The sequence below is a fragment of the Salmo salar genome, chromosome 06 (assembly GCF_965601325.2).
Source record: "Salmo salar chromosome 06, fSalSal1, whole genome shotgun sequence".
Taxonomy (NCBI): Eukaryota; Metazoa; Chordata; class Actinopteri; order Salmoniformes; family Salmonidae; genus Salmo; species Salmo salar.
In genome coordinates this window covers 85440400-85728757 of record NC_138296.1, presented here as the reverse complement: position 1 = coordinate 85728757, position 288358 = coordinate 85440400, and the positions used below count along the sequence as shown (strand labels likewise).

At 44.1% G+C, this 288358-nt stretch overlaps 9 protein-coding genes and 1 long non-coding RNA gene across 17 annotated transcripts; 7 read left to right on the top strand and 3 right to left on the bottom strand.

Moving 5' to 3' along the window:
* Window positions 1-89783: 89783 nt before the first annotated feature.
* Window positions 89784-105217, bottom strand: LOC106608196 (cleavage and polyadenylation specificity factor subunit 2). The gene is made up of 15 exons (XM_014205994.3): window positions 105067-105217; window positions 104558-104723; window positions 104113-104272; window positions 103327-103432; window positions 102956-103085; window positions 99441-99556; window positions 99034-99221; window positions 98291-98581; window positions 97983-98083; window positions 97481-97684; window positions 96326-96481; window positions 95823-96045; window positions 94811-95149; window positions 91928-92062; window positions 89784-91216 (listed from the first exon to the last, which is right to left on the bottom strand). Exons 2-15 carry the CDS (start codon window positions 104704-104706, stop codon window positions 91124-91126), a joined length of 2391 nt encoding a protein of 796 aa, XP_014061469.1. The 5' UTR covers window positions 104707-104723; window positions 105067-105217; the 3' UTR covers window positions 89784-91123.
* Window positions 105218-105464: 247 nt separating this feature from the next.
* On the top strand, window positions 105465-107181 carry LOC106608198 (NADH dehydrogenase [ubiquinone] 1 beta subcomplex subunit 1). The gene is made up of 3 exons (XR_001329409.2): window positions 105465-105597; window positions 106639-106784; window positions 107018-107181. It is a non-coding gene; the product is annotated as an NADH dehydrogenase [ubiquinone] 1 beta subcomplex subunit 1 (long non-coding RNA).
* A 106-nt stretch (window positions 107182-107287) lies between these two features.
* LOC106608197 (ribosomal oxygenase 1) lies at window positions 107288-152222 on the bottom strand. Of its 2 annotated transcripts, none has more exons than XM_045721079.2 (15): window positions 152017-152222; window positions 114123-114260; window positions 113870-114009; window positions 113672-113771; window positions 113477-113590; window positions 113103-113209; window positions 111366-111473; window positions 111178-111212; window positions 110877-111055; window positions 110555-110659; window positions 109069-109210; window positions 108176-108296; window positions 107980-108079; window positions 107791-107877; window positions 107288-107654 (listed from the first exon to the last, which is right to left on the bottom strand). In XM_045721079.2, exons 2-15 carry the CDS (start codon window positions 114189-114191, stop codon window positions 107586-107588), a joined length of 1476 nt encoding a protein of 491 aa, XP_045577035.1. In that variant the 5' UTR covers window positions 114192-114260; window positions 152017-152222; the 3' UTR covers window positions 107288-107585. The 2 variants fall into 2 exon arrangements, with proteins under 2 accessions (XP_045577035.1, XP_014061470.1); XM_014205995.2 differs by lacking the exon at window positions 152017-152222 and adding an exon at window positions 114524-114800.
* Window positions 119378-177121, top strand: LOC106608199 (exostosin-like 3). Of its 4 annotated transcripts, XM_014205997.3 has the most exons (8): window positions 119378-119581; window positions 139994-140210; window positions 141405-141456; window positions 156878-159476; window positions 160449-160576; window positions 170509-170653; window positions 170811-170939; window positions 172319-177121. In XM_014205997.3, the coding sequence occupies exons 4-8, from the start codon at window positions 157335-157337 to the stop codon at window positions 172526-172528; spliced, it is 2754 nt and encodes a 917-aa protein (XP_014061472.2). In that variant the 5' UTR covers window positions 119378-119581; window positions 139994-140210; window positions 141405-141456; window positions 156878-157334; the 3' UTR covers window positions 172529-177121. The 4 variants fall into 4 exon arrangements, with proteins under 4 accessions (XP_014061472.2, XP_014061474.2, XP_014061473.2 ...); XM_014205999.3 differs by lacking the exon at window positions 139994-140210; XM_014205998.3 differs by lacking the exon at window positions 141405-141456.
* A 1673-nt stretch (window positions 177122-178794) lies between these two features.
* LOC106608201 (synaptotagmin-14) lies at window positions 178795-211630 on the bottom strand. Of its 4 annotated transcripts, none has more exons than XM_045721078.2 (12): window positions 210971-211630; window positions 207380-207430; window positions 194795-194941; window positions 193409-194489; window positions 192499-192651; window positions 192103-192356; window positions 191425-191595; window positions 190456-190722; window positions 190009-190186; window positions 182752-182808; window positions 182408-182523; window positions 178795-181674 (listed from the first exon to the last, which is right to left on the bottom strand). In XM_045721078.2, exons 4-12 carry the CDS (start codon window positions 194349-194351, stop codon window positions 181474-181476), a joined length of 2340 nt encoding a protein of 779 aa, XP_045577034.1. In that variant the 5' UTR covers window positions 194352-194489; window positions 194795-194941; window positions 207380-207430; window positions 210971-211630; the 3' UTR covers window positions 178795-181473. The 4 variants fall into 4 exon arrangements, with proteins under 4 accessions (XP_045577034.1, XP_014061480.1, XP_014061481.1 ...); XM_014206005.3 differs by having other exon boundaries at window positions 193409-194444; XM_014206006.3 differs by lacking the exon at window positions 182752-182808.
* Window positions 211631-211663: 33 nt separating this feature from the next.
* On the top strand, window positions 211664-218501 carry 5nt1a (Cytosolic 5-nucleotidase 1A). The gene is made up of 6 exons (NM_001165341.1): window positions 211664-211861; window positions 211991-212158; window positions 214957-215086; window positions 215382-215504; window positions 216409-216596; window positions 216940-218501. Exons 1-6 carry the CDS (start codon window positions 211751-211753, stop codon window positions 217315-217317), a joined length of 1098 nt encoding a protein of 365 aa, NP_001158813.1. The 5' UTR covers window positions 211664-211750; the 3' UTR covers window positions 217318-218501.
* Window positions 218502-234725: 16224 nt separating this feature from the next.
* LOC106608203 (cytosolic 5'-nucleotidase 1A-like) lies at window positions 234726-239248 on the top strand. The gene is made up of 5 exons (XM_014206012.3): window positions 234726-234822; window positions 235878-236006; window positions 236985-237107; window positions 237470-237657; window positions 237977-239248. Exons 1-5 carry the CDS (start codon window positions 234726-234728, stop codon window positions 238352-238354), a joined length of 915 nt encoding a protein of 304 aa, XP_014061487.2. The 3' UTR covers window positions 238355-239248.
* A 13321-nt stretch (window positions 239249-252569) lies between these two features.
* Window positions 252570-272278, top strand: LOC123743521 (cytosolic 5'-nucleotidase 1A-like). The gene is made up of 5 exons (XM_082976179.1): window positions 252570-252609; window positions 253813-253935; window positions 256977-257164; window positions 258972-259304; window positions 272147-272278. Exons 1-5 carry the CDS (start codon window positions 252570-252572, stop codon window positions 272276-272278), a joined length of 816 nt encoding a protein of 271 aa, XP_082832305.1.
* Window positions 272279-273473: 1195 nt separating this feature from the next.
* LOC145879762 (cytosolic 5'-nucleotidase 1A) lies at window positions 273474-276669 on the top strand. Its single transcript, XM_082976127.1, has 2 exons — window positions 273474-273602; window positions 276184-276669. The coding sequence occupies exons 1-2, from the start codon at window positions 273479-273481 to the stop codon at window positions 276315-276317; spliced, it is 258 nt and encodes an 85-aa protein (XP_082832253.1). The 5' UTR covers window positions 273474-273478; the 3' UTR covers window positions 276318-276669.
* Window positions 276670-281084: 4415 nt separating this feature from the next.
* LOC106608205 (cytosolic 5'-nucleotidase 1A-like) lies at window positions 281085-282937 on the top strand. The gene is made up of 2 exons (XM_082976126.1): window positions 281085-281212; window positions 281871-282937. The coding sequence occupies exons 1-2, from the start codon at window positions 281177-281179 to the stop codon at window positions 282246-282248; spliced, it is 414 nt and encodes a 137-aa protein (XP_082832252.1). The 5' UTR covers window positions 281085-281176; the 3' UTR covers window positions 282249-282937.
* The last annotated feature ends 5421 nt before the right edge of the window (window positions 282938-288358 follow it).

Below are 288358 nucleotides of genomic sequence, written 5' to 3'. Positions count from 1 at the left end.
CTATGACTGACTGACTGATGTCATCTCCACTATTACTGACTGACTGACTGATGTCATCTCCACTATTACTGACTGACTGACTGATGTCATCTCCACTATGACTGACTGACTGACTGATGTCATCTCCACTATTACTGACTGACTGACTGATGTCATCTCCACTATGACTGACTGATGTCATCTCCACTATGACTGACTGACTGATGTCATCTCCACTATGACTGACTGACTGATGTCATCTCCACTATGACTGACTGACTGATGTCATCTCCACTATTACTGACTGACTGACTGATGTCATCTCCGCTATGACTGACTGACTGATGTCATCTCCACTATGACTGACTGACTGACTGATGTCATCTCCGCTATGACTGACTGACTGACTGATGTCATCTCCACTATTACTGACTGACTGATGTCATCTCCACTATGACTGACTGACTGACTGATGTCATCTCCGCTATGACTGACTGACTGATGTCATCTCCGCTATGACTGACTGACTGATGTCATCTCCACTATGACTGACTGACTGATGTCATCTCCACTATGACTGACTGATGTCATCTCCACTATGACTGACTGACTGACTGATGTCATCTCCGCTATGACTGACTGATGTCATCTCCACTATTACTGACTGACTGATGTCATCTCCACTATGATTGACTGACTGATGTCATCTCCACTATGACTGACTGATGTCATCTCCACTATGACTGACTGACTGACTGTCTGATGTCATCTCCGCTATGACTGACTGATGTCATCTCCACTATTACTGACTGACTGATGTCATCTCCACTATGACTGACTGACTGATGTCATCTCCACTATGACTGACTGACTGATGTCATCTCCACTATGACTGACTGACTGACTGATGTCATCTCCACTATGACTGACTGACTGACTGATGTCATCTCCACTATGACTGACTGACTGATGTCATCTCCACTATTACTGACTGACTGACTGATGTCATCTCCACTATGACTGACTGATGTCATCTCCACTATGACTGACTGACTGATGTCATCTCCACTATGACTGACTGACTGATGTCATCTCCACTATGACTGACTGACTGATGTCATCTCCACTATGACTGACTGACTGATGTCATCTCCGCTATGACTGACTGACTGATGTCATCTCCACTATGACTGACTGACTGATGTCATCTCCACTATTACTGACTGACTGACTGATGTCATCTCCACTATTACTGACTGACTGACTGATGTCATCTCCACTATTACTGACTGACTGACTGATGTCATCTCCACTATGACTGACTGATGTCATCTCCACTATGACTGACTGACTGATGTCATCTCCACTATGACTGACTGACTGATGTCATCTCCACTATGACTGACTGACTGATGTCATCTCCACTATGACTGACTGACTGACTGATGTCATCTCCACTATTACTGACTGACTGACTGATGTCATCTCCACTATGACTGACTGATGTCATCTCCACTATGATTGACTGACTGATGTCATCTCCACTATGACTGACTGACTGATGTCATCTCCACTATTACTGACTGACTGACTGATGTCATCTCCGCTATGACTGACTGACTGATGTCATCTCCACTATGACTGACTGACTGATGTCATCTCCACTATGACTGACTGATGTCATCTCCACTATGACTGACTGACTGACTGATGTCATCTCCGCTATGACTGACTGATGTCATCTCCACTATTACTGACTGACTGATGTCATCTCCACTATGATTGACTGACTGATGTCATCTCCACTATGACTGACTGATGTCATCTCCACTATGACTGACTGACTGACTGACTGATGTCATCTCCGCTATGACTGACTGATGTCATCTCCACTATTACTGACTGACTGATGTCATCTCCACTATGACTGACTGACTGATGTCATCTCCACTATGACTGACTGACTGACTGATGTCATCTCCATTATGACTGACTGACTGACTGATGTCATCTCCACTATGACTGACTGACTGATGTCATCTCCACTATTACTGACTGACTGACTGATGTCATCTCCACTATGACTGACTGATGTCATCTCCACTATGACTGACTGACTGACTGACTGATGTCATCTCCACTATGACTGACTGACTGATGTCATCTCCACTATGACTGACTGACTGATGTCATCTCCACTATGACTGACTGACTGATGTCATCTCCACTAAGACTGACTGACTGACTTACTGATGTCATCTCCACTATGACTGACTGACTGACTTACATATGTCATCTCCACTATGACTGACTGACTGACTGACTGATGTCATCTCCACTATGACTGACTGACTGATGTCATCTCCGCTATGACTGACTGACTGACTGACTGATGTCATCTCCACTATGACTGACTGATGTCATCTCCACTATGACTGACTGACTGATGTCATCTCCACTATGACTGACTGACTGATGTCATCTCCACTATTACTGACTGACTGACTGATGTCATCTCCGCTATGACTGACTGACTGATGTCATCTCCACTATGACTGACTGACTGATGTCATCTCCACTATGACTGACTGATGTCATCTCCACTATGACTGACTGACTGACTGATGTCATCTCCGCTATGACTGACTGATGTCATCTCCACTATTACTGACTGACTGATGTCATCTCCACTATGATTGACTGACTGATGTCATCTCCACTATGACTGACTGATGTCATCTCCACTATGACTGACTGACTGACTGACTGATGTCATCTCCGCTATGACTGACTGATGTCATCTCCACTATTACTGACTGACTGATGTCATCTCCACTATGACTGACTGACTGATGTCATCTCCACTATGACTGACTGACTGACTGATGTCATCTCCATTATGACTGACTGACTGACTGATGTCATCTCCACTTTGACTGACTGACTGATGTCATCTCCACTATTACTGACTGACTGACTGATGTCATCTCCACTATGACTGACTGATGTCATCTCCACTATGACTGACTGACTGACTGACTGATGTCATCTCCACTATGACTGACTGACTGATGTCATCTCCACTATGACTGACTGACTGATGTCATCTCCACTATGACTGACTGACTGATGTCATCTCCACTAAGACTGACTGACTGACTTACTGATGTCATCTCCACTATGACTGACTGACTGACTTACATATGTCATCTCCACTATGACTGACTGACTGACTGACTGATGTCATCTCCACTATGACTGACTGACTGATGTCATCTCCGCTATGACTGACTGACTGACTGACTGATGTCATCTCCACTATGACTGACTGATGTCATCTCCACTATGACTGACTGACTGACTGATGTCATCTCCACTATTACTGACTGACTGATGTCATCTCCACTATGACTGACTGACTGACTGATGTCATCTCCACTATGACTGACTGACTGATGTCATCTCCACTATGACTGACTGACTGACTGATGTCATCTCCACTATGACTGACTGACTGATGTCATCTCCGCTATGACTGACTGACTGACTGATGTCATCTCCGCTATGACTGACTGACTGATGTCATCTCCACTATGACTGACTGATGTCATCTCCACTATGACTGACTGATGTCATCTCCACTATGACTGACTGATGTCATCTCCACTATGACTGACTGACTGATGTCATCTCCACTATGACTGACTGACTGATGTCATCTCCACTATGACTGACTGATGTCATCTCCACTATGACTGACTGACTGACTGATGTCATCTCCACTATGACTGACTGACTGATGTCATCTCCACTATGACTGACTGACTGACTGATGTCATCTCCGCTATGACTGACTGATGTCATCTCCACTATTACTGACTGACTGATGTCATCTCCACTATGACTGACTGACTGATGTCATCTCCACTATGACTGACTGACTGATGTCATCTCCACTATGACTGACTGACTGATGTCATCTCCACTATGACTGACTGATGTCATCTCCACTATGACTGACTGACTGACTGATGTCATCTCCACTATGACTGACTGACTGATGTCATCTCCGCTATGACTGACTGACTGACTGATGTCATCTCCGCTATGACTGACTGACTGACTGATGTCATCTCCGCTATGACTGACTGACTGATGTCATCTCCACTATGACTGACTGATGTCATCTCCACTATGACTGACTGACTGATGTCATCTCCACTATGACTGACTGACTGATGTCATCTCCACTATGACTGACTGATGTCATCTCCACTATGACTGACTGACTGACTGATGTCATCTCCGCTATGACTGACTGATGTCATCTCCACTATGACTGACTGACTGATGTCATCTCCACTATGACTGACTGACTGACTGATGTCATCTCCACTATGACTGACTGACTGACTGATGTCATCTCCACTATGACTGACTGACTGATGTCATCTCCGCTATGACTGACTGACTGATGTCATCTCCGCTATGACTGACTGACTGATGTCATCTCCGCTATGACTGACTGACTGATGTCATCTCCGCTATGACTGACTGACTGATGTCATCTCCGCTATGACTGACTGACTGATGTCATCTCCGCTATGACTGACTGACTGATGTCATCTCCATTATGACTGACTGATGTCATCTCCACTATTACTGACTGATGTCATCTCCACTATGACTGACTGACTGATGTCATCTCCACTATGACTGACTGATGTCATCTCCACTATGACTGACTGACTGATGTCATCTCCACTATGACTGACTGACTGATGTCATCTCCACTATGACTGACTGACTGATGTCATCTCCATTATGACTGACTGATGTCATCTCCACTATTACTGACTGATGTCATCTCCACTATTACTGACTGATGTCATCTCCACTATGACTGACTGACTGATGTCATCTCCACTATGACTGACTGATGTCATCTCCACTATGACTGACTGATGTCATCTCCACTATGACTGACTGACTGACTGATGTCATCTCCGCTATGACTGACTGATGTCATCTCCACTATTACTGACTGACTGATGTCATCTCCACTATGACTGACTGACTGACTGATGTCATCTCCACTATGACTGACTGACTGATGTCATCTCCACTATGACTGACTGACTGACTGATGTCATCTCCACTATGACTGACTGACTGACTGATGTCATCTCCACTATGACTGACTGACTGATGTCATCTCCGCTATGACTGACTGACTGATGTCATCTCCGCTATGACTGACTGACTGATGTCATCTCCGCTATGACTGACTGACTGATGTCATCTCCGCTATGACTGACTGACTGATGTCATCTCCACTATGACTGACTGACTGATGTCATCTCCACTATGACTGACTGACTGATGTCATCTCCGCTATGACTGACTGACTGATGTCATCTCCGCTATGACTGACTGACTGATGTCATCTCCACTATTACTGACTGATGTCATCTCCACTATTACTGACTGACTGACTGATGTCATCTCCACTATTACTGACTGACTGACTGATGTCATCTCCACTATTACTGACTGACTGACTGATGTCATCTCCACTATGACTGACTGATGTCATCTCCACTATGACTGACTGACTGATGTCATCTCCACTATGACTGACTGACTGATGTCATCTCCACTATTACTGACTGACTGACTGATGTCATCTCCACTATGACTGACTGACTGACTGATGTCATCTCCACTATTACTGACTGACTGATGTCATCTCCACTATGACTGACTGACTGATGTCATCTCCACTATGACTGACTGACTGATGTCATCTCCACTATGACTGACTGACTGACTGATGTCATCTCCACTATGACTGACTGACTGACTGATGTCATCTCCACTATGACTGACTGACTGATGTCATCTCCACTATTACTGACTGACTGACTGATGTCATCTCCACTATGACTGACTGATGTCATCTCCACTATGACTGACTGACTGACTGATGTCATCTCCACTATTACTGACTGACTGATGTCATCTCCACTATGACTGACTGACTGACTGATGTCATCTCCACTATGACTGACTGACTGATGTCATCTCCACTATGACTGACTGACTGACTGATGTCATCTCCGCTATGACTGACTGACTGACTGATGTCATCTCCGCTATGACTGACTGACTGACTGATGTCATCTCCGCTATGACTGACTGACTGATGTCATCTCCACTATGACTGACTGATGTCATCTCCACTATGACTGACTGATGTCATCTCCACTATGACTGACTGACTGATGTCATCTCCACTATGACTGACTGACTGATGTCATCTCCACTATGACTGACTGACTGACTGATGTCATCTCCGCTATGACTGACTGATGTCATCTCCACTATTACTGACTGACTGATGTCATCTCCACTATGACTGACTGACTGATGTCATCTCCACTATGACTGACTGATGTCATCTCCACTATGACTGACTGATGTCATCTCCACTATGACTGACTGACTGACTGATGTCATCTCCACTATGACTGACTGACTGATGTCATCTCCGCTATGACTGACTGATGTCATCTCCGCTATGACTGACTGACTGACTGATGTCATCTCCGCTATGACTGACTGACTGATGTCATCTCCACTATGACTGACTGATGTCATCTCCACTATGACTGACTGACTGATGTCATCTCCACTATGACTGACTGACTGACTGATGTCATCTCCACTATGACTGACTGATGTCATCTCCACTATGACTGACTGATGTCATCTCCACTATGACTGACTGACTGACTGATGTCATCTCCGCTATGACTGACTGATGTCATCTCCACTATGACTGACTGACTGACTGATGTCATCTCCACTATGACTGACTGACTGATGTCATCTCCGCTATGACTGACTGACTGATGTCATCTCCGCTATGACTGACTGACTGATGTCATCTCAGCTATGACTGACTGACTGATGTCATCTCCGCTATGACTGACTGACTGATGTCATCTCCGCTATGACTGACTGACTGATGTCATCTCCACTATGACTGACTGACTGATGTCATCTCCATTATGACTGACTGATGTCATCTCCACTATTACTGACTGATGTCATCTCCACTATGACTGACTGACTGATGTCATCTCCACTATGACTGACTGACTGATGTCATCTCCACTATGACTGACTGACTGATGTCATCTCCACTATGACTGACTGACTGATGTCATCTCCACTATGACTGACTGACTGATGTCATCTCCATTATGACTGACTGATGTCATCTCCACTATTACTGACTGATGTCATCTCCACTATTACTGACTGATGTCATCTCCACTATGACTGACTGACTGATGTCATCTCCACTATGACTGACTGATGTCATCTCCACTATGACTGACTGATGTCATCTCCACTATGACTGACTGATGTCATCTCCGCTATGACTGACTGATGTCATCTCCACTATTACTGACTGACTGATGTCATCTCCACTATGACTGACTGACTGACTGATGTAATCTCCATTATGACTGACTGACTGATGTCATCTCCACTATGACTGACTGACTGATGTCATCTCCATTATGACTGACTGATGTCATCTCCACTATTACTGACTGATGTCATCTCCACTATGACTGACTGACTGATGTCATCTCCACTATGACTGACTGATGTCATCTCCACTATGACTGACTGATGTCATCTCCACTATGACTGACTGACTGACTGATGTCATCTCCGCTATGACTGACTGATGTCATCTCCACTATTACTGACTGACTGATGTCATCTCCACTATGACTGACTGACTGACTGATGTAATCTCCATTATGACTGACTGACTGACTGATGTCATCTCCACTATGACTGACTGACTGATGTCATCTCCGCTATGACTGACTGACTGATGTCATCTCCGCTATGACTGACTGACTGATGTCATCTCCGCTATGACTGACTGACTGATGTCATCTCCGCTATGACTGACTGACTGATGTCATCTCCGCTATGACTGACTGACTGATGTCATCTCCGCTATGACTGACTGACTGATGTCATCTCCGCTATGACTGACTGACTGACTGATGTCATCTCCACTATTACTGACTGACTGACTGATGTCATCTCCACTATTACTGACTGACTGACTGATGTCATCTCCACTATTACTGACTGACTGACTGATGTCATCTCCACTATGACTGACTGATGTCATCTCCACTATGACTGACTGACTGACTGATGTCGTCTCCACTATGACTGACTGACTGATGTCATCTCCGCTATGACTGACTGACTGACTGATGTCATCTCCGCTATGACTGACTGACTGACTGATGTCATCTCCACTATGACTGACTGACTGACTGATGTCATCTCCACTATGACTGACTGACTGACTGATGTCATCTCCACTATGACTGACTGACTGATGTCATCTCCGCTATGACTGACTGACTGATGTCATCTCCGCTATGACTGACTGACTGATGTCATCTCCGCTATGACTGACTGACTGATGTCATCTCCGCTATGACTGACTGACTGATGTCATCTCCGCTATGACTGACTGACTGATGTCATCTCCACTATGACTGACTGACTGATGTCATCTCCATTATGACTGACTGATGTCATCTCCACTATTACTGACTGATGTCATCTCCACTATGACTGACTGACTGATGTCATCTCCACTATGACTGACTGACTGATGTCATCTCCACTATGACTGACTGACTGATGTCATCTCCACTATGACTGACTGACTGATGTCATCTCCATTATGACTGACTGATGTCATCTCCACTATTACTGACTGATGTCATCTCCACTATTACTGACTGATGTCATCTCCACTATGACTGACTGACTGATGTCATCTCCACTATGACTGACTGATGTCATCTCCACTATGACTGACTGATGTCATCTCCACTATGACTGACTGACTGACTGATGTCATCTCCGCTATGACTGACTGATGTCATCTCCACTATTACTGACTGACTGATGTCATCTCCACTATGACTGACTGACTGACTGATGTAATCTCCATTATGACTGACTGACTGATGTCATCTCCACTATGACTGACTGACTGATGTCATCTCCATTATGACTGACTGATGTCATCTCCACTATTACTGACTGATGTCATCTCCACTATTACTGACAGATGTCATCTCCACTATGACTGACTGACTGATGTCATCTCCACTATGACTGACTGATGTCATCTCCACTATGACTGACTGATGTCATCTCCACTATGACTGACTGACTGACTGATGTCATCTCCGCTATGACTGACTGATGTCATCTCCACTATTACTGACTGACTGATGTCATCTCCACTATGACTGACTGACTGACTGATGTAATCTCCATTATGACTGACTGACTGACTGATGTCATCTCCACTATGACTGACTGACTGATGTCATCTCCGCTATGACTGACTGACTGATGTCATCTCCGCTATGACTGACTGACTGATGTCATCTCCGCTATGACTGACTGACTGATGTCATCTCCGCTATGACTGACTGACTGATGTCATCTCCGCTATGACTGACTGACTGATGTCATCTCCGCTATGACTGACTGACTGATGTCATCTCCGCTATGACTGACTGACTGATGTCATCTCCGCTATTACTGACTGACTGACTGATGTCATCTCCACTATTACTGACTGACTGACTGATGTCATCTCCACTATTACTGACTGACTGACTGATGTCATCTCCACTATTACTGACTGACTGACTGATGTCATCTCCACTATGACTGACTGATGTCATCTCCACTATGACTGACTGACTGATGTCATCTCCACTATGACTGACTGACTGATGTCATCTCCACTATGACTGACTGACTGATGTCATCTCCACTATTACTGACTGACTGACTGATGTCATCTCCGCTATGACTGACTGACTGATGTCATCTCCACTATGACTGACTGACTGACTGATGTCATCTCCGTTATGACTGACTGACTGACTGATGTCATCTCCACTATTACTGACTGACTGATGTCATCTCCGCTATGACTGACTGACTGACTGATGTCATCTCCGCTATGACTGACTGACTGATGTCATCTCCACTATGACTGACTGATGTCATCTCCACTATGACTGACTGATGTCATCTCCACTATGACTGACTGACTGACTGATGTCATCTCCGCTATGACTGACTGATGTCATCTCCACTATTACTGACTGACTGATGTCATCTCCACTATGATTGACTGACTGATGTCATCTCCACTATGACTGACTGACTGACTGACTGATGTCATCTCCGCTATGACTGACTGATGTCATCTCCACTATTACTGACTGACTGATGTCATCTCCACTATGACTGACTGACTGATGTCATCTCCACTATGACTGACTGACTGATGTCATCTCCACTATGACTGACTGACTGACTGATGTCATCTCCATTATGACTGACTGACTTACTGATGTCATCTCCACTATGACTGACTGACTGATGTCATCTCCACTATTACTGACTGACTGACTGATGTCATCTCCACTATGACGGACTGATGTCATCTCCACTATGACTGACTGACTGATGTCATCTCCACTATGACTGACTGACTGATGTCATCTCCACTATGACTGACTGACTGATGTCATCTCCACTATGACTGACTGACTGATGTCATCTCCACTATGACTGACTGACTGATGTCATCTCCACTATGACTGACTGACTGATGTCATCTCCACTATGACTGACTGACTGATGTCATCTCCGCTATGACTGACTGACTGATGTCATCTCCACTATGACTGACTGATGTCATCTCCACTATGACTGACTGACTGACTGATGTCATCTCCACTATGACTGACTGACTGATGTCATCTCCACTATGACTGACTGACTGATGTCATCTCCACTATGACTGACTGACTGATGTCATCTCCACTAAGACTGACTGACTGACTTACTGATGTCATCTCCACTATGACTGACTGACTGACTTACTGATGTCATCTCCACTATGACTGACTGACTGACTGACTGATGTCATCTCCACTATGACTGACTGACTGATGTCATCTCCGCTATGACTGACTGACTGACTGACTGATGTCATCTCCACTATGACTGACTGATGTCATCTCCACTATGACTGACTGACTGACTGATGTCATCTCCACTATTACTGACTGACTGATGTCATCTCCACTATGACTGACTGACTGATGTCATCTCCACTATGACTGACTGACTGACTGATGTCATCTCCACTATGACTGACTGACTGATGTCATCTCCGCTATGACTGACTGACTGACTGATGTCATCTCCGCTATGACTGACTGACTGATGTCATCTCCACTATGACTGACTGATGTCATCTCCACTATGACTGACTGACTGATGTCATCTCCACTATGACTGACTGACTGATGTCATCTCCACTATGACTGACTGATGTCATCTCCACTATGACTGACTGACTGACTGATGTCATCTCCACTATGACTGACTGACTGATGTCATCTCCACTATGACTGACTGACTGATGTCATCTCCACTATGACTGACTGACTGACTGATGTCATCTCCGCTATGACTGACTGATGTCATCTCCACTATTACTGACTGACTGATGTCATCTCCACTATTACTGACTGACTGATGTCATCTCCACTATGACTGACTGACTGATGTCATCTCCACTATGACTGACTGACTGATGTCATCTCCACTATGACTGACTGATGTCATCTCCACTATGACTGACTGACTGACTGATGTCGTCTCCACTATGACTGACTGACTGATGTCATCTCCGCTATGACTGACTGACTGACTGATGTCATCTCCGCTATGACTGACTGACTGACTGATGTCATCTCCGCTATGACTGACTGACTGATGTCATCTCCACTATGACTGACTGATGTCATCTCCACTATGACTGACTGACTGATGTCATCTCCACTATGACTGACTGACTGATGTCATCTCCACTATGACTGACTGATGTCATCTCCACTATGACTGACTGACTGACTGATGTCATCTCCGCTATGACTGACTGATGTCATCTCCACTATGACTGACTGACTGATGTCATCTCCACTATGACTGACTGACTGACTGATGTCATCTCCATTATGACTGACTGACTGACTGATGTCATCTCCACTATGACTGACTGACTGATGTCATCTCCGCTATGACTGACTGACTGATGTCATCTCCGCTATGACTGACTGACTGATGTCATCTCCGCTATGACTGACTGACTGATGTCATCTCCGCTATGACTGACTGACTGATGTCATCTCCGCTATGACTGACTGACTGATGTCATCTCCGCTATGACTGACTGACTGATGTCATCTCCACTATGACTGACTGACTGATGTCATCTCCACTATGACTGACTGATGTCATCTCCACTATGACTGACTGACTGACTGATGTCATCTCCACTATTACTGACTGACTGATGTCATCTCCACTATGACTGACTGACTGACTGATGTCATCTCCACTATGACTGACTGACTGATGTCATCTCCACTATGACTGACTGACTGACTGATGTCATCTCCGCTATGACTGACTGACTGACTGATGTCATCTCTGCTATGACTGACTGATGTCATCTCCACTATTACTGACTGACTGATGTCATCTCCACTATGATTGACTGACTGACTGATGTCATCTCCACTATTACTGACTGACTGATGTCATCTCCACTATGACTGACTGACTGACTGATGTCATCTCCACTATGACTGACTGACTGATGTCATCTCCACTATGACTGACTGACTGACTGATGTCATCTCCACTATGACTGACTGACTGATGTCATCTCCGCTATGACTGACTGACTGACTGATGTCATCTCTGCTATGACTGACTGATGTCATCTCCACTATTACTGACTGACTGATGTCATCTCCACTATGATTGACTGACTGATGTCATCTCCACTATGACTGACTGACTGATGTCATCTCCACTATGACTGACTGATGTCATCTCCACTATGACTGACTGACTGACTGATGTCATCTCCGCTATGACTGACTGATGTCATCTCCACTATTACTGACTGACTGATGTCATCTCCACTATGATTGACTGACTGATGTCATCTCCACTATGACTGACTGACTGTCATCTCCACTATGACTGACTGACTGACTGACTGATGTCATCTCCGCTATGACTGACTGATGTCATCTCCACTATTACTGACTGACTGATGTCATCTCCACTATGACTGACTGACTGATGTCATCTCCACTATGACTGACTGACTGATGTCATCTCCACTATGACTGACTGACTGACTGATGTCATCTCCATTATGACTGACTGACTGACTGATGTCATCTCCACTATGACTGACTGACTGATGTCATCTCCACTATTACTGACTGACTGACTGATGTCATCTCCACTATGACGGACTGATGTCATCTCCACTATGACTGACTGACTGATGTCATCTCCACTATGACTGACTGACTGATGTCATCTCCACTATGACTGACTGACTGACTGATGTCATCTCCGTTATGACTGACTGACTGACTGATGTCATCTCCACTATTACTGACTGACTGATGTCATCTCCGCTATGACTGACTGACTGACTGATGTCATCTCCGCTATGACTGACTGACTGATGTCATCTCCACTATGACTGACTGATGTCATCTCCACTATGACTGACTGATGTCATCTCCACTATGACTGACTGACTGACTGATGTCATCTCCGCTATGACTGACTGATGTCATCTCCACTATTACTGACTGACTGATGTCATCTCCACTATGATTGACTGACTGATGTCATCTCCACTATGACTGACTGACTGTCATCTCCACTATGACTGACTGACTGACTGACTGATGTCATCTCCGCTATGACTGACTGATGTCATCTCCACTATTACTGACTGACTGATGTCATCTCCACTATGACTGACTGACTGATGTCATCTCCACTATGACTGACTGACTGATGTCATCTCCACTATGACTGACTGACTGACTGATGTCATCTCCATTATGACTGACTGACTTACTGATGTCATCTCCACTATGACTGACTGACTGATGTCATCTCCACTATTACTGACTGACTGACTGATGTCATCTCCACTATGACGGACTGATGTCATCTCCACTATGACTGACTGACTGATGTCATCTCCACTATGACTGACTGACTGATGTCATCTCCACTATGACTGACTGACTGATGTCATCTCCACTATGACTGACTGACTGATGTCATCTCCACTATGACTGACTGACTGATGTCATCTCCGCTATGACTGACTGACTGATGTCATCTCCACTATGACTGACTGATGTCATCTCCACTATGACTGACTGACTGACTGATGTCATCTCCACTATGACTGACTGACTGATGTCATCTCCACTATGACTGACTGACTGATGTCATCTCCACTATGACTGACTGACTGATGTCATCTCCACTAAGACTGACTGACTGACTTACTGATGTCATCTCCACTATGACTGACTGACTGACTTACTGATGTCATCTCCACTATGACTGACTGACTGACTGACTGATGTCATCTCCACTATGACTGACTGACTGATGTCATCTCCGCTATGACTGACTGACTGACTGACTGATGTCATCTCCACTATGACTGACTGATGTCATCTCCACTATGACTGACTGACTGACTGATGTCATCTCCACTATTACTGACTGACTGATGTCATCTCCACTATGACTGACTGACTGATGTCATCTCCACTATGACTGACTGACTGACTGATGTCATCTCCACTATGACTGACTGACTGATGTCATCTCCGCTATGACTGACTGACTGACTGATGTCATCTCCGCTATGACTGACTGACTGATGTCATCTCCACTATGACTGACTGATGTCATCTCCACTATGACTGACTGATGTCATCTCCACTATGACTGACTGACTGATGTCATCTCCACTATGACTGACTGACTGATGTCATCTCCACTATGACTGACTGATGTCATCTCCACTATGACTGACTGACTGACTGATGTCATCTCCACTATGACTGACTGACTGATGTCATCTCCACTATGACTGACTGACTGATGTCATCTCCACTATGACTGACTGACTGACTGATGTCATCTCCGCTATGACTGACTGATGTCATCTCCACTATTACTGACTGACTGATGTCATCTCCACTATTACTGACTGACTGATGTCATCTCCACTATGACTGACTGACTGATGTCATCTCCACTATGACTGACTGACTGATGTCATCTCCACTATGACTGACTGATGTCATCTCCACTATGACTGACTGACTGACTGATGTCGTCTCCACTATGACTGACTGACTGATGTCATCTCCGCTATGACTGACTGACTGACTGATGTCATCTCCGCTATGACTGACTGACTGACTGATGTCATCTCCGCTATGACTGACTGACTGATGTCATCTCCACTATGACTGACTGATGTCATCTCCACTATGACTGACTGACTGATGTCATCTCCACTATGACTGACTGACTGATGTCATCTCCACTATGACTGACTGATGTCATCTCCACTATGACTGACTGACTGACTGATGTCATCTCCGCTATGACTGACTGATGTCATCTCCACTATGACTGACTGACTGATGTCATCTCCACTATGACTGACTGACTGACTGATGTCATCTCCATTATGACTGACTGACTGACTGATGTCATCTCCACTATGACTGACTGACTGATGTCATCTCCGCTATGACTGACTGACTGATGTCATCTCCGCTATGACTGACTGACTGATGTCATCTCCGCTATGACTGACTGACTGATGTCATCTCCGCTATGACTGACTGACTGATGTCATCTCCGCTATGACTGACTGACTGATGTCATCTCCACTATGACTGACTGACTGATGTCATCTCCACTATGACTGACTGATGTCATCTCCACTATGACTGACTGACTGACTGATGTCATCTCCACTATTACTGACTGACTGATGTCATCTCCACTATGACTGACTGACTGACTGATGTCATCTCCACTATGACTGACTGACTGATGTCATCTCCACTATGACTGACTGACTGACTGATGTCATCTCCGCTATGACTGACTGACTGACTGATGTCATCTCTGCTATGACTGACTGATGTCATCTCCACTATTACTGACTGACTGATGTCATCTCCACTATGATTGACTGACTGACTGATGTCATCTCCACTATTACTGACTGACTGATGTCATCTCCACTATGACTGACTGACTGACTGATGTCATCTCCACTATGACTGACTGACTGATGTCATCTCCACTATGACTGACTGACTGACTGATGTCATCTCCACTATGACTGACTGACTGATGTCATCTCCGCTATGACTGACTGACTGACTGATGTCATCTCTGCTATGACTGACTGATGTCATCTCCACTATTACTGACTGACTGATGTCATCTCCACTATGATTGACTGACTGATGTCATCTCCACTATGACTGACTGACTGATGTCATCTCCACTATGACTGACTGATGTCATCTCCACTATGACTGACTGACTGACTGATGTCATCTCCGCTATGACTGACTGATGTCATCTCCACTATTACTGACTGACTGATGTCATCTCCACTATGATTGACTGACTGATGTCATCTCCACTATGACTGACTGACTGTCATCTCCACTATGACTGACTGACTGACTGACTGATGTCATCTCCGCTATGACTGACTGATGTCATCTCCACTATTACTGACTGACTGATGTCATCTCCACTATGACTGACTGACTGATGTCATCTCCACTATGACTGACTGACTGATGTCATCTCCACTATGACTGACTGACTGACTGATGTCATCTCCATTATGACTGACTGACTGACTGATGTCATCTCCACTATGACTGACTGACTGATGTCATCTCCACTATTACTGACTGACTGACTGATGTCATCTCCACTATGACGGACTGATGTCATCTCCACTATGACTGACTGACTGATGTCATCTCCACTATGACTGACTGACTGATGTCATCTCCACTATGACTGACTGACTGATGTCATCTCCACTATGACTGACTGACTGATGTCATCTCCACTATGACTGACTGACTGATGTCATCTCCACTATGACTGACTGACTGATGTCATCTCCGCTATGACTGACTGACTGATGTCATCTCCACTATGACTGACTGATGTCATCTCCACTATGACTGACTGACTGACTGACTGATGTCATCTCCACTATGACTGACTGACTGATGTCATCTCCATTATGACTGACTGACTGATGTCATCTCCACTATGACTGACTGACTGATGTCATCTCCAATAAGACTGACTGACTGACTTACTGATGTCATCTCCACTATGACTGACTGACTGACTTACTGATGTCATCTCCACTATGACTGACTGACTGATGTCATCTCCACTATGACTGACTGACTGATGTCATCTCCACTATGACTGACTGACTGATGTCATCTCCACTATGACTGACTGACTGATGTCATCTCCGCTATGACTGACTGACTGATGTCATCTCCACTATGACTGACTGATGTCATCTCCACTATGACTGACTGACTGATGTCATCTCCGCTATGACTGACTGACTGACTGACTGATGTCATCTCCACTATGACTGACTGATGTCATCTCCACTATGACTGACTGACTGACTGATGTCATCTCCACTATTACTGACTGACTGATGTCATCTCCACTATGACTGACTGACTGACTGATGTCATCTCCACTATGACTGACTGACTGATGTCATCTCCACTATGACTGACTGACTGACTGATGTCATCTCCACTATGACTGACTGACTGATGTCATCTCCGCTATGACTGACTGACTGACTGATGTCATCTCCGCTATGACTGACTGACTGATGTCATCTCCACTATGACTGACTGATGTCATCTCCACTATGACTGACTGATGTCATCTCCACTATGACTGACTGATGTCATCTCCACTATGACTGACTGACTGATGTCATCTCCACTGTGACTGACTGACTGATGTCATCTCCACTATGACTGACTGATGTCATCTCCACTATGACTGACTGACTGACTGATGTCATCTCCACTATGACTGACTGACTGATGTCATCTCCACTATGACTGACTGACTGATGTCTTCTCCACTATGACTGACTGACGTCATCTCCGCTATGACTGACTGATGTCATCTCCACTATTACTGACTGACTGATGTCATCTCCACTATGACTGACTGACTGATGTCATCTCCACTATGACTGACTGATGTCATCTCCACTATGACTGACTGACTGACTGATGTCGTCTCCACTATGACTGACTGACTGATGTCATCAAATCAAATCAAATTTATTTTTATATAGCCCTTCGTACATCAGCTGATATTCTCAAAGTGCTGTACAGAAACCCAGCCTAAAACCCCAAACAGCAAGCAAAGCATGTGAAAGAAGCACGGTGGCTAGGAAAAACTCCCTAGGAAAAACTCCCTAGAAAGGCCAAAAACCTAGGAAGAAACCTAGAGAGGAACCAGGCTATGAGGGGTGGCCAGTCCTCTTCTGGCTGTGCAGGGTGGATATTAAAACAGAACATGGTCAAAATGTTAAAATGTTAAAATGTTCATAAATGACCAGCATGGTCAAATAATAATAATCATAGTAGTTGTCGAGGGTGCAACAAGCACGTCCGGTGAACAGGTCAGGGTTCCATAGCCGCAGGCAGAACAGTTGAAACTGGAGCAGCAGCACGGCCAGGTGGACTGGGGACAGCAAGGAGTCATCATACCAGGTAGTCCTGAGGCATGGTCCTAGGGCTCAGGTCCTCCGAGAGAAAGACAGAAAGAGAGAAAGAGAGAATTAGAGAGAGCATATTTAAATACACACAGGACACCGGATAAGACAAGAGAAATACTCCAGATGTAACAGACTGACACTAGCCCCCCGACACATAAACTACTGCAGCATAAATACTGGAGGCTGAGACAGGAGGGATCAGAAGACACTGTGGCCCCATCCGATGATACCCCCGGACAGGGCCAAACAGGCAGGATATAACCCCACCCACTTTGCCAAAGCACAGCCCCCACACCACTAGAGGGATGTCTCCAACCACCAACTTACCGTCCTAAGACAAGGCCGAGTATAGCCCACAACGATCTCCGCCATGGCACAACCCAAGGGGGGGGGGGCGCCAACCCAGACAGGAAGACCACGTCAGTGACTCAACCCACTCAAGTGACGCACCCCTCCCATGGACGGCATGGAAGAACACCAGTAGGCCAGTGACTCAGCCTCTGTAAAAGGGTTAGAGGCAGAGAATCCCAGTGGAAAGAGGGGAACCGGCAAGGCAGAGACAGCAAGGGCGGTTCGTTGCTCCAGCCTTTCCGTTCACCTTCACACTCCTGGGCCAGACTATACTTAATCATAGGACCTACTGAAGAGATAAGTCTTCAGTAAAGACTTAAAGGTTGAGACTGAGTCTGCGTCTCTCACATTGGTAGGCAGACCATTCCATAAAAATGGAGCTCTATAGGAGAAAGCCCTACCTCCAGCCGTTTGCTTAGAAATTCTAGGGACAATTAGGAGGCCTGCGTCTTGTGACCGTAGCGTACGTGTAGGTATGTACGGCAGGACCAAATCGGAAAGATAGGTAGGAGCAAGCCCATGTAATGCTTTGTAGGTTAGCAGTAAAACCTTGAAATCAGCCCTTGCCTTAACAGGAAGCCAGTGTAGGGAGGCTAACACTGGAGTAATATGATCAAATTTTTTGGTTCTAGTCAGGATTCTAGCAGCCGTATTTAGCACTAACTGAAGTTTATTTAGTGCTTTATCCGGGTAGCCGGAAAGTAGAGCATTGCAGTAGTCCAGCCTAGAAGTAACAAAAGCATGGATTAATTTTTCTGCGTCATTTTTGGACAGAAAATTTCTGATTTTTGCAATGTTACGTAGATGGGAAAAAGCTGTCCTTGAAACAGTCTTGATATGTTCTTCAAAAGAGAGATCAGGGTCCAGAGTAACGCCGAGGTCCTTCACAGTTTTATTTGAGACGACTGTACAACCATCCAGATTAATTGTCAGATTCAACAGAAGATCTCTTTGTTTCTTGGGACCTAGAACAAGCATCTCTGTTTTGTCCGAGTTTAAAAGTAGAAAGTTTGCAGCCATCCACTTCTTTATGTCTGAAACACAGGCTTCTAGCGAGGGCAATTTTGGGGCTTCACCATGTTTCATTGAAATGTACAGCTGTGTGTCGTCTGCATAGCAGTGAAATTTAACATTATGTTTTCGAATGACATCCCCAAGAGGTAAAATATATAGTGAAAACAATAGTGGTCCTAAAACGGAACCTTGAGGAACACCGAAATTTACAATTGATTTGTCAGAGGACAAACCATTCACAGAGACAAACTGATATCTTTCCGACAGATAAGATCTAAACCAGGCCAGAACTTGTCCATGTAGACCAATTTGGGTTTCCAATCTCTCCAAAAGAATGTGGTGATCGATGGTATCAAAAGCGGCACTAAGATCTAGGAGCACGAGGACAGATGCAGAGCCTCGGTCTGACGTCATTAAAAGGTCATTTACCACCTTCACAAGTGCAGTCTCAGTGCTATGATGGGGTCTAAAACCAGACTGACTGACTGACTGATGTCATCTCCGCTATGACTGACTGATGTCATCTCCACTATGACTGACTGACTGATGTCATCTCCACTATGACTGACTGACTGACTGATGTCATCTCCATTATGACTGACTGACTGACTGATGTCATCTCCACTATGACTGACTTACTGATGTCATCTCCGCTATGACTGACTGACTGATGTCATCTCCGCTATGACTGACTGACTGATGTCATCTCCGCTATGACTGACTGACTGATGTCATCTCCGCTATGACTGACTGACTGATGTCATCTCCGCTATGACTGACTGACTGATGTCATCTCCACTATGACTGACTGACTGATGTCATCTCCATTATGACTGACTGATGTCATCTCCACTATGACTGACTGATGTCATCTCCACTATGACTGACTGACTGACTGACTGATGTCATCTCCACTATTACTGACTGACTGATGTCATCTCCACTATGACTGACTGACTGACTGATGTCATCTCCACTATGACTGACTGACTGATGTCATCTCCGCTATGACTGACTGACTGACTGATGTCATCTCCGCTATGACTGACTGACTGATGTCATCTCCACTATGACTGACTGATGTCATCTCCACTATGACTGACTGATGTCATCTCCACTATGACTGACTGACTGATGTCATCTCCACTATGACTGACTGACTGATGTCATCTCCACTATGACTGACTGATGTCATCTCCACTATGACTGACTGACTGATGTCATCTCCACTATGACTGACTGACGGATGTCATCTCCATTATGACTGACTGATGTCATCTCCACTATTACTGACTGATGTCATCTCCACTATTACTGACTGATGTCATCTCCACTATGACTGACTGACTGATGTCATCTCCACTATGACTGACTGATGTCATCTCCACTATGACTGACTGATGTCATCTCCACTATGACTGACTGACTGACTGATGTCATCTCCGCTATGACTGACTGATGTCATCTCCACTATTACTGACTGACTGATGTCATCTCCACTATGACTGACTGACTGACTGATGTAATCTCCATTATGACTGACTGACTGACTGATGTCATCTCCACTATGACTGACTGACTGATGTCATCTCCGCTATGACTGACTGATGTCATCTCCGCTATGACTGACTGACTGATGTCATCTCCGCTATGACTGACTGACTGATGTCATCTCCACTATGACTGACTGACTGATGTCATCTCCACTATGACTGACTGACTGATGTCATCTCCATTATGACTGACTGATGTCATCTCCACTATGACTGACTGACTGATGTCATCTCCACTATGACTGACTGACTGATGTCATCTCCACTATGACTGACTGACTGATGTCATCTCCACTATGACTGACTGACTGATGTCATCTCCACTATGACTGACTGACTGATGTCATCTCCACTATGACTGACTGACTGATGTCATCTCCACTATTACTGACTGACTGACTGATGTCATCTCCACTATTACTGACTGACTGACTGATGTCATCTCCACTATGACTGACTGACTGATGTCATCTCCACTATGACTGACTGACTGATGTCATCTCCAATAAGACTGACTGACTGACTTACTGATGTCATCTCCACTATGACTGACTGACTGACTTACTGATGTCATCTCCACTATGACTGACTGACTGACTGACTGATGTCATCTCCACTATGACTGACTGACTGATGTCATCTCCGCTATGACTGACTGACTGACTGACTGATGTCATCTCCACTATGACTGACTGATGTCATCTCCACTATGACTGACTGACTGACTGATGTCATCTCCACTATTACTGACTGACTGATGTCATCTCCACTATGACTGACTGACTGACTGATGTCATCTCCACTATGACTGACTGACTGATGTCATCTCCACTATGACTGACTGACTGACTGATGTCATCTCCATTATGACTGACTGACTGACTGATGTCATCTCCACTATGACTGACTGACTGATGTCATCTCCATTATGACTGACTGACTGACTGATGTCATCTCCACTATGACTGACTGACTGATGTCATCTCCACTATTACTGACTGACTGACTGATGTCATCTCCACTATGACTGACTGACTGATGTCATCTCCACTATGACTGACTGACTGATGTCATCTCCACTATGACTGACTGACTGATGTCATCTCCACTATGACTGACTGACTGATGTCATCTCCACTATGACTGACTGACTGATGTCATCTCCACTATGACTGACTGACTGATGTCATCTCCGCTATGACTGACTGACTGATGTCATCTCCGCTATGACTGACTGACTGATGTCATCTCCACTATTACTGACTGACTGACTGATGTCATCTCCACTATTACTGACTGACTGACTGATGTCATCTCCACTATTACTGACTGACTGACTGATGTCATCTCCACTATTACTGACTGACTGACTGATGTCATCTCCACTATGACTGACTGATGTCATCTCCACTATGACTGACTGACTGATGTCATCTCCACTATGACTGACTGACTGATGTCATCTCCACTATGACTGACTGACTGATGTCATCTCCACTATTACTGACTGACTGACTGATGTCATCTCCGCTATGACTGACTGACTGATGTCATCTCCACTATGACTGACTGACTGACTGATGTCATCTCCGTTATGACTGACTGACTGACTGATGTCATCTCCACTATTACTGACTGACTGATGTCATCTCCGCTATGACTGACTGACTGACTGATGTCATCTCCGCTATGACTGACTGACTGATGTCATCTCCGCTATGACTGACTGACTGATGTCATCTCCGCTATGACTGACTGACTGATGTCATCTCCACTATGACTGACTGATGTCATCTCCACTATGACTGACTGACTGACTGATGTCATCTCCGCTATGACTGACTGATGTCATCTCCACTATTACTGACTGACTGATGTCATCTCCACTATGATTGACTGACTGATGTCATCTCCACTATGACTGACTGATGTCATCTCCACTATGACTGACTGACTGACTGACTGATGTCATCTCCGCTATGACTGACTGATGTCATCTCCACTATTACTGACTGACTGATGTCATCTCCACTATGACTGACTGACTGATGTCATCTCCACTATGACTGACTGACTGATGTCATCTCCACTATGACTGACTGACTGACTGATGTCATCTCCATTATGACTGACTGACTGACTGATGTCATCTCCACTATGACTGACTGACTGATGTCATCTCCACTATTACTGACTGACTGACTGATGTCATCTCCACTATGACGGACTGATGTCATCTCCACTATGACTGACTGACTGATGTCATCTCCACTATGACTGACTGACTGATGTCATCTCCACTATGACTGACTGACTGATGTCATCTCCACTATGACTGACTGACTGACTGATGTCATCTCCACTATGACTGACTGACTGATGTCATCTCCACTATGACTGACTGACTGATGTCATCTCCGCTATGACTGACTGACTGATGTCATCTCCGCTATGACTGACTGACTGATGTCATCTCCACTATTACTGACTGACTGACTGATGTCATCTCCACTGTTACTGACTGACTGACTGATGTCATCTCCACTATGACTGACTGATGTCATCTCCACTATGACTGACTGACTGATGTCATCTCCACTATGACTGACTGACTGACTGATGTCATCTCCGCTATGACTGACTGATGTCATCTCCACTATTACTGACTGACTGATGTCATCTCCACTATGATTGACTGACTGATGTCATCTCCACTATGACTGACTGATGTCATCTCCACTATGACTGACTGACTGACTGACTGATGTCATCTCCGCTATGACTGACTGATGTCATCTCCGCTATGACTGACTGATGTCATCTCCACTATTACTGACTGACTGATGTCATCTCCACTATGACTGACTGACTGATGTCATCTCCACTATGACTGACTGACTGACTGATGTCATCTCCATTATGACTGACTGACTGACTGATGTCATCTCCAATATGACTGACTGACTGATGTCATCTCCACTATTACTGACTGACTGACTGATGTCATCTCCACTATTACTGACTGACTGACTGATGTCATCTCCACTATTACTGACTGACTGACTGATGTCATCTCCACTATGACTGACTGATGTCATCTCCACTATGAATGACTGACTGATGTCATCTCCACTATGACTGACTGACTGACTGATGTCACCTCCGCTATGACTGACTGATGTCATCTCCACTATTACTGACTGACTGATGTCATCTCCACTATGATTGACTGACTGATGTCATCTCCACTATGACTGACTGATGTCATCTCCACTATGACTGACTGACTGACTGACTGATGTCATCTCCGCTATGACTGACTGACTGATGTCATCTCCACTATGACTGACTGATGTCATCTCCATTATGACTGACTGACTGACTGATGTCATCTCCACTATGACTGACTGACTGATGTCATCTCCACTATTACTGACTGACTGACTGATGTCATCTCCACTATGACGGACTGATGTCATCTCCAATATGACTGACTGACTGATGTCATCTCCACTATGACTGACTGACTGATGTCATCTCCACTATGACTGACTGACTGATGTCATCTCCACTATGACTGACTGACTGATGTCATCTCCACTATGACTGACTGACTGATGTCATCTCCACTATGACTGACTGACTGATGTCATCTCCACTATGACTGACTGACTGATGTCATCTCCGCTATGACTGACTGACTGATGTCATCTCCGCTATGACTGACTGACTGATGTCATCTCCGCTATGACTGACTGACTGATGTCATCTCCACTATTACTGACTGACTGACTGATGTCATCTCCACTATTACTGACTGACTGACTGATGTCATCTCCACTATGACTGACTGATGTCATCTCCACTATGACTGACTGACTGATGTCATCTCCACTATGACTGACTGACTGATGTCATCTCCACTATGACTGACTGACTGATGTCATCTCCACTATTACTGACTGACTGACTGATGTCATCTCCGCTATGACTGACTGACTGATGTCATCTCCACTATGACTGACTGACTGACTGATGTCATCTCCGTTATGACTGACTGACTGACTGATGTCATCTCCACTATTACTGACTGACTGATGTCATCTCCGCTATGACTGACTGACTGACTGATGTCATCTCCGCTATGACTGACTGACTGATGTCATCTCCGCTATGACTGACTGACTGATGTCATCTCCACTATGACTGACTGACTGATGTCATCTCCACTATGACTGACTGATGTCATCTCCACTATGACTGACTGACTGACTGATGTCATCTCCGCTATGACTGACTGATGTCATCTCCACTATTACTGACTGACTGATGTCATCTCCACTATGATTGACTGACTGATGTCATCTCCACTATGACTGACTGATGTCATCTCCACTATGACTGACTGACTGACTGACTGACTGATGTCATCTCCGCTATGACTGACTGATGTCATCTCCACTATTACTGACTGACTGATGTCATCTCCACTATGACTGACTGACTGATGTCATCTCCACTATGACTGACTGACTGATGTCATCTCCACTATGACTGACTGACTGACTGATGTCATCTCCATTATGACTGACTGACTGACTGATGTCATCTCCACTATGACTGACTGACTGATGTCATCTCCACTATTACTGACTGACTGACTGATGTCATCTCCACTATGACGGACTGATGTCATCTCCACTATGACTGACTGACTGATGTCATCTCCACTATGACTGACTGACTGATGTCATCTCCACTATGACTGACTGACTGATGTCATCTCCACTATGACTGACTGACTGATGTCATCTCCACTATGACTGACTGACTGATGTCATCTCCACTATGACTGACTGACTGATGTCATCTCCGCTATGACTGACTGACTGATGTCATCTCCACTATGACTGACTGACTGATGTCATCTCCACTATTACTGACTGACTGACTGATGTCATCTCCACTATTACTGACTGACTGACTGATGTCATCTCCACTATTACTGACTGACTGACTGATGTCATCTCCACTATTACTGACTGACTGACTGATGTCATCTCCACTATGACTGACTGATGTCATCTCCACTATGACTGACTGACTGATGTCATCTCCACTATGACTGACTGACTGATGTCATCTCCACTATGACTGACTGACTGATGTCATCTCCACTATTACTGACTGACTGACTGATGTCATCTCCGCTATGACTGACTGACTGATGTCATCTCCACTATGACTGACTGACTGACTGATGTCATCTCCACTATGACTGACTGACTGATGTCATCTCCACTATTACTGACTGACTGACTGATGTCATCTCCGCTATGACTGACTGACTGATGTCATCTCCACTATGACTGACTGACTGATGTCATCTCCACTATGACTGACTGATGTCATCTCCACTATGACTGACTGACTGACTGATGTCATCTCCGCTATGACTGACTGATGTCATCTCCACTATTACTGACTGACTGATGTCATCTCCACTATGATTGACTGACTGATGTCATCTCCACTATGACTGACTGACTGACTGACTGATGTCATCTCCGCTATGACTGACTGATGTCATCTCCACTATTACTGACTGACTGATGTCATCTCCACTATGACTGACTGACTGATGTCATCTCCACTATGACTGACTGACTGACTGATGTCATCTCCATTATGACTGACTGACTGACTGATGTCATCTCCACTATGACTGACTGACTGATGTCATCTCCACTATTACTGACTGACTGACTGATGTCATCTCCACTATGACTGACTGATGTCATCTCCACTATGACTGACTGACTGACTGACTGATGTCATCTCCACTATGACTGACTGACTGATGTCATCTCCACTATGACTGACTGACTGATGTCATCTCCACTATGACTGACTGACTGATGTCATCTCCACTAAGACTGACTGACTGACTTACTGATGTCATCTCCACTATGACTGACTGACTGCCTTACTGATGTCATCTCCACTATGACTGACTGACTGACTGACTGATGTCATCTCCACTATGACTGACTGACTGATGTCATCTCCGCTATGACTGACTGACTGACTGACTGATGTCATCTCCACTATGACTGACTGACTGACTGATGTCATCTCCACTATTACTGACTGACTGATGTCATCTCCACTATGACTGACTGACTGACTGATGTCATCTCCACTATGACTGACTGACTGATGTCATCTCCACTATGACTGACTGACTGACTGATGTCATCTCCACTATGACTGACTGACTGATGTCATCTCCGCTATGACTGACTGACTGACTGATGTCATCTCCGCTATGACTGACTGACTGATGTCATCTCCACTATGACTGACGTCATCTCCACTATGACTGACTGATGTCATCTCCACTATGACTGACTGATGTCATCTCCACTATGACTGACTGACTGATGTCATCTCCACTATGACTGACTGACTGATGTCATCTCCACTATGACTGACTGACTGATGTCATCTCCACTATGACTGACTGACTGACTGATGTCATCTCCACTATGACTGACTGACTGATGTCATCTCCACTATGACTGACTGACTGATGTCATCTCCACTATGACTGACTGACTGACTGATGTCATCTCCACTATTACTGACTGACTGATGTCATCTCCACTATTACTGACTGACTGATGTCATCTCCACTATGACTGACTGACTGATGTCATCTCCACTATGACTGACTGACTGATGTCATCTCCACTATGACTGACTGATGTCATCTCCACTATGACTGACTGACTGACTGATGTCGTCTCCACTATGACTGACTGACTGATGTCATCTCCGCTATGACTGACTGACTGACTGATGTCATCTCCGCTATGACTGACTGACTGACTGATGTCATCTCCGCTATGACTGACTGACTGATGTCATCTCCACTATGACTGACTGATGTCATCTCCACTATGACTGACTGACTGATGTCATCTCCACTATGACTGACTGACTGATGTCATCTCCACTATGACTGACTGATGTCATCTCCACTATGACTGACTGACTGACTGATGTCATCTCCGCTATGACTGACTGATGTCATCTCCACTATGACTGACTGACTGATGTCATCTCCACTATGACTGACTGACTGACTGATGTCATCTCCATTATGACTGACTGACTGACTGATGTCATCTCCACTATGACTGACTGACTGATGTCATCTCCGCTATGACTGACTGACTGATGTCATCTCCACTATGACGGACTGATGTCATCTCCACTATGACTGACTGACTGATGTCATGTCCACTATGACTGACTGACTGATGTCATCTCCACTATGACTGACTGACTGATGTCATCTCCACTATGACTGACTGACTGATGTCATCTCCACTATGACTGACTGACTGATGTCATCTCCACTATGACTGACTGACTGATGTCATCTCCACTATTACTGACTGACTGATGTCATCTCCACTATTACTGACTGACTGACTGATGTCATCTCCACTATTACTGACTGACTGACTGATGTCATCTCCACTATTACTGACTGACTGACTGATGTCATCTCCACTATTACTGACTGACTGACTGATGTCATCTCCACTATGACTGACTGACTGATGTCATCTCCACTATGACTGACTGACTGACTGATGTCATCTCCGCTATGACTGACTGATGTCATCTCCACTATTACTGACTGACTGATGTCATCTCCACTATGACTGACTGACTGATGTCATCTCCACTATGACTGACTGACTGATGTCATCTCCACTATGACTGACTGATGTCATCTCCACTATGACTGACTGACTGACTGACTGATGTCATCTCCGCTATGACTGACTGATGTCATCTCCACTATTACTGACTGACTGATGTCATCTCCACTATGACTGACTGACTGATGTCATCTCCACTATGACTGACTGACTGACTGATGTCATCTCCACTATGACTGACTGACTGACTGATGTCATCTCCACTATGACTGACTGACTGATGTCATCTCCACTATTACTGACTGACTGACTGATGTCATCTCCACTATTACTGACTGACTGACTGATGTCATCTCCACTATTACTGACTGACTGACTGATGTCATCTCCACTATTACTGACTGACTGACTGATGTCATCTCCACTATGACTGACTGATGTCATCTCCACTATGACTGACTGACTGATGTCATCTCCACTATGACTGACTGACTGACTGATGTCATCTCCGCTATGACTGACTGATGTCATCTCCACTATTACTGACTGACTGATGTCATCTCCACTATGATTGACTGACTGATGTCATCTCCACTATGACTGACTGATGTCATCTCCACTATGACTGACTGACTGACTGACTGATGTCATCTCCGCTATGACTGACTGATGTCATCTCCACTATTACTGACTGACTGATGTCATCTCCACTATGACTGACTGACTGATGTCATCTCCACTATGACTGACTGACTGACTGATGTCATCTCCATTATGACTGACTGACTGACTGATGTCATCTCCACTATTACTGACTGACTGACTGATGTCATCTCCACTATGACGGACTGATGTCATCTCCACTATGACTGACTGACTGATGTCATCTCCACTATGACTGACTGACTGATGTCATCTCCACTATGACTGACTGACTGATGTCATCTCCACTATGACTGACTGACTGATGTCATCTCCACTATGACTGACTGACTGATGTCATCTCCGCTATGACTGACTGACTGATGTCATCTCCGCTATGACTGACTGACTGATGTCATCTCCACTATTACTGACTGACTGACTGATGTCATCTCCACTATTACTGACTGACTGACTGATGTCATCTCCACTATGACTGACTGACTGACTGATGTCATCTCCACTATTACTGACTGACTGACTGATGTCATCTCCACTATGACTGACTGATGTCATCTCCACTATGACTGACTGACTGACTGATGTCATCTCCGCTATGACTGACTGATGTCATCTCCACTATGACTGACTGACTGATGTCATCTCCACTATGACTGACTGACTGACTGATGTCATCTCCATTATGACTGACTGACTGACTGATGTCATCTCCACTATGACTGACTGACTGATGTCATCTCCGCTATGACTGACTGACTGATGTCATCTCCACTATGACGGACTGATGTCATCTCCACTATGACTGACTGACTGATGTCATCTCCACTATGACTGACTGACTGATGTCATCTCCACTATGACTGACTGACTGATGTCATCTCCACTATGACTGACTGACTGATGTCATCTCCACTATGACTGACTGACTGATGTCATCTCCACTATGACTGACTGACTGATGTCATCTCCGCTATGACTGACTGACTGATGTCATCTCCACTATTACTGACTGACTGACTGATGTCATCTCCACTATTACTGACTGACTGACTGATGTCATCTCCACTATTACTGACTGACTGACTGATGTCATCTCCACTATGACTGACTGATGTCATCTCCACTATGACTGACTGACTGATGTCATCTCCACTATGACTGACTGACTGACTGATGTCATCTCCGCTATGACTGACTGATGTCATCTCCACTATTACTGACTGACTGATGTCATCTCCACTATGATTGACTGACTGATGTCATCTCCACTATGACTGACTGATGTCATCTCCACTATGACTGACTGACTGACTGACTGATGTCATCTCCGCTATGACTGACTGATGTCATCTCCACTATTACTGACTGACTGATGTCATCTCCACTATGACTGACTGACTGATGTCATCTCCACTATGACTGACTGACTGACTGATGTCATCTCCATTATGACTGACTGACTGACTGATGTCATCTCCACTATGACTGACTGACTGATGTCATCTCCACTATTACTGACTGACTGACTGATGTCATCTCCACTATTACTGACTGACTGACTGATGTCATCTCCACTATTACTGACTGACTGACTGATGTCATCTCCACTATTACTGACTGACTGACTGATGTCATCTCCACTATGACTGACTGATGTCATCTCCACTATGACTGACTGACTGATGTCATCTCCACTATGACTGACTGACTGACTGATGTCATCTCCGCTATGACTGACTGATGTCATCTCCACTATTACTGACTGACTGATGTCATCTCCACTATGATTGACTGACTGATGTCATCTCCACTATGACTGACTGATGTCATCTCCACTATGACTGACTGACTGACTGACTGATGTCATCTCCGCTATGACTGACTGATGTCATCTCCACTATTACTGACTGACTGATGTCATCTCCACTATGACTGACTGACTGATGTCATCTCCACTATGACTGACTGACTGACTGATGTCATCTCCACTATGACTGACTGACTGACTGATGTCATCTCCACTATTACTGACTGACTGACTGATGTCATCTCCACTATGACTGACTGATGTCATCTCCACTATGACTGACTGACTGATGTCATCTCCACTATGACTGACTGACTGATGTCATCTCCACTATGACTGACTGACTGATGTCATCTCCACTATGACTGACTGACTGATGTCATCTCCGCTATGACTGACTGACTGATGTCATCTCCGCTATGACTGACTGACTGATGTCATCTCCACTATTACTGACTGACTGACTGATGTCATCTCCACTATTACTGACTGACTGACTGATGTCATCTCCACTATGACTGACTGACTGACTGATGTCATCTCCACTATTACTGACTGACTGACTGATGTCATCTCCACTATGACTGACTGATGTCATCTCCACTATGACTGACTGACTGATGTCATCTCCACTATGACTGACTGACTGATGTCATCTCCACTATGACTGACTGACTGATGTCATCTCCACTATTACTGACTGACTGACTGATGTCATCTCCGCTATGACTGACTGACTGATGTCATCTCCACTATGACTGACTGACTGACTGATGTCATCTCCGTTATGACTGACTGACTGACTGATGTCATCTCCACTATTACTGACTGACTGATGTCATCTCCGCTATGACTGACTGACTGACTGATGTCATCTCCGCTATGACTGACTGACTGATGTCATCTCCGCTATGACTGACTGACTGATGTCATCTCCACTATGACTGACTGACTGATGTCATCTCCACTATGACTGACTGATGTCATCTCCACTATGACTGACTGACTGACTGATGTCATCTCCGCTATGACTGACTGATGTCATCTCCACTATTACTGACTGACTGATGTCATCTCCACTATGATTGACTGACTGATGTCATCTCCACTATGACTGACTGATGTCATCTCCACTATGACTGACTGACTGACTGCTGATGTCATCTCCGCTATGACTGACTGATGTCATCTCCACTATTACTGACTGACTGATGTCATCTCCACTATGACTGACTGACTGATGTCATCTCCACTATGACTGACTGACTGATGTCATCTCCACTATGACTGACTGACTGACTGATGTCATCTCCATTATGACTGACTGACTGACTGATGTCATCTCCACTATGACTGACTGACTGATGTCATCTCCACTATTACTGACTGACTGACTGATGTCATCTCCACTATGACTGACTGATGTCATCTCCACTATGACTGACTGACTGATGTCATCTCCACTATGACTGACTGACTGATGTCATCTCCACTATGACTGACTGACTGATGTCATCTCCACTATGACTGACTGACTGATGTCATCTCCGCTATGACTGACTGACTGATGTCATCTCCACTATGACTGACTGACTGATGTCATCTCCACTATTACTGACTGACTGACTGATGTCATCTCCACTATTACTGACTGACTGACTGATGTCATCTCCACTATTACTGACTGACTGACTGATGTCATCTCCACTATGACTGACTGATGTCATCTCCACTATGACTGACTGACTGATGTCATCTCCACTATGACTGACTGACTGATGTCATCTCCACTATGACTGACTGACTGATGTCATCTCCACTATGACTGACTGACTGACTGATGTCATCTCCACTATTACTGACTGACTGACTGATGTCATCTCCACTATGACTGACTGATGTCATCTCCACTATGACTGACTGACTGATGTCATCTCCACTATGACTGACTGACTGATGTCATCTCCACTATTACTGACTGACTGACTGATGTCATCTCCGCTATGACTGACTGACTGATGTCATCTCCACTATGACTGACTGACTGATGTCATCTCCACTATGACTGACTGATGTCATCTCCACTATGACTGACTGACTGACTGATGTCATCTCCGCTATGACTGACTGATGTCATCTCCACTATTACTGACTGACTGATGTCATCTCCACTATGACTGACTGACTGATGTCATCTCCACTATGACTGACTGATGTCATCTCCACTATGACTGACTGACTGACTGACTGATGTCATCTCCGCTATGACTGACTGATGTCATCTCCACTATTACTGACTGACTGATGTCATCTCCACTATGACTGACTGACTGATGTCATCTCCACTATGACTGACTGACTGACTGATGTCATCTCCATTATGACTGACTGACTGACTGATGTCATCTCCACTTTGACTGACTGACTGATGTCATCTCCACTATTACTGACTGACTGACTGATGTCATCTCCACTATGACTGACTGATGTCATCTCCACTATGACTGACTGACTGACTGACTGATGTCATCTCCACTATGACTGACTGACTGATGTCATCTCCACTATGACTGACTGACTGATGTCATCTCCACTATGACTGACTGACTGATGTCATCTCCACTAAGACTGACTGACTGACTTACTGATGTCATCTCCACTATGACTGACTGACTGACTACTATGTCATCTCCACTATGACTGACTGACTGACTGACTGATGTCATCTCCACTATGACTGACTGACTGATGTCATCTCCGCTATGACTGACTGACTGACTGACTGATGTCATCTCCACTATGACTGACTGACTGACTGATGTCATCTCCACTATGACTGACTGACTGATGTCATCTCCACTATGACTGACTGACTGACTGATGTCATCTCCACTATGACTGACTGACTGATGTCATCTCCACTATGACTGACTGACTGACTGATGTCATCTCCACTATGACTGACTGACTGATGTCATCTCCACTATGACTGACTGACTGACTGATGTCATCTCCACTATGACTGACTGACTGATGTCATCTCCACTATGACTGACTGATGTCATCTCCACTATGACTGACTGATGTCATCTCCACTATGACTGACTGATGTCATCTCCACTATGACTGACTGACTGATGTCATCTCCACTATGACTGACTGACTGATGTCATCTCCACTATGACTGACTGATGTCATCTCCACTATGACTGACTGACTGACTGATGTCATCTCCACTATGACTGACTGACTGACTGATGTCATCTCCACTATGACTGACTGACTGACTGATGTCATCTCCGCTATGACTGACTGATGTCATCTCCACTATTACTGACTGACTGATGTCATCTCCACTATGACTGACTGACTGATGTCATCTCCACTATGACTGACTGACTGATGTCATCTCCACTATGACTGACTGACTGATGTCATCTCCACTATGACTGACTGATGTCATCTCCACTATGACTGACTGACTGACTGATGTCGTCTCCACTATGACTGACTGACTGATGTCATCTCCGCTATGACTGACTGACTGACTGATGTCATCTCCGCTATGACTGACTGACTGACTGATGTCATCTCCGCTATGACTGACTGACTGATGTCATCTCCACTATGACTGACTGATGTCATCTCCACTATGACTGACTGACTGATGTCATCTCCACTATGACTGACTGACTGATGTCATCTCCACTATGACTGACTGATGTCATCTCCACTATGACTGACTGACTGACTGATGTCATCTCCGCTATGACTGACTGATGTCATCTCCACTATGACTGACTGACTGATGTCATCTCCACTATGACTGACTGACTGACTGATGTCATCTCCACTATGACTGACTGACTGACTGATGTCATCTCCACTATGACTGACTGACTGATGTCATCTCCGCTATGACTGACTGACTGATGTCATCTCCGCTATGACTGACTGACTGATGTCATCTCCGCTATGACTGACTGACTGATGTCATCTCCGCTATGACTGACTGACTGATGTCATCTCCGCTATGACTGACTGACTGATGTCATCTCCGCTATGACTGACTGACTGATGTCATCTCCATTATGACTGACTGATGTCATCTCCACTATTACTGACTGATGTCATCTCCACTATGACTGACTGACTGATGTCATCTCCACTATGACTGACTGATGTCATCTCCACTATGACTGACTGACTGATGTCATCTCCACTATGACTGACTGACTGATGTCATCTCCACTATGACTGACTGACTGATGTCATCTCCATTATGACTGACTGATGTCATCTCCACTATTACTGACTGATGTCATCTCCACTATTACTGACTGATGTCATCTCCACTATGACTGACTGACTGATGTCATCTCCACTATGACTGACTGATGTCATCTCCACTATGACTGACTGATGTCATCTCCACTATGACTGACTGACTGACTGATGTCATCTCCGCTATGACTGACTGATGTCATCTCCACTATTACTGACTGACTGACGTCATCTCCACTATGACTGACTGACTGACTGATGTAATCTCCATTATGACTGACTGACTGATGTCATCTCCACTATGACTGACTGACTGACTGATGTAATCTCCATTATGACTGACTGACTGACTGATGTCATCTCCACTATGACTGACTGACTGATGTCATCTCCGCTATGACTGACTGACTGATGTCATCTCCGCTATGACTGACTGACTGATGTCATCTCCGCTATGACTGACTGACTGATGTCATCTCCACTATGACTGACTGACTGATGTCATCTCCACTATGACTGACTGACTGATGTCATCTCCACTATGACTGACTGACTGATGTCATCTCCGCTATGACTGACTGACTGATGTCATCTCCGCTATGACTGACTGACTGATGTCATCTCCACTATTACTGACTGATGTCATCTCCACTATTACTGACTGACTGACTGATGTCATCTCCACTATTACTGACTGACTGACTGATGTCATCTCCACTATTACTGACTGACTGACTGATGTCATCTCCACTATGACTGACTGATGTCATCTCCACTATGACTGACTGACTGATGTCATCTCCACTATGACTGACTGACTGATGTCATCTCCACTATTACTGACTGACTGACTGATGTCATCTCCACTATGACTGACTGACTGACTGATGTCATCTCCACTATTACTGACTGACTGATGTCATCTCCACTATGACTGACTGACTGATGTCATCTCCACTATGACTGACTGACTGATGTCATCTCCACTATGACTGACTGACTGATGTCATCTCCACTATTACTGACTGACTGACTGATGTCATCTCCACTATGACGGACTGATGTCATCTCCACTATGACTGACTGACTGACTGATGTCATCTCCACTATTACTGACTGACTGATGTCATCTCCACTATGACTGACTGACTGACTGATGTCATCTCCACTATGACTGACTGACTGATGTCATCTCCACTATGACTGACTGACTGACTGATGTCATCTCCGCTATGACTGACTGACTGACTGATGTCATCTCCGCTATGACTGACTGACTGACTGATGTCATCTCCGCTATGACTGACTGACTGATGTCATCTCCACTATGACTGACTGATGTCATCTCCACTATGACTGACTGATGTCATCTCCACTATGACTGACTGACTGATGTCATCTCCACTATGACTGACTGACTGATGTCATCTCCACTATGACTGACTGACTGACTGATGTCATCTCCGCTATGACTGACTGATGTCATCTCCACTATTACTGACTGACTGATGTCATCTCCACTATTACTGACTGACTGATGTCATCTCCACTATGACTGACTGACTGATGTCATCTCCACTATGACTGACTGACTGATGTCATCTCCACTATGACTGACTGATGTCATCTCCACTATGACTGACTGACTGACTGATGTCGTCTCCACTATGACTGACTGACTGATGTCATCTCCGCTATGACTGACTGACTGACTGATGTCATCTCCGCTATGACTGACTGACTGACTGATGTCATCTCCGCTATGACTGACTGACTGATGTCATCTCCACTATGACTGACTGATGTCATCTCCACTATGACTGACTGACTGATGTCATCTCCACTATGACTGACTGACTGACTGATGTCATCTCCACTATGACTGACTGATGTCATCTCCACTATGACTGACTGATGTCATCTCCACTATGACTGACTGACTGACTGATGTCATCTCCGCTATGACTGACTGATGTCATCTCCACTATGACTGACTGACTGACTGATGTCATCTCCACTATGACTGACTGACTGATGTCATCTCCGCTATGACTGACTGACTGATGTCATCTCCGCTATGACTGACTGACTGATGTCATCTCCGCTATGACTGACTGACTGATGTCATCTCCGCTATGACTGACTGACTGATGTCATCTCCACTATGACTGACTGACTGATGTCATCTCCATTATGACTGACTGATGTCATCTCCACTATTACTGACTGATGTCATCTCCACTATGACTGACTGACTGATGTCATCTCCACTATGACTGACTGACTGATGTCATCTCCACTATGACTGACTGACTGATGTCATCTCCACTATGACTGACTGACTGATGTCATCTCCATTATGACTGACTGATGTCATCTCCACTATTACTGACTGATGTCATCTCCACTATTACTGACTGATGTCATCTCCACTATGACTGACTGACTGATGTCATCTCCACTATGACTGACTGATGTCATCTCCACTATGACTGACTGATGTCATCTCCACTATGACTGACTGACTGACTGATGTCATCTCCGCTATGACTGACTGATGTCATCTCCACTATTACTGACTGACTGATGTCATCTCCACTATGACTGACTGACTGACTGATGTAATCTCCATTATGACTGACTGACTGATGTCATCTCCACTATGACTGACTGACTGATGTCATCTCCATTATGACTGACTGATGTCATCTCCACTATTACTGACTGATGTCATCTCCACTATTACTGACTGATGTCATCTCCACTATGACTGACTGACTGATGTCATCTCCACTATGACTGACTGATGTCATCTCCACTATGACTGACTGATGTCATCTCCACTATGACTGACTGACTGACTGATGTCATCTCCGCTATGACTGACTGATGTCATCTCCACTATTACTGACTGACTGATGTCATCTCCACTATGACTGACTGACTGACTGATGTAATCTCCATTATGACTGACTGACTGACTGATGTCATCTCCACTATGACTGACTGACTGATGTCATCTCCGCTATGACTGACTGACTGATGTCATCTCCGCTATGACTGACTGACTGATGTCATCTCCGCTATGACTGACTGACTGATGTCATCTCCGCTATGACTGACTGACTGATGTCATCTCCGCTATGACTGACTGACTGATGTCATCTCCGCTATGACTGACTGACTGATGTCATCTCCGCTATGACTGACTGACTGACTGATGTCATCTCCACTATTACTGACTGACTGACTGATGTCATCTCCACTATTACTGACTGACTGACTGATGTCATCTCCACTATTACTGACTGACTGACTGATGTCATCTCCACTATGACTGACTGATGTCATCTCCACTATGACTGACTGACTGACTGATGTCGTCTCCACTATGACTGACTGACTGATGTCATCTCCGCTATGACTGACTGACTGACTGATGTCATCTCCGCTATGACTGACTGACTGACTGATGTCATCTCCACTATGACTGACTGACTGACTGATGTCATCTCCACTATGACTGACTGACTGACTGATGTCATCTCCACTATGACTGACTGACTGATGTCATCTCCGCTATGACTGACTGACTGATGTCATCTCCGCTATGACTGACTGACTGATGTCATCTCCGCTATGACTGACTGACTGATGTCATCTCCGCTATGACTGACTGACTGATGTCATCTCCGCTATGACTGACTGACTGATGTCATCTCCACTATGACTGACTGACTGATGTCATCTCCATTATGACTGACTGATGTCATCTCCACTATTACTGACTGATGTCATCTCCACTATGACTGACTGACTGATGTCATCTCCACTATGACTGACTGACTGATGTCATCTCCACTATGACTGACTGACTGATGTCATCTCCACTATGACTGACTGACTGATGTCATCTCCATTATGACTGACTGATGTCATCTCCACTATTACTGACTGATGTCATCTCCACTATTACTGACTGATGTCATCTCCACTATGACTGACTGACTGATGTCATCTCCACTATGACTGACTGATGTCATCTCCACTATGACTGACTGATGTCATCTCCACTATGACTGACTGACTGACTGATGTCATCTCCGCTATGACTGACTGATGTCATCTCCACTATTACTGACTGACTGATGTCATCTCCACTATGACTGACTGACTGACTGATGTAATCTCCATTATGACTGACTGACTGATGTCATCTCCACTATGACTGACTGACTGATGTCATCTCCATTATGACTGACTGATGTCATCTCCACTATTACTGACTGATGTCATCTCCACTATTACTGACTGATGTCATCTCCACTATGACTGACTGACTGATGTCATCTCCACTATGACTGACTGATGTCATCTCCACTATGACTGACTGATGTCATCTCCACTATGACTGACTGACTGACTGATGTCATCTCCGCTATGACTGACTGATGTCATCTCCACTATTACTGACTGACTGATGTCATCTCCACTATGACTGACTGACTGACTGATGTAATCTCCATTATGACTGACTGACTGACTGATGTCATCTCCACTATGACTGACTGACTGATGTCATCTCCGCTATGACTGACTGACTGATGTCATCTCCGCTATGACTGACTGACTGATGTCATCTCCGCTATGACTGACTGACTGATGTCATCTCCGCTATGACTGACTGACTGATGTCATCTCCGCTATGACTGACTGACTGATGTCATCTCCGCTATGACTGACTGACTGATGTCATCTCCGCTATGACTGACTGACTGATGTCATCTCCACTATTACTGACTGACTGACTGATGTCATCTCCACTATTACTGACTGACTGACTGATGTCATCTCCACTATTACTGACTGACTGACTGATGTCATCTCCACTATTACTGACTGACTGACTGATGTCATCTCCACTATGACTGACTGATGTCATCTCCACTATGACTGACTGACTGATGTCATCTCCACTATGACTGACTGACTGATGTCATCTCCACTATGACTGACTGACTGATGTCATCTCCACTATTACTGACTGACTGACTGATGTCATCTCCGCTATGACTGACTGACTGATGTCATCTCCACTATGACTGACTGACTGACTGATGTCATCTCCGTTATGACTGACTGACTGACTGATGTCATCTCCACTATTACTGACTGACTGATGTCATCTCCGCTATGACTGACTGACTGACTGATGTCATCTCCGCTATGACTGACTGACTGATGTCATCTCCACTATGACTGACTGATGTCATCTCCACTATGACTGACTGATGTCATCTCCACTATGACTGACTGACTGACTGATGTCATCTCCGCTATGACTGACTGATGTCATCTCCACTATTACTGACTGACTGATGTCATCTCCACTATGATTGACTGACTGATGTCATCTCCACTATGACTGACTGACTGTCATCTCCACTATGACTGACTGACTGACTGACTGATGTCATCTCCGCTATGACTGACTGATGTCATCTCCACTATTACTGACTGACTGATGTCATCTCCACTATGACTGACTGACTGATGTCATCTCCACTATGACTGACTGACTGATGTCATCTCCACTATGACTGACTGACTGACTGATGTCATCTCCATTATGACTGACTGACTTACTGATGTCATCTCCACTATGACTGACTGACTGATGTCATCTCCACTATTACTGACTGACTGACTGATGTCATCTCCACTATGACGGACTGATGTCATCTCCACTATGACTGACTGACTGATGTCATCTCCACTATGACTGACTGACTGATGTCATCTCCACTATGACTGACTGACTGATGTCATCTCCACTATGACTGACTGACTGATGTCATCTCCACTATGACTGACTGACTGATGTCATCTCCGCTATGACTGACTGACTGATGTCATCTCCACTATGACTGACTGATGTCATCTCCACTATGACTGACTGACTGACTGATGTCATCTCCACTATGACTGACTGACTGATGTCATCTCCACTATGACTGACTGACTGATGTCATCTCCACTATGACTGACTGACTGATGTCATCTCCACTAAGACTGACTGACTGACTTACTGATGTCATCTCCACTATGACTGACTGACTGACTTACTGATGTCATCTCCACTATGACTGACTGACTGACTGACTGATGTCATCTCCACTATGACTGACTGACTGATGTCATCTCCGCTATGACTGACTGACTGACTGACTGATGTCATCTCCACTATGACTGACTGATGTCATCTCCACTATGACTGACTGACTGACTGATGTCATCTCCACTATTACTGACTGACTGATGTCATCTCCACTATGACTGACTGACTGATGTCATCTCCACTATGACTGACTGACTGACTGATGTCATCTCCACTATGACTGACTGACTGATGTCATCTCCGCTATGACTGACTGACTGACTGATGTCATCTCCGCTATGACTGACTGACTGATGTCATCTCCACTATGACTGACTGATGTCATCTCCACTATGACTGACTGATGTCATCTCCACTATGACTGACTGACTGATGTCATCTCCACTATGACTGACTGACTGATGTCATCTCCACTATGACTGACTGATGTCATCTCCACTATGACTGACTGACTGACTGATGTCATCTCCACTATGACTGACTGACTGATGTCATCTCCACTATGACTGACTGACTGATGTCATCTCCACTATGACTGACTGACTGACTGATGTCATCTCCGCTATGACTGACTGATGTCATCTCCACTATTACTGACTGACTGATGTCATCTCCACTATTACTGACTGACTGATGTCATCTCCACTATGACTGACTGACTGATGTCATCTCCACTATGACTGACTGACTGATGTCATCTCCACTATGACTGACTGATGTCATCTCCACTATGACTGACTGACTGACTGATGTCGTCTCCACTATGACTGACTGACTGATGTCATCTCCACTATGACTGACTGACTGACTGATGTCATCTCCGCTATGACTGACTGACTGACTGATGTCATCTCCGCTATGACTGACTGACTGATGTCATCTCCACTATGACTGACTGATGTCATCTCCACTATGACTGACTGACTGATGTCATCTCCACTATGACTGACTGACTGATGTCATCTCCACTATGACTGACTGATGTCATCTCCACTATGACTGACTGACTGACTGATGTCATCTCCGCTATGACTGACTGATGTCATCTCCACTATGACTGACTGACTGATGTCATCTCCACTATGACTGACTGACTGACTGATGTCATCTCCATTATGACTGACTGACTGACTGATGTCATCTCCACTATGACTGACTGACTGATGTCATCTCCGCTATGACTGACTGACTGATGTCATCTCCGCTATGACTGACTGACTGATGTCATCTCCGCTATGACTGACTGACTGATGTCATCTCCGCTATGACTGACTGACTGATGTCATCTCCGCTATGACTGACTGACTGATGTCATCTCCGCTATGACTGACTGACTGATGTCATCTCCACTATGACTGACTGACTGATGTCATCTCCACTATGACTGACTGATGTCATCTCCACTATGACTGACTGACTGACTGATGTCATCTCCACTATTACTGACTGACTGATGTCATCTCCACTATGACTGACTGACTGACTGATGTCATCTCCACTATGACTGACTGACTGATGTCATCTCCACTATGACTGACTGACTGACTGATGTCATCTCCGCTATGACTGACTGACTGACTGATGTCATCTCTGCTATGACTGACTGATGTCATCTCCACTATTACTGACTGACTGATGTCATCTCCACTATGATTGACTGACTGACTGATGTCATCTCCACTATTACTGACTGACTGATGTCATCTCCACTATGACTGACTGACTGACTGATGTCATCTCCACTATGACTGACTGACTGATGTCATCTCCACTATGACTGACTGACTGACTGATGTCATCTCCACTATGACTGACTGACTGATGTCATCTCCGCTATGACTGACTGACTGACTGATGTCATCTCTGCTATGACTGACTGATGTCATCTCCACTATTACTGACTGACTGATGTCATCTCCACTATGATTGACTGACTGATGTCATCTCCACTATGACTGACTGACTGATGTCATCTCCACTATGACTGACTGATGTCATCTCCACTATGACTGACTGACTGACTGATGTCATCTCCGCTATGACTGACTGATGTCATCTCCACTATTACTGACTGACTGATGTCATCTCCACTATGATTGACTGACTGATGTCATCTCCACTATGACTGACTGACTGTCATCTCCACTATGACTGACTGACTGACTGACTGATGTCATCTCCGCTATGACTGACTGATGTCATCTCCACTATTACTGACTGACTGATGTCATCTCCACTATGACTGACTGACTGATGTCATCTCCACTATGACTGACTGACTGATGTCATCTCCACTATGACTGACTGACTGACTGATGTCATCTCCATTATGACTGACTGACTGACTGATGTCATCTCCACTATGACTGACTGACTGATGTCATCTCCACTATTACTGACTGACTGACTGATGTCATCTCCACTATGACGGACTGATGTCATCTCCACTATGACTGACTGACTGATGTCATCTCCACTATGACTGACTGACTGATGTCATCTCCACTATGACTGACTGACTGACTGATGTCATCTCCGTTATGACTGACTGACTGACTGATGTCATCTCCACTATTACTGACTGACTGATGTCATCTCCGCTATGACTGACTGACTGACTGATGTCATCTCCGCTATGACTGACTGACTGATGTCATCTCCACTATGACTGACTGATGTCATCTCCACTATGACTGACTGATGTCATCTCCACTATGACTGACTGACTGACTGATGTCATCTCCGCTATGACTGACTGATGTCATCTCCACTATTACTGACTGACTGATGTCATCTCCACTATGATTGACTGACTGATGTCATCTCCACTATGACTGACTGACTGACTGACTGATGTCATCTCCGCTATGACTGACTGATGTCATCTCCACTATTACTGACTGACTGATGTCATCTCCACTATGACTGACTGACTGATGTCATCTCCACTATGACTGACTGACTGATGTCATCTCCACTATGACTGACTGACTGACTGATGTCATCTCCATTATGACTGACTGACTTACTGATGTCATCTCCACTATGACTGACTGACTGATGTCATCTCCACTATTACTGACTGACTGACTGATGTCATCTCCACTATGACGGACTGATGTCATCTCCACTATGACTGACTGACTGATGTCATCTCCACTATGACTGACTGACTGATGTCATCTCCACTATGACTGACTGACTGATGTCATCTCCACTATGACTGACTGACTGATGTCATCTCCACTATGACTGACTGACTGATGTCATCTCCGCTATGACTGACTGACTGATGTCATCTCCACTATGACTGACTGATGTCATCTCCACTATGACTGACTGACTGACTGATGTCATCTCCACTATGACTGACTGACTGATGTCATCTCCACTATGACTGACTGACTGATGTCATCTCCACTATGACTGACTGACTGATGTCATCTCCACTAAGACTGACTGACTGACTTACTGATGTCATCTCCACTATGACTGACTGACTGACTTACTGATGTCATCTCCACTATGACTGACTGACTGACTGACTGATGTCATCTCCACTATGACTGACTGACTGATGTCATCTCCGCTATGACTGACTGACTGACTGACTGATGTCATCTCCACTATGACTGACTGATGTCATCTCCACTATGACTGACTGACTGACTGATGTCATCTCCACTATTACTGACTGACTGATGTCATCTCCACTATGACTGACTGACTGATGTCATCTCCACTATGACTGACTGACTGACTGATGTCATCTCCACTATGACTGACTGACTGATGTCATCTCCGCTATGACTGACTGACTGACTGATGTCATCTCCGCTATGACTGACTGACTGATGTCATCTCCACTATGACTGACTGATGTCATCTCCACTATGACTGACTGATGTCATCTCCACTATGACTGACTGACTGATGTCATCTCCACTATGACTGACTGACTGATGTCATCTCCACTATGACTGACTGATGTCATCTCCACTATGACTGACTGACTGACTGATGTCATCTCCACTATGACTGACTGACTGATGTCATCTCCACTATGACTGACTGACTGATGTCATCTCCACTATGACTGACTGACTGACTGATGTCATCTCCGCTATGACTGACTGATGTCATCTCCACTATTACTGACTGACTGATGTCATCTCCACTATTACTGACTGACTGATGTCATCTCCACTATGACTGACTGACTGATGTCATCTCCACTATGACTGACTGACTGATGTCATCTCCACTATGACTGACTGATGTCATCTCCACTATGACTGACTGACTGACTGATGTCGTCTCCACTATGACTGACTGACTGATGTCATCTCCGCTATGACTGACTGACTGACTGATGTCATCTCCGCTATGACTGACTGACTGACTGATGTCATCTCCGCTATGACTGACTGACTGATGTCATCTCCACTATGACTGACTGATGTCATCTCCACTATGACTGACTGACTGATGTCATCTCCACTATGACTGACTGATGTCATCTCCACTATGACTGACTGACTGACTGATGTCATCTCCGCTATGACTGACTGATGTCATCTCCACTATGACTGACTGACTGATGTCATCTCCACTATGACTGACTGACTGACTGATGTCATCTCCATTATGACTGACTGACTGACTGATGTCATCTCCACTATGACTGACTGACTGATGTCATCTCCGCTATGACTGACTGACTGATGTCATCTCCGCTATGACTGACTGACTGATGTCATCTCCGCTATGACTGACTGACTGATGTCATCTCCGCTATGACTGACTGACTGATGTCATCTCCGCTATGACTGACTGACTGATGTCATCTCCGCTATGACTGACTGACTGATGTCATCTCCACTATGACTGACTGACTGATGTCATCTCCACTATGACTGACTGATGTCATCTCCACTATGACTGACTGACTGACTGATGTCATCTCCACTATTACTGACTGACTGATGTCATCTCCACTATGACTGACTGACTGACTGATGTCATCTCCACTATGACTGACTGACTGATGTCATCTCCACTATGACTGACTGACTGACTGATGTCATCTCCGCTATGACTGACTGACTGACTGATGTCATCTCTGCTATGACTGACTGATGTCATCTCCACTATTACTGACTGACTGATGTCATCTCCACTATGATTGACTGACTGACTGATGTCATCTCCACTATTACTGACTGACTGATGTCATCTCCACTATGACTGACTGACTGACTGATGTCATCTCCACTATGACTGACTGACTGATGTCATCTCCACTATGACTGACTGACTGACTGATGTCATCTCCACTATGACTGACTGACTGATGTCATCTCCGCTATGACTGACTGACTGACTGATGTCATCTCTGCTATGACTGACTGATGTCATCTCCACTATTACTGACTGACTGATGTCATCTCCACTATGATTGACTGACTGATGTCATCTCCACTATGACTGACTGACTGATGTCATCTCCACTATGACTGACTGATGTCATCTCCACTATGACTGACTGACTGACTGATGTCATCTCCGCTATGACTGACTGATGTCATCTCCACTATTACTGACTGACTGATGTCATCTCCACTATGATTGACTGACTGATGTCATCTCCACTATGACTGACTGACTGTCATCTCCACTATGACTGACTGACTGACTGACTGATGTCATCTCCGCTATGACTGACTGATGTCATCTCCACTATTACTGACTGACTGATGTCATCTCCACTATGACTGACTGACTGATGTCATCTCCACTATGACTGACTGACTGATGTCATCTCCACTATGACTGACTGACTGACTGATGTCATCTCCATTATGACTGACTGACTGACTGATGTCATCTCCACTATGACTGACTGACTGATGTCATCTCCACTATTACTGACTGACTGACTGATGTCATCTCCACTATGACGGACTGATGTCATCTCCACTATGACTGACTGACTGATGTCATCTCCACTATGACTGACTGACTGATGTCATCTCCACTATGACTGACTGACTGATGTCATCTCCACTATGACTGACTGACTGATGTCATCTCCACTATGACTGACTGACTGATGTCATCTCCGCTATGACTGACTGACTGATGTCATCTCCACTATGACTGACTGATGTCATCTCCACTATGACTGACTGACTGACTGACTGATGTCATCTCCACTATGACTGACTGACTGATGTCATCTCCATTATGACTGACTGACTGATGTCATCTCCACTATGACTGACTGACTGATGTCATCTCCAATAAGACTGACTGACTGACTTACTGATGTCATCTCCACTATGACTGACTGACTGACTTACTGATGTCATCTCCACTATGACTGACTGACTGACTGACTGATGTCATCTCCACTATGACTGACTGACTGATGTCATCTCCGCTATGACTGACTGACTGACTGACTGATGTCATCTCCACTATGACTGACTGATGTCATCTCCACTATGACTGACTGACTGACTGATGTCATCTCCACTATTACTGACTGACTGATGTCATCTCCACTATGACTGACTGACTGACTGATGTCATCTCCACTATGACTGACTGACTGATGTCATCTCCACTATGACTGACTGACTGACTGATGTCATCTCCACTATGACTGACTGACTGATGTCATCTCCGCTATGACTGACTGACTGACTGATGTCATCTCCGCTATGACTGACTGACTGATGTCATCTCCACTATGACTGACTGATGTCATCTCCACTATGACTGACTGATGTCATCTCCACTATGACTGACTGACTGATGTCATCTCCACTGTGACTGACTGACTGATGTCATCTCCACTATGACTGACTGATGTCATCTCCACTATGACTGACTGACTGACTGATGTCATCTCCACTATGACTGACTGACTGATGTCATCTCCACTATGACTGACTGACTGATGTCTTCTCCACTATGACTGACTGACTGACTGATGTCATCTCCGCTATGACTGACTGATGTCATCTCCACTATTACTGACTGACTGATGTCATCTCCACTATTACTGACTGACTGATGTCATCTCCACTATGACTGACTGACTGATGTCATCTCCACTATGACTGACTGATGTCATCTCCACTATGACTGACTGACTGACTGATGTCGTCTCCACTATGACTGACTGACTGATGTCATCTCTGCTATGACTGACTGACTGACTGATGTCATCTCCGCTATGACTGACTGACTGACTGATGTCATCTCCGCTATGACTGACTGACTGATGTCATCTCCACTATGACTGACTGATGTCATCTCCACTATGACTGACTGACTGATGTCATCTCCACTATGACTGACTGACTGATGTCATCTCCACTATGACTGACTGATGTCATCTCCACTATGACTGACTGACTGACTGATGTCATCTCCGCTATGACTGACTGATGTCATCTCCACTATGACTGACTGACTGATGTCATCTCCACTATGACTGACTGACTGACTGATGTCATCTCCATTATGACTGACTGACTGACTGATGTCATCTCCACTATGACTGACTGACTGATGTCATCTCCGCTATGACTGACTGACTGATGTCATCTCCGCTATGACTGACTGACTGATTTCATCTCCGCTATGACTGACTGACTGATGTCATCTCCGCTATGACTGACTGACTGATGTCATCTCCGCTATGACTGACTGACTGATGTCATCTCCGCTATGACTGACTGACTGATGTCATCTCCACTATGACTGACTGACTGATGTCATCTCCATTATGACTGACTGATGTCATCTCCACTATGACTGACTGATGTCATCTCCACTATGACTGACTGACTGACTGACTGATGTCATCTCCACTATTACTGACTGACTGATGTCATCTCCACTATGACTGACTGACTGACTGATGTCATCTCCACTATGACTGACTGACTGATGTCATCTCCGCTATGACTGACTGACTGACTGATGTCATCTCCGCTATGACTGACTGACTGATGTCATCTCCACTATGACTGACTGATGTCATCTCCACTATGACTGACTGATGTCATCTCCACTATGACTGACTGACTGATGTCATCTCCACTATGACTGACTGACTGATGTCATCTCCACTATGACTGACTGACTGACTGATGTCATCTCCGCTATGACTGACTGATGTCATCTCCACTATTACTGACTGACTGATGTCATCTCCACTATTACTGACTGACTGATGTCATCTCCACTATGACTGACTGACTGATGTCATCTCCACTATGACTGACTGACTGATGTCATCTCCACTATGACTGACTGATGTCATCTCCACTATGACTGACTGACTGACTGATGTCGTCTCCACTATGACTGACTGACTGATGTCATCTCCGCTATGACTGACTGACTGACTGATGTCATCTCCGCTATGACTGACTGACTGACTGATGTCATCTCCGCTATGACGGACTGACTGATGTCATCACCACTATGACTGACTGATGTCATCTCCACTATGACTGACTGACTGATGTCATCTCCACTATGACTGACTGACTGATGTCATCTCCACTATGACTGACTGATGTCATCTCCACTATGACTGACTGACTGACTGATGTCATCTCCGCTATGACTGACTGATGTCATCTCCACTATGACTGACTGACTGATGTCATCTCCACTATGACTGACTGACTGACTGATGTCATCTCCATTATGACTGACTGACTGACTGATGTCATCTCCACTATGACTGACTGACTGATGTCATCTCCGCTATGACTGACTGACTGATGTCATCTCCGCTATGACTGACTGACTGATGTCATCTCCGCTATGACTGACTGACTGATGTCATCTCCGCTATGACTGACTGACTGATGTCATCTCCGCTATGACTGACTGACTGATGTCATCTCCACTATGACTGACTGACTGATGTCATCTCCATTATGACTGACTGATGTCATCTCCACTATTACTGACTGATGTCATCTCCACTATGACTGACTGACTGATGTCATCTCCACTATGACTGACTGATGTCATCTCCACTATGACTGACTGATGTCATCTCCACTATGACTGACTGACTGATGTCATCTCCACTATGACTGACTGACTGATGTCATCTCCATTATGACTGACTGATGTCATCTCCACTATTACTGACTGATGTCATCTCCACTATTACTGACTGATGTCATCTCCACTATGACTGACTGACTGATGTCATCTCCACTATGACTGACTGATGTCATCTCCACTATGACTGACTGATGTCATCTCCACTATGACTGACTGACTGACTGATGTCATCTCCGCTATGACTGACTGATGTCATCTCCACTATTACTGACTGACTGATGTCATCTCCACTATGACTGACTGACTGACTGATGTAATCTCCATTATGACTGACTGACTGACTGATGTCATCTCCACTATGACTGACTGACTGATGTCATCTCCGCTATGACTGACTGACTGATGTCATCTCCGCTATGACTGACTGACTGATGTCATCTCCGCTATGACTGACTGACTGATGTCATCTCCACTATGACTGACTGACTGATGTCATCTCCACTATGACTGACTGACTGATGTCATCTCCATTATGACTGACTGATGTCATCTCCACTATGACTGACTGACTGATGTCATCTCCACTATGACTGACTGACTGATGTCATCTCCACTATGACTGACTGACTGATGTCATCTCCACTATGACTGACTGACTGATGTCATCTCCACTATGACTGACTGACTGATGTCATCTCCACTATGACTGACTGACTGATGTCATCTCCACTATTACTGACTGACTGACTGATGTCATCTCCACTATTACTGACTGACTGACTGATGTCATCTCCACTATGACTGACTGACTGATGTCATCTCCACTATGACTGACTGACTGATGTCATCTCCAATAAGACTGACTGACTGACTTACTGATGTCATCTCCACTATGACTGACTGACTGACTTACTGATGTCATCTCCACTATGACTGACTGACTGACTGACTGATGTCATCTCCACTATGACTGACTGACTGATGTCATCTCCGCTATGACTGACTGACTGACTGACTGATGTCATCTCCACTATGACTGACTGATGTCATCTCCACTATGACTGACTGACTGACTGATGTCATCTCCACTATTACTGACTGACTGATGTCATCTCCACTATGACTGACTGACTGACTGATGTCATCTCCACTATGACTGACTGACTGATGTCATCTCCACTATGACTGACTGACTGATGTCATCTCCGCTATGACTGACTGACTGACTGATGTCATCTCCGCTATGACTGACTGACTGATGTCATCTCCACTATGACTGACTGATGTCATCTCCACTATGACTGACTGATGTCATCTCCACTATGACTGACTGACTGATGTCATCTCCACTGTGACTGACTGACTGATGTCATCTCCACTATGACTGACTGATGTCATCTCCACTATGACTGACTGACTGACTGATGTCATCTCCACTATGACTGACTGACTGATGTCATCTCCACTATGACTGACTGACTGATGTCTTCTCCACTATGACTGACTGACTGACTGATGTCATCTCCGCTATGACTGACTGATGTCATCTCCACTATTACTGACTGACTGATGTCATCTCCACTATTACTGACTGACTGATGTCATATCCACTATGACTGACTGACTGATGTCATCTCCACTATGACTGACTGATGTCATCTCCACTATGACTGACTGACTGACTGATGTCGTCTCCACTATGACTGACTGACTGATGTCATCTCCGCTATGACTGACTGACTGACTGATGTCATCTCCGCTATGACTGACTGACTGACTGATGTCATCTCCGCTATGACTGACTGACTGATGTCATCTATGACTGACTGACTATGACTGACTGACTGATGTCATCTCCACTATGACTGACTGATGTCATCTCCACTATGACTGACTGATGTCATCTCCACTATGACTGACTGACTGATGTCATCTCCACTGTGACTGACTGACTGATGTCATCTCCACTATGACTGACTGATGTCATCTCCACTATGACTGACTGACTGACTGATGTCATCTCCACTATGACTGACTGACTGATGTCATCTCCACTATGACTGACTGACTGATGTCTTCTCCACTATGACTGACTGACTGACTGATGTCATCTCCGCTATGACTGACTGATGTCATCTCCACTATTACTGACTGACTGATGTCATCTCCACTATTACTGACTGACTGATGTCATATCCACTATGACTGACTGACTGATGTCATCTCCACTATGACTGACTGATGTCATCTCCACTATGACTGACTGACTGACTGATGTCGTCTCCACTATGACTGACTGACTGATGTCATCTCCGCTATGACTGACTGACTGACTGATGTCATCTCCGCTATGACTGACTGACTGACTGATGTCATCTCCGCTATGACTGACTGACTGATGTCATCTCCACTATGACTGACTGATGTCATCTCCACTATGACTGACTGACTGATGTCATCTCCACTATGACTGACTGACTGATGTCATCTCCACTATGACTGACTGATGTCATCTCCACTATGACTGACTGACTGACTGATGTCATCTCCGCTATGACTGACTGATGTCATCTCCACTATGACTGACTGACTGATGTCATCTCCACTATGACTGACTGACTGACTGATGTCATCTCCATTATGACTGACTGACTGACTGATGTCATCTCCACTATGACTGACTGACTGATGTCATCTCCGCTATGACTGACTGACTGATGTCATCTCCGCTATGACTGACTGACTGATGTCATCTCCGTTATGACTGACTGACTGATGTCATCTCCACTATGACTGACTGACTGATGTCATCTCCACTATGACTGACTGACTGACTGACTGATGTCATCTCCACTATTACTGACTGACTGATGTCATCTCCACTATGACTGACTGACTGACTGATGTCATCTCCACTATGACTGACTGACTGATGTCATCTCCACTATGACTGACTGACTGACTGATGTCATCTCCACTATGACTGACTGACTGATGTCATCTCCGCTATGACTGACTGACTGACTGATGTCATCTCCGCTATGACTGACTGACTGATGTCATCTCCACTATGACTGACTGATGTCATCTCCACTATGACTGACTGATGTCATCTCCACTATGACTGACTGACTGATGTCATCTCCACTATGACTGACTGACTGATGTCATCTCCACTATGACTGACTGACTGACTGATGTCATCTCCGCTATGACTGACTGATGTCATCTCCACTATTACTGACTGACTGATGTCATCTCCACTATTACTGACTGACTGATGTCATCTCCACTATGACTGACTGACTGATGTCATCTCCACTATGACTGACTGACTGATGTCATCTACACTATGACTGACTGATGTCATCTCCACTATGACTGACTGACTGACTGATGTCGTCTCCACTATGACTGACTGACTGATGTCATCTCCGCTATGACTGACTGACTGACTGATGTCATCTCCGCTATGACTGACTGACTGACTGATGTCATCTCCGCTATGACGGACTGACTGATGTCATCACCACTATGACTGACTGATGTCATCTCCACTATGACTGACTGACTGATGTCATCTCCACTATGACTGACTGACTGATGTCATCTCCACTATGACTGACTGATGTCATCTCCACTATGACTGACTGACTGACTGATGTCATCTCCGCTATGACTGACTGATGTCATCTCCACTATGACTGACTGACTGATGTCATCTCCACTATGACTGACTGACTGACTGATGTCATCTCCATTATGACTGACTGACTGACTGATGTCATCTCCACTATGACTGACTGACTGATGTCATCTCCGCTATGACTGACTGACTGATGTCATCTCCGCTATGACTGACTGACTGATGTCATCTCCGCTATGACTGACTGACTGATGTCATCTCCGCTATGACTGACTGACTGATGTCATCTCCGCTATGACTGACTGACTGATGTCATCTCCACTATGACTGACTGACTGATGTCATCTCCATTATGACTGACTGATGTCATCTCCACTATTACTGACTGATGTCATCTCCACTATGACTGACTGACTGATGTCATCTCCACTATGACTGACTGATGTCATCTCCACTATGACTGACTGACTGATGTCATCTCCACTATGACTGACTGACTGATGTCATCTCCATTATGACTGACTGATGTCATCTCCACTATTACTGACTGATGTCATCTCCACTATTACTGACTGATGTCATCTCCACTATGACTGACTGACTGATGTCATCTCCACTATGACTGACTGATGTCATCTCCACTATGACTGACTGATGTCATCTCCACTATGACTGACTGACTGACTGATGTCATCTCCGCTATGACTGACTGATGTCATCTCCACTATTACTGACTGACTGATGTCATCTCCATTATGACTGACTGATGTCATCTCCACTATTACTGACTGATGTCATCTCCACTATGACTGACTGACTGATGTCATCTCCACTATGACTGACTGATGTCATCTCCACTATGACTGACTGACTGATGTCATCTCCACTATGACTGACTGACTGATGTCATCTCCATTATGACTGACTGATGTCATCTCCACTATTACTGACTGATGTCATCTCCACTATTACTGACTGATGTCATCTCCACTATGACTGACTGACTGATGTCATCTCCACTATGACTGACTGATGTCATCTCCACTATGACTGACTGATGTCATCTCCACTATGACTGACTGACTGACTGATGTAATCTCCACTATGACTGACTGACTGACTGATGTCATCTCCACTATGACTGACTGACTGATGTCATCTCCGCTATGACTGACTGACTGATGTCATCTCCGCTATGACTGACTGACTGATGTCATCTCCGCTATGACTGACTGACTGATGTCATCTCCACTATGACTGACTGACTGATGTCATCTCCACTATGACTGACTGACTGATGTCATCTCCATTATGACTGACTGATGTCATCTCCACTATGACTGACTGACTGATGTCATCTCCACTATGACTGACTGACTGATGTCATCTCCACTATGACTGACTGACTGATGTCATCTCCACTATGACTGACTGACTGATGTCATCTCCACTATGACTGACTGACTGATGTCATCTCCACTATGACTGACTGACTGACTACTGATGTCATCTCCACTATGACTGACTGACTGACTTACTGATGTCATCTCCACTATGACTGACTGACTGACTGACTGACTGATGTCATCTCCACTATGACTGACTGACTGATGTCATCTCCGCTATGACTGACTGACTGACTGATGTCATCTCCACTATGACTGACTGATGTCATCTCCACTATGACTGACTGACTGACTGATGTCATCTCCACTATTACTGACTGACTGATGTCATCTCCACTATGACTGACTGACTGACTGATGTCATCTCCACTATGACTGACTGATGTCATCTCCACTATGACTGACTGACTGACTGATGTCATCTCCACTATGACTGACTGATGTCATCTCCACTATGACTGACTGATGTCATCTCCACTATGACTGACTGACTGACTGATGTCATCTACACTATGACTGACTGACTGATGTCATCTCCGCTATGACTGACTGACTGACTAATGTCATCTCCACTATGACTGACTGACTGACTGATGTCATCTCCACTATGACTGACTGACTGATGTCATCTCCGCTATGACTGACTGACTGACTGATGTCATCTCTGCTATGACTGACTGACTGATGTCATCTCCACTATGACTGACTGACTGATGTCATCTCCACTATGACTGACTGACTGATGTCATCTCCACTATGACTGACTGATGTCATCTCCACTATGACTGACTGACTGACTGATGTCATCTCCGCTATGACTGACTGATGTCATCTCCACTATGACTGACTGACTGATGTCATCTCCACTATGACTGACTGACTGATGTCATCTCCACTATGACTGACTGACTGATGTCATCTCCACTATGACTGACTGACTGACTGATGTCATCTCCGCTATGACTGACTGATGTCATCTCCACTATTACTGACTGACTGATGTCATCTCCACTATGACTGACTGACTGATGTCATCTCCACTATGACTGACTGACTGATGTCATCTCCACTATGACTGACTGACTGACTGATGTCATCTCCACTATGACTGACTGACTGACTGATGTCATCTCCACTATGACTGACTGACTGATGTCATCTCCACTATTACTGACTGACTGATGTCATCTCCACTATGACTGACTGACTGATGTCATCTCCACTATGACTGACTGACTGATGTCATCTCCACTATGACTGACTGACTGATGTCATCTCCACTATGACTGACTGACTGATGTCATCTCCACTATGACTGACTGACTGATGTCATCTCCACTATGACTGACTGACTGATGTCATCTCCGCTATGACTGACTGACTGATGTCATCTCCACTATGACTGACTGATGTCATCTCCACTATGACTGACTGACTGATGTCATCTCCACTATGACTGACTGACTGATGTCATCTCCACTATGACTGACTGACTGATGTCATCTCCACTATGACTGACTGACTGATGTCATCTCCACTATGACTGACTGACTGATGTCATCTCCGCTATGACTGACTGACTGATGTCATCTCCGCTATGACTGACTGACTGATGTCATCTCCACTATGACTGACTGACTGATGTCATCTCCACTATGACTGACTGACTGATGTCATCTCCACTAAGACTGACTGACTGACTTACTGATGTCATCTCCACTATGACTGACTGACTGACTTACTGATGTCATCTCCACTATGACTGACTGACTGACTGACTGATGTCATCTCCACTATGACTGACTGACTGATGTCATCTCCGCTATGACTGAATGACTGACTGACTGATGTCATCTCCACTATGACTGACTGATGTCATCTCCACTATGACTGACTGACTGACTGATGTCATCTCCACTATTACTGACTGACTGATGTCATCTCCACTATGACTGACTGACTGACTGATGTCATCTCCACTATGACTGACTGACTGATGTCATCTCCACTATGACTGACTGACTGACTGATGTCATCTCCACTATGACTGACTGACTGATGTCATCTCCGCTATGACTGACTGACTGACTGATGTCATCTCCGCTATGACTGACTGATGTCATCTCCACTATGACTGACTGATGTCATCTCCACTATGACTGACTGACTGATGTCATCTCCACTATGACTGACTGACTGATGTCATCTCCACTATGACTGACTGATGTCATCTCCACTATGACTGACTGACTGACTGATGTCATCTCCACTATGACTGACTGACTGACTGATGTCATCTCCACTATGACTGACTGACTGATGTCATCTCCACTATGACTGACTGACTGACTGATGTCATCTCCGCTATGACTGACTGATGTCATCTCCACTATTACTGACTGACTGATGTCATCTCCACTATTACTGACTGACTGATGTCATCTCCACTATGACTGACTGACTGATGTCATCTCCACTATGACTGACTGACTGATGTCATCTCCACTATGACTGACTGACTGACTGATGTCATCTCCACTATGACTGACTGACTGATGTCATCTCCGCTATGACTGACTGACTGACTGATGTCATCTCCGCTATGACTGACTGACTGACTGATGTCATCTCCACTATGACTGACTGATGTCATCTCCATTATGACTGACTGACTGACTGATGTCATCTCCACTATGACTGACTGACTGATGTCATCTCCGCTATGACTGACTGACTGACTGATGTCATCTCCGCTATGACTGACTGACTGATGTCATCTCCACTATGACTGACTGATGTCATCTCCACTATGACTGACTGATGTCATCTCCACTATGACTGACTGACTGATGTCATCTCCACTATGACTGACTGACTGATGTCATCTCCACTATGACTGACTGACTGACTGATGTCATCTCCGCTATGACTGACTGATGTCATCTCCACTATTACTGACTGACTGATGTCATCTCCACTATTACTGACTGACTGATGTCATCTCCACTATGACTGACTGACTGATGTCATCTCCACTATGACTGACTGACTGACTTACTGATGTCATCTCCACTATGACTGACTGACTGACTGACTGACTGATGTCATCTCCACTATGACTGACTGACTGATGTCATCTCCGCTATGACTGACTGACTGACTGATGTCATCTCCACTATGACTGACTGATGTCATCTCCACTATGACTGACTGACTGACTGATGTCATCTCCACTATTACTGACTGACTGATGTCATCTCCACTATGACTGACTGACTGACTGATGTCATCTCCACTATGACTGACTGATGTCATCTCCACTATGACTGACTGACTGACTGATGTCATCTCCACTATGACTGACTGATGTCATCTCCACTATGACTGACTGATGTCATCTCCACTATGACTGACTGACTGACTGATGTCATCTACACTATGACTGACTGACTGATGTCATCTCCGCTATGACTGACTGACTGACTAATGTCATCTCCACTATGACTGACTGACTGACTGATGTCATCTCCACTATGACTGACTGACTGATGTCATCTCCGCTATGACTGACTGACTGACTGATGTCATCTCTGCTATGACTGACTGACTGATGTCATCTCCACTATGACTGACTGACTGATGTCATCTCCACTATGACTGACTGACTGATGTCATCTCCACTATGACTGACTGATGTCATCTCCACTATGACTGACTGACTGACTGATGTCATCTCCGCTATGACTGACTGATGTCATCTCCACTATGACTGACTGACTGATGTCATCTCCACTATGACTGACTGACTGATGTCATCTCCACTATGACTGACTGACTGATGTCATCTCCACTATGACTGACTGACTGACTGATGTCATCTCCGCTATGACTGACTGATGTCATCTCCACTATTACTGACTGACTGATGTCATCTCCACTATGACTGACTGACTGATGTCATCTCCACTATGACTGACTGACTGATGTCATCTCCACTATGACTGACTGACTGACTGATGTCATCTCCACTATGACTGACTGACTGACTGATGTCATCTCCACTATGACTGACTGACTGATGTCATCTCCACTATTACTGACTGACTGACTGATGTCATCTCCACTATGACTGACTGACTGATGTCATCTCCACTATGACTGACTGACTGATGTCATCTCCACTATGACTGACTGACTGATGTCATCTCCACTATGACTGACTGACTGATGTCATCTCCACTATGACTGACTGACTGATGTCATCTCCACTATGACTGACTGACTGACTGATGTCATCTCCGCTATGACTGACTGATGTCATCTCCACTATTACTGACTGACTGATGTCATCTCCACTATGACTGACTGACTGATGTCATCTCCACTATGACTGACTGACTGATGTCATCTCCACTATGACTGACTGACTGACTTACTGATGTCATCTCCACTATGACTGACTGACTGACTGACTGACTGATGTCATCTCCACTATGACTGACTGACTGATGTCATCTCCGCTATGACTGACTGACTGACTGATGTCATCTCCACTATGACTGACTGATGTCATCTCCACTATGACTGACTGACTGACTGATGTCATCTCCACTATTACTGACTGACTGATGTCATCTCCACTATGACTGACTGACTGACTGATGTCATCTCCACTATGACTGACTGATGTCATCTCCACTATGACTGACTGACTGACTGATGTCATCTCCACTATGACTGACTGATGTCATCTCCACTATGACTGACTGATGTCATCTCCACTATGACTGACTGACTGACTGATGTCATCTACACTATGACTGACTGACTGATGTCATCTCCGCTATGACTGACTGACTGACTAATGTCATCTCCACTATGACTGACTGACTGACTGATGTCATCTCCACTATGACTGACTGACTGATGTCATCTCCGCTATGACTGACTGACTGACTGATGTCATCTCTGCTATGACTGACTGACTGATGTCATCTCCACTATGACTGACTGACTGATGTCATCTCCACTATGACTGACTGACTGATGTCATCTCCACTATGACTGACTGATGTCATCTCCACTATGACTGACTGACTGACTGATGTCATCTCCGCTATGACTGACTGATGTCATCTCCACTATGACTGACTGACTGATGTCATCTCCACTATGACTGACTGACTGATGTCATCTCCACTATGACTGACTGACTGATGTCATCTCCACTATGACTGACTGACTGACTGATGTCATCTCCGCTATGACTGACTGATGTCATCTCCACTATTACTGACTGACTGATGTCATCTCCACTATGACTGACTGACTGATGTCATCTCCACTATGACTGACTGACTGATGTCATCTCCACTATGACTGACTGACTGACTGATGTCATCTCCATTATGACTGACTGACTGACTGATGTCATCTCCACTATGACTGACTGACTGATGTCATCTCCACTATTACTGACTGACTGACTGATGTCATCTCCACTATGACTGACTGACTGATGTCATCTCCACTATGACTGACTGACTGATGTCATCTCCACTATGACTGACTGACTGATGTCATCTCCACTATGACTGACTGACTGATGTCATCTCCACTATGACTGACTGACTGATGTCATCTCCACTATGACTGACTGACTGATGTCATCTCCGCTATGACTGACTGACTGATGTCATCTCCACTATGACTGACTGACTGATGTCATCTCCACTATGACTGACTGACTGATGTCATCTCCACTATGACTGACTGACTGATGTCATCTCCACTATGACTGACTGACTGATGTCATCTCCGCTATGACTGACTGACTGATGTCATCTCCACTATGACTGACTGATGTCATCTCCACTATGACTGACTGACTGATGTCATCTCCACTATGACTGACTGACTGATGTCATCTCCACTATGACTGACTGACTGACTTACTGATGTCATCTCCACTATGACTGACTGACTGACTTACTGATGTCATCTCCACTATGACTGACTGACTGACTGACTGACTGATGTCATCTCCACTATGACTGACTGACTGATGTCATCTCCGCTATGACTGACTGACTGACTGATGTCATCTCCACTATGACTGACTGATGTCATCTCCACTATGACTGACTGACTGACTGATGTCATCTCCACTATTACTGACTGACTGATGTCATCTCCACTATGACTGACTGACTGACTGATGTCATCTCCACTATGACTGACTGATGTCATCTCCACTATGACTGACTGACTGACTGATGTCATCTCCACTATGACTGACTGATGTCATCTCCACTATGACTGACTGATGTCATCTCCACTATGACTGACTGACTGACTGATGTCATCTACACTATGACTGACTGACTGATGTCATCTCCGCTATGACTGACTGACTGACTAATGTCATCTCCACTATGACTGACTGACTGACTGATGTCATCTCCACTATGACTGACTGACTGATGTCATCTCCGCTATGACTGACTGACTGACTGATGTCATCTCTGCTATGACTGACTGACTGATGTCATCTCCACTATGACTGACTGACTGATGTCATCTCCACTATGACTGACTGACTGATGTCATCTCCACTATGACTGACTGATGTCATCTCCACTATGACTGACTGACTGACTGATGTCATCTCCGCTATGACTGACTGATGTCATCTCCACTATGACTGACTGACTGATGTCATCTCCACTATGACTGACTGACTGATGTCATCTCCACTATGACTGACTGACTGATGTCATCTCCACTATGACTGACTGACTGACTGATGTCATCTCCGCTATGACTGACTGATGTCATCTCCACTATTACTGACTGACTGATGTCATCTCCACTATGACTGACTGACTGATGTCATCTCCACTATGACTGACTGACTGATGTCATCTCCACTATGACTGACTGACTGACTGATGTCATCTCCATTATGACTGACTGACTGACTGATGTCATCTCCACTATGACTGACTGACTGATGTCATCTCCACTATTACTGACTGACTGACTGATGTCATCTCCACTATGACTGACTGACTGATGTCATCTCCACTATGACTGACTGACTGATGTCATCTCCACTATGACTGACTGACTGATGTCATCTCCACTATGACTGACTGACTGATGTCATCTCCACTATGACTGACTGACTGATGTCATCTCCACTATGACTGACTGACTGATGTCATCTCCGCTATGACTGACTGACTGATGTCATCTCCACTATGACTGACTGATGTCATCTCCACTATGACTGACTGACTGATGTCATCTCCACTATGACTGACTGACTGATGTCATCTCCACTATGACTGACTGACTGATGTCATCTCCACTATGACTGACTGACTGATGTCATCTCCGCTATGACTGACTGACTGATGTCATCTCCGCTATGACTGACTGACTGATGTCATCTCCACTATGACTGACTGACTGATGTCATCTCCACTATTACTGACTGACTGATGTCATCTCCACTAAGACTGACTGACTGACTTACTGATGTCATCTCCACTATGACTGACTGACTGACTTACTGATGTCATCTCCACTATGACTGACTGACTGACTGACTGATGTCATCTCCACTATGACTGACTGACTGATGTCATCTCCGCTATGACTGAATGACTGACTGATGTCATCTCCACTATGACTGACTGATGTCATCTCCACTATGACTGACTGACTGACTGATGTCATCTCCACTATTACTGACTGACTGATGTCATCTCCACTATGACTGACTGACTGACTGATGTCATCTCCACTATGACTGACTGACTGATGTCATCTCCACTATGACTGACTGACTGACTGATGTCATCTCCACTATGACTGACTGACTGATGTCATCTCCGCTATGACTGACTGACTGACTGATGTCATCTCCGCTATGACTGACTGACTGATGTCATCTCCACTATGACTGACTGATGTCATCTCCACTATGACTGACTGACTGATGTCATCTCCACTATGACTGACTGACTGATGTCATCTCCACTATGACTGACTGATGTCATCTCCACTATGACTGACTGACTGACTGATGTCATCTCCACTATGACTGACTGACTGACTGATGTCATCTCCACTATGACTGACTGACTGATGTCATCTCCACTATGACTGACTGACTGACTGATGTCATCTCCGCTATGACTGACTGATGTCATCTCCACTATTACTGACTGACTGATGTCATCTCCACTATTACTGACTGACTGATGTCATCTCCACTATGACTGACTGACTGATGTCATCTCCACTATGACTGACTGACTGATGTCATCTCCACTATGACTGACTGACTGACTGATGTCGTCTCCACTATGACTGACTGACTGATGTCATCTCCGCTATGACTGACTGACTGACTGATGTCATCTCCGCTATGACTGACTGACTGACTGATGTCATCTCCACTATGACTGACTGATGTCATCTCCATTATGACTGACTGACTGACTGATGTCATCTCCACTATGACTGACTGACTGATGTCATCTCCGCTATGACTGACTGACTGACTGATGTCATCTCCGCTATGACTGACTGACTGATGTCATCTCCACTATGACTGACTGATGTCATCTCCACTATGACTGACTGATGTCATCTCCACTATGACTGACTGACTGATGTCATCTCCACTATGACTGACTGACTGATGTCATCTCCACTATGACTGACTGACTGACTGATGTCATCTCCGCTATGACTGACTGATGTCATCTCCACTATTACTGACTGACTGATGTCATCTCCACTATGACTGACTGACTGATGTCATCTCCACTATGACTGACTGACTGATGTCATCTCCACTATGACTGACTGACTGACTTACTGATGTCATCTCCACTATGACTGACTGACTGACTGACTGACTGATGTCATCTCCACTATGACTGACTGACTGATGTCATCTCCGCTATGACTGACTGACTGACTGATGTCATCTCCACTATGACTGACTGATGTCATCTCCACTATTACTGACTGACTGATGTCATCTCCACTATGACTGACTGACTGACTGATGTCATCTCCACTATGACTGACTGATGTCATCTCCACTATGACTGACTGACTGACTGATGTCATCTCCACTATGACTGACTGATGTCATCCCCACTATGACTGACTGATGTCATCTCCACTATGACTGACTGACTGACTGATGTCATCTACACTATGACTGACTGACTGATGTCATCTCCGCTATGACTGACTGACTGACTAATGTCATCTCCACTATGACTGACTGACTGACTGATGTCATCTCCACTATGACTGACTGACTGATGTCATCTCCGCTATGACTGACTGACTGACTGATGTCATCTCTGCTATGACTGACTGACTGATGTCATCTCCACTATGACTGACTGACTGATGTCATCTCCACTATGACTGACTGACTGATGTCATCTCCACTATGACTGACTGATGTCATCTCCACTATGACTGACTGACTGACTGATGTCATCTCCGCTATGACTGACTGATGTCATCTCCACTATGACTGACTGACTGATGTCATCTCCACTATGACTGACTGACTGATGTCATCTCCACTATGACTGACTGACTGATGTCATCTCCACTATGACTGACTGACTGACTGATGTCATCTCCGCTATGACTGACTGATGTCATCTCCACTATTACTGACTGACTGATGTCATCTCCACTATGACTGACTGACTGATGTCATCTCCACTATGACTGACTGACTGATGTCATCTCCACTATGACTGACTGACTGACTGATGTCATCTCCATTATGACTGACTGACTGACTGATGTCATCTCCACTATGACTGACTGACTGATGTCATCTCCACTATTACTGACTGACTGACTGATGTCATCTCCACTATGACTGACTGACTGATGTCATCTCCACTATGACTGACTGACTGATGTCATCTCCACTATGACTGACTGACTGATGTCATCTCCACTATGACTGACTGACTGATGTCATCTCCACTATGACTGACTGACTGATGTCATCTCCACTATGACTGACTGACTGATGTCATCTCCGCTATGACTGACTGACTGATGTCATCTCCACTATGACTGACTGACTGATGTCATCTCCACTATGACTGACTGACTGATGTCATCTCCACTATGACTGACTGACTGATGTCATCTCCACTATGACTGACTGACTGATGTCATCTCCGCTATGACTGACTGACTGATGTCATCTCCACTATGACTGACTGATGTCATCTCCACTATGACTGACTGACTGATGTCATCTCCACTATGACTGACTGACTGATGTCATCTCCACTATGACTGACTGACTGATGTCATCTCCGCTATGACTGACTGACTGATGTCATCTCCGCTATGACTGACTGACTGATGTCATCTCCACTATGACTGACTGACTGATGTCATCTCCACTATGACTGACTGACTGATGTCATCTCCACTAAGACTGACTGACTGACTTACTGATGTCATCTCCACTATGACTGACTGACTGACTTACTGATGTCATCTCCACTATGACTGACTGACTGATGTCATCTCCACTATGACTGACTGACTGATGTCATCTCCGCTATGACTGATGACTGACTGACTGATGTCATCTCCACTATGACTGACTGATGTCATCTCCACTATGACTGACTGACTGACTGATGTCATCTCCACTATTACTGACTGACTGATGTCATCTCCACTATGACTGACTGACTGACTGATGTCATCTCCACTATGACTGACTGACTGATGTCATCTCCACTATGACTGACTGACTGACTGATGTCATCTCCACTATGACTGACTGACTGATGTCATCTCCGCTATGACTGACTGACTGACTGATGTCATCTCCGCTATGACTGACTGACTGATGTCATCTCCACTATGACTGACTGATGTCATCTCCACTATGACTGACTGATGTCATCTCCACTATGACTGACTGACTGATGTCATCTCCACTATGACTGACTGACTGATGTCATCTCCACTATGACTGACTGATGTCATCTCCACTATGACTGACTGACTGACTGATGTCATCTCCACTATGACTGACTGACTGACTGATGTCATCTCCACTATGACTGACTGACTGATGTCATCTCCACTATGACTGACTGACTGACTGATGTCATCTCCGCTATGACTGACTGATGTCATCTCCACTATTACTGACTGACTGATGTCATCTCCACTATGACTGACTGACTGATGTCATCTCCACTATGACTGACTGACTGACTGATGTCATCTCCACTATGACTGACTGACTGATGTCATCTCCGCTATGACTGACTGACTGACTGATGTCATCTCCGCTATGACTGACTGACTGACTGATGTCATCTCCACTATGACTGACTGATGTCATCTCCACTATGACTGACTGACTGACTGATGTCATCTCCACTATGACTGACTGACTGATGTCATCTCCGCTATGACTGACTGACTGACTGATGTCATCTCCGCTATGACTGACTGACTGATGTCATCTCCACTATGACTGACTGATGTCATCTCCACTATGACTGACTGACTGATGTCATCTCCACTATGACTGACTGACTGATGTCATCTCCACTATGACTGACTGACTGACTGATGTCATCTCCGCTATGACTGACTGATGTCATCTCCACTATTACTGACTGACTGATGTCATCTCCACTATGACTGACTGACTGATGTCATCTCCACTATGACTGACTGACTGACTTACTGATGTCATCTCCACTATGACTGACTGACTGACTGACTGACTGATGTCATCTCCACTATGACTGACTGACTGATGTCATCTCCGCTATGACTGACTGACTGACTGATGTCATCTCCACTATGACTGACTGATGTCATCTCCACTATGACTGACTGACTGACTGATGTCATCTCCACTATTACTGACTGACTGATGTCATCTCCACTATGACTGACTGACTGACTGATGTCATCTCCACTATGACTGACTGATGTCATCTCCACTATGACTGACTGACTGACTGATGTCATCTCCACTATGACTGACTGATGTCATCTCCACTATGACTGACTGATGTCATCTCCACTATGACTGACTGACTGACTGATGTCATCTCCACTATGACTGACTGACTGATGTCATCTCCGCTATGACTGACTGACTGACTGATGTCATCTCCACTATGACTGACTGACTGACTGATGTCATCTCCACTATGACTGACTGACTGATGTCATCTCCGCTATGACTGACTGACTGACTGATGTCATCTCTGCTATGACTGACTGACTGATGTCATCTCCACTATGACTGACTGACTGATGTCATCTCCACTATGACTGACTGACTGATGTCATCTCCACTATGACTGACTGATGTCATCTCCACTATGACTGACTGACTGACTGATGTCATCTCCGCTATGACTGACTGATGTCATCTCCACTATGACTGACTGACTGATGTCATCTCCACTATGACTGACTGACTGATGTCATCTCCACTATGACTGACTGACTGATGTCATCTCCACTATGACTGACTGACTGACTGATGTCATCTCCGCTATGACTGACTGATGTCATCTCCACTATTACTGACTGACTGATGTCATCTCCACTATGACTGACTGACTGATGTCATCTCCACTATGACTGACTGACTGATGTCATCTCCACTATGACTGACTGACTGACTGATGTCATCTCCACTATGACTGACTGACTGACTGATGTCATCTCCACTATGACTGACTGACTGATGTCATCTCCACTATTACTGACTGACTGACTGATGTCATCTCCACTATGACTGACTGACTGATGTCATCTCCACTATGACTGACTGACTGATGTCATCTCCACTATGACTGACTGACTGATGTCATCTCCACTATGACTGACTGACTGATGTCATCTCCACTATGACTGACTGACTGATGTCATCTCCACTATGACTGACTGACTGATGTCATCTCCGCTATGACTGACTGACTGATGTCATCTCCACTATGACTGACTGATGTCATCTCCACTATGACTGACTGACTGATGTCATCTCCACTATGACTGACTGACTGATGTCATCTCCACTATGACTGACTGACTGATGTCATCTCCACTATGACTGACTGACTGATGTCATCTCCGCTATGACTGACTGACTGATGTCATCTCCGCTATGACTGACTGACTGATGTCATCTCCACTATGACTGACTGACTGATGTCATCTCCACTATGACTGACTGACTGATGTCATCTCCACTAAGACTGACTGACTGACTTACTGATGTCATCTCCACTATGACTGACTGACTGACTGACTGATGTCATCTCCACTATGACTGACTGACTGACTGACTGATGTCATCTCCACTATGACTGACTGACTGATGTCATCTCCACTATGACTGACTGATGTCATCTCCACTATGACTGACTGATGTCATCTCCACTATGACTGACTGACTGATGTCATCTCCACTATGACTGACTGACTGATGTCATCTCCACTATGACTGACTGATGTCATCTCCACTATGACTGACTGATGTCATCTCCACTATGACTGACTGACTGATGTCATCTCCACTATGACTGACTGACTGATGTCATCTCCACTATGACTGACTGATGTCATCTCCACTATGACTGACTGACTGACTGATGTCATCTCCACTATGACTGACTGACTGATGTCATCTCCACTATGACTGACTGACTGACTGATGTCATCTCCGCTATGACTGACTGATGTCATCTCCACTATTACTGACTGACTGATGTCATCTCCACTATTACTGACTGACTGATGTCATCTCCACTATGACTGACTGACTGATGTCATCTCCACTATGACTGACTGACTGATGTCATCTCCACTATGACTGACTGACTGACTGATGTCATCTCCACTATGACTGACTGACTGATGTCATCTCCGCTATGACTGACTGACTGACTGATGTCATCTCCGCTATGACTGACTGACTGACTGATGTCATCTCCACTATGACTGACTGATGTCATCTCCACTATGACTGACTGACTGACTGATGTCATCTCCACTATGACTGACTGACTGATGTCATCTCCGCTATGACTGACTGACTGACTGATGTCATCTCCGCTATGACTGACTGACTGATGTCATCTCCACTATGACTGACTGATGTCATCTCCACTATGACTGACTGATGTCATCTCCACTATGACTGACTGACTGATGTCATCTCCACTATGACTGACTGACTGATGTCATCTCCACTATGACTGACTGACTGACTGATGTCATCTCCGCTATGACTGACTGATGTCATCTCCACTATTACTGACTGACTGATGTCATCTCCACTATTACTGACTGACTGATGTCATCTCCACTATGACTGACTGACTGATGTCATCTCCACTATGACTGACTGACTGATGTCATCTCCACTATGACTGACTGATGTCATCTCCACTATGACTGACTGACTGACTGATGTCATCTCCACTATGACTGACTGACTGATGTCATCTCCGCTATGACTGACTGACTGACTGATGTCATCTCCGCTATGACTGACTGACTGACTGATGTCATCTCCGCTATGACTGACTGACTGATGTCATCTCCACTATGACTGACTGATGTCATCTCCACTATGACTGACTGACTGATGTCATCTCCACTATGACTGACTGACTGATGTCATCTCTACTATGACTGACTGATGTCATCTCCACTATGACTGACTGACTGACTGATGTCATCTCCGCTATGACTGACTGATGTCATCTCCACTATGACTGACTGACTGATGTCATCTCCACTATGACTGACTGACTGACTGATGTCATCTCCACTATGACTGACTGACTGACTGATGTCATCTCCACTATGACTGACTGACTGATGTCATCTCCGCTATGACTGACTGACTGATGTCATCTCCGCTATGACTGACTGACTGATGTCATCTCCGCTATGACTGACTGACTGATGTCATCTCCGCTATGACTGACTGACTGATGTCATCTCCACTATGACTGACTGACTGATGTCATCTCCATTATGACTGACTGATGTCATCTCCACTATTACTGACTGATGTCATCTCCACTATGACTGACTGACTGATGTCATCTCCACTATGACTGACTGATGTCATCTCCACTATGACTGACTGACTGATGTCATCTCCACTATGACTGACTGACTGATGTCATCTCCATTATGACTGACTGATGTCATCTCCACTATTACTGACTGATGTCATCTCCACTATTACTGACTGATGTCATCTCCACTATGACTGACTGACTGATGTCATCTCCACTATGACTGACTGATGTCATCTCCACTATGACTGACTGATGTCATCTCCACTATGACTGACTGACTGACTGATGTCATCTCCGCTATGACTGACTGATGTCATCTCCACTATGACTGACTGACTGACTGATGTCATCTCCACTATGACTGACTGACTGACTGATGTCATCTCCACTATGACTGACTGACTGATGTCATCTCCGCTATGACTGACTGACTGATGTCATCTCCGCTATGACTGACTGACTGATGTCATCTCCGCTATGACTGACTGACTGATGTCATCTCCACTATGACTGACTGACTGATGTCATCTCCACTTGACTGACTGACTGATGTCATCTCCAGCTGACTGAGCTCCCCGACTGACTGACTGTGCATCTCCACTATGACTGACTGACTGATGTCATCTCCACTATGACTGACTGACTGATGTCATCTCCACTATGACTGACTGACTGATGTCATCTCCACTATGACTGACTGACTGATGTCATCTCCACTATTACTGACTGACTGACTGATGTCATCTCCACTATGACTGACTGACTGATGTCATCTCCACTATGACTGACTGACTGATGTCATCTCCACTATGACTGACTGACTGATGTCATCTCCACTATTACTGACTGACTGATGTCATCTCCGCTATGACTGACTGACTGATGTCATCTCCACTATGACTGACTGACTGATGTCATCTCCACTATTACTGACTGACTGACTGATGTCATCTCCACTATGACTGACTGACTGATGTCATCTCCACTATGACTGACTGACTGATGTCATCTCCACTATTACTGACTGACTGACTGATGTCATCTCCACTATGACTGACTGACTGATGTCATCTCCACTATGACTGACTGACTGATGTCATCTCCATTATGACTGACTGATGTCATCTCCACTATTACTGACTGACTGACTGATGTCATCTCCACTATTACTGACTGACTGATGTCATCTCCACTATTACTGACTGACTGACTGATGTCATCTCCACTATGACTGACTGATGTCATCTCCACTATGACTGACTGACTGATGTCATCTCCACTATGACTGACTGACTGATATCATCTCCACTATGACTGACTGACTGATGTCATCTCCACTATGACTGACTGACTGATGTCATCTCCACTATGACTGACTGACTGATGTCATCTCCGTTATGACTGACTGACTGACTGATGTCATCTCCACTATTACTGACTGACTGACTGATGTCATCTCCACTATTACTGACTGACTGACTGATGTCATCTCCACTATGACTGACTGATGTCATCTCCACTATGACTGACTGACTGACTGATGTCATCTCCACTATGACTGACTGACTGATGTCATCTCCACTATTACTGACTGACTGACTGATGTCATCTCCACTATTACTGACTGACTGACTGATGTCATCTCCACTATGACTGACTGACTGATGTCATCTCCACTATGACTGACTGACTGATGTCATCTCCACTATGACTGACTGACTGATGTCATCTCCACTATGACTGACTGACTGATGTCATCTCCACTATGACTGACTGACTGATGTCATCTCCACTATGACTGACTGACTGACTTACTGATGTCATCTCCACTATGACTGACTGACTGACTTACTGATGTCATCTCCACTATGACTGACTGACTGACTGACTGACTGATGTAATCTCCACTATGACTGACTGACTGATGTCATCTCCGCTATGACTGACTGACTGACTGATGTCATCTCCACTATGACTGACTGATGTCATCTCCACTATGACTGACTGACTGACTGATGTCATCTCCACTATTACTGACTGACTGATGTCATCTCCACTATGACTGACTGACTGACTGATGTCATCTCCACTATGACTGACTGATGTCATCTCCACTATGACTGACTGACTGACTGATGTCATCTCCACTATGACTGACTGATGTCATCTCCACTATGACTGACTGATGTCATCTCCACTATGACTGACTGACTGACTGATGTCATCTACACTATGACTGACTGACTGATGTCATCTCCGCGATGACTGACTGACTGACTAATGTCATCTCCACTATGACTGACTGACTGACTGATGTCATCTCCACTATGACTGACTGACTGATGTCATCTCCGCTATGACTGACTGACTGACTGATGTCATCTCTGCTATGACTGACTGACTGATGTCATCTCCACTATGACTGACTGATGTCATCTCCACTATGACTGACTGACTGATGTCATCTCCACTATGACTGACTGACTGATGTCATCTCCACTATGACTGACTGATGTCATCTCCACTATGACTGACTGACTGACTGATGTCATCTCCGCTATGACTGACTGATGTCATCTCCACTATGACTGACTGACTGATGTCATCTCCACTATGACTGACTGACTGATGTCATCTCCACTATGACTGATTGACTGACTGATGTCATCTCCGCTATGACTGACTGATGTCATCTCCACTATTACTGACTGACTGATGTCATCTCCACTATGACTGACTGACTGATGTCATCTCCACTATGACTGACTGACTGATGTCATCTCCACTATGACTGACTGACTGACTGATGTCATCTCCACTATGACTGACTGACTGACTGATGTCATCTCCACTATGACTGACTGACTGATGTCATCTCCACTATTACTGACTGACTGACTGATGTCATCTCCACTATGACTGACTGACTGATGTCATCTCCACTATGACTGACTGACTGATGTCATCTCCACTATGACTGACTGACTGATGTCATCTCCACTATTACTGACTGACTGATGTCATCTCCGCTATGACTGACTGACTGATGTCATCTCCACTATGACTGACTGACTGATGTCATCTCCACTATTACTGACTGACTGACTGATGTCATCTCCACTATGACTGACTGACTGATGTCATCTCCACTATGACTGACTGACTGATGTCATCTCCACTATTACTGACTGACTGACTGATGTCATCTCCACTATGACTGACTGATGTCATCTCCACTATGACTGACTGACTGATGTCATCTCCACTATGACTGACTGACTGATGTCATCTCCATTATGACTGACTGATGTCATCTCCACTATTACTGACTGACTGACTGATGTCATCTCCACTATTACTGACTGACTGATGTCATCTCCACTATTACTGACTGACTGACTGATGTCATCTCCACTATGACTGACTGATGTCATCTCCACTATGACTGACTGACTGATGTCATCTCCACTATGACTGACTGATGTCATCTCCACTATGACTGACTGACTGATGTCATCTCCACTATGACTGACTGACTGATGTCATCTCCACTATGACTGACTGACTGATGTCATCTCCACTATGACTGACTGACTGATGTCATCTCCACTATGACTGACTGACTGATGTCATCTCCACTATGACTGACTGACTGATGTCATCTCCACTATGACTGACTGACTGATGTCATCTCCGTTATGACTGACTGACTGACTGATGTCATCTCCACTATTACTGACTGACTGACTGATGTCATCTCCACTATTACTGACTGACTGACTGATGTCATCTCCACTATGACTGACTGATGTCATCTCCACTATGACTGACTGACTGACTGATGTCATCTCCACTATGACTGACTGACTGATGTCATCTCCACTATTACTGACTGACTGATGTCATCTCCACTATGACTGACTGACTGATGTCATCTCCATTATGACTGACTGATGTCATCTCCACTATGACTGACTGACTGATGTCATCTCCACTATGACTGACTGACTGATGTCATCTCCACTATGACTGACTGACTGATGTCATCTCCACTATGACTGACTGACTGATGTCATCTCCACTATTACTGACTGACTGACTGATGTCATCTCCACTATGACTGACTGACTGATGTCATCTCCACTATGACTGACTGACTGATGTCATCTCCACTATGACTGACTGACTGATGTCATCTCCACTATTACTGACTGACTGATGTCATCTCCGCTATGACTGACTGACTGATGTCATCTCCACTATGACTGACTGACTGATGTCATCTCCACTATTACTGACTGACTGACTGATGTCATCTCCACTATGACTGACTGACTGATGTCATCTCCACTATGACTGACTGACTGATGTCATCTCCACTATTACTGACTGACTGACTGATGTCATCTCCACTATGACTGACTGATGTCATCTCCACTATGACTGACTGACTGATGTCATCTCCACTATGACTGACTGACTGATGTCATCTCCATTATGACTGACTGATGTCATCTCCACTATTACTGACTGACTGACTGATGTCATCTCCACTATTACTGACTGACTGATGTCATCTCCACTATTACTGACTGACTGACTGATGTCATCTCCACTATGACTGACTGATGTCATCTCCACTATGACTGACTGACTGATGTCATCTCCACTATGACTGACTGACTGATATCATCTCCACTATGACTGACTGACTGTCATCTCCACTATGACTGACTGACTGACTGATGTCATCTCCGTTATGACTGACTGACTGACTGATGTCATCTCCACTATTACTGACTGACTGACTGATGTCATCTCCACTATTACTGACTGACTGACTGATGTCATCTCCACTATGACTGACTGATGTCATCTCCACTATGACTGACTGACTGACTGACTGATGTCATCTCCACTATGACTGACTGACTGATGTCATCTCCACTATTACTGACTGACTGACTGATGTCATCTCCACTATTACTGACTGACTGACTGATGTCATCTCCACTATGACTGACTGACTGACTGACTGATGTCATCTCCACTATGACTGACTGACTGATGTCATCTCCACTATGACTGACTGACTGATGTCATCTCCACTATGACTGACTGACTGATGTCATCTCCACTATGACTGACTGACTGATGTCATCTCCACTATGACTGACTGACTGACTTACTGATGTCATCTCCACTATGACTGACTGACTGACTTACTGATGTCATCTCCACTATGACTGACTGACTGACTGACTGACTGATGTAATCTCCACTATGACTGACTGACTGATGTCATCTCCGCTATGACTGACTGACTGACTGATGTCATCTCCACTATGACTGACTGATGTCATCTCCACTATGACTGACTGACTGACTGATGTCATCTCCACTATTACTGACTGACTGATGTCATCTCCACTATGACTGACTGACTGACTGATGTCATCTCCACTATGACTGACTGATGTCATCTCCACTATGACTGACTGACTGACTGATGTCATCTCCACTATGACTGACTGATGTCATCTCCACTATGACTGACTGATGTCATCTCCACTATGACTGACTGACTGACTGATGTCATCTACACTATGACTGACTGACTGATGTCATCTCCGCGATGACTGACTGACTGACTAATGTCATCTCCACTATGACTGACTGACTGACTGATGTCATCTCCACTATGACTGACTGACTGATGTCATCTCCGCTATGACTGACTGACTGACTGATGTCATCTCTGCTATGACTGACTGACTGATGTCATCTCCACTATGACTGACTGATGTCATCTCCACTATGACTGACTGACTGATGTCATCTCCACTATGACTGACTGACTGATGTCATCTCCACTATGACTGACTGATGTCATCTCCACTATGACTGACTGACTGACTGATGTCATCTCCGCTATGACTGACTGATGTCATCTCCACTATGACTGACTGACTGATGTCATCTCCACTATGACTGACTGACTGATGTCATCTCCACTATGACTGACTGACTGATGTCATCTCCACTATGACTGACTGACTGACTGATGTCATCTCCGCTATGACTGACTGATGTCATCTCCACTATTACTGACTGACTGATGTCATCTCCACTATGACTGACTGACTGATGTCATCTCCACTATGACTGACTGACTGATGTCATCTCCACTATGACTGACTGACTGACTGATGTCATCTCCATTATGACTGACTGACTGACTGATGTCATCTCCACTATGACTGACTGACTGACTGATGTCATCTCCACTATTACTGACTGACTGACTGATGTCATCTCCACTATGACTGACTGACTGATGTCATCTCCACTATGACTGACTGACTGATGTCATCTCCACTATGACTGACTGACTGATGTCATCTCCACTATTACTGACTGACTGATGTCATCTCCGCTATGACTGACTGACTGATGTCATCTCCACTATGACTGACTGACTGATGTCATCTCCACTATTACTGACTGACTGACTGATGTCATCTCCACTATGACTGACTGACTGATGTCATCTCCACTATGACTGACTGACTGATGTCATCTCCACTATTACTGACTGACTGACTGATGTCATCTCCACTATGACTGACTGATGTCATCTCCACTATGACTGACTGACTGATGTCATCTCCACTATGACTGACTGACTGATGTCATCTCCATTATGACTGACTGATGTCATCTCCACTATTACTGACTGACTGACTGATGTCATCTCCACTATTACTGACTGACTGATGTCATCTCCACTATTACTGACTGACTGACTGATGTCATCTCCACTATGACTGACTGATGTCATCTCCACTATGACTGACTGACTGATGTCATCTCCACTATGACTGACTGATGTCATCTCCACTATGACTGACTGACTGATGTCATCTCCACTATGACTGACTGACTGATGTCATCTCCACTATGACTGACTGACTGATGTCATCTCCACTATGACTGACTGACTGATATCATCTCCACTATGACTGACTGACTGATGTCATCTCCACTATGACTGACTGACTGATGTCATCTCCACTATGACTGACTGACTGATGTCATCTCCGTTATGACTGACTGACTGACTGATGTCATCTCCACTATTACTGACTGACTGACTGATGTCATCTCCACTATTACTGACTGACTGACTGATGTCATCTCCACTATGACTGACTGATGTCATCTCCACTATGACTGACTGACTGACTGATGTCATCTCCACTATGACTGACTGACTGATGTCATCTCCACTATTACTGACTGACTGACTGATGTCATCTCCACTATTACTGACTGACTGACTGATGTCATCTCCACTATGACTGACTGACTGACTGACTGATGTCATCTCCACTATGACTGACTGACTGATGTCATCTCCACTATGACTGACTGACTGATGTCATCTCCACTATGACTGACTGACTGATGTCATCTCCACTATGACTGACTGACTGATGTCATCTCCACTATGACTGACTGACTGATGTCATCTCCACTATGACTGACTGACTGATGTCATCTCCACTATGACTGACTGACTGACTTACTGATGTCATCTCCACTATGACTGACTGACTGACTGACTGACTGATGTAATCTCCACTATGACTGACTGACTGATGTCATCTCCGCTATGACTGACTGACTGACTGATGTCATCTCCACTATGACTGACTGATGTCATCTCCACTATGACTGACTGACTGACTGATGTCATCTCCACTATTACTGACTGACTGATGTCATCTCCACTATGACTGACTGACTGACTGATGTCATCTCCACTATGACTGACTGATGTCATCTCCACTATGACTGACTGACTGACTGATGTCATCTCCACTATGACTGACTGATGTCATCTCCACTATGACTGACTGATGTCATCTCCACTATGACTGACTGACTGACTGATGTCATCTACACTATGACTGACTGACTGATGTCATCTCCGCGATGACTGACTGACTGACTAATGTCATCTCCACTATGACTGACTGACTGACTGATGTCATCTCCACTATGACTGACTGACTGATGTCATCTCCGCTATGACTGACTGACTGACTGATGTCATCTCTGCTATGACTGACTGACTGATGTCATCTCCACTATGACTGACTGATGTCATCTCCACTATGACTGACTGACTGATGTCATCTCCACTATGACTGACTGACTGATGTCATCTCCACTATGACTGACTGATGTCATCTCCACTATGACTGACTGACTGACTGATGTCATCTCCGCTATGACTGACTGATGTCATCTCCACTATGACTGACTGACTGGTGTCATCTCCACTATGACTGACTGACTGATGTCATCTCCACTATGACTGACTGACTGATGTCATCTCCACTATGACTGACTGACTGACTGATGTCATCTCCGCTATGACTGACTGATGTCATCTCCACTATTACTGACTGACTGATGTCATCTCCACTATGACTGACTGACTGATGTCATCTCCACTATGACTGACTGACTGATGTCATCTCCACTATGACTGACTGACTGACTGATGTCATCTCCATTATGACTGACTGACTGACTGATGTCATCTCCACTATGACTGACTGACTGATGTCATCTCCACTATTACTGACTGACTGACTGATGTCATCTCCACTATGACGGACTGATGTCATCTCCACTATGACTGACTGACTGATGTCATCTCCACTATGACTGACTGACTGATGTCATCTCCACTATGACTGACTGACTGATGTCATCTCCACTATGACTGACTGACTGATGTCATCTCCACTATGACTGACTGACTGATGTCATCTCCACTATGACTGACTGACTGATGTCATCTCCACTATGACTGACTGACTGATGTCATCTCCGCTATGACTGACTGACTGATGTCATCTCCACTATGACTGACTGATGTCATCTCCACTATGACTGACTGACTGATGTCATCTCCACTATGACTGACTGACTGATGTCATCTCCACTATGACTGACTGACTGATGTCATCTCCACTATGACTGACTGACTGATGTCATCTCCACTAAGACTGACTGACTGACTTACTGATGTCATCTCCACTATGACTGACTGACTGACTTACTGATGTCATCTCCACTATGACTGACTGACTGACTGACTGATGTCATCTCCACTATGACTGACTGACTGATGTCATCTCCGCTATGACTGAATGACTGACTGACTGATGTCATCTCCACTATGACTGACTGATGTCATCTCCACTATGACTGACTGACTGACTGATGTCATCTCCACTATTCCTGACTGACTGATGTCATCTCCACTATGACTGACTGACTGACTGATGTCATCTCCACTATGACTGACTGACTGATGTCATCTCCACTATGACTGACTGACTGACTGATGTCATCTCCACTATGACTGACTGACTGATGTCATCTCCGCTATGACTGACTGACTGACTGATGTCATCTCCGCTATGACTGACTGACTGATGTCATCTCCACTATGACTGACTGATGTCATCTCCACTATGACTGACTGATGTCATCTCCACTATGACTGACTGACTGATGTCATCTCCACTATGACTGACTGACTGATGTCATCTCCACTATGACTGACTGACTGATGTCATCTCCACTATGACTGACTGACTGACTGATATCATCTCCACTATGACTGACTGACTGATGTCATCTCCACTATGACTGACTGACTGATGTCATCTCCACTATGACTGACTGACTGACTGATGTCATCTCCGCTATGACTGACTGATGTCATCTCCACTATTACTGACTGACTGATGTCATCTCCACTATTACTGACTGACTGATGTCATCTCCACTATGACTGACTGACTGATGTCATCTCCACTATGACTGACTGACTGATGTCATCTCCACTATGACTGACTGATGTCATCTCCACTATGACTGACTGACTGACTGATGTCGTCTCCACTATGACTGACTGACTGATGTCATCTCCGCTATGACTGACTGACTGACTGATGTCATCTCCGCTATGACTGACTGACTGACTGATGTCATCTCCGCTATGACTGACTGACTGATGTCATCTCCACTATGACTGACTGATGTCATCTCCACTATGACTGACTGACTGATGTCATCTCCACTATGACTGACTGATGTCATCTCCACTATGACTGACTGACTGACTGATGTCATCTCCGCTATGACTGACTGATGTCATCTCCACTATTACTGACTGACTGATGTCATCTCCACTATGACTGACTGACTGATGTCATCTCCACTATGACTGACTGACTGATGTCATCTCCATTATGACTGACTGACTGACTGATGTCATCTCCACTATGACTGACTGACTGATGTCATCTCCGCTATGACTGACTGACTGATGTCATCTCCGCTATGACTGACTGACTGATGTCATCTCCACTATGACTGACTGACTGACTGACTGACTGATGTCATCTCCACTATGACTGACTGACTGATGTCATCTCCACTATGACTGACTGACTGATGTCATCTCCACTATGACTGACTGACTGACTGACTTACTGATGTCATCTCCACTATGACTGACTGACTGATGTCATCTCCATTATGACTGACTGACTGATGTCATCTCCGCTATGACTGACTGACTGATGTCATCTCCACTATGACTGACTGACTGATGTCATCTCCACTATGACTGACTGATGTCATCTCCACTATTATTGACTGACTGATGTCATCTCCACTATGACTGACTGACTGATGTCATCTCCACTATGACTGACTGACTGATGTCATCTCCACTATGACTGACTGACTGATGTCATCTCCACTATGACTGACTGACTGATGTCATCTCCACTATGACTGACTGACTGATGTCATCTCCGCTATGACTGACTGACTGACTGATGTCATCTCCACTATTACTGACTGACTGACTGATGTCATCTCCACTATTACTGACTGATGTCATCTCCACTATTACTGACTGACTGACTGATGTCATCTCCACTATGACTGACTGACTGATGTCATCTCCACTATGACTGACTGACTGACTGACTGATGTCATCTCCACTATGACTGACTGACTGACTGATGTCATCTCCACTATGACTGACTGACTGACTGATGTCATCTCCACTATGACTGACTGACTGACTGACTGATGTCATCTCCACTATGACTGACTGACTGACTGACTGATGTCATCTCCACTATGACTGACTGACTGATGTCATCTCCACTATGACTGACTGACTGATGTCATCTCCGCTATGACTGACTGACTGATGTCATCTCCACTATGACTGACTGACTGATGTCATCTCCACTATGACTGACTGATGTCATCTCCACTATGACTGACTGATGTCATCTCCACTATGACTGACTGACTGATGTCATCTCCACTATGACTGACTGACTGACGGATGTCATCTCCACTATGACTGACTGACTGACTGATGTCATCTCCACTATTACTGACTGACTGACTGATGTCATCTCCACTATTACTGACTGACTGACTGATGTCATCTCCACTATTACTGACTGACTGACTGATGTCATCTCCACTATGACTGACTGACTGATGTCATCTCCACTATGACTGACTGACTGATGTCATCTCCACTATGACTGACTGACTGATGTCATCTCCACTATGACTGACTGACTGACTTACTGATGTCATCTCCACTATGACTGACTGACTGACTTACTGATGTCATCTCCACTATGACTGACTGACTGACTGATGTCATCTCCACTATGACTGACTGACTGATGTCATCTCCACTATGATTGACTGACTGACTGTTATCTTCACTATGACTGACTGACTGACTGTCATCTCCACTATGACTGACTGACTGATGTTATCTCCACTATGACTGACTGACTGACTGACTGATGTTATCTCCACTATGACTGACTGACTGATGTCATCTCCATAACAAGTGGACACAATCATCCACTGAGTGTTACCTCTGATACAGACAGGCCAGGCAAACACAATTTTCCCAGAAGAGATTGATCTCTTCCCAAATACAGGGAGATATGTTCTGCTGGCTGCTGCCATGACTTATTGGTAAACATCACCTGTTCCACTATGAAGAATATCCTTGAAATGGATGGGAAAGACAAGCAGTGTATAATAATCTGATTTCCGGTGCTAATCTATGGCTGGAATTTAACAACTGATGGCGTAGAATGTGGATTTATCTTGACTTTAGACCCATTTTGAGTTCTGAAAACATCTGACCAGCTTTTATTTCGGAGTGAAGTGTCCCTTTAAACTCTGGTCTACTTCCTGACCTGCCCACATTCTGTCTAGTGAAAGAACTCATCCTTCATACCACTGCAACACTTTACAGTCCTTACAAAATATCACCTTGGTGCTCCAGGCCCAATGACACTCCAGTCATTTTGCTGTTTCAAATGATCCTATTCATTTGGACAAAAGCCCTAGGAGTACTTGACCAGATTGAATTATGTTTTTTTTTTTTACTGTAAAATGGGGCAATTTTTCCAAGGTTTCTCATTCAAGTTCCGTCCTTAGTTCAGACGATTCAGACGATGGGGCTATCTCGGCGAAGGCACGGGCCACTTGTAATGAGCCTCACATAAATAACTTCATTATTCTTCTGACTGCCGAGAAGCAAGGAAGGCAGGCAAAGGTTGCTGGTTCAAATACCTGGGCCGACAAGGTCAAAGCTCCAGGGATGCCGTACTACTATGGCTGACCCTGTAAAACAACACATTTCACTGTACCTATCAGGTGTATGTGACAATATATAAAAAATGATGGTAATGGCTGGCATTGTGTTTTTCTATAAGTTTGTAAAGAACTGCACTAAAGTCATCATTAGTTTGAAGCACCCCACTGGGCACAGATGTCAGTTCAACGTCTAGTTTTCATTTTCATTTGGTTGAGTTTAAGTAATGTGAAATCAAGAAAACATTTCACCATGCCATTTGGATCTACGGTGCCTTCTGAAAGTATTCAGACTCCTTGACTTTTTCAACATTTTGTTATGTTACAACCTTACAACAAAATGTATAATCTTCATTAATCTACACACAATACCACATATTGACTAAGCGAAAACAGGTTTTTAGAAATGTTTGCTAACTTATAACAAACAGAAATACCTTATTTACACAAGTATTCAGACCCTTTGCTTTGAGACTCCAAATTGAGCTCAGGTGCATTCTGTTTCCATTGATCATCCTTGAGATGTTTCTACAACTTGATTGGAGTCCACCTATGGTAAATTCAATTGATTGGACATCATTTGGAAAGGCACACACCTGTCTATATAAGGTCCCACAGTTGACAGTGCATGTCAGAGCATAAACTAAGCCATGAGGTCGAAGGAACTGTCCGTAGAGCTCAGAGGCAGGACTGTTTCGAGGCACAGAGCTGGGGAAGGATACCAAAACATTTCTGCAGCATTGAAGGATTAAACTCTTTGGCCTTTAATGCCAAGCATCACATCTAGAGGAAACCTGGCACCATCACAACAGTGAAGCATGGTGGTGGTAGCATCATGCTGTGGGGATGTTTTTCAGCAGCAGGGACTGGGAGACTAGTCAGGATCAAGGCAAAGATGAACAGAGTTAAGTACAGAGAAATCCTTGATGAAAACCTGCTCCAAAGCACTCAGGACCTCAGACTGGGGTGAAGGTTCACCTTCCAACAGGACAATGACCATAAGCACACAGCCAAGACAACAGAGGAGTAGCTTTGGGACAAGTCTCTGAATGTCCTTGAGTGGCCCAGCCAGATCCCGGACTTGAACCCGATCAAACATCTCTGGAGAGACCTGAAAATAGCTGTGCAGCAACGGTCCCTGTCCAATCTGACAGAGCTTGAGAGGATCTGCAGAGAAGAATGGGAGAAACGCACAATGTTGAGATTGCCTGCAATGACAACAAGCTCAGTCCGATGATGCTGTGACACACCGCCCCAGACCACGACGGACCCTCCACCTCCAAATCGATCCCGCTCCAGAGTACAGGCCTCAGTGTAACGCTCATTCCTTCGACGATAAACGCGAATCTGACCATCACCCCTGGTGAGACAAAACTGCAACTCGTCAGTGAAGAGCACTTTTTGCCAGTCGTCTGGTCCAGCGACGGTGGGTTTGTGCACATAGGCGACGTTGTTGCCGGTGATGTCTGGTGAGGACCTGCCTTACAACAGGCCTACAAGCCCTCAGTCCAGCCTCTCAGCCTATTGCAGACAGTCTGAGCACTGATGGGATTGTGCGTTCCTGGTGTAACTCGGGCAGTTGTTGTTGACATCCTGTACCTGTCCCACAGGTGTGATGTTCAGATCAACCGATCCTGTGCAGGTGTTGTTACACGTGGTCTGCCACTGCGAGGACGATCAGCTGTCCATCCTGTCTCCCTGTAGCGCTGTCTTAGGCGTCTCACAGTACGGACATTGCAATTTATTGCCCTGGCCACATCTGCAGTCCTCATGCCTCCTTGCAGCATGCCTAAGGCACATTCACGCAGATGAGCAGGGACCCTGGGCATCTTTCTTTTGGTGTTTTTCAGTCAGTAGAAAGGCCTCTTTAGTGTCCTAAGTTTTCATAACTGTGACCTTAATTGCCTACCGTCTGTAAGCTGTAAGTGTCTTAACGACTGCTCCACAGGTACATGTTCATTGTTTATGGTTCATTGAACAAGCATGGGAAACAGTGTTTAAACCTGTTACAATGAAGATCTGTGAAGTTATTTAGATTTTTATGAATTATCTTTGAAAGACAGGGTCCTGAAAAAGGGATGTTAATTTTTTTGCTGAGTTTATATATTTGTCTAAAATATACAACTGTGAAATCCATCCAAATGCTATTGATTTTCCATGCTGCCTTCGTCATGTACAGATTGTTCAAATCATTCAGAATGAAAAAACGTCAGTTTATTTCAGTTCAACCACATCCACCTACTTTACAATCTTGCTTAGGGTTGTTTTTTTGTTGTTAGTTTTTTTTTTTTTAAAACAGTCCAAAGATCAGTGGAAAATGATTAAAATGATGCCACCGTGGGAGACCATGTATATGATGCCCTTACGTGACAAAGCACAAAAACATCTGACAGCACAACACATTTTTATCACACCATCTCTACCTGCAAAACATCTCTACCTAATTTCTAACATCGGCCATGCAGGCTGATTCATAGCCATAAAGTACCACATTTACCAAGGGGGTTAAAAATGGGAAATCATTTTGACATGTAAAAATGTGTTTTTTTTAAGGTGAATTCAAAGATTTTACATTGGTCCGTTCCCAGAGTGACTTTTTACATTTCCACCCCTGGCTGTAGCCTACTACTGTGCACAGGTTTGCTGTATATCTGGACAGCTTTCAAATTAACACTGGTAGTGTCCCAAATGACACCCTATTCCCTACATAGTGCACTACTTTTAAACACTGTCAGAATCCCAAATGACACACCATACCTACATAGTGCATTACTTTTGATCAGAGCCCAGTGGGTCCTGGTCAAAAGTAGTGTACTATATAGGGAATAGGGAGCCATTTGAGACGCACAACTGAACCCTTTCAGCCCTACTCCTCTTATCACCAGCAGCTATTTTCACAGCATTGTCAGGCATGTCAAATCAGATAGTGCTCTTTCCCACTGACGCAGGCTGATTAGGATGAGCCGGAGAGCCAGGTCTCATTCTGCTGACTCTAGCTGTAACTACATGACAGTGGGAGCTAATGCTAGCTGTTTGCTACGGGCTGAAACTGCCCTCATCCAGCTAGCATCGCTTCAGGTCACACACACCAACTGTTCCGGTTGGTTTTGAATTGGAAAATATTCTGCCCTGTCTTCTTGACAAGAAAAACTATCTTTCATGATCTAGGCTAGAGTAATATCCAGGCAGTCACACACGCACAAACGATCAGCTGTATCTCATCCATAGCTCCATCATCTCTATCACCCTTTGTCCTTCATCCACAAATGCACACTAACAACAAAAAGCACCATTGTCTTATCACAAAGGCAACATGGCAGCTGCCTGTATGATTGGCCCCTGGGATAATCTGGCAGTGAACCGCCTGCCTTTGTGGATGGATTTGTGCTCACAGAGATCGCCTACCTTGCATTGTAGGCTGGTGTGAGGAGCAGATTGCGTAAGAGGATCACCACAGTAACTGTGTTATTCAGAGGATGCTCAGCCCATTGCATCCCCAGCTACCCCAGCCATGCAGCCCCAAGCCAGCCCCTCCATGTTTGTTTTACTAGTGAGTGGGCATGACTGGCTCCCCTGCTGAGGACCATTACCACAGGAAGACGCTGTGATAGGAGGATTACCCAGCCCCATGGGGTCGAGGGGGAATCAGAGATCTAGAGACGGAGGGAGAGCGAATGGGGGGGAGAGAGGGAGGGGAGAAGCAGATCCCTCCTTGTACCCGCATGCAGGAAACCTGGAATGTTCCACACCCACATGAAACTGTTCATAACTTCTGGAGCCCAGTCAATGAAAGCTGGAACTTTGCTTTGTGTCTGACATATGTTATGTTTAGAACATTCAGTTTCCTAGAAAACCACTCCTCTTTCACATTATTCCATTGATGTCACTGGCAGCATTACGTGGTCAGCCTTGTGGGGGAGGGAGGGTGAGAGAGAGGATATTCACTCTGGTCCTCCCACCCCATGGTGCTCAGGAATCAGGAACACAACAGCTTGACTAATTTAACCTGATCTCAGGATCGATTATAAGGGAACTTGTTGAGTGAGTGCGGGAGAAAGAGCCTTCGTCCCAAATGGCAGCCTATTTCTGACTTTTACAAGGGCCCATAGGGCTCTGGTCAAATGTAGTGCACTATATAGGAAATAGGGTACCATTTGGGAAACACTCAGGGGGCAGAACCCACAGGTGTCCTCCCTGGCTCCGGGGGAGTGGGGCCTTAGTGGACCGAGGTGGCAGAGCGACTCATGATGTCCCATGGCCACGCTAGGCAGGCTTAGCTACTCGTTACATTAAAACAGGGGCTTCTGTGACAGAGTCAGCATTATGAAAGCTAAGAGGATTACGCTGATGGACATTTCTGGCGTTCTTGCCGTCAATTATCAAAATGAAAAGCAGTGACTGGGCAGGCCTGGCATGCCCTGCGGCACAGAGGAGCCTCTATCTCTCTCTCGGTCTGTCTGTCTTGTTTTCTCTGTTTATCTCTATCCCATTCTCTCTATTTCCCTCTCAGTCACAGAAGGGGTTACTGACGTTCAAGTTTTTTTGTGCGTGTGCCTGTGCCATGGATTATAAAAAAGGGCATTTAAATTTTAATGTTTCTAAAGTGCAAAACTGTATGTTACGTAACTGTACTGTATAAAACTGTCCTAGTCGCACGTCAGTGGGCCAGCCCTCCATGCTGCTCATGCCTATAACTCCCTCCATCCATGATCCCCCTCTCGGCCCACCCTGACTAGTGTGTTTGTGGCCCACCGTACTCTGACTGGCCGCAGGGTCATACGTGGGGCGTTCTACTAGCAGACATGGACGTTAGTGTGACGTCATTGAGTGTGTATAATGTGTGAGGTAGGGTGGTGCTTTGTTGTGGTGGGTAAAGCCACAGCAGTGACCATGTGGTAGGAAGGCTTGGGCCCACCCTGGGGATTAGCACAACGCTGCCTGCCTGTGAACGTAATCAGCAGATACGATGTGCTGCAGCAGCGGACATCAGCCAATGACGAGCCACGGCCGAACAGGAAAAAAGGCTGCTTTGCTCCCCCCTCATGTTAGTCACAACACTGACACCCTCACACACGGCTGTGTCTGAAATGGCACCCTCCTCCCTTTAGAGTGCACTACTTTTCAGCATAGGGCTAAAAGAAGTGCACTATAAAGGAATTAGGTTGCCATTTAGGCCTACTGTACACACACTCCCGATACAATGGGTAATTCAAACTTCACAGGGATAACATTGACCTTATGTAGATTAGAAAAATTAGCACAAACCAGCGAGCCATTTTAAAATCCATTTTTACTTTCCTCAGTCTCATAATAAACCTGATTTCAGTTACCTGAAATACAAGCATGAGAGAATGGACTATTCTAGCATGTTATTTACCTGACAGTATATTATGCTAATTTACCAAGATATCATTGCAGGGACAATGTCATCTCTAACCCTGGAATTGCTGCTGTGTGAACACACTTGATAAAGGGAATCTGAGGCAGACAGAATGGATGAAACATGACTCCATCTGGTGGTGTCATACTGTAACTGCAGCAGTACAGTTTAGTAAAGCCCCTGTAATGGTACTTGCCTACATACAGGCTATTCCATTTCAATTCCATTTAATCAACTCAGGAAGTAAAAATGAAAACTCTATAAAAAAAAGTTTAAAAAAAATGGACCTCATTGAAACACTGTTCACTTCCTGAATTGACCCCAACCCCGCCTACAGCGTACACACGTCTCGTTCCCCTCTCAACCCACGGAAAAATATATAGCAAACAAACATTTATTTGTTCAGAAAAGGGAATTTAAAGGTCCAATATGCAGTAATTGCTCCACCATTTCCTGGTTGCTAAAATTCTAATAGTTCTCCTAATCTCAGTTTGTGACTAAACAAACAATGTATACTGTAGAGAATCATTGTACCATCTAAACCGCTGTGAAATATATTTTCCATAACCCAAAATATAGCATTTTTGGCTGTTTGAAGCTGGTGTATGAATCCGAAAGTAAAAGATGCAAAAACAAAACGTAATGGGAAGCATAGAAATACAACAGATCTACCACTTCTTAGACTTGCTTTCAATGAGAACGACAGATCAAAAACTCCCATTTCTATGTGAATTTGGTTGGGTCACCCAAAACGTTACATATTGCAGCTTTAATGAGAAACAAAAAAACCAGATCCACTGATAACCCATTCCAGCCTACGTTGGGACTCTGCAGCGTGTGGTGAGCTTTCACCTCGCCAGCCCAGTCCAGAGCCGAGGGGGCTTGAGGAGAGGTAAAAATCACCCTAAGGGTTACATCATGTGTTCACATCAAGAAGAGGTCACTCCAGAAAAGCCCATCTGTCTCTCACTGCGGTGGGGAAAGACGCACAATAAACAGTAAACAGATTTTTAAAATGGGGGGAAAAAGGACAAATCAGCACAGCAGTTGGAATTCAAACAGCTGGAGAGGCTCCCGAGGGGAGCTCAGAACCCTGTGGTCCTCTGGGTAATAGTCCTCGCTCCCCTTCATCCTGTCTGTGTGATACTGTCATGACTGACACCATCTCTGCTGCATGTTGCTCCTCTCTCCTACAGTATACCACAGCATACTGCTGATACAGCTCCTCACTCCTACACCACAGCATACTGCTGATACAGCAGCTCACGGATCTTATAATAGTCATCACACAGGCAGCCTTCCAGGCCGATGCGCCCTGCCTCCGTCTGTACAGGGGAGGAGACAAGGGTTAGAGGGGTCACACGTGCATTATCACTGGAAAACTCCCAACATCATAACAAATTATACACAAACAAAATCACAAGTAGATGCAAAATGGAGATTGAGTGTTGCTGACTTTTGTACAGAAGCAGAAATGGTTTATTGTCACAGGTTTCTAGTCTTGGCTGTTACGTCTGCTAATTGCCAACTTTGAATAAAATGTATCATGTCGTTCCTGCATCATCCTTCCTTCCCCAGAGCATTCTTGTAAATAAATAACAATCGCTATTCAATTAAATTAAAGTTAAATACATATATAGTTGGTCATTTTGTTGACAACACAGGCCACCCCATGCACCCTCTGGGCTTATTTACCATTTCTCATGCAGCAGCTCAGTGAAGGGGATGGTTTAGACTGTCACAGAGAGCTAAATGTAAGGAGCCTTGGCTAATGTGACCTGGAACGGCTCATAGGCTCCTATCTCTGTAGTGTGAGGCATCTTGATGTACAAGTACACCCCCTGGACAGGACGCTCGTCTATCACAGGGCCTTACCCCAATCTTTCTCCTTAATGCTGAGTGCCAAGCAGAGACTTTGGTATGACTCGGCCGGGGATCGAACTCCCAACCTCAGGGCAGACACTAACTACAAGGCCACCGAGTTGGGCTGAATGAGTGTGTTGGGGGGGGGGGGGACAGACGGACAGTAAACTCACCCTGCGGACGGCCACCATGTTGTTACACACCAGCACTCCTCCCACAAACTCAGCCTGGATGCCCTCCCTCAGCAACACCTGCTTGAAGTCGGACAGGCGCGGCTCGTTGATAAACACTGACTGGTGGCCTGGGATCTGTGAGTTAGACAGGGTGTGTATGGGTTAGAACCACAACTGTTTTCTATACACCTGATCCCAGACAGAGTTGGACTCTGCAGAACTAAAACCTCTATACACCTGATTCCAGACAGAGTTGGACTCTATTGACTCTGCAGAACTAAAAACTAAAGTCTCTATACACCTGATCTCAGACCAGTTGGACTCTGTGGAACTAAAACCATACAGTCGCTATACATTGGAGGTGAGTTTAACGAGGCTTCTGTTTGCGGCGAACATGTTACTTAGAAACAATTTCAGTTGAACGATTTTAATGTATATTCCAAAATGTTATGGTGAATGGAATATGCTAGCTAACATTTGCAAACTACTTCCCTTGTTGAAAGCACCTCTGATCTTAGATCAGTTGGACTTTCTAGAACAACAAACATACAGTTAATATATTGGTAACTCTGATCTCACATCAGTTTGACTGAGTGCAACCACAACTACACAGCTTCTGATCTCATTAGTTTGACCATTTTATAATGAATTCATTTTGAAATACGTAAATCTAAATTTGGTTGATCACAATGTTTACAACATAGGACTATAACATTTTAACCTTAGTGTTGGTAAAGATTAAGATGCTGAAGATATATTGACATCTGTTTATTAATCCCTTCTTTTTCTCTTGAGGAATTAACCACAGGATAGATCCTTCCAGTCCATTCTGCTGCTCTGAGTGTCTATTCTCATATCGGTCAACCCATAATTTCACCCCCTGAATAAAACAAAAGTCCTGGGTTTAACTCGGTAGTCTCCCTCTCCCCCGGGGCCAGCGCTCGCTCGCTCTCCCTCCCTCCCTCCCTCTCCCCCGGGGCCAGCGCTCGCTCGCTCTCCCTCCCTCCCTCTCCCCCGGGGCCAGCGCTCGCTCGCTCGCTCTCCCTCCCTCCCTCCCTCCCTCCCCCCCGGGGCCAGCGCTCGCTCGCTCGCTCTCCCTCCCTCCCTCCCTCCCTCCCTCTCCCCCGGGGCCAGCGCTCGCTCGCTCTCCCTCCCTCCCTCCCTCCCTCCCTCCCTCTCCCCCGGGGCCAGCGCTCGATCGCTCTCCCTCCCTCCCTCCCTCCCTCTCCCCCGGGGCCAGCGCTCGATCGCTCTCCCTCCCTCCCTCTCCCCCGGGGCCAGCGCTCGATCGCTCTCCCTCCCTCCCTCCCTCTCCCCCGGGGCCAGCGCTCGATCGCTCCCTCTCCCCCGGGGCCAGAGCTCGCTCTCCCTCCCCCGGGGCCAGAGCTCGCTCTCCCTCCCCCGGGGCCAGAACTCGCTCTCCCTCCCCCGGGGCCAGAACTCGCTCTCCCTCCCTCGGGGCCAGCTCTCTCTCTCTCTCCCTCCCTCTCTCGGGGCCAGCTCTCTCTCTCTCTCCCTCTCTCGGGGCCAGCTCTCTCTCTCTCTCCCTCCCTCCCTCTCTCGGGGCCAGCTCTCTCTCTCCCCCTCCCCCGGGGCCAGAGCTCGCTCTCCCTCCCTCGGGGCCAGCTCTCTCTCTCTCTCTCTACCGTGGCCAGCGCTCGCTCTCCCTCCCTCCCTCTCTCTCTCTACCGTGGCCAGCGCTCGCTCGCTCTCCCTCCCTCTCTCTACCGGGGCCAGCTCTCTCTCTCTCTCTCTCCCCCCCCCCGGGGCCAGCGCTCGCTCTCCCTCCCTCCCTCTCTCTCTCTCCCGGGGCCAGCGCTCGCTCTCCCTCCCTCCCTCTCTCTCCCCCGGGGCCAGCGCTCGCTCTCCCTCCCGGCCAGCGCTCGCTCTCCCTCCCTCTCTCGGGGCCAGCGCTCTCTCTCTCTCTCCCCCGGGGCCAGCGCTCTCTCTCCCTCCCTCTCTCTCTCTCTCTCTCTCTCCCCCGGGGCCAGCGCTCTCTCTCCCTCTCTCCCCCCCCCCCGGGGCCAGCGCTCGCTCGCTCTCTCTCTCTCCCCTGGGGCCAGCGCTCGCTCTCCCCCCCCCCCCCCCCGGGGCCAGCGCTCGCTCTCCCTCCCTCTCCCCCGGGGCCAGCGCTCTCCCTCCCTCTCCCCCAGGGCCAGCGCTCTCCCTCCCTCCCTCCCTCTCCCCCGGGGCCAGCGCTCTCCCTCCCTCCCTCTCCCCCGGGGCCAGCGCTCTCCCTCTCCCCCGGGGCCAGCGCTTTCCCTCCCTCCCTCTCCCCCGGGGCCAGCGCTCGCTCTCCCTCCCTCTCCCCCGGGGCCAGCGCTCGCTCTCCCTCCCTCTCCCCCGGGGCCAGCGCTCGCTCTCCCTCCCTCTCCCCCGGGGCCAGCGCTCGCTCTCCCTCCCTCTCCCCCGGGGCCAGCGCTCGCTCTCCCTCCCTCTCCCCCGGGGCCAGCGCTCGCTCTCCCTCCCTCTCCCCCGGGGCCAGCGCTCGCTCTCCCTCCCTCCCTCTCCCCCGGGGCCAGCGCTCTCCCTCCCTCCCTCCCTCTCCCCCGGGGGCCAGTGCTCTCCCTCTCCCCCGGGGCCAGCGCTCTCCCTCCCTCCCTCCCTCTCCCCCGGGGCCAGCGCTCTCCCTCCCTCCCTCTCCCCCGGGGCCAGCGCTCTCCCTCCCTCCCTCTCCCCCGGGGCCAGCGCTCTCCCTCCCTCCCTCTCCCCCGGGGCCAGCGCTCTCCCTCCCTCCCTCTCCCCCGGGGCCAGCGCTCTCCCGCCCTCCCTCTCCCCCGGGGCCAGCGCTCTCCCGCCCTCCCTCCCTCCCGGGGCCAGTGCTCTCCCTCTCCCCCGGGGCCAGTGCTCTCCCTCTCCCCCGGGGCCAGCGCTCACTCTCACCTCGTGGGCGGGCAGAGGCTCCAGGGTAGGGATGACATCACTCTCCTCCGACAGCTCGCGCACATCCTCGCCAAACAACGTCTTCATGGCGCGCTGCTGCGCCACCACGCTATGGTCTGTGGTGGCATCGTCAGCAGGGGTCACGTCCATGGCCAGCTCGCTGTCTTCCACAACCTCCTCGCCAGTTCCCTTCTCGCCTTTCACCATGCCCTCCTCAGGCAGCACGCCTGTGTCCACCTTGACCACACGCATGTCCAGTACGCCATCGATCCACGCCAGCTCTGTGTCCTTGGCGCGGCAGAACTGCAGCGAGCTCACCAGTGAGTCTTTCAACCGCACCTGGGGAAGAACAACACAACCTCTTATGTACATATGACAGAAAGTGGTTAAGCTCAACGTTTACGTGTTTCTGCACATAAATAAAACAGCTTCTGTAGATCAGTTGGTAGAGCATGGCATTTGCAACACCAGGATAGTGGGTTTGATTCCCGGGACCACCCATACGTAATATTTATGCACGCTTGACTGGAAGTCGCTTTGGATAAAAGTGTCTGCTAAATGGCATATATTATATTATTATAAACCTTATACACAATTGACCCATTGTCTGGTCCAGAATTCTAAGATGGCTTGAGCTGGGTTTGATTAGCTACAGCAGGGGTGGGCAATTCCAGTCCTCCAGGGCCTGATTGGTGTCACAGTTTTGCCCCAGCTAACACACCTGACTCCAATAATCACCTCATTATTTATCTTCAGTTTAGAATGACATTTGATTAAATCAGCTGTGTTTGCTAGGGATGGAGAAACAGTGTGACACCGTTCAGGCCCTGGAGGACTGGAGTTACCCAGCCCTGAGTTACAGTAACCGTGACTAAAGCGCATCAACTTTCTGACTGGTGAATCGTGATAACACAAAATGATATGTCAAATGGGTCAATTATTCACAGGGCATTAGTCAAAAACCTGTCCCAAAATATCCTGCATGAGCATGTGTTTTTGTATGACATTCTACCTGGTAAATGTGTGTCTCACTGGTGGCGTCCACAGTCTCCTGCAGCTTGGGTGTGTAGACCTTGATGTCCTTGGTGAAGGCCTTGCAGGACTCGGCCAGGTCCAGGCTGGCCTCGGGGGGGCCGTGCACGATCACCAGCTGCCGTGGCTTCATTTGGTTAATGATCTTCTTGATGGAGTCGCCGTCCGAGCGGCCCTCGTAGTCGATGTAAGTCACCCTGGCTCTGCACAGGAAGACCAGAATTTATAATTTCTCAATATTTTAAATATGCATTATTAAGAAAAAAAACGATGACTTTTAGGATCATATTAGAAAGAAATGGGCACAATTCATATTTTGTGCAAGTAAAAAAAATTACTTAGTCTTGGCAGTATAATTAAAATCACAAACTTACATTTTTCAGCAATATGCCTTGTATGTCATTAGAATATAAATCAGAATGATTTTAGCAGTGAGAGGCTCTGAATACGTCTGCTCTCATTTAGGTGTTTGGGCCCAATTACTTGATCTCTAGGTTCTCCGTAGTGGAAGTACACTTGGTAGGTACTTTGGATGAGGAGTCCTGGTCCATGGGTTCGTCCCCATTGGCCATGCCCGACTCCAGCTTGTTCTTCTCCTCCTCAGTGGCCTGGAGCTCTGGTACCAGGAAGTCCTCTGGTCTGGAGACACAGTCATTCATTCTTTAGTACAATATTGTGTGACGCCATCTGGAGCTGCTACTACAAAGATTACAATGCATAGCTAGATGTCATTATCCAAAGGGATTTCCTGTTTCTATTACCTGATCTCTCCATAATACTACTAGTTCACCGACTACACTACCTGATGATCTCTCCATAATACTACTAGTTCACCGACTACACTACCTGATGATCTCTCCATAATACTACTAGTTCACTGACTACACTACCTGATGATCTCTCCATAATACTACTAGTTCACTGACTACACTACCTGATGATCTCTCCATAATACTACCAGTTCACCGACTACACTACCTGATGATCTCTCCATAATACTACCAGTTCACCGACTACACTACCTGATGATCTCTCCATAATACTACCAGTTCACCGACTACACTACCTGATGATCTCTCCATAATACTACTAGTTCACCGACTACACTACCTGATGATCTCTCCATAATACTACTAGTTCACCGACTACACTACCTGATGATCTCTCCATAATACTACTAGTTCACTGACTACACTACCTGATGATCTCTCCATAATACTACCAGTTCACCGACTACACTACCTGATGATCTCCCCATAATACTACCAGTTCACCGACTACACTACCTGATGATCTCTCCATAATACTACTAGTTCACCGACTACACTACCTGATGATCTCTCCATAATACTACCAGTTCACCGACTACACTACCTGATGATCTCTCCATAATACTACTAGTTCACCGACTACACTACCTGATGATCTCTCCATAATACTACTAGTTCACTGACTACACTACCTGATGATCTCTCCATAATACTACTAGTTCACTGACTACACTAGCTGATGATCTCTCCAAAATACTACTAGTTCACCGACTACACTACCTGATGATCTCTCCATAATACTACTAGTTCACTGACTACACTACCTGATGATCTCTCCATAATACTACTAGTTCACTGACTACACTACCTGATGATCTCTCCGTACTCGTCCCATTTGACCCTCTCCTCGTGGGTGGGGAACATGGGGTAAGACTTCTTGGCCTGTTTGAAGAAGCTGCCCTTGCGGATGCCGTCTCCCTTCATCATGAGATCATGGTGTTTGGTTTTCACCACCGCCGGCAGCTCCAGGTCATCCTCCATGTCGCTCTCATCACTCGAGTCAACGTCCACCCTGAGACAGACACAAATATATTAGACACACACACAATCCTGCTGTTTAGTCACCTGAAAGACGAACATATTCATTCCTGGAGAACAACCGTGATGTTGTGGCTGTCTCACCTCTTAAGATGGATGCTCTGTAAGTCGCACTGGATAAGAGCGTCTACTAAATGACTCAAATGTAATCACACATACAAACACACAGAAAACAGCTAAATAATATCCCTAACCCACCTGGAAGAATATTATTCATAGTGCAGTAGTATTGTAAATATGAATAGGCCAGAAATAAAGTGTCAGTGACTCACTCTTTTTCTTGTTCAAGTTTTTTGGCAGCTTCCTTCTTCATTCTCTCTTTCTCTAGGTATTCTTCCAGCTCTCTGCCTTCCAGCTTCACCCGTTTCCTAATCTGTCAACATGACAACAAAAATGTATGAAAAGGGGGGGGGGGGGTGAGAAAGCCAGTGTGACATATCAAGCTGTTCCCATGCTTGAGTTGAGATGGAAACTGGGAGACAGGAAGAGCCATATGGACACGCTGCACAAACAGATAAATCCAAAAATCTGAGCCAAAATGGCAGCTCTTCTTCCCTAAAGTCTTCTCTTATAGTTTCACCTCCAGGTCCAGCATCTTTTCCCCGGGGTTGTCGATGAGGTAGCGGCCCAGGGTGCCGGGCGTGGTACGGTAGGTAAGGATCACAGAGTTCTTGGCGTCCTGACACCATTGGATGAAGAGCTCGCGGGAGAAGCCAGACTCCAGGTCGGGCTGGCTGCAGAGCACCACCTTGGGGCTGGGCACGCGTGCCAGGTCTGCCAGGCTGTGGCACAGGGACAGGTGGCGGAACTGGAAGGGGTTGTTGCGCTTGTCTTCGAAGCAGCGCATCAGCTTGTCACTCATCCACTCCACCTGTAGGGCAGAATATAACAGCCACCACTATTGTTACCATGCCTATTACAATGACAGAGTGAAGCAAGACGGACTGTTTGAGGTACCGTTTGTGACATACTACATTTTGCAAAATATATTAATTCCGTGCCACAAAATGCTAACATTTTCATACCTTTCAAAATATGCAGCATGTTACATATGACAGCCCATTTAAATGAGTAGTGAGCACTATTGAAACGTGAATAAAAGCACTTATTTGTAGATGGTACTGGACCTGGGGATTTTTTTATTTATTTTTATTTTATTTTTTAGTTCTTTCAAATACTTTTTAGCTGTGCTCACATGTTGCAACTGAACCAATAGAAAAGTCCCAAAAGTGCAAACCCCACCCATCTGGCACTCCAGGCAGGCTGAAGCAAAGACTGGTACTGTGTGGTCAGGTAATGAAAGGGTATGTGTGTGACTCAGACCTGAGACTTGGAGAACTCCACCACGTTGTAGCTGACGTTGTTGAGCAGGGCCAGAGAGTAGACCCCCAGCCCGGCGTCCTTTGTCCTCCAGATCTGGTCCAGCAGCTGAGCCAGCTCCAGTACACGGCCTGCCGTATCCACCGCGATCAGCACGTTGCCGTCGCCGCGTAGGGTCTCCATTACATTGGCTGAAGGAGGGGGGACGGACGGACGACTGGTAAGTCACTTTATTTCCCCCTTCATATTCAACCAATAGGTATTACTGTAGCCTGGTCCCAGATCTTTTTGTGTTGTCTGGCCAACTCCTATGGTCATGACTTTCCAGTGACCACAGGAGTTGGTAAGACAGCACAAACATATCTGTGACCAAGCTAGGACTGCAGATGATTGAGTGTTGATTAACTTACTAAGGAGCTGCTCGTCCCTTTGCTTGCGACGCGGCTGCACGTATGTAGCGTTGAACGAGTCTGTGATGAGAAGAGAGGGACGACTCACCGACTCCAACGTACACCCATTCAGGTGGCTGGAGAAAATAAACAAAAAACACTATTACCATCTTTCCCCCCCACCGACAGCTCTCCCTCTTTCCCCGCCACCGACAGCTCTCCCTCTTTCCCCGCCACCGACAGCTCTCCCTCTTTCCCCTCCACCCCTCAGCTCGCCTTCCCACCCCTCAGCTCGCCTTCCCACATCTATTTCTTGCTCTTCTCTCCATCCCTCTACTCAGAGTGTTTGTTTAACTTCTTTGGGATAGGGGGCAGTATTTTCACGGCCGGATAAAAAAACGTACCCGATTTAATCTGGTTACTACTCCTGCCCAGAAACTAGAATATGCATATAATTAGTAGATTTGGATAGAAAACACTCTAAAGTTTCTAAAACTGTTTGAATGGTGTCTGTGAGTATAACAGAACTCATATGGCAGGCCAAAACCTGAGAAGATTCCATACAGGAAGTGCCCTGTCTGACAATTTGTTGTCCTTCTGTTGCATCTCTATTGAAAATACAGCATCTGTGCTGTAACGTGACATTTTCTAAGGCTTCCATTGGCTCTCTAAAGCCGCCAGAAAGTGGAATGGGGTGTCTACTGTCTGTGGGCAAAGAACAGCAGCAGAATTTGTGAGTGGTCAGCCTGGGGACAGTGACACTGGAGATGCGCCGTCACGAGAATTCTACATTTTTTTCTTTCAGCCTTTGAATGAATACAACGTTGCCCGGTTGGAATATTATCGCTATTTTACGAGAAAAATAGCATAAAAATTGATTTTAAACAGCGTTTGACATGCTTCTAAGTACAGTAATGGAATATTTTGACATTTTTTGTCACGAAATGCGCTCGCACGTCACCCTTCGGATAGTGACCTGAACGCACGAACAAAACGGAGCTATTTGAATATAACTATGGATTATTTGGAACCAAAACAACATTTGTTGTTGAAGTAGAAGTCCTGGGAGTGCATTCTGACGAAGAACAGCAAAGGTAATCAAATTTTTCTAATAGTAATTCTGAGTTTAGGTTGTCCCAAACTTGGTGGGTGTCAAAATAGCTAGCCGTGATGGCCGAGCTATGTACTCAGAATATTGCAAAATGTGCTTTCGCCGAAAAGCTATTTTAAAATCTGACACCGCGATTGCATAAAGGAGTTCTGTATCTATAATTCTTAAAATAATTGTTATGTTTTTTTGTGAACGTTTATCATGAGTAATTTAGTAAATTCACCGGAAGTTTTCGGTGGGTATGCTAGTTCTGAACGTCACATGCTAATGTAAAAAGCTGGTTTTTGATATAAATATGAACTTGATTGAACAAAACATGCATGTATTATATAACAATGTCCTAGGAGTGTCATCTGATGAAGATCATCAAAGGTTAGTGCTGCATTTAGCTGTGGTTTGGGTTTTTGTGACATATATGCTTGCTTTGAAAATGGCTGTGTGATTATTTTTTGGCTGGGTACTCTCCTGACATAATCTAATGTTTTGCTTTCGCTGTAAAGCCTTTTTGAAATCGGACAATGTGGTTAGATTAACGAGAGTCTTATCTTTAAAATGGTGTAAAATAGTTGATTGTTTGACAAAATTGAATTGTGGTATTTTAGTTGGTTTTGTATTTCGCGCCGTGCGATGCCATTGGCTGTTGGCTAGGGGTTCCGCAGGCGGAACGTCTGTCCTCAACAGGTTAATTAGCTTACTGATTCTGTGAGGCACCAAGCCTCACACAACCACATGTCTGATAAACAATTTCACAAATTCAGCTGTTCTTAAATCTTTGCTGTGCTTTAATAAAGGCTTTACACTTGTTCGTTAGACCAGCCTCTCTGGTATTATTTATAATGTATTTAGTGTTGTTTACACTGTTCCAAATTGTCCGAAAATTTTGATTTATAATAACCCCCCTTTATCTCCTTCTAATTGCTATTATTATTACTATAATGATCATCATTATAATAATTAATGCCATTATGATTAGTAGGCTTAGTATAGCAGCCTTGTATAACCACCACCAAGCTGTAAGCCTAAGAGCGCATCCTGTTTAGACTTAATAACTTAGGCCTGCTTCAATACTTATATAGGCTAATACCGTAACTTAGGCCTGCTTCAATACTTATATAGGCTATTAACGTAACTTAGGCCTGCTTCAATACTTATATAGGCTATTAACGTAACTTAGGCCTGCTTCAATACTTATATAGGCTATTAACGTAACTTAGGCCTGCTTCAATACTTATATAGGCAACTGTATCAATCATTCATTCCTTCACATCAGGAGTGACTCATGTTTTTAAATGCAATCAAGCATTTTAGATTTAAAATAACAAAGTGACCCTTCAATAATTAGTAAATAAACTATTCCATGTTGGCAGCTGCATTCACGAATGCATGCAACTGTTTTTAGTCTTTGCTGTAATAACCAAAAAATAAAACTTAAGACTCTACGGTGCACTTATAATTTATTTAGTGTTGTTCCAAACGGTCATAAAAAGTATATTGTAATCTAACAGCACCTGTTTGACACACATCATATGTACGCAGCGCTTACTCCTCACCTTTCTATTGATCTCCAGTATTTCCCACAACTAGTCCCATTTATTCCACACAACTGACTTCCTCTTTACCTCCTGAGCAACCAAACATTCCCCCGTTTCCAGTTTATTTGTCACGTCATCTGCATCCATTTCACCGTCACGTTCCGGTGTTCAGAGTTTGTTATAACCAATTTATTAATGTGATTATGATATGCTACAGGTCAGGCCCTATTGGTCATGTGCATGCAATGCATACATGTGTCACGTAAAGACTAAGGCTTGAGGGAATAGGGAATGTTTGTTTTTTTGCGTGACAGAACTGTTCAGTCAGAATTGGCTGTAATTATTTTGCAGCTTCAGCAACATGGACAGCGTGATAAACATTTTGATGTTCTGTGGTGGTAGCTGCAGCAGGGAGGAGAGACAACGGGTGCAAGTCACTCGCTGTCATTCTTTTTTCTTTTAAACAGAGAGCATCAAGTCTGATCCCGGCCCAATCAAATCAATTGTGTTCTAGACCTCTAGTCATCTGTGCGTCTTAATTATTTCATCAAACAGTGCACTTAAAGCATCAGACAAGCTCAGTGCATAGAGTTGATTTGATTAAAACACATAGGATGTGTCTATATATGGAAAAATACACATGATCAAATTTCGACCAATCGAATGGTCGAAAGAACAGACGACTCTCGGGCGACCAAGTTATATTTATTTTTTTAGTCTGGGATGGCCCTCTGCTCACATCTCTCCCTCCCTCTGCTCACATCTCTCCCTCCCTCTGCTCACATCTCTCCCTCCCTCTGCTCACATCTCTCCCTCCCTCTGCTCACATCTCTCCCTCCCTCTGCTCACATCTCTCCCTCCCTCTGCTCACATCTCTCCCTCCCTCTACTCACATCTCTCTTTTGTGGTTGAAGTCCACAGCGTAAACAATCTCCTCCTCCCCATCCTTCACAATCTTCCAGATGGTCCCTCCGATCATGTGACCAGCAGGAAGTGGAGTGATGGACAGACCATGTCCTTTCCCTGTAAACAAAAAGTAGAAAGGTCGATTGAACCAGTGTTTTATGCTAGCGCAAAGAGATCACTACAACAGGAGTCAATCGAAATTGGACAGACCATGTCCTTCCCTGTCAAATAGGAAAGATGGATTACTGGAGACCAGTGTTATGGTTTGAACAGATACAGTACATTACTCAGCAGGAGTCAATAGAAATTATATATTATAATCGAGTCATTATGTAACACTGATACATAGATTACTGACCTTTCAGATTGACAATCTGGGAGTACTTCAACTGCTGGATCTTGTCGAAAGCGCAGTCCACATCATCCAGGGTGAACAGGTTGAAGTCCTCAGTGTTGTTGCGCGACTACCAAACAACAGATCACAAGTGAGAATAGTTTTACAGTGCACTGTTACCCCCTCTGCCCCCACATTTCGGTTTTACAGTGCATTGTTACCTCTTGTACTCCCACCCCCCCACGTTTCGGTTTTACAGTGCACTGTTACCTCTTGTACTCCCACCCCCCCACGTTTCGGTTTTACAGTGCACTGTTACCTCTTGTACTCCCACCCCCCCCACGTTTCGGTTTTACAGTGCACTGTTACCTCTTGTACTCCCACCCCCCCACGTTTCGGTTTTACAGTGCACTGTTACCTCTTGTACTCCCACCCCCCCACGTTTCGGTTTTACAGTGCACTGTTACCTCTTGTACTCCCACCCCCCCACGTTTCGGTTTTACAGTGCACTGTTACCTCTTGTACTCCCACCCCCCCCACGTTTCGGTTCCCCACTTTGTTTTTTTCCCTAGCACTACACAGCTGATTGAAATAATCATCAAGCTTTGATTATTTGAATCAGCTGTCTAGTGCTAGGACCCCCAAAAATATGTGCACCCCTTGGGGTCCCCAGGACCAGTTTTGGGAAACGCTGGTGCAGTACATCGCATTAATCCCCTAGCCTGGTCCCAGATCTGTTTGTGCTGTCTTGCAGAGTTGGCAAGACACCAAAAGCTGATCTGGGACCAGGTTAGCACACCTCTGCCTCACCTGATACAGGTCATACATGAACATCTGACCCATCTTGTAGACGGGGATGGTGGCATATATGGGGCAGTTTAGGCCCAGCTTGCCCACAGCATAGGGCAGGGCCCCCAGGTGCAGGGGGTCGGGATGGGAGAGGAGCACCGCGTCAACCTGGTGGACATACCTGGAGAGGAGGGGGAATGGCCCGTAAGAAATCTGATTGACTGGGACAAGTTCTAGTTGTTGACTTTAGGAATCAATTAAATTGAGACTGTGGTGGGGATGTCTAAATAGCTGACATCGAGATTCTCAATTAGTAACTCCAATCACATTTTGCCCTGCCCAATGTACCCCCTTCATGTGTAACCAATCATTAGGCCCATGTTCTGAGTCTTCCCAAGTACTCCATTTAGATATGCCAAGTACCCCATTGAGAACTACTGGCTTAGATTATGATGTGGGCTTCTACCTTTTCATGGAATCAATGATGTCCATGGAGAAGCTCTCATCCCAGCCACAGTCCAGGAGGAAGCGGAACTCATCCACCTGCAGCAGGTAGCAGAGGGCAGACTCCTCCTGCACCCCTGACACAGCAGTCAGTTTGATAATAGACGTCATTTTCCTCAGGTGTCATACTACAGGGACAAGACATAGAACATAGTTAACTAGCTATTAACAAGATTATTTGATGAACCACTTCACATGCAGCAATATGACTGAGGTATGCATGTATTGTAAACTGAAAAATGGAAACAACCATGGTCCATAAATGGTATGGACATTATACAACTTCACAGCAGTTTCAAGATTTACTAGACAATAAAACACTATCATACAGCGCTAACGTTAACTAGTTATGAGATCACAAGCTAAAGTAATTGTTAGCAGTCCCGGTTAGCTAACGTTAGCTAGCATGCTAAGTTTGCTAGCAGACAAATGTTGCTATTACAATGGGCCATAGACTAACGAGTAACATACCATCAAGTGCCATATAGGTTTTAACTTCAATTGAGCAAAAAATTCAATAACAAGAAGAGTCTAACGTTATAATATTATGACATTTTTAGCAAAGATTGTCCACACTTCTTCCATCGACGCAGACATGTTTGCCGCTGAAACGTCAAAGGTCACTGGGAGATACCATTAAATCATATCTATGGCGGAGTAAATATAAATAATTGTATTGCCAAAGAAATGCACTCGTTTTACTATTCAAATAAAAATGATCCTCCAGACTAATTAGCTCATATTCTGAAGTTCAAGACATATTCAATTTAAAAGCATTTTTCATTACATAACTTAAATGCATTTAATAAATAAAGATCTTTAGGGTTACGGTATATTTTGGAGTGTTATACATTTTCATAAACAATGTGGGATGGCAGTATCAAATGTATGTGAACCGGATAATATTTACTCAACAAGTTAACACCACCATTTTAGAGCACTTGGTAGGGTCCAATGTCCTCTGAAGCCCAATGAGCGAGAGAAGCTGAAGGCAAAGGCTAGGTAAATGTCACTTTTACTGTATGTTCATTCTTAGTTTGCGATATGTATTTCTATAGCCGTGCGTGCAATACTTCAATGTATAACTTGCAATCGCAACATTCTGTAGAATTATTGTGGGAAGAACAGAGGCTTATTGCTTGCTAGATAACCAGCTGGAGTCAATGATGAACTAGCCCATGATCGTGACTCAGTTCCATAACACGAGTCAAGAAACGCGGTGTTCGGGTCTGAACATGAACACGCATCGCTTGCGGTACGGTTTTAGAAGCAGAAGGACCTTATCTTTCATAACGACAAATAATGTCCCACAAACAAAAGGTTACATTGATACCTTTTTTATGGTTGTGTTCCCACATGGACATATTTCCATGTTACAGTGCTTGTTTACGGAAAACAAAACCTGTGCTAATTAACTGTCTGCTCTCTGAACACCTGTGTGTGAACTCAGCATGTCACTGAAAAATACTGCCAGCTGCAACTGTGTAAAACCCGTTTAAAACAGTTTACAGGAACATTGTGTGCATTTTGCGTTTGTGAAATTAAACTAGTGATTTGTTTCTAGAACCGTACCGTAATTGAGAATCGATTCACATTTAGATGGAGTATTTGGCTGTAAGAGCCAATTCGCCATTTAAACACATGTATGGTCCACCTTGGACTAAAGAGTGAAGTTAGGCTCCTTTAGTCCAATATTGGGCTAAAGTTAGCTTGCTGTGGTAGTAACATCAACAACAAACCAAAAAATGAACGTGTATTTGCTGATAACAGTTGTGTGGACACTAGGGTAAACAGTTCGCTAACAACTAATGTTCATCTAATTTAGCCAACTGGTTGTGGTCCACTAACAGTTAGCTTGCCATTATTCAACCGGGTTCGTCTCTTTATGCATTCTTGCCAACTCCTTAGAACTTGACAGCAGAAACAGACTTGCATTCATGCTGGTTTATTATGCTGTCACACATCTATAGCTGCACCAAATATTTTTTTATAGAATGTGGCTGCATACAGTATACTGTAAATACATTTTTTTTCACCAACCAGGAAACAATGGTGAACTTTGCTGCCCTGATGCGTGACCATTGGGTGAACATATTTGTCCCCCTCGGCTTTGTGATCGGGATCTACATGGACAGCGCACAGGACCAGAAGCTGACTGCTTTCAGGAACAAAAGTGCATTGTACAGCAGGTGAGTTAAATCTGCACCCACTGATGCACAATATAGAGGCAAACCATACTGTGCTGGCGCAGATATTCTCTTTTCACAAACTATGGCAGATTCAAGACCAGTCCGGCCCAGTACATCTTGGTCTTCTGGTTTGAATCAGGCGTCGGTATCTAGCCTTCATATGAAAGGATACATTCCTAGCAATAGTCCAAATGTGTACTGATGGTCCTCTGAATATTCTCCCTTATGTATAGGGAGCTGAAGCCAGGTGAGGAAGTCACCTGGAAGTAGACCCACCCGTCACCTGGAATATTTGTGCCCCAAGTCACATCTCCTATTGTCTGGATGGTTTTCAAATCAAGTACGCCAATAAGAAGTTTCTGTCACTGTATCGACTAATAAACATGTCCCTTTGTCAGCTAGTGAATCATTTGTGTGATAAAGTATACGCAATCGTAGCAATAATGCAAAATTGGACACTTCTATAACAATATACTTCCATTAGCAACACACAGAAACTAGGATTGATTTACACACCAATATGCAAGACAGTTTTAATGCAATACTTACTGAACAAGTAAAGGTTAATATTATAAATGGGCTATTACAGACCTATTACTTTTGATTGATCATTGTGTTCCAGCATTGCACCATCGTTTTTGGAAGAGTCTAGAGGAGTTAGTTGTAGAGGGCAATGCTGATGCACTGCTCAGAGTTCATTTGACTGCTGTCCTAAAACCAGAAATTCTTCCTACACATAGTGAGAGGTCAAGGATGCAGCATATATTTCTTGTCAAACTTGTATTAGAGTCCCTCCATGATTCAGGATCGCTGCAGAGGTTCTGCAGTGTGAATAAGCCCTTTCTCAAACAGCAGCTCAGCCAAGGACACCTGGAAGAGAGCACAGAATTACATCTGTAAGAAAACTGCAGTGCAGTCTGACCCAAGCACTGACTAGCATAACTCGACCATCCAAATATCTGCACTACTGACATGCAGACGGCAGCGTACATGTTGATAAACATACCTTGTCCTCAGCCGACTCGCATGGCAAGCTGCCCACTGTCACAAACTTTGGATACGCATGGATCAGAAACTCCATGCCATCTGTTTGCTGAAAGAGTTACATCATGTTGAACACAAAGGCCATCACTGCAGTGCAGCATCTCAGGCAGGAACACGTCACTGCTATGGTAGCAAGGCAATTCATTCATACCTCTGCTTTTATTTCAATGCTCTTGGGCTCCTCTTTGTGGTAGACTCTGGAGTTATCTGCAGTGTAGTAAAGCCAAACTGCTTCTCCATCACTGCATAACCTGCAGCAGCACAAAGAAAAGTCAAGGTCATTTCTGGGAACATTTTTGTAAGAGCTATGCTTTTGTAAGTCATAGGATGATACATGTCAGATCTACCTGGCGATTCCAGAACGGATGAGTCTGACTCTGGTATGGCCCCTGATGGTCACACCCACGTCCACAGCCTCTCCATCCTCCCACCTGGAAGGAGCTCCCTGGACACTGCTGGCCCGCTCCTCTGTGGATTATAACTAGAATCAGTAACACGGGCCACGTGGCAGTCTAGACCAGGGTCCGCCCCCTCCCTCCCCCGGGTGAACATTTGTTTTTGCCCTAGCACTACATAGCTGATTCAAATAACCAACTCATCAAGTTGACTATTTCAATCAGCTGTGTAATGCTAGGGCAAAAACCGGCAGGACCGAGTTTGGGAAGCCCTAGAGCAGAGGTTCCAAACTTTTTCACTCAGCCCCCCCTTCCAGCATCAGGGAACATCCAGGAAGTTACATCCCGCACCTCATCTATTTCTATAGGCACTAGCACTGTTCAAACTGTTCACACCCCTCTAGTTGGTGGAGAGAATATTTTGCAGGTTTAAAGCTTACTTCCTACAATTATCCACATTTTGTCATGGGGAGCATAGAACATTTTGCCGTTTTAAAGCACATTTTTCTGCAATTCTATACATTTTGCATGTCAAATGTGATATTAAAATGAGTCAAATATCAACAAAATCTATGGGCCATAACATTTTTTTATTTAAATGCTGAAATGGGCTAGTTGATCCGGACATTTCTGACAAGTTCTAAATAGGTCTGTAATGACTAACATGACAAGAGGAACTGATTATGCACTACCCAATTTTGAAATTGCACCATGTACATTCTACTATTACAACTTTCAAGAGTAACTTAAACCAGATGGAGTTCCTTAGGGTGGGGGGCACAGTTTGAACTACTGACCTAGGAGTCAAAAGTCAATGTTGGAATTTCAGCAGTAGATTGTGGTACCTGCGGTGAGCATCGGGGGGAGACAGTCATGGAGATAGTCCCTAGCTTTCTGATCCACAGCAGCATCCACAGGGGCAAAGGTTGATAGCTTCTTCATCAGCTCTTCTATTCTGGATAGGAACTGCGCCCTGCGTGGATCCTCCTACACACACAGACACACAGGACTTTCAAGAGGGTGCAACATTACAGAGAATGTTCACATATACACTACCGTTCAAAAGTTTGGGGTCCCTTAGAAATGTCCTTGTTTTTGAAAGAAAAGCCCATTAAAATATCAAATTGATCAGAAATAGTATACATTGTTAATGTTGTAAATTACTATTGTAGTTGGAAACAGCTGATTTTTAATGGAATATCTACATAAGCGTACAGATTCCCATTATCAGCAACCATCACTCCTGTGTTCCAACACCAGTCTCAACATCAACAGTGAAGAGGCAACTCCGGGATGCTGGCCTTCTAGGCAGAGTTGCAAAGAAAAAGCCATATCTCAGACTGGCCAATAAAAAGAAAAGATTAAGATGGGAAAAAGAACAGACACTGGAATGAGGAACTCTGCCTAGAAGGCCAGCATCCCGAAGTCACCTATTCACCGTTGAGACTGGTGTTTTGCGGATACTATTTAATAAAGCCGCCAGTTGAGGACTTGTGAGGCGTCTAGTTTGAGAAACTGACACTAATGTACTTGTCCTCTTGCTCAGTTGTGCACCAGGGCCTCCAACTCCTCTTTCTATTCTGGTTAGAGCCAATTTGCACTGTTCTGTGAAGGGTGTAGTACACAGAGTTGTACGAGATCTTCAGTTTCTTGGCAATTTCTCGCATGGAATAGCCTTCATTTCTCAGAACAAGAATAGACTGACGAGTTTCAGAAGAAAGGCCTTTGTTTCTGGCAATTTTTAGCCTGTAATCAAACCCACAAATGCTGATGCTCCAGATACTCAACTAGTCTAAAGAAGGACAGTTTTATTGCTTCTTTAATCAGAACAACAGTTTTCAGCTGTGCTAACATAATTGCAAAAGGGTTTTCTAATGATCAATTAGCCTTTTTAAAATGATAAACTTGGATTAGCTAACACAATGTGCCATTGGAACACAAGAGTGATGGTTGCTGATAATGGGCCTCTGTAGATATTCCATTATTTTATGTTTTAATTCAGCTGTTTCCAGCTACAATAGTCAATTTACAACATTAACAATGTCTACACTGCATTTCTGATCAATTTGATGTTATTTTAAATGGACTTTTTTTTTTTAAAGCTTTTTTCAAAAACAATGAAATTCTAAGTGACCCCAAACTTTTGAACGGTAGAGTATATATATTCTGTAGAAAAGACATTCTTACTTGCCATGGGGCATAGGCAATGATGTCAGCTCTATCCGTTCAACATTCTGAATTTTTCACCCTTCTGAACACACCCCTGTTGAGAGTAGGTGCTCAGAGGTCAATTGGACTCCAGCGACAAGTAAACAACAGTGTCTGAAGTACCTCGTCTGAGTTCTGCACCCCCATGTAGGTCAGGTAATCCACAGGCAGGCCTCGTCTGAAGTCCACGTCCTCCTCCATGGCCATCTCTAGGGCTGCTGGGACCACCTGTCAGAGATCATATTCTGCATCAAACACAACACAAGCCTATACTTCCAAGTACATCCATGTTGTATAGACATGACATTGTATATCATTCAATATTTTAGTTTTTTTTTAACTCAAGTGTAAATTGATCCATGCCCAATCTACATCAAAGTTGATACAAAATGAGACAGAACTGGACAGTGTCACATACAAGGAAAGCAGAGGATTGACAACACACCTTTGCCAGTAGGTTTCCCCAGCTGTTCCTCTGGTAAGATGAGACAGTGATGTGGAGGGAGTGAGCATCCGGCAGGCAGTCCCCCTGGTGGATAAACCCTCGGGGGAAGTAGAGGAGATCCCCAGCCTCCAGAACCACCTCCAGGATGGGTTTCCCAATCTCCGACTGGCTGAAGTTAGCTGGAGGAGGAGGAATAACAAATCATCTGGAAGGAATGAGGCTGAGGCAGAGGGGACTGGGAAGTGATCTGTCGTGCTTATAGTCTATTTATAGGAAAAAGAGTGGACAAAGGAATACTTACGACTGGAAACGACAGGCAAGACCTCATCTTCTGACCTAAAAAGTGTAGCAATCAAACATCCCAGAAAATATACAGAATTAGTTTAATGATATGAATCTGGTTCAAAATGGGTTGATGCATGCACTGGGTGCTGATCACCTTTTTGGGAATTTTATAAACTGGATTTAGACTGTTCATAACTCAGTCACCTGGGGTTGTAAACTCTCCAGTGCTTCTTCCCTTCCAGCTGAACCACAAAGGCCTCGATGTCATCATAATGTGGAGCAAAGCCTTGTGTTCCTGGAGGTGTCAGATACCTGGGGACACAAAACTACTTTACTGTAATGTCACATGAGGTGAATCAATATTCAGCATGAGGTAAGGATGCATCATAATAGTTTGTCCTCAAAGGAAGGAAATTATTTTCACAGTCCCATACATGTTCAATGACTTTCAGGGCTCTATTTTAAACAAACCTAACACAATGGTAAATCTTAGCACTGGTGAAAGGGGTTTAGGACCAGGGATGGGTCAGAAATATTATTTATATTTTCATTGGAGTAATTATGAGCGCAATAGCTGGGGCAAAAGAGCTGGGTTTGGCAAATAAATAAATTATAGGTGTGGAGAGGGCTTGGCTACTCACTGGCCAATCAATGCGTGTCAACGCTTAATACTGTTGTCTTAAGTTCTGGTTGTTATTGACAGTCTGCATTGTCATCAACTCCAATCCGGCGGAGGGCACTGAATATTCTCTTCCTAGTCCATTGTGGATTGATACAGTTTATTAAATAGCACAGGCTACAGTAACAAGTTATAGCAACAGTAAAAACAGCCAGTGTTTGCTCAGTATGTTGAGTGTTGACAATCAACATTGTTGTAATTGGCTTCAACGAGTATAGGCCTTCACTAGGCTCTCCTAAATTGTATTTTATCTGTGAGGCACGTTCTCAATAAGCAAGATATAGCCTAGGCCTACAGTTGACATGGTAATATGGCAGGAACATGTGAATACTTTTGGAGGAGTGCATATTTGGTAAGCGGACAAGAGGCGCTCTGTGGAAATGGGGATGGATACAAACCTAACGGAGTAGCCTATTCACTGCAGGTAGGCCTATGTGAATAATGCAAAAGCTTGACGGAAAAAGCCTCATGAGTAAACCATTTAGAAATGTTTTATGGATAGGCTATTTGGCAAATGCATGGCCATGACAAGAAAGACAGCAGACACATTTCTGTTATAGTAGGGTAAGGGTAGCCTATAAGGGATTTTTTTTATTTTTAATTAAATGAAACGGAAAAAATACATTTTTCTAAAAACGAAGGTCACTGGATCATCTCATCTCTCATTCCAAAACAGGAGCTGGCTAAAATAATGTACTATAGCCTACCTAGATAAAGTGGCTGCTCCCAAATGTGATCTTTTAATAAAGCTTTGGTGATTAAGATTTATTTCAAAGCGTTCTCACGAGCCAAGCCCTTTATGATAGTCTTGACAACTTGGCAAATGCATTACCAAAAAAAAAACAGCCTTCATTGAGAGAGGAGGCTATGCTTGGTTATGTTTTTAAATACGAGGTTACAGCACAAAAAGAACATTGCTCTCGTTCCATGTGCATATGGACACTGTGCGTCACGGCTGGATAGGCTGAGCTTCCGCCGTCAGCCGGGTTACAACCAAGACCAGTTTCTGGTTGGTCTTAAATAGCCCCACCAGCACTGCCTGAAACTGGCACACGTTTTTAAGAACACAGCTCAGATATTGCCACCCCTCCCACTAGCGAGCTCATATAAGACAGGTAAATTACCAATCCTGGCGTTAGGTTTACAAACATCAAGAGTATGCATTTGACAAGTGCACTGGCTTAACGCAACCCAGAAATAGAGCCCTCAATGTTGTGTGAGAGCATCTCACTGGTCAGAGGTTGTCAGACAGGGTCACTCACACGTTAGCTCCTGCCATGCTGCCAAACTGCTCCTGGAGGATGGACAGCACACTCCACACAGTGGAGGAGAAGGCCTGGGGGTTCAGCATACGGAGGGAGCAACCACTCTGGATAATAATAAATGTCACTTAACACACGCTTTTCCCGAAGCGACTTAGTCATGCATGCACACATTTTAGTCGCGGGAATCCAACCCACTACTGGCGTCATGTTCTACTAACTGAGCTAGAGGACACATGGTTAGGTTTCAATATTATGAGGTACTAAGAACTTACTACATGTCACACAGATATTGGCACGATCTAAATTCTAAAAACTTGCTCACACTAATTAAATAGAAATTGGCAATCAGGAGACTTTAATTTGGTTTTTACCTCATAGAATTCCCATACAGTGAAAGGAAGAGCCCTCCCTGGAGGATTGTGCGTGTCTCTTTTGCCGTTTGTGTAGCTGGTGACATCCAGGTTCACTCCATACTGAACATCATCCTGGAAATGTCAACAGCAACATTAACCTGATCTGATCAAACAAAAATGACAGAAGATGTCTAGCTAGTCATGACACCTTACCTGTCTTAAAATGCGATCAAACTCTGCTGTGGAGAACAGTCCCTTGTAGTAGTCTGGATTCTGACGTTTGATCAAAACTGGCTTCTTTTCCCATGTATCCCTGCGATGAAGGAAGTCAATAAAGTTAAAAGGATATCTCCCTGTGCAATCTAGTCCATGATTGTACTGTGAAAACCAAAGCTACACAGGCATCAGTACCCGAAGAAGCTCATGGAAGGAATGGGGTGGATGAGCCACTGGAACAGTCTGCTGGCCCTCTCCCGGCTGTTGCTAACTTTAGCCAGGTCACTCAGCAGAGCCTCTAGTGCTTCTCCGCTTTTCTCTCCACACTGCACCTCCTGCATACAGCAAGACAATGACAGGTATGGCTAGAGAACCACAGTCAAACAGTTACAGTATGTGAACAAGTGGCTTCAATATAGAGGGAGTGAGTTTGATTGTACAAACTAACTTCTTCAAGTCTCTCCAACCTCTCCTCTCTCTGAGACGATTTCATGACCTGCTTGACCATCGGTTTCATTTTGACCTTTTTGATGGATTTTGGGGGCTGGAAGCCATTTTCCTTTCGCTTCTTCTTCTTTGGTGTAACCTAGAAAATCATCCAGTAGGCAAAGGCAATCAGTTTGAAATGGTTTCGGGTAATCATATGCACATTGCAAAAGTATATTCAACAGAAGGACATTATTCAACAAGCCCACTTCACATTGCATCTGTTAGCTAGCTTTCTTCCGTAGATTTGTCAACCCAGTTGATGTGCGTGCCTGCCTAACACGAGACAATGTAAAGTCACTTTTACCAAAACTATCTGAAATTGCAGGGGGCAAACACCAGTAATAACGTAACCCCAAGTACCTGCACAGATGATGGTTTAACTTCAGGAGTCGATTCTAATAGCGCATTTTTGTACAATTCAAAAGCTGACACATGTTTCTTCTCCATGTTGTCGAATATTTTTTAATACTGACGTCATCAACATGCGGCAAAAGGGACTCCTTTTGTACTGTATGTAAATTACAAATCTCCAGCTTAATAAAACACTTTATCGCCCTCTACTGTGCAGGCAGTGATATTCTCTACCAAAGATGCTGGGGCCTCACGCAAAAGTTGGAATTTATAAAAATGTAATTTGATGTGAGAATGTGCTCACCTCCAGGCAAACATTAGACCATGGGTATGAAAATCTGCTATTGGGCAGTTCGAGCTGATCACTTTGTCAAGACGTTGACACATAAAACAATGAACCAGATATTTAACCGGATGTATAAATGTGAAGCATGCGGTTTAGCGTTTCCACTCACTACCAAATATGGTGATGAGAGGAAGCCCAGTGGCAGGCAGCGGGAGAAGATTGAGCTAGATGGGCTTTGGCTGACATTCTGCAAATGTTCTCATCAATGAAACATTTGATCCGCACAAAGTTATCTGTTTTGACAAAGTTTGAATTTTTTTTTTAGAAGGAGTGCAAGGGCGGATTGAGTTACTGCACACCCGCACTTCACAGAGCAGGTGTTCCCAGATGGAAACATGCAAAATAAAACCGTCAATAGGATCTCACTGTCCACCTCCTTGCTTGAAACTAGCTCTTATGAGAACCGCCAAAGGAAAAGAAGACCCAGAGTTATCTCTGCTGCAGAGGATAAGTTCATTAGAGTTAAATGCACCTCCGATTGCTGGCCAAATAAATGCTTCACAGAGTTCAAGTAACAGACAAATCTCAACATCAACTCTTCAGAGACTGCGTGAAACAGGCGCTTCATGGTCAAATTGCCACTACTAGAGGACAAGCTTGGGCCAAGAAACACAAGAAATGGACATTCAAATCAAATCAAAGTTTATTTGTCACGTGCGCCGAATACAACAGGTGTAGACCTTACAGTGAAATGCTTACTTACAGGCTCTAACCAATAGTGCGAAAAAAAAGGTGTGTGTGTGTGTGTGTGTGTGTGTGTGTGTGTGTGTGTGTGTGTGTGTGTGTGTGTGTGTAGGTAAGTAAAGAAATAAAACAACAGTAAAAAGACATTTGAAAATAACAGTAGCAAGGCTATATACAGACACCGGTTAGTCAGGCTTATTGAGGTAGTATGTACATGTGGGTATGGTTAAAGTGACTATGCATCTATGATGAACAGAGAGTAGCAGTAGCGTAAAAAGAGGGGTTGGCGCGTGGTGGGACACAATGCAGATAGCCCGGTTAGCCAATGTGCGGGAGTACTGGTTGGTCGGGACAATTGAGGTAGTATGTACATGAATGTATACATTAGACCAGTGGAAATGTGTCCTTTGGTCTGATGAGTCCAAATTTGAGATGTTTGGTTCCAACCGCCGTGTCTTTGTGAGACAGAGTAGGTGAACAGATGATCTCCGCATGTGTGGTTCCCACCATGAAGCATGGAGGAGGTGTGATGGTGTGGGGGTGCTTGCTGGTGACACTGTCTGTGATTTATTTAGAATTCAAGGCACACTTAACCAGCATGGCTACCACAGCATTCTGCAGCGATACACCATCCCATCTGGTTTGCGCTTAGTGGGACTATCATTTGTTTTTCGACAGGACAATGACCCAAAACACACCTCCAGGCTATGTAAGGGCTATCTGACCAAGAAGTAGAGTGATGGAGTGCTGCATCAGATGACCTGGCTTCCACAATCACCTGACCTCAACGCAATTGAGATGATTTGGGATGAGTTGGACTGCAGAGTTAAGGAAAAGCAACCAAGAAAGTGCTCAGCATATGTGGGAATTCCTTCAAGACTGTTGGAAAATCATTCCAGATGAAGCTGGTTGAGAGGTTGCCAAGCGTGTGCAAAGCTGTCATCAAGGCAAAGGGTGGCAACTTTGAAGAATCTAAAATCTAAAATATAGTTTGATTTGTTTAACACCTTTTTGGTTACTACATGATTCCATATGTGTTATTGCATAGTTTTTATTTCTTCACTATTATTCTATAATGTAGAAAATAGTTAAAAATAAAGAAAAACCCTTGAATGAGTAGGTGTGTCCAAACGTTTGACTGGTACTCTATGTACGGTCACTGTGGGGACGGTGCCTTCGATTAATGAAGCCGGTGACTATTGTGGTAAATTCCTCAATGTTATTGGATGAATCCTGGAACTTATTCCAGTCGGTGCTAGCGAAACAGTCCTGTAGCTTAGCATCCGCTTCATCGGAGAACTTCTGTAATGAGCGCATCACTGGTACTTCCTGTTTGAGTTTTTGCTTGTAAGCAGGAATCGGAAGGATAGAGTTATTGTAATATTTGCAGAAGGGAGGGCGGGGGAAACAGTGGCTGGCAAACAGTGATGAAGTGGGTATACTCTAATTTTGCCAAAAAGTTCCCAAACGGCCAAGCGAAGGAAAGATGCCCTGTGTGAAAAATTATTTGAGAAACAGTGACATACACTCTGAATGACCTAAAAGTATAAATCCCATATTGGTCTTTCATATTCAGGCCAAGCCAAACTGTACTTAGCAAGTAGGCTAATAGTATGCTTACTATTGAAACAGATACAGGAGGCAGTCAAATGAGTCAGATTCTTTTCATTGAGGTTTTTGCCCTCAAAGTCACACTTTTTAAAATAGAAAAACAACAAAATGACACGTTCAAAGTCCATAACAATGCTTAAACTACATCAGAAGACCACTTTTGACATCTGGGTAAAATCAGAACACCTTCTGATCAGTCTAATTAATTGATATGGCGTATACCTCCACTACACTACTTTGTGGGCTCCCGAGTGGCGCAGTGGTCTAAGGCACTGCATATTTCAGTGTTGAGGTGTCACTACAGACACTCTGGTTCAAATCCAGGCTGTTACACAACCAGCTGTGATTGGGAGTCCCGTAGGGCGGTGTGTAATTGGCCCTGTGTTGTATGTGTTCGGCTGTTGTAGGCCGTCTTTATAAATAAGAATTTGTTCTTAACTGACTTGCCTAGTTAAATATAAATAAAACATATGTAGATGGCATACACTGTACCTGCATATACCCTCTATTGCTGGTGAAGTTCCAGGATGTTTTCTCACATTTTTGAAAACTGAGAAGTTGAATATAATAAACTTTGATTAACTTATAATTATGGTTTGTAAACTAAGACACACAGACAATACATGCAACATATACCATATTTAAACTGAATATATAAATATTGATTTTGAATATTCGATTAAATAGATATTTTATTTGAAAGTTGAACGCAATAGTCATTCAAATCAAATCAAATGTTATTGGTCACATACATATATTTACCAGATGTTATTGCGGATGTAGCGAAATGCTTGTGTTCTTATCTCCAACAATGCAATAGCATCTAATATTCAATTTAGTTTCAAATCATGAAATACACATTCAATTTATGAATTCAATGATTCAATTTTTGCATTAAACATAAACAAAAATGTACAATCAAATTCAATATCCTAATACAAATTTAAAATGATCAAATTCAAATACAATTTCTGTTGGCATTGAAATCGTTCCATACCACATATTCATTCACAGTTTTTATGCGAGTAAAGTCATACAGTATAAAAAAAATTATGACAGCTGTGATGGAAACCGGAAGTTTCCTTACAATTTTATAATTGACGGCAGATCATTTTTTCGTTGGACACGGTGGGATCTTTTTATTTTGGTAAAATGCATTATGCAATAAATGGCAGGGAACTGTATTTATGGGCAAATATTGATATTATAGCCATCAAATCAAAGTAAACTTGGAGTCACGCGATGATATGGTGGGTCCTCCCACTACGACTCGGGAAGCCATGCAGTTTATTAGGCTACAGATGAAATAAGTTATGATGAACTTCACATGGTGGTGAAAGTGCAAGGTGATGAGCTTGATGCACCTTTCCAATAAATACCGAGGGTATTCTGTTGAAATTATGATCGATGCTTGACTGCCGTTTGACAAATAGAAATTATGCCCCTGCTACATACTCCTTAGTTCACACAATTTAAAGGGGAAATCTGCGATTACAACACTCATTTTTGTACTTTTAAATTCATGACATATACCCATTGATTCTTGAAGAATACAACTTAGAATAACACTTGAGTTTAGTTCAACTGTCATAGCCCATCAGGCCCCCAAATATACTTGATAAGTAATGTAATTGTAAACAAACACTGTATAGCCTCAAAACATGGTTAAAACTGTAATGTTGATCTCATGGATGATCAGTCCTTGCATCCATTGCTCTCTGTCTTTGACTCGGGGAGTTGTTACATTTCTCCACCTCATCCCCAAATCAGTGGCGAGCTATTCTGCTTTGTTATTGTTTGAACTGCAGACTGCCCCTTTAACTGTTTAAATAATGACATCGACTGTTTATGGCTGTATTATTTTATTTTTCGTGTACATTAAGTTCATCGTGTTGGCTTGGCCTACACTAGTGTCAGAGACTGTATACAACTCCCCAGCATCGCAGTGCTGGAGGTGTCTCTACAGACACCCTGGTTCGAATCCGGCCGTGATTGGGAGTCCCATAGAGCGGTGCACAAACCCCCCCGGGTTTGGCCTGTGTAGGCCGTCATTGTAAATAAGAATGTCTTCTTAACTGGCTTGCCTAGTTAAATTAAAACAAATATTTGACAACTGCTCAGTATACAGTCTACCTTTTATGGCCACCAGGTGTAGCACTCCACCTACAGTTTGTCCAAGGTTCAGCGTCTCCTTCTCCCAGAATGCTTCAGTATATGTGTTTGCCTAGCCTTCAACAATGCAGCCTTGGTCGTGCACACAGGGGGATCTAGCTACTCGTACAGCGCGCGATTGGCATGGACATGCTTACAAAAATAAAACCTAACACCGAGCATGCCATTTTGTTATCAACTTGTATAACGCGAAATATGTTTTGAAGCTGATTGAAGTATATATATATTTTTAACATTTTGGAGCCTCATACCGGGTGAGTAGCAAGCTAACTAAGCTAACGTTCGTCTGCTAGCAAGCAAATGCCTATTGTGGCTAACGTTAGCTGGCTAATTGCCCCCCTCCTTTTCTCAATCACATTATATTGTCTTATTATTGTGCCGAGACGTATATTCCTTTCTGTAGCTATTCCGTAATTAACTTATTTCGCCTCGAGTATTTTGCGCTGAAAAACCCTTATTGCCAGCTGGTTAGCACTGCGTGTGTGTCGTGTCGTTATTGGTACAGTCTCAAGCGTGTTTGTTTTGATCTCTCCCTCTGACCGACACACGTCAACTCGAGCATCCAGTCAGCGTTAGTTTGATGGCAAAAATGTATCAACTTGAAATTACACAACGGCACTTGAGGTTTGTGTTACAAGCAACCAAAAGTATGTTTATTGTAGCAAGTATCGGAAATAGTTAGCTAGCTAGTCAATGCAACCCCAAAAGTAGCTTGTCTTTTTCCCCATTTGATGTGCATGCTGCATTGTAGTTGGCTAGCCGGCACACTAGATACACTCCTTTTCAAATGGCTAACGTTACCATTGAAGAGTGAATCATGGTACAGTACAATGAAGGGTGAAACCAACAACAAGGATTTAGAACCAATACATTGTAGCTTACCATTTTGTAATATTGTTCTGGGCTGAGTGTCCCTAAAGCTTCGTAGCACTAAGATCATCTTTCGTTCGTCACGATTCCACTGAAACTAAAATATCTTAGTGCTATGATGCTTTTGGGAAACCCTGTTCTGTTACGTTAAGCTTCAGTAGAGGTCCCAGATGAAGCTACCCCTTACTAATTGTGGTAACGTTACCAAAGTGACGGCACTAAGAAGACTAACCTCAGGTTGCCTTACCGCTAGTTGCCTATTTGGATTTCATATGATTTAAAATGTATCTTGTGACTGATGGAGTATGGATACTTTATTGAAAACAAGCTAGGATGTGCACACTCCTCCATAGTTGCATTATCAACAGTAATAGGCCTAGCTATCCCTTGATCATGACTCTGTTTCATTAAACATAAGAGTTATTGGAAGAAGGCAGGTAGCCTAGTGGTAAGAGCGTTGGGCCAGTAACCAAAAGGTTTCTTGATCGAGTACACGAGCTGACAAGGTAAACATGTTGTTCTCTCCCTGAACAAGGCAGTTAACCTACCAGGGAACAGTGGGTTGTCATTGTAAAATGAATTTGTTCTTAACTGAGTTGCCTAGTTAAATAAAGATTTTTTTTTTTAAATGAACAGGCGTCGCTTGCGGTACAGTTTTGGAAGCATAATAAAATAAGTTAAATTAATACAGGCCTTGATAGGCAAGGTTAGTGTTCCCACACAGCCATATCTGAATGACCATATTCTAAATGTGTTTTCTGTCATTCTGAGCATCGTGGGTGGACGCCCTAATCAGGTTATGCATCTAATTCATATGGGTCCAGTAAATGTCTCAAATGTCCGATAATTAAAATGTTGCTGGTCAATGTCCAGCTCCACATTTTCATAACGGAAACCCAGTTGCAGTTGATACAACACGTAGAAGATATGAGGGCAATTCCGTGGGAAAGGCAACCTGAGCATATATAAGCTAATGATGGCCAGTATGTCTAGGGGGGGCCTTGATGGTCACATTAAAACAATCTTAGGTATGTAGATTGTTTTATTGGTTCAATAATGTTCCACCTGGTCAGCAGCATCAGATTTAGTTCATAGAAGTTTGCTGTGGGTGGGTGCTTATATTTGTCCCTTTTCACACTGCCATTATGAACAGCGACCATGGAGTAATTAGGGCAAGTGCCTTGCTCAAGGGCACATCAACAGATTTGCACCTTATCGGTTCAGGGTTTTGAACTAGCAACCATACGGTTATTGACCTTAACGCTCTAACCGCTAGGCTACCTTCTGCCCAGTAGTGACAGACCGGTGATGTAATTGTTTTCCATGGACCCCAGCAAGAGAATAAGTCAATATGTACCACATGGGATAACAGCCTTTAACAGTGGACAAGGTTATTGATGCTCTCATAGGGGCATGATAGCTGTGTCACCCAATGATCTTCTCTTGTGGTCACCAAGTAATCAACTTTAGCTGCAAGTTGTGATATTGACACAATCAGCATTTCATTACTGTGCTGTGACATGGGCTCTTGTTTTCACACTGCCTTTCATTAAACATTTTAACCCATTATACTTGAAAATGGCTGATTTGGACACTGATAAGCTCCTAAATTGGAACGCAGTGGCTGTACAGTAACATGTTATAAATGACATGGCTGACTTTGGTCGTCAGTTGAACAGTGTTTCCTCTGGCACATTGGTGCGGCTTGCTTCTTGGTTAAGCGGGTCGGTGTAAAGAAGGACGGTTTGGCGGGTCATGTTTCAGAGGATGTATGACTCGACCTACACTTCTCCCGAGCCCGTTGGGGAGTTGCAGCGATGAGACAAGCTCGCAATTGGATATCACGAATTTGGGGAGAAAAAGGGTAAAATACACACAAAAAACTATTAGGAAAACAAACAAAAAAATGGTCCAAAATGTCTGTCACTCTTAGAGACACCAGAAAATGGGAAACAAAAAGTGTGCTTGCTCTGGTTCCTCAACAGCACAGCTATGAGAGCTAAAAAAAATCACTATTATAGTTGAAGACTTCTTTGAATCATAATAGTGCATTGAAATGACTTAGGAACTGTACACACGCTGGAGAGGTGTGTATCCACTTGGAGACACTAGTTAGTCCTCTCACTCAAACCCTTGTCAATTTGTTGTTCTATGTCAAATTTTGTTATCAACAAATGCAGCGAAAAGTACAGTAAATGTAAAATGCACATGCAATCAACAGTGTAATGTTTGGATTCAGTTGTGTCAGGTGAACTATTATGTCCTTAACTTTGGTCTAATCATTTTTCAATGATCTCCGAACTGTTCCCTTTCAATTGCTACCATGCTTATGCATATGCGCTTCATATTTCTTCTGTAAGAAACATTTTAATTTAGCCCTATCCATATAGGCCAATTCCCACAAGTGTAAAGGGTTAATTATTTCCTTATGCAGCAATACTGTGTGGGGAATTACTTCAACCAGCTTAATGACAATAAATGAGCAAATAATCCAGAGGTGTTGCCTTTTGCAGTGTCTGCTCGAACTTCTCGCTGGCGACGCTGAGTGAGTGCAGAAGTTTGGCTGTGTTTGGCCTTGAGTGTTCGTGTCGCTGGGCGGGCTCTAAAGCCGTACTCGTCAACATCTGTTTTATGTTGTCTCGTTCTCTGACAGTGCAAGATGTATTTATATAGGGCCAAGCCACTCACTTCTGCAGTTCACTTTATTGCGTTTTAGAGAACATGAACAGATGTCAACTGTAGGTGGAGAATGTGAATGAATCAGAGGCTGATTTAAATGAACTTGAAGAGTGAAACATTGCACTGTGTAAGAGAATGTTGGTATGAGATAGAGATGTCAGAACTCATGTGTATCTTGGTGGAGACGGTGGATAGCAGAGGCACACGCATGTTCAATCGTGGCCTGCTTCACTACCGGGATTACTTAGCTAATCCATTATCTCCCAAACTACATTTTCCCAGAGCCCCGTCTGCCCTCTCCCCCCCCCCTTTTTTTTTGAGGACCCCGATGGCAATCCTACCCCCACACATGGTAAACATACAGTATGTGTTAAGATGAAAGCAGTTCAAAATAAATAGCTAGCCAACCTAGCATGGGCCAAGGGTACATTTTTGAATGGCAGCCCGGTCAGTGTGTTTTCTTAGTGGGGTGCCAGAACAGCAGAACATAATATCCTGTGAAAAGGCACTTAACCTTTCTGGCGCAGGCGTTCCGCTAGCGACCCACCTCGACAACATCTGGTGAAATTGCAGAGCGAGAAATTCAAATGATAGAAATATTTAACATTCATGAAAATACAAGTGTCATACATCAAAATAAAGCTTAACTTCTTGTTAATCCAGCCGCTGTGCGAAAGCACACCATGCGATTATCTGAGGACAGCGCCCCGCATACAAAAGCATGAAAAACATATTTCAACCAGGCAGGTGCGCAACGAAAGTCAGAAATGGCGATATAATAAATGCCTTGCCTTTGAAGTTCTTCTGTTGGCACTCAAAGGTCCCAGCTACATAATAAATGGTTATTTTGTTCGATAATGTCATTTTTTATATCCCCAAAAACTCAGTTTAGCTGGCGCGCTTCATTCAATAATCCACCGGTTTCCCTCCTTCAAAATGCATACAAAATGAATCCCAAATGTTACCAATAAACTTATCCAAACAAGTCAAACAACGTTTATAATCAAACCTAAGGTACCCTAATATGTAAATAAACGATACAATTTAAGACGGAGAATCGTTATTGTCTTTACCGGTGATAAACAACAAAGAACACGCTCTCATCCACGAGCATGAAAACACTACAGCCAAAATGGGAGCTACTTAGAAAAACTACAAATTCTAGCAAATTTTTCCAAAAACAAGCCTGAAACTCTTTCTAAAGACTGTTGACATCTAGTGGAAGCCCTAGGAACTGCAATCTGGGAGGATTTCACCTCATAATTAACATGACAGCCATTGGAATCAGTGGTAGGCTGAATATTTTTTTTGGGGGGGGGTGGTTTGTCCTCGGGGTTTCGCCTGCCATATCAGTTCTGTTACACTGACAGACATTATTTTAACAGTTTTAGAAAGTTTAGAGTGTTTTCTATTATATGCATATCCTAGCTTCTGGGCCTGAGTAACAGGCAGTTTACTTTGGACATGCTTTTCATCCTGACATCAAAATACTGCCCCCTAGCCCGAAGAGGTTTTAAGACATGGTCTACCCGGGTCCCTTTCACAACACATTTATAGTGCCAGTTTTCTGTGCTCTGGCTCCTGAAAGCGTTTGGATAGATACTGCTGGAATGGTTTGTGGATCAATGTCCACAACATCAAATATTACCAAGGTTGATTACGTGTTACTGGAATGGATCAAGTGTTACCATATAGTTTTTCTCTTGTCATAATGATTATTTTTTTGTTGCTATCGCATGCTTACGATAATAGACCTACCTTATTATAAAATAGTGTACAAGTGAAATGTACAGTACCAGTCAAGTTTGGACACCTACTCATTTAAGGGTTTTTCTTTATTTTTACTACTTTCTACATTGTCGAATAATAGTGAAGCCATCAAAACTATGAAATAATACATATGGAGTCATGTAGTAACCAAAAAAGTATTGAACAAATCAAAATATATTTATATTTGAGATTATTCAAAGTAGCCACCCTTTGCCTTGATGACAGCTTTGCACGCTCTTCGTATTCTCTCAACCAGTTTCATGAAGTAGTCACCTGGAATGCTTTTCTAACAGTCTTGAAGGAGTTCCCACATATGCTGAGCACTTGTTAGCTGCTTTTCCTTAACTCTGCGGTCCGACTCATCCCAAACCATCTCAATTTGATTGAGGTCGGGGGATTGTGGAGGCCAGGTCATCTGATGCATCACTCAATCACTCTCATTCTTGGTAAAATAGCCCTTACACAGCCTGGAGGTGTGTTGGGTCATTGTCCTGTTGAAAAACAAATGATAGTCCTACTAAGAGCAAACCAGATGGGATGGCGTATCCCTGCAGAATACTGTGGTAGCCATGCTGGTTAAGTGTGCCTTGAATTCTAAATAAATCAGTGTCACCAGCAAAACACCCCCACACGGTGGGAGCCACACATGCAGAGATCGTCCGTTCACCTACTCTGCGTCTCACAAAGACATGGCGGTTGGAACCAAAAATCTCACATTTGGGTCTTCCTTTCCTGTGCCGGTCCTCATGAGAGCCAGTTTCATCATTGCGCTTGATGATTTTTGCAACTGCACTTGAAGAAACTTTCAAAGTAATTGAACATTTCTGGATTTACTGACCTTCATGTCTTAAAGTAATGATGGACAGTCGTTTCTTGTAACAATTTACACTTAACATCATGCAGAAACACATTTACTGGAATAACTATGCGGATGCCAGGTTTGATAAACTGAGGGAGATTTTGTTGAAATTCTGTTATATCCACGTTTTCCCAAAACTGTTTTAAAAATCTGCTCTGAATTAAGATTCAAAGATGTCTGCAGAAAGAATGGGATGTCAGCTATGACATGACACATTGACTTTGGAAAAAATCTCTTGGTAATTGAACTAAAGTAAGTGAAGTAGTAACGGAATTGCCGTAATGGAAATTCATCATGGGTCCCTGATCTGTACTACACAGGTATAAATATGCAATATCCTCCTTTGCGTATTTGAGTATTATTCTTCACACTGGCTTTGCAGCCATCTTCATCGACCTGGCCAAGGCTTTCGACTCTGTCAATCACCACATTCTTATTGGCAGACTCGAAAGCCTTGGTTTCTCAAATGATTGCCTCCCCTGGTTTACCAACTACATCTCTGATAGAGTTCAGTGTGTCAAATCGGAGGGCCTGTTGTCCGGACCTCTGGCAGTCTCTATGGGGGTGCCACAGGGTTCAATTCTCGGGCCGACTCTCTTCTCTATATACATCAATAATGTCGCTCTTGCTGCTGGTGATTCTCTGATCCACCTCTACGCAGATGACACCATTCTGTATACTTCTGGCCCCTCTTTGGACACTGTGTTAACTAACCTTCAGATGAGCTTCAATGCCATACAACTCTCCTTCCATGGCCTCCAACTGCTCTTAAATGCAAGTAAAACTAAATGCATGCTTTTCAATCGATCACTGTCCGCCTGTCCAGCATCACGACTCTGGACGGCTCTGACTTAGAATACGTGGACAACTACAAATACCTAGGTGTCTGGTTAGACTGTAAACTCTCCTTCCAGACTCACATTAAGCATCTCCAATCCAAAATTAAATCTAGAATCGGCTTCCTATATCGCAACAGAGCATCCTTCACTCATGCTGCCAAACACCCTTGTAAAACTGACCATCCTACCAATCCTCGACTTTGGCGACGTTATTTACAAAATAGCCTCCAACATTCTACTCAACAAATTGGATGCAGTCTATCACAGTGCCATCCGTTTTGTCACCAAAGCCCCATATACTACCCACCACTGCGACCTCTATGCTCTCGTTGGTTGGCCCTTGCTTCATACTCGTCACCAAACCCACTGGCTCCAGGTCATCTACAAGTCTCTGCTAGGTAAAGCCCCGCCTTATCTCAGCTCACTGGTCACCATAGCAGCACCCACCTGTAGCACACGCTCCAGCAGGTATATCTCACTGCTCACCCCTAAAGCCAATTCCTCCTTTGGTCGTCTTTCCTTCCAGTTCTCTGCTGCCAATGACTGGAACGAACTGCAAAAATCTCTGAAGCTGGAGACTCATATCTCCCTCACTAGCTCACTAAGCACCAGCTGTCAGAGCAGCTCACAGATAATTGCACCTGTACATAGCCAATCTGTAAACAGCCCATCCAACTAACTCATCCCCATCCTGTATTTATTTATTTATTTATTGCTCCTTTGCACCCCAGTATGTCTACTTGCACATTCATCTTCTGCACATCTACCATTCCAGTGTTTAATTGGTATTTTGTAATTACTTCGCCACCATTGCTTATTTATTGCCTTACCTCCCTTATCTTACCTCATTTGCACTCACTGTATATAGACTTTTTTGTTTTGTTTTTTCTACTTTGTTATTGACTATCTTTTGTTTATTCCATGTGTGTAACTGTTGTTTTTTGTGTTGAATTGCTATGCTTTACCTTGGCCAGGTCGCAGTTGCAAGAACTTGTTCTCAACTAGCCTACCTGGTTAAATAAAGGTGAAATAAATAAAAAATAAATTTGTCGCTCTGCCCCCAAACAGATCAAATTTGGTTGGTTCAGAATTAATCTGGACCAATCGTTAGCTTCTTATGTTTAACAAGTTTGGACATGAAAGTACAGGTCAATAGAGTAGAGTATAGAACAGTCGCGTATAGTACAGTAGATATCAGTACATTATAGTGTACTCAACTCTGGTGTACTCTACGTTGTATTGTACTGAACTATACTATGAAAGGGCAGTATCCAGATTTTCATACTGTTCTTCTCTCATCCCAGGATTTATGGTATTACCGGCTTAGTACACGAGGGTGGTAAAAAGCCCATTGGGCGTCTATTACCAGAATGCTAACAAAATTTGCGCAAGTAATAACGAATTTCCATGGAGGCTGCTAACTAAATATGCTAACAAGCGCAAATGAAAATAAACAAACTGTAAGGACAGGCAATCCAGCTCATAAAGTTCTACATATATAGGTAGGAGCTACAGGCCTTCTTGCTCTGCTCGGAGAAGATGGGGTAGGAGCAGACGGGCCGAGAATGGAGAACAGAAAAAATGCAAGGAAATCAAGATAGAGTTCTGACATGTTTGAGAAATCTGTACAGCTGCCAATGCTAACACAATATGATGCCCCATCTGCTTAAAACCTGTTGAGGACAGACGTTCCGCTATATAAATACTAATATTTTATTTATATTATATATTATAATATATTAGTACTAAGTCATGTTTTGCAGAGGGGTCAAATACTTATTTCCCTCATTAAAATGCAAATAATTTTATAACATTTTTGACATGCGTTTTTCTGGATTTTTTTGTTATTCTGTCTCTCACTGTTCAAATAAACCTACCATTAACATTATAGACTGATCATTTCTTTGTAACTGCGCAAACGTACAAAATCAGCAGGGGATCAAATACTTTTCCCCCCCCCACTGTATATGTTGATATTAGTTGGCAGGGGTCTTCAACTTTATTGTATTTTGATGTATTTCATAATACCTTCTAAGACCCATTTTCCACCTGTTTGACCTGAAATCAAAGCGTTTGCTTATTCCACATTTTTTCGTTCACGTTGTCATGCTGCGTCCCGTGATTACTAAGCTAATCGTCACGCAATCCCTTCTCAAAGTCACTGTATATGTCGAGAAACATGCATATTTACCTTAAGTACGTAATGTCACGACTTCGAAACTATACGGTGCAACAGATAGCAAGTTCATCTCACATCTCTGAAAAGATTTGTAGTAATGTCATTTTTGTTGACGAAATTCAAGCAAATATATATATATTTTTTTTTAGCTGGCGCCCAATTGACTCCCAATCACTCCTTGTCCCAGAGTTGCCCAGAATGCACAGTGTGGCCCATTGACGTGCATGGGCAACGTTTCCCATCATAACTGTATCTGCCATTGCGATTTGTTATACTCCACTCTGTCAGGCACATCAATTTAAAGGTTGAACATGGTGAGTTAGGCTGTAAAATCGCCTAAATAAACTGCACTAACTAGCTACGTTACATGTTGATATTGTTTTCTGTTTTATTCTGTGTAGCTACGTTTGCTAGCTAGCCAGCCCATAGAGAGAGCATTGCATTGTGGATTTTGTAGTCAACTTGAGCTCCAACAGATTTCCACAATTATGTTCCATGTTGCTACCAACCTTAATATAATGCCAAAATGAAACGTGTTCACACAAAATATTGTGTTTATTTAACACTAAATAAAGGAATGAGTGGTTTTGGGTGGATTTTCCCTTTAAGACTTGGGTCCCATCTCCATCAGGTAGTAATTCCCCCATGGTAGGGCATTATCACCCTGGCTGCTCTCCCACAATCCATCAGTGTCTTGAGAATGGGGTGGCTGCAGGATTGGGTGGGCTGGGGCTGGCAGCTGTTGGCAGGACCTGCCTCCATCTGTGGGCTAGCAGCCTGGGCTGGGAAATAGAGGCCCTGGAAACAGGGCTGCCTTGGCCAGATGACAAGAGGGAGGATTTTTTGTTGTTAGGGCTGGCTGTGGTGTGTGTGTGTGTGTGTGTGTGTGCCTTCAGAAAGTATTCGGACCCCTTCACTTTTCCCACATTTTGTTACATTACAGACTTTTTCTAAAATGGGTTATCTTTTCCTCATCCATCTACACACACTACCCCATAATGACAAAGTGAAAACAGGTTTTTATAAATTTTAGCAAATGTATTAAAAAATAAACATACCTTATTTACATAAGTATTCAGACCCTTTGCTGTGAGACTCTACATTGAGCTCAGGTGCATCCTGTTTCCATTGATCATCCTTGATGTTTCTACAACTTGATTGGAGTCCATGTGGTAAATTCAATTGATTGGACATGATTTGGAAAGGCACACACCTGTCTATATTAGGTTCCACCGTTGACAGTGCATGTCAGAGCAAAAACCAAGCCATGGTATCGAAGGAATTGTCAGTAAAACTCAGACATGATTGTGTCGAGACAGATACCAAAACATTTATTTCTGCAGCATTGAAGGTCCACCAGGAACACAGTGGCCTCCATCTTAAATGGAAGACAATTGAAACCACCAAGACTCTTCATAGAGCTAGCCGCCCGGCCAAACTAAGCAATCGGGGGAGAAGGGCCTTTGTCAGGGATGTGACCAAGAACCCGATGGTCAATCTGACATGGCTCCAGCATTCCTCTGTGGAGATGGGAGAACCTTCCAGAAGGACAACCATCTCTGCAGCACTTCACCTATCAGGCCTTTATGGTAGAGTGGCCAGACGGAAGCCACAACACAGTAAAAGCCACATGACAGCCCACTTGGAGTTTGCCAAAAGGCACCTAAAAGATTATCTGGTCTGATGAAACCAAGATTGAACTCTTTGGCCTGAATGTCAAGTGTCATGTCTGGAGGAAACCAGGCACAGCTCATCACCTGGCCAATACTATCCTTACGGTGAAGCACGGTGGTGGCAGCATCATGCTTTGGGGATGTTTTTCAGCGGCAGAGACAGAGGGACTAGTCAGGATCGAGGAAAAGATGAACAGAGCAAAGTACAGATATCCTTGATTGAAAACCTGCTCCAGAGCGCTCAGGACCTCAGACTGGGGCGAGCGTTCACCTTCCAACAGGACAACGACTCTAATCATGCAGCCAAGACAATGCAGGTGTGGCTTCAGGACAAGTGTCTGAATGTCCTTGAGTGGACTTGAACCCGATCGAACATCTCTGGAGTGACGCTTCCCATCCAACCTGACAGAGCTTGAGATGATCTTCATAGAAGAATTGGATAACTTTCCAAATGTATAATTTCAGTTTTTAATTTTTAATACATTTGCACACACAACCTTATGGGGAATTGTGTGTTGATTTTGAGGGGAAAAAACTATTTAATCAATTTCAGAATAAGGCTGTAACGTAACAAAATGTGGAACATGTCAAAGGGTCTGAATACTTTCCGAATGCCCTGTAACATTAGCCATGGCAAACTGCAAAAGTGTCGCTACTACTCTCAACAGCATTGCAGCCCTGAATTTAGCAGGCACTATCAACAAAGATCAGTGGGAAAAAGTTGGGATCGATTTACTTTTTTCACACGGTCAGTGTGAACCGGAGTAACTTGACACAACTTGGTCCAAACTAGCTGTACAATCAAAACTAACGTTAGTCTGCTGTGAAGCGTTCATCCATTTATACAGGTACTAGTCTTGCTACATTTTCTGATATTATACGTTTCCAATTTTGTCAGTTTTCTTTAAGTTAAATCATACTGTTAGCTAGCTAACGTTATGTGTATGATCTGTGTAGTAATTTTCTTAGTATCTCAGAAATCCATTTGCGTTGCTATTTATAGCCTAACGCTGACACGGTCGCCAGGTGCACGGTGTTTCCTCCGACACGTTGGTGTGGATGGCTTCCGGGTTAAGCGGGCGTTGTCAAGAAGTGTGGCTTGGCTGGGTTGTGTTTTGGAGGACACATGGATCTCTACCTTCGCCACTCCCGAGTCCGTACGAGAGTTGCGTCGATGAGACAAGACTGTAACAACCAATCGGATACCACGAAATAGGGGAGAAAAATGGGTCATTTTTTAAAATCAATACTACAGCTTTTCATGCATGGTGGCTAGCTATGGCAATCAATTTGCATTGCTAGTACTACTGTATGGGTTGGGATTATGGTTCATTATTTTATATAGTCAGTAGCTAGCTACATGTCTAAGCAAAAGATTCTACTTTGCCAGATTATTCATGACCCATCAAGTTAGGTGTGTCTGGAGGTGATTACTGCCAATGAACATGTGTATATATCTAGACAATAGTGATCCATCCACTTAGCTAGATGTGGCTGGGGGGTGGTTATAGAATTTCTTTCACATGACCCAAAAATTTTAACAACTCTATGGGTTAGCATTATCTAATATCTAAATATTTGAATCTGAAGTCTTTCTATTTTTGATATTGCTACTATGCAAATATGCAGGTAACCATTTGACTGTGCTGTTTACACCTTCTGTATCCTCTGCATGTGACAAATTAAAGTTTGATTTTATATAGTGTGTTTACCGTTGACGGTAAAGTGAAGAACAATATGACCAGCACCAAAGTCAGATTAGGATGTAGGCCACTTTTTTAGTTTTAATCTTTTGTTTACTACTGTACCTTACTCACTCTGTTTAGCACATGGCCTCACCTGAATCCTTAAAGAGATCGGTGGGGCTAAAGCTTAAGAGGGTGTGAATGATGCTGAATAGGTGTAGACAAAGAAGAGTTCTCCAGTGGGTGTACCAAAACATTCAAGAGACATTTTCTCTGAAGTGGAGTAACAAGTTCATCAACTTTTAAAGCATAATTACTTTCCCATTGTTACTCAACTGCAGTGTATGATATACCATTTTGTAGCGCCGAGTCTCTACTTTCATCCAATGTAAAAAATAATAATTTTAAAAACACTTTCAAATTTTGCACCATAAGGTGGTCAGTCACATTTATTAAACAGAAAAGACAGCTAGCACATAAATGTCTGTGGCAAAAATGCTGCTAAGCCGTATGTGGTACCGCAATTCCGCACCTGACAGAGATGGAGCATCAATTTTCTACAATCGTGTTCACTTGATACTGCCGGTTTTAGTATGGTCTGTTTTAAAATGTTTCTATTTGAGACCTAAAAAGGGTGTCAGTAGAAAGGTTAAGTTCTCATCAGTAAAATAATGTCTGTGTTTCAATGACCATATAACTGATTCTGTCGGACCAAACTTCAAATGCAAAAAGTTGAAACTGCTTCCATTTTTTTTTTCTCCAGATCATAAGAAAGGATCTTTAGTCTTTTGTTGTGAGTGACAGGGGTAAGGGGCTTAATGTCTGTCTGCGAGTGGGAAGTTTCACACAGCAGCCAAGGAGTCGAGAGCAAAAAAGAAATAAATAGCCTTATTAGGCAGGCACATCATTTAACGAGTACCATGAGGGCTTTGTCTGTAATTTGATTGTGGTCAGTCACAGCTTTTTAGTTTGAATCCCCTTATTAAGATGGATGCTCAGCCTGGCAATGCATCATACAGACCATGCATTTATTGCCTCTAGTGATCTAACTTGTCTGTTCGAGCTTATTAGACAAGTGTATAAGAGCTGTTCTACACTGAAAAACGGGAGAACCCCGTCTGTCTCCCTCACTGTCGCAAAAAGGAACCTGAAGCGTTTCTCTATCGACGCGTCACTCCTGACTGAGAGCGTGCCTGTGCTGACAGCAGTTTTACAGAAGAAACCTGAAGCGTGTTTCTATCGACGCGTCACTCCTGACTGAGAGGGTGCCTGTGCTGACAGCAGTTTTACAGAAGAAAACATCAATTGTTTCTTTGCTTTCCATTCAACAGCTTTTCACACTAGTTTTCATGCCTAAGGCTTGTTTGTTTTGTTCCCCACTAGGCATTGGGCTCAGTCTTTCAAACGGTTGTCAGACTAACTCAACGTTTCCCAAACACCACCACCTCTTCTTCCTCATCGGGACCCCCAAGGGTGTAGTGCTTGGGCAAAAACTGAAATATACACCCCTTGGGGTCTCGAGGACCTGAATTTGCGAAACACTGGACTAACTACTTTTGTTTAATTTTCTTCGGGCTTTGGGTTTTTAGGTGCCTCACCACCACTGTAGCCACATGTAAAGCGTTGGTCCTGTGTTTCATTAGCTGAAATAAAATATCCCAGAAATGTTCCAAACGCACAAAAAGCTTATTTCTCTCATTTTGTGCACCAATGTGTTTACATCCCTGTTATTGAGCATTTCTCCTTTGCCAAGATAATCCATCCACCTGACAGGTGTAGCATATCAAGAAGCTGATTAAATAGCATGTTCATTACCAGTGGTGTAAAGTACTTAAGTGAAAATATTTGAAAGTACTACTTAAGTAGTTTTTGGGGATATCTGTACTTCACTTTACTATTTATATTCTTGACTACTTTTACTTCACTACATTCCTAAAGAAAATAATGTACTTCTTACTCCATACATTTTCCCTGCCACTCAAAAGTACTTGTTACATTTTGAATGCTTAGCAGGACAGGAAAATTGTTAAATTCAAGCACTTATCAAGAGAACATCCCTGGTCATCCCTATTGCCTCCGATCTGGCTGTCTCACTAAACACATGCTTCGTTTTGTAAATTATGTCAGGTGTTGGAGTGTGCCCCTGGCTATCCTAAATAAAAAAAATAAAATTGTGCCATCTGGTTTGCTTAATATAGGCAATTTGAAATGATTTATACTTGTACTTTTGATACTTAAGTATATTTAAAACAAAATTCTTTTAGACTTTTACTCAAGTAGTATTTTACTGGTTTACTTCAACTTTTACTATTTACTGGGTGACTTTCTATTCTTTTACTCAAGTATGACATTTGGGTACTTTTTCCACCACTGTTCATTACACAGATGCACCTTGTGTTGGGGACAATAAAAGGTCACTCTCTAAAATCTACAGTTTTGTCAATCAACTCAATACCACCGATGTCAAAAGTTTTGAGGGAGGGTGCAATTGGCATGCTGACCGCAGGAATGTCCACCAGAGCTGTTGCCAGAGAATTGAAAATTAATTTCTCTACCATAAGCCACATCCAGCATTATTTTGGAGAATTTGGCAGTACGTCCAACCGGCCACACAAACGTAGACTACTTGTAACCATTCCAGCCCAGGACCTCCACATCTGGCTTTTTCACCAGCGGATTGTCCGAGACCAGCCGCCCGGACAACTGAAACTGAGGAGTATTTATGTCTCTAATAAAGCCCTTGTGTGGTGAAAAACTAATTTTGATTGGCTGGGCCTAGCTCCCCAGAAGGTGGGCCTGTCTCCCAAGTGGGTGGGTCTATGCCCATGGCTGCGCCCCTGCCCAGTTATGTGAAAGCCATAGATTAGGGCCTAATGAATTTATTTAAATGTACTTAAATTTATATTTTATATTTTTCTTTCATTATTGTTGTACCACCCATGTTTTTGCATACATTTGATAACACTGCAGGTTGCACCTTATTCATTATTTCCAATAGTCTTTCTCAACATGCTAACTGAAGCGCTTCTGCTTCTATTCTTGTCCACCTTTCCCTGTGGGACACTGAAACTGCTCTTATCTCTGTCATATTCAGAGAGCTGGCTTGGAGGCACCCAGGCCCATCTGTCAGTGGAACACTCTGTACGCACCATATGTAAAACACACACACACACACACACACACACACTGTATGCGGTATGAGGTGGACCACAAGGAGTGCACTCTAATCACTATTGTATGCAAGGCTCCAATGCACCACCACAGAGACTGTTTTATCACAAACCAGCTAAATGTTATTTATTGGAGCTGAATTATCTGACTGCTATTAATGAGGAGTCCTAGAAGAGGAAGGTTTTCTGCGTTTCTGCCTCTGCCTTGCTCTGTGGCGCTGGAGTAGATAGTATACAGCTACCATCAGAATAGACTTTTCGCAGAAGTTTAGGAGAATTCATGTAGTAGGTTAGGAGAATGAGGTTAAGGGTTTGAAAAGGGTGAGTTAGATCAAATGCTAAAATTCCCTCTGACATGCAACCTTTTGACTTAAGATGTATCCCATCTAGCCATGTCACTGTGGTTCCACTGTAACTCTGCAAGAGAGAGGCCCTCAAGGTGGCTCACAGTCAGCTGGCTGCATATGAGCCATGGCTGAAACAGCTGCTGCTCTCCTATTCTCACCCTCCTGGAGCAGGGCTGTACAGCCTGTGCCCTGCTCCACAGCTGCCTTCCTCCTCTCCTCTTCCTCCACACCCCTCCCTGTACAGCCCTGTGCCCTGCTCCACAGCTGCCTTCCTCCTCTCCTCTTCCTCCACACCCCTCCCTGTACAGCCCTGTGCCCTGCTCCACAGCTGCCTTCCTCCTCTCCTCTTCCTCCACACCCCTCCCTGTACAGCCCTGTGCCCTGCTCCACAGCTGCCTTCCTCCTCTCCTCTTCCTCCACACCCCTCCCTGTACAGCCCTGTGCCCTGCTCCACAGCTGCCTTCCTCCTCTCCTCTTCCTCCACACCCCTCCCTGTACAGCCCTGTGCCCTGCTCCACCGCTGCCTTCCTCCTCTCCTCTTCCTCCACACCCCTCCCTGTACAGCCCTGTGCCCTGCTCCACCGCTGCCTTCCTCCTCTCCTCTTCCTCCACACCCCTCCCTGTACAGCCCTGTGCCCTGCTCCACAGCTGTCTTCCTCCTCTCCTCTTCCTCCACACCCCTCCCTGTACAGCCCTGTGCCCTGCTCCACAGCTGTCTTCCTCCTCTCCTCTTCCTCCACACCCCTCCCTGTACAGCCCTGTGCCCTGCTCCACAGCTGTCTTCCTCTCCTCTTCCTCCACACCCCTCCCTGTACAGCCCTGTGCCCTGCTCCACAGCTGTCTTCCTCCTCTCCTCTTCCTCCACACCCCTCCCTGTACAGCCCTGTGCCCTGCTCCACAGCTGTCTTCCTCCTCTCCTCTTCCTCCACACCCCTCCCTGTACAGCCCTGTGCCCTGCTCCACAGCTGTCTTCCTCCTCTCCTCTTCCTCCACACCCCTCCCTGTACAGCCCTGTGCCCTGCTCCACAGCTGTCTTCCTCCTCTCCTCTTCCTCCACACCCCTCCCTGTACAGCCCTGTGCCCTGCTCCACAGCTGTCTTCCTCCTCTCCTCTTCCTCCACACCCCTCCCTGTACAGCCCTGTGCCCTGCTCCACAGCTGTCTTCCTCCTCTCCTCTTCCTCCACACCCCTCCCTGTACAGCCCTGTGCCCTGCTCCACAGCTGTCTTCCTCCTCTCCTCTTCCTCCACACCCCTCCCTGTACAGCCCTGTGCCCTGCTCCACAGCTGTCTTCCTCCTCTCCTCTTCCTCCACACCCCTCCCTGTACAGCCCTGTGCCCTGCTCCACAGCTGTCTTCCTCCTCTCCTCTTCCTCCACACCCCTCCCTGTACAGCCCTGTGCCCTGCTCCACGGCTGTCTTCCTGGTTTTTCCTCTCAGAGAATACTCCAAGGTTGCTGCAACATACCAGTGAATTCACTTGGTAGTTTACTGAAAACACACAGGGAGGGATGCTATTAGGAAATCAGACAGGCACAGGCCCAGGTAGAGCGTTTCTCAAAAATACACTTACTCACTACTCACACATTGGTTCCGTCCTGTAATTGCACCCTACTGCCTAATATAGTGCACCACTTTTGACCAGGGCCCATGGGGTCTCTGGTTAAAAGTGATGCGTGATGTAGAGGATAGGGTGCCATTTGGGACACAGACAGTGTCATCTGCTGGGGTCACGTGTTCATCAGCAGAGCACCGTGCCAGTTGATGCCTTAGGAAACTCAGAAAATCTGTGCATTCTGGATCACCAAGTCCCTCGTGTGGTGTTCACTGTTTATGACGGCCGTATATCAGCTCAACGATGGCCCCTCGAGGTATACCGAGGACCCCTGTCCCCGGCGGTCAGCATGCTTTGCCCTGTACTATTAAGTCAGCCGGGTACTAATGCAGTCTTATATAATGAGTTGTTGTGCTTTGCAGAGCTGCTATTTTACAACACTGATGCAAGAACTGAAGAATGACAGATCAGAGTCACCATCTGAATAGTTTAGAGTGCTTTCTTTGGTACCCTTTTGGAGGAGTGCACACGGTACACTGGGCCTTAGTAAAAATACACGCTGTGTGATTTCTCCCGTCTGTCCTCTGTATCTCTCTCACGGTCGGTCTCTCATGCTCTGTCAAATTCACATTCTAAATAAGTTAGTAGGCAGACCTCACTCTGTTCAGCCTTTCTGCAATAGTGTTGCAGAAATAAGTAAAAGAAAAAAAGGGGGTTTTCTTCATTTTCACTATTTTCCACTTTGTAGAATAATATTGAAGACATCAAAACCATGAATTAACACATATGGAATCATGTAGTAACCAAAAAAAGTGTTAAAACAAATCAAAATATATTTTATATTTGAGATTCTTCAAATAGCCACCCTTTGCCTTGACAACTTTGCATACTCTTGGCATTGTCTCAACCAGCTTCACCTGGAATGCTTTTCCAACAGTCTTGAAGGAGTTCCCACATATGCTGAGCACTTGTTAGCTGCTTTTCCTTAACTCTGCGGTCCGACTCATCCCAAACCATCTCAGTTTAATTGAGGTCGGGGGATTCTGGAGGCCAGGTCATCTGATGCAGCACTCCATCACTCTCATTCTTGGTAAAATAGCCCTTACACAGCCTGGAGGTGTGTTGGGTCATTGTCCTGTTGAAAAACAAATGATAGTCCCACTAAGCCCAAACCAGATGGGATGGCGGATCACTGCAGAATGCTGTGGTAGCCATGCTGGGTAAGTGTGCCTTGAATTCTAAATAAGTCAGACACTATCACCAGCAAAGTACCATAACACCTTCTCCTCCATGCTTTAAAGTGGGAAATATACATGCCGAGATCTGTTCACCCACACCGCGTCTCAAAGGCAGCGGTTGGAACCAAAAATCTCCAATTTACATCGGTCTAATGTCCATTGCTTGTGTTTCTTGGCCCGAGCAAGTCTCATCTTCTTATTGGTGTCCTTTAGTAGTGGTTTCTTTGCAGAAATTTGACCATAAGGGCCTGATTCACACACTCTCCTCTGAACAGTTGATGTTGAGATGTGTCTGTTACTTGAACTCTGTGAAGCATTTATTTGGGCTGCCATTTCTGAGGCTGGTAACTCTAATGAACTTATCTTCTGCAGCGGAGGTAACTCTGGGTCTTCCATTCCTGTGGCGGTCCTCATGAGAGCCAGTTTCATCATAGTGCTTGATGGTTTTGCGACCTCACTTGAAAAAAACGTTCAAAGTTCTTGAAATGTTCCTGATTGACTGACCTCCATGTCTTAAAGTAATGATGGACTGTCGTTTCTCTGCTTATTTGAGGTGTTCTTGCCATAATACGGACTTTTACCAAATAGGGCTATCTTCTGTATACCCCCCTACCTTGTCACAACACAACTGAATGGCTCAAATGCATTAAGAAGGAAATAAATTCCACAAATTAACTTTTAAGAAGGGACACATGTTAATTGAAATGCATTCCAGGTGACTACCTCGTGAAGCTGGTTGAGAAAATGCCAAGCGTGTGCAAAGTTGTCATCCAGGCAAAGGGTGGCTATTTGAAATCTTAAATATATTTTGATTTGTTTAACACTTTTTTGGTTACTACATGATACTACATGATTCCACCTGTTATTTCATAGTTTTTATGTCTTCACTATTGTTCTACAATGTAGAAAATAGTAAAAAATAAAAACCCTTAAATGACCAGGTGTTCTAAAACTTTTGACCGGTAGTGTATTTGTCACATACACCGGATAGGTGCAGTGTAATGTGTTGTTTTACTGCGTCAGCCATATTAGTATGGCGCCCCTGGAGCAAATTAGGGTTAAGTGCCTTGCTCAAGGACACATCGACCAAATCTTCACCTTGTTTACTCGTATTCAAACCAGCGACCTTTCAGTTACTGGCCCGATGCTCTAACCGTTAGGCTACCTGCCGCCCTGTACATGTATTAGGGTACTGTACACTGCGGACAAGCTACTAAACCTCTCTTCCTGCCATCCCCAAATCTAGTTGAGGCAATGTCCCAATGTCTGAGTCCACTCAAATCTAATATCCCTCTCTCTGGATGTAACAGTTCTCTCTGCCTTTTTTCCTTCTCTCCACAAGACGTGCCTTAAGGCTCACTCTCTCTCACTCACCCAGCCACAGTGTGCAGAGAGACTGAAACATTTAGAGGCACTAAAGGAGCTGACCGACAGTGCGGATGGGGTGGCCCATTCATTTTCAATTTAACTTAGGCGGGGGGTGTAATTCTATCCAAGTGGAGTGCTCTGCTGTGCCTGTGGAAGCCGCTCAGACTAGGTGGAGAAAATAGGATTCTACTCTATTTTTGAAGTGGTGCCGTCGTTGTTGACCAATCACAGTACAAAACGGCCTGCATGGTGATCCATCAGCATGTACTGTATGTCCAACAGTAGAATCAGCTTACTTGCCCACTCCAGCTAGCTAGCTATCAGTTTAGAATCCTTTTTAACAATACAAATCTTTGTTTTCTAATACATTTGTTTATTCATAATTTCTGTTGCATGTAAATATGTTTTTATGCAATGTTGGTTTATTTTGATGCAGTTCTCACCGCCAGCTGTCGCATTGACTGTGAGCTGTCGCATTGACTGTGAGCTGTCGCATCGACTGTGAGCTGTCGCATCGACTGTGAGCTGTCGCATCGACTGTGAGCTGTCGCATCGACTGTGAGCTGTCGCATCGACTGTGAGCTGTCGCATCGACTGTGAGCTGTCGCATCGACTGTGAGCTGTCGCATCGACTGTGAGCTGTCGCATCGACTGTGAGCTGTCGCCTTTTTTGTGTGTGTGTGTGTGTGAAGGCACTAGCCGTGTTGACTAGAGGGACAAGTGGTGTACTGTGCAGGGTTTTCTGCGATATTCCACCGACTATCTGAAAAGCGCTTAGAGGTTATGAAGCATAAATATAACATTGATTTTGCATTAGTACACACAAAATGTCCCAATGCAAAGTTACACCTCACTTCTCTATTTTACGAGTTATTTCATAAAACCGATCAGAATTCCGAAGAAAGTTTAAATCATGTCGGAAAACGTTTTCCGAGGGGTGACGTAAAATGCAGGGCCCGGCAAGCAATCCTAATGTGAACTCCAACAAAACTTCAATTTTCAGCCAACTTACAAGCAAATATGTTATGAATGTATTGTTACAAGTCAAGTTGAAAGGTTTTCTCCACAATTTCGTAGTATTCAATTGGTAGTTAGTCTTGTCCATTCACTGCTACTCCCATACAGACTCAGGAGAGGCCAAGTTCGAGAGCCATGCGTCCCCCAAACACGACTCAACCAAGCCGCACTGCTTCTTGACACAATGCCTGCTTAACCCGGAAGCCAACCACACCAATGTGTCAGAGGAAATACCGTACAACTGGCGACTGTGTCAGAGTGCATGCGCCCGGCCCGCCACAGGAGTTGCTAGAGCATACATTCCAGATGTCTGTCAGCTAGCATGCTAGCACTAAGCGAAGGTGGACATTTTACAAAACTCCTGTAGACTACTTCAGAGAGCATGCTGAAAAGTTTACGAAACAAAAAGAACCGACGAGGTTCTACAAAATTAGAGCAAGCAGGTATGATTTTATTTCGTTTCGAGCCCACGGGAAGAAGGCACCAGAGCCTGCTGTGCTACAGGGTTCCCACCAGATAACTCAGCCACAAAGTCCGTGAAGAGCATGGCCCCACGTGCCCCATTGTTTACATCACACTTCCTGTGGTTGGTGGATTGTAGCTCACCACCGCCAACACTTGGTCTGGAATGTAATTACATGGTAGCATGGCTTGTGGCTAACGTTAGCCAACTTGAGCTAGCTACCGAGCAAGCATACGAACTCGGTAGCACAGAGTACACAGAGTACATCCTCCATATGATAAGAGTGCATTGTGGGTAGTTAAGAAGATATCTGAAATAAGTTAATACATTTGTTGTAACCCAAAAACATAACTGTTTGTACTTATAGGTAACCAGATTGTGACTACTGCTAAGTCTTTGACCACACTGCTTTTACATTGGTGAGTAAAAACTCATGCTTCCTAGTTCCTTCCCTTTTAAAATTCCTCTCTCACTCACCCAGTCACAGTGTACATTTCGAGGAGATAAGTCCCTCTCTCTCACTCAACCACCTGTTCTTCTGACTCTGTGTGATTCTTAAAGGGATACTGTGATATTCTGGTAAATAATCAATGTTTCTACTTCCCCAGAGTCAGATGAGCTGGGGAAATCCTCAAAGCGTCTGAGTAGAAAATTGGTCATAAGTGATGAGATTAGTCATTTTACTCCTACTCTTATAGGTACAAATATAAGCTATGCATGAAGACTCTTTAGGTCCACCTAGTCGACAGACATTTAGGAGACCTCATGAGTTGTCCTAACCATGTAACTGTTACCAGCAGGGGTCTTGATGAGAGAAAAGTCAGTGGTTTCTGCGCCATAACTCCTAAGCAATTGTCTGTCTATCGAAAGAATGCTTTGATATTTCTATATGATCAGCCCATAAACAATCTAGACTGGCCTACATCCATCAGTAACTCTTGTGCTTTTCTCAATGATTTCACATGAGGTCTAATTCACATAATATGCCTAAATACTTATAAATCAAATTTTATTGGTCACATACACATGATTAGCCGATGTTATTGCTTGTTCTTCTAGCTCCAACAGTGCAGTAATATCTAACAAATTACACAACATATACCCAGTATACACAAATCTAAGTAGGAATGAATTAAGACAGTTGTATTTATTTATTTTTATTTAACCTTTATTTAACTAGGCAAGTCTGTTAAGAACAAATTCTTATTTACAATGACGGCCTATATACATATGGACGAGCGATGTCAGAGCGCAACGGGCTAAGATACAGTAGAATAGTATAGAAAACAGTATATACATATGAGATGAGAAATGCAAGATACGTAAACATTAAGTGACTGATACCGTAGAATAGTACAGAATACAGTATATACATATGAGATGAGTAATGCCAGATATGTAAACATTATTAAAGTGACTAGTGTTCCATTCCTTAAATGGCCAGTGATTTCTAGTCTATGCCTGTAGGCAGCAGCCTCTAATGTGCTAGTGATGGCTGTTTAACAGTCTGATGGCCTTGAGATAGAAGCTGTTTTTCAGTCTCTCGGTCCCAGCTTTGATGCACCTGTACTGACCTCGCCTTCTGGATGATAGCGGGGTGAGCAGGCGGGTGGTTGTTGTCCTTCATTTTCTTTTTGGCCTTCCTGTGACATCGGGCGCTGTAGGTGTCCTGGAGGGCAGGTAGTTTGCCCACTAATGCGTTGGGCAGACCGCACCACCCTCTGGAGAGCCTTGCGGTTGAGGGCAGTGCAGTTCCTGTACCAGGCAGTGATACAGCCTGACAGAATGCTTTCAGTTGTGCATCTGTAAAAGTTTGAGGGTTTTAGGTGACAAGACAAATTTCTTTAGCCTCCTGAGGTTGAAGAGGCTCTGTTGCTCTTTCTTCACCACACTGTCTGTGTGGGTGGTCCGTTTCAGTTTGTCAGTGATGTGTACGCCCAGGAACTTAAAACATTCCACCTTCTCCACTGCGGTCCCGTCGATGTAGATAGGGGGGGTGCACCCTCTGCTGTTTCCTGAAGTCCACGATCATCTCCTTTGTTTTGTTGATGTTGAGTGAGAGGTTGTTTGTCCCAGAGCCCTCACCACCTCCCTGTAGGCTGTCTCGTCATCATTGGTAATCAAGCCCACTACTGTTGTCGTCTGCAGACTTCATGATTGAGTTGGAGGCGTGCTAGGTCATGCCAGGCGTGGGTGAACAGGGAGTACAGGAGGAGGCTGAGCAGGCACCCTTGTGTGGTGCGGATCAGTGGAATGGTGGTGATGTTTCCTAACTTCACCTCCTGGGGGATTCCTGTCAGGAAGTCCAGGACCCAGTTGCACAGGGTGGGGTTCAGACCCAGGGCCTAGGGCTTAATGATAAGCTTGGATAGTACTATGGTGTTGTAGTCAATGAACAGCATTCTTACATAGGTATTCCTCTTGTCCAGATGGGATAGGGCAGAGTGATGGCGATTGCATCGTCTGTGGATTTATTGGGGCAGTAAGCAAATTGAGGTGGGTCTAGGGTGTCAGGTAACTTAGAGGTGATATGATCTTTAACTAGCTTCTCAAAGCACTTCATGATGACAGAGGTGAGTGCTATGGGGCGATAGTCATTAAGTTCAGTTACCTTTGCCTTCTTGGGTACAGGAACAATGGTGGCCATCTTGAAGCATGTGGGGACAGCAGATTGGGATGGGGAGAGATTGACTATGCCCGTGAACACACCAGCCAGCTGGTGTGCGCATGCTCTGAGGACGCGGCTAGGGATGCCGTCTGGGCCGGCAGCCTTGCGAGGGTTAACATGTATAAATGTTTTTCTCACGTCGTCCACGGAGAAGGAGAGCCCACCGTCCTTGGTAGCGGGCCACGTCAGTTGCACTGGGTTATCCTCAAAGCGTGCGAAGAATGTCTTTTAGCCTGTTCAGAACCACTAGGCTAAAAAGTAATCACATTTTTATTTTTATTATTTCATTAACCTACATTCTATGTAAAGTTATCCCTTTCCTAGTGCAATATCACGTAAAAAAAATATGCCCATCAGTTGGTCAATTAAACCCGGACGATGCTGGGCCAATTGTGCACCGCCTCATGGGTCACCCGGGCATGGCCGGCTGTGACACAGCCCGGGATCAAATCCGGGCCTAGACCTCTGCGCCACTTGTGTGGCCCTAAGAAATACATTTTAATCCCAGTTTGTAACAGAACAAAATCTGGAAAAAGTCTATGGGTGTATTTCCTTTGGGCTACTTCAAACTGTCGTGGTTACCAGCTGAGAAACTTTTGAGGTTGATTTTACTCTTGCCTCAGAGTTTGCTAAATAGCGTTTGCGCAATGACGAAGTGAACAGGTATGGTAGCGTATGTTTTGGTTAAGTAGAAAAACGACTTAATTGCCAGAATATTGCAGTATCCCTTTAAACTTTGTCTGGAGGGTTAGTCAGTGACGCTTGTCCTGCTAGTCTAGACCTGTCTGGTTTTCACCATAAAGATATAAGCCTTCCAGGCTCACTAGGCCTAGATTCACCCTTTTCATCATTCTAGGCTCAATGACCACTTTTCACACCCTTTTATCATCCTAACGTCATCACGTTGCCTTGTCACTGTCCCCTGACACACACATCATTTGACAAAGTTAGCCAAGATAGCTCACAAGTTCATAGCAGCGTTTTTTATACGGCCGAAATGAAATTAATTTGGAAAATCGCCAATGTATAGACTGCGCCGTTCCCCAGCTCTGAGCACCGATGTGCTTACTAACCCATCGACTGGCTACTCAGCAGTTGAGTGAAAATATCCTTTATCTGGGTCATCAAACAGACTCTGCTTCTGCCTCTCCCTCCCGCCGTGGCCTCTTGATTTGAAAATGTTGCTGAATTCTGGCCCCCTGAAATAGAGCTAGCCCAAGCTCTCACACATTATCGGCCGGCAGCTTTACATATTCCTGTTGATGTAGCCGCTTGAAGGGGAAGGCAAGGACACCACATCTTAATACATGCCGCTGTAATGCAATGTGTTCTGGGCTGCCTCTGTCTATTCCTCCTTGCACTGGTCTTTCTCCCAGAGTGCAAGTGCAAGCGGACACCACCTCAGCACTGTCATCTATTAGCTTTACATAAAACTGCCTCGCAACACGAGCCTATCCCGATGATTAGATTATCATTGATTCTCTCATAAACTGTGTTTGGCTTGATCAATACTGTCTGTGTGCGTTTGTGTGTGTTCCACCTCCATACCCTACAGATGAAATTGAACTCGGTAGTAGAGACTGTACTCTGAGGATTAGCCAAGTCCTGCCGTTGTAGATGAGACTCGGTGTGTGTGTTTCTCCCCAGGGCTAACGTCAACACTAAATCTGTGTGTTCACAGCCCGATTAGAGGTGGCGTTGGTTTGGACCCGAGAGGCTGCAGCATCTGTCTCCCATTTACTCTGGAGATCTGCATCACAGGCCTGATGCCCCTCAGTGATTCATCTGAGGCTCCTGATAGGCCCTCTTAACACCGTTGATCTACGTGCATGTGGGTGGAGTCGTTTTTTGGGGGGGGAGGGGCGCGGACTCTTTTTGCTGCGTTCCAGCCAGAGAGGAAGTCCACCTTGTGCAGTGTATATCCACTAGGGGGAGGCAGAGTAGTTTACCAAGGAAGAGGGGCCTTGTGTAGTGTATATCCACTAGGGGGAGCCAGAGTAGTTTACCAAGGAAGAGGGGCCTTGTGTAGTGTATATCCACTAGGGGGAGCCAGAGTAGTTTACCAAACAAGAGGGGCCTTGTGTAGTGTATATCCACTAGGGGGAGCCAGAGTAGTTTACCAAGGAAGAGGAGCCTTGTGTAGTGTATATCCACTAGGGGGAGCCAGAGTAGCTTACCAAGGAAGAGGGGCCTTGTGTAGTGTATATCCACTAGGGGGAGCCAGAGTAGTTTATCAAGGAAGACGGGCCTTGTCTAGTGTATATCCACTAGGGGGAGCCAGAGTAGTTTACCAAGGAAGAGGGGCCTTGTGTAGTGTATATCCACTAGGGGGAGCCAGAGTAGTTTACCAAGGAAGAGGAGCCTTGTGTACATTTTACATTTTACATTTTAGTCATTTAGCAGACGCTCTTATCCAGAGCGACTTACAAATTGGTGCATTCACCTATAATATCCAGTGGAACAACCACTTTACAATAGTGCATCTAAATCTTTTAAGGGGGGGGGTTAGAAGGATTACCTTATCCTAACCCAGGTATTCCTTGAAGAGGTGGGGTTTCAGGTGTCTCCGGAAGGTGGTGATTGACTCCGCTGTCCTGGCGTCGTGAGGGAGCTTGTTCCACCATTGGGGTGCCAGAGCAGCGAACAGTTTTGACTGGGCTGAGCGGGAACTGTGCTTCCTCAGAGGTAGGGAGGCGAGCAGGCCAGAGGTGGATGAACGGAGTGCCCTTGTTTGGGTGTAGGGCCTGATCAGAGCCTGAAGGTACGGAGGTGCCGTTCCCCTAACAGCTCCGTAGGCAAGCACCATGGTCTTGTAGCGGATGCGAGCTTCGACTGGAAGCCAGTGGAGAGAGCGGAGGAGCGGGGTGACGTGAGAGAACTTGGGAAGGTTGAACACCAGACGGGCTGCGGCGTTCTGGATGAGTTGTAGGGGTTTAATGGCACAGGCAGGGAGCCCAGCCAACAGCGAGTTGCAGTAATCCAGACGGGAGATGACAAGTGCCTGGATTAGGACCTGCGCCGCTTCCTGTGTGAGGCAGGGTCGTACTCTGCGAATGTTGTAGAGCATGAACCTACAGGATCGGGTCACCGCCTTGATGTTGGTGGAGAACGACAGGGTGTTGTCCAGGATCACGCCAAGGCTCTTAGCACTCTGGGAGGAGGACACAATGGAGTTGTCAACCGTGATGGCGAGATCATGGAACGGGCAGTCCTTCCCCGGGAGGAAGAGCAGCTCCGTCTTGCCGAGGTTCAGCTTGAGGTGGTGATCCGTCATCCACACTGATATGTCTGCCAGACATGCAGAGATGCGATTCGCCACCTGGTTGTCAGAAGGGGGAAAGGAGAAGATTAATTGTGTGTCATCTGCATAGCAATGATATGAGAGACCATGTGAGGATATGACAGAGCCAAGTGACTTGGTGTATAGCGAGAATAGGAGTGGGCCAAGAACAGAGCCCTGGGGGACACCAGTGGTGAGAGCACGTGGTGCGGAGACAGATTCTCGCCACGCCACCTGGTAGGAGCGACCTGTCAGGTAGGACGCAATCCAAGCGTGCGCGGTGCCAGAGATGCCCAGCTCGGAGAGGGTGGAGAGGAGGATCTGATGGTTCACGGTATCAAAGGCAGCAGATAGGTCTAGAAGGATGAGAGCAGAGGAGAGAGAGTTAGCTTTAGCAGTGCGGAGAGCCTCCGTGACACAGAGAAGAGCAGTCTCAGTTGAATGCCCAGTCTTGAAACCTGACTGATTAGGATCAAGAAGGTCATTCTGAGAGAGATAGCAAGAGAGCTGGCCAAGCACGGCGCGTTCAAGAGTTTTGGAGAGAAAGGAAAGAAGGGATACTGGCCTGTAGTTGTTGACATCGGAGGGGTCGAGTGTAGGTTTTTTCAGAAGGGGTGCAACTCTCGCTCTCTTGAAGACGGAAGGGACGTAGCCAGCGGTCAAGGATGCGTTGATGAGCGAGGTGAGGTAGGGGAGAAGGTCTCCGGAAATGGTCTGGAGAAGAGAGGAGGGGATAGGGTCAAGTGGGCAGGTTGTTGGGCGGCCGGCCGTCACAAGACGCGAGATTTCATCTGGAGAGAGAGGGGAGAAAGAGGTCAAAGCACAGGGTAGGGCAGTGTGATCTGGACCAGCAGTGTCGTTTGACTTTGCAAACGAGGATCGGATGTCGTCAACCTTCTTTTCAAAATGGTTGACGAAGTCATCCGCAGAGAGGGAGGAGGGGGGGGGGGGAGGGGGAGGAGGATTCAGGAGGGAGGAGAAGGTAGCAAAGAGCTTCCTAGGGTTAGAGGCAGATGCTTGGAGTTTAGAGTGGTAGAAAGTGGCTTTAGCAGCGGAGACAGAAGAGGAAAATGTAGAGAGGAGGGAGTGAAAGGATGCCAGGTCCGCAGGGAGGCGAGTAGTGTATATCCACTAGGGGGAGCCAGAGTAGCTTACCAAGGAAGAGGGGCCTTGTGTAGTGTATATCCACTAGGGGGAGCCAGAGTAGTTTACCAAGGAAGAGGGGCCTTGTGTAGTGTATATCCACTAGGGGGAGCCAGAGTAGTTTACCAAGGAAGAGGGGCCTTGTGTAGTGTATATCCACTAGGGGGAGCCAGAGTAGCTTACCAACGAAGAGGGGCCTTGTGTAGTGTATATCCACTAGGGGGAGCCAGAGTAGTTTACCAAGGAAGAGGGGCCTTGTGTAGTGTATATCCACTAGGGGGAGCCAGAGTAGCTTACCAAACAAGAAGAGCCTTGTGTAGTGTATATCCACTACGGATGAAACGGTACACAATATGTTGTCAAACCGTTCCGTACGCCCCCTACTGTTCAATACGCGCACGTGAATCGCGAAATTACGATATGCCTCATTTTCCAATATTTTCCGAAAAATGCTTATTGCACTGCAGACTACACGCACATTGTACATTTAGATCCACAGAACCAGACGTGCAGCTTGTGAACAGGCAAGGCAGGCAACTGCTTGGGACCCCAGGCCGTTAGGGGGCTCCTGAGGGCTGACAAACTTTACTCCACAGCAATGTCTCCAAATGTGGCAACCGCAGTGACCGCAACCCCCTCCACCTTACACAACCAATGGACGATCTCAGTAGGAAACCTCCCTAAATGAGCCCCATGAAGAGGGGGGGGAACTAAAAACAAATATTCTCTCAGCTCCAATGTGACAATGGCGAGTGCTAGCGAGACAGAGTGAAGCAAATTTGAAGAGGTACCGCAGTCTTTCAAATCCGCTGTGTGGAAACATTTTGGATTCAGCGTTCAATACAATGACGAGGGTAAGAAGACTGTAAACAAAGTACAGTTTGCACGCATTTCTTTGCCAGTGTCGGCTACTCGAGTGGAAACACTTCTAACATGTCATTTACGTCGCCATCACCCTTGCAGCTGGAGCCAAGGAAAGTCCACTCGTTAGCGAAAACACAACAATCTCTCGCTGATGCCTTCCAACAACAATTTGGAAAAACATAAAGAAATAACGAAAGCAATGGGAGTGTTCAAAGCCAAGTATTTGCAGCCCTATTCGGTGGTTACTGACTCGGGATTTCGTCACCTGATGAAACAAATTGAACTGGGTTACAATGTCCCCTCCCGCACGCATTTCAGCAGCAAAGTAATTCCCAAACTCTATGAAACATCACAGAGAGGCATTGAAAAGGAATTGACACAGACACCCTATCTAACTCTCTCCACTGGTAGCTGGACCGCCAGAGCAACTCAAAGCTACCTCACTGTGACGGTTCACTATGTACTGGTCTGGGAGATGAAGAGCTATGTGTTGCAATCTCATCACCTGTATGAGAGTGATACAAGCGCACACTTACCCCTATAATGAATGAATGCTGTGACTGAGTGGAAGCTAGAGAGACCAAATATCACTATCCCAGCCACTACAGATAACGCACAAAACATTGAACGCCATCCATGAAGCTGATGGGTTTGGGCCCCACATTAGATGTTTTGCACACATCCTGAACCTCACAGGCAAGAGGGCAGTCTCAAGGCAGTGTCTCGCCTCCTGAGGAAGGTCAGAAAAGTGGTGACTTTTTTTCACAAAAGCACCACCGCTCACCAAGTTGTGACAGTCAAGCAAGAGATGCTAAATATAGTTGAAGTCGGAAGTTTACATACACTTAGGTTGGAGTCATTAAAACTAGTTTTTCAACCATTCCGCAAATTTCTTGTTAACAAACTATAGTTTTGGCAAGTCCATTAGGACATCTACTTTATGCATGACATTAGTAATTTTTCCAACAATTGTTTACAGACAGATTATTTCACTTATAATTCACTGTATCACAATTCCAGTGGGTCAGAAGTTTACATACACTAAGTTGACTGTGCCTTTAAACAGCTTGGAAAATTCCAGAAAATGATGTCATGGCTTTAGAAGCTTCTGATAGGCCAATTGACATAATTTCAGTCAATTGGAGGTGTACCTGTGGATGTATTTCAAGGCCTACCTTCAAACTCAGTGCCTCTTTGCTTGACATCATGGGAAAATCAAAAGAAATCAGCCAAGACCTCAGAAAAAGAATTGTGGACCTCCAAGTCTGGTTCATGCTTAGGAGCAATTTCCAAACGTCTGAAGGTACCACGTTCATTTGTACAAACAATAGTACGAAAGTATAAACACCATGCGACCATGTAGCCATCATACCGCTCAGGAAGGAGACGCGTTCTGTCTCCTAGAGATGAACTTACTTTGGTGCGTAAAGTGCAAATCAATCCCAGAACAACAGCAAAGGACCTTGTGAATATGCTGGAGGAAGCGGGTACAAAAGTGTCTATATCCATAGTAAAAACGAGTCCTATATCGACATAACCTGAAAGCCCACTCAGCAAGGAAGAAGCCACTGCTCCAAAACTGCCATTAAAAAAGCCAGACAATGGTTTGCAACTGCACATGGGGACAAAGACCGTACTTTTTGGAGAAATGTCCTCTGGTCTGATGAAACAAATATAGAACTGTTTGGCCATTATGACCATCATTATGTTTAGAGAAAAAAGTGGGAGGCTTGCAAGCTGAAGAACACCTTCCCAACGGTGAAGCACGGAGGTGGCAGCATCATGTTGTGGGGGTGCTTTGCTGCAGGAGGGACTGGTGCACCACACAAAATAGATGGTATCATGAGGAAGTAAAATTATGTGGATATATTGAAGCAACATCTCAAGACATCAGTCAGGAAGTTAAAGCTTGGTCGCAAATGGGTCTTCCAAATGGACAATGACCCCAAGCATACTTCCAAAGTTGTGGCAAAATGGCTTAAGGACAACAAAGTCAAGGTATTGGAGTGGCCGTCACAAAGCCCTGACCTCAATCCTATAGAACATTTGTGGGCAGAACTGAAAAAGTGTGTGCGAGCAAGGAGACCTAGAAACCTGACTCAGTTACACCAGGTCTGTCAGGAGGAATGTGCAAAAATTCACCCAACTTATTGTGGGAAGCTTGTGGAAGGCTACCCAAAACGTTTGACCCAAGTTAAGCAATTTAAAGGCAATGCTACCAAATACTAATTGAGTGTATGTAAACTTCTGACCCACTGGGAATGTGATGAAAGAAATATAAGCTGAAATAAATAATTCTGACATTTCACATTCTTAAAATAAAGTGGTGATCCTAACTGACCTAAGACAGGGAATCATTTTTACTAGGATTAAATGTCAGTAATTGTGAAACTTTGTTTAAATGTATTTGGCAAAGGTGTATGTAAACTTCTGACTTCAACTCTATATCAAAGCACAAATGAATCCATGATGTCACAACCTGTTGGAATACCATACATGACATGCTGGAACGTTACATGGAACAGCAACCAGCCATCTACTCTGCTGTACTGGACAAGGCTGTGAAGAAGTCCGTCAAAGACATAGCCATGCTGACTGACAGTGAACTGAAGCTGGCAGAAAAACTCATTCAGCTACTCAACCCCCCTGAAAACAATGATTAGTCTCATGAGCAGTGAAACAAGTCCCACCTCATCAATGATTCCCCCTCTTAAAAACAATGATTCTCAAATCCATGGCACCAGGTCCTGAGGACAGTGCAACAATCAGGGAGGCCAAGGCAGCCATCACTCAGGACTTGGAGAGAAGATACACAGATCTTCTAGACGACCATCACAGAGCTACAGCCCTTGGTCCAAGGTTTAAATCCCTGCCAGCCTGCTGCGACAGAGTCTACAAGGATCTCATCAAATAAATTGTGGAGCATGAACATCAGGTATTTTATCTATTTTTTAAATTATTTTTCATATTGTTTTTTATTGTTTTTATCATGCATGTTAAAATGTGATGATGTGTGTCACTTACACTTAATAATGTTTGCCATTTTTCTTGCAGTTTCAAGCAGGGCCATCCACAGAAGAAGAAAATCCATCCTCATTCTCCCCTCCACAAAAGAAGACCATGGCAGAGTTCTTTGGGGAGCTTTTCAGAGGAGCAGACCAAGCCCTTTTCCACAATGATTGAGGAGGAGGTCACCTCATACGAGGCAGCAGAATGCCTTCATGTGGATGCTGATCCTTTTGTGTGGTGGAAAACAAACCAGTCAAAGTTCCCCCATGTTGCAAAACTTCCCCCATGTTGCAAAGCCTCCGTGTCCGGGGAATCTCTGTTGCAAGCGAGAGTTTTCTCCACCGCAGGGGACATTGTCAGTGCAAGCCGTTCTCGTCTTGCTTTAGAGAATGTTGACATGCTTATCTTTTTACAGAAGAACCTCAACATGAAGGAATAGATATCTCATATAGGGTACCAAACTTGATGTTGCACTTTTGTTATTTTTACATCTAATATTGCCTATTCAATTATGTACCCTGTATTTATAATAGAGAAGGCAAAGCACCTACAGGTTGTCAAAGCTAAGAAGCACTTTTAATTTGAATGTTTTTTCCCCCCTTGATTTCATACAGTAGAGACAGAAACCAGGCCTGGTCAGTCATGCTGCCATTTTTCTGAATGGAAAGTTTGATTTGTCTATAGGAAAAATAAAGAGTTCATTGTTTAAAGGGCGATGTGTTTACATTTTTTTTCTTAAATATAAAGATACCGAAACCGTACCGTTACTGTGGCCCACAAACCGTGATGCATACCGAACCTGGGACCACTGTACCGGTGCATCCCTAATATCCACTAGGGGGAGCCAGAGTAGTTTACCAAGGAAGAGGGGCCTTGTGTAGTGTATATCCACTAGGGGGAGCCAGAGTAGCTTACCAAGGAAGAGGAGCCTTGTGTAGTGTATATCCACTAGGGGGAGCCAGAGTAGTTTACCAAGGAAGAGGGGCCTTGTGTAGTGTATATCCACTAGGGGGAGCCAGAGTAGTTTACCAAGGAAGAGGGGCCTTGTGTAGTGTATATCCACTAGGGGGAGCCAGAGTAGTTTACCAAGGAAGAGGAGCCTTGTGTAGTGTATATCCACTAGGGGGAGCCAGAGTAGTTTACCAAGGAAGAGGGGCCAAGCCGCTCTTTTTGATTCTAGCTAGCGACAATGTTTGAACTTCCGGATCTCATGTTATATGCCTGTTTACAAATGCTAGCTACATGTCAGGCTAGTCTGGTGTGTTCTATGCGATGAATCACCTGTAGATGGGGCCCCTCAGGGCTCCGCTCCGTCTCTGGACTGTACAAGCAGATGGTGAATACAATGCAAGAAATCTTAAACTATCTCCATGTGCTCCTTTTGAGTTAAACATGTTTAACTTAAAGAACTGATTTCATGAACAACTCAATGTAATTAAGGCAGACACAAAACTCTGCTTTCAGATATTTGAACTAGCCCTGCTCATCATTATTATAACACAGGCACTCACAATTTCTCCCATTCAAAACAGCTGATTTCACATGCTCTAACTAGGTCTGCTCAACATAAGATCACAAGCACACATACTGTACCAAAGGACTCAGCTGCATGATGACGTACCGTATCTGGCATATTGGTGTCTGTCTGATGTTTCACGTAACCACAAAGCCAATCCAGTTGTCAGACAGTCGGTGGGACTCACACCAGTGGCAGCCCCACTCCTCGTCTCTTTCACCCTTTATAGATTGCCAACATACCAGTCCAAAATCTTACTCCATGTTTCTTTATATGTATTCGTGTTCAAATTTTGTGATATCTCCCTCCAGCTATATTCTTTTGCTTGCTTGTCTGAATACAAGCGTATTGAAGGGTAGTAAAAGTTCTTCTATTATCTCAGCAGCTCTCACCGACGCGCCTCGAAACTGGACATAGACATAATCTCTAAATAAAAAGCACAAGAAAGGAAGCTTCGTAGAAACGAAGTAGCAGAACACCCATCTCGTCTGTGTTTATACCCGACGGGATACAGGAAAAGATGTGATGTAGACACAGGGGCGGGACTTCCGTTGTAATACTCACTCCATACTGCCCCTCAGTCTTCGCAAGGAATGATACGTCAGGTCTCAACTTCCAGGTAGAAAAAAAACTGTTGAATGACTGAGGGTATTACAAGAAGCTGCCCCTTTTATGATGAAACAAGACATTGCAACACTACGCTCCCTGGAAGCCTGTTTGTGTATTGTCTGTAGACCCCTTAAGTCTCCCCGTGGCACCTCAGGCCCACCGCCAGACATCTGGGGGGGTCAAGGGTCCCAAGGCAGAGATTAAATCATGTGACACGGGCTCCTTGGGGCTTGTCAGTCAGCTGTTCTGTGCTGTGCTGATGACTACTGCTGCTGTAATGACACGTACTGTGTTGACAAGACTAACCCCTGATGGCAGCCAGGCTAGCCCCTGATGGCAGCCAGGCTAGCCCCTGATGGCAGCCAGGCTAACCCCTGATGGCAGCCAGGCTAGCCCCTGATGGCAGCCAGGCTAGCCCCTGATGGCAGCCAGGCTAACCCCTGATGGCAGCCAGGCTAGCCCCTGATGGCAGCCAGGCTAGCCCCTGATGGCAGCCAGGCTAGCCCCTGATGGCAGCCAGGCTAACCCCTGATGGCAGCCAGGCTAGCCCCTGATGGCAGCCAGGCTAACCCCTGATGGCAGCCAGGCTAGCCCCTGATGGCAGCCAGGCTAGCCCCTGATGGCAGCCAGGCTAGCCCCTGATGGCTACTACAGTGTGGAAAATAGGAACAGACTAGTGTGGTCTGATGCAGTGAATGTTACTGGTGTGTGTAATGGGCTATGTTACACAAAGTGCACAGTGCGCTTTGTCTCCATCTCCCAACCTTCCAGCAGGAGAGCAGGTGCACGAGGCCATATTGCAAGATGCTCCATTAGGGGAGAGAAATGCATATGCCCACTCATCCTGCTGGATGCTTGAGTCTCCAAATCACCACAAGGCTTTCGGTTATCTGTACATACTGTGTGTGTGTGTGTGTGTGTGTGTGTCAGAAACCCAGTCAGATGGAGTCAGCAGGGGGGAATTCCTGTTTTTCCTGGCACCGAACCCAGGGAAAGATGGTTTTTATTTGGCATCGGGATCTGTGAGTGTCCTGCCAGGACATGTTAGTGAACGTGACACTTCTGCAGACTAGTCCAATGATTGGTGCAGTCTATTCGTCAGAGTTTTTCAGGCCCATCAACAAATGAACCTTTTCTGTTGCTAAGGTAAACACGTACTTCGTCTTTTATGAAGATATATGTCAGCGTGAACTCTCCAATCTGATTTCCATTCTGTGATGTTAACCCTATGAGGATGTTGTGGGTTTAGTGTTCAGGTCTATTTGATAAGACCTAGCACCAACTTCTGCAGGTGTAGCAGAGAGGACACTACACAGTGACCTAGCACCAACTTCTGCTGGTGTAGCAGTGAGGATACTACACAGTGACCTAGCACCAACTTCTGCTGGTGTAGCAGTGAGGATACTACACAGTGACCTAGCACCAACTTCTGCTGGTGTAGCAGTGATGATACTACACAGTGACCTAGCACCAACTTCTGCTGGTGTAGCAGTGAGGATACTACACAGTGACCTAGCACCAACTTCTGCTGGTGTAGCAGTGAGGATACTACACAGTGACCTAGCACCAACTTCTGCTGGTGTAGCAGTGAGGATACTACACAGTGACCTAGCACCAACTTCTGCTGGTGTAGCAGTGAGGATACTACACAGTGACCTAGCACCAACTTCTGCTGGTGTAGCAGTGAGGATACTACACAGTGACCTAGCACCAACTTCTGCTGGTGTAGCAGTGAGGATACTACACAGTGACCTAGCACCAGCTTCTGCTGGTGTAGTAGTGAGGATACTACACAGTGACCTTGTTGCCTTGTCAGAGACTGGAACCAGCATTGATTAGTTTGTGTTCCATGCCTTTTTTTTATTTTGGTCTGCCAGAGAGTAGGCTATTTTCATTCTTCACTGATGCATTAGGGCTGTTGTTTGAGGAGTAAAACCCAACATTTTATTTTAGGTGTCCTCCCGTCCACGACTGCCCTTTACGCTGAATCGGTCTCTTTTATTTGCACTAGGATTTATCTGCTGATAGCAAACCTGAACCTTTGTTGTTGCTGTTTGCCCCAACACAGAGAAGCCTAGTCGGTATTGTGATTCTGCAGTCTCTTTTTTAATTATTTTTTTTTTGTTCTTTTTGGAGGAAGACCTGTCTGGTAAGTGATGTAGCCTGTGACGTGAAAGCTGGTGAGGAGGAGAAAGCCCTCGTTCCTAATAAGGATGTAGACTCAAGGAAGGAGATGCTGTTGGTAGAACCTTACCTTGTGTCAGCAGTTTTGATACAGTACGCCCAGTGCTGCTTTTCAGATCATTTACTGATCTCAGGCCTGTAGAGAGAAATGAAAAACTAGGCTGTGTGTTGTAATGCAGTAAATTATGCAGTATATAGGACTTTTTAAATTAACTTTAAACATCTGTCACTCACACAAAAGCACACATTTGAACATTTTGCTTCCGTTCTGTCGTTACATTCTGCGATTGGCTTGCGAGGCTATGTCAACCAACGTAGGCTACGTCAACCAACGTAGGCTATGTCAACCAACGTAAGCTACGTCAACCAACGTAAGCTACGTCAACCAACGTAAGCTACGTCAACCAACGTAGGCTACGTCAACCAACGTAGGCTACGTCAACTGCAGAGGTGTATTTGATCTGCGCATGTGCCAGCAGCTGACACTGCAAAATCCTACAGTATGTGCGGGCCTTTAGGGACCTTACATATTCTCATTTTGACATAGTTTTTCTGTATCTGTTTTAGGTTTTGACATTTGGAGGCCTTTCGCTCTTCGGCAGACCCACTCGGACCCAGATAATGGGCACAACCTGGGCAGGAGCGGCCAACCGATGATGCCACTCTGCTGCACTGTGACCAGCCATGCTCTCGTCCAAGGCGTTTTCCGGATGGGGCTCCCCTCCCCCGACACTGTGCTTACATAGGTCAGGAATACAACTACATCATACAAAAGGAACGATGGCATGGACTTGTCTGAACTATGGCACACCTGCAGGGTAAAGGTGAGGTCCCTTGACATCTGATACCAAAAGGAAAACCAAGATCAAGTCGATCCACATTTTATGAGGACAAAACAAGTCAATGAACAACTGATGGTTTAGCGTCCACACTTTCACCATGTTGACGAGGTTGCACCATGGCTGCTGATTCCTGTATACTAGTAGACTCTCCGGTGCGGCGCTGAGCCCAGTGACCCTAACCCATGATGCAGCGTAACGGTGGTGGGGTGGGGGCTGGTGGCCAGCCGTGGGTGCTGCGGCGCGTGCGCCTCACCTGGCTCAGCTTCATGCTCTTCTTCATCCTGGTCTTCTTCCCGCTCATCGCCCACTACTACCTCACCACCATCGACGAGGCGGGCGGCCCCGACAAGCGCATCTTCGGCCCTCGGCCCGGCGGTGAGCTGTGCGAAGCCAAGCACGTGCAGGACCTGTGCCGCATCCGCGAGTCGGTCAGCGAGGAGCTGCTACAGCTGGAGGCCAAGCGGCAGGAGCTGAACGGGGAGATCGTCCGGCTCAACCTGCGCATCGAGGCGTGCAAGCGTAGCATCGACAGTGCCAAGCAGGACCTGCTGCAGTTGAAGAACGTCATCAGCCAGACGGAGCACTCATACAAGGAGCTGATGGCCCAGAACCAGCCCAAGCTCTCGCTTCCCGTGAGGTTAATACCTGACAAGGACGACCCAGGACTACCCCCGCCCAAGTCTGCCCACATCTGCCGCCTGCGCTCCTGCTTCGACTACGCCCGCTGCCCGTTGACCTCGGGCTTCCCTGTGTACGTCTACGACACTGCCTCCTACCCCTGGGGTGAGTCCCTGGACCCGCTGGTCAGGCAGGCCTTCGCCACCTCGGTGAAGAGCAGCATCTACGTGACGGACAACCCCAGCATCGCCTGTCTGTATGTGGTGCTGGTGGGGGAGCTGCAGGAGTCTCCTTCCTCCCCCCTCCCGGCCCCCTCAGCGCTGGAGAAGCAGCTGAAGGCTCTGCCATACTGGAGGTCTGACGGACACAACCATCTCCTGGTCCACCTTTCCAGGAAGTCCATGACGCAGAACTTCCTGTACAATGTGAGCACTGGCCGGGCTGCAGTGGCCCAGTCCATCTTTCTTGAGCAGCAGTACCGCGAGGGCTTCGACCTGGTGGTGTCCCCACTGGTCCACGCCCTCTCTGAGCCAAACTTCCTGGAGGTGCCGCCCCAGGTGCCCGTCAAGAGGAAGTACCTGTTTACCTTCCAGGGCGAGAGGGTGGAGTCTCTGAGGAGCAGCCTGCAGGAGGGGCCGCCCCAGTCCTTTGAGGAGGAGATGGAGGGAGACCCGCCAGCCGACTACGACGATCGCATCATCGGAACGCTTAAGGCAGTGCAGGACAGCCGCCTGGACCAGGTGCTGGTGGAGTTCACCTGTAAGAGCCCGCAGCCCAGCCTGCCCACAGAGTGGGCCCTGTGTGGGGAGAGGGAGGAGCGGCTAGAGGTCCTTAAGGCCTCCACCTTTGCCTTGGTCATCTCCCCCGGGGACGGTCAACTGATGGCCTCAGCGGGCAACGGCATGAGGCTGTTTGAGGCCCTGGAGGTGGGGGCCATCCCTGTGGTAGTGGGGGACCACGCCAGGCTGCCCTACCATCAGTTGGTCCACTGGAGCGAGGCGGCCATTATGGTGCCCAAGCCCCGCATCACCGAGCTGCACTTCCTGCTACGCAGCCTATCAGACAATGACCTACTGGCCATGCGGCGGCAGGGCCGCTTCCTGTGGGAAACCTACTTCTCTACCTCAGAGAACGTCCTGGGCACAATTCTGGCTAGCGTCCGGACCCGCATCCAGGTCCCCCCCGCGCCCATCCACGAGGAGCCCGCCCAGGAGATCCCCCACAAGGCGGGCAAGATGGCGGGCACGGACGCTAACCTGGCCGACAATGGCGACCTGGACCTGGGTCCCGTGGAGACAGAGCCACCCTACGCCTCACCACGCTTCCTTCGCAACTTCACGTACACAGCATCCGACACCTACCAGACCTGGAACCGCGCCCCGGGGCCTTTCCACCTCTTCCCTCACACGCCGCTGGACCCGGTGCTGCCCTCGGAGGCCAAGTTCCTGGGTTCGGGCACGGGCTTCCGCCCCATTGGCAGTGGCACGGGGGGCTCGGGGAAGGAGTTTCAAGCAGCGCTGGGTGGGAACGTGCCTCGGGAGCAGTTCACCGTGGTCATGCTGACCTACGAGAGGGAGGAGGTTCTGATGAACTCCCTGGAGAGGCTCAACGGGCTGCCCTACCTCAACAAAGTGGTGGTGGTGTGGAACTCCCCCAAGCCTCCTTCAGACGACCTGCTGTGGCCAGACATCGGCCTGCCCATCGTGGTGAGTACCTTCCACCGTCGCTGAATACCAAACATACCCCTGCTGCTTAGTGCTCTCACTGCTCAGAATAAACCATATTAATGGGAGAGAATACTCTGAAATGCAAAAAGTGTAACCTCAACCTGTGATGTGGTGCAGCAGTCTCAGAAGGCTGTGTGTCTGAGAGAGTGCGCTCTAGTACATCAGGCTAGCTCCTGAAGCTGATTTGATCTGCTCTCCTTGCTTCGCTTTGAAGCTTTTCCCTAGAAGTCTGCAGGCCAGCCAGTCAAATTACACCCGCTGATATAAAAGGAAAGAGAAAATGTTTAGTCCACAGAAAAGGTCTGGCTTTTATAATAGATGAGAAGTTAAACAGAATATTCAAGAACCCCAAATGACACAGCCTGTAGGTGATGTTTCCTCTCTGTAGGGGGTTATTATGGGAAGATAGTTGAATGATCTTCAATTAATAGCCTATTTGGTTGACACATTTTAAAATCCTCTTAAATCTTATTTGCTAATAGATCAGTCCATACTTTCATGTTTTTAAAGAGGGGTTAGTCTAAGAATGTTGTTGAGAAAGGGGGGCGGAGTGGTTTACTACCCTGTGCTGTAGGCCTACTTTAATGAAATTCCACATTAGGACTCAAAGGATGCACAACACACTGTTTTTGCTCTGTACTGGAAGTCCTCTATTTTGAAAATTTGACTGCTGGCATACACACATTATTGGGATTGTATTACCAGTGAACTAATGAACAAAATACTAAAAGATAATTTTTCAGTGAAGACTCCAGTGGACCTCCAGTCTTTGCGCTAACACAAGTTAGCAATGGCTCCAGAAAATACCTTCAACTTCCGTCAAACTGCACGCATAGACATAAAAATGGTATCCATGAGTTCATCCATGAGTTCATTTGACTCTGGGGAAGTAGACAAAAGGGCATTGCCAAGATGTTGCCCTATCCCTTTAACATGTCTCCTGTCCTGCAGGTGGTGCGCACGGAGAAGAACAGCCTCAACAACCGGTTCCTGCCCTGGGACGTCGTGGAGACGGAAGCCATCTTGTCCATCGACGACGACGCCCACCTCCGCCATGATGAGATCATGTTTGGGTTCAGGTCAGTGAGGGGGGAGTCTGTGTCGGGACCAGTCATTGGAGCCAAAGTTCTTTGGAAAAAGAAAGTGCCATATGTTTTGTGTTTAATAGATTTATAAAAGTACATTTTTCTTTGGAACCCAGCAGACAAATTATCTGTCTACAGATAATGACAAATGTGTGAATTGACACTTATTCCAAAATATTAAAAAAATATATATAACATTCAGAGAGCTAATATCAATACTATGCATGTCAATCTCTCTTGGCTAAATGTAGAGGAGAGACTGACTGCATCACTTCTTGTTTTTATAAGAAACATTGTTAAATTCAAAATGTTTGCATAATCAACTTACATACAGCACTGACACACACACACTTACCCCACCGGACATGCCACCAGGGGTCTTTTCACAGTCCCAAAATCCAGAACAAATGTTAAAAAACATGCAGTAATATATAGAGCCATGATTGCGTGGAACTCCCTTCCATCAAAGATATTGTGTGTATGTACTGATATGTAGGTTGTGTGGGACGTTTTACATTTATGTAGTTCAGTCCTTGAGCTGTTCTTGTCTATTAATGTTCTGTATTATTTCATGCTTTGTGTGGACCCCAGGAAGAGTAGCTGCTGCAACAGCTCGTGCAGATCCTAATAAAATACCAAATACCAACCCACACTGGCATTGAAAAGCATTTGTAGCACAGAATATACCACAAAAAACAAACACAGATCTCACTGACCCTGACAGATCAACAAGAGAAAAATGGACCATGTTGAATTTTCAAGCACCACCCGAGCTATACTTGCCTCACCTTGAATATTTACAGTGCATTCGGAAAGTATTCAGACCATTTACTCAGTACTTTGTTGAAGCACTTTTGGCAGTGATTACAGCCTCGAGTCTTGGGTATGATGCTACATGCTTGGCACACCTGTACTGAGGGAGATTCTCTCATTCTTCTCTGTAGATCCTCTCCAGCTCTGTCAGGTTGGATGGGGAGTGTCCCTGCACAGCTATTTTCAGGTCTCTCCAGAAATGTTCGGTCGGGTTCAACGGGTTCAAGTCCGGGCTCTGGCTGGGCCACTCAAGGACATTCAGAGACTTGTCCTGAAGACACTCCTGCGTTGTCTTGGCTGTGTGCTTAGGGTCATTGTCCTGTTGGAAGGTAAACCTTCGCCCCAGTCTGAGGTCCTGAGTGCTCTGGAGCAAGTTTTTAATCAAGGATCTCTCTCTACTTTGCTGCATTCATCTTTCCCTCGATCCTGACAAGTCTCCCAGTCCCTGCCGCTGAAAAACATCCCCACAGCATGATGCTGCCACCACCGTGCTTCACCGTAGGGATGGTGCCAGGTTTCCTCCAGACGTTTCCTTGATCAGACCAGAGAATCTTGTTTCTCATGATCTGAGAGTCCTTTAGGTGCCTGTTGTCAAACTCCATGCGGGCTGTCATGTGCCTTTTACTGAGGAGTGGCTTCCGCGTGTCCACTTTAACGTAAAGGCCTGATTGGTGGAGTGCTGCAGATATGGTTGTCCTTCTGGGAGATTCTCCCATCTCCACAGAGGAACTCTGGAGCTCTGTCAGAGTGACCATCCGGTTCTTGGTCACCTCCCTGACCAAGGTCCTTCTCCCCTGATTGCTCAGTTTGGCCGGGCGGCCAGCTCTAGGAAGAGGCTTGGTCGTTCCTAACTTCTTCCATTTAAGAACGACGGAGGCCACTGTGTTCTTGGGGACCTTCAATGCTGCAGACATATTTTGGTACCCTTCCCCAGATCTGTGCTTCGACACAATCCTGTCTCGGAGCACTATAGACAATTCCTTCGACCTCATGGCATGTTTTTTGCTCTGACATGCATTGTCATCTACGGGACCTTATATAGACGTGTGTGCCTTTCCAAATCATGTCCAATCAATTGAATTTACCACATGTGGACTCCAATCAGGTTGTAGAAACATTTCAAGGATGATCAATGGAAACAGGATGCACCTGAGCTCAATTTAGAGTCTCATAGCAAAGGGTCTGAATACTTATATAAATAAGGTCTTTCTGTTGTTTTTTTATATACATTTGCAAAAATGTCTAAATACCTGTTTTTGCTTCGTCGTTATGGGGAATTGTGTGTAGATGGGGGGGGAAGTATTTAATCAATTTTAGAATAAGGCTGTAATTAAACAAAAAATACTTTCCGAATGCACTGTAAGTACTATATATAAAGCTACGTTCTTGGATAAAAATAAATAACAAAATGGCCGTGCTAGGGAAATGTTACCCCTCCCAAATCCATAGACAGCGCTCTACATGCAATGACTGAACATATTTGTACAAAATCTTAACCATATTTTGAAGCTATGCATTGTTTACATTCTTGCTGTTTTTAAACAATGGAGAAATAAAACCTTAGCCTATATTTTGGGTTATGGTAAAGACATAGTTATGCTACGTCCCTCAGGCATTTATAAGTTGCATTCTTCAAGGATCAATGGGTAAATATCAAGGATTTAATTGACTATTGAACAGCTTTAAATCCCAGGCTGTGGCTTTAAGTACAGTTTAAAGCCTAAGTGGGGGCTTGTGATTATGTGAACAGCACTCTGTGCGTCATCTAAAGGTTAGCCACTGCAGCATGTCCGAGCAGGCAAAATGCTGCACTGTATGAATGGTGTCATTTGTCATGAACTCCCCAGAAACTCTCCTGGAATGTTTCTCCTCTCCTGGAACTGACCTGGAATATGTATCCTTTCCTGGAATGTTTCCCCCTACCTAGAACTCTCCTGGAATGTTTATCCTCACCTAGAACTCTCCTGGAACTATCCTGGAATGTTCCTCCTCACCTTGAACTCTCCTGGAACTATCCTGGAATGTTCCTCCTCACCTTGAACTCTCCTGGAACTATCCTGGAATGTTCCTCCTCACCTAGAACTCTCCTGTACCTATCCTGGAATGTTCCTCCTCACCTTGAACTCTCCTGGAACTATCCTGGAATGTTCCTCCTCACCTAGAACTCTCCTGTACCTATCCTGGAATGTTCCTCCTCACCTTGAACTCTCCTGGAACTATCCTGGAATGTTCCTCCTCACCTTGAACTCTCCTGGAACTATCCTGGAATGTTTCTCCACACCTTGAACTCTCCTGGAACTATCCTGGAATGTTCCTCCTCACCTTGAACCCTCCTGGAACTATCCTGGAATGTTCCTCCTCACCTTGAACTCTCCTGGAACTATCCTGGAATGTTCCTCCTCACCTTGAACTCTCCTGGAACAATCCTGGAATGTTTCTCCACACCTTGAACTCTCCTGGAACTATCCTGGAATGTTCCTCCTCACCTTGAACTCTCCTGGAACTATCCTGGAATGTTCCTCCTCACCTTGAACTCTCCTGGAACAATCCTGGAATGTTTCTCCACACCTTGAACTCTCCTGGAACTATCCTGGAATGTTCCTCCTCACCTTGAACTCTCCTGGAACTATCCTGGAATGTTCCTCCTCACCTTGAACTCTCCTGGAACTATCCTGGAATGTTTCTCCTCACCTAGAACAGCTCCACTGGGAATTGTTATAGCATGCATGTAATGAGAATGTGCTAGATCGCCAAGGAAAAGGTCTGACGTTTGATAGGAGTATATACTTGATGTGTGTGCACTTATGGAGAATTCCTCTGTTCACCAGAAGTAGAAATGTAGGTAACTCCAGAAGAGGTGTGTGTGCATGCAGAGAGGACACCCCCTCAGAGATGAGAGTGGGTGCAGTGTGTGGGAGAGAAATGAATGCACAACACATACCTCTATAGAACTCTTCTCCTTGTCGATTGCTGTCCTTGCTGATGAGCTGTAGAAACCTTGTTGTCAGCTAAATACTTTTCATTATAGGCCTTCATGTACAGCACAATATGTTTATATTGTGGTCACATTTTGATGGAATTCTCCGCTCATTTTCCCCTGTATAATGCTGACTTTTCCTCTACATAATTGAATCAAACTGTATAAGTCTGGTTGGTATCAGAGTATGGTTAGTAACTGTATAACAGTCTGGTTGTGGGTTTTACAGTATGGTCAGTAACTCGTTTCACTACGTGTCATTGTGTTAATCACAGTATGGTTAGTAACTGTATAACAGTCTGGTTGTGGGTATCAGAGTATGGTTAGTAACTATATAACAGTCTGGTGGGTATCAGAGTATGGTTAGTAACTATATAACAGTCTGGTGGGTATCAGAGTATGGTTAGTAACTGTACAACAGTCTGGTTGTGGGTATCAGAGTATGGTTAGTAACTGTATAAAAGTCTGGTTTGTATCAGAGTATGGTTAGTAACTGTATAACAGTCTGGTTGTGTGTATCAGAGTATGGTTAGTAACTGTATAACAGTCTGGTTGTGGGTATCAGAGTATGGTTAGTAACTGTATAACAGTCTGGTTGTGGGTATCAGAGTATGGTTAGTAACTGTATAACAGTCTGGTTGTGTGTATCAGAGTATGGTTAGTAACTGTATAACAGTCTGGTTGTGGGTATCAGCGTATGGTTAGTAACTGTATAACAGTCTGGTTGTGGGTTTTACAGTATGGTCAGTAACTCGTTTCACTACGTGTCATTGTGTTTATCAGAGTATGGTTAGTAACTGTATAACAGTCTGGTGGGTATCAGAGTATGGTTAGTAACTATATAACAGTCTGGTGGGTATCAGAGTATGGTTAGTAACTGTATAACAGTCTGGTTGTGGGTATCAGAGTATGGTTAGTAACTGTATAACACTCTGGTTGTGGGTATCAGAGTATGGTTAGTAACTGTATAACAGTCTGGTTGTGGGTATCAGAGTATGGTTAGTAACTGTATAACAGTCTGGTTGTGGGTTTTACAGTATGGTCAGTAACTCGTTTCACTACGTGTCATTGTGTTTATCAGAGTATGGTTAGTAACTGTATAACAGTCTGGTTGTGGGTTTTACAGTATGGTCAGTAACTCGTTTCACTACGTGTCATTGTGTTTATCAGAGTATGGTTAGTAACTGTATAACAGTCTGGTTGTGGGTTTTACAGTATGGTCAGTAACTCGTTTCACTACGTGTCATTGTGTTTATCAGAGTATGGTTAGTAACTGTATAACAGTCTGGTTGTGGGTATCAGAGTATGGTTAGTAACTGTATAACAGTCTGGTTGTGGGTTTTACAGTATGGTCAGTAACTCGTTTCACTACGTGTCATTGTGTTTATCAGAGTATGGTTAGTAACTGTATAACAGTCTGGTGGGTATCAGAGTATGGTTAGTAACTATATAACAGTCTGGTGGGTATCAGAGTATGGTTAGTAACTGTATAACAGTCTGGTTGTGGGTATCAGAGTATGGTTAGTAACTATATAACAGTCTGGTTGTGGGTATCAGAGTATGGTTAGTAACTGTATAACAGTCTGGTGGGTATCAGAGTATGGTTAGTAACTATATAACAGTCTGGTTTGTATCAGAGTATGGTTAGTAACTGTATACCAGTCTGGTTGTGGGTATCAGAGTATGGTTAGTAACTATATAACAGTCTGGTTGTGGGTATCAGAGTATGGTTAGTAACTGTATAACAGTCTGGTGGGTATCAGAGTATGGTCAGTAACTGTATAACATTCTGGTTGTGGGTATCAGAGTATGGTTAGTAACTGTATAACAGTCTGGTTGTGGGTATCAGAGTATGGTCAGTAACTGTAGAACAGTCTGGTTGTGGGTATCAGAGTATGGTCAGTAACTATATAACAGTCTGGTTGTGGGTATCAGAGTATGGTCAGTAACTATATAACAGTCTGGTTGTGGGTATCAGAGTATGGTTAGTAACTGTATAACAGTCTGGTTGTGGGTATCAGAGTATGGTCAATAACTGTATAACAGTCTGGTTGTGGGTATCAGAGTATGGTTAGTAACTGTATAACAGTCTGGTTGTGGGTATCAGAGTATGGTTAGTAACTATATAACAGTCTGGTGGGTATCAGAGTATGGTTAGTAACTGTATAACAGTCTGGTTGTGGGTATCAGTGTATGGTTAGTAACTGTATAACAGTCTGGTTGTGGGTATCAGAGTATGGTCAGTAACTGTATAACAGTCTGGTGGGTATCAGAGTATGGTTAGTAACTGTATAACAGTCTGGTTGTGTTTATCAGAGTATGGTTAGTAACTATATAACAGTCTGGTGGGGTATCAGAGTATGGTTAGTAACTGTATAACAGTCTGGTTGTGTTTATCAGAGTATGGTTAGTAACTATATAACAGTCTGGTGGGTATCAGAGTATGGTTAGTAACTGTATAACAGTCTGGTTGTGGGTATCAGAGTATGGTTAGTAACTGTATAACAGTCTGGTGGGTATCAGAGTATGGTTAGTAACTGTACAACAGTCTGGTTGTGGGTTTTACAGTATGGTCAGTAACTCGTTTCACTACGTGTCATTGTGTTTATCAGAGTATGGTTAGTAACTGTATAACAGTCTGGTTGTGGGTATCAGAGTATGGTTAGTAACTATATAACAGTCTGGTTGTAGATATCAGAGTATGGTTAGTAACTGTATAACAGTCTGGTGGGTATCAGAGTATGGTTAGTAACTGTATAACAGTCTGGTTGTAGATATCAGAGTATGGTTAGTAACTGTATAACAGTCTGGTGGGTATCAGAGTATGGTTAGTAACTATATAACAGTCTGGTTGTGGGTATCAGAGTATGGTTAGTAACTGTATAACAGTCTGGTGGGTATCAGAGTATGGTCAGTAACTGTATAACAGTCTGGTTGTGGGTATCAGAGTATGGTTAGTAACTGTATAACAGTCTGGTGGGTATCAGAGTATGGTCAGTAACTGTAGAACAGTCTGGTTGTGGGTATCAGAGTATGGTCAGTAACTATATAACAGTCTGGTTGTGGGTATCAGAGTATGGTTAGTAACTGTATAACAGTCTGGTTGTGGGTATCAGAGTATGGTCAGTAAACGTATAACAGTCTGGTTGTGGGTATCATAGTATGGTTAGTAACTGTATAACAGTCTGGTTGTGGGTATCAGAGTATGGTTAGTAACTGTATAACAGTCTGGTGGGTATCAGAGTATGGTTAGTAACTGTATAACAGTCTGGTTGTGGGTTTTACAGTATGGTCAGTAACTCGTTTCACTACGTGTCATTGTGTTTATCAGAGTATGGTTAGTAACTGTATAACAGTCTGGTTGTGGGTTTTACAGTATGGTCAGTAACTCGTTTCACTACGTGTCATTGTGTTTATCAGAGTATGGTTAGTAACTGTATAACAGTCTGGTTGTGGGTATCAGAGTATGGTTAGTAACTGTATAACAGTCTGGTTGTGGGTTTTACAGTATGGTCAGTAACTCGTTTCACTACGTGTCATTGTGTTTATCAGAGTATGGTTAGTAACTGTATAACAGTCTGGTGGGTATCAGAGTATGGTTAGTAACTATATAACAGTCGTATCAGAGTATGGTTAGTAACTATATAACAGTCTGGTTTGTATCAGAGTATGGTTAGTAACTGTATACCAGTCTGGTTGTGGGTATCAGAGTATGGTTAGTAACTATATAACAGTCTGGTTGTGGGTATCAGATTATGGTTAGTAACTGTATAACAGTCTGGTGGGTATCAGAGTATGGTCAGTAACTGTATAACAGTCTGGTTGTGGGTATCAGAGTATGGTTAGTAACTGTATAACAGTCTGGTTGTGGGTATCAGAGTATGGTCAGTAACTGTAGAACAGTCTGGTTGTGGGTATCAGAGTATGGTCAGTAACTATATAACAGTCTGGTTGTGGGTATCAGAGTATGGTCAGTAACTATATAACAGTCTGGTTGTGGGTATCAGAGTATGGTTAGTAACTGTATAACAGTCTGGTTGTGGGTATCAGAGTATGGTCAGTAACTGTATAACAGTCTGGTTGTGGGTATCAGAGTATGGTTAGTAACTGTATAACAGTCTGGTTGTGGGTATCAGAGTATGGTTAGTAACTATATAACAGTCTGGTGGGTATCAGAGTATGGTTAGTAACTGTATAACAGTCTGGTTGTGGGTATCAGTGTATGGTTAGTAACTGTATAACAGTCTGGTTGTGGGTATCAGAGTATGGTCAGTAACTGTATAACAGTCTGGTGGGTATCAGAGTATGGTTAGTAACTGTATAACAGTCTGGTTGTGTTTATCAGAGTATGGTTAGTAACTATATAACAGTCTGGTGGGTATCAGAGTATGGTTAGTAACTGTATAACAGTCTGGTTGTGTTTATCAGAGTATGGTTAGTAACTATATAACAGTCTGGTGGGTATCAGAGTATGGTTAGTAACTGTATAACAGTCTGGTTGTGGGTATCAGAGTATGGTTAGTAACTGTATAACAGTCTGGTGGGTATCAGAGTATGGTTAGTAACTGTACAACAGTCTGGTTGTGGGTTTTACAGTATGGTCAGTAACTCGTTTCACTACGTGTCATTGTGTTTATCAGAGTATGGTTAGTAACTGTATAACAGTCTGGTTGTGGGTATCAGAGTATGGTTAGTAACTATATAACAGTCTGGTTGTAGATATCAGAGTATGGTTAGTAACTGTATAACAGTCTGGTGGGTATCAGAGTATGGTTAGTAACTGTATAACAGTCTGGTTGTAGATATCAGAGTATGGTTAGTAACTGTATAACAGTCTGGTGGGTATCAGAGTATGGTTAGTAACTATATAACAGTCTGGTTGTGGGTATCAGAGTATGGTTAGTAACTGTATAACAGTCTGGTGGGTATCAGAGTATGGTCAGTAACTGTATAACAGTCTGGTTGTGGGTATCAGAGTATGGTTAGTAACTGTATAACAGTCTGGTGGGTATCAGAGTATGGTCAGTAACTGTAGAACAGTCTGGTTGTGGGTATCAGAGTATGGTCAGTAACTATATAACAGTCTGGTTGTGGGTATCAGAGTATGGTTAGTAACTGTATAACAGTCTGGTTGTGGGTATCAGAGTATGGTCAGTAAACGTATAACAGTCTGGTTGTGGGTATCATAGTATGGTTAGTAACTGTATAACAGTCTGGTTGTGGGTATCAGAGTATGGTTAGTAACTATATAACAGTCTGGTGGGTATCAGAGTATGGTTAGTAACTGTATAACAGTCTGGTTGTGGGTTTTACAGTATGGTCAGTAACTCGTTTCACTACGTGTCATTGTGTTAATCACAGTATGGTTAGTAACTGTATAACAGTCTGGTTGTGGGTATCAGAGTATGGTTAGTAACTGTATAACAGTCTGGTGGGTATCAGAGTATGGTTAGTAACTGTACAACAGTCTGGTTGTGGGTTTTACAGTATGGTCAGTAACTCGTTTCACTACGTGTCATTGTGTTTATCAGAGTATGGTTAGTAACTGTATAACAGTCTGGTTGTGGGTATCAGAGTATGGTTAGTAACTATATAACAGTCTGGTTGTAGATATCAGAGTATGGTTAGTAACTGTATAACAGTCTGGTTGTGGGTATCAGAGTATGGTTAGTAACTGTATAACAGTCTGGTTGTGGGTATCAGAGTATGGTTAGTAACTGTATAACAGTCTGGTTGTGGGTTTTACAGTATGGTCAGTAACTCGTTTCACTACGTGTCATTGTGTTTATCAGAGTATGGTTAGTAACTGTATAACAGTCTGGTTGTGGGTATCAGAGTATGGTTAGTAACTGTATAACAGTCTGGTGGGTATCAGAGTATGGTTAGTAACTGTATAACAGTCTGGTTGTGGGTATCAGAGTATGGTTAGTAACTATATAACAGTCTGGTTGTGGGTATCAGAGTATGGTTAGTAACTGTATAACAGTCTGGTTGTGGGTATCAGAGTATGGTTAGTAACTGTATAACAGTCTGGTTGTGGGTATCAGAGTATGGTTAGTAACTGTATAACAGTCTGGTTGTGGGTTTTACAGTATGGTCAGTAACTCGTTTCACTACGTGTCATTGTGTTTATCAGAGTATGGAGGGAGGCCAGGGACCGCATCGTGGGCTTCCCTGGGAGGTTCCATGCCTGGGACGTCAACCACCAGTCGTGGCTCTACAACTCTAACTACTCCTGTGAACTGTCAATGGTACTGACGGGCGCCGCCTTCTTTCACAAGGTACAGTCCCTCCCCTCTCCCATCATTCAAACCTGTGACCCCTGACCTCTATGTGACGTAACTCTGCTGCCAACTCGCCTGTCTTACTGAACCCTGTTTCAAATGTTATGTGCCCTAATGAACATTGATCCTCTGCTGCATGTTGTCTCTGCTGCAGTACTATGCGTACCTGTACTCGTACGTGATGCCCCAGGCCATCCGCGACATAGTGGATGAGTATATCAACTGTGAGGACATCGCCATGAACTTCCTGGTGTCGCACATCACCCGCAAGCCCCCTATCAAGGTCAATGGGCCACGCATGCACACACACCCACATCGAACGTACACATTTTGAACACACACATGTACTCTCAAAAAACACACCCGGGGGCCTGCTTATTTATATTTCTGCTCACTTAGACCAACCATTACTCAACCTGACATGTTCAATATACTGTTGTGAATTATAAATCAGTACACAGCGAGATTGAATTGTTGCCCTAAGCTTGCGCTTCCCTCTAAATCTATTTGCAATACATTTCTGACTAGTATTTACAGATTTATGGCTAGTGGACTAATTATACCAACCAAGCCAAGTGGAAGTTGTGAGACCCTCAGTTTTAGCCCCTTTGATATACAGAGGCTTGATTCAGAGGTGTTTCTTAGAATTAGAATTTAAGGACATGCTTTGATGGAGTGTGTAACTTGACAGGAATTCCCTGGTAGGAATTAGGCTGGTGAATAGTGCAGGTAGTGGAAGTAATCTCCTGTAACTAAGTGACTTGAAATATTCTGGAAAATCAGCCTTAAGAGATGCAGTAAGCCTCCATCTTGTGTGTTGCGGACAATTACATTGGACATTTTTGTCATTTTGCAGACACTCTTATCCAGAGGGCCTTTCAATTAGATTTGAAGGGCCTCTCTTAAGGGCACATTGGCAGATTTTTCACCTAGTCGACTCAGGGATTCTAACCAGCGACCTTTCAGTTACTGGCTCAGTAGCTTTCTGTGCTAGTATTCATTGACACACACTGAGTTTACAAAACATTAAGAACACCTGCTCTTTCCATGACATAGATTGACCAGGTGATTCCAGGTGAAAGCTATGATCCCTTATTAATGTCACTTGTTAAATCCACTTCAATCAGTGTAGATGAAGGGGAGGAGACAGATTAAAGAAGGATGTTTAAGCCTTGAGACAATTGAGACATGGATTGTGTATGTGTGTGCCATTCAGAGGGTGAATTGGCTAGACAAAATATTTAAGTGCCTTTGAACGGGGTATGGTAGTAGGTGCCAGGCGCACCGGTTTTTGTCAAGAACTGCAACGTTGCTGGGTTTTTCAGGCTCAACAGTTTTCCATGTGTATCAATAATGGTCCACCACCCAAAGGACATCCAGCCAACTTGACACAACTGTGGGAAACATTGGAGTCAACATGGGCCAGCATCCCTGTAGAACACTTTTGAGACCTTGTAGAGTCCCATGCCCCAATGAATTGAGGCTGTTCTGAAGGCAAGGGGGGGTGCAACGCAATGTTTGGTATACTCCGTGTACGACCATATGTTACGACTGCATGTTCACGGTATCAACAAAGCAATAAAAATGGTTGTTACATTGTAATTAGATATGTATACAGACTCACACCCTGTCTCACACATTCCCTCTCTCTCCCCATCTCAGGTGACGTCTCGCTGGACCTTCCGCTGCCCCGGCTGCCCTCAGGCCCTGTCGCATGACGACTCTCACTTCCACGAGCGCCACAAGTGCATCAACTTCTTTGTCAAGGTGTACGGCTACATGCCCTTACTCTACACGCAGTTCCGCGTGGACTCTGTGCTCTTCAAGACGCGCCTACCCCACGACAAGACTAAGTGCTTCAAGTTCATCTAGCCCAGGGCTAGGCCCAGCTAAGAACGTTGGGCAGAACGAAGCTAGAGAGTGAGGAACTCAGGCAGGACGGAAGAGAGAGCAGAGAGGACTGGTTGTGAGAAAGAGGGAGGTTTTGGGATGAGGGCTTAAACCCAGGAATAGATCTAGGATGAATGACACAGACCACACCTTCACTGGAACCTGTGATAGGCTGGAAGCTGAGAAGAACCTCTGCCAATCAAGAAGCCTTTTCATTTTTTAATGTAATTGTGTTCTTCATCATGTCTTCATGTTTGTTACATCATCAACTACTACAGATTTCATTTAGCTTGTTATGGGCCTGCAGAGAGAAAGAGGAGAGGATGCTGGCAACACTGCCTGTCCAAGGACAGTGACTTGACTCTGCGAGACAAACTCAAACTGGCATTGTAAACGGACTGGTTTTAAACTGACACAGGGAGAGAATGAAACGGTGGACTGTCACATGGGCCAGCCCGGAGCTCCTGAATTGCTAGCTAGACATTTCACCTTTTGAGAGATAAACAAAGGCATACCATTTGTCATTGCACAAATTGTTTTTTAATTTTATTTTTTACTCATTTTACATGAATTTACTTTACTCTTGTATATGAAACCGTGAGAGAAGCACTGATGGTCGCAGAAGTATTCTATTCAATGATCTTGTTATTTGTTTTACGTGGTGTTTAATAGTGTAAATCTCCATGTGGGATGGTCAGTGGTCACCAGAACCTTGTTATTGGCTGACCCATAGAATCACTAGAATGGGTGAAGGCCCTCAGACCATGACAATTTCACAGTAGATTATATTTCTATGGGCAGACCTAAACTAAGATAGAAAGTGGTCTTTGTCATTCTGTCTTTAAATGACCTCAGATGGAGACTACAGGACCATTATGCCACAAGTTCTACAAGTTTACCAGAAAAATCTGTAAAATATTCATAGGAAACTGTATTAGTTGGAATGCCATTACCTAACACATTCATTAAGCCTACAGCAGACTACAATGGTGTAAAGTCAGACCTTGGCTTTTTTCTGACTTTTTGGATGTTAGTGATATTGGTCTACCAATGGTTATTGTTAAATGTCTGAGTAGTCCTAATTAAGTGTTCAGTAATGGAGTAGGGTGACGTTGCCACTAGATGCTGATCTTGGCTCAGTTTTTAACTTCTCCCACTAATGGTTAATGTTAGGATTGGGGAGGGGAAGCTGATTCCAGATCTGTACCTAGGGGAAACTTCCCACAGGAGCCTTCGATAAATGATGTCAATTGGGCAATTGTACAAGGAATTGAAAAATAAGCTTATTTCGACTCTGAAGATGTTTTGGTGTTTCTGTCTGTCATCATCATGGTCCAATCATGTCAAAGGTTACAGTTCTATTCAGTTTGAACCTTCAAAAGGAGCTTCTTCTCTGTACAGTGTCTCCATGTCGGTCCCTCAAGTTTCATTTCATAACGATTTGATGGTCGATGAATGTTTTCTTTGCCAAATCGGTACGATGTTATATGCTGAAAAACAGCACAATGTTTTGTAAAGTGCACAATGCAGTCTGGTACCCCCCCCCCCCCCCCCCCCCCCCCCCGTTAGACAGTACTCAGCCACCCCATCCCCCCCAAAAAATGGTCATTCAGCTATTAAAATGACAGCGCCTGCCCTTGTACTATGCAGCCCTTATTAATTAATGTACTTTGACCGGTCTTACTCTGGGAGGCTACTTTTATAGAACTCAACATTATCGCGCCCCATACTTTCTGTATATTTATTTAATTGAATATATTGAATGGATCTTCTAAGGCTTCTAAAGGGGTTTGTGAATAGAAATGACTGCAATAAAATGGAATGTGATCTGGGTCATTAGCTCTCAGACAACGGAACCTGCCCCCCTGACTGACCCGGCATCAGTGGGCCCCATTACAACACTAACGAAAACCAAATCAAGTGTTCTTTGTCACATGCTTCGTAAACAACTGGTGTAGACTAACAGTGAAATGCTTCCTTACCCTTCCCAACAATGTAGAGAGAACAATAGAACGATAATAACACAAGGAATAAATACACAATGAGTAAAGTTAACTTGGCCATATACACGGGGTACCAGTAGGGAGTCTATGTGCAGGGGAATGAGGTAATGGAGGTAGATATGTACATATAGGTAGGGGTGAAGTGACTGGGCAATAGGATAGATAATAGACAGTAGCAGCAGTATAAATATAGGTAGGGGTGAAGTGACTGGGCAATAGGATAGATAGACAGTAGCAGCAGTATAAATATAGGTAGGGGTGAAGTGACTGGGCAATAGGATAGATAATAGACAGTAGCAGCAGTATAAATATAGGTAGGGGTGAAGTGACTGGGCAATAGGATAGATAATAGACAGTAGCAGCAGTATAAATATAGGTAGGGGTGAAGTGACTGGGCAATAGGATAGATAATAGACAGTAGCAGCAGTATACATATAGGTAGGGGTGAAGTGACTGGGCAATAGGATAGATAATAGACAGTAGCAGCAGTATAAATATAGGTAGGGGTGAAGTGACTGGGCAATAGGATAGATAATAGACAGTAGCAGCAGTATAAATATAGGTAGGGGTGAAGTGACTGGGCAATAGGATAGATAATAGACAGTAGCAGCAGTATACATATAGGTAGGGGTGAAGTGACTGGGCAATAGGATAGATAATAGACAGTAGCAGCAGTATACATATAGGTAGGGGTGAAGTGACTGGGCAATAGGATAGATAATTAGCAGTAGCAGCAGCGTATGTGATGAGTCAAGAGTTGATGCAAAAGGGGGTCAGTGCAGATAGTTCGGGTAGCTATTTGGTTAACTATTTAGCAATCTTAAGGTTTGGGGGTAGAAGCTGTTCAGGGTTCTTTTCGTTTCAGACTTGGTGCATAGGTACTGCTTGTCTATGACTTGGGTGGCTGGAGTCTGACAATTATTTAGGGCCTTCCTCTGACGCCGCCTGGTATTGAGGTCCAGGATGGCAGGAAGTTCAGCCCCAGTGATGTACTTGGCCTCACGCACTACCCGCTGTAGCGCCTTGCGGTTGGATGCCAAGCAGTTGCCATATCAAGCGATGATGCAGCCAGTCAAGATGGTACAGCTGTAGAACTTTTTGGGGATCTGAGGGCCCATGCTGAATCTTTTCAGCCTCCTGAGGGGGAAGAGGTGTTGTCGTCCCTTCTTCACGACTGTGTTGGTGTGTTTGGACCATGTTAATTCCTTAGTGATGTGGATGCCGAGGAACTAGAAGCTCTCAACCCGCTCCACTACAGCCGAGTGCTATGGGGCGATAGTGATTTAGACGGGTTACCTTGGCATTCTTGGACACAGGGTCTATGGTGGTCTGCTTGAAACATGCAGGTATTACAGACTGGGTCCTGGAGAGGTTGAAAATGTCAGTGAAGACACTTGCCAACTGATCAGAGCATGCTCTTTGTACCCGTCCTGGTAACCCATCTGCCCCCGCGGCCTTGTGAATGTTAATCTGTTTAAAGGTCTTACTCACATCGGCTATGGCGAGCGAAATCAAACAGTCGTCCGGAACAGCTGGTGCTCTCGTGCATTCCTCGAAGCGAGCATAGAAGGCATTTTGCTCGTCTGGTAGGCTTGCATCACTGGGCAGCTCATGGCTGGGTTTCCCTTTGTAATCCTTGATCGTTTACAAGCTCTGCCACATCTGAGTGTCAGAACCAGTGTAGTAGGATTCGATTTTAGTCCTGTATTGAGGCTTTGCCTGGTTGACGGCTCGTCGGAGGTTGTAGTGGGATTTCTTATAAGTGTCAGGATTAGTGTCCCTGCTCCTTGAAAGCGGTAGCTCTATGTGGCATTGACTGCACGTCGTAAAACTTGCCCTAAAATGCAGACCTGGGATCAGCTCTAGCCTGCACCAATCTTAACCGGAACCTTTGACAGGTGAAAAGCAAAACTGATCTGAGATCAGGACTTTGAGACAACAACAGTCTGGGTATGCGCTCAAATGCAGTTAAACCTGTTTTATGACTCTGGGTCAATCCATTTGCAATAAGGTGCACTCGCACCTATCAGTAGCTTCAGTTTGAGCTCCAGATGTTGCCTGCATAATTACCTGGCTGACAGACTTCTGACATTTCCTGGCAGGGAGGGGTCTGGTCGGGTGACGTCTCACACACTGCTTTGAAAGTCCCACCTCCATCCTTCCCCTTTCAGTTTTCTTCGGGGCCAGTGGCACAGGAGGTTTTGCCGTTGCAACAAGCAAGGAAAGAGGGCCAGGAAAAAGCCACCACTCATTCCTTTAGCTAGGTGTTTAAGTGTTCTGAAACTCTGCTCCTGTGACTGTCCCTCACCCAACCCTGGGTCTTGTTCATTATACACCAAACAGACTGAAGCAGAGGGAATATCTGGATTTAGTCCAATAAGAAAGGCTTGTTTTAATTTAGATGAAAAAACAACACTAAAGCTGTTTGCTTGTGTTCCCTAATGAATAGGGCCCTGGACTAGCACCTGCAACTACTACTGCCAGCCCTGTTCTGTACCAGACTGACCAATGATGACAGGGTAAAACAAACCATTGAAGGCCAAACATGGAATTAAAGTTGGTTAAAAACATGGCTCTGACTCGTGTCGTTCTTTCGTCGTCCAGCTCCCTGTCTCCTCCTTTACCGCAGAAATAGAACAGTAGGCCTACATTTCTGACATGCATTGCTTCATTCTCTCAACCCACATGTTATTAGCCACTTCATGAGCTTGTTCAGCTTAGTCGATGATACTGCAAGATAGACTATGGGATTTAGTTCAGTCAGCAAACTGGGTCTCAAACTAGACTAGAGCAATGTGTCACCAATCTCACCATGGGAGAATCTCAATTGCATACTCCTCGCCTCCTCAAAACCCATTGGAGGAGATGTCACAGGGGAGAGAGCTCTGGTTGTCTCATCCAATCTGGTTTTGAGGAGAGTGGATGTGAGGACCATGCAATTGAGATTGTCACAGTGACTCCATTCCACAGGACTTTGTGTTATGAGGTGTGGCTGTTTGCTGCAGGACCCCTGGCCCAATGGGGGTGGGGTGTTGGGCAACATGCCTGAACTAAACACTGAGCCTCTGACATCACAGAGAGAGAAGCAGAGATGAGAGAATACACCGCCGCACCCCACTGCTCCAGCCAGGAGTGAGGAGGAGGTTCTTGACACCCCGCACCCCGCTGCTCCAGCCAGGAGTGAGGAGGAGGTTCTTGACACCCCGCTGCTCCAGCCAGGAGTGAGGAGGAGGTTCTTGACACCCCGCACCCCGCTGCTCCAGCCAGGAGTGAGGAGGAGGTTCTTGACACCCCGCACCCCGCTGCTCCAGCCAGGAGTGAGGAGGAGGTTCTTGACACCCCGCACCCCGCTGCTCCAGCCAGGAGTGAGGAGGAGGTTCTTGACACCGCCGCACCCCGCTGCTCCAGCCAGGAGTGAGGAGGAGGTTCTTGACACCGCCGCACCCCACTGCTCCAGCCAGGAGTGAGGAAGAGGTTCTTGACACCGCCGCACCCCACTGCTCCAGCCAGGAGTGAGGAGGAGGTTCTTGACACCGCCGCACCCCACTGCTCCAGCCAGGAGTGAGGAGGAGGTTCTTGACACCCCGCACCCCGCTGCTCCAGCCAGGAGTGAGGAGGAGGTTCTTGACACCCCCGCACCCCGCTGCTCCAGCCAGGAGTGAGGAGGAGGTTCTTGTTGCAGTAAAACATGGGTGCTACTACTAGTGTTCACCTCTGCCATCCAACATGTTTCACAGTGAAATGTGTGTCCAGTCCTGCTTCAGAGTCAGCAGGACACGTGTCATGATACTTCTGTGTGGAATGCTGCTTGTCATACAGTAGGTCTATTCCTCACCAGGGATTCTCTACATAGAAATAGAATAACTAGATTATATTTCCATGGAAGAACATAGTGTTGAGATGTCATGACATTCATGCAGGGTGACACAATAGCTCTAATTTGTGACACATTAAAGGTGCTGGGTTGGCCACCAACCGGTCGAAGACATTCCTAGTCGATCACCACTATTTCTGTAAAAAAACAACGATAAAGCCTTGCATTCCTATTTCTTTTACGCGTTTCACACTGTTGGCGGTATGTGCACTTGATTCTGCTGCCCTTGTACCGGGAAGGTAAAGTAGGCATGCCGCTGGCCAAACCGATAGCTCAGACCATGGTGTCTGCACAGTATTCTCCAGACATAGACTTTAAAAAGAAGTCTCGTTGCACAGCAAAGAGACCCAACGAATACAGTGAAGAGCTGCTGTTTTTATATGTACGTTTATGTTCAAGTTCTTATTCAACAGTGTGAACACTTCAACACCTTTATAAGCCATATAAGCTTTATAAGCCACCAGCACTGCAGCTGCAATGAATGAGTATAGCAAAGTGTTCCGATAAGCTTGCCTTGTTATTATTAGCAGCTTGTCTTTTTTTAAACCAAGCAATATTTCACTTTCTCTGGTCATAGGAGTAACAACATTCATTTGTGCATGAGGCAGAAGTAATGCAGTGTGATTGGAGTTTCACCATCAGCTGGAAGACTGTCCCTTTTCTCCACGGAGGGAAGGAGGGCGGAGGGACCGTGAGTGAGAGGCAGCCCTCCCCCTCAGATTGACCATCAGATGCAAGCCATCAATCCAGTAAAAAAAAAAAAGAAGCTAATTATTATGCTCACTAATTTGTGCCTCACAAGTAATACAACAAATGATCTATTACCAGTACGATCATATACCTACATGTTTTAAATATCATTTCAAAATGACCTGAGAAGAACAACATTGGCAGGGCAATTCAAGCATAGCCAATGCAGTGATAATGTATTGGGCCTCATTGCTTCAGAACTGTTTTTAAGTGGTTAATGTTGCATAGGCTTAAGATTTTTCAGTCATGTTTGAAAAAAGATCTGAGCGGTAGATCTCAGCTTGCATTTCGACTCAGAAAGTGATCTTGACTCAGAAAAGGTTGTTGACCACTGGGGTACAGTGCTGTGTTTGATTCTGTAACAATGTTTAAAAGACAACCCAGTGAGCCACAACAAAACTAATATTGTTTTTCTATTCTCAAATGATGATTCAGATGACCACAACAAAAATACGTGTAACAGACAATGCATCGGGAGATGAAACAGCCGTAAAAAGAAACCCCTAAAATAAGACGAAAAATGAATCTGTCAAATGGATATTGCATAATGTAACGAGGATGTAAACGGTGAGTAAATAAGCATTGCTCATTAGCATACAGTGCCTATAGAAAGTCTAAACCCCCTTTTACCTTTCTCCACATTTTGTTGTGTTACAAAGTGGGATTGAAAAATATTTAATATCATTTTTTTTGTCATTGATCTACACAAAATACTCCATAATGTCAAAGTGAAAAGAAGATTCTACACATTTTTACAAATTAATACAAAATAAATAACAAAAATATAGTTGTTGCATAGGTATTCACCACCTTTGTTTAAGCAAGCTTAAATTAGTTCAGAAGTAAATTGTGGCTTAACAAATCACATAAGTTATATGGACTCACTCTGTGTGAAATAATAGTGATTGACATGATTTTTTAATGACTACCCCTTCCTCTGTCCCCCATACATACAGTACAATATATAGAAGGTTCCTAGTCAAGTATTGCATTTTTTTCCTCTTCATTAATCTTAAAAAAATACTAATACTTTTTTAAACATTTTATCGTATTTTGTGTAGATCGTTGACCAAAATAATTGAATAAAATCCATTTTAATCCCACTTTGTGACACAATAAAATTTTAAGAAATCCAAAGGGGTTGTAGACTTTTTCTAGGCACTGTAGTTGTTGCAGACTGTTACAGGCCCAGCTGGCTCTAACAGTCATGGTAACAGTATTCCATTGCATCATCCTCGTTGTCGATGGCTGCGAGCTTCAGATGACAAATGTCTGATATGCTGGTGTCATTTGAGGACAGTACCATAGAAATGTCAGCCATATTGAGTGAACCCGTGAGTGTTCCAGTCAAATTGCCATGGTCTGAGGGGCTTAGTCCCTTCTAGTCATTCTATTTATATGTTCAGTACAACCCCGGAAGAACGCTTTGTTCTAGTCGTTGTTCTTCTCCACACTCTTTGGTCCTCTGTTCAGGATGAAAATGGTCCATTGTAGGAGATATGTATGGTCGTATTTTGATCATCTTCTGTAAACAATTACATGAAGATATACTATTGTGGACCAGAATATGGGAAATGAATGACACAAAATTGTTCTAAATCTGAGACTGAATGGTCCATTTCATGACCAGAGGTGTCCATTTCATGACCAGAGGTGTCCATTTCATGACCAGAGGTGTCCATTTCATGACCAGAGGTGTCCATTTCATGGCCAGAGGTGTCCATTTCATGACCAGAGGTGTCCATTTCATGGCCAGAGGTGTCCATTTCATGACCAGAGGTGTCCATTTCATGACCAGAGGTGTCCATTTCATGGCCAGAGGTGTCCATTTCATGACCAGAGATGTCCATTTCAGCTGTTATTACGAAGATGAGTCTGACTTTGATGACCCCATCGACAATGACTGGAGCTGGGAGTTTAGCACCAGTCAGTCTGTCAACCAGACCAGTCTGTCTCAGATTAAGTGGCTGGTTTACAGATTAAAGAGTAGTAAAGCAGCTGTCAGTGAACGGGAGACTCCAAGTGGAATCCACGTGCTTCTCAAAGCGCTGCACCCTCACACACATCCCACACCAGGTGAAAATGCATAGTATAGGTGGATGGTTCCTCACAGCTCCTCGTCTGCTTCTCTGAATGAAGGTCATGGAACCCATTCTCTCTCGACACTGAGGTCAACATACCCCGCAATCTTCCTCTTCCTCCAACGTATTCCTCCTATTTAACCATTTCATTTCACATATATTTATATAGCTTATTCTTTGTCAACAAGATCAAATCTGGTGATTCTCATCAAGACCTGTTCAAGATTCCAAGAGCGTGTGCCAGTGGCACACCTGCTGTCCCTCAGCCTCCTTCATCTGGCTCCAGTGTGCCTGCTGCTCCTCTCCAGTGCTGTTGAGCCCCAGGGACAGCCAGCCCACCTTCTCCCTGGCCTTCATGCTGCTCCTTCGGCTGTACACCGACACCACCAGGGAGACCTCGGACAGCTGGAAGAGGGCCACCTGGAAGACAACAGAGATGGTATGGGTTGTTTCTCTCTCTCTGTCTCTCTCTCTCTGTCTCTCTCTTTCTGTCGCTGTCTCTCTCTTTCTTTCTGTCTATCTCTCTCTCTGTCTCTCTCACTGTCTCTCTCTCTGTGTCTCTCTCACTGTCTCTCTCTCTCTCTCTCTCTCTGTCTCTCTCTTTCTGTCGCTGTCTCTCTCTTTCTTTCTTTCTTTCTGTCTATCTCTCTATCTGTCTCTCTCACTGTCTCTCTCTGTCTCTCTCTGTCTCTCTTTCTGTCTCTCTCTCTGTCTCTCTCACTGTCTCTCTCTCTGTGTCTCTCTCACTGTCTCTCTCTCTCTCTCTCTCTCTCTGTCTCTCTCACTGTCTCTCTCTCTCTGTCTCTCTCTCACTGTCTCTCTCTCTCTGTCTCTCTCACTGTCTCTCTCTCTGTCTCTCTCTCTCTGTCTCTCTCTTTCTGTCGCTGTCTCTCTCTTTCTTTCTGTCTATCTCTCTCTCTGTCTCTCTCACTGTCTCTCTCTCTGTGTCTCTCTCACTGTCTCTCTCTCTCTCTCTCTCTCTCTGTCTCTCTCTTTCTGTCGCTGTCTCTCTCTTTCTTTCTTTCTTTCTTTCTTTCTTTCTTTCTGTCTATCTCTCTATCTGTCTCTCTCACTGTCTCTCTCTCTCTGTCTCTCTCTGTCTCTCTCTCTGTCTCTCTCTCTGTCTCTTGCTCTCTGTCCCTCTCTCTCTCACCTGAAAGACAAAGGTCTCCTTGTAGCTGGGGTTGGGCTGACCGCGGCACACCGACGTCTTGCACTTGGACATCTCCTTGCCCTTGGAGTCCAGCATGGTCAGCTTCACATAGGTGTCTGGGGACGTAGGAAGGGAGTGAGAGAAGGAGAGAGCATGGTAAGAGGCTGCCATCTAGTGAAGATTAATGAACATAACAGTGAAGAAAGGCCTGTGGATAGTGGCATTTTCGATCCCAGAAATTTTTCGGTTCTCTTTCACAATATGCCAGCATTATCGGAGAGGAGCAGACACAGAGTCTCTGGTATAGATAGAACAGGTGTATGGATCGATAGCAGAGGACTCACCTCTCATGATATAAAGTTGTCCCCCTATTAGCTGTTTTATACAACAAAACAGACCGTCTGGGACACAACACACAGAGGGCCAGGAAGGAACGAGGAGAGAAGAGGAAAACAGAGGGAAGGAAAGAGAGTTAAGAGAGGATAAAAGGAAATACAGTTTAGAGAGAGGATAAAACACTGTGAAAGTAAGTAAATAAGAGGTAAGAATATAGAGGTTATTCCACCATCATGAATAAAACATGTTATTCAAATCTATGGATTGTAATGCTATAGCTACCCTACTCAATAACATGATCAACTATGTCTCATAGCAGAAGAGAGCAATGCGTTCCATCGCTGTCTCATGTACAGACCTGGGTTCAAATAGCATGTGTTTCTTTCGAATACTTAAGCTGCGCTTGATTGAGCTTGCCTGGCACAATGGAACCAATGCAGTACTATTTCAACCCAGGAATGCTATAGCTACCCTGATACTATAACTACCTTACTACTGTAGCTACCCTGATACTATAGCTACCCTGATGCTATAGCTACCCTGCTCCTATAACTACCCTACTACTATATCTACCCTGCTCCTATAACTACCCTACTACTATAGCTACCCTGATACTATAGCTACCCTGCTCCTATAGCTACCCTACTACTATAGCTACCCTGATACTATAACTACCCTACTACTATATCTACCCTACTACTATAGCTACCCTGATACTATAGCTACCCATATACTATAACTACCTTACTACTATAGCTACCCTGATACGATAGCTACCCTGATACTATAGCTACCCTGATACTATAGCTACCCATATACTATAACTACCTTACTACTATATCTACCCTGATACTATAGCTACCCTGCTACTATAGCTACCCTGATCGTATAACTACCTTACTACTATAGCTACCCTGATGCTATAGCTACCCTGATACTATAGCTACCCATATACTATAACTACCCTACTACTATATCTACCCTACTACTATAGCTACCCTGATACTATAGCTACCCATATACTATAACTACCTTACTACTATAGCTACCCTGATACTATAGCTACCCTGCTACTATAGCTACCCTGATACTATAACTACCCTACTACTATAGCTACCCTACTACTATAGCTACACTGATACTATAGCTACCCTGATACTATAACTACCTTACTACTATAGCTACCCTGATACTATAGCTACCCTGCTACTATAGCTACCCTGATTCTATAACTACCCTACTACTATAGCTACCCTGATGCTATAGCTACCCTGATTCTATAACTACCCTACTACTATAGCTACCCTGATCCTATAGCTACCCTGATTCTATAGATACCCTACTACTATATCTGCCCTGATGCTATTTCTACCCTGATACTATATCTACCCTGATACTATAACTACCCTGCTGCTATATCTACCCTGCTTCTATATCTACCCTGATACTACAGCTACCCTACTACAATAGCTACCCTGATACTATATCTACCCTGCTAATATATCTACCCTGCTACTATATATCTACCCTGATTCTATAGCTACCCTACTAATATATCTACCCTGCTACTATAGCTACCCTGCTACTATATCTACCCTGCTACTATAGCTACCCTACTTATATATAGCTACCCTGATTCTATAGCTACCCTACTACTATAGCTACCCTGCTACTATATCTACCCTACTACTATAGCTACCCTGCTACCATATCTACCCTGAGTCTATATCTACCCTGATTCTATATCTACCCTGCTACTATAGCTACCCTGCTGCCTATTTCTACCCTGCTACTATATCTACCCTGCTACTATAGCTACCCTGCTAATATAGCAACCAGATCTACTATAGCTACCCTGCTACTATAGCTACCCTGCTACTATAGCTACCCTGCTACTATAGCTACCCTGCTACTATAGCTACCATACTACTGTAGCTACCCTGCTACTATAGCTACCCTGCTACTCTAGCTACCCTGATACTATATCTACCCTGCTACTATATCTACCCTGCTACTATAGCTACCCTGCTACTACAGCTACCATACTACTATAGCTACCCTGCTACTAATATATCTACCCTGATACTATAGCTACCCTGATTCTATATATCTACCCTACTTCTATAGCTACCCTGCTACTATAGCTACCCTTCTACTATAGCTACCCTGCTACTATAGCTACCCTGCTACTATAGCTACCATACTACTATAGCTACCATACTACTATAGCTACCCTGCTACTATAGCTACCCTGCTACTATAGCTACCCTTCTACTATAACTACCCTGCTACTATAGCTACCCTGCTACTATAGCTACCATACTACTATAGCTACCCTTCTACTATAGCTACTCTGCTGTATAGCTACCCTACTACTAATATATCTACCCTGCTGCTATAGCTACCCTACTACTATATCTACCCTTCTACTATAGCTACCCTACTACTATAGCTACCCTGCTACTATATCTACCCTGCTACTATAGCTACACTTCTACTATAGCTACCCTACTACTATAGCTACCCTACTACTATAGCTACCCTGCTACTATAGCTACCCTGCTGCTATAGCTACCCTACTACTATAGCTACCCTGCTACTATAGCTACTATAGCTACCCTTCTACAATAGCTACCCTGCTACTATAGCTACCCTTCTACTATAGCTACCCTTCTACTATAGCTACCCTTCTACTATAGCTACCCTGCTACTGTAGCTACCCTGCTACTGTATCTACCCTGCTACTATAGCTACCCTACTACTATAGCTGCCCTGCTACTATAGCTACCCTGCTACTATAGCTACCCTTCTACTATAGCTACGCTGCTACTATAGCTACCCTTCTACTATAGCTACCCTGCTACTATAGCTACCCTGCTACTATAGCTACCCTGCTACTATAGCTACCCTTCTACTATAGCTACCCTGCTACTATAGCTACCCTGCTACTATAGCTACCATACTACTATAGCTACCCTTCTACTATAGCTACTCTGCTGTATAGCTACCCTACTACTATAGCTACCCTGCTACTATAGCTACCCTACTACTATAGCTACCCTTCTACTATAGCTACCCTACTACTATAGCTACCCTACTACTATAGCTACCCTGCTACTATAGCTACCCTTCTACTATAGCTACCCTACTACTATATCTACCCTACTACTATAGCTACCCTGCTACTATAGCTACCCTGCTACTATAGCTACCCTACTACTATAGCTACCCTGCTACTATAGCTACCCTGCTACTATAGCTACCCTTCTACTATAGCTACCCTGCTACTATAGCTACCCTTCTACTATAGCTACCCTTCTACTATAGCTACCCTTCTACTATAGCTACCCTGCTACTGTAGCTACCCTGCTACTATAGCTACCCTGCAACTATAGCTACCCTACTACTATAGCTACCCTGCTACTATAGCTACCATGCTACTATAGCTACCCTTCTACTATAGCTACCCTTCTACTATAGCTACCCTTCTACTATAGCTACCCTACTACTATAGCTACCCTTCTACTATAGCTACCCTGCTACTATAGCTACCCTACTACTATAGCTACCCTGCTACTATAGCTACCCTTCTACTATAGCTACCCTGCTACTATAGCTACCCTACTGCTATAGCTACCCTGCTACTATAGCTACCCTTCTACTATAGCTACCCTACTACTATAGCTACCCTTCTACTATAGCTACCCTGCTACTATAGCTACCCTTCTACTATAGCTACCCTGATACTATATCTACCATACTACTATAGCTACCATACTACTATAGCTACCCTGCTACTATAGCTACCCTACTACTATAGCTACCCTTCTACTATACCTACCCTGCTACTATAGCTACCCTTCTACTATAGCTACCCTTCTACTATAGCTACCCTTCTACTACAGCTACCCTGCTACTATAGCTACCCTTCTACTATAGCTACCCTGATACTATATCTACCCTTCTACTATAGCTACCCTGCTACTATAGCTACCCTTCTACTATAGCTACCCTGCTACTATAGCTACCCTTCTACTATAGCTACCCTACTACTATAGCTACCCTGCTACTATAGCTACCCTGCTACTATAGCTACCCTTCTACTATAGCTACCCTACTACTATAGCTACCCTGCTACTATAGCTACCCTACTACTATAGCTACCCTGCAATAATAGCTACCCTTCTACTATAGCTACCCTTCTACTATAGCTACCCTGCTACTATAGCTACCCTGCTACTATAGCTACCATACTAGTATAGCTACCCTGCTACTATCGCTACCCTGCTACTATAGCTACCATACTACTATAGCTACCCTACTACTATAGCTACCCTGCTACTATAGCTACCCTTCTACTATATCTACCCTTCTACTGTAGCTACCCTTCTACTATAGCTACCCTGCTACTATAGCTACCCTTCTACTATAGCTACCCTTCTACTATAGCTACCCTGATACTATATCTACCATACTACTATAGCTACCATACTACTATAGCTACCCTGCTACTATAGCTACCATACTACTATAGCTACCATACTACTATAGCTACCCTGATACTATATCTACCATACTACTATAGCTACCATACTACTATAGCTACCCTGCTACTATAGCTACCCTACTACTATAGCTACCCTTCTACTATAGCTACCCTTCTACTATAGCTACCCTACGACTATAGCTACCCTGCTACTAATATATCTACCCTGATACTATAGCTACCCTGATTCTATATCTACCCTGCTACTATAGCTACTCTGCTGTATAGCTACCCTGCTACTATAGCTACCATACTACTATATCTACCATACTACTGTAGCTACCCTACTTCTATAGCTACCCTACTACTATAGCTACCCTGATACTATAGCTACCATACTACTGTAGCTACCCTACTTCTATAGCTACCCTACTACTATATCTACCCTGCTACTATGGCTACCCTGCTGCCTATAGCTACCCTGCTACTATAGCTACCATACTACTGTAGCTACCCTACTTCTATAGCTACCCTACTACTATAGCTACCCTGATACTATAGCTACCATACTACTGTAGCTACCCTACTTCTATAGCTACCCTACTACTATAGCTACCCTGCTACTATAGCTACCCTGCTACTATAGCTACCCTTCTACTATAGCTACCCTTCTACTATAGCTACCCTTCTACTATAGCTACCCTACTACTATAGCTACCCTTCTACTATAGCTACCCTGCTACTATAGCTACCCTACTACTATAGCTACCCTTCTACTATAGCTACCCTGCTACTATAGCTACCCTGCTACTATAGCTACCCTGCTACTATAGCTACCCTTCTACTATAGCTACCCTACTACTATAGCTACCCTTCTACTATAGCTACCCTGCTACTATAGCTACCCTTCTACTATAGCTACCCTGATACTATATCTACCATACTACTATAGCTACCATACTACTATAGCTACCCTGCTACTATAGCTACCCTACTACTATAGCTACCCTTCTACTATAGCTACCCTGCTACTATAGCTACCCTTCTACTATAGCTACCCTTCTACTATAGCTACCCTTCTACTATAGCTACCCTGCTACTATAGCTACCCTTCTACTATAGCTACCCTGATACTATATCTACCCTTCTACTATAGCTACCCTGCTACTATAGCTACCCTTCTACTATAGCTACCCTACTACTATAGCTACCCTGCTACTATAGGTACCCTACTACTATAGCTACCCTGCTACTATAGCTACCCTTCTACTATAGCTACCCTTCTACTATAGCTACCCTGCTACTATAGCTACACTGCTACTATAGCTACCATACTACTATAGCTACCCTGCTACTATCGCTACCCTGCTACTATAGCTACCCTACTACTATAGCTACCCTACTACTATAGCTACCCTGCTACTATAGCTACCCTTCTACTATAGCTACCCTGCTACTGTAGCTACCCTTCTACTATAGCTACCCTACTACTATAGCTACCCTTCTACTATAGCTACCCTGCTACTGTAGCTACCCTTCTACTATAGCTACCCTGCTACTATAGCTACCCTTCTATTATAGCTACCCTTCTACTATAGCTACCCTTCTACTATAGCTACCCTTCTACTATAGCTACCCTTCTACTATAGCTACCCTACTACTATAGCTACCCTGCTACTAATATATCTACCCTGATACTATAGCTACCCTGATTCTATAGCTACCCTGCTACTATAGCTACTCTGCTGTATATCTACCCTGCTACTATAGCTACCATACTACTATAGCTACCATACTACTGTAGCTACCCTACTTCTATAGCTACCCTACTACTATAGCTACCCTGATACTATAGCTACCATACTACTGTAGCTACCCTACTTCTATAGCTACCCTACTACTATAGCTACCCTGCTACTATAGCTACCCTGCTGCCTATAGCTACCCTGCTACTATAGCTACCATACTACTGTATCTACCCTACTTCTATAGCTACCCTACTACTATAGCTACCATGATACTATAGCTACCATACTACTGTAGCTACCCTACTTCTATAGCTACCCTACTACTATAGCTACCCTGCTACTATAGCTACCATACTACTATAGCTACCATACTACTGTAGCTACCCTACTTCTATAGCTACCCTACTACTATATCTACCCTGCTACTATAGCTACCATACTACTGTAGCTACCCTACTTCTATAGCTACCCTACTACTATAGCTACCCTGATACTATAGCTACCATACTACTGTAGCTACCCTACTTCTATAGCTACCCTGCTACTATAGCTACCCTGCTACTATAGCTACCATACTACTATAGCTACCATACTACTGTAGCTACCCTACTTCTATAGCTACCCTACTACTATAGCTACCCTGATACTATAGCTACCATACTACTGTAGCTACCCTACTTCTATAGCTACCCTACTACTATACCTACCCTGCTACTATAGCTACCCTGCTACTATAGCTACCCTGCTACTATAGCTACCATACTACTGTAGCTACCCTACTTCTATAGCTACCCTACTACTATAGCTACCCTGATACTATAGCTACCATACTACTGTAGCTACCCTACTTCTATAGCTACCCTACTACTATAGCTACCCTGCTACTATAGCTACCCTGCTACTATAGCTACCATACTACTGTAGCTACCCTACTTCTATAGCTACCCTACTACTTCTACATACCATTATTAGAGATACAACAGAAGAGAGCCCATCCATATGGATGTCATCCATATGTGATGTCCACTCACTGGGAGGTTTGTCTGAGGCTGTGTTGTTGAACTGTCTGCCCTGGATGACCTCTGCAGAGAGCCTGCCAGTGGTGGAGTTATAGATGAGGCCCAGCAGGATCTCTGGTGTGGAGTCCCATGTAGAGCGGTAGGACAAAGCTGCCACGCTGCGAGACACACTCACCAACGAACCACAGCCCTGTAGGGAGACAGGAGTGGACAGCTAACGCCACATACAGAGTTACAGAGAGGCTTGGATTGTGTGAGACTATGCTTTGTCTGAAGGGTCAGTCTACGAGATACTGTACCATTATAGTGCATGCCTTTTAAACGATAGCTTCTACTGGTCATTTATCTTCGTTCATATCATACAAATCGGACTTCTTTGGCCAGAAATTGCACAAACAGACTCCTCCCACACACACACGCCCCTCTCCACCCCCCAGCCCTATCTCCACAGCCACTCACCGTTAGTGCTGTGCCAGGCTCCAGTGTAACGGGCAGCGCCATCTTGCCCTGCAGGTTGAGTTTGGTCAAGTAGAACACCTTCTCTCCCAGCACCTTCTCCTTCTTCATCCTCCTAACGCTGTAGAGACGGAACCTGACGGCGTGGTCTGCCAGCGCACCCTGCTCCACCCGGGTGAAGCGGAAGGTCTCTGTGAACATGGGGCACGGCCCCCTCTGCACCCCTGTCTTGGCACGTTGCTTCTTAGTGGGCAGCAGCACCAGGTGCACCTACATTTATATTTACAGATAACATTTTACTTAAAACATACATGTATCCTGTGTGGGGTTGCAAAATTCCAGGAACGTTCAATAAATTCCCTGGTTTTCCAGAATCATGGTTGGAGGATTCCGGATTTCCTGCTTATTCCCTGCTGATTCCAGGAATCCTCCAACCGGGATTTTGGGAAACCAGGGAATTTATTGAAAGTTCCCGTACTTTTGCGACCCTAATCCTGTGGCTCAGTCGGTAGATCATAGCACTGGTAACTTCAGGATCGTTGGTTTGATTCCCGCTGGGGCCACCCATATGAAAGTGTATGCACGCATGAGTTTAAGTCGATATGGATAAAAGCGTCTGCTAAATGACATGTAGTATTTTTTATTATAGTTATAATGCTTTATAACTTGCTATATGCATGAACGAGCCTTCACAATGTATTATAATGAGGGTTATAATATATTAGGCCTCTTTTTTGTATCATTTCAAAATCATTTTAACTGAAGCTGAAGCTCTTATCCAGGGTGACTCAGTACATTCAACTAAGGTAGGTACTAAGGTAGGTACTACCACATAAAACAATCACTGCAAGTCAAACCTTCTTCAAAATAACCACCATCTGCACAAAATCAGTGCTAGTAAGGAAATACATTGAAGGGTGAGTGCAAGACGTACAAGTACAACAGTAAAGTGTTAGTTTGTTTATCCCCCACCTGCCACGCAATGTTCCCTGTCTGTTTGAGTGCGGGGATGTCGGTTGCTGCGGTGACAGTGACGGCAAGGCGTTGCTCGCCCGAGTCGTACTCGAAGGCCACGTCCAGCGTGCCATACTTGGCCAGCGGCTCGGGCTCATAGCCCACGTGAAGATGGGAGGTTGAACCATCCTTGGGGGGGTGAAATAAAGAGAAAGAGAGGAAGACGATAGAGGGGAGGAAAAGATGCATTGAAATTCATGAATCTGTTGGATTCAGTCCTCATCTGTGACATCACAGAGTGAGGTTAGATATAGGCCCTTAGAGCAGGACACAACACTGGGTGAAGGGGAGACGGAAGGGTGAACTATCCTGTGGGGGAGAGGGGGTAAAAGAGAGAGAGAGAGAGAGAGGATGATAAGATGGATTTGAATGAATCTGTCAGAGTCAGTCTTCATCTGTGACATCACACAGCAAGGGGGATCATAAAGCAGGACATGGCACTGGGTGAGTGAGGGGTAAGAGACTGATGGTAGGCCTATCATAGCCAAACAGAGTGCTAGCCAATAGGATTATGTTGTTTGCATTTGCTAGATATCCGGTATGCAACTGAGCGTGTCCGGTTAGCGTGACACAATTCCCTATGGGACATGCTAACAGTTCCCCATCTGGCATACGAGCGTCTATGTCTTAGCTCACCTCTGGTCCCAGGACGGCAGTGCTGTCACTAGGTACATCCTCATCGTAGCCCTTGTTGAGGTAACTCTCAGTGTCCGGGTCAGCGCTGGCCTCACTGGAGCGCTGTGTACCATTACCGTCTGGAGACGACTCCCCCAGACCCCCCGCCCCAGAACGGGAGCGAGACACCCGGACCGGACTATTCTCGTCCTGATACGGGGGTGGCTGGAGCTCGTTGAGGGGAGAGCCTCGTCTCATCCGCTGGATGCTGTTGGCTGTGTAAGACAGTTTTGGATGTTTGATAGGTCTCTTGGGAAATGTGTCAAAGATTTATGTGTGTTCTGCCAATCAGACATGCCTGTCTGCCTGCGTGTGTGTGTCTTTCTGTGTATGTTGTCACATCTGTGAGTTTCTCACCTTGTCCGGCGGATGCCTCACTGCTGTGGTCGCTGGTGTGTTTGTGTCGGTTGTCCCAGACTGAGGCTCTGTGCTGGGCTGAGGGTTCAGAGTGTCCCCCTGCTCTGTCCTCTTCACTGTCCTCCTCAGAGCCACGCTCTGGGCAGCTCTGCTCTGGATAGGTGCAAACCGATACACACACACACACACACACACACACACACACACACACACACACACACACACACACACACACACACATACACATACACACAAGATCATAGTACCTCATCACAATCAGCCCAACATAAGACACAACTCCACTCTCAGAGCCCGTATTCACAAGAGTAGGAGTGCTGATCTAGGATCAGTTTGCCTTTGATATCACAATGAATCAGATTATATGGACAGGGTGGGGATCATAGACCAGCACTGCCATTCTGAGACGCTATGTGGATATGGGCCCTGATCATAGAGGATGTGTCACACAGTCTTCTTTGTTTTAACGTTTCAAGCCCCTATTCCATCTCCCTGTTCTACCTATTTAATGATCTCCAGAGGACGTATTAGATATCTAACTGATCAAATCGTACACTACAGTTGATCTTAGCCGAACATCATAGAAGAGAATTATCATATTTCTAACTGGTAAACTCTCTCCCTGCATCCATGATGTCACATCTACAACAATCATTGAGAGAAATAGGTAAAACCGTGACAACTAAAACAAGTGAACATGACAGCCACAGACAGATGTATTTTGATCCATCCATGACTGTTAAAAACTTCATTTGTTTAGAACCCTGAACACTGAGTAACAGTTAGATTTCAGTTAGGTCACAGGTCACAGGCCACAGCCATGAAGAGTAGAGGTGAAGAAGAGGGGGAATGTGGTAGAAGAGAGCAGGTTGGAAGCAGCACACCCTCTCACCTTTATCCTCTGTATTCGTCTTCTTGCTCTCTTTCTTCCCTTTCTCTTTCTTCTTGTCACTCTTTCCCTTATTTTTCTCAGAAGCAGGAGACATAGCGGGTTCAGTCTCTCCATCTCCCTCAGGACTCATCTCATTCTCTTCCTCTTCAGCTTTCCCCTTGTTTTTCTTTTGGGATGCTCTCGACCCTTCCTCAAGGCAAAGAGATTGTGGTGGATCACTATGGTCGTCACTCTGGTGGACCCCATTGGATTTGTCCTCTTTCTGTCCCTCTTTGTTCTGACTAGCAGTGTGGTTCTCTTTCGGCAATGAGCTGGTTTCTTTATCTTCAGGCTCTTCCTCAATGGTCTCTTGATGGCTATTTTTCTTCTCTTCCTCCTGTTTCAGCCTCTCCTCCTTCTTCTTGTCTTTCTCTGCCTTTCTCTTCTCCTTCTCCTCTTTCTTCATCTTCTCCTCCTCCTTCCTTTTCTCCTCCTTTTCCTTGTCCTCTGCAGAACTCTCCCCTGGTTTTACCACTCGCCAGCCTCCATCTTTCCACACCCATTCCAATTGGGCTGGAACATAGTCCTCTGCTGTCACGTCACTCGATTGGTTATTCTTCGAATCATTGGATTGGCTGAGGTTGGAGCTGTAGTCTGCCAAGCTTGAGCAGGCCTCAGAAGCCTGCCTCTTGATTTTGCTCCTGAATGAGTCTGCTATCCCTTCCTGGGCTTTTCCTTCCTTGCTGTCCTGGCCCCCCTCTGCCGCTTCTGCAGCCGCCTCCTCCTCCTCCGTCTGCACCTTCTTGATGACCTGGTCGCTGAGCTCGGTCAGCTGGTCACTGACGCTATAGGTGGCATCACTGACGGCGCTGGCTAGGTCGTCCACTCTGCTGCTGACTGAATCCAAGATGGAGGAGATGTTTACAGATGGTAGGTTCTGCCCAAAGCTCTTGAAGAAAGCCATGTTGGGTGGACTTGCTGGCGGCTGTGGTAGCTGTCCTTCTCCACACTGTCTGGTGGGTTCTAGATTATCTTATCACCTCATCACAGGCTCTGGCTGGGACATTTGGTTCATTAAAGTGTGTGGGCCAGGTATTACTCTCTGAAATCCATGACTTACACTTTATACATGTATGAGGAGGGCAATTTGTGGATAATGTCTATGCATGACCTCATCCACAAGCATGTATCGTAACAGTGATTGTTTGTCAGACAATCAGATATGGATTTATTTGTATCATTTTGGGACAATCCCCAGAAACTACATTAAGCCTAAACCTGAATCAATAAATTAGCTTTTCATTCCAGAACTAGGCTTTATCTGTGTCCAGGAAACTAGCCAAGGACCATAGAACAATAAACAAACTGCTTACAGACTTTGAGTGTTGTACAACTTGATGTGTTTACCTTGCTGGTTGGGCCTATAGTCGTCGAGGCGTGGCAGCTCGCTGGCGCTCTCCACTGACAGCTTGTTGCTGACGTAAAGAAAAAAGAGAGCCATCACGGCCACGAAGGCCGCAATGGAGGATAGGACTCCTAGCAGCTCTGGAGACACTGAGGAGAGAGAGAGAGAGAGAATAAAAGACAAACATATATAGAGACAAAGAAGAAGACAAAAACAGAGACCAAGGAAGGAGACCGTGTGAGTATGCCGAGTAGAGAAACCTGATGGCTTCACCAGTATAGTACAGTAGGAACCTGATGGCTTCACCAGTATAGTACAGTAGGAACCTGATGGCTTCACCAGTATAGTACAGTAGGAACCTGATGGCTTCACCAGTATAGTACAGTAGGAACCTGATGGCTTCACCAGTATAGTACAGTAGGAACCTGATGGCTTCACCAGTATAGTACAGTAGGAACCTGATGGCTTCACCAGTATAGTACAGTAGGAACCTGATGGCTTCACCAGTATAGTACAGTAGGAACCTGATGGCTTCACCAGTATAGTACAGTAGGAACCTGATGGCTTCACCAGTATAGTACAGTAGGAACCTGATGGCTTCACCAGTATAGTACAGTAGGAACCTGATGGCTTCACCAGTATAGTACAGTAGGAACCTGATGGCTTCACCAGTATAGTACAGTAGGAACCTGATGGCTTCACCAGTATAGTACAGTAGGAACCTGATGGCTTCACCAGTATAGTACAGTAGGAACCTGATGGCTTCACCAGTATAGTACAGTAGGAACCTGATGGCTTCACCAGTATAGTACAATAGGTACCTGATAGCTTCACCAGTATAGTACAGTAGGAACCTGATAGCTTCACCAGTATAGTACAATAGGTACCTGATAGCTTCACCAGTATAGTACAGTAGGAACCTGATAGCTTCACCAGTATAGTACAGTAGGAACCTGATAGCTTCACCAGTATAGTACAGTAGGAACCTGATAGCTTCACCAGTATAGTACAGTAGGAACCTGATAGCTTCACCAGTATAGTACAGTAGGACCCTGATAGCTTCACCAGTATAGTACAGTAGGTACCTGATAGCTTCACCAGTATAGTACAGTAGGAACCTGATAGCTTCACCAGTATAGTACAGTAGGAACCTGATAGCTTCACCAGTATAGTACAGTAGGAACCTGATAGCTTCACTAGTATAGTACAGTAGGAACCTGATAGCTTCACCAGTATAGTACAATAGGTACCTGATAGCTTCACCAGTATAGTACAGTAGAAACCTGATAGCTTCACCAGTATAGTACAATAGGTACCTGATAGCTTCACCAGTATAGTACAGTAGGTACCTGATAGCTTCACCAGTATAGTACAGTAGAAACCCGATAGCTTCACCAGTATAGTACAGTAGGTACCCAATAGTTTCACCAGTATAGTACAGTAGGTACCTGATAGCTTCACCAGTATAGTCCAGTAGGTACCTGATAGCTTCACCAGTATAGTACAGTAGAAACCGATAGCTTCACCAGTATAGTACAGTAGGAACCTGATAGCTTCACCAGTATAGTACAGTAGAAACCCGATAGCTTCATAATTACAGTATAGACCAGTTAACTTCACCATTCCAGTCCCTGGATGGGAGACTAGGTGCTGCTGGAAGTGCTGCTGGAGGGCCAGTAGGGGCACTCTTCCCTCTGGTCTAAGGATATCCCAATGCACCAGGACAATGAAGGGGGCATTTCCCAGTACATAGGGTGCCGTCTTTAGAATGCGATGTTCAACGGGTGTCCTGACTCTCTGTGGTCATTAAAAATCCCATGGCACTTATCGTAAGAGTAGGGATGTTAACCCTGCTGTCATGGTTAAAACATTATAGTACATTACAGTTAGCTTCACCATTACAGTAAAGTACAGTACAGTTAGCTTTATCATTACAGTACATTACAGTTAGGTTCATCATTACAGTACAGTACAGTTAGCTTTACCAGTACAGTAGATTTAGCTTCACCAGTACAGTACAGTTAGTATCACCATCACAGTAAAGTACAGTACAGTTAGCTTTATCATTACAGTACAGTACAGTACAGTTAGCTTCACCAGTACAGTACAGTTAGTTTCACCAGTACAGTAAAGTACAGTACAGTTAGCTTCACAATTACAGTACAGTACAGTTAGCTTCATCATTACAGTACAGTACAGTTAGCTTTACCAGTACAGTACCGTTAGTTTCACCAGGACAGTAAAGTACAGTACACTTACATTCCCCATTACAGTTATAGCTTCACCATTACAGTACAATTGGCTTCATCAGTACAGCACAGTTAGTATCACCATCACAGTAAAGTACAGTACAGTTAGCTTTATCATTACAGTACAGTACAGTTAGCTTTATCATTATAGTACAGTACAGTTAGCTTTATCATTGCAGTACAGTACAGTTAGCTTCATTATTACAGTACAGTACAGTTAGCTTTATCATTATAGTACAGTACAGTTAGCTTTATCATTATAGTACAGTACAGTTGGCTTCACCATTACAGTACAGTACAGTTAGCTTTATCATTGCAGTACAGTTAGCTTTATCATTATAGTACAGTATAGTTAGCTTTATCATTGCAGTACAGTACAGTTAGCTTCATTATTACAGTACGTACAGTTAGCTTTATCATTATAGTACAGTACAGTTAGCTTTATCATTACAGTACAGTACAGTTAGCTTCACCATTACAGTACAGCACAGTTAGCTTTATCATTACAGTACAGTTAGCTTTATCATTATAGTACAGTACAGTTAGCTTTATCATTGCAGTACAGTACAGTTAGCTTCATCATTACAGTACAGTACAGTTAGATTTATCAGTACAGTACAGTACAGTACAGTTAGCTTTATCAGTACAGTACAGTACAGTTAGCTTTACCAGTACAGTACAGTTAGCTTTACCATTACAGTACAGTACAGTTAGCTTTACCAGTACAGTACAGTTTGCTTCACCAGTGCAGTACAGTTAGCTTCACCATTACAGTTCAGTTAGCTTTATCATTACAGTACAGTACAGTTAGCTTTATCATTACAGTACAGTAAGCTTTACCAGTACAGTACAGTTAGCATCACCATTACAGTAGATTTAGCTTCATCATTACAGTACAGTTAGCTTCATCATTACAGAACAGTACAGTTAGCTTCACCAGTATAGTACAGTACAGTTAGCTTCACCATTACAGTTCAGTTAGCTTTATCTTTACAGTACAGTACAGTTAGCTTCACCAGTATAGTACAGTACAGTTAGCTTCACCATTACAGTTCAGTTAGCTTTATCATTACAGTACAGTACAGTTAGGTTCATCATTACAGTACAGTTAGCTTTACCAGTACAGTAGATTTAGCTTCACCAGTACAGTACAGTTAGTATCACCATCACAGTAAAGTACAGTACAGTTAGCTTTATCATTACAGTACAGTACAGTTAGCTTCACCACTACAGTACAGTACAGTTAGCTTTATCATTACAGTACAGTTAGCTTCACCAGTACAGTACAGTTAGTTTCACCAGTACAGTAAAGTACAGTACAGTTAGCTTCACAATTACAGTACAGTACAGTTAGCTTCATCATTACAGTACAGTACAGTTAGCTTTACCAGTACAGTACCGTTAGTTTCACCAGTACAGTAAAGTACAGTACACTTAGGTTCCCCATTACAGTTATAGCTTCACCATTACAGTACAATTGGCTTCATCAGTACAGCACAGTTAGTATCACCATCACAGTAAAGTACAGTACAGTTAGCTTTATCATTACAGTACAGTACAGTTAGCTTTATCATTACAGTACAGTACAGTTAGCTTTATCATTATAGTACAGTACAGTTAGCTTTATCATTACAGTACAGTACAGTTAGCTTTATCATTACAGTACAGTACAGTTAGCTTTATCATTATAGTACAGTACAGTTAGCTTTATCATTGCAGTACAGTACAGTTAGCTTCATTATTACAGTACAGTACAGTTAGCTTTATCATTATAGTACAGTACAGTTAGCTTTATCATTATAGTACAGTACAGTTGGCTTCACCATTACAGTACAGTACAGTTAGCTTTATCATTACAGTACAGTTAGCTTTATCATTATAGTACAGTATAGTTAGCTTTATCATTGCAGTACAGTACAGTTAGCTTCATTATTACAGTACAGTACAGTTAGCTTTATCATTATAGTACAGTACAGTTAGCTTTATCATTACAGTACAGTACAGTTAGCTTCACCATTACAGTACAGCACAGTTAGCTTTATCATTACAGTACAGTTAGCTTTATCATTATAGTACAGTACAGTTAGCTTTATCATTGCAGTACAGTACAGTTAGCTTCATCATTACAGTACAGTACAGTTAGATTTATCAGTACAGTACAGTACAGTACAGTTAGCTTTATCAGTACAGTACAGTACAGTTAGCTTTACCAGTACAGTACAGTTAGCTTTACCATTACAGTACAGTACAGTTAGCTTTACCAGTACAGTACAGTTTGCTTCACCAGTGCAGTACAGTTAGCTTCACCATTACAGTTCAGTTAGCTTTATCATTACAGTACAGTACAGTTAGCTTTATCATTACAGTACAGTAAGCTTTACCTGTACAGTACAGTTAGCATCACCATTACAGTAGATTTAGCTTCATCATTACAGTACAGTTAGCATCACCATTACAGTAGATTTAGCTTCATCATTACAGTACAGTTAGCTTCATCATTACAGAACAGTACAGTTAGCTTCACCAGTATAGTACAGTACAGTTAGCTTCACCATTACAGTTCAGTTAGCTTTATCATTACAGTACAGTACAGTTAGCTTCACCAGTATAGTACAGTACAGTTAGCTTCACCATTACAGTTCAGTTAGCTTTATCATTACAGTACAGTACAGTTAGCTTTATCATTACAGTACAGTAAGCTTTACCAGTACAGTACAGTTAGCATCACCATTAGAGTAGATTTAGCTTCCTCATTACAGTACAGTTAGCTTCATCATTACAGAACAGTATAGTTAGCTTCACCAGTATAGTACAGTACAGTTAGCTTCACCAGTACAGTACAGTACAGTACAGTTAGCTTCACCATTACAGTACAGTACAGTTAGCTTCACCATTACAGTACAGTACAGTTAGCTTCATCATTACAGTACAGTACAGTTAGCTTTACCAGTACAGTACAGTTAGCTTCACCATTACAGTACACTACAGCTAGCTTTACCAGTACAGGACAGTTAGCTTTACCAGTACAGTACAGTTAGCTTCACCATTACAGTTAGCTTCATCATTACAGTACAGTACAGTTAGCTTCACCAGTATAGTACAGTACAGTTAGCTTCACCATTACAGTACAGTACAGTTAGCTTTACCAGTACAGTTAGCTTCACCATTACAGTACGGTACAGTTAGCTTCATCATTACAGTACAGTACAGTTAGCTTTACCAGTACAGTACAGTTAGGTTCATCATTACAGTACTGTTAGCTTCACCAGTATAGTACAGTACAGTTAGCTTCACCAATACAGTACAGTACAGGTAGCTTCACCAGTACAGTACAGTTAGCTTCATCATTACAGTACAGTACAGTTAGCTTCACCAGTACAGTACAGTTAGCTTCATCATTACAGTACAGTTAGCTTTACCAGTACAGTAGAGTACAGTTAGCTTTATCATTACAGTACAGTACAGTTAGCTTCATCATTACAGAACAGTACAGTAAGCTTCACCAGTATAGTTCAGTACAGTTAGCTTCACCAGTACAGTACAGTTAGCTTCATCATTACAGTACAGTACAGTTAGCTTCACCAGTACAGTACAGTTAGCTTCATCATTACAGTACAGTTAGCTTTACCAGTTCAAAAAATTAAGAACACTTTCCTAATATTGAGTTGCAGCCCCTTTTGCCCTTAGAACAGTCTCAATTTGTCAATTTGTCTCTGCAAGGTCTCGAAAGCTTTCCACAGGGATGCTGGCCCATGTTGACTCCATTGCTTCCCACAGTTGTGTAAAGTTGGCTGGATGTCCTTTGGGTAGTGGACCATTCTTGATACACATGGAAAACTGTTGAGCCTGAAAAATCCAGTAGCGTTGCAGTTCTTGACACACTCAAACCGGTGCACCTGACACCTACTACCATACCCCGTTCAAAGGAACTTAAATATTTTGTTGTGCCCATTCACCCTTCTGAATTGCACACATACACAATTGTCTCAAGGCTTAAAAGTCCTTTAACCTGTCTCCTCACCTTCATCTACACTGATGGAAGTGGATTTAACCGGTGACATCAATAAGTCTATGTCATGGAAAGAGCAGATGTTCCTTTTGTTTTGTACACTCAGTGTACAGGCCATTGAATAGACACTGGTGCATGAGTGGCTGTTGAATTACAAAAATAGAACAGAACTACCAGAGGAAAGAAAAGTTCAGAACACACTTTAAAAGTCTACATGAGAGGCTGAATTTTAATCTGATGTGCACATACACTGCCACTGAGAACAATTCAGAAACACTGAGAACAATTCAGAAACACTGAGAACAAGAACAATTCAGAAACACTGAGAACAAGAACAATTCAGAAACACTGAGAACAATTCAGAAACAGTGAGAACAATTCAGAAACACTGAGAACAATTCAGAAACACTGAGAACAATTCAGAAACACTGAGAACAATTCAGAAACACTGAGAACAAGAAGAATTCAGAAACACTGAGAACAAGAACAATTCAGAAACACTGAGAATAATTCAGGAACACTGAGAATAATTCAGGAACACTGAGAATAATTCAGGAACACTGAGAATAATTCAGGAACACTGAGAACAATTCAGAAACACTGAGAATAATTCAGAAACACTGAGAATAATTCAGGAACACTGAGAACAATTCAGGAACACTGAGAATAATTCAGAAACACTGAGAACAATTCAGGAACACTGAGAATAATTCAGGAACACTGAGAACAATTCAGGAACACTGAGAATAATTCAGAAACACTGAGAACAATTCAGGAACACTGAGAACAATTCAGGAACACTGAGAACAATTCAGGAACACTGAGAACAATTCAGAAACACTGAGAATAATTCAGAAACACTGAGAATAATTCAGGAACACTGAGAATAATTCAGGAACACTGAGAATAATTCAGGAACACTGAGAACAATTCAGGAACACTGAGAATAATTCAGAAACACTGAGAACAATTCAGGAACACTGAGAACAATTCAGGAACACTGAGAACAATTCAGGAACACTGAGAACAATTCAGAAACACTGAGAACTATTCAGAAACACTGAGAATGATTCAGGAACTATGAAGCGTCATTGGTAGAATATTGTGGACGGACGATCATCAATATGAAAACTTCTATTGCTTGAGGAGTCAAGTCATTACAGCTCTCGTTCACACTACATCTCCAGAGAAAAGGCCCACCATTCATCCAACCTCTTGCCCTGACTGAATTTAGAAGGAACTACTTCTCGTGGACTATCTCTTCTTCTCACCATGGCAACAGGCAGACACCACTGAAGCCTGACAACTGACAAGAAATAGTGCCTTCTCCTGTGTCCTCCTCTCCCAAACGAATAGACTGATAGTCAAAGCTCAGCGAAAAGAGTGAAAGAGAGGGAGAGATAAGAGAACAATAACCCACGGGCACAGCTCACCTCCATTCTAGCAGCTTTTCTTTTGTTTACATTGAGTATGTGTCTGAAGCCCCTACCGTCTAGCCTACAGCGAAGTTTTCCATTCTGTCAAAACAGCAGCGTTGTTCCTCTTAGTGGTAATCTGGTTATCCAAGACAATTATTGAGTCCTACACAAAGAAAAAGCTAAAAAGTCCAAAAACATAAAAAATTGGTTATGATCCTAATATTGAGTCCAACGTAACCAAAAGCTGTTACAACACTTGGAGACCATGTGGTGATCTTTTGAGTTTGGTACAAAAATTCCTTGATTCTCAACAACACCTAACACAGTTACAGTACCTATCCTCTCTCACTGGCGACAATTCTGGTAATTGAGTCAAGTTAGGTCCTGAAGTGTCTCTGAAGTCCAAAAGCTAGGCATAACTGTACTGTACAGTATGTCCCTCTCCCTGTCCCTAACCGGAGTGTGGTGGTGTACTGCTGTGCACATGTCAACTGCCCCTAAATAATTCAAACACCTGCAGTAACAGGATGCCTCTCTCATTGACAGATGCTAGCTGAGCGTTAGCCACCCCATGCTAACCTGACCTGAGCCCGTGTTCACAAAGTCCAAGTGCTGATAGAGGAGCAATTTTGCCTTTTTAGATCTTAATGAAGGTGATTATATGGGCAGGGGGGACGTGATCCTTTGAATATGTGCCCTGAGCCCTACGTTGTCCCACTCTGCACTCACTAAGGAGTACTGTAATAAAACAATGGAGACTATGGTCATGGAGGCTGCTGGTCATGGAGGCTGGGGGTCAAGGAGGCTGGGGGTCATGGAGGCTGGGGGTCATGGAGTCTGCTGGTCATGGAGGCTGGGGGTCAAGGAGGCTGGGGGTCAAGGAGGCTGCTGGTCATGGAGGCTGGGGGTCATGGAGGCTGGGGGTCATGGAGGCTGCTGGTCATGGAGGCTGCTGGTCATGGAGGCTGCTGGTCATGGAGGCTGGGGGTCATGGAGGCTGCTGGTCATGGAGGCTGGGGGTCATGGAGGCTGGGGGTCATGGAGGCTGCTGGTCATGGAGGCTGGGGGTCATGGAGGCTGCTGGTCATGGAGGCTGCTGGTCATGGAGGCTGCTGGTCATGGAGGCTGGGGGTCATGGAGGCTGGGGGTCATGGAGGCTGCTGGTCATGGAGGCTGCTGGTCATGGAGGCTGGGGGTCAAGGAGGCTGGGGGTCAAGGAGGCTGCTGGTCATGGAGGATGGTGGTCATGGAGGCTGCTGGTCATGGAGGCTGGGGGTCATGGAGGCTGGGGGTCATGGAGGCTCCTGGTCATGGAGGCTGCTGGTCATGGAGGCTGGGGGTCAAGGAGGCTGGAGGTCAAGGAGGCTGCTGGTCATGGAGGCTGCTGGTCATGGAGGCTGATGGTCATGGAGGCTGGGGGTCAAGGAGGCTGGGGGTCAAGGAGGCTGCTGGTCATGGAGGCTGGTGGTCATGGATGCTGCTGGTCATGGAGGCTGGGGGTCAAGGAGGCTGCTGGTCATGGAGGCTGGTGGTCATGGAGGCTGGGGGTCAAGGAGGCTGCTGGTCAAGGAGGCTGCTGGTCATGGAGGCTGGGGGTCATGGAGGCTGCTGGTCATGGAGGCTGGGGTCATGGAGGCTGGGGGTCATGGAGGCTGGGGTCATGGAGGCTGGGGGTCATGGAGGCTGCTGGTCATGGAGGCTGGGGTCATGGAGGCTGGGGGTCAAGGAGGCTGCTGGTCATGGAGGCTGGTGGTCATGGAGGCTGGGGGTCAAGGAGGCTGCTGGTCATGGAGGCTGGGGGTCAAGGAGGCTGCTGGTCATGGAGGCTGGTGGTGAGTGAATTCATGGATACTGTCGACTGACTCATTTTATCAGTCATAGGACAGATTGGATGGGCTTGTATGATGACTTTCCACAGCTGCAGAGTGGATTGTGTGTGTGTGTGTGTGTGTGTGTGTGTGTGTGTGTGTGTGTGTGTGTGTGTGTGTGTGTGTGTGTGTGTGTGTGTGCGTGCGTGCGTGCGTGCGTGCGTGCGTGCGTGCGTGCGTGCGTGTGTAAGCGGGTGGTGGAGGTGAGTGTATAGGGTTGCGTGGGGCAATCTATGAACCGAGAATCAGAGAAAGAAAACACCAAAGTGTGCTCTGCTGTACAGTATGTCAACTGAAGTCCAGAGCCTCAGGGCTGCATCTGGTATCCAGGTAACAGCCACAATATATTTTAAAACGCAGTTCGCAAAATCAGTATTTAAAGTGAAAGAACATGAACATTTGACATCCAACTAACGAAGTATATATGTTGACAGCCGAGTAACTCTGACAAATGTGTACCGGGTTTGTCCACACAACTCTAATTCAAGGAGTCGTGTGATTACCTGAGATTCTTTGATAGGACAATAAAATTACTATTTAGAAAGAAAAAAAAAATGTATTCTAATATTTCCTCTTTGCATAATTCATTGTTTGCATTCAGGCTAGCTGAGCATGGTAGCAATGGCAACAATGTATTGATACCCTTTTTCAGGACCCACTATCAGGGTGCCATTGTAAGTGTGTTTGAGGTTACTACAGGAAATGTAGAGTGCTCGTAGTGGAAACGTTGGTTACACATGGACCCCCACATACGAAAACAAAACCTCTGTGGTAAATAAATCATGAATACTGCTGCTTTCTCTAGAGAAGAGCTTTAAAACTTGATATGCCACCCATAAATAATTCACAACCAGATATACAGTAGAATCTTCAAGAAGTTTGTAACTATAACTATTGAGTATTCCTCTACATATGTAGGATCTTAATTTGAGACAGTTCGCTGCAGCAGGAAAATAATCCTGTAGCAACAGGAAATGTGAATTATTACGTGGATTATAATGAACGTACATTTTTTTGTAGGAGTTGATACATTTTTCATTACAAACAATCAAGGCCGACATTTTAAAGTGGAAATTACAAACTTTAGAAGCCTTTTTAACCTTGAATACACTACAAGTTTTCATTTCCTGCAGTGCAGAAACATTTCAGCAACAAAAGAGTGATCAAATTAAGATCCTACATGCAGTGAAATCAGAAAGTATTCAAACCCCTTGACTTTTTCCACATTCTGTTATGTTACAGCCTTATTCTAAAATGCATTAAATTCATTTTTCCCTCATCAATCTACACTCAATACCCCATAATGACAAAGCAAAAACAGGTTTTTAGAAATTGCAAATGTATTACATGTTTTAAATAGAAATACCTTATTTACATAAGTATTCAGACCCTTCGCTATGAGACTCAAAATTGAGCTCAGGTGCACCCTGTTTCCATTGATCATCCTTGAGATGTTTCTACAACTAGGTTGGAGTCCACCTGTGGTAAATTCAATTGATTGGACATCATTTGGAAAGGCACACACCTGTCTCTATAAGGTCCCACAGTTAAGAGTGAATGTCTGAGCAAAAACCAAGCCATGAGCTTGAAGGGATTGTCCGTAGAGCTCCGAGACCGGATTGTGTTGAGGCACAGACCTGGGGAAGGGTACCAAAAAAATTCTGCAGCATTGAAGGTCCCCAAGAACACAGTGGCCTCTATCATTTTTACATGGAAGAAGTTTGGAACAACCAAGACTCTTCCTAGAGCTGGCCGCCTGGCCAAACTGAGCTATCAGGGGAGAAGAACCTGAGGGAGGTGACCAAGAATACGATGGTCACTCTAACAGAGCTCCACAGTTCCTCTGTGGAGATGGGAGAACCTTCCAGAAGGACAATGATCTCTGCAGCACTCCATCAACCAGGCCTTTATTGTAGAGTGGCCAGAAGGAAGCCACTCCTCAGTAATAGGCACATGACAGCCCACTTAGAGTTTGCCAAAAGGCACCTTAAGGACTCTCACACCATGAGTAACAAGATTCTCTAGTCTGATGAAACCAAGATTGAACTTTTTGGCCTGAATGCCAAGTGTCACGTCTGGAGGAAACCTTCACCATTCCTACAGTGAAGCATGGTGGTGGCAGCATCATCCTGTGGGGATGTTTTTCAGCGGCAGGGACTGGGAGACTAGTCAGGATCAAGGAAAAGATGAACAGAGAAAAGTACAGAGAGATCCTTGATGAAAACCTGCTCTAGAGCACTCAGGTCCTCAGACTGGTCCGAAGGTTCACCTTCCAACAGGACAACGGCCCTAAGCACACAGCCAAGACAACGCAGGAGAGGCTTTGAGACAAGTCTCTGAATGTCCTTGAGTGGCCCGGCTCTGATCGAACATCTCTGGAGACCTGAAAATAGTTGTGCAGCGATGGTCCCCATCCAACCTGACAGAGCTTGAGAAGATCTGCAGAGAAGAATGACAGAAACTCCCCAAATACAGATGTGCCAAGCTTGTAACATCATACCCAAGAAGGCTCGAGGCTGTAATCGCTGCCAAAGGTGCTTCAACAAAGTACTGAGTAAATGGTCTGAATACTTATGTATATGGGATATACATTTGCAAACATATCTAAAAACCTGTTTTTACTTTGACATTATGGGGTATTGTGTGTGGATTGATGAGGGAAAAAAACTATTTTTTTCAATTTTAGAATAAGGTTGTAACATAAAAAAAAAATGGAAAACGTAAAGGGGTCTGAATACTTTCCGAAGGCACTGTATGTGTACTCCAAAGATACAAATGACCATGTTAGATAGCTACGTGTTTTGATGGAGCCATCTCTCTATTTTTAAGGGGGATACAAGTACACTCAAGCAGACAGACACAGATACATAGAGTACAATGGAGTACAGAGAGAGTGATAGAGAGAAAGACATGTAGACAGACAGACAGACAGACAGACAGACAGACAGACAGACAGACAGACAGACAGACAGACAGACAGACAGACAGACAGACAGACAGACAGACAGACAGACAGACAGACAGGACGCCCCCCTGATCTTACCTCGTCTGGCACAGATGAGCTCATGTACGCCACAGCTCCTTCCTCCACCACCTAAGGGTTAAAGGGATAGGAGCGTCAGGGGTGAGGGGTTAAGATATTGCTCTGAGTCTCAAGGGTGCCACATGTCGGTCCCTATGATGACTCCTCCACAGCCTCTCCCATAGAGGTAAACCAAGGCTATTAGAGGCAGGTGACACACTAATTACCTCCAACCAACTAATCTCATGGAGTTATCAAGTGTTTAATTACATTTAATATCTGTGAGGAATCCTAACTGAATAGGGTTTTAGAATGGAACAACTATGTCTGTCCTTAAAACTGTTTAATTTATAGTATACAGAAGTATACAGAGTATATGTATGGGATGAACGCAGACGTTCAGAACATTACCTTAGAGGTAATGGACAAAGCAGCGGACGAGGCGGAGCCGAGTCCCTTTGCGGAATTCATTTTTCCAAGGTAATGTACAGAACAGGCGTTTATCCCGCTTATACCAGTTGCCAAAGAAAACAATATGAAAGCACACATTTACCGGCACACATTTACGGACGCGACCCAGTCATTTAGCAGACGCTCTTATCCAGAGTGACTTACAGTAGTGAATGCATACATTTCATACATTCTTTTTCTGTACTGGTCCCCCGTGGGAATCGAACCCACAACCGTGGCGTTGCAAACACCATGCTCTACCAACTGAGCCAAATGTTTTTTTAATGTTGATATTTTCATTTTTATAAGCAAATTCATACTTTTTCATCTTTAGGTTGCTAGAGGCGTTTGTTCGATTAGTTCAATATTTACGGACGCGACCCAGTCGTTTGTTCTTTATGTTCTGTTGCCATGCTCAGTGGCATCGTTCTTATCCCTTGCTTGCTGCTAGCTAGCCAACTAGCTACGGCTATACAGTTACGACCTCTGCAGCCAGAATAACAGCAAAGTTTGTTTAAGTTGTTTATCCCGCTTATACCACAATTGCCAAAGAAAACCTTACTAAGCATACATTTACAGGTAGAAATACAAAATATTTGTTGATATTTCCATTTATATAAGCAAATTCATACTTTCTCATCTTTTGGACGCGACCCAGTCATTTGATTAGTTTGATATTTATGTTCTTATCCCTTGCTTGCTAACTAGTAAGCTAGCTACAGCTAACACAGTCATAACCTCTGCAGACAGAATAACAGCAAAGTAGCTGTTTTCTATTGACATTCATTTGGATACATCCATAACAATGAGCTGATAATGCCCGATTTTGCCTGGCATAAATAGAAACGTTTGCTTTCTCATAAGGACACTCGTCAACACTGACTTTTAATTATGAGGAGATCGCATTGCATATCAAACACTAGGCTAGAAGTTAGCTAAATCATTTGTTGCTAGCAAACCTGCCAATATGACAACCTAATTCAAAAATATTTGTTGATGAAAACAGCTGGTCAAACTAGAAACATGTGGGAGGATTTGACAGCTTTAGAGGCGGAGGGGTTAGGAGAAATTCATGTTCATCACTCACCATGTTAGGTCATCAGATCCTTCAAAAAATAAATTCTCTACAAAAACAAATCAATGCTAGCTAGCTCCGTTTTTCCTCATCGGACGCGCGTTTACAATATATCCCATTTCAGTTTGTGCTTGTTCATTTAGCTTTCTGTCATTTTGTAGCAAATACGGTCTGCATGTGTAGCCACATATTGCATCATGATTGCAAGTTGTCCAGATATCTTTTCCAACTGTCCTGATATTTTCTCCAACTGTCCCGTTATCTGGTTTTAATGTCCATTCTAGAATGCCCTTTTAGCCAATCAGAAATTAGTATTCAACCATGCTGTGGTATAATTATAATTATAAACTTGTTGGTTTGAATGCTGATTGGCTGACAGCCGTGGTATACCACGGGTATGACAAAACATTTATTTGTACTGCTCTAATTACATTGGTAACCAGTTTATAATAGCAATAAGGCACCTCGGGGGTTTGTGGTATAAGGCCAATATACAACAGCTAAGGGCTGTATCCAGGCATTCCGCATTGCGTTGTGCATAAGAACAGCCCTTAGCCGTGGTATATTGGCCATATACCATATTGGCCTTATTGCTTAAATAGATCGGTGTTCTTAACCCCGTATTCAAACCTTTTCAAACTCATAAGACAATAAAGACACACAGGCACAAATACACACACACACACCCACATACGGGCAGATGCACACATGCATGGCACACACACACGCACACACACACACATACAGATGCGCACACACAGACACACACACACACACTTGGCACTATGCCCTGTAGGACTTAATGTTCTGAGTGGCTACAGAGAGAATGGACTATAGCTCTTAGTCTTACTGTAGTTCAGGCTCTTGACTTTTCAACCTCATACTACACTACTGAGTGTGTACTATACTCCCTATGGAGGGTGAGTTTACAGACACAGGAAATAAAAAGACATCACTGAGGTAAATAAGGCAACAAGGGCAGTCAGAGCAACCTGTCTCCTGTCCTTTCACAAAAATCAACCTATGCACTCAGTCTTAGCCAGTTTAATTAAAGCTCTCCTTCCCCATTGACATTTTTGCAGAGGAAAAATAAACGGAGGTTGCTTTAATAGTGCAACACAGGCTACTGCTTAAAAATGTATGATGTTTTTACTTTAACGGTATATGACCAGTAGAGTCTACACTTTCTATCTCTTTTCTTCTAGGTTTTATATCAACCATGCAGCAAACAAGTAAAAAAACAGGTAAAAAACAGGTAAAAACAAAAAGCATCTTAAGCAGCTTTTATATCCTCTGCAACAGCTGTAGCCTACAGAAAATGCTTCCTATTTGGTCTCAATGAAATGTTGCGTTGTGAGCCGAAGCCTGCCCCATAAAAAATGGATATAGGCTACACAAAAGCTATAAGTAATTGATAAATATCTGTCTTTACACCGGTGACCAGTAAAGTATAGATGAGCATTGGCTGAAGACCAGCACATTCACCAGCGGACAGTTGACTCTTTCCTCTCTTTCTCTCTCCTCTCTCCCAGCATCGCATTTGCCTGGTGTGACGGCAACACGTCCAGCTGAGACCGGATAGCAACCAACCAACGTGCGAGAACACGTGACCAAGTAGCCAACAAATGTGGATGATACAATATTGCGCAGAAGCAGCCATGCAGCCTTGAATGTAGGCATTTATCTGGCTTCAACAGTAGTAAAGTTCACATTCCATTATCCTATCACAAACTTCCAACACTTACTAGCCTATGCTATCACGTTCATGCGTGAGACTCTGTCAAGACAACGTGATGACCGAGGGACATTTATTTTGTACCATCGCTGTCCACCTCAGGACCACTTAGCGTGGTACTGTGTCACGCGGCGCATCCCACAACATCCCCACATCTTTGTGGCTACTCTTCAGCATCCCTGCCGGCTATGTAGGCTCCAGCACAAGCTGACGAGACACCGCAATGTGCATGTATATCATTACTAGACATCTATCTTGCTGAATAAATGGTAATGTCACTAAACATTCTAGCTCTGTCCCATGCAAGTTCTATGAGTACAGCAGGTCACCTGTGCCGGTGTAGGCTACTTACCATCAACCGCCATTATGTTCTGTTCCAGATTGAACCAAAGCGAGGGGGTGAAAACTGGGGACAGGTTATTCTTGTGTTTGAAGGAGGGGGGCATTGTTTGATAGCCTGATCCAAGACCGTCCTGACCGCTGCGCTCTCGTTGCGTTTAGAGAACCCGAAAGTAAACTCGCGAGATCAGGCTGATTTGTATGAGCACCGCACACTGACTTTAGCCTACCTGTGCAATGAAACATTGTAGGTTATTTGCAATAGCTACTTATCTTAATAATTGCATGTTTAGAAAGTATGATGGATTATGTATAAAAATATGATATGATAGTGCAACATAAATTAATTATATTTGTGTATCACATAGCCTATGTTATGTATTGCTGCATACTGTTATATAACGTTATACTATTGTAATATTCAAATTTTCATAAATTAAATGAAAATGGTGTAGTTATCAGCAGGCCTATTGGTCAGTTGTTCCAATCAACTTTTCCCCCCCAATGATTTATTACTGTGTAATTATTGGTAAAAACACACAGATAAAATTCCATGTAACGATATGGCGGGTTGGCCGATATGCAAAAAGTAGCCAGGTAATGTGATTAAAACGAATTGTTATGTACATTTTTGTGTTTTTCCTTTCTTTCGAATGAGCATCATGGGTAAAAAGACACGCCCGTCGAAACCTCTCAAACGTTTCCGCAAACTGGCCGCTTGTTCTGATCATCTCATTTCGGAATCACTGTTACGGAACTACCAGATCTATAACTTTTCCATCCCAGGCCAAATATGAGTGAAATCAAACCTACCGATCCAGCAGCCACTAACGCTGGAGAGGAAAAGGACTGGGCCGCAGCAAAAGCCTTTTTTGACAGTTTAAAAACAAGGAAACCTAGACCCGTAAGTGATACATAAGCCGTTCTTATTTGCCTTTGCAGATAAAATAAGTGTCTACACGGGTCTATAGTATACTATTAGCTAATCTCTTGTATCGTCATTTTTTCTTTGCTATTCTTGTTTTCCAAATAGCCCAAACCCCAATATGCCGTTACTATCGCCGTCTCTTCTCGCACCCTGTTCAACATGGTTGCGGAGCGGAAGATCTACGAGGAAGAGGGGGTCGAGAAGTATGTGACGTTTCAACAGGAGCACGAGAATGAGCCGCTCATGCCAGGTGTGGCGTTCCCTCTCGTGAAGGTAAATTAGAGGGATTGAAGTAACATAGCTAAGGGTATGGCCTACCTGCATGTCTGTGCGTGGGAGAGTCAGAGGGTAGGGTTGCCTTACAATTGCATACGGATTCCTTAGTGGCGGTGAAGGGAAACCTCATTCACTGTGATGCCAATGTCTTTAGGCAATTTGTGTAATGTGTCTAGAATAGTGTTTTGCTCAGAATTACAATAGGCAATATTGTATGCACCATCTATACATCAACGCATGAATGACACTCCCGAGTGGCGCAGTGGTCTAAGGCACTGCATCCCAGTGCTAAAGGTGTCACTACAGACCCTGGTTCAATCCCAGGCTGTATCACAACCGGCCGTGATCGGGAGTCCCATAGGGCGGCGCACAATTGGCCCAGTGTCGTCTGGGTTTGGCCAGGGTAGGCCGCCATTGTAAAATAAGAATTTGTTCTTTATTGACTTGCCTAGTTAAATAAAGGTTAAATAAAAACACTGTGGCGGGTTATTCTGGTTCTTCTTCTCATGTGGCAGGTTATTCTGGTTCTTCTTCCCATGCTCTATAATGGTATGCAAGCACAGGATTAGGCCATGTTGTAATCTATAGCAGAACGACAAATGTCCCCTTCAGATAAAAGAGCCCTTCAGATAATCTGTGTTGGTGTGTTCGTGCATTTGTGCGTGCGTATGTGCCAGTGGCGATTTTAGCATGTAGATCATGTGGGATGTATGCCAACAAAGCCACTACACAACACAACACTAAACAATACATTCATTGCACTATAACGGTGACAAACGGTGCCCACAAACTGTTAGGGTCTACATAAAGCTGTCCCAACAGCAGTCCCAACATCTTACCACTGTTACACCTGGCTTTCAGCGGAGCCTTGTCTGGCAGTGAAACAGTTCATTCAGCCTCATTTACTGACTTTTAAAAAACATAGCTGATATGGCTGACTTGCTTAAACAAATGTGGTTTCTACTGACAATTGAGATGTACAAACTATGGCATAAGGGGACGACGAGCAGATAAGAGGCAATCTGTAATTTCGATTAAGACATTAATGAGCAAGCAACGACGGACGTAGTCAATATAACTATTTGTTCAGCACTTTTGAAATGTACTGCAACAGAATTCAGAACATGGGCCGTTCTTACAGTGTACTCCCTGTACAACAAGTCAGAACCATAGGATAGATAAAGGGGGCATATAAACAGACAATGAAAGCTCTTATAATATTCAATGACTACATTTCTCTTAAACAGGTTATAGGCTACATGTGCACCACCAAGTTAGAACAGTAGGCGATATTAAGAGGTGAAAATAGACAAAACTGTTAGGGTGAGGCACATTGAACGCTGTTTGGGTCTTTGTGTGTCAAAAAAGATACACGTCATATAACACTATTTTACGGGTTAAATAAACGTTTAATTTGACACGTCAAATAACACAATTCTATTATAGAATGTTGTGTGTGCTGAATTTTCACGTGCAAGCCAAGCGCCACCACTACTATCAGTAGCATTGTCAAAGCTGTACAAAACAAGTTTGCAAACAAGCACACACCGGCCACGAACGATGTGTTTACAATACCGCGTTGGTGAAAATAGACCAAATTATTAGGGTGAGGCACATGAGCTACTAACAGCTTACTACACAATTTTCACTTAGTATTACTTTCTTAGCTACAGTATACATATCGCTCTGGCATCCTACATAATTTATGAAGCAGCATAAGACATTTTTGGACTCATGTTGTTGTGATGTGCTTGAACAGGAAAGTGGCGTGGCTGTCCTTCATGGGCAAATTTTGTCATCAAAGAGAATTAAATGACCGTTCAAAACGTATTTTCCAAGTTTGCGCTGTTTATTCCCGACTTCCCAGTTGCAATGCTTGCAGTTAGTCACTGTCACCAATTCCTTCCAAACCACTCATTGTTGAATTTGCGATCTCCAAATTGTTGTGTAATGTTTATGTCCAATGGCCGATGAGCACTGATACATTGTATCTATATTTTCTCTTCATTATTTCTCTTCATATGACAAGGATTAAAAAGGATTTTCCAGTAGATTGTCGACCTGACTCATGATGATGACTGCTAGCTAAGATTGTGAAAGTAAGATGTTGACATGATCAGTCCAATCAAAGCTACTGTATATATAACTTGATTTGATGTAATTTCTGTGACCAATAACCTTGAGCCTTCTTGGAAGGGCACTTGTAATATAACTCTATGGCAGGACCCAAAGGGCTAAAATGTTGGATGTCTACCCTTTCTAAGGACTGAAGCTTGGCGATTGCGTAAGGTTCCCATGAGTGACAGAACACTGAGCCAATCATGGTGCAATGCTCCTATTTTCTGCTGGCCCACCCCACCACCACAGAAAGCACTGAGCTAGGATGAAACACCTGCATTTTGGAGCTGCCTTACTCAAGAAAACAAAAAATAGACCATGTTTGTATGGGGCTTTATTAACTCAATTATATATATATATATATATATATATATATATATATATATATATATATATATTTTCACATTGTTTGCAAACTGATATGTGACACGTATTAATGCCAAAATAACATGCAAAACAGGAAAGCCCCCCCCCCAAAATATGTATTTTTATATATATATCTGCCCCACCTGTCCTGAATGGCTGGTCGCCACTAGGGTGTGTGCACATGTTACAACTTGGGACTGAATATTCTGAAGCAACACCCTAGAAGTAGTTGCTCTGTACAAACCAGCCAACTTTTGTCATTGTTTCTTAATCCCTGTGCCAATTCTGTCCTGAAAACACACATACTGCAGGCTCTGATGACGGTGAACTCCAGACTGAGGCAGCTCTACCCCGACAGTGAGGAGCTGTTTGATATCGTCCTGATGACTAATAACCACGCCCAGGTCGGGGTGCGCCTCATCAACAGCATCAACCACTATGGTGCGTAAAACACGCATACAACACGCCTACATGCTCTGTCACGCATACTGCAATGTTACAGCCATGGCTACAATGTTATAAGACACACCTGTTTTGCAAAGTATGTTCATGTTTCATTGAATGATTGGACATCCAACTTTATGTTGTTCTTTTGACCAAATATGTTGTTTTTAATGTTTATATGCTGTTGTTCATGATATGTAGTGGCAATCTTTGGCTACCAGCCTGATGACAATACCATCACATTTCTATGAGTTTCTGATAAAAAAAAACAATGGTTCCCTCTACCTGACAGATTTAACCATTGAGAGATTCTGTATGACGGGAGGTCAAAGCCCCATTGGCTATCTGAAGGCCTACATGACCAACCTGTACCTCTCCAAGGATGGAGAGAAAGTCACTGAGGCCATTGAGGAGGGTAGGTGGTGATGCTACTGGTTTAAGATGGACTGGTTTTGGTTAGCATGGATGCTAAGTCAAAAACTATAGATGTACATTGTGGTAACACTTTATAGAATAGCCTACAGCTGTAATGCATGGTTGATGCTGTTGTAATAGGTTGTGACTAGATGGTATACAGCCAAGGACGAGTTTACAATTGAACTACCATGAGAGTTTGGACTTCATTTTGGAGAGGATGAGTTGGATTCAGATTACACTGTTAGTTTTACACACAACATAATTGTGCAGTTTCAGTTAATAAAACTGACGATTGTTTATTTTTGATGAAAATACTGATGATGAGGGTAATGTTGCTTGTATGCGTGTGCTTGCTGTAACTGTCACCTCCTAATGTCATCCCCCTGTCATACTAGGTAGCTAGTTCCACAGTAGTTGCAGAATGAAGGACATTGTGTCCCGGTGTTGTTGCCGTTCATGTTCACCCCATTGGGTAGACTGTATCACGGTGACGTCTAGATGCTTACCAATATGAGTTATTTCTTACAAGACTTAAATCCTAGACAAAAATAAACACAAATTGGTCACGTTATACTAGCTACCGGCGACTCAGTGAAAGTACAGCTGTCCAGTGGGAAGCACAACGCCGGTGCACTGGTCATTCACACTGGCTTGCCCTGTCGTCGTTATTACAGAGGGCAATAACATTAGCTAATTGTCATCACCTAGTGACTCACAGCTAGCTAACTAACCTAACTCTCTAGCTAGCTGTTGCCTTAGTAACAGAAACAGCCAAATCGCACAGCGAGAGAATGGCAATTTTTGCGTCACTTCCGTAGCTTTATACCATCTAGCCATAACTGTTGTAAAGCATTGAAAGACTTGTTATGAGCATGTATAAGCCCCTTATGTCTTATAAACAGGCATTGCTGCAGCGACCATGTTTGCATCTGGAGATGTGGAGAACCAGCTTTCTGACACCCAGCTGAAAGTAGCTTTTGACGGGGACGCAGTTCTCTTCTCTGACGAGTCGGAGATCATCGTGAAACAACACGGCCTGGACACGTTCTTTGAGCACGAGAAGGAATTTGAGAACAAACCTCTTGCACAGGTGATCATGAGAGGACTCTGAAGCAGAATACATGTCTCCATTTTATGTTAGCTTTTGACATGGTTGTTTGTGTCAGATTTCCATGATTTCCTTATCTCCCTATAGAGGGCTTATAGATGTTCAACTAAGTAGCAACAAACGTTTTAACTAACTATCCCACTATCCCTAATACTAGACCTAACCCTTTCCTTATACCTACCAAGTTGTTGCATATCTTAAGACCATCTATAATAGGGGGCTATCCTAATAAAGTGGAACCCGTGGATGTATTATATGCTTTGATTTTGGACAAAAGTAAAAAAAATTATACTTTGTCAACTCTATGTCTCATTGTTTCACTCAGGGTCCCTTGAAGTGTTTCCTGGAGGCGCTGGGGAAGCTCCAGAGAAAGTTCTACGCCAAGAACGAGCGTATGACCTGCCCCATTCGTACCTACCTGGTAACAGCCCGCAGTGCAGCCAGCTCAGGGGCCCGTGTCCTCAAGACCCTCAGGAGCTGGGGCCTGGAGATCGACGAAGCCCTGTTCCTAGCTGGGGCCCCCAAAGGGCCCCTCCTGCAGAAGATCCGGCCCCACATATTCTTTGACGACCAGATGTTCCACATCGAGGGAGCCAAGGAGCTGGGGACCATCGCTGCACACGTGCCTTATGGGATCGGACAGAAGTATCACAAGGGGAAACTTATTGAGCAGCCCGTCAACGATGTCAAAGACAAGAAGTAAAGAGCCTCCTAGTGGTGGGGAGCTATCATACGTTATGCAAATGCTTAGTTGCACACAACCCTGTCATCAGCTGTAGGACCTTTATTGTTTATCAGGATTTTGTATTATTTCTCTTTTTTACACTTTATTACAAACGCCTTGATCAGAATATATTTTATTAAGAGGAGAGAAAAACACATCATTTAGGACTGTAGATGTAATACTCACATCAGGGACCAATGTCATCTAATGTTCTCTGGAGAGAAAGGATCACTTTCCTACAATCCTCATCACCATCACATTGTAGTCTTTATCAGTATTTGGTAAAATACGTAGTTTTTTATGAAAATGTATGTTAGTGTGTTCAAATGTTGTATAGTGTGTTCAAATTTTACACATGAAAGTATATTTAGCAAAGTATATTTTATATCTTTAGATATGTGCACAAAAAATATGCGTTTTGGTTTTACTGCACACCATAGAAAACAGACATACATTAACACATTATTATTTATTTATTATTTACACTTAGATGCAGTCGTGATCTTAATCAGTTACAAATTCGTAACATATTGTGCAAAATGGAATTCGTACCATATTATACGAATTGCAAAAATAAAAAATAAAAAAATTGTAGGACATAACATATCACACAAAATGGATGATGTAGTACACAATTGTGCATATTTTTCGGGGACCCATTTTGGCTCGTGAGCACGACTTAAAAAAATATTGTCTGAAATGTACTAAACTTTAGAAGCAACACTTTAATATTCAATCATTATTTTTGCTATCCATGCATTGTTCTAATCTATTCCATTTTCTTATTCCATTTAAAAAGCTTAGTTTTTAGACATAAGAAACCTCACCTTGCTCTTAGTAAAGCTGTATTAGGCTATATGGCAATATCAACATCTCCAGCAAGGTAGTTCAACATATCTATTCCACTAGTAAAATGTTACATGTCAGGTATTTTGTTACAAATAGTTTACAGTTGAATATACAGTATGTATAAGGACAGTCTATATTGTATGTTGAACATTAACTATTTGTATTTTTTCTTTTTTGTGTGTTAACACATATTTTAGGAATTATTCAAATGTCTATTTTTAAGAATATCCAGTCTGTATTTTTTCACTTTTAACTTAACATAAAGATGTATCATGTGCATATTGCAGTAAGGTTAAATAAAGGTTTGAAATAGATGTGAATGGTTAATTCATGTTTTTATGTATTATCCACACATTGATACAAACCTGATTGAGATGTTGTGGCAGGACCTGAAACAAGCAGTTCATCCTTGAAAACCCACAAGTAAAGCTGATTTAAAGCAGTTATGCATGGAAGACTGGGGAAAGATTCCTCCACAGTGATGTGAGAGACTGAACAACAACTACAGGAAGTGTTTGGTTGTGGTCATTGCAGGAAATTTGGCACAAGCAGCTATTGAATGTAAGGGGGTAATTACTTTATCACACTGGGACATTGGGTGTTGTATAACTGTGTTTATATATATATTTTTAAATGAAATAAGTATCACATTTTTTTATTATTTGTTCAGTCAGGCTCCTTTTATCTCATTTTAGGTTTTGGTTGAAGATCTAGTAACATTCAGTGTAAAAGATTTGCAAAAATAGAGAAAATCAGAAAGGGGAAAAACTTTTTCAGGGCACTGTATATAATGTGTGGATGCCCCTAGAGTCTGAATGTTAGGAGATGATCACACATGAATAGTGTATCTGTTGGTTATAAGTCTGTGTCAGGATGGGGATCCATTGGGGATGTCAACAACACTTGACTGTATCCTGCTCCCAGGGGGCTAGCATGTGGCACGTCTTTAGACTGTGTTACATAGCAGTGACACAACATCTACACACAGTGATATGGCTGTATAATGCCAACAGGAAACTGTGATATGATAATGACATGTCTATTTATAGCTTCCTGAGGCCCAGCAATTATATTTTGTCCACTCTAATGGACATGTGTTTTTGGTCTGTATCTCTGAGGACATGCATGCCACTGTGTTAGGTCCTGTTTACCCTTTGAGAGACATTCTGGGCTTTTCAATTATATCACATGTGTAGGGGTGTGACCTGGATAACTTTATCTTCCTGGTTTTAAAAATGGCTGCCAACTTAATTAGAACAGTAAGAAGAAAGGTAAGGCCAGGATTCAATCTGATCGTGCTTTGTCAGCAATGCAGGTTTTAAAGGCAATGTGCCCGCGTTTGTGGAGACCACATTCACAGTAAACACTACATATGTCATCTATTGGGGCATTGTCCAAATCTACAATCAGATTAAATCCTGGCCTAAGTGTGTGTTATTGTGTCATTATATTTTTTGTTAGTTTGATATTCTATTCTGCTTCTATTAAGTAAAATATCTCAGAAATAGTTTGGTAAGTTTTCAGAGCAGTGTAATATTTGATTCAATACAATTAGAGCTAAGTAAGAGCTTGTTTATACTGTAATGTCCTCTTTAGTAGACATCAGGATGTGTCAACTATGTTTTCTATACTAGACCCTTTTACTGCAATGTAAAATGGTTCATATGTTCTATTAACCTATTCCTTATGTTCACTACAGTGCACATACAATAAAACATAAAAAATATATGCTATTTCCTTACAAACTAGTGTAATAAATATAGATCTGTACACACTAGAGTGGATTTTACAGTGGCTTTACATTTCCATAGTACGCTGATTTTCTAGTTTACCCTACTTTGGAACAGGAAAGTCCTGCCAGCATACATTTCTGATTCAGTTAAGCAAACAAGGAATTGTATTACAGTTGGTATGTCTTTTTGTCAAATCAGATTGGGTATAATCTATTTGCTGTATCTCCCTTTTAATTTGGAATGCTTACAATGTCATCACGTATTTAATTTTCTCTTCTCTTTCCGCATTTCTTGTCATGCCCTGATCTGTTTCACCTGTCCGTGTGCTTGTCTCCACCCCCTCCAGGTGTCGCCCATCTTCCCCATTATCCCCTGTGTATTTATACCTGTATTTTCTGTCTGTCTGTTGCCAGTTCGTCCTGTTTGTTCAAGTCAACCAGCACTTGTCTTGGTTTCTTGTCCGCCTGGTTTCGCCCCTTGCCTGTCCTGACCCTGGGCCTGCCTGCCGTCCTGTGGCTTTGACCCTACTCTGGATTACCGACCTCTGCTTGACCTGACCCTGGGCCTGCCTGTCGTCCCGGACCTTGGCCCCACTACTCTGGATTATCGACCCCGACCTGCCTTTTGCCTGCCCCGGTTGATACAATAGACATTGTTACTTCAACACAGTCTGCACCTGGGTCTTACCTGAAACCTGATATTTATCTTATACCAACCACATTCTATGTGTTCTAATCTTTCTAAATCACCTGCTTGATCATCCCATCACATCCCTGGACTCTCCTCCCTCCCTTTCAGCTTCTCCATAGCACTGTTACTGTCACGTCCTGACCAGCAGAGGGAGTAGTGGTGTAGTATTTTGGTCAGGACGTGGCAGAAGAAGTCTGTATGTGTTGTCTAGTATGTCTGTTTCTGTGTTAGTCTTGTGACTCCTGATCAGGAACAGCTGGGGATCATTGTTCCTGATTGGGAGTCATATATTTAGGAGTATGTTTGGCACTTGGGTTTGTGGGTGGTTGTGCTAACACTGCTAGTCCTTGTAGTAAGCATGTTTAGCATGTTGTGAGTGTGGTGTTTGTTTGTTTGTTTGTTTCCTGTGTATACTTTGCTTTAATTTATTATTCTTTACACTAAAAGATGAGTATCCACATTCCGCCTGCAGTTTGGTCCATTCAACACGGCTTCAACAATTATGACAGAACCACCCACCACAACAAGACCAAGCAGTGGAAAAGGGAGCAGGATGCTGAATATATGGACTATTCTGAGGAAATAGACTTAGACATGGACACTTGTGAGAAATGGACTTGGGACCAGATTCTGGCCGGAGAGGGCCCGTGGAGAAAGGCTGGTGAGGACCGGGAACGCTACCGGGGTACACGACTGGTGAGGAAGCTGGAGAGGCACCCCCCAATATTTTTTTTGGGGGGGGCACATGGGTAGTTTGGCTAGGCCTAGGAAGAGCCATAAGCCAGCTACCTGTGAGTACATGGAGGAGTGTATGGAGTGGAGGGTGCCGTGTTTTGCTGAGGTGTGCACTCTCGCCCATACGCACGCACAGCCTGGTGCGCGCCATTCCAACCCCTCGCAGATGCTGTGCTAGAGTGGGCATCCAGCCTGGTAGGAGGATGCCTGCGCATTTGGTCGCCGGTACGCCATCTAGGACCAGGCTACCCTACTCCCGCTCTATGCACGGCAACCATCAGGCCCCTGCACAGCCCAGTTCGCCCTGTACCAGCACCCCGCTCGTGCAGAGCTGCTAGTTCCATCCAGCCAGGACAGGTTGTGCAGGCGGTGCGGTAAAGGCCACCTGTGTGCCTCCATGGCCCAGTCTTTCCAGTTCCAGCCTCTCGTGCTATCGCGGAAGTGAGTACCTCCAGTATGGCACGACCAGTACCAGCAACCCGGACCAAGCTTCCCATGAGTCGGCCTAGTCCTATTCAGCCTGTTCCCGCTCCTCGCACTAGCCCTAGGCTGCGTGTCTTCAGCCTGGTACCGCCTCTACCAGCCCCACGCATCAGGCTTCCAGTGCGTCGGCCCAGCCTCAAGAGCCTGGCACCAGTGTGCAGTCCAGAGTATCCGGCACCAGTGTGCCTATGACCCGGAACCAGGTGAGTCTGTCTGCGACCCGGAACTGAATGTGACTAACTGTGTTGTAAATGAGTCTGCCTACAGCGTGGAAATAAGGGAACCTGCCCACGAGCCACAACAAATTGAGTCTGTCTACGACCCGGACCCCAATGAGTCTGCCTACAACCTGGAGGGCAGGAGGCCGGAACCAGAGCCACCTCCAGGATAGGTGGGTTGGGGAGGGAGGGTGTAGCACAGTGCCGTTGTTGACGGCAGCCACCCTCCCTTCCCTCCTTTTTTGTTTAGGGGGTATTATTTTTTGTTGTGGTATTTGGGATTTTTGTGTTTTCTTTTAAGGTGCATTCCGGGTCTGCACCTTTAGGGAGGGGTACTGTCACATCCTGACCAGCAGAGGGTGTAGTATTTTGGTCAGGACGTGGCAGAAGCAGTCTGTATGTGTTGTCTAGTATGTCTGTTTCTGTGTTGGTCTTGTGACTCCTGATCAGGAACAGCTGGGGATCGTTGTTCCTGATTGGGAGTCATATATTTAGGAGTATGTTTGTCACTTGGGTTTGTGGGTGGTTGTGCGAACACTGCTAGTCCTTTTGTTTGTAGTAAGCCTGTTTAGCCTGTCGTGAGTTTTGTGTTTGTTTTCCTGTGTATACTTTGCTTTAATTTATTATTCTTTACATTAAAAGATGAGTATCCACATTCCTCCTGCAGTTTGGTCCATTCCACACGGCTTCAACAATTATGACAGTTACAGGCACGTCACCATCTTTTAGCCAGCATGGTGTCTAACCTCTGCTTGTTGCTGAACCTTATTTATCACTGAAAAGGATGCAGGGAATTCAGAATTCATGAAACAGAGCTGAAATACCTTACTTTACAAGTTGTAGTAAACTTAATAGGCTAATTAAAACTTTTGACAAGTCCTCTCAATTTACAGATGTATACATTTTAAGTTGGATGAGCTATAATTGTCACACCCAGATCAGTTTTACCTGTCCTTGTGATTGTCTCCACCATCTCCAGGTGTTGCTTATTTTCCCTGGTGTATATATCCCTGTTTCCTGTCTTTGTGCCAGTTTATCTTGTATGTTCAAGTCAACCAGCGTGTTTTTCCCATGTGCCTTTTCTATTCTCTTTTACTAGTCCTCCCGGTTTTGACCTTTGCCTGTTTTTCTGGACTCCATTCCCGCCTGCCTGACCATTCTGCCTGCCCTGACCTCGAGCCTGCCTGCCATTCTGTACCTCTGGATCTCTGAACTGGTTTTGACCTTTTGCCTGTCCATGATCATTCTCTTGCCTACCCCTTTTGGATTGTTAATAAACATGTTGGACTCTAACCATCTGCCTCCTGTGTCTGCATCTGGGTCTCGCCTTGTGCCCTTATAATAATAGTCATTTTCTCAACTACAGAAATGATTTCGTTATTGACAGATGGCTGCTATATATTTTTTACTTTGGTTGAGAGAAGTATGATAATTATTGAACTTGAACTTTTGACTCCTTTCCTGTTTCAGTCAAAATCCAATCAATGGACTAGACATCCAGAATCAGTTTTGAGGACAAATTCCACTCCATGTACTCACGTGTCATTGCCAAACAATGGAGCAACATGATTGTTATGACAGAGGGGCAAGGATTGGAATGTTAGCACATACGGTACAACTTGATTTCTCCAGACTAGACAATGGGTTCTATCAATTTTTTTTAAAGATTTTAGTCATTTAGCAGACGCTCTTAACCAGAGCGACTTACAGTGAATGCATACATTTCATACATTGGTTTCCCGTACTGGTCCCCCGTGGGAATCGAACCCACAACCCTGGCATTGCAAACACCATGCTCTACCAACTGAGCCACATGGGACCACAAAACAAATCCATTTACTTTTTTGTTGCTATATCTGGTTTAATGCATCATATTTCAGCCTCTGAAATACAGTATATCTTTTAATTGTAAACTGGTTCCTGAGAAGTAAATTAACTCAAAGTAAAATACATGCTGAAAGCCAGATGTATTGTAAACCAACACATTCTAAATTGTAGGTCTCAGCAAACTAAACTCTCTTGTTTGAACAACTCAGCTATTTCTGTTGCAAAGGCAAACTTCAATATTTACGTTCACACACTGATTTTCAAACTCAATTCTCATTGAGCAAAAATCATTGTGTTTGAGTATTTAATGTCAGTGCAACTAGCTCCCAATTTTAGGTCCAGCCAATTTGAAAATTTAAGCTCACTAGACCTTTTCTAAGGGTGTTGATCCCTTACAGACAATTTTTGTAAACTCAGTGCAGTTTGCTTAATTGAGACCGCTCAAAAGAGCCTCAGAAATGAACCCAACTGAGACCATCTCAAGAGGTGGTCTGTGTTCGATTTGCTTGAATTCTTCAGTCCGGTACCTTTTTTTAGGGCAATGTGAACACAAAGCTCTCCAGGTTCGTCATTATTTCTGTGTGATGAGATTACTCGATCCTGTGGAATACGATGAATGCGAGCGCGTATTTCAGAGAGCGCTCCGTAAGCCACACCCCAGTGGGCAGAGCTAGGCATGTTAGACTGGGACACGTTTTAATACGATAAAAAGCCTCTCATTTTGCAATGGTTCTGTATAGCATTGTTATGGTAGTATATTTGAGACCAGTGTATTGCAATGATTTTTGTGATTTAATAAAGTAAATATCTTTGTATTTGTATTTATTATGGATCCCCATTAGTTCCTGCCAAGGCAGCATCTACTCTTCCTGGGGTCCAGCAAAATTAAGGCAGTTATACAATTTAAAAAACATTACCATACATTCACAACAGATTTCACAACACATTAAGTGTGTGCCCTCAGGCCTCTATTCTACTACCACAAATCTACAACACAAAATCCATTTGTACGTGTGTGTATAGAGCATTTGTTATCGCGTGTGTGTGTGTCTTTTCACAGTCCCCGCTGTTCCATAAGGTGTATTTGTACCTGTTTTTTAAATCTAATTCTACTGCTTGCATCAGTTACTTGATGTGGAATAGAGTTCCATGTAGTCATGACTCTATGTAGTACTGTGTGCCTCCCATAGTCTGTTCTGGACCTGGGGACTGTGAAGATCTTGTGGCATGTCTTGTGGGGTATGCATGGGTGTCCGAGCTGTGTGCCAGTAGTTCAAACAGACAGCTCAACATGTCAACCGTAGTCCACACGACTGAACCGTAGTTCATGTGTGCAACAAAACTAGGGCCTTTAGGACCTGCCTTTTTGATAGTGCTGTTAAGAGTGGCAGAGCAGTGCTTTATTATGGACAGACTTCTCCCAATCTTAGATGCTGTTGTATCAATATGTTTTGACCATGACCGTTTTTAATCTAGGGTTACTCCAAGCAGTTTAGTCACCTCAACTTGCTCAATTTCCACATTATTCACTGCAAGATTTAGTTGAGGTTTAGGGTTTAGAGAATGATTTCACCCAAATACAAGGCGTTAGTTAAATATTTTTAATTTATGACTAATTCCTTGCTACCCATTCTGAAACTAACTGCAGCTCTTTGTTAAGTGTTGCTGTAATTTCAGTCGCTGTAGTAGCTGACGTGTATAGTGTTGAGTCATCCGCATACATCCGCATACATAGACACACTGACTTTACTCAAGGCCAGTGGCATGTTATTAGTAAAGCTGCCCTGGGGAATTCTACCTGGATTATGTTGGGGAGGCTTACATTAAAGAACACCCTCTGTGTTCTGTTAGACAGGTAACTCTTTATCCACAATATAGCAGGGGGTGTAAAGCCATAACACATACGTTTTTCCAGCAGCAGATTATGATCGAAAATGTCAGAAGACGCACTGTGTAACAAGACAGCGCCCACAATCTTTTTATAGTCATTTTTCTCAGCCAATCATCAGTCATTTGTGTGTCTGCTGTGCTTGTTGAATGTCCTTCCCTATAAATGTGCTGAAAGTCTGTTGTCAATTTGTTCATTATAAAATAGCATTGTACCTGGTCAAATTTTTTTCTCCAAAAGTTTAATAAGGGTTGGTGACAGGCTGATTGGTCGGCTATTTGAGCCAGTGAAGGGGGCTTTACTATTCTTAGGTAGCGGAATGACTTTTGCTTCCCTCCAGACCTGAGCGCCCACTTTCTCGTAGGCTTAAATTGAAGATATGAAGACATTTTTGAAGACATTTTTAAATTCCTCATCAATCCACTGGGATTTAACAGTTTTTACAGTCATATTAATGGGTGCATGCTTATTAGTAACTGGAATAAGGAATTTCATACGTGTCAAGAGCAGCATCTGTTTGCGCCTCATTACACACCACAGACCAACAAATATTCTTTACATCAACAACATACAGTAGGAATCACTACAAAACCTATTGTATGACCTCTTATACACTATATTAGGCTCAGCCTTTGGAACTTTGGTTTTCCTAGAAATGACTACTGTATTGTAATCACTAAATCTGATGGATTTGGATACTGCTTTAAAGCAGCAGGTAGGGGTGGCAGGTAGCCTAGTGGTTAGAGCGTTGGACTAGTAACCGAAAGGTTGGAAGATCAAATCCCCGAGCTGACAAGCTAAAAGGTCTGTTGTTCTGCTCCTGAACAAGGCAGTTAACCCACTGTTCCTAGGCTGTCATTGAAAATAAGAATTTGTTCTTAACTGACTTGCTGAGTTAAATATATATATACTGCTCAAAAAAATAAAGGGAACACTTAAACAACACATCCTAGATCTGAATGAAAGAAATAATCTTATTAAATACTTTTTTCTTTACATAGTTGAATGTGCTGACAACAAAATCACACAAAAATAATCAATGGAAATCCAATTTATCAACCCATGGAGGTCTGGATTTGGAGTCACACTCAAAATTAAAGTGGAAAACCACACTACAGGCTGATCCAACTTTGATGTAATGTCCTTAAAACAAGTCAAAATTAGGCTCAGTAGTGTGTGTGGCCTCCACGTGCCTGTATGACCTCCCTACAACGCCTGGGCATGCTCCTGATGAGGTGGCGGATGGTCTCCTGAGGGATCTCCTCCCAGACCTGGACTAAAGCATCCGCCAACTCCTGGACAGTCTGTGGTGCAACGTGGCGTTGGTGGATGGAGCGAGACATGATGTCCCAGATGTGCTCAATTGGATTCAGGTCTGGGGAACGGGCAGGCCAGTCCATAGCATCAATGCCTTCCTCTTGCAGGAACTGCTGACACACTCCAGCCACATGAGGTCTAGCATTGTCTTGCATTAGGAGGAACCCAGGGCCAACCGCACCAGCATATGGTCTCACAAGGGGTCTGAGGATCTCATCTCGGTACCTAATGGCAGTCAGGCTACCTCTGGCGAGCACATGGAGGGCTGTGCGGCCCCCCAAAGAAATGCCACCCCACACCATGACTGACCCACCGCCAAACCGGTCATGCTGGAGGATGTTGCAGGCAGCAGAACATTCTCCACGGCGTCTCCAGACTCTGTCACGTCTGTCACGTGCTCAGTGTGAACCTGCTTTCATCTGTGAAGAGCACAGGGCGCCAGTGGCGAATTTGCCAATCTTGGTGTTCTCTGGCAAATGCCAAACGTCCTGCACGGTGTTGGGCTGTAAGCACAACCCCCACCTGTGGACGTCGGGCCCTCATACCACCCTCATGGAGTCTGTTTCTGACCGTTTGAGCAGACACATGCACATTTGTGGCCTTCTGGAGGTCATTTTGCAGGGCTCTGGCAGTGCTTCTCCTGCTCCTCCTTGCACAAAGGCGGAGGTAGCGGTCCTGCTGCTGGGTTGTTGCCCTCCTACGGCCTCCTCCACGTCTCCTGATGTACTGGCCTGTCTCCTGGTAGCGCCTCCATGCTCTGGACACTACGCTGACAGACACAGCAAACCTTCTTGCCACAGATCGCATTGATGTGCCATCCTGGATGAGCTGCACTACCTCAGCCACTTGTGTGGGTTGTAGACTCCGTCTCATGCTACCACTAGAGTGAAAGCACCGCCAGCATTCAAAAGTGTCCAAAACATCAGCCAGGAAGCATAGGAACTGAGAAGTGGTCTGTGGTCCCCACCTGCAGAACCACTCCTTTATTGGGGGTGTGTTGCTAATTACCTATAATTTCCACCTGTTGTCTATTCCATTTGCACAACAGCATGTGAAATTTATTGTCAATCAGTGTTGCTTCCTAAGTGGACAGTTTGATTTCACAGAAGTGTGATTGACTTGGAGTTACATTGTGTTGTTTAAGTGTTCCCTTTATTTTTTTGAGCAGTGTATATATATTTCTGAAGCATCATTAAAGATGTGATCAATACATGTTGATGATTTCATTCCTTTGCTGTTTTTAACTACCCTGGTAGGTTAACTGATAACCTGAACCAGGTTGCAGGCACTGGTTACAGTTTCAAGCTTTTTCTTGAGTGGGCAGCTTGATGAAAGCCAGTCAATATTTAAATCACCCAGAAAATATACCTCTCTGTTGATATCACATACATTATCAAGCATTTCACTGATGTTATCCAGATACTGACTTTTAGCACTTGGTGGTCTAAGGCAGCTTCCCACAAGAATGGGCTTTAGGTGAAGCAGATGAACCTGTAGCCATATTACTTCAGCAGTATTCAACATGAGATCCTCTCTAAGCTTTCCAGAAATGTGGTTCTAATTGGCAACACCTCCACCTTTGGCATTTCTGTCTTTTCTATGGACGCTATAACCATGTATTGCTACCACTGAATCATCAAAGGTATTATCTAAGTGAGTTTCAGAGATTGTCAGAATATGAATGTCATCTGTTACTAGAAATGTATTGATTTCATGAACCTTGTTTCTTAAGCTACATATGTTAACGTGGGATATCTGTATCACTTTTCTGGGATGCTTGCTTGTTTTCATTGCTTTACTGGGATACCTTACGGAATCTGCCCTGGACTACCAACCTCTGCCTGCCCTTGACCTGTCGTTTGCCATAAATCTGCCCCCTGTTTTATTAATAAGTATCCATTATTCGAACTGTCTGCATTCGGGGCCTATCCTGAGTCTTGATAAAAACCTATCTCCAATACAATCGCATAATTTACACAGAACGATTGCAGACCTTTGTGTGAAAATACGTTCCATGGTCTGTTTTGTCAATGAGCTCAATGTATTCCAAACACTTGTGGTATCCAGATGATCATGTACAGCACATTCGGAGGGTATTCAGACCCTTTTACTTTTTCCACATTTTGTTACGTTACAGCCTTATTCTAAAATGTATTTAAAAAAAAAATCCCTCATCAATCGACACACAATACCCCATAATGACTATGCAAAAGAGGTGACGAAGAACCCGATGGTCACTCTGACAGAGCTCCAGAGTTCCTCTGAGGAGATGGGAGAACCTTCCAGAAGGACGACCATCTCTGCAGCACTCTAACAATCAGGCTTTTATTGTAGAGCGGCCAGATAGAAGCCACTCCTCAGCAAAAGTCACATGACAGCCCGCTTGGTTTGCCAAAAGGCACCTAAAGGACTATCAGAACATCTCTCCACTGGGATTCTCTGCCTCACACCCTATTACAGGGGCTGAGTCACTGGCTTACTGGTGCTCTTCCATGCCATCCCGAGGAGGGGCGTACTTGAGTGGGTTGAGTCACTGACATGGTCTTCCGGTTCAGGTTGGCAACCCCTTGGGTTGTGCCGTGGGGGAGATCTTTGTGGGCTATACTCGGCCTTGTCTCAGGATGCTACGTTGGTGGTTGAAGATATCCCTCTAGTGGTGTGGGGGCTGTGCTGTGGCAAAGTGGGTGGGATTATATCCTGCCTGTTTGGCCATGTCCGGAGGTATCGTCGGACGGGGCCACAGTGTCTCCCGACCCCTCCTATACTTATGCTGCAGTTGTTTATGTGTTGGGGGGCTAGGGTCAGTCTGTTATATCTGGAGTATTTCTCCTGTCTTATCCGGTGTCCTGTGTGAATTTAAGTATGCTCTCTCTAATTCTTTCTCTCTTTTTCTCTCTTTCGTTCTCTCTCTCGGAGGACCTGAGCCCTAGGACCATGCCTCAGGACTACCTACTACAGTGTCTCTCGACACCTCCTGTCTCAGACTCCAGTATTTATGCTGCAATAGTTTATGTGTCGGGGGCTAGGGTCAGTCTGCTTTATCTGGAGTATTTCTCCTGTCTATCCGGTGTCCTGTGTGAATTTAAGTATATGCTCTCTAATTCTCTCTCTTTTTCTTTCTTTCTTTCTTTCTTTCTTTCTTTCTTTCTTTCTTTCTTTCTTTCTTTCTTTCTTTCTTTCTTTCTCTCTCTCTCTCGGAGGACCTGAGCCCTAGGACCATGCCTGAGGACTACCTGGCCTGATGACTCCATGCTGTCCCCAGTCCACCTGGTCGTGCTGCTGCTCCAGTTTCAACTGTTCTGCCTGCGGCTATGGAACACTGACCTGTTCACTGGACGTGCTACCGGTCCCAGACCTGCTGTTTTCAACTCTCTAGAGACAGCAGGAGCGTAAGAGATACACTGAATGATCGGCTATGAAAAGCCAACTGACATTTACTCCTTAGGTGCTGACCTGTTGCACCCTCTACAACCACTGTGATCATTATTATTTGACCCTGCTGGTCATCTATAAACATTTGAACAGCTTGGCCATGTTCTTTTATAATCTCCACCCGGCACAGCCAGAAGAGGACTGGCCACCCCTTATAGCCTGGTTCCTCTCTAGGTTTCTTCCTAGGTTCTGGTCTTTTTTAGGGAGTTTTTCCTAGAAACCTGCATTGCTTGCCTGCATTGCTTGCTGTTTGGGGTTTTAGGCTGGGTTTCTGTACAGCACTTTGTGACATCATCTGATGTAAGAAGGGCTTTATAAATACATTTGATTGATGAGAAACAAGATTCTCTGGTCTAATGAAACCAAGATTGAACTCTTTGGCCTGAATGTCAAGCGTCACGTCTGGAGGAAACCTGGCAACATCCCTACAGTGGATGCACCTGACCTCAATTTTGAGTCTCATAGCAAAGGGTCTGAATACTTACGGAAATAAAGTTTCTGTTTTTGTTTGTAATACATTTGCACAAAATTCAAAAAACTATTTTCGCTTTGTCATAATGGGGTATTGTGTGAAGATTGATGAGAAAAAAAATATTTCATCAATTTTAGAATAGGGCTGTAACGTAACAAAATGTTGAAAAAGTAAAGGAATACTTTCCGAATGCACTGTAGTTAGGCTAGTAAACACTGCCCACTCTTATATGTTCTATTGCGAAATGTCTGGGACTCATTGTTTACTACATAAAGATATTTTACTTATTAAATCAAAGACGAAATTTACTTCAGTACACTGGTCTGAAATACACTGCTGAAAAAAATAAAGGGAACACTTAAACAACACATCCTAGATCTGAATGAAAGAAATAATCTTATTAAATACTTTTTTCTTTACATAGTTGAATGTGCTGACAACAAAATCACACAAAAATAATCAATGGAAATCCAATTTATCAACCCATGGAGGTCTGGATTTGGAGTCACACTCAAAATTAAAGTGGAAAACCACACTACAGGCTGATCCAACTTTGATGTAATGTCCTTAAAACAAGTCAAAATTAGGCTCAGTAGTGTGTGTGGCCTCCACGTGCCTGTATGACCTCCCTACAATGCCTGGGCATGCTCCTGATGAGGTGGTGGATGGTCTCCTGAGGGATCTCCTCCCAGACCTGGACTAAAGCATCCGCCAACTCCTGGACAGTCTGTGGTGCAACGTGGCGTTGGTGGATGGAGCGAGACATGATGTCCCAGATGTGCTCAATTGGATTCAGGTCTGGGGAACGGGCAGGCCAGTCCATAGCATCAATGCCTTCCTCTTGCAGGAGCTGCTGACACACTCCAGCCACATGAGGTCTAGCATTGTCTTGCATTAGGAGGAACCCAGGACCAACCGCACCAGCATATGGTCTCACAAGGGGTCTGAGGATCTCATCTCGGTACCTAATGGCAGTCAGGCTACCTCTGGCGAGCACATGGAGGGCTGTGCGGCCCCCCAAAGAAATGCCACCCCACACCATGACTGACCCACCGCCAAACTGGTCATGCTGGAGGATGTTGCAGGCAGCAGAACGTTCTCCACGGCGTCTCCAGACTCTGTCACATCTGTCACGTGCTCAGTGTGAACCTGCTTTCATCTGTGAAGAGCACAGGGCGCCAGTGGCGAATTTGCCAATTTTGGTGTTCTCTGGCAAATGCCAAACGTCCTGCACGGTGTTGGGCTGTAAGCACAACCCCCACCTGTGGACGTCGGGCCCTCATACCACCCTCATGGAGTCTGTTTCTGGCCGTTTGAGCAGACACATGCACATTTGTGGCCTGCTGGAGGTCATTTTGCAGGGCTCTGGCAGTATTCCTCCTGCTCCTCCTTGCACAAAGGCGGAGGTAGCGGTCCTGCTGCTGGGTTGTTGCCCTCCTACGGCCTCCTCCACGTCTCCTGATGTACTGGCCTGTCCCCTGGTAGCGCCTCCATGCTCTGGACACTACACTGACAGACACAGCAAACCTTCTTGCCACAGATCGCATTGATGTGCCATCCTGGATGAGCTGCACTACCTCAGCCACTTGTGTGGGTTGTAGACTCCGTCTCATGCTACCACTAGAGTGAAAGCACTGCCAGCATTCAAAAGTGACCAAAACATCAGCTAGGAAGCATAGGAACTGAGAAGTGGTCTATGGTCACCACCTGCAGAACCACTCCTTTATTGGGGGTGTCTTGCTTATTGCCTATAATTTCCACCTGTTGTCTATTCCATTTGCACAACAGCATGTGAAATGTATTGTCAATCAGTGTTGCTTCCTAAGTGGACAGTTTGATTTCACAGAAGTGTGATTGACTTGGAGTTACATTGTGTTGTTTAAGTGTTCCCTTTATTTTTTTGAGCAGTATATATTAGCATAACTAGGCTACACAGAACTGTAAAATGAGAGCCTTTCACCATATTAAAACGTGTCCCAGTCCAACATGCCTAGCTCTGCCCACTGGGGTGTGGTTTACAGAGTGCTCGCTGAAATAACGCCTCGATCACACCCACAGTGTTTAGGAATTTTGGTATACCAGAAGTACATTCATTTCCAATGACACGCTGCATTTGCCTTTTTTTATAAAAACAATTATTACAATTTATTTAACTAAGCAAACAAATTCTTATTTACAATGATGGCCTACCCCAGCCAAACCCGGATGACACTGAGCCAATTGTGCGCCACGCTATGGGACTCCCAATCACATCCGGTTGTGAAACAGCCTGGAATCGAACCAGGATCTGTAGTGATGCATCTAGCACTGAGATGCTGTGCCTTAGACCTCTGCTGCAGGTTGAAGGGCTATCAAGCCTTGCAGCATTGCGTTGAAGAGGCACTTGCAGTGCGTTCTGTCTGGTGCATACGTTGGATTTATCGAACGTATGCATTTATCGAACGTATGCGTCAAACTGTATGAGTTGACTGCTTGACAGAAATGGAAGCAGAATGTGAATGTTGAACTTTTGTTGCACACATATCTAGATGATGCTGTGTTCTATTTACCACTTTCTCACTATCGGTGTGATCAAGGCATCAGCGCTCGTATCGTCGTATTCCACCGGATCGAGTTCTCTCATCACACCCCCACCACACACTAGAATACTGCAGCAGCGTTTCCACTGCCATAAACTCTCACATTGGTGCCACAAAAAAAGAGAAGATGATGATGTATAGGTTCGCAGAAAAAATCGTGTGCTGGTTTTGGATATTGACTAGCGATTTTCAAGGATGCAAATAAATTCCAAAATATGTGTGGAGTTTTTAGTTCAGATTATTTGTTTGCAATATGTGATCTATAAAGAGAGCTTCATAATCGCTATATTCACATGTTGGGATTGAATAGTGTGAGAAAACAACAGCATATTTGGTGAGAATCACAAAATAGGGTACAAAATTATTTCTAGCTCTTAAAGTAGCCTACATTGGGTATACAGATTTCAATTATAACATTATTAAATCTGCAGTTATTCTTCTGTTATTTATTCTGTTACTAATAATATTTACATGTTAATTGTATATTCTGATTTCAATTATTATGTCTTCATCTTTTAATTAAATAAAAATATTTTGCTTCCAAAATGTAAGCAGGTATATATAGCTGTCCGATAACACGTTCTGAGCTCTGTCAGAACGTGTTAGACAGACCACAAAATAGGTGAAGTGAACTGGCAAACGAGTTGCATTTTTTAACAGTGATAGTCAACGCGACATTTGGCCTATCCCATGAGTGTTTGCGAGTTATATGACATGTCAGATCTGATGTAAGAGAATGCAGAACAACAGAGTTAGACTCGCTCATCCAAACATTTCCATAAACTTGTCATCGCTTGGTCTGTCCATCTACATTTGGAATCAGTGTTACGGAACTACCAGATCTAGAACTTTTCCATCCCAGGCCAAATATGAGTGAAATCAAACCTACCGATCCAGCAGCCACTAACGCTGGAGAGGAAAAGGACTGGGCAGCATCAAAAGCCTGTTCTGACAGTTCAAAAACAAAGAAACCTAAACCCGTAAGTGATACATTTTTACATTTGCAGCTGTTGTTTGCCTTTTGCCTATAAATTCCTCATCTTTAAATGTACAATATTGGTAAATTTCTTTCATCAAAACCTTTGCTTTATAATCTTGCTTTCCAAATAGCTCAAACCCCAAAATGCCGTTACTATCGCCGTCTCCTCTCGCACCCTGTTCAACATGGTTACGGAGTGGAAGATCTACGAGGAAGAGGGAGTCGAGAAGTACATGGCCTACATGAATCAACAGGAGCACGAGAATGAGCCACTCATGCCAGGTGTTGCGTTTCGCCTTGTGAAGGTATAATAGAGGGATTGAATTAACTAAAGATATGGACTACCTCCATGTCTGTACATGGGAGTATCACAGGGTGGGGTTGTGCTACGACTTCATATAGATTCTGTATTGTAGGTGAAGGGAAACGTCATTCACTCTGTGTTGCCAATGTCTTTAGGCCTAAATACAATTTGTGTAATGCGTCTAGAATAGTGTTTTACTCAGAATTACAATAGCCAATATTGTTTCCCACTGTTATGAACACCATCTATACATGAATGCATGAATGACACGTTGGCAGATTATTCTTGTTCTTCCCCTATTTAAGCTGCACTACACTCTTAGAAGTAAAGGTGCCTGGAAGAACATTTTGGGTTGCCACACCTGCAGAACCTTTCCAGTTGAAAAAGGTTTCCTTGAGGAACCCCTCTGAAAAGATTCTTCAAGAAACCCTTGTGTAAAGGTTTGAAAAGAAACCTTTTTGTGATGGGAGGTGTTTTTGATAATATATTGTAGTGGCTGCCTATCAGATTGGAGGTGTGGTTTATTGGAAGCGTGGCTTTCAGTCTAATACACACCAGCCAGGTTGTAGTTGGTCTAGTCTAGTACAAACCAGTCAGGTTGTAGTTGGTCTAATCTAGTTCAAACCAGCCAGGTTGTAGTTGGTCTAGTCTAGTACAAACCAGCCAGGTTGTAGTTGGTCTAGTCTAGTACTAACCAGCCAGGTTGTAGTTGGTCTAATCTAGTTCAAACCAGCCAGGTTGTAGTTGGTCTAGTCTAGTACACACCAGCCAGGTTGTAGTTGGTCTAGTCTAGTACAAACCAGCCAGGTTGTAGTTGGTCTAGTCTAGTACAAACCAGCCAGGTTGTAGTTGGTCTAGTCCAGTACAAACCAGCCAGGTTGTAGTTGGTCTAGTCTAGTACAAACCAGCCAGGTTGTAGTTGGTCTAGTCTAGTACAAACCAGCCAGGTTGTAGTTGGTCTAGTCTAGTACAAACCAGCCAGCTTGTGTCATCATTTCTTAATCCCTGAAAACACACTCTCACACACTGCAAGCTCTGATGACGGTGAAGTCCAGACTGAGGCAGCTCTACCCTGACAGTGAAGAGCTGATTGATATCATCCTGATGACTAATAACCATGCCCAGGTCGGTGTTCGCCTCATCAACAGCATCAACCACTACGGTGCGTAAAACACGCCTACAACACGCATACATCTCAAATAATGCTCTGTAACGCGTACTGCAATGTTTCCGCCACACCTACAATGTGTTAAGACATACCTGTTTTGCAATGTATGTTCATGTTTCATTGAATGATTGGACATCCAACTTTATGTTACATTTACATTTACATTTTAGTCATTTAGCAGACGCTCTTATCCAGAGCGACTTACAAATTGGTGCATTCACCTATAATATCCAGTGGAACAACCACTTTACAATAGTGCATCTAAATCTTTTAAGGGGGGGGTTAGAAGGATTACTTTATCCTATCCCAGGTATTCCTTGAAGAGGTGGGGTTTCAGGTGTCTCCGGAAGGTGGTGATTGACTCCGCTGTCCTGGCGTCGTGAGGGAGCTTGTTCCACCATTGGGGTGCCAGAGCAGCGAACAGTTTTGACTGGGCTGAGCGGGAACTGTGCTTCCTCAGAGGTAGGGAGGCGAGCAGGCCAGAGGTGGATGAACGGAGTGCCCTTGTTTGGGTGTAGGGCCTGATCAGAGCCTGAAGGTACGGAGGTGCCGTTCCCCTCACAGCTCCGTAGGCAAGCACCATGGTCTTGTAGCGGATGCGAGCTTCGACTGGAAGCCAGTGGAGAGAGCGGAGGAGCGGGGTGACGTGAGAGAACTTGGGAAGGTTGAACACCAGACGGGCTGCGGCGTTCTGGATGAGTTGTAGGGGTTTAATGGCACAGGCAGGGAGCCCAGCCAACAGCGAGTTGCAGTAATCCAGACGGGAGATGACAAGTGCCTGGATTAGGACCTGCGCCGCTTCCTGTGTGAGGCAGGGTCGTGTTGTTCTTTTGACCAAATATGTTGTTTTTAATGTTTATATGCTGTTGTTCATGATATGTAGTAGCAATCTTCGGCTACCAGCCTGATGACCATACCATCACATTTCTATGAGTTTCTGATAAAAAAGCAATGGTTCCCTCTACCTGACAGATTTAACCATTGAGAGATTCTGTATGACGGGAGGTCAAAGCCCCATTGGCTATCTAAAGGCCTGCATGACCAACCTGTACCTCTCCATGGATGGAGAGAAAGTCACTGAGGCCATTGAGGAGGGTAGGTGGTGATGCTTCTGGTTTAGGATGGACTGGTTTAGATTAGCATGGATGCTAAGTCAAAAACTGTAGATCTACGTCATGATTACAGAGAGCAATAACGTTAGCTAATTGGCATGTCATGGTGACATCCATATGAACACTAGCTGTCATCACAGATGAATGGGGAAACCAGTTAGTTAAAAGTACATATACTCTCATCGCCTAGGGAATCAAAGCTAGCTAACTAACCTAACGATCTAGCTAGCTGTTGCCATAGCAATGAAAATCCGTCTGTAGCTATATCCTATCTAGCCATAACTGTTGTAATGGTTTGTATGACTTGTTATGAGCATGTATAACCCCTTTATGTCTTATAAACAGACATTGCTGCAGCGACCATGTTTACATCTGGAGATGTGGAGAACCAGCTTTCTGACACCCAGCTGAAAGTAGCTTTTGACGGGGACGGTGTCCTCTTCTCTGACGAGTCAAAGATCATCTACAAACAACAGGGCCTGGACGCGTTCATTGAGCACGAGAAGAAATTTAAGAACACACCTCTTACAAAGGTGATCATGAGAGGACTGTATTTTATGTTAGATTTAACATGGCCGTTTATGTCAGATTCCTTGATTTAGTTATTGCCCTAAAGAGGGCTTATAGACGTTCAACTAACTAGCAGCAAACGTTTTATTAAGTAACTATCGCACTATCCCTAATCTTAGCTAACCCTTTCCTTATACCTACCATGTTGTTGCATATCTTAAGACCATCTATAATAGGGGGCTATCCTAATAAAGTGGATCCCGTGGATGTATTATATGCTTTGATTTTGGACAAAAGTAAAAATAATACTTTTCCAACTCTATGTCTCATTGTTTCACTCAGGGTCCCTTGAAGTGTTTCCTGGAGGCACTGGTGAAGCTCCAGAGAAAGTTCTACGCTAAGAACGAGCGTCTGACCTGCCCCATTCATACCTACCTGCTAACAGCCCGCGGAGAAGACTGCTCGGGGGCCCGTGTCCTTAATACCCTCAGGAGCTGGGGCCTGGAGATCGATGACATCCGATTCCTAAAAGGGGCCCCCAAAGGTCCCATCCTGCAGGAGATCAGGCCCCACATATTCTTCGACAACCAGATGTTTCACATCGAGGCGGCCATAAAGATGGGGACCATCGCTGCACATGTACCTTATGGGATCGGACAGAAGTATCACAGTGGGAAACTTATTGAGCAGCCCGCTAAAGATGCCAAAGACAAGAAGTAGTGACTCTCCTAGTAGTGGGAAGGTATCATATGTTATGCAAAAGTTTAGTTGCACACAACCCTGTCATCAGCTGTAGTATCTTTATTGTTTATCATCTTTTTTAGTTCAGGATTTTGTGTTATTTGTCTCTATTTCCACTTTATTACAAATACCTTTGTCATAATATAGTTTATTAACAAGAGAGAAAAACCCATATTTTAGGACTGTTGATGTTGTACTCACTTCAGGGACCAATGCCACCTAATGTTCTCTGTCATAAGTAGAGAAAGGATCACTTTCCTACAATCCTCATCAATCAATCAATCACGTTTATTTATAAAGCCCTTTTTACATCAGCCGATGTCACAAAGTGCTATACAGAAACCCAGCCTAAAACCCCAAACAGCAAGCAATGCAGATGTAGAAGCATGGTGGCTAGGAGATATTCCATAGAAAGGCAGGAACGTAGGAAGAAACCTAGAGAGGAACAAAGTTATGAATGGTGGCCAGTCCTCTACTGGCTGAGCCGGGTTGAGATTATAACAGTACATGGCTAAGATGTTCAAACGTTCATAGATGACCAGCAGGGTCAAATAATAATAATAGGGTGCAACAGGTCAGCACCTAAGGAGTAAATGTCAGTTGGCTTTTCATAGCTGAGCATTTAGAGTTAGAGACAGCAGGTGCAGTAGAGAGAGAGAGTCGAAAACAACAGGTCCGAGACAAGGTAGCACGTCCGGTGAACAGGTCAGGGTTCCATAGCCACAGGCAGAACAGTTGAAACTGGAGCAGCAGCACAACCAGGTGGACTGGGGACAGCAAGGAGTCATCAGGCCAGGTAGTCCTCATCATCATCACATACACTACTGTTCAAAAGTTTGGGGTCACTTAGAATTGTCCTTGTTTTTGAAAGAAAAACACATTTTTTGTCTATTAAAATAACATCAAATTGATCAGAAATACAGTGTACACATTGTTAATGTTGTAAATGACTATTGTAGCTGGAAAAGGCCGATTTTTATGGAATATCTACATAGGCGTATAGAGGCCTATTCTCAGCAACCATCACTCCTGTGTTCCAATGGCTTGTTGTGTTAGCTAATCCAAGTTTATCATTTTAAAAGGCTAATTGATCATTTGAAAACCCTTTTGCAATTATGTTAGCACATCTGAAAACTATTGTTCTGATTAAAGAAGCAATAAAACTGGCCTTTAGACTAGTTTAGTATCTGGAGCATTAGCATTTGTGGGTTTGATTACAGGCTCAAAATGGCCAAAAACAAAGACCTTTCTTCTGAAACTTGTCAGTCTATTCTTGTTCTGAGAAATTAAGGCTATTCCATGCGAGAAATTGCCAAGAAACTGAAGATCTTGTACAAAGCTGTGTACTACTCCCTTCACCGAACAGCGCAAACTGGCTCTAACCAGAATAGAAAGAGTGTGAGGCCCCGGTGCACAACTGAGCAAGAGGACAAGTACATTAGAGTGTCTAGTTTGAGAAACAGACGGCTCACAAGTTCTCAACTGGGAGCTTCATTAACCTGTTAGGGCTAGGGGGCAGTATTTACACCGCCGGATAAAAAACGTACCCGATTTAATCTGGTTACCACTCCTACCCAGTAACTAGAATATGCATATACTTATTACATATGGATAGCAAACACCCTAAAGTTTCTAAAACTGTTTGAATGGTGTCTGTGAGTATAACAGAACTCATTTGGCAGGCAAAAACCCGACAAGGTTTCATGCAGGAAGTGGCCTGTCTGACAAGGTGTTGTTGTTCTTGCTTCTGTTTATTGAAGAGTCAGGATCTTAGCTGTAACGTGACATTTCCTAGGGCTCCAATAGGCTCTCAGAGCCCGGGAAAAACCTGAACGATGACGAGGCAGCCTCAGGCTGAAACACATAATCGCCTTTGCCAATTGGCCCATCAGAGGACAATGGAATTAGGCGCGTGCCCGATTCGACCCAGTGATATATTTTCCTTCGGCTGTTTATCTAATTGCAGATTCCCGGTCGGAATATTATCGCTTTTTTACGAGAAAAATGGCATAAAAATTTATTTTAAACAGCGGTTGACATGCTTCGAAGTACGGTAATGAAATATTTAGAAATCTTTTGTCACGAAATGCGCCGTGCGCACGACCGTTATTTGCCATTGGGATAGTGTCTGGGACGCACGAACAAAACATCGCTGTTGGAACATAACTATGGATTATTTTGGACCAAACCTACATTTGTTATTGAAGTAGAAGTCCTGGGAGTGCATTCTGACGAAGAACAGGAAAGGTAAGACCATTTTTCTTATAGTAAATCTGATATTGGTGATTGCTAAACCTGCTGGGTGTCTAAATAGCTAGCCCTGTGATGCCGGGCTATGTACTTAGAATATTGCAAAATGTGCTTTCACCGAAAAGCTATTTTAAAATCGGACATATCGAGTGCATAGAGGAGTAATGTATCTATAATTCTTAAAATAATTGTTATGCTTTTTGTGAACGTTTATCGTGAGTAATTTAGTAAATTGTTAGTAAATTCGCTGGAAGTTTGCGGGGGGTATGCTAGTTCTGAATGTCACATGCTAATGTAAAAAGCTGTTTTTTGATATAAATATGAACTTGATTGAACAAAACATGCATGTATTGTATAACATAATGTCCTAGGTGTGTCATCTGATGAAGATCATCAAAGGTTAGTGCTGCATTTAGCTGTCTTCTGGGTTTTTGTGACATTATATGCTAGCTTGAAAAATGGGTGTCTGATTATTTCTGGCTTGGTACTCTGCTGACATAATCTAATGTTTTGCTTTCGTTGTAAAGCCTTTTTGAAATCAGACAGTGTGGTTAGATTAACGAGAGTATTGTCTTTAAATAGCTGTAAAATAGTCATATGTTTGATAAATTGAAGTAATAGGATTTTTAAGGTATTTGAAAATCGCGCCACAGGATTCAACTGGCTGTTACGTAGGTGGGACGAATTCGTCCCGCCTAGCCCATAGAGGTTAAATACCACCCGCAAAACACTAGTCTCAACGTCAACAGTGAAGAGGCGACTCTGGGATGCTGGCCTTCTAGGCAGAGTTCCTCTGTCCAGTGTCTGTGTTCATTAGCCCATCTTAATCTTTTCTTTTTATTGGCCAGTCTGAGATATGGCTTTTTTTTCAACACTCCCGTATCCAGACTTCTCTATTCTGCCCATGCGTGTCATGGTTTTGTCACAAAAAATGTCGTACTCGTCACAGAAAATGTCGTACTGGAGAGAAGAGGACCAAGACGCAGCGGGAATATGGATACTCATATTTTAATTACAAAAAAAGGAGTAAAGCATCCACTTGACAAAACAATAAGAGATACTCACGACAGTGCAACAGTTCTGCAGGCTATTAAACGCAGTGCAAAAACAACTACCCACAACCCCAAAGAAAAACACACACTCCTATATAGGACTCCCAATCAAAGGCAACTCAACACACCTGCCTTCAATTGGGAGTCCCAATCACCAACACAAACATTCACACACACAAAACTGCCACGTCCTGAACCCAAAACGAATCCATTAGCTCCATCTGCTGGTCAGGACGTGACAGTACCCCCCCCCCCCCCCTCAAGGTGCAGACCCCGGAATGCACCTACCAACAGAAAACACACAAAAAAAAAATCCCCAACAAAACCCATTAACCTGTTGGGGCTAGGGGGCAGTATTTGCACGGCTGGATAAAAAAATGTACTCGATTTAATCTGGTTACTAATCCTACCCAGTAACTAGAATATGCATATACTTATTATATATGGATAGAAAACACCCTAAAGTTTCTAAAACTTTTTGAATGGTGTCTGTGAGTATAACAGAACTCATTTGGCAGGCAAAACCCTGAGACATTTTCAGACAGGAAGTGGATACCTGATGTGTTGTATTACCTTTAAACCTATGCCATTGAAAAACACAGGGGCTGAGGAATATTTTGGCACTTCCTATTGCTTCCACTAGATGTCACCAGCCTTTACAAAGTGTTTTGAGTCTTCTGGAGGGAGATCTGACCGAACAAGAGCCATGGAACGATGATGGCCCATTAGACACCTGGCGCGCGAGTTCATGTTGGGTACCCTCGTTCCAATACGTTATAAAAGAGAATGCATTCGTCCACCTTGAATATTATTCATGTTCTGGTTAAAAAAGGCCCTAATGATTTATGCTATACAACGTTTGACATGTTTGAACGAACGTAAATATATTTTTTCCCCTCGTTCATGAAGTGAAGTCCGGCGGGCTTAGATCATGTGCTAACAAGACGGAGATTTTTGGACATAAATGATGAGCTTTTTTGAACAAAACTACATTCGTTATGGACCTGTGATACCTGGAAGTGACATCTGATGAAGAGAATCAAAGGTAATGGATTATTTACATAGTATTTTCGATTTTAGATCTCCCCAACATGGCGGCTAGTCTGTATCGCAACGCGTATTTTTCTGGGTGCAGTGCTCAGATTATTGCAAAGTGTGATTTCCCAGTAAGGTTATTTTTAAATCTGGCAAGTTGATTGCGTTCAAGAGATGTAAATCTATAATTCTTTAAATGACAATATAATATTTTACCAATGTTTTCTAATTTTAATTATTTAATTTGTGGTGCTGACTTGACTGCCGGTTATTGAAGGGAAACGATTTCCTGAACATCAACGCCACAGTAAAACGCTGTTTTTGGATATAAATATGAACTTGATAGAACTAAAAATGCATGCATTGTCTAACACAATGTCCTAGGAGTGTCATCTGTTGGAGATTGTAAAAGGTTAGTGCATCATTTTAGCTGATTTATGGTTTTGGTGACCCGGTCTTTGAATTGGCACAACATTACACACAACTCTTGTAAATGTACTGTCCTAACATACTCTAAATGTATGCTTTTGCCGTAAAACCTTTTTGAAATCGTAAAACGTGGTTAGATTAAGGAGATGTTTATCTTTCAAAGGGTGTAAAATAGTTGTATGTTTGAAAAATTTGAATTTTGACATTTATTTGGATTCAAATTTGCCGCTCTTGAAATGCACATGCTGTTGATGGAGTGCACCACGGGTGGGACGTCCCACCTAGCCCATAGAGGTTAAACAATAACCCCTAAACAATAAGGGAGGGAAGGGAGGGTGGCTGCCGTCAACGACGGCACTGTGCTACACCCTCCCTCCCCAACCCACCTATCCTGGAGGTGGCTCAGGTGCAGGACGTGGACCTCGCTCCACCCTCGGCGTCGCCCACTTCGGTGGCGCCGATAGCTGCGCCGGGCAGACGGGCCACTCGGGCTGACCCTGGCAGACGGACCACTCGGGCTGGGCCGGAGGACAGGAGGGCCACTCGGGCTGGGCCGGAGGACAGGAGGGCCACTCGGGCTGGGCCGGAGGACAGGAGGGCCACTCGGGCTGGGCCGGAGGACAGGAGGGCCACTCGGGCTGGGCCGGAGGACAGGAGGGCCACTCGGGCTGGGCCGGAGGACAGGAGGGCCACTCGGGCTGGGCCGGAAGACAGGAGGGCCACTCGGGCTGGGCCGGAGGACAGGAGGGCCCCTCGGGCTGGGCCGGAGGACAGGAGGGCCCCTCGGGCTGGGCCGGAGGACAGTCGGGCCCCTCGGGCTGGGCCGGAGGACAGTCGGGCCACTCTGGCGGCTCCGGGCAGTCGGGCCACTCTGGCGGCTCCGGTCAGTCGGGCCACTCTGGCGGCTCCGGCAGTCGGGCCACTCTGGCGGCTCCGGGCAGTCGGGCCACTCTGGCGGCTCCGGGCAGTCGGGCCACTCTGGCGGCTCCGGGCAGTCGGGCCATCCTGGCGGCTCCGGGCAGTCGGGCCACCCTGGCGGCTCCGGGCAGTCGGGCCACCCTGGCGGCTCCGGGCAGTCGGGCCACCCTGGCGGCTCCGGGCAGTCGGGCCACTCTGGCGGCTCCGGGCAGTCGGGCCACTCTGGCATCTCCGGGCAGACGGGCCACCCTGGCATCTCCTGACTAGCGGGCGGCTCTGGCGGCTCCTGACTAGCGGGCGGCTCTGGCGGCTCCTGACTGGCAGGCAGCTCTGGTGACTTACGACTGGCGGGCAGCTCTGGCGACTTACGACTGGCGGGCAGCTCTGGCGACTCTTGACTGGCGGGCAGCTCTGGTGACTCTTGACTGGCGGGCAGCTCTGGTGACTCTTGACTGGCGGGCAGCTCTGGTGACTGTTGACTGGCGAGGCTGGGCTGACGCACTAGACGCCTGATGTGTGGGGCTGGTACTGGATGTGCCAGCCTGGAGACACGCACCTCAGGGCTAGTGCGGGGAGCTGGCCTGGGGCTCCATCCTTGCCCCGTCAAACAGCCCTTGTGCCCTCCCCCAAAAAATTATTGGGGCTGCCTCTCGGGTTCCCTTAGCTCCCTTAACTTGTCCTCCCAGGTCCATCCTTCCTCCTCGTTCGTCCGCTGCTTGGTCCTTTGGTGGTGGGTAGTTCTGTCACAAAAAATGTCGTACTCGTCACAGAAAATGTCGTACTGGAGAGAAGAGGACCAAGACGCAGCGGGAATATGGATACTCATATTTTAATTACAAAAAAAGGAGTAAAGCATCCACTTGACAAAACAATAAGAGATACTCACGACAGTGCAACAGTTCTGCAGGCTATTAAACGCAGTGCAAAAACAACTACCCACAACCCCAAAGAAAAACACACACTCCTATATAGGACTCCCAATCAAAGGCAACTCAACACACCTGCCTTCAATTGGGAGTCCCAATCACCAACACAAACATTCACACACACAAAACTGCCACGTCCTGACCCCAAAACTAATCCAATAGCTCCATCTGCTGGTCAGGACGTGACAGGTTTTGTGTATTGCGGTTTAACATAGTTTTGAGGTACTTTGCATAGTGGATTGGTAAAGATATGTGTACTCTAGTAAATGTTTGAAAGGGAGCACTTACAAGGCAGAATGCTTATTGACATGAAGTGCTGCAAAAAAATATGAATTTTGGTTTTAATGCATGCTGTGATGGCAGAATTAGTGGTGAGCTCAAGGGATATGTTCTGTGTTGGACTGTGATTGTCACGACTGTCATAAGGAGGAGCGGACCAAAGTGCAGCGTGTGTGTCGTTCCACATTTTATTTACATTGTTAAACTATGCAATACATATAAATCAACTTGAAAATCAAAAAACCGTGACACAGAGGTGAAACATACACTGACTGAAAGATAATCTCACACAAACCCAGGTGGAAAAACTTAAGTGTGATCTCCAATTAGAGACAACGAGGACCAGCTGCCTCTAATTAGAGATCATTCCAAACAAAACCCCAACATAGAAATACAAAACTAGAACCTGACAACATAGAAATAGAAAACATAGAAAAAACCCTGTCACGCCCTGACCTACTCTACCATAGAAAATAACATCTTTCTATGGTCAGGACGTGACAGTGATGTTATTCCTTTCATAGACTCCTGGTATGTCTGCACCCTAACACAAGGCCATTGTGTTCCGGAATTGTTGATTGCAATAAAATAACTGTTGTGTAAACAATATGATTAGTATTATCACATCCCACTATATAAGGGACATGTGACCATTTCTTCCTTGAGTTCTTCCCTGTGAAATCAGAGATCGATCTCCCTTTTAGCTGCTTGTATTAAAGATTTTCATAATTTATCATTAATTAGTCTCTGCCTTAATCTTTGGATCTAATTTTCCACAACATTTGGTGCCGTGACCTGGATGAGAGCAACCTGACTTTTTGAACCGTCTCGCTCAGCTTGGACTCAGAAATCCCTCTGGCCACAACTTAAAACGGTAAGAGACCTTATTCAAAAATCTCTGTGAGGGACTGTCTGTTTTCCAGCCAAGCCTTAATGGTGAAAGATCTCGTCATCCTCAACCAAAGAATGTTAGGATTCAATTTGGCAGAACAATTTTTCCTATAATAATGAATCTGGCCGGTTAATATTGCTCAGTAGTGGGCATTCAGAGTTTGACCGCACTTTAAAGCACACATAATCACAAGATAGACTACAGAAAAGGTTTCTGAGTTTGACCGTACTTCAAAGTAGGTAGAAAAGTATTCAGAGTTTGATACAGCTGGAAAAATACAGCTCGCTCACCCACACGTAGACATACGTAAGTGGTGTAAAAAGTATTCTGAGAAATGTTCAGAGTGGTCCCTTTATGGATCATTTGATAAAGATAAGGTTAAAGCATTGTTTAACTGTCTAAAAAGTCTGGGAAATAAAGTCTCAGACAAAGACTGACGCATCTTCTATGCTTTTTAAACCGCTTCCGATGACAAATATCATTGCCATGTTAATCAGAGCCTTCGTGAAGAGTTAAACCAGACTAGGAAAAGGTCAAATGGATATTAGAAGCCGTAGCAAAATAAACTGATAGAAGGTTGAAAAGGGAGGTGGATAATCAGCGTAGAATAATCGGTGTGTAAAACATTTAAACGTGTTAACCCTCGCAAGGCTGCCGGCCCAGATGGCATCCCTAGCCGCGTCCTCACAGCATGCGCAGAGCAGCTGGCTGGTGTGTTTAAATACATATTCAATCTCTCCCTATCCCAGTCTACTGTCCCCACATGCTTCAAAATGGCCACCATTGTTTCTGTTCACAAGAAAGCAAAGGTAACTGAACTAAATGACTATCGCCCCATAGCACTCACTTCTGTCATTATGAAGTGCTTTGAGGAAGTAGTCAAGGATCATATCAACTCCACTCCAACTGTCACCCTAGACCCACTTCAATTTGCTTACCGCCCCAATTGGTCCACAGACGATGCAATAGCCATCACATTGCACACTGCCCTATCCTATCTGGACAAGAGGAATACCTATGTAAGAATACTGTTCATTGACTACAGCTCAGCATTCAACACCATAGTACCCTCCATACTCATCATTAAGCTTGAGACCCTGGGTCTCGAACCCACCCTGTGCAATTTGGTCCTGGACTTCCTGACGGGCAGCCCCCAGGTGGTGAATGTTTGAAACAACATCTCCAATCCGCTGATTGTCAACACTGGGGCCCACAAGGGTGCGTTCTCATCCTGTACTCCCTGTTCACCCACGACTGCGTGGCCATGCACTTCTCCAACTCAATCATCAAGTTTACAGATGACACAACAGTGATGACAGTGATGACACAACAGCTTGATTACCAACAATGACGAGACAGCCTATAGAAAGGAGGTCAGGGCACTCGGAGTGTGGTGTCAGGAAAATAACCTCTCACTCAATGTCAGCAAAACAAAGGAGATGATCGTGGACTTCAGGAAACAGCAAAGGGAGCACCCCCCCTATCCACATCGACGGGACAGCAGTGGAGAATGTGGGAAGTTTTAAGTTCCTCGGTGTACATATCACCGACAAACTGAAATGGTCCACCCACACAAACAGTGTGGTGAAGAAGGCGCAACAGCACCTCTTCAACCTCAGGAGGCTGAAAAAGTTGGCTTTCATCAAAAACCCTCACTAACTTTTACAGGTGCACAATTGAGAGCAACCTGTCGGGCTGTATCACCGCCTGGTACGGCAAATGCACCGCCCACAACCACAGGGCTCTCCAGAGGGTGGTGGGGTCTGCACAACGCATCAAAGGGGGCAAACTACCTGCCCTCCAGGACACCTACAACACGCGATGTCACAGGAAGGCTTAAAAGATCATCAAGGACAATAATATTCTGCTTAATGGGACACTGTATCAGCTGATGTGTCTCCAGTATGATTATATATATTTGAATGGTTTTGTCAAGGCTTCCTGCCCAAAACGCAGTAAGCTCGATTGAAAAAGGGAGGGTGGTACATATTGGCATAGTATTACCCAATATTGCATTCTTAGGACTGATTAAGATTTAGCATAGTGAAAACTAAGTACACATTTATTTTCTCTTCCAGGACTGATGGAATGTTCACTACCAAGTTTTCTGATGAGTTTAACAATGATTCTGTATCTCTTCCTTTGAAAGGTTTCCTGAGGCAGGTGCCTTGGGAGAGCAGTTAGTGAAATTCTGCAGTACTATAAAATGTAAAGATACAGGGTTTTGGCGGTTGAGGGAGCTCCGAAATGTAGGCATCGCCATTAGTTTGCTTTGGCCTACGTTTTAGCACAGACACACCTGTATATACACACACCCCACCCATCTATATTTATGAATATGTGTTAGTGGTGTTAATACCATGTCTGATTTATTGTATGGGATTTGTCTATTTTGTTCTAGTAGGTTCTTCATGGGTTAAAAATGATGCACCTTAAAGGGCACACAAATGAAGTTTACTGAAGTATCTGTTGTTTTAATTTTGGCTTAACACATGTAATTTCTCCCGATGAGAAATGTACTGACAAACCCAATGTAAACCAGCTGTAGAGAATGTTTGAAATGTTTTAAAACGATGAGTCTGAAGTAAAGGGAAAGAACTGACTCACTTAATGGTTTTGAATTACTCCTGTTCTGAATTTCTGGTGAGGACTGATCACCTCCCTGACCAAGGCCCTTCTCCCCCGAATGCTCAGTTTGGCCAGGCGGCCAGCTCTAGGAAGAGTCTTGGACAATCCTGTCTCGGAGCTCTATAGACAATTCCTTCGACCTCATGGCTTTGTTTTTGCTCTGACATGCACTGTCAACTGTGGGACCTTATATAGAGAGGTTTGTGCCTTTCCAAATCATGTCCAATCAATTGAATTTACCACAGGTGGACTCCAATCAAGTTGTAGAAACATCTCAAGGATGATTAATGGAAACAGGATGAACCTGAGCTCAATTTTGAATCTTATGGCAAAGGGTCTGAATACTTACAATACCAGACAAAAGTTTGGACACACCTACTAATTCAAGGATTTTTCTTTATTTTTGCCTTTTTATACATTGCAGAATAATAGTGAAGACATCAAAACTATGAAATAACACATATGGAATCATGTATATTTGAGATAAGATTCTTCAAAGTAGCCACCCTTTGCCTTGATGACCGCTTTGCATGCTCTTGGCATTCTATCAACCAGCTTCATGAGGAATGCTTTTCCAACAGTCTTAAGTCTTAAGGTGTTCCCACACATGCTAAGCACTTGCTGGCTGCTTTTCCTTCACTCTGCGGTCCAACTCATCCCAAACCATCTCAATTGGGTTGAGGTCGGATGATTGTGGAGGCCAGGTCATCTGATGCAGCACTCCATCCCTCTCCGTCTTGGTCAAATAGCCCTTACATAGCCTGGAGGTGTGTTTTGGGTCATTGTCCTGTTGAAAAACAAATGATAGTCCCACTAAGCCCAAACCAGATGGGAGGGTGTATCACTGCAGAATGCTGTGGTAGCCATGCTGGTTAAGTGTGCCTTGAATTCTAAATAAATCACTGCCAGTGTCACCAGCAAAGCACCACCACACCTCCTCCTCCATGCTTCTGGGTGGAAACTACACATGCAGAGATCGTCTGTTCACCTACTCTGCGTCTCACAAGGACACAGAGGTTGGATCCAAAAATCTCAAATTTGGATTCATCAGACAAAAGGACAAATTTTGACCAGTCTAATGTCCATTGCTCGTGTTTCTTGGCCCAAGGAAGTCTCTTCTTATTATTGGTGTCCTTTATTAGTGGTTTCTTTGCAGCAATTCGACCACGAAGGTCTGATTCACGCAGTCTCCTCTGAACAGTTGATGTTGAGATGTTTCTGTTACTTGAACTCTGTGAAGCATTTATTTGGGCTAAAATCTGAGGTGCAGTTAACTCTAATAAACTTTTCCTCTGCAGCAGAAGTAACTCTGGGTCTTCCTTTCCTTTGGCGGTCCTCATGAGTCCCAGTTTCATCATAGCGCTTGATAGTTTTTGCGACTGCATTTGAAAAAACTTTCAAAGTCCTTGAAATGTTGCGGATTGACTAACCTTTATGTCTTAAAGTAATGATGGACTGCCGTTTCTCCTTACTTATTTGAGCTGCTCTTGCCATAATATGGACTTGGTCTTTTACCAAATAGGGCTATTTTCTGTATACCAACCCTACCTTGTCATAACACAACTGATTGTCTCAAATGCATTAAAAAGGAAATACATTCCACAAATTAGCTTTTAGCAAGGAACACCTTTTAATTGAAATGCATTCCAGGTGACTATCTCATGAAGCTGGTTGAGCGAATGCCAAGAGTGTGCAAAGCTGTCATCAAGGTCAAATTGGGGCTACTTTGAAGAATTTGAAAATACAAAATATGTTTTGATTTGTTAGACTTTTTTTTGGTTACACCATGATTCCGTATGTGTTATTTCGTAGGTCTGATGTCTTCAATATTATTCTACAATGTAGAAAATAGTCAAAACAAAGAAAAACACTTGACTGAGTAGGTGTGTCCAAACTTTTGACTGGTGCTGTATGTAAATAAGGTACTTCTGTTTGTTTTTGTTTTTTTAATTTGCCAAAAAATCTAAAAATCTGTTTTCACTTTGTCATTATGGGGTATTGTGTGTAGATTTATGAGGCTTTTTAAAAATGTAATCCATTTTAGAATAAGGGTGTAATATAACAAAATATGGAAAAAGTCAAGGGGTCTGAATACTTTCTGAATGCACTGTATCTCAAGCAAGTGTCATAATTGTTGAAGTCGTGTTGAATGGACCAAACTGCAGGCGGAATGTGGATACTCATCTTTTAATGTAAAGAATAATAAATTAAAGCAAAGTATACACAGGAAAACAATAAACACGAAACTCACTACAGGCGAAAAGGCTTACTACAAACAAAAAGACTAGCAGTGTTAGCACAACCACCCACAAACCCAAGTGACAAACATACTCCTAAATATATGACTCCCAATCAGGAACAACGATCACCAGCTGTCCCTGTTCGGGAGCCACACAGACCCACATAGAAATACAACACCCAGAACACACATACACAGACATACTGTGCCGCGTCCTGACCAAAACTACACAACAACACCCTCTGCTGGTCAGGACGTGACAGCAAGCTAGTTCAACATATCTGTTCCACTAGTAAAATGTTACATGTCAGGCATTTTGTAACAAATAGTTTACAGTTGAATATAGATTATATATGGAGGACAGTCTATATTGTATGTTGACATTAATTTGTAAACATTTTTCATGTGGTGACACATATTTTAGGAATTGTCCAGAAACTCTAATTTCAATTTGTAAGAATATCCAGTCTGTATTTTTTCACTTTTAACTGAACAGAAAGGGTTTATCATATGTATATTGCAGTAAGATGTGAATGGTTGATTCATGTTTTTATGTATTATCAACACATTGATACAAACCAATTGAGATGCTGTGGCAGGACCTGAAATGAGCAGTTCATGCTCGAAAACCCACAAACTCCCACAAACGTCGCTGAGTTAAAGCAGTTCTGCATGGAAGACTGGGCCAAAATTCCTCCACAGTGATGAAAGAGACTGAACAACAACTACAGGAAATGTTTGGTTGCAGTCATTGCAGCAAAATGGGGCACAACCAGTTTTTTTTTAAGAAGTATTACATATTATGTTATTTGTTCAGTCAGGTTCCTTTCATCTAATATTAATTTTTGGTTGAAGATCTGATAACATTCAGTGTAAAATATATAAAAACATACAGAAAATCAGAAAGGGGAAAATACTAGTCTAGTGCACACCAGCCAGGTTGTAGTTGGTCTAGACTAGTACAAACCAGCCAGGTTGTAGTTGGTCTAGTCTAGTACAAACCAGCCAGGTTGTAGTCAGTCTAGTACAAACCAGCCAGGTTGTAGTTGGTCTAGTCTAGTACTAACCAGCCAGGTTGTAGTCGGACTAGTCTAGTACTAACCAGCCAGGTTGTAGTTGGTCTAGTCTAGTACAAACCAGCCAGGTTGTAGTCGGTCTAGTCTAGTACAAACCAGCCAGGTTGTAGTCGGTCAAGTCTAGTACACACCAGCCAGGTTGTAGTTGGTCTAGTCTAGTACACACCAGCCAGGTTGTAGTTGGTCTAGTCTAGTACAATCCAGCCAGGTTGTAGTCGGTCTAGTCTAGTACACACCAGCCAGGATGTAGTTGGTCTAATACAAACCAGCCAGGTTGTAGTTGGTCTAGTCTAGTACAAACCAGCCAGGTTGTAGTTGGTCTAGACTAGTACAAACCAGCCAGGTTGTAGTTGGTCTAGTCTAATACAAACCAGCCAGGTTGTAGTTGGTCTAGTCTAGTACACACCAGACAGGTTGTGTCATCGTTTCATAATCCCTGAATTACACACTCACACACACTGCAGGCTCTGATGACGGTGAACTCCAGACTGAGGCAGCTCTACCCCGACAGTGAGGAGCTGTTTGATATCGTCCTGATGACTAATAACCACGCCCAGGTCGGGGTGCGCACACACACACACACACACACACACACACACACACACACACACACACACACACACACTGCAGGCTCTGATGACGGTGAACTCCAGACTGAAACAGCTCTACCCGACAGTGAGGAGCTGTTTGATATCGTCCTTATGAGTAATAACCACGCCCAGGTCGAGCTGCGCATCATCAACAGCATCAACCATCTGTACAACATGCCTACAACCATACAACACTCATAATGCTCTGCCACACGTACTGCATGTCACCGCCACGCCTACAATGTTATAAGACATATCTCAAATCAAATCAAATGTTATTTGAGAACCCATGCCAAATCTTTTCAGTCTCCTGAGGGGGAATTGGGTTTGTCATGCCCTCTTTAAGACTGTCTTGGTTTGTTTGGACCATGATAGTTTGTTGGTGATGTGGACAGCAAGGAACTTGAAGCTCTTAACCTGCTCCACTACAGCCCCATCGATGAGAATTGGGGCATGCTCGGTCCTCCTTTTCCTGTAGTCCACAATCATCTCCTTTGTCTTGATCACGTTGAGGGAGAGGTTGTTGTCCTGGCACCACACGGTCAGGTCTCTGACCTGCTCCCTATAGGCTGTCTCATCATTGTCGGTGATCAGGCCTACCACTGTTGTGTCGTCGGCACACTTAATGATGGTGTTGGAGTTGTTCATGGCCATGCAGTCATGGGTGAACAGTGATTACAGGAGGGGACTGAGCACGCACCCCTGAGGGGCCCCCGTGTTGAGGATCAGCGTGGCAGATGTGTGGTTACCTATCCTTACTACCAGGTGGGAAAGAGCAGTGTGGAGTGCAACAGAGATTGCATCATCTGTGGATCTGTTGGGGTGGTATGCAAATTGGAGTGGGTCTAGGGTTTCTGGGATAATGGTGTTGATGTGAGCCATGACCAGCCTTTTAAAGCACTTCATGGCTACCTGTTTTGCAATGTATATTCATGTTTCATTGCATGATTGGACATCCAACTCTATGATGTTCTTTTGACCAAATATGTTGTTTTTAATGTTTATATGCTGTTGTTCATGATATGTAGTAGCAATCTTTGGCTACCAGCCTGATGACCATACCATCACATTTCTATGAGTTTCTGATAAAAAAAAAAAAACAATGGTTCCCTCTACCTGACAGATTTAACCATTGAGAGATTTTGTACGACCGGAGGGAAAAGCCCCATTGGCTATTTGAAGGCCTACATAACCAACCTGTACCTCTCCAAGGATGGAGAGAAAGTCACTGAGGCCATTGAGGAGGGTAGATGGTGATGCTACTGGTTTAAGATGGACTGGTTTTGGTTAGCATGGATGCTAAGTCAAAAACTGTAGATGTACATTGTGATAACACTTTATAGAATATCCTACAGCTGTAATGCATGGTTGATGCTGTTGTAATAGGTTGTGACTAGATGGTATACAGCCAAGGACGAGTTTACAATTGAACTACCATGAGAGTTTGGACTTCATTTTGGAGAGGATGAGTTGGATTCAGATTACACTGTTAGTTTTACAGACAACATAATTGTGCAGTTTCAGTTAATAAAACTGTAGCTCAGTTGGTAGAGCATGGTGTTTGCAACACCAGGGTCGTGGGTTCAATTCCCACGGGGGGCCAGCACAGAAAAAAAAAACGTATGAAATGTATGCATTCACTACTGTAAGTCGCTCTGGATAAGAGCGTCTGCTAAATGACTAAAATGTAAATGTAAAATGATGAAATTACTGATGATGAGGGTAATGTTGCTTGTATGCGTGTGCTTGCTGTAACTGTCACCTCCTAATGTCATCCCCCTGTCATACTAGGTAGCTAGTTCCACAGTAGTTGCAGAATGAAGGACTTTGTGTCCCGGTGTTGTTGCCGTTCATGTTCACCCCATTGGGTAGACTGTATCACGGTGATGTCTAGATGCTTACCAATATGAGTTATTTCTTACAAGACTTAAATCCTAGACAAAAATAAACACAAATTGGTCACGTTATACTAGCTACCGGCGACTCAGTGAAAGTACAGCTGTCCAGTGGGAAGCACAACGCCGGTGCACTGGTCATTCACACTGGCTTGCCCTGTCGTCGTTATTACAGAGGGCAATAACATTAGCTAATTGTCATCACCTAGTGACTCACAGCTAGCTAACTAACCTAACTCTCTAGTTAGCTGTTACCTGTAACGGCTGTCTGAGGAAGAAGTGGACCAAAATGCGGCAGAGTTAGGATTCGTCATATTTAATTACACGAACACTATGCAATTTACAAAAACAACAAAACTGATAGCCAACACAGTCCTGTCAGGTGCAACCACAATGACAAGCACAATTACCCACGAAACACAAAGGAAACGTAGGCAACTTATGTGTGACTCCCAATCAACCACAACCCTCTACAGCTGTGCCTGATTGGAAGTCACATTGCCAAAATCAATGAAACAATAAAACACACACACTCCCTTCTGCTACGTCCTGACCCAACTACACCCTCTACTGGTCAGGACGTGACAGTACCCCCCCCCCCCTCAAGTTGCAGACCCCGGGATGCTCCTAAAAAAGGAAAACACAAGAAAATCCCCAATACCCCAACAAAAAAGAACACCTAAACAATAAGGGAGGGAAGGGAGGGTGGCTGCCGTCACCGACGGCACTGTGCTACACCCTCCCTCCCCAACCCACCTATCCTGGAGGTGGCTCAGGTGCAGGACGTGGACCTCGCTCCACCTTCGGCGTTGCCTACTTTGATGGCGCCGATAGCTGCGCCGGGCAGACGGGCCACTCGGGCTGACCCTGGCAGACGGACCACTCGGGCTGGGCCGGGGGGCAGGAGGGCCCCTCGGGCTGGGCCGGAGGACGTTCCGGGCAGTCTGGCCACTCTGGCAGTTCCGGGCAGTCTGGCCACTCTGGCAGTTCCGGGCAGTCTGGCCACTCTGGCAGTTCTGGGCAGTCTGGCCACTCTGGCAGTTCCGGCTCACCAGGCTGGGGAGACATAACGGAGACCTGGCTCTGGGCGCAGGCCCTGGACTCACCAGTCTGGGAAGACCTGCTGGAGGCCTGGTTTGAGGAGGTGGCACAGGAGAGACCAGGGTGGAGAGACCCACTGGAGGACTGGTCCGTGGAGGAGACACGGGCTTGACCAGGATAGGGAGACCCACTGGAGTACTGGTCTGTGGAGGAGGCACGGGCTTGACCAGGATAGGGAGACCCACTGGAGTACTGGTCCGTGGAGGAGGCACGGGCTTGACCAGGATGGGAAGACATGCAGGAGGCTTGGTTCTGGGCGTAGGCACAGGACGTGCAGGGCTGGGAAGACATGCAGGAGGCCTGTTTCTGGGCGCAGGCACAGTCTTTACCAGACAACCAGCACGCACCTCAGGACGAGTATGGAGAGCTGCCTCAGGTGACATCATTCCCACGACACGCTCATTAGGGCGAATGCCGTATTTTATGCACCATACTAGCAGCTCTCTCATCTCTCTCTCTCCTAATTTCCCCATTAACCCCGTCACAGTCTCTGCCTCATATCCCTCGCTCACCTCCAATGTCATCCCGACTGGCTCTGGTTCCGACCTCAGCTCCACGGACCTTCCAGTGTGCCCCCCCAAATTTTTTTATTGGGGCTGCCTCTCACGCTCGTTGCGCTCTCTCTCCTCGTAATAGCGCCTCTCCGCTCTTGCCGCTTCAATCTCCCACTGCGGGAGGCGATAATCCCCAGCCTGAGTCCATGGTCCCTCTCCGTCCAGGATTTGTTCCCAAGTCCATTCCTCCATAACTCTGTACTCCTGCTGCTCCTTCCTCTTCCGCCGCTTGGTCCTGGTTTGGTGGGTAATTCTGTAACGGCTGTCTGAGGAAGAAGTGGACCAAAATGCGGCGGAGTTAGGGTTCGTCATATTTAATTACACGAACACTATGCAATTTACAAAAACAACAAAACTGACAGCCAACACAGTTCTGTCAGGTGCAACCACAATGACAAGCACAATTACCCACGAAACACAAAGGAAACGTAGGCAACTTATGTGTGACTCCCAATCAACCACAACCCTCTACAGCTGTGCCTGATTGGAAGTCACACGGCCAAAATCAATGAAACAATAAAACACACACACTCCCTTCTGCCACGTCCTGACCCAACTACATCCTCTACTGGTCAGGACGTGACATTACCATAGTAACAGAAACTGGCAAATCGTACAGCGAGAGAATGGCAATTTTTGAGTCACTTCCGAAGCTTTATACCATCTAGCCATAACTGTTGTAGTGCGTTGTAAGACTTGTTATGCGCATGTATAAGCCCCTTATGTCTTATAAACAGGCATTGTTGCAGCGACCTTGTTTGCATCTGGAGATGTGGAGAACCAGCTTTCTGACACACAGCTGAAAGTAGCTTTTGCCAGGGACGCAGTCCTCTTCTCTGACGAGTCGGAGATCATCGTGAAACAACACGGCCTGGCCATGTTCTTTGAGCACGAGAAGGAATTTGAGAACAAACCTCTTGCACAGGTGATCATGAGAGGACTCTGAAGCAGAATACATGTCTCCATTTCATGTTAGCTTTTGACATGGTCGTTTGTGTCAGATTTCCATGATTTCCTTATCTCCCTATAGAGGGCTTATAGATGTTCAACTAACTAGCAACAAACGTTTTAACTAACTATCCCACTATCCCTAATACTAGACCTAACCCTTTCCATATTACTACCAAGTTGTTGCATATCTAAAGAACATCCATAATAGGGGACTATCCTAATAACGTGGAACTCATTGATATATTATTTACTTTGATTTTGGACAAAAGTAAAAAAAATAATACTAACCTCTCTAGGCTAGGCGGGACGAATTCGTCCCACCTACGTAACAGCCACTGCTATCCTGTGGCGCGATTTTCAAAACCTTAAAAATCCTATTACTTCAATTTCTCAAACATATGACTATTTTACAGCCATTTAAAGACAAGACTCTCGTTAATCTAACCACACTGTCCGATTTCAAAAAGGCTTTACAACGAAAGCAAAACATTAGATTATGTCAGCAGAGTACCAAGCCAGAAATAATCAGACACCCATTTTTCAAGCCAGCATATAATGTCACCAAAACCCAGAAGACAGCTAAATGCAGCACTCACCTTTGATGATCTTCATCAGATGACAACCCTAGGACATTATGTTATACAATACATGCATGTTTTGTTCAATCAAGTTCATATTTATATCAAAAACCAGCTTTTTACATTAGCATGTGACGTTCAGAACTAGCATACCCCCCGCAAACTTCCGGGGAATTCGCTAACATTTTACTAAATTACTCACGATAAACGTTCACAAAAAGCATAACAATTATTTTAAGAATTATAGATACAGACCTCCTCTATGCACTCGATATGTCCGATTTTAAAATAGCTTTTTGGTGAAAGCACATTTTGCAATATTCTAAGTACATAGCCCAGGCATCACGGGCTCGCTATTTAGACACCCGGCAAGTTAAGCACTCACCATAATCATATTTACTATTATAAAATGTCATTACCTTTTGTTGTCTTCGTCAGAATACACACCCAGGACTGCTACTTCAATAACAAATGTTGGTTTGGTCCAAAATAATCCATCGTTATATCCGAATAGCGGCGTTTTGTTCGTGCGTTCCAGACACTATCCGAAATAGTAAAGAAGTGTCACGCGCATGGCGCAATTCGTGACAATAAAATTCTAAGTATTCCATTACCGTACTTCGAAGCATGTCAACCGCTGTTTAAAATCAATTTTTACGACATTTTTCTCGTAGAAAAGCGATAATATTCCCACAGGGAATCTCCTTTTCGGCAAACAGAGGAAAAAATCCCAAAGGCGGGGGCGGTCGGGGTCACGCGCATAAGCCAGTGTCTCTTGATCGGCCACTTGAGAAAGGCGATAATGTGTTTCAGCCTGGGGCTGGAATGACGACATTCTGTTTTTTCCCGGGCTCTGAGCGCCTATGGACGACGTGGGAAGTGTCACGTTAGAGCAGAGATCCTTAGTAAATGATAGAGATGGAAAAGAAGTTCAACAAATGGTCAGACAGGCCACTTCCTGTAAAGGAATCTCTCAGGTTTTGACCTGCCATTTGAGTTCTGTTATACTCACAGACACCATTCAAACAGTTTTAGAAAATTTAGGGTGTTTTCTATCCATATGTAATAAGTATATGCATATTCTAGTTACTGGGTAGGAGTGGTAACCAGATTAAATCGGGTATGTTTTTTATCCAGCCGTGTCAATGCTGCCCCCTAGCCCTAACAGGCTAAGCCAACCCTATGTCTCAATCATTCACTCAGGGTCCCTTGAAGTGTTTCCTGGAGGCGCCGGGGAAGCTCCAGAGAAGGTTCTATGTCAAGAATGAGCGTATGACCTGCCCCATTCGTACCTACCTGGTAACAGCCCGCAGCGCAGCCAGCTCAGGGGCCTGTGTCCTCAAGACCCTCAGGAGCTGGGGCCTGGAGATCGACAAGGCCCTGTTCCTTGCCAGGGCCCCCAAAGGGCCACTCTTGCAGAAGATCCGGCCCCACATATTCTTTGACAACCAAATGTTCCACATTGAGGGAGCCAAGGAGCTGGTTACCATCACAAGGGGGAACTTATTGAGCAGCCAAAGATGTCAAAGACATGAGGTAGAGAGCCTCCTAGTTGTCACAAAAAATGTCGTACTCGTCACGGAAAATGTCGTACTGGAGAGAAGAGGACCAAGGCGCAGCGAGAATGTGAATACTCATGGTTTTAATTTCAAAAGAGTAAAGTATTCACTGACAAAACAATAAAGATGACAACAGCAACAGTTTTACAGGCTCTACAAACGCAGTGCAAAAACAACTTCCCACAACCCCAAAGAAAAACACACACACCTATATAGGACTTCCAATCAAAGGCAACTCAACACACCTGCCTTCAATTGGAAGTCCCAATCACCAACACAAACATTCACACACACAAAACTGTCACGTCCTGACCCCAAAACTAATCCAATAGCTCCATCTGCTGGTCAGGACGTGACACTAGTAGAGCTAAGTAAAAGGTTGTTTATACTGTAATGTCGTCTTTAGAGGACATCAGGATGTGTCAACTATGTTTTCTATACTGTACCCTTTTACTGTAATGTAAAATGGTTCATATGTTCTATTAACCTCTATGGGCTAGGTGGGACGCTGGCCTTATGCGCGTGACCCCGACCGCCCCCGCCTTTGGGATTTTTTCCTCTGTTTGCCGAAAAGGAGATTCCCTGTCGGAATATTATCGCTTTTCTACGAGAAAAGTGTCGTAAAAATTGATTTTAAACAGCGGTTGACATGCTTCGAAGTACGGTAATGGAATATTTAGAATTTTATTGTCACGAATTGCGCCATGCGCGCGACACTTCTTTACTATTTCGGATAGTGTCTGGAACGCACGAACAAAACGCCACTATTTGGCTATAACGATGGATTATTTTGGACCAAACCAACATTTGTTATTGAAGTAGCAGTCCTGGGAGTGCATTCTGACGAAGACAACAAAGGTAATCAAACTTTTTTAATAGTAAATCTGATTTTGGTGAAGGCTAAACTTGCTGGGTGTCTAAATAGCTAGCCCGTGATGGCTGGGCTATGTACTTAGAATATTGCAAAATGTGCTTTCACCAAAAAGCTATTTTAAAATCGGACATATCGAGTGCATAGAGGAGTTCTGTATCTATAATTCTTAAAATAATTGTTATGCTTTTTGTGAACGTTTATCGTGAGTAATTTAGTAAATTGTTAGTAAATTCCCCGGAAGTTTGCGGGGGGTATGCTAGTTCTGAACAAAACATGCTAATGTAAAAAGCTGGTTTTTGATATAAATATGAACTTGATTGAACAAAACATGCATGTATTGTATAACATAATGTCCTAGGGTTGTCATCTGATGAAGATCATCAAAGGTGAGTGCTGCATTTAGCTGTGGTTTGGGTTTTTGTGACATTATATGCTAGCTTGAAAAATGGGTGTCTGATTATTTCTGGCTGGGTACTCTGCTGACATAATCTAATTGCTTTCGTTGTAAAGCCTTTTTGAAATCGGACAGTGTGGTTAGATTAACGAGAGTCTTGTCTTTAAAATGCTGTAAAGTAGTCATATGTTTGAGAAATTGAAGTAATAGTATTTCTAAGGTATTTGAAAATCGCGCCACGGGATTCAACTGGCTGTTGCGTAGGTCGGACGAATTCGTCCCGCCTAGCCCAGAGAGGTTAAAAAAGTGCTTTCTCGACCGTTTTTCAAAATTCTTTAGATTTTTTTGTCAAATACACATGTATAAGAACTGTATGAACATACTTTTGTCATATTTTATTGTCATTATTTTTTATTTTATTTTACTTGTCCATAAGGCATATGTTTTGTCCATTTGTAATATGATTTCAAAGGAAGTCAAAAGTCGAGTCAAAAGTCAGTGAACCATTGCCAAATGCAATAGGAAATGTCCAAATGCAATACGAAAGTATTGAAAGTGCCAAATCAGGATGTTTTGTCCATTTGCAATATGATTTAATAGGAAGTCAAAAGTTTAAAGTCAGTGAACCATTGCCAAATGCAATAAGAAATGTCCAAATCCAATATGAAAGTACTGAAAGTGCCAAATCAGGATGTTTTGTCCATTTGCAATATGATTTCATAGGAAGTCAAAAGTCAAAGTCAAAATTTAGTGAACCATTGCCAAATGCCATAAGAAATGTCCAAATGCGATATGGAAAGTATTGAATGTGCCAAATCAGGATGTTTTGTCCATTTGCAATATGATATCATAAGAAGTCAAAAGTCGAAGTCAAAAGTCACTTTTTTTGCCAAATGCCATAAGAAATGTCCAAATGCAATATGAAAGTATTGAAAGTGCCAAATCAGGGTGTTATGTCCATTTGCTATGTACGATCATAGGAAGTTGGTTTCCAAACCCAAAAGTCAGTGAACCATGTCCAAATGGCATTTATATTGCCCAAATGATATATAGCCCTGTGTTAAGCCATGAATCAACATAGATGGTCTATTTGTCATGTATGATGAGGGAGAAGTGGGACTCTTGTTTTTTAACAATTTTTTGAAAAATGTCCAAAATGACCAGGGACGCCTCCTATTGGATGGGCACGGGTGGGGGGTGCTTCCTACCCAACCGGTAGACCCCTTGCACCCCCTAAAGGCATTTAAAAACATTTTTAAAATGTGCTCCTGGTAACACATTCCAATCACCAGGTGCACGGCTGTCCATTTGCAATATGTTTCAATGGGCATTTAGCATCACGAATTTGACATGCTCAAAAATACTGCAGAAATGCAAAATTGACTGGCCCAATGAACTCGGTATGGCCGGGCAGTGATTCTGTTTCCTCTCCATCGCTCGTTGGTGTTGATTTCAGAATGTCAATATGTTTAACCTGTCTGGGCTAGGGGGCAGTATTTTCACGGCCGGATTAAAAACGTACACAATTAAAACAGGTTACTACTCTGGCCCAGAAACTAGAATATGCATATTATTAGTAGATTTGGATAGAAAACACTCTGAAGTTTCTAAAACTATTTGAATGGTGTCTGTGAGTATAACAGAACTCATATGGCAGGCCAAAACCTGAGAAGATTCTATATGGGAAGTGCCCTGTCTGACCATTTCTTGGCCTTCTGTAGCCTCTTTATCGAAAATAGAGGATCTCTGCTGTAACTTGACATTTTCTAAGGCTCCCATAGGCTCTCAGAAGGCGCCAGAATGTGGAATGATAACTCTGCAGTCCCGGGGCGAAAAACAGTAGGGGTTTTGGAAAGTGGTCATTCTGAGAACAATGACACTAGCGCCCGCGTGCATGTGATGACTCCATTTTCTATTTTCAGTGTTTGAACGGATACAACGTCTCCCGGTTGGAATATTATTGCTATTTTACGAGAAAAATCGCATAAAAATTGATTTTAAACAGCGTTTGACATGCTTCGAAGTACGGTAATGGAATATTTAGAATTTTTTTGTCACGATATGCACCGGCGCGTCACCCTTCGGATAGTGTCTTGAATGCAAGAACAAAACGCAGCTATTTGGATATAACTATGGATTATTTGGAACCAAAACAACATTGGGTGTTGAAGTAGAAGTCCTGGGAGTGCATTCTGACGAAGAACAGCAAAGGTAATCCAATTTTTCTTATAGTAAATCTGAGTTTGGTGAGTACCAAACTTGGTGGGTGTCAAAATAGCTAGCCATGATGGCCGGGCTATCTACTCAGAATATTGCAAAATGTGCTTTCACCGAAAAGCTATTTTAAAATCGGACACCGCGATTGCATAAAGGAGTTCTGTATCTATAATTCTTAAAATAATTGTTATGTTTTTTTGTGAACGTTTATCGTGAGTAATTTAGTAAATTCACCGGAAGTTTTCGGTGGGTATGCTAGTTCTGAACAAAACATGCTAATGTAAAAAGCTGGTTTTTGATATAAATATGAACTTGATTGAACAAAACATGCATGTATTGTATAACATAATGTCCTAGGAGTGTCATCTGATGAAGATAATCAAAGGATAGTGCTGCATTTAGCTGTGGTTTTGTTTTTTGTGACATTATTTGCTAGCTTGAAAAATGGGTGTGTGATTATTTCTGGCTGGGTACTCTCCTGACATAATCTAATGTTTTGCTTTCGTTGTAAAGCCTTTTTGAAATCGGACAATGTGGTTAGATAAAGGAGAGTCTTGTCTTTAAAATGGTGTAAAATAGTCATATGTTTGAGAAATTGAAATGATGGTTTTTCGTATTTTGCGCCATGCGCTACCATTGGATATTGGTGAGGCGTTCCGCTAGCGGAACCTCTAGATGTAAGAGGTTATTAACCTGTTGTGGTATAGGGGGCAGTATTTTCACTGCCGGATAAAAGACGTACCCGATTTAATCTGGTTACTACTCCTGCCCAGAAACTAGAATATGCATATAATTAGTAGATTTGGATAAAAAAACTCTAAAGTTTCTAAAATTCCATACAGGAATTGCCCTGTCTGACAATTTGTTGTCCTTCTGTTGCATCTCTATCGAAAATACAGCATCTGTGCTGTAACGTGACACTTTCTAAGGCTTCCATTGGCTCTCTAAAGCCACCAGAAAGTGGAATGGGGTGTCTGCTGTCTCTGGGCAAAGTACAGCAACTCTGTTTGTAAGTGGTCAGCCTGGGGACAGTGAGACTGTGATGCGCGTTCACGAGGCAAATGTACAAAATCAGCAGGCGATCAAATACTTTTTTCCCTCACTGTTCATAGAGCCATAAGTACATGGAACTCTTTTCCACATCAAGTAACTGATGCAAGCAGTAGAATTATATTTAAAAAAGAGACCTTATGGAACAGCGGGGATTGTGAAGGGACACAAACACAGGCACAGACACATGCATAAACACACATGATAACAAATGCACTATACACACACATACAAATGGATTTTGTGTTGTAGATATGTGGTAGTAGGGTAGAGGCCTGAGGGTAAACACTTAAGGGGGTGATAAGTTTTAGATTTTTTTTCTTCTAATTTTCAAAATGTTGCTCTTGGGTCTTGACTTGTGTTACATTTGCAATAAGAACATTTACGGTGGAGCGCGCTCGCCATCTATTGGATTTTTGCTGTGTGACACTTGGCATTTGCCATATGGCATTTGCAATCAGTTTTGAAGTAAACAACGTCCATTTGTGTGGTATTGTACATCGTGTATATGTTTCGTACGGTGCCAATAAGATCCCATTCATTTTTGTCCATTTCAGGGGGTGTTCCCTTACATTATCAAGCATTTCACAGATGTTATCCAGATACTGACTGTTAGCACTTGTTGGTCTATGGCAGCTTCCCACAAGAATGGGCTTTAGGTGAGGCAGATGAACCTGTAGCCATATTTCTTCAACAGTATTCAACATGAGATCCTCTCTAAGCTTTCCAGGAATGTGGTTCTAATTGGCAAAACATCCACCGTTGGCATTTCTGTCTTTTCTGTGGATGTTATAACCATGTATTGCTACCGCTGTATCAAAGGTATTATATAAGTGAGTTTCAGAGATTCTCAGAATATGAATGCCATCTGTTACTTGCAAATTATTGATTTCAATAACCTTGTTTCTAAAGCTAAATATGTTAACGTGATATATTTGTATCACTTTTCTGGGATGCTTGCTTGTTTTCATTGCTTTACTGGGAAGCTAAGCAGAAGTAGACATGCTCATGTTATTAATGTTAGTGAGCTGCACACAGTGGACTTCCTACTAGGGCACACCACCTCAGTGCTAACAGTATAACTCTTGTTCATAGGCACATGATTACGGTATACAATAGCTGTAGGATCAGCAGAGGCATTCAGCACAGTTAGAGGGACATAAATTAGGTTACTTACATTGTGATTTCCAACTCCCCTGGGATACCTGATAATGGCGTCGGAGGGGATGGCTGCTGTTTTTTGTGCTCCTAACCAACTGTGCTATTTTTTTTCACATTGTTTGTAACTTTTTTTGTACATAATGTTGTTTCTTCCGTCTCTTATGAACGAAAAGAGCTTCTGGTCATCAGAACAGCAACTGGAACTGGACAAAGAACTTTACTCAACTCGAACTGGACAACGTTTTTTTCTTTAATGAGTCCGACGTGAAGGATATACTGCTTTACTGAGACCAGGCCCAAATCCCTGTCATTCGCCTGAAGAAAATACAGAAATAGAAGTGGAGGAGGTCGGGGTGCTTTGTGAGAATTCATTGGCGAGTGGGTAAACCGCCTCTACCATCCGTTCTATTGGCCAACGTGCAATCACTGGAAAATAAACTGGATGATCTACAATCGAGACTACCCGACCAACGGGACATAAAAAAGTGTAATATCTTATGTTTCACCAAGTCGTGGCTGAACGACAATACAGACAATATAGAGCTGGCTGTATTTTCCGTGCATCGGCAGGACAGAGCAGTTACGTCTGGTAGGACGAGAGGTGGGGGTGTGTCTGTTTGTCAATAACAGCTGGTGCGCAATGTCTAATATTAAATACATTTTGAGGTATTGCTCACCTGAGGTAGAGTACCTCATGATAAGCTGTAGACAACACTATCTACCAAGAGAGTTTTCATCTATATTATTCATAGCAATATATTTACCACTACAAACTGATGCTGGCACTAAGACCACACTCAACGAGCTGTATAACGTCATAAGCAAACAAGAAAATGCTAATCTGGTGTCTCCCGAGAGGTGTAATGGTCTAAAGTACTGCATGCAGTGCTAGAGGCATCACTGCAGACCCGGGTTCGATCCCAGGCTGTATCACAACCGGCCGTAATCGGGAGTCCCATAGGGAGGCGCACAATTGGCCCAATGTTGTCTGGGTTATGGGAGGGTATGGCCAGGGGGCTTTACTTGGCTCATCGCGCTGTAGCGACTTCTTGTGGCGGGCCGGGCGCCTGCAGGCTGACCTCCGTTGTCAGGTGATTAGTGTTTCCTCCAGCACATTGGTGCGTCTTGCTTCCAGGTTAAGTGGCAGGTGTTAAAACCTCTTACATCTAGACGTTCCGCTAGCGGAACACCGCTCCAATATCCAATGATAGGGCGTGGCGCGAAATACAAACTCCTCGAAAATCCGAAAACTTCAATTTTTCAAACATATGACTATTTTACACCATTTTAAAGACAAGACTCTCCTTTATCTAACCACACTGTCCGATTTCAAAAAGGCTTTACAACGAAAGCAAAACATTAGATTATGTCAGGAGAGTACCCAGCCAGAAATAATCACACACCCATTTTTCAAGCTAGCATATAATGTCACAAAAAACAAAACCACAGCTAAATGCAGCACTAACCTTTGATGATCTTCATCAGATGACACCCATACGACATTATGTTATACAATACATGCATGTTTTGTTCAATTAAGTTCATATTTATATCAAAAACCAGCTTTTTACATTAGCATGTGACGTTCAGAACTAGCATTCCCACCGAAGACTTCCGGTGAATTTACTAAATTACTCACGATAAACGTTCACAAAAAACATAACAATTATTTTAAGAATTATAGATACAGAACTCCTTTATGCAATCGCGGTGTCCGATTTTAAAATAGCTTTCCGGTGAAAGCACATTTTGCAATATTCTGAGTAGATAGCCCGGCCATCATGGCTAGCTATTTTGACACCCACCAAGTTTGGTACTCACCAAACTCAGATTTACTATAAGAAAAATTGGATTACCTTTGCTGTTCTTCGTCAGAATGCACTCCCAGGACTTCTACTTCAACAACAAATGTTGGTTTGGTTCCAAATAATCCATAGTTATATCCAAATAGCGGCGTTTTGTTTGTGCGTTCAAGACACTATCCGAAGGGTAACGAAGGGTGACGCGCGGACGTGTATCGTGACAAAAAAATTCAAAATATTCCATTACCGTACTTCGAAGCATGTCAAACGCTGTTTAAAATCAATTTTTATGCGATTTTTCTCATAAAATAGCGATAATATTCCGACCGGGAGTCGTTGTTTTCGTTCAAAGACTGAAAATGCAAAATGGACTCTTCACGTGCACGTGCGCACCCGTCTCATTGTTCTCAGATCGACCACTATCCAAATGCGCTACTGTTTTTCAGCCATGGACTGCAAAGTCATCTTTCAACGTTCTGGCGCCTTCTGAGAGCCTATGGGAGCCTTAGAAAGTGTCACGTTACAGCATGTTCTGTCATAGAGTGAGAACGATTAGTGACAGAGTTTCAGAGTTCCTCTGTGGAGATGGGAGAACCTTCCAGGAGGACAACCATCTCTGCAGCACTCCACCAATCAGGCATTTATTGTAGAGTGGCCAGATGGAAGCCAGTCCTCAGTAAAAGTCACATGACAGCCTGCTTGGAGTTTGCCAGAAGGTACCTAAAGGACTCTCATACTATGAGAAATAAGGTTCTCTGGTATGATGAAATCAAGATTGAACATATTGGCCTGAATGCCAAGCATCACGTCAGGAGGAAACCTGGCAACATCCCTACAGTGGATGCACCTGACCTCAATTTTGAGTCTCATAGCAAAGGGTCTGAATACTTATGTAAATAACGTATCTGTAATTTGTTTGTAATACATTTGCAAAAAATTCTAAAAACATGTTTTCACTTTGTCATAATGGAGTATTGCGTGAAGATTGATGAGAAAATAAATATTTTATCAATTTTAGAATAGGGAAAAAATTGAATAAGTCAAGGAATACTGTCCGAATGCATTGTAGTTAGGCTAGTAAACAATGCCCACTCTGGTATGTTCTATTGCGAACTGTCTGGGACTTGTTGTTCACTACTTAAAGATATTTTAGTTATTAAATCAAAGACAAAATGAACTGCAGTACATTGGTCTGAAATATATTAGCATAAATAGGCTACACAGAACTGTTGCAAACCCACTGTAAAATGAGAGCCTTTTACCATATTAAAACGTGTCCCAGTCCAACATGCCTAGTTCTGCCCACTGGGGCGTGGTTTACAAGGCGCTCTCTGAAATAACGCCTCGATCACACCCACAGTGTTTAGGCATTTTGGTACACCAGAAGTAGATTCATTTCCAATGGAATGCTGCGTTTGCCTATTTTTATATTTTTTTAAATTTAACCTTAATTTAACTAGGCAAGTCAGTTAAGAACAAATTCCTATTTACAATGACGGCCTACACCAGCCAAACCAGGACAACACTGGGCCAATTGTGCGCCGCACTATGGGACTCCCAATTACGGCTGGTTGTGATACAGCCTGCAATCGAACCAGGATCTGTAGTGACGCCTCTTGCACTGAGATCCTGTGCCTTAGCCCACTGCTCCACTCGAGAGCAAACACATAATATAACCGTAAAAAACGGCTGCAGGTTGGAGGGCCATCAAGCCTTGCAGCATTGTGTTGAAGAGTCACTTGCATTGTGTTCTGTGTGGTGCATACGTTGGATTTATCGAACGTATGCGTCAAACTCTATGTGCTGACGGCTTGACAGAAATGGAAGCAGAAGGTGAATGTTGAACTTTTGTTGCACATATATCTAGATGATGCTGCGTACTATTTACCGCTTTCTCACTATCGGTGTGATCAAGGCATCAGCGCTCGTATCGTCGTATTCCACCGGATCGAGTTCTCTCATCACACCCCCACCACACACTAGAATACTGCAGCACCGTTTCCACTGCCATAAACTCTCACATTGGTGCCACAAAAGAGAGAAGATGACGATGTATAGGTTCGCAGAAGAAATTGTGTGCTGTTTTTGGATATTGATTAGCGATTGTCAAGGATGCAAATAAATTCCCAAAAATGTGTGGAGTTCTTAGCTCAGATTATTTGTTTGCAACATGTGATGTATGAAGAGAGCTTCCTAAGCACTATATTCACTTGTGGGGTTCGAATAGCATGAGAAGACAACATATTTTGTGAGAAACACAAAATAGGGTACAAAATTATTTCTAGCTCTTAACCTGTCTGGGCTAGGGGGCAGTATTTTCACGGCCAGATAAAAAACGTACCCAATTTAAACTGGTTACTACTCTTGCCCAGAAATGAGAATATGCATATAATTAGTAGATATGGATAGAAAACACTATACATTTCTAAAACTGTTTGAATGGTGTCTGTGAGTATAACAGAACTCATATGGCAGGCAAAAACCTGAGAAGATTCCATGCAGGAAGTGGCCTGTCTGTCAATTTGTAGTCCTTCTGTTGCATCTCTATCGAAATTACAACATCTGTGCTGTTACGTGACACTTTCTAAGGCTTCCATTGGCTCTCTAAAGCATTCAGAAAGCGGAATGACGTGTCTCCTGTCTCTGGGCAAAGTACAGCAGCAGAGTTTGTAAGTGGCCTGCCTGGGGACAGTGAGACTGTGATGCGCATTCACGAGACTTTTCCATTTTTTTCTTTCACTCTTTGAATTAATACAACGTTGTCCGGTTGGAATATTATCGCTATTTTATGAGAAAAATAGCATAAAAATGTATTTTAAACAGCGTTTGACATGCTTCAAAGTACGGTAATGGAATATTTAGACATTTTTTTGTCACGAAATGCGCTCGCGCGTTACCCTTCGGATAGTGACCTGAACACACGAACAAAACAGCGATTCCACTGGCTGTTGAATAGAGTGGGACGCTAACGTCCCACCTAGCCCAGAGAGGTTAAAAGGGCAGTAGCCTACATTGAGTGTACAGTTTTCAATTACAGCATTATTTAATCTGCAGTTATTCTTCTATTTATTCTGTTACTAATAATATTTACATGTTAATTGTATATTCGGATTAAAATGATTATTTCTCACCTTTTAACGAAATAAAAATTCTCGCTTCAAAAATGTAAGCAGGTACAGTTGAAGTCGGAAGTTTACATACACCTTAGCCAAATTCATTTAAACTCAGTTTTTCACAAATTAATCCTAGTAAAAATTCCCTGGTTTAGGTCAGTTAGGATCACCACTTTTCTTAAAGAATGTGAAATGTCAGTATAATAGTTGAAAGAATGATTTATTTCAGCTTTTAATTCTTTCATCACATTCCCAGTGGGTCAGAAGTTTACATACACACAATTAGTATTTGGTAGCATTGCCTTTAAATTGTTTAACTTGGGTCAAACGTTTCGGGTAGCCTTCCACAAGCTTCCCACAGTAAGCTGGTATAACTGAGTCAGGTTTTCTAGGCTTCCTTGCTCGCACACACTTTTTCAGTTCTTCCCACAAATTTTCTATAGCGATTGAGGTCAGGGCTTTGTGATGGCCACTCCAATACCTTGACTTTTTTTTCCTTAAGCCATTTTGCCACAACTTTGGAAGTATGATTGGGGTCATTGTCCATTTGGAAGACCCATTTCCAACCGAGCTTTAAATTCCTGACTGATGTCTTGAGATGTTGCTTCAATATATCCACATAATTTTCCTTCCTAATGGTGCCAACTATTTTGTGAAGTGCACCAGTCCCTCCTGCAACAAAGCACCCCCACAACATGTTGCTGCCACCCCCGTGCTTCACGGTTGGGATGGTGTTCTTCAGCTAGGAAGCCTCCCTTTTCCTCCAAACATAATGATGGTCATTATGGCCAAACAGTTCTATTTTTCTTTTATCAGACCAGAGGACATTTCTCCAAAAAGTACGATCTTTGTCCTCATGTGCAGTTGCAAACCGTAGTCTGGCTTTTTTTATGCCGGTTTTGGAGCAGTGGCTTCTTCCTTGCTGAGTGGCCTTTCAGGTTATGTCGATACAGGACTTGTTTCACTGTGGATATAGGTACTTTTGTACCCGTTTCCTCCAGCATCTTCACAAGGTCCTTTGTTGTTGTTTTGGGATTAATTAGCACTTTTCGCACCAAAGAACGTTCATCTCTAGGAGAAAGAACGCGTCTCCTTCCTGAGCGGTATGATGGCTGCGTGGTCCCATGGTGTTTATACTTGCGTACTATTGTTAGTACAGATGAACGTGGTACCTTCAGGTGTTTGGCAATTGCTCCCAAGGATGAACCAGACTTTTGGAGGTCTACAGTGTTTTTTCTGAGGTATTGGCAGATTTCTTTTGATTTTCTCATGATGTCAAGCAGAGGCACTGAGTTTGAAGGTAGGCCTTGAAATACATCCACAGGTACACCTCCAATTGACTCAAATTATGTCAATTAGCCTATAAGAAGCTTTTAAAGCCATGACATCCTTTTCTGGAATTTTCCAAGCTGTTTAAAGGCACAGTCAACTTAGTGTATGTAAACTTCTGACCCACTGGAATTGTGATACAGTGAATTATAAGTGAAATAATCTGTCTGTAAACAATTGTTGGAAAAATTACTTGTGTCATGCACAAAGTAGATGTCCTAACCGACTTGCCAAAACTATAGTTTCTTAAGAAGAAATTTGTGGATTGGTTGAAAAATGAGTTTTAATGACTCCAACCTAAGTGTATGTAAACTTACGACTTCAACTGTATATTGCTGTCCGATAATACGTTCTGAGCTCTGTCAGAACGTGTTAGACAGACCACAATATAGGTGACGTCAACTGGCAAACGAGTTGCATTTTTTAACAGTGATAGTCAACGAGACATTTGGCCTATCCCATGAGTGTTTGCGAGTTATATGACATGTCAGATCTGATGTAAGAGAATGCTGAACAACAGAGTTAGACTCGCTCATCCAAACATTTCCATAAACTTGTCATCGCTTGGTCTGTCCATCTACATTTGGAATCAGTGTTACGGAACTACCAGATCTAGAACTTTTCCATCCCAGGCCAAATATGAGTGAAATCAAACCTACCGATCCAGCAGCCACTAACACTGGAGAGGAAAAGGACTGGGCAGCATCAAAAGCCTGTTCTGACAGTTCAAAAACAAAGAAACCTAAACCCGTAAGTGATACATTTTTACATTTGCAGCTGTTGTTTGCCTTTTGCCTATAAAATCATTATCTTTACATGTACAATATTGCTAATTTATTTAATAAACACTTTTGCTTTATAATCTTGTTTTCCAAATAGCCCAAATCCCAAAATGCCATGACAATCGCCGTCTCCTCTCGAACACTTTTCAACATGGTTGAGGAGCGGAAGATCTATGAGGAAGAGGGAGTCGAGAAGTACAATGGCCTACATGAATCAACAAGAGCATGAGAATGAGCCGCTCATGCCAGGTGTTGCGTTTCCCCTTCTGAAGGTATATTAGAGGGATTGAATTAACTAAAGATATGGACTACCTCCATGTCTGTACATGGGAGTATCACAGGGTGGGGTTGTGCTACGACTTCATATAGATTCTGTATTGTAGGTGAAGGGAAACGTCATTCACTCTGTGTTGCCAATGTCTTTAGGCCTAGATACAATTTGTGTAATGCATCTAGAATAGTGTTTTGCTCAGAATTACAATAGCCAACATTGTTTCCCACTGTTAGGCACCATCTACACATCAATGCATGAATGACACTTTGGCAGATTATTCTTGTTTTTCCCTATTTAAGCTGCACTACACTCTTAGAAGTAAAGGTGCCTGGAAAAACTTTTAGGGTTGCCACACCTACAGAACCTTTCCAGTTGAAAAAGGTTTCCTTGAGGAACCCCTCTGAAAAGTTAATTTGAGGAACCCTTGTGTAAAGGTTTGAAAAATAATCATTTTGTGATGGGAGGTGTTTAATTTTGAGCCTTTTTTTATAATATATTGTAGAGGTGGCTTTCTATGAGATTGGAGGTGTGGCTTATTGGAGGGGTGGCTTTCAGTCTAATACACACCAGCCAGGTTGTAGTCGGTCTAGTCTAGTACAAACCAGCCAGGTTGTAGTTGGTCTAGTCTAGTACAAACCAGCCAGGTTGTAGTTGGTCTAGTCTAGTACAAACCAGCCAGGTTGTAGTCGGTCTAGTCTAGTACAAACCAGCCAGGTTGTAGTTGGTCTAGTCTAGTACAAACCAGCCAGGTTGTAGTCGGTCTAGTCTAGTACAAACCAGCCAGGTTGTAGTCGGTCTAGTCTAGTACAAACCAGCCAGGTTGTAGTTGGTCTAGTCTAGTACAAACCAGCCAGGTTGTAGTTGGTCTAGTCTAGTACAAACCAGCCAGGTTGTAGTTGGTCTAGTCTAGTACAAACCAGCCAGGTTGTAGTCGGTCTAGTCTAGTACAAACCAGCCAGGTTGTAGTCGGTCTAGTCTAGTACAAACCAGCCAGGTTGTAGTTGGTCTAGTCTAGTACAAACCAGCCAGGTTGTAGTCGGTCTAGTCTAGTACAAACCAGCCAGGTTGTAGTTGGTCTAGTCTAGTACACATCAGCCAGGTTGTGTCATCGTTTCATAATCCCTGAAAACACACTCACACACACTGCAGGCTCTGATGACGGTGAACTCCAGACTGAGGCAGCTCTACCCCGACAGTGAGGAGCTGTTTGATATCGTCCTGATGACTAATAACCACGCCCAGGTCGGGGTGCGCCTCATCAACAGCATCAACCACTACGGTGCGTAAAACACGCATACAACACGCCTACATGCTCTGTCACGCGTACTGCAATGTTACAGCCATGGCTACAATGTTATAAGACACACCTGTTTTGTAATGTAAAGTATGGGACCTGTTAAAATCTCAAACCCTCTCTGACCCTGGGACACAGAGACACAAACTTTATAGAGAAACTCCAGCCCTGCAGCGGTTACCACCCCCTGGCTTCACACCTCTGGCCCTGGCTACTCTGTTGCTAGGGGGTTGCAAAAGGCCCTTCCAGAACACTCTTCGGTTAGATTAATGTGACCTGGTCAGTCAATCACAGGCTGTACCTGGTGGGGATTTCAAACCCGCAACACAGTCTGTGCTTTGAACTTAGGGTTGCAGAGACAACATGTCATAAGAACCCTGCACCACCTCAACTAATTTCTGGACCATCTACATGAACAATTCTGACTTTGGACATTCCCTGACCAAGCATCTTTGACACTAAACACTATCAATACTACTAGTTCCCTCCTTTGTGAAGTCGTGTGTGTCTGTTTGGTGAATAGGCAATAAAGTGTGGATTGTATGTATCCCTATCTCCTGCTTGTTATCAGTTGTCTTACCGGGACTCTGGAACAGTTGTACCTATATATTTAAACCAGTACCAGTTGGTGGTGCTCTTTTTCAGGGTCCATTGAATGATTGGACATCCAATTTAAAACCTCTTGGGGCTAGGTGGGACGCTAGCGTGCCACCCGTGGTGCACTCCATCAACAGCAGGTGCATTTCAAGAGCGGCAAATTTGAATCCAAATAAATGTCAAAATTCAAATTTTTCAAAAATACAACTATTTTACACCATTTGAAAGATAAACATCTCCTTAATCTAACCACGTTTTACGATTTCAAAAAGGTTTTACGGCGAAAGCATAAATTTAGAGTATGTTAGGACAGTACATTTACAAGAGTTGTGTGTAATGTTTTGTCAAGTCAAAGACAGGGTCACCAAAACCATAAAACCAGCTAAAATGATGCACTAACCTTTTACAATCTCCATCAGATGACACTCCTAGGACATTATGTTAGACAATGCATGCATTTTTAGTTCTATCAAGTTCATATTTATATCCAAAAACAGCGTTTTACTATGGCATTGATGTTGAGGAAATCGTTTCCCTCCAATAACCGGCAGTCAAGTCAGCGTAACAAATTAAATAATTAAAATTAGAAAACATTGGTAAAATATTATATTGTCATTTAAAGAATTATAGATTTACATCTCTTGAACGCAATCAACTTGCCAGATTTAAAAATAACCTTACTGGGAAATCACACTTTGCAATAATCTGAGCACTGCGCCCAGAAAAATACGCGTTGCGATACAGACTAGACGTCATGTTGGGGAGATCTAAAATCGAAAATACTATGTAAATAATCCATTACCTTTGATTCTCTTCATCAGATGTCACTTCCAGGTATCACAGGTCCATAACGAATGTAGTTTTGTTCAAAAAAGCTCATCATTTATGTCCAAAAATCTCCGTCTCGTTAGCACATGATGTAAGCCAGCCGGACTTCTCGTCATGAACGAGGGGAAAAAATATATTTCCGTTCGTTCAAACATGTCAAACGTTGTATAGCATAAATCATTAGGGCCTTTTTTAACCAGAACATGAATAATATTCAAGGTGGACGAATGCATACTCTTTTATAACGTATTGGAACGAGGGTACCCAACATGAACTCGCGCGCCAGGTGTCTAATGGGACATCATCGTTCCATGGCTCTTGTTCGGTCAGATCTCCCTCCAGAAGACTCAAAACACTTTGTAAAGGCTGGTGACATCTAGTGGAAGCAATAGGAAGTGCCAAAATATTCCTAAACCCCTGTGTTTTTCAATGGGATAGGTTTAAAGTCAATACAACACATCAGGTATCCACTTCCTGTCAGAAAATGTCTCAGGGTTTTGCCTGCCAAATGAGTTCTGTTATACTCACAGACACCATTCAAACAGTTTTGGAAACTTTAGAGTGTTTTCTATCCATATATAATAAGTATATGCATATTCTAGTTACTGGGTAGGATTAGTAACCAGATTAAATCGGGTACATTTTTTTTATCCAGACGTGCAAATGCTGCCCCCTAGACCCAACAGGTTAAAAGGTACAATATGCAGAAATCGCTCCATCATTTCCTTGTTGCTAAAATTCTAAACAATTCTAAACAAACAGTACAATGACTGACTATCTAAACGGGTGTGAAATATATTTTCCATAGACAAAAATATTGTATTTTCACCTGGTATACAAACCGAAAGCAAAAGATGAAAAAAATGTACTTAACGGGAAGCATACAAATAGAAGATATCTACCGCTTGTTAGACTTGCTTCTAATGTGAATGAAAGATCTATAACTCATATTTCTATGTGCATTTAGTTGGGTCACCAAAAAGTTACATATTGCAGCTTTAATGCTGCTCTTTTGACCAAATATGTTTTTATTGTTTATGCCTGTTCATGATATGTAGTGGCCATCTTTGGCTACCACCCTGATAACTATACATCACATTTCTATACGGTGATAATGTTTGTTGTTTCGTCTATCTGACAGATTTAACCATTGAGAGATTCTGTATGACGGGAGGGCAAAGCCCCATTGGCTATCTGAAAGCCTACATGACCAACCTGTACCTCTCCAAGGATGGAAAGAAAGTCACTGAGGCCATTGAGGAGGGTAGGTGGTGATGACAGTGTTTTTTGTCCTCTAGGGATTTAACTGGTTTAGCTTAGCATGGGTGCTAAGTCAACAACTCTAGATGTACATTTTGGTAACACTTTATAGAATAGCCTACAGCTGTAATGCATGGTTGATGCTGTTGTAATAGGTTGTGACTCATTGTAATGGCTGTAATGGAATCAATGGAACGGAGTCAAACATGTGGTTTCCATACGTGTGATGTGTTTGCTACCCTTCCATTTATTCCATTCCAGCTATTACAATGAGCCTGTCCTCCTATAGCTCCTTCCACCAGCCTCCACTGGGATTTCCTAAACCCAGAAGTACAACATCGCGACACTTCCAGGAAAGCTTGTGAAACAGACCAAACAGTCCAGGCCGGGGCTTGAGAAGTCAATGAGAGAAGTGAAGAATTATTACTTAGTTGTTCATTAAAGCACATCCTAGATTGGAGCCAATGTCTTAAGTAGTTGAACATTTTATTACCCCAACTTTATGAAAATTACACATTTACATTTTTGTCAAAACCTACTTTAAATTGAAGGAGTGGCTTTGATTTAACGGCCTGCAGAAGTGCAGTTCGGCGTGAGACAACTTAGACCTGATTACATGTATTTACACATGAGCTTAGTTAGCCAACGTCGCCATGACATCACCTACAAGTGTGATCAGGGATTTTAATTGGAGAAGCAGTTTTATCTTCTTAGTGTGTGTGTGTGTGTGTGTGTGTGTGTGTGTGTGTGTGTGTGTGTGTGTGTGTGTGTGTGTGTGTGTGTGTGTGTGTGTGTGTGTGTGTAGTTTTAATGACTATGTAAACTTCCGAAGTCGGAAGTTTACATTGTCATTAAAACTACACACACACACACACTATATATACACAGTTGAAGTCGGAAGTTTACATACACTTAGGTTGGAGTCATTAAAACTTGTTTTTCAACCTCTCCACAAATTTCTTGTTTATCAAACTATAGTTTTGGGAAGTCGGTACGACATCTACTTTGTGCATGACACAAGTCATTTTTATAACAATTGTTTACAGACAGTGAATTTTAAGTTAAATAATCTATCACAATTCCAGTGGGTCAGAAGTTAACACACTAAGTTGACTGCCTTAAAACAGCTTGGAAAATTCCAGAAAATGATGTCATGGCTTTAGAAGTTTCTGATAGGCTAATTGTCAATTGGAGGTGTACCTGTGGATGTTTTTCAAGGCCTACCTTCAAACTCAGTGCCTCTGCTTGACATCATGGGAAAATCAGCCAAGACCTCAGAAAAAAACATTGTAGACCTCCACAAGTTTGCTTCATTCTTGGGAGCAATTTCCAAACGCTTGAAGGTACCACGTTCATCTGTTCAAACAATAGTATGCAAGTATAAACACCATGGGTCCACGCAGCCGTCATACCGCTCAGGAAGGAGACACGTTCTGTCTTTGGAGTCTCTGTCTTTCCCCACTCACAGTCTGTGCTTGTATTTAGTTTTCATGCTAGTGATGGCTGAGAATCCACTCTCACATAGGTATGTGGTTGCAAAGGGAATCGGTGTCTTAACTGCGCTATTTGCCAAGGCAGGATACTCTGAGCGCAGCTCAGTCCAGAAGTATGGCAGTGGCTTTTGATTTAAATTCCATTTTTACAGAACCGCTTGTTGCAATTTCGATGAGGCTCTCTTGTTCAGATATCGGTAAGTGGACTGGAGGCAGGGCATGAAAGGGATAACCAAGCCAGTTGTTTGTCATCCGTTTCAGGAAAGTAATTGCGCACCCAACTCACTCAGGTGGTTTGCTATATCACATTTGACATTGTCCGTAAGCTTGAGTTCATTTGCACACAAAAAAATCATACAATGATGGAAAGACCTGTGTGTTGTCCTTGTTAATGCAGACAGAGCAGAGCTCCAACTTCTTAATCATAGCCTCAATTTTGTCCCGCACATTGAATATAGTTACGAAGAGTCCCTGTAATCCCAGATTCAGATCATTCAGGTGAGAAAAAACATCACCCAGATAGGCCAGTCGTGTGAAAAACTCGTCATCATGCAATCGGTCAGACAAGTGAACATTATGGTCAGTAATGAAAACTTTAAGCTCTTCTCTCAATTTTAAAAAATGTGTCAACACCTTTCCCCTTGATAAAAGCGCACTTAAGTATGTTGCAAAAGCGTTACATGGTCGCTGCCCATATCATTGCATAATGCAGAAAAAACACAAGAGTTCAGGGGCCTTGCTTTAACAAAGTTAACCATTTTCACTGTAGTGTCCAAAACATCTTTCAAGCTGTCAGGCATTCCCTTGGCAGCAAGAGCCTCTCAGTGGATGCTGCAGTGTACCCAAGTGGCGTCGGGAGCAATCCACTATGTCTCCCTGTCATGGCTTTTGCGCCATCAGTACAGATACCAACACATCTTGACCACCAAAGTCCATTTGATGTCACAAAGCTGTCCATTACTTTAAAAATATCCTCTCCTGTTGTCCTGGTTTCCAATGGTTTGCAGAATCAAATCATATCAAAGTTTATTTGTCACGTGCGCCGAATACAACAGGTGTAGACCTTACAGTGAAATGCTTACTTACAGGCTCTAACCAATAGTGCAAAAAAGGTATTAGGTGAACAATAGGCAAGTAAAGAAATAAAACAACAGTGAAAAGACAGGCTATATACAGTAGCGAGGCTATAAAAATTGCGAGGCTACATACAGACACCGGTTAGTCAGGCTGATTGAGGTAGTATGTACATGTAGATATGGTTAAAGCGACTATGCATATATGATGAATAGAGAGTAGCAGTAGAATAAAAGAATGCAGATAGCCCGGTTAGCCAATGTGCGGGAGCACTGGTTGGTCGGCCCAATTGAGGTAGTATGTACATGAATGTATAGTTAAAGTGACTATGCATATATGATAAACAGAGAGTAGCAGCAGCGTAAAAAGAGGGGTTGGGGGGGCACACAATGCAAATAGTCCGGGTAGCCATTTGATTACCTGTTCAGGAGTCTTATGGTGTTGAACGCTGAGCTGTGGTCAATGAATAGAATTCTCACAAGTGTTCCTTTTGTCCAGGTGGGAAAGGGCAGTGTGGAGTGCAATAGAGATTGCATCATCTGTGGATCTGTTTGGGCTGTATGCAAATTGGAGTGGGTCTAGGGTTTCTGGGATAATGGTGTTGATGTGAGCCATTACCAGCCTTTCAAAGCACTTCATGGCTACGGACATGAGTGCTACGGGTCTGTAGTCATTTAGGCAGGTTGCCTTTGAAGAGGGTGTCTTCCTTAATTGACCCCCATAAACGTAACATATACCAGGAGCTGTGCCAGGCCTGCCACGTCTGTTGACTCATCCAGCTGTAACGTGTAGAATTCACTGGCTTGTATGTTGTATGTTAATTGTTTCAAAGCATCTCTTGCCATGTCACTGACGTTTTGTGAAACAGTGTTGTTTGATGAAGTCTTTGTCTGTATAGTTTTTTGGGGTCATTTCCCCCAGCATTGTCCCAGCCATATCCACAGCAGCAAGATGGATTAAGTCCTCCACAATAGTATGGTGCTCACCTGTCCTAGCCACTCGGTAGCTCACCATATAAGACGCTTCTAGCCACTTCTTATTAATGGTATCTTTTACTTTTATACATCTTACTGCTCGAAAGTCATCTTAATTCTTGCTCAAAAAACTCCCGCTGCTTATTTTTAAAATTGGCATGTTTGTTTCTAAATGTCTGTGCAAGAGTGAAGGATTCATCGAGTTGTGACATAGTACTTTTGCACACATAACACACTGTGGCTGAGGAAAGGCACTACTTCCAATATAAGTGAACCCCAAATCAATGTAGTTCTCATCATATTAGCGTCTCCTCAATGGTCCAACGTCCTGTTGTTCAGTGCTTTCCCGGGTAAGGGGGCAGTAGCTCTTCGGCTGCATCGGATTCACAACTGTCAGTGTCCATGCTAGCTGGGCTAACAACAAATGTAGAAATACTGATGCTAGCATTGGATGTGCTCATGGAAGCAGAACAACTTGTGTCGTCGACAGGTGCAGATGTAGTACTGCTGGTAGTAGCAGTACTACCAGTAGAGCTGGTATGTGTCTCTATGGACGTGGGCCTTACTTTTTTAAACCATTTATACATTTTCAAGTCAACGGAATGAGCAGCAGCTGCGTTTGGCTACATACGGACCGTTAGTGGAATTCCCGTGAGAGAGTAACGGTTAATGTGATTGGATGTTAATTATTTGACTAGGCTACCTGTATTTGACATTGTGTTGTTACTTCGCTGATCACTAAATTGTTTAATTTTATTTTTGCCAGTGAAACGAGGCAACTAATTGTTTTTTTAAATTTTAATTTAAAAAAATGTGAATCACATTTTTACTTGGCGTACCCCCGACGGCATTGCGTGTACCCCAGTTTGGGAATACCTGTACTAGACACTATTTATGGGGGTTATTAGTAAGAATTAAATCAATCAATAAGAATCTAACAAGGTTTTTCACATTTTGAGATCAGTTGAGTCATATTAAAATCAATAATTATACTCTTAAATTGATCTGAGGCCTGAAATAGCCAATCCAGACTCAAATCCCTAAAATGACCAATTCCTAGGACAAGTAGTTGGCTGCTTCGAGCAACAAATAAATTCCAGCAACAAAAAAATGTGAATTCTGGTTTATGGAACAGAAATATTTAAAGATCATTAACTATTATTAATATTTAAAAATGATGAGATTATTTGTTATCAGAATGTATAAAACCCTAATAATATTTTATAAACAGGCATTGCTGCAGCGACCATGTTTACATGTGGAGATGTGGAAAACCAGCTGTCCGACACACAGCTGAAAGTAGCCTTTGACGGAGACGCTGTCCTCTTCTCTGATGAGTCGGAGATCATCGCGAAACAACGTGGCCTGGGTAAGTTCTTTGAGCACGAGCAGGAGTTTGAGAACATACCTCTTAAAAAGGTGATCACGAGAGGATCTGAAGTACTACATGCCTACATTTTATGTAAATGTTTGACATTGCTTTTTTTCTTCAGATTTCCTGATTTGGAGTCTCCTACACTGTTAGAAAAAATGGGCTATCTACAATGTAAAGGGGTTCTTTGGCTGTCCCCATAGGAAACCCTTTGATGAACACTTTTTGGTTCCAGGTAGAACCCTTTCCACAGAGGGTTTTACATGGAACTCAAAAGGGTACTACCCGGGACCAAAAAGGGTTCTATCGGGAACCAAACAGGGTTATCCTGTGGGGACAGCCGAAAAACCCTTTTGTAACCCTTTTTTATAAGAGTGTATACGGGGGTTATAGATTTTCAACTAACTAGCAACCAACTTTTAAACTAACTATCCCACTATCCCTAATCCCTGACGTAACCCTTACTTAATCGTACCAAGTTGTTGCATATCTACATTGGCAGTTAATATCTTGGTGATAGTTTGAGCATCTAAAGACCATCTATAATAGGGGACTATCCCAATAAAGAAGAACCCATTGATGTATTATTTACTTTGATTTTGGACAAAAGTAAAAACAATACTATGCTAACCCTATGTCTCACTGTTTCACTCAGGGTCCCTTGAAGTGTTTCCTGGAGGCACTGGGGAAGCTCCAGCGAAAGTTCTATGCCAAGAATGAGCGTATGAACTGCCCCATTCGTACCTACCTGGTAACAGCCCGCAGTGCAGCCAGCTCAGGGGCCCGTGTCCTCAAGACCCTCAGGAGCTGGGGCCTGGAGATCGACGAAGCCCTGTTCCTAGCCGGGGCCCCCAAAGGGCCCCTCCTGCAGATGATCCGGCCCCACATATTTTTCGACGACCAGATGTCCCACATCGAGGGAGCCAAGGAGCTGGGGACCATCGCTGCACACGTGCCTTATGGGATCGGACAGAAGTATCACAAGGGGGAACTTATTGAGCAGCCTGCCAAACATGTCAAAGACAAGAAGTAAAGAGCCTCCTAGTGGTGGGGAGATATCATACATTATTCAAAGGCTTAGTTGCACACTACCCTGTCATCAACTGTAGGACCTTTATTGTTTATCAGGATTTTGTATTATTTCTCTTTTTTACACTTTATTACAAACATCTTTATCAGAAAATATTGTATTAACAGGAGAGAAACACATTGCATTTATTTTTTTGCAGGACATGACATATCATCCAAAATGGATGATGTAGTACACAATTGTGCATATTTTTCGAGGACCCATTTTGGCTCGTGAGCATGACTTAAAAAAATATTGGCTGAAATGTACTGAACTTTAGGAGCAACTCTTTAATCATCATTATTTTTACTATCCATGCATTGTTCTAATCTATTCCATTTTCTTATTCCATTTAATAATACTAGTTTTTAGACATAACCTCACCTTGCTCTTAGTAAAGCTGTATTAGGCTATATGTTATATCAAAACCTCAAGCAAGCTAGTTCAACATATCTGTTTCACTAGTAAAATGTTACGTGTCAGGCGTTGTGTTCCAAATAGTTTACAGCTGAATATACACAATTGTTTGTTTATTTTTTTCAGTTTTAACTGAACATAAAGGGTTCTAAAGGGTTCTATATATAAATGCAACACATAAAGTGTTTTTCCCATGTTTCATGAGCTGAAATAAAAGATCCCAGAAATGTTCCATATGAACAAAAAACTTATTTCTCTCAAATGTTGTGCACAAATTTACATCCCTGTTAGTGAGCATTTCTCCTTTGCCAAGATAGTCCATCCATCTGACAGGTGTGGCATATCAAGAAGCTGATTAAACAGCATGATCATTACACAGGTGCACCTTGTGCTGGGGGAAAAAAATATGCAGTTTTGTCACACACACAATGCCACAGACGTATGAAGTTTTGAAGGAGCACTCAATTGGCATGCTGAATGCAGGAATGTCTACCAGAGCTGTTGCCAGAGAATTGAATGTTCATTTCTCTACCATATGCTGCCTCCAACGTTGTTCTAGAGAATTTGGCAGTACGTACAACCGGCCTCACAACCGCAGACCACGTCAGCCCAGGACCTCGACATCCGGTTTCTTCACCTGTGGGATCGTCTGAGACCAGTCACACGGACAGCTGATGAAACTGAGGAGTATTTCTGTCACTAATAAAGCCCTTTTGTGGTGAAAAACTCTGATTAACTGGGCCTTGCTCCCAAGTGGGTGGGCCTACGCCCTTGCCCAGTCATGTGAAATCCATAGATTAGGGCCTAATGAATCTATTTCAATTGGCTGATTTCCTGATATGAACTGTAATAGATGTGAATGACTGATTCATGTTTTTATGTATTATCAAATCTCACCGGTAGATGGTGTTGCTGGATACAAAATGGCAGATTCTTTTTTTTCACTGGTTTGTGTTGTTTACATTGGCCTTTGCTCTAGCATTGTTTTTGCTCTCACATGCACATTCACTTGTGTTTTAAAACTAGACTAAACCAATCAAATACCTAACAAACTAATTCTGATTCTAGAGCACAATCCTCCATACGTCATCTTTCCCCTGTTTGAGTTGATCGAGACCCTTGTTTTATATTCTCTTCAATGCACTTGCAAGAACACACCACCCGAGGGCACTCTCATTCACACTATTTACATGAGGCATTTTCTGCCTGTCGGGCAACAGACTGCATCTCTCCATGAGCTGGGCCCAGCCTGCAGTTTCCATGGATACTCTGGGTGCTGCTGACACCAGGAGGACTGAGTAGGCGCCGCTTGTTTAAGACACAATTAATAACAAAGGATTAGAGGCACATAGTACCCTGCTGCTTTCTATGAGAGACATCGCATCGTCGTCACACAGCCACTATACTGTGTGTGTGTGTGTGTGTGTGTGTGTGTGTGTGTGTGTGTGTGTGTGTGTGTGTGTGTGTGTGTGTGTGTGTGTGTGTGTATATGTGTGAGTGTGCAAATTGTATCTGTTGGTGATAAGTGTGTGTCATGATGGGGGATTCATGGGGGTCCATTGGGGATGTTTTGGTGTCTACAAGAGCAACAACACTTGACTGTATCCTGCTCCCAGGGGGCTAGCATGTGGCACGTCTTTAGACTGTGTTACATAGCAGTGACACAACATCTACACACAGTGATATGGCTGTATAATGCCAACAGGAAACTGTGATATGATAATGACATGTATTGAGGTCAGCTGGGTCCTGTTCCATAGGAGGAGGAGCAGGAGGATTCCAACAGCAGCCACATTATCCAGGTCACCAACTGGAATCTGTGATGGCCTAAAATACTGTAATTCAACCCAATGTCTGTCCACTAACTGCAATGTGTTGCAGGTCTATTTATAGAGGAACATATTCAGTTGTTTAGTGATGACATTTCTTTAAGACATTGATGGGCCTAAAACAGAGTTGGAGGCAGATGTGCAGTAAGGACTATACTATAGATTGCTAGTGTAACAAAGATGGTTCTGTACACAAGTGCACATTTTAAGGCTATATGTATTTAGTTTCAGGGGATTTTAGAACGTGCACATTTTAAGGCTCTATGAATTGAGTTTGTGGATTTTAGAATGTATCTTAAAGTTCCGCTGTGTAAATGCCTGATACTCAGTGTTCCATTAGACCTTGTGCTGTCCTGTGTCATGATTCTGGCATTGGGCATTTAATCCTCATAGGATTGCAGGCAATAGTTTAAGTATCCTACATGTTACTTATTCAATCTGAATTCAACATGATATGGAATTGTATGGAACTATTAATTGATTATGTCTCAATCAATAGAAGAGTCTCTGGTTGCTATGACATTGATGATCTAGATTTAACGATTGGTGATGCAGTTATGATTATGATGCCATAATACGGAGGGATACTTCTGATGTTCCATCCATACAAATATAATCTTATTCTAGTTCTGTGGTTCCATTATCCAGGCACAAGATAGAAAGTTGCCTGAAGGCTTGTGTATCATTAAATTGCCTTTATCTGAGAAAGCAAACCATGGATAACGCTCCTCGAGGTAACTATTTATACACTGCACTTCTGATTGGTCTGATGTAAGGTTGCACATTTCTGGTAACTTTCCCAAAAGTCCTCTATGAACAACCACCAATGGAGTAAGGTTTGACTTCATTTGTACAGTTGAATAGTTGTGGTGTGATGAATATATCATTGGTAAACCAAGGCTTTGTCCTGAAATCTTGCTCATGTTCCTCCATCAGTAAGCCATGAACGGGTAGACATCCCCATGATTGTATAGTATCATTCCGTGGTGGACCCATATTAGGGTAAGGTTTTTCTACATAACACATGTAACATCTGCACTGAGGTGCATTTCCAATGAAATGAAAATTGGGTGTGACAGAATCCTAAAGATGGTCCAAGTCTCTTAATCTCAGTCTGATAAACCCTCTTGATGTCTGCTAGGTGATGAGATTATGCAGCCCATAGACAGGTAAACAACTAGCAGTAGGCGATGAACCTAATGCAGGGGCAGCTGAATACCATGCAGGGCCAGTTTATTGAGTTGCAGAGTGGTGTCTCTCAGGTAGTAGTAGTCTCTCAGGTAGTAGTCTCTCAGGTAGTAGTCTCTCAGGTAGTAGTAGTCTCTCAGGTAGTAGTCTCTCAGGTAGTAGTCTCTCAGGTAGTAGTAGTCTCTCAGGTAGTAGTCTCTCAGGTAGTAGTAGTCTCTCAGGTAGTAGTCTCTCAGGTAGTAGTCTCTCAGGTAGTAGTAGTCTCTCAGGTAATAGTCTCTCAGGTAGTAGTCTCTCAGGTAGTAGTCTCTCAGGTAATAGTCTCTCAGGTAGTAGTCTCTCAGGTAGTAGTCTCTCAGGTAGTAGTCTCTCAGGTAATAGTCTCTCAGGTAGTAGTCTCTCAGGTAATAGTCTCTCAGGTAATAGTCTCTCAGGTAGTAGTAGTCTCTCAGGTAATAGTCTCTCAGGTAGTAGTCTCTCAGGTAGTAGTAGTCTCTCAGGTAATAGTCTCTCAGGTAGTAGTCTCTCAGGTAGTAGTAGTCTCTCAGGTAATAGTCTCTCAGGTAGTAGTCTCTCAGGTAGTAGTCTCTCAGGTAATAGTCTCTCAGGTAGTAGTCTCTCAGGTAGTAGTCTCTCAGGTAGTAGTAGTCTTTCAGGTAATAGTCTCTCAGGTAGTAGTCTCTCAGGTAGTAGTCTCTCAGGTAGTAGTCTCTCAGGTAGTAGTAGTCTCTCAGGTAGTAGTCTCTCAGGTAGTAGTCTCTCAGGTAGTAGTAGTCTCTCAGGTAATAGTCTCTCAGGTAGTAGTAGTCTTTCAGGTAATAGTCTCTCAGGTAGTAGTGCTCTCAGGTAGTAGTCTCTCAGGTAGTAGTCTCTCAGGTAGTAGTAGTCTCTCAGGTAATAGTCTCTCAGGTAGTAGTAGTCTTTCAGGTAATAGTCTCTCAGGTAATAGTCGCTCAGTAGTAGTCTCTATGGTAATAGTCTCTCCTGTAGTAGTCTGTCAGGTAGTAGTCTCTCAGGTAATAGTAGTCTTTCAGGTAAGTAGTCTCTCAGGTAGTAGTCTCTCAGGTAGTAGTCTCTCAGGTAGTAGTAGTCTTTCAGGTAATAGTCTCTCAGGTAATAGTCTCTCAGGTAGTAGTCTCTCAGGTAATAGTCTCTCCTGTAGTAGTCTGTCAGGTAGTAGTCTCTCAGGTAATAGTAGTCTTTCAGGTAATAGTCTCTCAGGTAGTAGTCTCTCAGGTAGTAGTCTCTCAGGTAGTAGTAGTCTTTCAGGTAATAGTCTCTCAGGTAGTAGTCTCTCAGGTAGTAGTCTCTCAGGTAGTAGTAGTCTTTCAGGTAATAGTCTCTCAGGTAATAGTCTCTCAGGTAGTAGTAGTCTTTCAGGTAATAGTCTCTAAGGTAGTAGTAGTCTCTATGGTAATAGTAGTCTTTCAGGTAATAGTCTCTCAGGTAGTAGTCTCTCCTGTAGTAGTCTGTCAGGTAGTAGTCTCTCAGGTAATAGTAGTCTTTCAGGTAATAGTCTCTCAGGTAGTAGTCTCTCAGGTAGTAGTCTCTCAGGTAGTAGTAGTCTTTCAGGCAGTAGTAGTCTCTCAGGTAGTAGTAGTCTTTCAGGTAGTACATTTACATTTACATTTAAGTCATTTAGCAGACGCTCTTATCCAGAGCGACTTACAAATTAGTAGTAGTATCTCAGGTAGTAGTAGCTCAGGTAGTAGTCTCTCAGGTGATTATAATTGTGATTGTAATGTCTTTGTGTGTCTCCTACACTCCACCTGTGCTGGATAGCTCCTTGAGGACATCCCTGTGGCACCTGAAATTTAGGGGATCCTCCAGACAGACAGCATCCCTGCACAGAAACAGGGCCTTTCCAGAGGGAGGGGATCCCCACCACAGGGATCTTCCAGAGGGAGGAGCTCCCCACCACAGGGACCTTCCAGAGGGAGGAGATCCCCACCACAGGGACCTTCCAGAGGGAGGGGATCCCCACCACAGGGACCTTCCAGAGGGAGGGGATCCCCACCACAGGGACCTTCCAGAGGGAGGGGATCCCCACCACAGGGACCTTCCAGAGGGAGGAGATCCCCACCACAGGGACCTTCCAGAGGGAGGAGCTCCCCACCACAGGGACCTTCCAGAGGGAGGAGATCCCCACCACAGGGACCTTCCAGAGGGAGGGGATCCCCACCACAGGGACCTTCCAGAGGGAGGAGATCCCACCACAGGGACCTTCCAGAGGGAGGAGATCCCCACCACAGGGACCTTCCAGAGGGAGGAGATCCCCACCACAGGGACCTTCCAGAGGGAGGGGATCCCCACCACAGGGACCTTCAAGAGGGAGGGGTTTCTCCCCACAAAAACCAATGAAATGGAACAGAAGGAATGGCATGGACCACCTCCCATCGTCCCCATGGTGGGGTCCTGGGATGCTGGAACAAATACTCCACATAGTTGACATTTATATGCCAGGAGAACAGGTGATTTAAGACGTATTGTATCATATGAGTAAAGAATTTGCTATTGTGAGAGTGTGATGAGTTGTAATAGCTTAAATGTCTGTACTCATGTGAGTGAGTGACTTGGTTTAGCTATCACATTGTTCGAGGAAGTAGTCTGGTTGAGTTTGGGTTGTAACAGAGTATCATA

What these genes read in the sequence shown, in the direction of transcription:
- LOC106608196 (XM_014205994.3), bottom strand. Translation starts at nt 104,706, where the DNA reads ATGACGTCTATTATCAAACTGACTGCTGTGTCAGGGGTGCAGGAGGAG. An exon ending in ATCATTGATTCCATGAAAAG is followed by an intron (nt 104,273 to 104,557) that starts GTAGAAGCCCAC and finishes CCTCCTCTCCAG; the next exon opens with GTATGTCCACCAGGTTGACG. An exon ending in TCATGTATGACCTGTATCAG is followed by an intron (nt 103,433 to 104,112) that starts GTGAGGCAGAGG and finishes GTTGTTTGGTAG; the next exon opens with TCGCGCAACAACACTGAGGA.
- LOC106608197 (XM_014205995.2), bottom strand. Translation starts at nt 114,610, where the DNA reads ATGGAGAAGAAACATGTGTCAGCTTTTGAATTGTACAAAAATGCGCTA. An exon ending in GGTTGGAGAGACTTGAAGAA is followed by an intron (nt 114,010 to 114,122) that starts GTTAGTTTGTAC and finishes TGCTGTATGCAG; the next exon opens with GAGGTGCAGTGTGGAGAGAA. An exon ending in CCTTCCATGAGCTTCTTCGG is followed by an intron (nt 113,772 to 113,869) that starts GTACTGATGCCT and finishes CCTTCATCGCAG; the next exon opens with GGATACATGGGAAAAGAAGC.
- LOC106608199 (XM_014205996.3), top strand. Translation starts at nt 157,335, where the DNA reads ATGATGCAGCGTAACGGTGGTGGGGTGGGGGCTGGTGGCCAGCCGTGG. An exon ending in ACATCGGCCTGCCCATCGTG is followed by an intron (nt 159,477 to 160,448) that starts GTGAGTACCTTC and finishes CCTGTCCTGCAG; the next exon opens with GTGGTGCGCACGGAGAAGAA. An exon ending in CCCGCAAGCCCCCTATCAAG is followed by an intron (nt 170,940 to 172,318) that starts GTCAATGGGCCA and finishes TCCCCATCTCAG; the next exon opens with GTGACGTCTCGCTGGACCTT.
- LOC106608201 (XM_045721078.2), bottom strand. Translation starts at nt 194,351, where the DNA reads ATGGCTTTCTTCAAGAGCTTTGGGCAGAACCTACCATCTGTAAACATC. An exon ending in AGCCTGGCACAGCACTAACG is followed by an intron (nt 190,187 to 190,455) that starts GTGAGTGGCTGT and finishes GTCTCCCTACAG; the next exon opens with GGCTGTGGTTCGTTGGTGAG. An exon ending in AGCCTCAGACAAACCTCCCA is followed by an intron (nt 182,809 to 190,008) that starts GTGAGTGGACAT and finishes GTTGTGTCCCAG; the next exon opens with ACGGTCTGTTTTGTTGTATA.
- 5nt1a (NM_001165341.1), top strand. Translation starts at nt 211,751, where the DNA reads ATGAGTGAAATCAAACCTACCGATCCAGCAGCCACTAACGCTGGAGAG. An exon ending in CAACAGCATCAACCACTATG is followed by an intron (nt 215,087 to 215,381) that starts GTGCGTAAAACA and finishes TCTACCTGACAG; the next exon opens with ATTTAACCATTGAGAGATTC. An exon ending in CACTGAGGCCATTGAGGAGG is followed by an intron (nt 215,505 to 216,408) that starts GTAGGTGGTGAT and finishes TCTTATAAACAG; the next exon opens with GCATTGCTGCAGCGACCATG.
- LOC106608203 (XM_014206012.3), top strand. Translation starts at nt 234,726, where the DNA reads ATGGTTACGGAGTGGAAGATCTACGAGGAAGAGGGAGTCGAGAAGTAC. An exon ending in CAACAGCATCAACCACTACG is followed by an intron (nt 236,007 to 236,984) that starts GTGCGTAAAACA and finishes TCTACCTGACAG; the next exon opens with ATTTAACCATTGAGAGATTC. An exon ending in CACTGAGGCCATTGAGGAGG is followed by an intron (nt 237,108 to 237,469) that starts GTAGGTGGTGAT and finishes TCTTATAAACAG; the next exon opens with ACATTGCTGCAGCGACCATG.
- LOC123743521 (XM_082976179.1), top strand. Translation starts at nt 252,570, where the DNA reads ATGACGGTGAACTCCAGACTGAGGCAGCTCTACCCCGACA. An exon ending in CACTGAGGCCATTGAGGAGG is followed by an intron (nt 253,936 to 256,976) that starts GTAGATGGTGAT and finishes TCTTATAAACAG; the next exon opens with GCATTGTTGCAGCGACCTTG. An exon ending in AAAGATGTCAAAGACATGAG is followed by an intron (nt 259,305 to 272,146) that starts GTAGAGAGCCTC and finishes TTTTCCAAATAG; the next exon opens with CCCAAATCCCAAAATGCCAT.
- LOC145879762 (XM_082976127.1), top strand. Translation starts at nt 273,479, where the DNA reads ATGACGGTGAACTCCAGACTGAGGCAGCTCTACCCCGACAGTGAGGAG. An exon ending in CAACAGCATCAACCACTACG is followed by an intron (nt 273,603 to 276,183) that starts GTGCGTAAAACA and finishes TCTATCTGACAG; the next exon opens with ATTTAACCATTGAGAGATTC.
- LOC106608205 (XM_082976126.1), top strand. Translation starts at nt 281,177, where the DNA reads ATGAGTCGGAGATCATCGCGAAACAACGTGGCCTGG. An exon ending in CGCGAAACAACGTGGCCTGG is followed by an intron (nt 281,213 to 281,870) that starts GTAAGTTCTTTG and finishes TGTTTCACTCAG; the next exon opens with GGTCCCTTGAAGTGTTTCCT.